The following is a 211,383-nucleotide window of genomic DNA, read 5'->3' as shown; positions in this document are numbered from 1 at the left end:
CGGAGTTAAATCCGTGCCGGTCGTTTGTTTTGTTTACCCACCTCCTTTTTTCCTCCTCCTCCCCAAATTCGGACATAATTCGCGCATGTTTGTGCTCTGGTTTTGCGTCATTGGTGTCGCAACTGATTCTGCGCATCCTGATCCATTCCGCAGGGGAGGTGCAATGATCAATGGACGTTGATGTTTTAAAAATACGGAACCATTGTTGACCTTATAAATAAATGTTTTACTGCCCCATTGAGCCGCAGATATCGATGGGCTGCAGTGGAATTGTAAATCCATTAAAGATCGCAACGATCGGTCGTTTATATGGTTCGGCGCTCCCGAGGGTTCCCCATGTCAAGAGGCTGACCTCGCGTGCCAGTATTCTCAATCGTTGAAGCAACCGGCTTAGCTACTTGTTGGTGGATTTTAAAAATATATCTTTCGACATCGATGATGTTCCCTGTCGGTCTGTCTGCTTGTACGCGCTCTCTCACGCCGCCGTACGTAGGAGATTTCAAGTGGGTACTGAGTTTTCCCTTTAGCTAGTTTAGCTACCTCCATTAGCAAAAGGGATATGTTTGGATGGTCTTTATTTGTGTTTTAACCTTGCTAGTGTAAATAATCGTTTCCATACCGAAAGTTAGCGCAACGAGGCGGAGAGGGGTTTTCCTTAGAAAGGAAAACATCATTATTCTCGCGTAAGGGCAGAGATGCTCCCGATCGTTCGTTTTGCTCTGAGAGAGAGAGAGAGAGCCGGTGGTACCGGTTTACCTTTGCGAGCGATCGTACGAGAGAAAGAGATCGCGCGAAGGAAAATCCCTAGTTTCCCCGTTCAGCCGACAGGAAAGGAAAATAAGCGGTGCGGAAAAACCACACCAACACCAACAGAGAGCCAGACGCAATACGCGACGATCGCGAGTTTTTCCGCTCCGGCAACGATCGGCGGGCAACGTGTAGGGTGAGATGATTGGGACAGGATTGGGGTGTGTAAAAATGTGCCGGGTTTGTTCTAGTTTCCCGAAAGTGTAAAATTTCATTTCGGTATCTCCGCGGCCGGTGGCGCATCGTCGTGGCGATGCGAGTTTGTCGCGATCTCTGCGCGCGCGTTTTGTACGGACGGCAAGCGACGAACATTTCGAGCGAATCTTGAGCATCCCAGTGTCCGGGGCATTTCGTGTGTGCAAGTGAGTGATGCAAAAAAGGGGTTTTCCCGTACAGTTTCACCCAATCACTGTGGTGTTGTGCGTATGGAGATGCCTTTTGTGAGAGTGATCGCTTTAGGCGTATATCAGCTAGTGTCAAACATAGATAGAAGTGTATAAATTATTACAAAATAGCAAATTCAGCAAGTGTAGTGGATGGGGAAGATTCCGCTTGAAATTCCAACAATTTGAAACGTGTGGGGATTGTGTCCTTGTCAGCGCGCTGCTTGTCAAATGGCCACCACTCAACCAGCATGATGATGTACCGTTTCGGAAAGGGAGTTTTTCCACCTCCAACTTGGAAATGTCCGGCCAGTCAATGTACGGTACGCAATTTTCAACCTCATGGCGTCACCACCATCCGTTTCCATGCAGCGCGCACCCACCGCGCCCATATTGTTCGCCGCCACTTGGTGGTGGTAAATCTAATTTTAAACCCCCGGCACAATCTCTTCTCTGCCGAGAATGGCTGCTGATGCTGTGGGGTAGAGGAGGAGGATTTTGTTTGCGCTTTATTGTTGTCATAAGGGTTTGTTCATTCTTTCGACTGCCCGAGCATTGCGATCATTTCAGCTGAAGTTACGGTGATGTTGATTTGCTTTTATGACACAAAATTGCATCTTTTATTTGCTTCTTTGAAGTTAGGATTTGCAAAAGAGGAGGGGGGAGGATGACAATTGAGAAGTCATCCACGGCAGGTATAGGACACGAGGCACGCTTAGGAAACCCTGTAAAGTAGGGCAATCACACTACTTGTTGCTGTCAAAACGTGATGATCGAGCATAGAGGAATGATAGGAACCCACGCATACATACAGCGTCTAAGTAGGCCAAATGCGATACGCAAAAATAAGTAAACAAAGCATCGGTGCGTTGTAGCGGTAGGTAGCGTAGGATCAGTTGTGGTAGCATTGTTCTTATCAGAGTTGTCGCTTCTTGTAGGAAAACTGTGAACCAACGAAAAGGAATGCATTTTAGTGTTCGATTTAAAGTGCTACGTGGTGAGGGTGCGTTTGCGAGTGCATCAGTGTCTCCATTAAAAGTGCATTAAAAGGTATCGTTGGGCAGTTTCTCTCTCTCTCTCCCTTTCGAGGGATAGTTAGTGTGTGTGTGTGTGTGTAGTGCCTTTTCCCGAGTGTCTGGAATGTTTCAATGAAAATAGAATAAAAAAAGGAAGAAGTTTGTGTGAAGTGATGCCACTAAGGTTCTGAGCATTAGTGCGTGGCTAAGGTTCAAACGTGTGTATGCGTAGTGCGTTTGTTTGGGGAATGCTTCAAAGTGTTTTTCGAACGCGTATTCTATAGTGTGGTGAAACGTGTGTTTGTGTGAGTGTGTGTATGTGTGTTTGTGAGGGCAATAGTGTGTCACCGTGCATCCAGTGGGGCCGAGAAGTATTAACCTGACATGTGAGTAGCATTAACTGTCGCAAGAAGGCAATAACTGTGTCACACGAAACCTCAGAGCTAACCTTAGAGTAAATTCATTTTGATTGGCTTACAAGAGCAGCTTCACTTTGGATTATAGCAAGCATTTGTAATATACGAAAAGGTCATGTACTGAAACAGGGCTCGACGAAATGCTATGATAAAACCAACCACGTATGAATATTTTTTTGGTGCTCCGATATGCATTACTTCTCGCTGGCACTGAAGATGATCCGCTCAAGATTAGTGAGAGGTGCCAATGAAGGTGCTAAGCTTGGGCGCGACGTGTAATATCTTCATCCTGCATCTACCGTCAGATACAGTCCGTCATAGTTCTCTCCTGTTTGGTCCCATCCCGCCGTATCCCTTTTGGTCGCTCCAATGCGACGCACTAATTGTCATAAATAAACGGCTAACGGCTGACACGCCGCTAGCGGGCTTGGTGACGATGGACGGAACCGCGGTTGACCGATGATCATTTACCGCCTGGCGGGACCGGTACCGAGCTACACTGTCAATCGTCAGGTACGGTGGTTGGACATTACGAATTCTACACCTATGCAAGGCACACACGCCACACGGGGGAGGGACGCGAATGAAAAATCTTCAAGATCTCACGTGTTACGCATAGGTAACGTCCACCGCGCGACGTCTGTAACGGATCGCGCGCCGCTGGTACGGTGTGCTTATGTCGCAAGTGTACCTATTCTTGGCCAACGGCATGACCCTTTTTGTCCCAAGCTGTCTCCCTCTCACACTCTCTACCACGTGTGTCGGAGACACTGGGCATAGCGGCGATCGTACGGGCAAGCTGATAACGCTGCCTGTACCACCGACATGCGACACTACCGTAGGTCTTTCAGTTCAGAAAAGAAATCGACCAAAACGAAACGCAGCAACGGCCCGAAATTAGCATTCTGACCAGCGCAAACGTCGTTAGCGCACGTTTCGCCGACCGCGAAGGAATTTCTTTCCGTCCCGGTGCGCGATAGAGATGTGACCATTGTTAGAAAATAGGCAACCGCGAGAGGAAAAACCGTTTGGCCAGGATTGGGTAAACAATAAACTCATTGACACTGGCCGGTTTGACGGTTTGAACGGGGATTTTAAAACAGAAAAAAGCTGTACTGAGAAATACCGAGAAGTAACTTTTTTCTTTCGTGCAGAACATCGGTCTTCATCAAAACGCTCAAGCACGCCGCCACTCAGGCAGGGAGCGACGTTGGGGATTAATAAATTTGCCATTTTTTTACGCTGTGAGGAAAGTGGCATACGTTTATGATACGTTGAGCTGGCAGGGTATTGTTTCTAGCATATCTATCCGAAAGCCAACGGCTAGCACGTGACAATCATCATGGGCTAGGGAAAACGGGGGAAGCGTAGCTTCCTCAAACAATTGAGTTGCGTGAAGAAATGTGAAACCCGGTGTCAGTTATTAACTGCTTGATTGTGTGTGTGTTTTATATGTTGGGTCTATTGGGGGGGGAGCGTGCACCATAAATGTTTACCGTAGAAGTGTATTTTGGTTTATGATTGTTGGTGGTTTATGATCGTTTAAATGTTTGATGAACTAGACTTGTAGCACACATTGCCTACAAGTCGTGGGTATACGACAGTAACGATAAAACAGGTCGAATCAGACAAGTAACACCTTTTGACTGATGAAGACTAGTCGTTACAGTTTCTAGATTGTTGGTAATTTGTATCCAAATCACTCCACGCTTGGAACATCAACTGTGGTAGAGATTTACACCTTAATGGCCATGTTATTTGTACCTACAGATCACCTTTAGATCATTCCCTTTAGAAAAATCTCCTCTAAGTATACTATGCCTTCCGAGCGCCATCTAGTGGCAACAAGGAGCAAACGTCTCTCTCTCTCTCTCTCGAGTAACTGACAGCTTTTGGAAATCATTTTGACACTACGCAGCTAATTAATTACAGCACTTTTCTCACATTACGGCAGCCACTACTTACACACCACCCGGCACCAACATGTGCATGTTCCGTTCACCGATGGCGCAAGAAATTGCACTCACCGCTCCTGCCTAGTGGTGCTAAAAGGCACCGATTATTGATACATGAGCCTTGCTGCAGTCTTAATCGATGCGTCGATCAAAACCCATGCGGTCCCTTTGTGCGGGAGGTGCTGCACGTTAGAAAGTTGTGTGTGTGTGTGTGTGTGCATGTCTCTGCAGCTGAAAGAAAGGGGCACAACATACGAAATTTCGTTAATGACGCCCGCGCAACCAAAGGTGCTGGCGCGCGCGCGCGCCAAAGGAAGTTATGTAAAGCAACGCCTACCCTTGGGCCGCCGTGGCAGTATTATGGCAAAAGGGTGTTTGTTTCGGTGTCACAAGAAAGCTCCCTCCATCCGGGGTTCGGGATTTCGGGAAAGAGGTTGGCTGTTTTATTATTATTATGCTACGATCATCGAATAAGGAAGTGATTTACGGGTTGATTGGTGCGTTGGCGCGCAAGGTTCGATGATGATCGCGCTGTAGAAAACCTTTTGGAGGAGAGTTTTCTGAGGAGGAGCTCACCTGAGAGCGTTCGGTGGCGAATGTTAGCTGGTTGGATAACGATTTCTGGATTATTAGAGGAAGAGGGAGAGCTAGATCCAGCTAGAACCAGAAACCGAGAAGAAGAGTGTCGGAAGGATGGTGAAAGGTATAAATCACGCCGCCGCTCGCCGTAACTGTGTCGAGCCGCTAAGCGCACCGGGTTGTTTTTTTTCGGTTATCGGAGCTCAGGTTTCTCCGTTGCTGCATTTCAAATTAGGATTCACACTAACGAGGTGCTAGATTTACGCATTAAAAGTTCATCGAACATTCGATAAGATATTACACGGGGTTTGTTGTCGTTTATCAATGGTGTTCTGGTAGTAGGGCGAACCGGGACTTTGGCAGCGATGAAGATAAACGGCCCCCTGGGATGGAAACAAAATGGGATACAATTTGAATGAGAAATGAAGATGTTTGGGTGATCGATCTGCAGCGAAGGAAAACTGGCTCCAAAAAATAAGAAAAAGGACATGAAAGCAGTTTGTAGGGCTGTTTGGTATCTTGTCAAATAAAACAGTTAGCCGTGTTTTGATGACACATCTACCGTTCTTCGTTATTTGCTTCTAGAAATTGTTGTCGTGAAAGCAGCTCGGTAGCATTTCCCCCGTCCAAAAATGACACATTCTTCATAGGAAAACTTCACATAAAATTGCTTCAAATCATATTATATCCACCGACTGGTTGGTGGCTAGTCGGTAATTTTCTCACTTCAGCTACGTTTACCTCATAATGCGATAAAAGTAAGCCGAATGATTAAATTTGAATTTGAATCGAAATGGTCAAAACCCAGTCTGGCCGGTTTAAAGCTCAGAACCCCGTCGACGAGATTCTTCACCGTCTGCCTCTATGCCGTTTCAGCGTTCTAATCCTGCCATAGCATAAGCCGCTTTACTTTGTTTGCGGCCAAATTATAGCCCTGTGCATCTGTGATTCTGCTTCGGCAGCGTAATCGGTTGTGCTCCATTTTTTTTTCGCCTCCCGATGTGTTGGACAGAACAAATTGTTCTCGTTCGCTCTCGATTTTCAAAGGGATGAGTTGAGTCTAGCACTGGGTAGCGATCCAGTGGCTGGCTGGGTGTAAGAAAGTAAAATTAGAAGAGTAAAAACACAATCAACTCACACACGCACCCCATAAAAAAAAACTCAATGTGTAACAGATCGAGATCGTGGAATGGAAATGAAATCGAAATTGGAAAGAAACAGGTCTCGGTCTTGGGCTGTTGTAGGGGCCCATTCTTCGCCTTAGGTATCATTTGACAACGGCCACTTGGTCCGGTTCGATCAGCGATCGAAGAAGATGCCTTTCCAAACCGAAAAAAAAAACACACTCCCCAACCATCTCCTTAGGGCGCAATAATAATGTTAATTGCTCGCCCAAGGTATCCAGCAGCCTTGCGATCGCTGGTCCGAGCTCGATAGGTAATCCGACGATAATTGGGTTGTTTGTTCTGTGGTTCTAAGCCTGGCGGAACCCGCGATACGCCTGGCTGCTGCGTTGGAACAGGTTTCGGTTAGTTTCTTTTGGAAGTTGCCGAGGTGGTTTTTTTATCTCTCAGTGTGTGAGTTTTTGTTGTTTGGTGCTTTGGCACGAGCGCTGCACTTTCTGCGGACTCATCTTATGGTTTTGGAGTTTTTTTTGTGTGTGGTATTGTTGTTCTTCGAGTCTGTTGGAAGTCTAATTTCTGGACCAGGCTCGTGGTAGTAGTCAATAATTTATTACATTGGCCGAATCGTTCAAATTAGCCGTGCGTGTGTTGTCTAGCCGTTATTGGAAGAAGAGAGTCTTTTGGGAGACTTCCAGGATTTGTAGTATTTGAATTTAAAATCATCACAAACTGGTAGGCATATTGTGGATTGCGTTAAGAACATCATTTGATTGATGTTAAATCAAATACAAAAAAAAAGAAATGATATTAATGCGAAAAGATTTAGAAGTCTTGAAATTGATAACAGTTTCCAGAAGTTCAAAAGAGAAGTCCTCATATACCATCAATAGATCCTAGTTTCAGATACAATACAGACGTCCAATGGAAACCGAATCTCGCTAGAACGTAAACTGCACGAAAAGCGGAGAAACTATTGAAAAATTATCGCGATTTCTAGAATTCGCAAATTAAACACACGTTTCACTGGCAAACCATCCCGCAAACTCGTAAACATCTTGTGTTCTCCACACCAGATGCTACACTCGAAAGCTTCCTAGATCGCATCGATCGACACTGGCTTCCCAAGTCACTCCTAATCACTTCACCTCGGGATGCCCAGCCGGCGGCCCCAGTATGTTGTGCATTAATTTACGATGTGAGCAATTAATAAATTTATCGTACTAATGAACGACGCACCGCTCTCGCTTTGAGTTCTGGCCTTCTGGCACAAACGTATGCGCGCGTGGAAACCTGATCGATTTGAAGAGGCAAACGTGGTTCCACGGGAGCGTATCCCTGGACGATCGCGATTCATCCTGCACATGGGAAGAAAGGTTTCGCTTTGTTAGCGATGCGCCGTCGTGTGAGATGTTTCCGGAACTATAAATATCTCGCGTGGATCTTGCTGGAGTGAAATGGCTAGCGAGAAGGTGACCGTTAATCGTGATGCTGCTGCCGCTGCTGCTGCTGCTAAATAACTGTTCCGTCGGTACGAAATTAGCAAGATCTTAACAGAGCTCCGACCCAACGGTATCGGTAGAGTTCTTGAGCAACCACCCAAGAACTTTTTGGCAGCGGCCGCAGACTAATGTGCGCCGAATTGATGTTTCCTGCTGTAAGCTGTCTGCTTTAATCGGGCACAGCATGGCGGGCCTAGGGCCTGGCGCTGTTTCGCTGCTTGCAATCATATCGTGATCGCTGCTAACGATCGTTTATGGTGATTGCCGTCCGGGCCACACCGGTCGATTCGGCGGTTGGGCTGTTGTGTTGTACTATCACCGCGCCCTCGGGAAATGTGCATCCAATCGTTTGAGGCTGCAAGTGAAAAGTGAAAGACGGAAAAACACACACAAATCGAAAGTCAGCTCCATATATATATCTCTCTCTCTTTGTGTCGGTCGCTCTTTGGAGAGAGTCATTTGTTTGTTTGTTGTACATGCGTTACAGGGCACAATTATTGAACGCAGGGACAGAGACACATGCACACAGCGAGGTAGAAAACTGCCTGCCCAAAGGGACGCATAGAGCGGTGGTAAAAATAGAGCACCTCGCCGGACGGGTGGAAATGCAATGGAAACCTTTGAACGCAATAGGCATACCGATCTAATAAGTTAGTTTCACCTTCGCGCGGGGTCTTGGTGGTTCGCGTGCAGGGAAGTGATTTGATTGATGGGGTTCGGTTCGACAGCCTGGCGAGCCTGGGGTTAATGGGTGCGAGGCGACAACCATGCACCGTCGCCGTACACCCGGAAATGGACGCGCATGGACGGACTATTTTTAGGGTGAAATTATCAATACGAATAAGGGAGCCGAATATGGAGCACCACGAGCAGTGAGTGCGTGCGTGCGTGAGGTGCAGAAAGCAGACTAGGTCGTTGAAAGAAAGCGGTTTATTTTGGGGAATATTTAATTTTAAAGATGACTTGATCTTTGCTGATCGTTGAATTGGAATGAGCTATGGATTTAGGTGTCGGTTTGTGGATACAAGAATGAATCACGTGCAAAGCATATGGCTTGAGCGGAAAAAGACACATTTAGCTACAAAGCGAGTGTTGTCATCATGGTACTTTTGTGTTTGTGAACTGATTTCGAAGATGTCAAAATATGGAATATCTGTGTTCCTCCGACGGTGATATTTCTTGACGTTTTGTTTGAAATATTTTGAAAAACAAATTCTCACATTTTTGGGCTTTGTGTGGTATTCCGTGTAATAAGAATTTCAAAAGACTACTTAGTAGCAAAGCCAGCTATGCCAGGAATGTTGGACTATTTATATACTCGCAACACAAGGAATTAAATTCCTTCCGAAACGAGCTACTTCACCGTACGGTACCGATCCGATCGCGATCGCTTGTTTGTCGTCAAACGATTTTTAACAGACCATTTACGACAGAATTTACGGGCGAAGCCCCCTCCCTTCTGTTGCACTTCTCTAATGTCAATCAGATGGGTGACCTCACCGCACCCATTCTCCCAGTGTGTGATATTTTGAGAAGATGTGTTTTGGTGCAATTTATGGCGAATCGCGTATCGTGGGACGACGGGAAAGTAAATTCCCGCGCAATTTAAATTGCACTGTACTTTATTGCACTTGGCAAAAATTGAATTGTATCATCTCTCACACACACACACATGGCTGTTTTGTGTGTTTGTTGTAAGCTGTGGGGATGAAAAAGTGTTGCTCATTTGGGGGGAAATGGCTCATCATCGGGTGCTCTATTCTTGCCACAAAACCATTGCTCAACAAGCACATACTGCACCTACGTATTGCACAACCGATGATCGCACGCGAGAGACGCCGATGGTTGGTTGTTTTGCTTCCTCGAAACGAAAGTTACCCATTTCGGCTCGGCCGGTAAGCACAAAACCTTCATGTGCTGTGGATGTTGACCATTAGCAAATGTTGCGCTTCGTTTCGAGCAAGGGGAAGAATTTCGGGTAAAGTTTGAGGCTTGTTTTGACACCCTCACCCACAATGCGAAAGTACATGCACGCCGATCACCACCACCACCACCTTCACCGGTCAACGACATCATCGATAGGGTTTCGCTAAGAAGGTGCCGCCACACACAAAACTTGACGAGGATGTTGTGGATCCGCACCTTGCGTGTGCTGCCAAACGCAAGCGCGTGTACCACGCCTTGGTTTGCGGTTTGAGCGTTCCATGAGCTCTCGTTTTTCCCTTCCGTTTCCTGTCCGGGCAACCCGAGTGCGACAATAGGGCGACGCATCCGATCACTTTCCCTTGGCAGGGGATTTTCAAAGTGCCGGAAAGCACACTAATTGAATGACGGAGAGACAGCGAGAAAGGTAGGACGAGTTTGCCGGACAGTTCACGGTAAACAATGATCAATTACCGATAATTGAAGATTGCGTGAGTGTCAATAGTCAACCTGTAACGGTCGTCGATCGATGGTTAGCACCATTAGTGGGGGGGCGCATACGAAATTGAAAAACAGGAATACGATTGCAAGGCGATTGGTATTTACTAGCATAGGAATAGAGGGGCAAATAGGCAATCGTAGTTAAATTTCATATCAATACGAACTTGTATTGTATACAGTACGAGATATAACGCTGCCTTGGGGAGATGACTCGGTAGTTTGATGTATAAGTGCGCAGGCTGTCATACGACGGGATGAGGTTCAATTCCAAAAAATGACAGGATTTTCACATTATTGTAACAGAGATCAAAAGGAGAAAATAAGAAGAAACGTATACATGAATCTTTACTTATTTATCCTAATATTTATGCAAATTGTTCGATTGTTAGTTTTACGCTCTAATGAAATATTGGAATTCCTTTGAGATTGTGTTTTGATAAAAGGCTCATTATTATTCAATTTCTAATTTATGTGTGGGCGAGTAAAAGATCAGGCGTAATCGCACGATATTGAGATACACCCCGCCCAATCAATAATACACTTCTAATGTAGCGTTTCTGCATTCCAGTTCGTGCCCGCCGCCGTGTTTTGCATGTCAGAAATTAAATTAATAATGATCTGAAATTAAGCTGTATCATTATCCGGCAAAGCAGCCCACAACAAGACTTTCACGCACGCGTAATAGACACCCGTGCCGAAGTGTGCAAAACATTCGATACACTCACTACACGCTTGTTGTTCGGTTTGCCAGATTCCATCGGTCGCGTCTGCTGGAGCTTTCCTCACCTGCAAGATCAAGATCGAGTGTGTGTGCGTGTGTGTGCCGAGTGTGTCGAAGGGAGTGACACCTACCATACACGATGCATTCGGATGCACCTGCACGATGCAGCCAGCACAGCCTACTGCATCGGAACCACTCCGATGTGGACCTTCCACCATCCGACAGTAGCTAGATTAGATTGCATGTAATTTACACCTCACACAACACTCGCACTCGCGGGAGCGTTCGCTTTCGGTGTCCATGTTGGTGGTGCGTTCATGTTTGGCTGATTATTTTACACACCAGACACCAGGGAGGGCAATGAAAGTAACTGAGCGGAGCGGTGTGGCGGTTATAGCCGCATCGCTTAGCCGCACTGAAAACGGTTGCCTTCCAGTTTGGTTGGGCCTTCTCCAGCGACGGAGCGACACACCGCGCCGGTGGTTCAATTATGACGGCGTTTAATTAATGGGCATTACGCAAGTGCTGGAACTCCTGGGTCGTGTTCCCGTGCTGAGCGGACCTGCTCTGTACGTGCGAATGTCACCGCGAATGAGGGTGAAATCCTGACGACAGGTCTGTGCCGCTTCAGGTACGCGTTGCGCGATTGCGTAATTTAATTATTTAGATGATGCTCTGTAAACGGTTCGGGCTACAGAAGGACATAATTAGCGGTGACCGTTTTCGCGTTAACTAATTTTTATGGCACCGTGTATGGAGTTTGGGGCGCTGGTGTATCTAGGCTGGAGGAGACTGCGACGGCTGACGCTACAGTAATGTTGGAATCATACGGGTTAATGAACGTTTTAGTGGCTTTGGGAAGGAATTTGTTCGCATCTTCAGCATCGCTTACTGTAGGTAGAAAGTACGTAAAGCGATTGAGTGACGTCTTCTTGAGAAGAATCACTTGCAATCTGGACTGATCTCGCAGATCAATCTATCATATATTACGCAATGTATAACTCTCGGTACTATCTTTCGATCAATCTTACATCAAACACTCACTTTCCACTGTATGCCGCTAGGTGTGTAACGGGCTCATCTTCTTCTAAACATTCCACACCACCGACACAACACATTCCTTCACACGCACGGTTAACACGCAACCGTCTCCTCTCTCGATTATACACACCTTTGAGCAGTGCGATCGTCGTGATCACACGGATTCATGCTCACGCGTCATTAATCTTGCACAAAATCTTGCAGCTCCAGACGGCTTTTTGGCTTCTGTGTGCGAGTCGTGTATGCAGACGACGCAATGGAAAGGTTTGGGCGAGCGACGATGGGCGCTTTCCGTCTCCGCTTGGTACCGTTTAATCGATGCACTTACGGTACGATTTGCAGTCGCGCCAGGGTTTTCGATTTCGGTTGAATGGTGCAGTTAATTGGATTTGATGTCAAAAGCAATTTACAATCCATCATAAATTGAGCGTAATCGAACATGAGGGGGCACACAGGGGAGCTCAATAAATTAGATTTTCTGCTGGTTTGTTGTTTGGTGCCTACCACACCACACTACAGGGAGCTCTGGGGTGGGATGGCACCGAAGTTCACATTCGGTGCATCGATAATTTCTTTCATCTTAAAGTTGTTTTATTTTCTGTTGTGGAGCTTTTGGTTTGTTTTTTTTTTTGGGGAAAACATAATTTAATGACCAAAAGTCTTGTTTTTTCGGAAAAAATGGCCAAGAAGAGTAATTAGGAAGCTTAGGAGCAGGTTTTATCGCGATGGAACAGGATCGTCATCCGCGATCGCTATCTTGGGCGGATGATGAAGCGACTTCTAAGTTCTGCTACCATTTTTGTATGTGTGGTTTGCTTGTTGGTTCTTTTCATACGTCCAAGAGAACATAAAACGGGATGACAGAGGAACAGAACTCACTCGTTATCTTTGCACGCGTACGGTGAGTTGGCACGAAACCAGATCAGGTTTCAATTTGGTTGTGTTTTGTGTCCAAGGGTTAACGTGATTTTAATTAGTTTATCTTTTTCCTTCAGGACGTTGCTGTCCCTTGATGGATCTAAAGATGTTAAGTCAGTCAGACGAAAATGTCCGTTTTAGTGCGATTTTTCATTGCCATTTGCTCGAGCATTAGTCAAAAGGCAGCTCCAGACGGTCAGGAATTACGAAATATTTCCTCTTGTATTCACTTTCACGTTGCTTTCCTGTACGAAACTCTCTTCTCGTAATACTGCCGACCACGGCAAGAGATTCTCCATCGCAAACTTGAAGCCAAGTGCCGTTCCTTCTCCCATGATCACAGAGGGTGGCTGGAAAGCCGATCGAGCGATCGTAACAGAAGCCTTTGCCCTTTTTTCTCCCCCAAGTGTGCACTTGCCCCTGAACTTCATGGCGTGCTTACACCCGGTACGCTGCCTGTTTCTAATCTGATTTTCATTTCTTTCGTGTTTTTGTTGCTGTTGTTGCAGGTAAGTGCAGCGGTAGCCATACCCCACGGTGGGTCAATTCGATTACTGATTCCAGCTTGCCCGGGGTATGGGCCACGATCAGCCACTCGCCGAGTGTACGAGATAACAATTATTATTGCACTTGCATTAGAGGCAACGGCCTGCAGTGAGCTGAGGGCAAAAAGGAAGGAAGTAAGTCCGCATGCTTTACCGAATTCCAAACCCGATCACCCGGCACTGGGGGTGGGTTCGATGGGGATGTATCGATCACTATCTCGGTGGTCAGGTGAACCTTGCAGGCGACTCCACGCTGGCAGCAGACGACCTTAAGCGATTGCAGCCAGGCAACTACCGCTAATGGAACTGCTAATTGGATAGTTTATGGAATTTTGCTAGAGGTGGGTCATAAAAAAGAACCTTTAGCTTCAGTGGCAGGTAGAGCCTCTGATCCTGTTCCCCGTAGCCGGAAGTGATTGCTTCGCCGGATGTGCCTTTTTTCGGGCCACGTCTCCAGGAAAGGTATTGCGTTGTAAAATACTTCAACGTGTATTGTGCGTGATGGGTAAGGAATTTTTGCAGATAGAGCCGCTTTTTACACACTCATGTGTCAATCTACCAACCGTGTGGTGTGCAATTGTCTATTTATTGCCGTTATGCTGTAGGTATTCGCTAGGCGTCATGCGGTCGTATAACGTTCAGCAGACCAACACACAACTAAACCGTCTGACTGGCTTTTGGGTGGAAAGGGATTTGATCATAGGTTCCGGAGCATTTATTTTTATTGAATGTTTATGCTAATGTGTACCTCGAGACGGTGGAGACTGGCGACTAGTCTCTTCGCAACGAGACGTCCTACGAAAACGGAACTCCACACCAAACTGTTACTGACTGGCTACGGCACGTAGAAACAACGCAGAGAGCTCGGTAATAGATGATCACCTTCTGAGGAGGCCGCTGTGTGTGCTGTTGTGAGGATCAAACAATGTCAATAAATATTAGTTTTCTAAATTACTAACACACGATTGCTTGCCAAAACCGCAAACAGACCGCTAGAGATGACCATCCCGTCAACCGAGAGCGGGAGGAACATCATGGAGTTTTGGAATTGTTTGGCGAATGACCGTCGGAATCTCTCTTTCCGAGATGACTTGGGGAGAAAAGAAAATTTGCCGACACTGGACATGCTCCCGGTCCAGCCAGCGGGAACATGTCCAGACGAAGGGGAGCTTTGTCATAACGACTTTCTGTTTTTGGACGCTTGCCAAACGGCCAACGACACTAAAACTTGGCGCGCCCGTTTCTGACGCCCGTGCTGGGACGGCTGGGCGCGTATCAAATCCAACCACACGGCGTGGCACCAAAAGGGAAGCTGTGGGGGTTTCGATTTCTGCGAGTCAACCGACCAGAAGCCACCCGAAAACGTTCCCCGTGTGTGTGTTTGTGTGGCTGGTGGTACCTTTCACTATCCCATGTCGGCCGGCGGAAGGTGTTCAAGTCCGCTGGGAGATTATGAAATCGCAAAGAATTCGTAATCAAATTCCGGTAGGATTCCCATTCAATGCAGCGAGGACGTGTGGCGTTCCGCATGACCGGAGCCCGGGCTAACAAAGCTATGACTGGCGTTTGGTGTTTGGTGCCGGGTATCAAATCACGTGCAAGAGTTCTGCGTGCGAGAGCGACGGTAAACGGATAGCGAAAGGTGGCCGGATCCCAAAACGGTCGCGCCCGGATCCATACGAGCTCCATACACGTAGCGGAGCGTATGGTCCGGCCGGCCGATTTCCGATAATGCCGATTATTGGACACGCCAGACATGGCTATTGATTTATGGGCCTGTAGGCTTCATTTCCTCCTTCAGCGTTCAGCGGGCGCGGACGGGTTCAACTTTCGATTTCACTCACCCGCCAACTGTCAAAAGCCGCCCGTACGTATTTGGAGGACGGAGCGGAACGGTTTGTTTCTGAACAGGGGAAGGTTTCTTTCTCCAAACAGTTTTTTCGATGTAGTTGGTGCCTTCATCTCTCGCAGGGAGTGTTATGATTTGGCGTCTTTTTTTTTGCTGTTGTTGCTGGGTTGGGTTTGGTTCAGGATCCAACACTGTTTTGAGCGGGCGCACAAAAAGGTAGAAACCGTAAACATGTTATTTGGTGAACCTGACAGCTGCCGTTTGTGTCATTTGTCGATCATAGCGTTGGTGGCTAGGTTAGGGGACTGAGCGGTTGGGAGGTTTTGGTGCGGGGCCTGCTGTCGTTTGATAACGTAATCGATCGCGCTCAATGATCAACTCTCAAACGAAGTTGGAGATACACGCATTGAAAGGGTATGCTGTGCCGAGTAATGTTAGGCGCTGTAAGACGTTGTGATTACAATTCAATTAGTGAGCCGGTGCTTGTTGGACTTTGCTGGAGAAAGATGTAATGCTGTTGCTTTTACAGTGTAAGATTAGATATGTATGTCTCCTCTATTAAAAAACTACACGATGTAGTTGGAGAGATTTCTCATAGATGGCGCTTTACGGACGACACTTATCTTTTTCAGATATTTGTATAGATTTGTACTTTAACTAGCATTCGTCGGAGCAGTTTTGAATTACTTTGCTTCTTTTCAGTGTTTTTACTTCATCCTTTATTTCTACTCCGCACGATAACGCTTTGACATTCAGAGATTATTATCTTTGCGCAATATTCCCTCCGATTGACTCACTAATTGTACGTTCCCAATTGCAAATAGTAATTACTGGTCCTTGCAGCTCTGCCTACTTTGTAGCCGAAGCTGAATTTCGCAACGAACCAAAACTGCATCTCGAACTCACGATGATCATCGTGATCCTACCCAAAACACTCGACGACCGTACCGCGAGCGTACACCTTGGGGGTTAAAGGGCTTCGCGTACTTACATGCCATGCCCATCGTACCCGTCAAAGAGAAGAGGGGAGAGAGAGAAAAAAAACGCGCGCACACACACATAGAATAAACATAATAACCGCCGGCAACTCTCTCTTTCGATGAATCACGCCATCAACGCGATAACGCGCGCGCGCGCGGTTGGATCGCCCGCATGACACTCTTGCGATTCAGCGATCGTGAAACAAAACTCACCCCCTTCCAGCTATCGAATGTCTTCCCCGGTCTCACCGCGACCGGTCCTGCCTGTCTCGAAGTCCCTTGCCGTTGGGAGGTCATGCGTTTTGCGCTGTGTCTCCGCGTACGCGCAAAGGCGGCACCACACATCGCAGGGTGATCTCGAGCAGCCCGAACTGGGCTCGACGTCGAAGTAAAAAAAAAAATCGTTATGTATGATACAGCCCGGGGCGGAGAAATGCCGCATAAAAAGTTACAAAATACTCTCCGACATCTTCGGCGTGCCGGTCGGTGTGTTGGCGCGCGGTGACTTCACGATCATCCCGCGCAACGATCAGCCCGGGCACATCGTGGAGCGCAGTGCGGAAGTGCGGAAATTAATCGGAGTACAATAAATAAGCCCGCTAACACGGCCGACGTTGACGAGGACGAGAATGCGTCGCTGAAGGTTACTTACTTGGAGGGCACGCCACGCTCTCGCTCCCTGGGCCGAGAGTATCGATCCGCCGATCGCGTTGAGCTTCTTTTCGATTTCCTTCGGCGGCGGTTATGTGCATTACAGGGGGAGGGGTGGGAAGCCTTACATTTTGGTGGGATGATTTCGGCAGAAATGGAAATTATCTGCCAAACGAGAGCCACGCCAATTGTGCAGCGCTTTTGCGTGTGCGTTGGCTTATGTTTATAGCTTATGTTTTTATTTCCCGGGAAATTGGGCAGTACCTTTTTGTGCGGTTTTGTTTTTGCCGTTTTAGGTTTGTAGGTTCCCTTAGTCGTCGCGTAGGGATAGGGCACGGGGGCAACTTTTGAATCGTGGGGACCGGTTTCTGCTTTGCGGGAAGAGAAAATTTATCATCCAGCTCCAGTTGGACGCGTCGTGAGTAAATTAAAATATTACAATTTTTATGAAACGGCAACGCGTGTTGTTTTGCGAATGGCGACAGTTGGCGGGCGTTACGCAACTTACAGTGTTGAGCGATCGTGTGATTTTGGGAAGCCGAGATCAACGAACTAACATAACAGGATCGAGAAGAGTGTGCGAAATTTAAGGAAGAAGTGAAAATACAAAAAAGTATTGTTCCTTCTCTATCTACTTGAGATGATACGTAAAGATTCAATACATTTCTGGAGGTAGAAGGATTGTCTGCTAGATGAGTACTAAGACCAAAGAGTGTGATGAAATTTGAATCTGTTTCAGTACTAGCGATGTGTAGAAGAGATGTCTGTTGGATGAGTACCAAGAACAATGAGTAAAATGAAATTTGGATCTGTTTTACTTCAAGCGATGTGGCATGGCAAGGAAGCTGTTCAAACACACGTTTTGAGAAGTAAATTTGTTTACCTTTAGCGTCCGTATCCCAGCAATTTTTCGTATGCGATTTTGCAAAAACGATGTCCCCAATGCTCCCACTGTTTAACGTGTTCGGGTGTTGTTGTTTTTTGCTTCCTTAATGTGCAATGGATTGGTCATTTAAAATTGATTACAACAATTGTATAAATTTGGCACACGTTTTGGCTGCACCCCATATAAACCTGAGTACATCGCCTTCGCACACGTCAGTCGTTTTTTCGAGTTCGAAAATGAAGCTATCACTTCCGCTAGTGCTGCTGTTCGCCCTGCTCGGTCTGTTCGTGACGGTAGCCGTTGGACAGACTCCCTGCTCGTCCGCCAAAAAGGTGCGATGTAACGTTCACTGTCGCGGCTATACCAAGCTCGGTTCCTGCTACGATGACAATTGCTCGTGTGTCGACAAACCGGCAGCAATGAAAGCTTCCATTGTGGCATGAATAAAATGGCAAAACGTTGATTCTTAAACAGCTCGTACGTGGCTTCGTTTTGGGAAGGAAAGAAATGACCACCAGACAGTATGGCTTTCGAGCTCAAGGTGTACGAGGAGCCCCCATCAGCAATCTCCAAGAAGAGGTCACCTAATACGGTGGCAGGACAAATTCACAGGTTTATTTTCACATCCCTATTTATTGCTGCCGTGTTTTGGGAAGCAAACGTTGTAAACACTCCACTCTTGGCCCAGGTCGCCCACTCGCACCACACGAAGGTTAATGGCAGGCCACTCCAGCGATCGTTTGGGTGGCAATTTTGTCATTTATTCAATTTCTGCGACCCAGTAGCCGGGACGTTACCGGGATGAGTTTGAAATAATTTTTGACAACACAGTCGCAGAAGCAACCATTTTACCGTTACGGTAGTTTTGGCATTCTTCGACTCCCAAGGAGTGTGTCTCCTCCTGGGGCTGTTGCTCTACTGTGTCGTTGTTTTTGTCTTCGCTCCCTTGAGGTCATACGCTAATCGACGTGCGAATGGATGATTTTGCAGTTCTCTCTCAACAGTTTATTCGATGATTGTTAAACATTTCTTTTTCGTATGGCGTGTGTGTGTGTGTGTGTGTGTGTGTGTGTGAATCCGTCCTAGAAGAAGCTTACTGGTATGCTATGGCTTACCGAAATGGACATTTAACCGAGACAGGGGCGTTGAGGTAGCTTATGGCAATGTGTGTCAATGGTAAATGGCGATCAGCCATTCGACGGACAGTTTGGACACCGAAGTTTGATGGTAAAAGTCTAACTATAGGGACGCAATGCAGTGTGGGAAGTTGAAGGTGAAATTTCGGAATGATGGCAGTGATAAATCTTTCCACTCTTTCCACATAGTGTGCACTGTTTCTTGCTAACTGTCGGTGGGTCTGTATGAATCTGCGTATGAAATCCGGTGTGTTATTGAAACACTTGTTTCAACAGACGGCATATTGGTCTTGTTCGTTTGTAAATTTTGAAGGTGCCTTTTTGAGTTGTAAAAAAACTGCGATCGATTCGGGAAAAAAACCCTTAAAACCTCCGCAACCCTCTACAATAAGTCTTTTTGAAGAACTGTGTAGAATATCTTTGCATTGCTATGCATCGCTCAAGGTTTGTCACAGGGCGAAAAACTGGCACACCGTATGTACAAACAAAACAACACACACACGCAACACCGTCTGTACTAATACGCAACACCGTCTGTACGGGCTGCCACTTTTCGGGAAAGTTTCATCAGTGTCCGATAGCACATCTCTGTCACAGCCCAGTGTGTGTAGAGATATCTTCGCGGACAGTCAATTACGCAGAAATCGCAGAACAGCCCATCCAAGATGAAATTCGCCGTTGTATCCTTCCTGTTGGTGGTCCTGCTTGGACTGGTGGCCGTCGGTGAGGCTCAGCTGAGGAATCTGGCCTGCGTTACGAACGAGGGACCGAAATGGGCCAACACGTACTGTGCCGCTGTGTGCCACATGTCTGGACGTGGCGCTGGATCTTGTAACGCTAAGGACGAGTGTGTTTGTTCGATGGCTTAAGATCGTGGTGGAGGAACTGGTAGTGAGCTAGTTGGATGCAGTTTGGAGATGGAAAGGCATAGTGAATACAAGGAATAAAGTTATTATCTACACTTATGCGATGTTGTGTTTTGGTTTTTACGCCTAGTACTTTGCATCTGATTGATGACGTTTATTAGGTTTAAATGGCAATTGTATCAGTAATTCGTGGTCCGGATCAATCCATCTATAGAATGGGATGTGTCTTTTACTTTATTTAAACGCATTATTCTTCTTCTTCTTTTGGCTCAACAACCGTTGTCGGTCAAGTCATGCCTGTACCACTTGTGGGGTTGGCTTTGAGTGACTTATGGGTTACCCGCCATAGCAGGATAGTCATTCCTACGTATGGCGGCACGATCCATTTGGGGCTTGAACCTATGACGGGCATGTTGTTAAGTCGTACGAGTTGGCGACTGTACCACGAGACCTGCTATACGCAGTATATTTATTGATTTTATCATAAAGCTTCATGTATTTGGTACTCGTAGTGTTGGTATCGTAGCTCTCCCGGATATTGGAACGGAGCTAATGATTCATAGTAGTGTGGAATAATGTTGTATAATCCTGAAATTTATTTCAAACTAGTATAATGAATACTTCTCCTTATTGACCTTACGATCTGCGTGATCATATCAGCCTTATGAGTTCCGACACGTTTGCGTAACTTATTAAGTACGACGCAGCCGACTTAGTTCTGGCTACGGGGGAAGATCAATACGAGACTTGAACTCATCACGGGTATCAAAAAGGGGAATTAGTAACAACTTTTACAATCTTACATCTAAATTGAACAATCTTCTTTCGGATTGAAGCTCAGCATAACAAATGATATGACAAATGATTTTTTTGTTTTCACATCTCGACAGTAGCTTTATTTCTTTGGAGGTTTGGTTCTAGATAGAAGGTGTTGCTCCAGTAACGTTTCCCACTTTTGGTAACGTTTATCAATCGTAAACGCTCGTTGGGGAAAGGCTTCCGTGATGCCGATGGATACGAGAACGATCAACAACAGGAATGGAAATACGAGATTCATGTCTACGGAATGTGCAACGTCCTGAGAGCAAAAGTACGAGTATATGAATCGTTGTTGGATGTCGTATTTGGCGCCAAGCCCTGCTTTTATAGTACAATGGGCACTGAAATTAGTAATATTTATTAAAACCTTGAGGCGCCACAGCAGGTGTGATATCCGAAATGTGTTTGCTTTGCACATATTGTATGCTCAGGTGTAATGTGCAAAACGGTTGCAAAAGAGGCGCCGAATCTCATCTGGTGCACAGTAGCACGTGGTAGATAGGCAAAACATAAAGCAGATGTTAAATTCCCGGCACTGCACATTCAGAACGAATTGGACACTCTTTCTTGTTATCTTTTGGTTGCAAACGGGTAAACGGGTTTTCATTCAAACAGAATTTAGTGTTTATTTCATGCCGTTGCTTTGGGCGTACCGAATATTGTTCCCCTGATCAGCTGTAGAAGGTTGGCGTGTTGATCTTTACTCCACAATTTGCTACCGAAAGTGCCAGCCTGGCTCACACCGACAGTGGCGAGAATGACAAACATCACTATTAGGAATGTGAGATTCATTTTGGCCAATTTGAGCGAAGAAGATACTGAACGATTAGCAGTTTAGTTAACTTGTGTGGCTTTTATAGTACGGTTATAAACAAAGCGTCATCAAAGTTCTCAATTTGTGCAGAAAATTGTCGGAAGAGTCTATTGTAACAGTTGGCTTGGTAAAAAAAGTATAATCGTGTTTTCTTTTATATTTGTGGATTCAAGTGCGTTGTGATAAAACGAAGTGAGGCCATGAGCAAGACAGAACGCTGAAAGAACGTCGCTAAGGTTGGATTTTATAGTGAAAAGAATTATGAACTGATATCAATGACTAGTTTAAAGGGTTTTTTTTGCGGTTCCCCATAATTGTCGTTATTATACGATGTAATCCAAAATAGGTTCTTGCATGTTGTAGATTCCAGTGGCGGTGACATGCTACATGTTTTGATGAGGCTGAAGTACTGTGCCGCTGTGTGCCGCATGTCTTGACGTGGCGCTGAATGAGAATTATGTCAGCGCTTCAGAGTTTTGATCTATAAATCTATAGAATGGATTTTTTCGTTTCATACTTCATAAAGTTTAGGAATCGGTTTTATCATCGAGCTTCGTTCAATTGATACCGAACGATTGATCTGAAGTTTGAAGTTTGTTTTCACTTACTATAGTGAATACAAGTTCTTTTTGGCGTAACGACCTACGCGGTTATACCAACCCTATAAACTTCGACAGACTTTCGAGACTAAGCTAGTCCTAGCTACGTGGGAAGTTTCATACGAGGGTCATCACGGGCATCGAGTAAAGATAAAAGCAACTACTCTTAGAATCTAATATCCTAGAAAATTGAACTCGTTTCTTTCATATTGTAGCTTCAAATTACAAAGGCTTGTTAAGTTTTCATATCTCGACAGTAGCTTTATTTCTGTAGAGCTTTGATTCTAGATAGAAAATGTTGCTGCAATCGCCATTTTCCCACATCTGGAAGCGTTTATCCATCGTAAACGCTCGTTGCAGAAAGGTTTGTGTTATGTCAGAAATGAAAATACGAGATTCATGTTTTTTGGTTGCATGCACATCACAACTGTAATTGAAACATAATCTTATGTTTATTTCACACCTTCTTTGTGGGCTCAGTGCGTTTTGACTGGATTAGCTGTAGCACTCTGTCGAGTTGATCCTGCCTCCACGATCTCACGCCGGCCTGGCTCACACCGATAGTGGCGAGAATGACAAACATCACTATTAGGAACGCGAGTTTCATTTTGGCCGATATGAACACTTTGAGCGATGAAGATACTGATCGATTAACAGTTTAGTTTACTTGTGTGGCTTTTATAGTACGGTTATAAACAAAGCGTCATCGAAGCTCTACACGCGATTTATTGAGAAGATTGTCGTAAGCGTCTATTGTAACAGTTGGCTTGGTAAAAGAAGTGTAATCGTGTTTTCTTTTGCCGTTGTAGATTCAAGTGCGATGTGATAAAATGAAGTGTGACCATGAGCAAGATAGAACGCTCGAAGAACGACGCTGCGGTTGGATTTTAAAGTAAAAAGATTTGGAAACTGAAGTCATTGACTAGTTTAAAGGTTTTTTGCGGATCCTCATAATTGTCGGAATTATAAGATGTTATTCGAAATAGGTTGCGCTTCTTCCATGTTTGTTGATTCAAGTGTCGGTGACGTGCTAGGTAAATGATTAGAGCACCAAGTGGTTCTTATTTTATCTTAGTCAGAAGAGTGGAGGGTCTGTACTAGATTTGAACCCATGACGGAGGATAATTTTGCTCTCGTACGGGAATGTCATCATGGTCATAAACAAAAACGTCACTTTACGATTAATCTTCATCCATTGTATTTATTCAGATTTTAGTGTTGATACAATTTATCCTACACGTTTAAAACGTTCTTGAAGTTGTTTCAAATATGTGTGTATGTTTATGTTATTCATTAAACCTTGAGTCATGGTAGCACTGACACAAATGAGAATCACAAACAATACCATAAGAAACATGTGCTTCATTTTGAGTGATTTGAATAATGTGCGTCTACAAACGGATGTGTGCCTTTTATAGTTCAGCAACCCGTAACTCTGCAGTTTGTTCTAAGATATAGGATGGAAGCTACTTGAAGCTGTGTATTGTCACAGTTGGTTGTGGTAAAATTGGTAACGTGAAATAGCGTTTTTTTGCATTGTGGTATAGTAGATACCAGTACAAAGTGTCGTAAAAGAAAGGAAAACAGCAAAGTAGAATTTTGTGAAGTCTACAATGTTGTTGAATGTAATGTTTATCAATTGAGATCAACGCAATGTAAATGAAACAAAAACATTAATAAAGAACTTTGGTGTGACATATTTCAAACAATGTTACTAGTTACTGCTTTCTAGAAGTGGATTGTAGCGAAAACACTTATTCAACCGATTGTGATGAAAAAGCTACAACTCAGCTAAAGGTTGGGAAAAAACATTGCATGTGATCAAGAACAAATAAAGCTGTCGATTATTTGAACAAACTTATTTGAATACCTTGAGAACAGTTTTGAGAATTTTGAGATTCTAAATCATATCCAAATAACTGCTACGTATTCATTTTTCACATTGAACAACAATATCTTCTCTCTCTCTCTCTCTCTCTCTCTCTCTCCTTCTCTTTCTCTCTCTTCAGCTCATGAAAAATAATTAAAATAAATTATACGGTTCTAGTCCCCAAAGATGAAAATAGAAGAAAAGCATTTGACAAAAAAATGTGGAACGCTTCACGATTTTGCGTGTCATCCTTGCGCAGGGGCCATGCTAATCTTCTCTGTATCGTTCCAATTTTAGTATATGTCCTGCCAAAGCAAGGACAAGGACGAGGGGAAAAAACGTTGTATATATACTTTGCACTTTCAATCCGTGCTCTAGCGATGCATAAAGGATATTCAGGATGGATTCCTTGCCTGAGTGTGACTGTTGTAAGGTTTTGCTCCTGCCGTAACTCGCGCTAATGTGGTGTTTCATCATCTTTTCTCTTTGCTTCATACATTTTTTGTCAAAACTCATTACTCATTGCAACGCGTTGAAGTATCCCAAAAGAATAAAGAATTTTCATACGATTTATTCAAAAAAAGAGATTTCTAGAATAACCGAGAGCCAAACCGCAGCAGTGTATATGTGGCCAACAGTCACTCATCATCTAATGCTGGAACTCATTCAGCCGAACGTCGCGTACCGTGGGGTTCGCATCGCAGTGAGAAAGAGAAGAAAGAGCCGGCAAAGGGTGAGAGCTCGTAGCAAGAAAGTGTGTGCTCGGGTTTGTATTTCAAGCAAATACCATTATGGCAGAAATTTGAAAATTTTTTTGAAAAAATAAAACATTTTTACATAATTATGTATACATTCTGGTAAAAATAATGTTTATTTTACTTCAATATTCTGTCACAAAATGTCTCTACGGAAATTTTATTCGATTTAGCACATTTACGTGCACGAAACGCCGACAGCATGGCTCACGCCGTTTTGCGCACGAAGCGGAGCAGAGCAGGCTTGGTGGCGCAACAGCCGAACCGAGCAGCTTCATTCGTGTTTCGAACGCCAAGGCAAGCACGCTGTCGTCGACCAGTGGCGTGTAGTGGAGTTTTGTAAAGGCAATACGCGCGCTCGAAGTTTTAAGCTCAATTTACACAGAGGCTGGCGCGCAACGCTCGCGCAAATAAACAAACAACTAGCATCCGCGTGGTTAAGGTCGTACGCGGGTTGTTTTGTTTCCTCCGCGTGACAGTTTTTGTATACTTTTTGCAGTGCTGTGTTTTTTAGTTGTTTTTGTTGTAAAGCAAGCAATTGTCCTAGTGGTGGACAAATGCGTCGGTGTACGTTAACTGGAGCTGTATCAAAAATTTCGTTCGATTGACGATTGATTGTAACACAGTTTACTATCAAATGACAGGGAAAGTGGTGGCAGTGATTTGAAAAGTGATACAACAACCCATCACCACGACCTCAGATTTGCAGATGAAATCTGACTGTTTTCGGCCGGTGTGGATTTAGTGAGTGTTTTTAACTGCGCGGGGAAAGAAGCCGGCAAAGGCAAACTTTCACAAATCGGCCAACCGTTTTCGGTTTGATATGAATAATTAATTTCCCGCCAGTTGTTTTGCGCCAACACGCACGCACACATGATAGGGTGGTGCGCTTTGATGTGATTCTTGTTGAAAAGGGAGTGTAAAAAAGTAGGGAAGCGTGAACCCCCTTTTTGTCAACGAAAAACTACGCAACAAGTGTGTTCTGAAGGGATAACGCAAAAGGCCGCCAACATAAACCAAACAGTAATCAGCAACCGTCTGGATTGAATTTGTGTACGTGTGTTTGTGTATGGTTGCGGTGTGCAAGAAAGGTTCAGAAAGGCTTGCCATGTGAGAGCGAAGTTTTTACTTTCGTTCGGAATCGCTCACCATCCGCGGGTGACTTTTAGTTTCGTTCCGATGCTAATGGTGTCCGGTTTGCTGTGCCGTCGCAGACCGGGACAGGAGCAGTAAATGGTCTCCTTAACGATGGTGCAGGTGCTTGGCGATTGTGTCGATTCTGTCTAACCAGTGTCGGTGGTTTCACCCTTTGTGTGAGAGTGTGTGTGTGTGTAGTTTGACAAAACGAACCGAGGAGAAGCATAAACACACTTTAACCTCACCCAAAAAAAAAAAAAAAACCAACAGTCCCCTTCAGCTGGAGACAGTGAAAACAACAAAGAAACCTTGTTCGATCGATAGCCGATTTCGAGTGCGCCGAAGTCGTCGTCATCTTCAGGTGGAACCGGTTTCCCTGGTGTAGTAAGGTGTATGGATATAGATAGCGAAACGCTCGCCCCCAAGGAGCAGACGTACAGGTGATCTTAGACAGTTGCTTAAGATCGTGAAAGATGCGTTTGCTACCACCGCGTGACACGTACCATCGCCAAGAACGTCCAAGTAGCTGCTGATATTGATTTTGCACAGTACACACACGCACACACATAGAGTACCAGCGGCAACAAAACGTGTGACCGCCAAAGTCGTCGCCGGTGCCCCCGTAGTGTGCAGGGGAATTTATCGATTTTCTCGCGACGACCGTCCTGTTTGCCAGCTGTTGGTGCTCGCCCGGATACACAGTCACGAACGCCACGTAACCCTGCAAATCCGCGGCCACGGGTGACAGAATCAGTTGGCAGAATGTATTTGGTACAGGTAAGAACACAGAACACAGTCCCTTGGTAGCAAGTGGGCTTCTTGGTGCCTACCCGTGTTAGAGTGTGGGACAGCAAAAGTGTGAGAACGGTTTTACCTTCCAGGGTAACACTTTCCACACTGGCACGACCCAGTAGCTCCAATAAAAAGTTAGGAAAGTGTCCCAGCCCGAATTGGCTCAATCAAAACAGCCGAGGGGAAAATCCCAAAGCAAAAGAACACACACACCACATCATCCCAATGCTCGAGATGGACACTTTAACGTGGTGCCATATTTCTTGGGCAGTAATTCCACCAGTGCTTGTAAAGCAATTTATCCCAGCAAGCGTGAGAACAGCCGGGATTTTCGTCTCATTTCCATTGCCTCAGAGGCTGGGGTAGGTGTGTGAATGGACCTCGTTGAAGATGATAGCACTTGAAAAGCTTTTACCTTCAGCTGCTTTTGAGTGTCATCCGACAGGGGGAGATCCTGTTTTTTGCACGATCACTTCCTTCTTTCATGTCAATTTTGCAAAATTCCATACACGGCTGTATTGCAGCTTATCTCGGCTAGCGATCCATCGCAGTGTCCATTATCAAGGTAATAGCACGCGGTATGTGTCATTTATCTGTGATTTGCTGCGCTCTCGCGCCTAAAGGTCATTGCCAATGTCTGTGACATTGTTGCGGCTATTGTAACAGCAAATTGGCGATCAATGGAATGTGTTATGTTGATAGCATTGGAGGCCCTACCTCCGGTGGCCTTTCTGTGATTTATTATTATACATCCTCAGGACGCCAAAGGCGCGCAGAAACTTTAAAAAGCTTCGATCGCAGAAGAGGTCATTACTTTTTGCACGCAAAACAGAGCCTGGCATGGTTGTTGAAGGTGGTTTATTTAATTATCAAAGCAATAGAGGGCGTTTGCTTATCTCACTCGATGGCCTTTCGCGTTGCATTCATAACACTTTGCCGAAGGCGTCAACGAGACGTGCTCTATGATGCGTGTTTGCGCGCGCGCGCGCCAATGAACGTGACAACTTCACGAACGATGTAATAACACGGGGTTTAATGTGTTTGTAGACTTTGCATGTTGCAACGGCAGATAGCCCGTCGAAGATATGGTAAAAAGAACGAAGAACGCAAGCGGGGGAAAAAGCATCTTTGATTACAATCGTCTGCATCGCGATGGATGCCGTGCAAAGGTATGCGTGCATCGGGGCGCGTTCGAACGGCCAAAATTAAACCAAAATCTCCCTCCCCCCCGAAAAAAGATGCTTATCCCTTGAAGCGTGTCCTTCAAATACCAGCCGAATTAGCGGGTGGTAAACAATTTAAATTTTTCCACACTGTGAAATTCTGTCTGTTATTCCCATCTCTTCCACTCCTTCGTTGGCAAGGATTGGATGCATGGTTCCCTTCCTTGGACGCTGTTGTGTTCGCTTGATGCGCTTGTGATTCGAGGAATATATCATCCCTTGAAGGATGAATTTACACAACAGTCCGCCACTCTTCAACCATCTGCCTCTAGCATCGTTCCCTGTTTTTGTGTGTGTGTGTGTTAAAAATTGGAATCCCTTTTTCCGCCTTTACCTTGTAGGGGTGTGTTTAATTTTGTTGTTGTTAAAGCCGCAGCTCAACTTCCTCGTTTTGTTGGCTTGGCAAGTCCTTGCGTGTGCGCTCGCGCGCAAGGGGACCCGCAAGGGCTGAAGGCTAACCGGTTGCTATAAACAACGCGCTCGGTCGATAAATTGCTCACGGGCAGCCGATCGGCATGCTGGCATGGCGTGGTCATAATTTCTGGCGCTGATTATTCTGTTCGCCTAAAAAAAAGGTTCGTGGCTTGCGTCCCTGGGGAAGTCTTTCGTTTGCCCCGCTGAACGAACGTTATCCCTGCGTTCTTCTTCGGGGCGTTTTATCCTTTTGGTGTTGCGGGATCTTTCTAAAAAGGGATCAAATCAACGCAAACACAGATCTGATGTGTTCGTTTTTTCGTTGTTGTTGTTGTTGAGGGGAATTGATCCCTTGCCAACACAAAAAAGCACGCCAAAAAGGAATATATATTCTAACGAAGTGAAAATTATGCATCAGAAGGCTTTGTAATGATATCCGTCGATCCGGTGGCCTTCAGCCGGGACTTCCTGTGCAATTTTGACACACAATCAAAAACGCTTTTGCTGTCAGCTTTTGGGCCAAAGAGCTACTGGTGGTGGTGGGCTTTGGTTAGCCGCGTGAGCTCTTCTTGGAATCAAAACAGCAAGCCCTTAGGATTGATGTTTTTTTTCTGTTTTGGGTCTCGTGTTTTTATTCTGTTTCTTTTGGCGTTTTTTTGTAAAACACTTCCGAGAAGATATTGAATCTGCACATTAATTGAAAATGTTGCCCCGTTGATGAACAGGAACAACACAAAAACAAACCAATCAACCATACAGCAGTTTTTATTGGACGTTCTCGATCTTTACAGTAGTCGGTTTACTCGTTTTGAGGCGGAAGACAAGTTATTGGGTTTTTTTTTCTTCATCTTTTCGTTAGGAACTCGACAAGTAAAACTAATTAACGCTAATTATTAAGGAAAGCCCAGCTTCTTTTTTCTTACTAGTTACAAAAAAAAACAGCCTCTTATCTGGGTTCCGTTTGTTTTCTACGCAAACCGAAACACATTTACTGTTATGTTCATTCTCTCATCTCTATCGACAATCGATCGTTGCCTGCTTGCCTTTCTTCGATCGATTCTGAAGGCAGAATGATAAATGAATGGTGTAAAAGTGAAATTCATCATACAGAGTGCAGTGCAGCCTCCAAGTTCTAAGCTCGGTGCAAAATGAAATTTCAACCTGCTGGGAACATACACGCAGGTGCTCTGCTCCCATATATGTGCCCGAGTTTTTGTTCCTTCACAACGATGCAAGCCGATGTTGATTAGCTCGCAACCATCCATGTAACTGTCCTCTTGTGGGACAAGAACTGCTGACCGATCATACATAAACGCCCTCCGAAAAACGGGTTGACCGACGCGACTAGACATGACTTTCTCACACAAGCCTCCACCGGTAATTTGTTGTCGAAAGAATATTAACGCCCAAAAATGGTCAAATTTGTTGATCCATCCAGCTACTCACGCACACAAAACAGACAAAAACGCTGTTGCTGCCCACTGCCACACGGTTTCATTCGGTGGTTCATTGTAGCTAAATCCCTTTCTAAATGAATGGACAACAAAAACAGGGGCGCCTGGTGCGCTAGTACTTGTGCCCCTAGGTACTGGAAAACGGTTTCGGTAGACGCTTGTTAAAATTCAATTAAAAGGTGTTGAAAAATAAATTTACACCTAACGGGGCGTACCGAGCGCTGGTGTGTTCGCTACAATTTTGGCATTTCACTGGGAGGAGAAAGGAATACACACACACAAAAACATAAGCCAGAATACAAAACACAAAAAATGCGATTATGAAAGGAGCAGTACTGGTTTTTTTTTATTTAATGTTACTTTTTACACGATTGCTTACATTTAGCCCGGGTGTTGTTGTTTCTTCTCCCTTTCTCAGTGATTTTAAATGTGGTATAAGCATTCATAATCACTTTGCATAATGATGTTAATGATCGTTTAAAGTATATCACTTGAACGGTTTGTTTTTTTTTGGGGTGAGTTTTTACCCCACAACTTGGCGACAAGCTACGGCTCTCGGTATGCATTATGTATGAGACCTGTCGCGCTGGAGATGTTATTTGGTCGAACCACACTCACTCCAGCTTAGGCTATTTGGCTGTCTGTATGTCTGTTTCTTCAACAAAAAAACTTCGTTTGCAGTTTAACTTTCTCATCGACATCCCGCCGCGACAACAGTTGGACGGAATCGGGCGAGTTTAACCTCGCGCCCGCGCTACCGTTTGACAAACGACGTACGATGGTGATGATTTTTCGGACGACTCGCTTTCAGCAAACGGTCCACTCGAAAAACGGAAAACAACAGCCCGCCAAAATAAAAAGCACCTGCTACTACTACTACCACTACTTGAAGCCACCCCGGGGGGAAAGTGTAGCAAACGAACGCCCTGACAGTTGGTGAAATTCATAAACCCACGCCTACGTGCCCAAATGTGTCGTTTGTGCGGCGCAAGGCCTTCGGGGAAGGTAGTTGGGATTGGGTAAATTAAAACTAAATTTAAAACGCATCATTTTCTCTCCTTCCTAATCAGCTCGTTTTCATGTGTACGGTGGTGTGTTGCTACTGCTGTCGCTTCCGCGTCTGCTGCCGAGCCTGCCGACCCTCGGTCACGGTCGAGGTTGCCGTTGTCTGCTGGTTTGTCGTCCAACCGTTTCCACTGGCGAAGCACTGGTGAAGAGTGCTTCCGAAAAATAAAAACTTTCACTCGGAAAAGAAAACGATACCAAACCGATTGTCACGATGGAACGAACCGATCACCGTCTGCACCGTTTCGGCTGTGTGGTGGCTGGTGTGGTGCAACCGCAGAAGGGTCAAAGTGTCTTGTTTTGTACTACCCCGGGATCTTTTTTTTCCTTCAAACGTCTCTGCTCTATCTCTTTTATCCGATAATGGAAAGCTGTAAAGGGGGAACTGTTGTCACCGTCGGGAAGAAGAGAAGCATTAGAAATTGGGAGAAGCAGAGGACAGGGATTAATTGTACGCACTTGAGAGCATCGCCAGAGTCTTCATCACACGCCCGCATGACATCTTCATCGCTTGCAGGCTGTGGCTAATACGATGTGGAATTTTTCGTTGGGTTTTGTCATCGGCTTTAAGTCGTGCCCCAGTAAAAACCTTCCTTTGTGTGGTGGAATAAATAATGCTCGATCAATCTTACGCGCGCACTCTCTCAATGGCAATGCGGGGGTTTTCCTTCTTCCTGGGATTCCAACCTGGAAGGACCTTAGTACCTGCAGCACTAGCATAGGGGCCGCAGAAGTTATCCCGATCTCCCAGCAGCAACCGCACTCAAAATGTGGGTCTTCATTCATTGGGAACCTGCACCTGCTTGCGTATAGGAACATGTACGTGGTCGGACTCGGCTCAACCGTTCATGCCCAACCTATCGACCCATTGCATCATCGACGACCGACTGTCGTTTATCCAGTTTTCGTTTGCCTTCCCATCTAGGGATGAAAAAAAAAACACAGTGTGATCTAGTGGTGGTCATGTACAATCGGCACACGGAACGAGTTGCATCTCCAGGCTATTGCGAGCACGCATTCACGGACCGCGGCATTTCGCACTATGCAATCGTACCTTTCCATTTTTTGTTGTACCCTGCCTGTCCGCAAGCAGTGATCGCATTCCTCCTGCTCTCCTTTCCACTGGAGCTCGAGCGAAAGTTCGTGTGTCATGTCATGTGCTGAAACGAAAGTGAAGAAACCATATCACGTGGCTGCTGCTGCTACCTGGTGGTGGACTTTCCGAGGTCCTTCTGATGTTTGGGTTAGTTATGCACTCGGTAAGGGATTATCGGGGAAACGCGAGGGAAAGGAAACACAAGTGGTTTGGTTTGTTGTCATGTTTTGGGGCAATTGAATCATCGAAACAGTTGTACGCTTTGTTGGACGACATATGGTGGTGGTGTTTCTTGGGTAAGTGTGTTATCCTTATACAAGACGGAACAGGTATACGAGGTGGATGATAAATGAGGGTTGGGATGAGATGTAATTGAAGGCTTTTTATCGATTAGGTTTGAAGAAAACTTGAGATATTTTGGGGTTTTGATCTTCTGGAGATATATACTGGATTCTAGTGTTAGAATATGATGTACGCAGCGTTATCTGATGTTTGAATTGATGTTAACAATGTCACTCCAGGATCATATCAAAGAATCTGCCCTATTGAAGCTCTTTAAAAAGGAATTCAAGACATAAGTATAAGTATCGTGCATAAGTATCGTTGGAATTTTCTTTAAAGAATTTAAAGAATTATATAATTCAAATTGAAGTACATTCTTGAAGAATTGGGCAGTTTTTGGTTCTAAAAGCCACAACTTTACAAAGCTATCTGTGTCATATACATCCAATTGATCGAAAAAAGTCTTTCTGAAGTACAATGGGCGTGCCTAAACGATTGCTCTATTTACACCAAAAAAGTGTGTAATTGTTGTCGTACGGGCCAGTACGGTAAATTGCTACGATGCTACCAATGCTACAGCTTTCACAAAGCTATACAAAAACACCTTAATAAGCTACACATCAAAACAAAAAACCCCCGATCAGTGCCGAATGGATTCCACAGCATACGGCCCAACCCATCAACCCGATCGGGCGTCGAGTGACGAAAGAAACGAATTGTTTTAAATTGCGAAACTAATACAACAAGCGACACAATATCGATTCGCCATCTTGGCCTTACAATGGAGAAATTAGTGTACGGTTGGCGGGTGGTACTGTTTTTTTTTCTTGCTCAATCTAAATCCCCTCAATATTGCTTCTGGAAAGTGTTGCAGATGCCCCAACTACGGGCAGTATGGTTCGATCGCTCTGGAAGGCAAAACGTGAGGCACCGATCAAATGGGTAACGATCCGCCAAATTAGAGACGCTTTTGTCTCGCGCTCGGTGAACGGACGAAGTGGCTAGAAATTCTTGCCACCTTCAAGACCTGCCGCTTCTCGGCTTTAAACGCAGCGGCACAAAGGTGGAGTCCCTCTAGGCGCCATGAGCGTGTGTGCTCGTAGGGCGATACATAAATGGGCTAATGGTTTTATCTGGTAGTTCATTTCCGCACCCTCTCTAATTGACGCAATCTCATCACTATGGCGACGCAAGAACCGAACCGAGCAATGTAACAGCCGGGTCCACTTTTCGTCCATCATCAGCGGATGATCATGCGTAGCGGGCGAGCCGGCAATGCTACGATATGGAAGCTGGGAGCCATTTCTCCGATCGCGCTTTCCCTCGGGTGCATCTTCCAGAAAGCAGGGGGCGATTGAAACCGTGGCGCACAGTTCGCGCGAGCTAATTTAAATCCCACCTATCGCGCCGGCTAGAATGAAGTGCCAGAGTGGAGTGGAGCCGGGCCCTAGGCGCAGTAGAACTTTGGCTGGCAAGCACTCAAGGGTGCCGGCGGCGTGCGCACTGCAGAAGGGAGAAATGTTCGCCCCATAAAGGGCTAGAGCTAATTGCTGTTTACATTATTTATCGCCGCCTGTCTTTTGATGGTTTCATGCCCAGTGGAGGGGTTTCAACGCTTCCCGCTGCTGCTGCTGCTGCGGCTGTAGAACGCGGGAGGTTCTGCCATGCTGCGGGATTCAACAAAAGACCCGTTCGGTGGGCGAGTGGGTCCGAAGTGCATGCACACGTGTTGGATGCTCGGCCGCACGTTGTGTTGGAGTCAATCAGAATGGATCAATTTCGTCGGATGGCTTGTAGTAGTAGCCCATTACATCGATCGCTCTCTACCCACGGGCAACGGATCTACAGCGGTACATCTAGCTCTGCACGTGGGAGTGTATGTCTTGGGATTTGTTTGGCTCAATCTCGTCCGCTCCCAAGCGGTGACCTTTTGAGGGTGATAGTTTCTGTCGGCTGAAAGATATCACTGCCAAAGTTCCAACACTTTTCTCCATCCGGTTCACGCTAGAATTCCCCAGCTCTTTGCACCGCGAGTTTTCGAGGCTAATTCTGTGCCCCGGATGATGGGATCGGGAATCGATCGGAGGTTCTAATAGTCTCTTCTTGCTCTTCCATCTCCCCGCAGGGGACAGAGTGGTGTGTAACGGGAGGGATCGTTTTCACAGGCGCGGGATACCGTTAGGGCAATCAAAATCAAGTCAAAACATCGCACCATCAAAAGCCCGCTGGGAGCCGTACCTTGATCTCGAGGAGCGGGGAGTAGCCTAATATAGGATCCGGACCCGAAGCTGAGCACTGTTGCATCAGTGCAATCCCCGGGGTTCTTAGGGGGAGAGCGGGGAGGCTTCAGATATTGCTAGGCGAGGGCCAGGGATTTCAGATCCCTTAAGCCGAAAAAAAGCGCGGGCCGGTGTCAGATCTCGCCCCAGAATCGCTTCAATCAAACAGGGGGGATTGGGGGACAGACTGGTTCGGATCAATTTATGACACGATGATTACGGACATTACCGAGGTACCGGCGGTAACTTTATGGAACGCGCTAGAAACTGGAGCCTTCCAACTTCTCGAAACCACGACAACAATTCAACGTTGTGACAATGTTCCTAAGGAAAATGAGGTCGTTTGTATGCTTCTTCTTTGCGGTGACGATGCGAGACAATGGCGTCTTTGGAGATCGGTTGACTGGTAGTCTATTCTTTCTCTGGGGGTTTCTTTTTCTTGCTTGGAGCTCGTTGTGAGGCTGCAGTGACAATTGCTCTATTGTAGCGCTAAACATTGAAGTACTGTTTCGTCTTGCTTTACCGATTCGGTACGGAGCGCGGTTTAAAAGGTGGAAGCATTTGCATGTTGAACTCGGATGGGTCACGTAGTTACGGCAATGGTGTGTGTGTGTCCGAAAAACAACTCCAAAACCATGTCTGAGAACCATTTTCAAGCCACACTTTGGAGTATGGTTGCGTCCTCTGCGGATGGGGAAACCCACCCAGAGAGTAGCGCATCCAAGGGAACATCTCCAAAAAAACAACAACAAACCCCCACGACCTAGCGGTCAAGTGAAGCCATTGCAGTGCATATTTCATGTGGACACTGACGCCCTGTTCACGGAAATGTATTCCAGGCTCAGAAGCTCAAACTCACACTGACGTAATCGAGCCGGGAGAGCTGATTATGTTTTATTTCATCGTGACCACACACTCATCGGGCAAGTCACTGGGATTGAGGGGTAGTTTGGGGATTTCTGTTTTTGGTCCGGTTTGTGCGCTGGTTTTTTATTTATTGGTGTTTGCTCATTGGCACCATAAAACCCTACCGGGGCAACAGTTTTTGCCGTGTGTGTGTGGATGTGTGTGGACCTGTTGCGTCCCCTACCCCGAACACGGGCGCACGATCTGTCCATCCATCCATCACGAGCGTCCAAAGCGACGGACCGCAACCAGGGATCTCGCTCGAATTGGCGTTGACAGATTGCATCCTGGTGGGCTGGGCGAGGAGGAAGTGAACTGGTTCGGCTGAACACACACACCAGAGACACGCTTGGGGAAAGGGGAGCGGCTAGTCACGATGCGTGTACCACGTATCCATTCGGGGAAAGTGATCGTGTTGAAGGTTATGTACACACGCACATGCCCATATTTGATGTTGCGAGGAAGCGGCTGGCCGGAAGAAAATTGCACTGCCAGTACATCGTGCGCAAACACGCCGAGATTGATCCTCCCGGGGGAGCAGCGTCATCTGGATGGAAAGGCGAGTGACAGATGCCTGGAAGCTGACGACGGGACACTGCGGCGACGGTTTCGCATCTATCTTGTTTAATTATCTTGTAGAGTGATGAGCCGGCTACTGCGCTGGCGGGATTGCTTTGATTTTGTTTTTATCTTTTTGCTCTCTTCCTAATTACCTGCCACATGCTGGCGATTACGCCGACCCTTTCTTAGCCTAGCTCAGCAAATTATCCGCTAAACGTTGCTATTGGTCGCGTTTGACTGAGGTAGAGAGGTCTTAATAAAGTAAAAAAAAAGTAGCATAAGAACGATGGAGGTAATTTCTGAGTCATTTTTATAACGAAATTCTTTCCCACTTCTCTTCTCTCCCTTTCCAGGTAAGCATTCATAATTGTGAATGGCAAACGGTGCACCGGGATCTCTGTTCCGAGCGTGATTTGGTGATGCTGAGGCACGGCATCCTGTACACGTAAGCGATATTTGACGACAGTGTCCTAGGAAAACATTTCAAAGCTACACTGCTTCGGGTTTACAGTTTAAACAGCGTGCAGGGATGTATAATCCTTTCTGTATGCGTTCGTCCGCCTGTTGCGGTCTTTGTCTGGTTGATTGAGGATATTCATCATAATAAAGGCTGCCAGTTGGGTAACGGTTGTGGAAATAGAGGGGGGTTTGCGCTGGAGTTGTGCTGCATTGCCAGATGGTGAAACAGGATTTTCAATTAGAGGAGGGATTGTTCGGGACGGTTGTTCTTCGGGATTGCATGTTCGGGATTGCACCGGCAAATGAAGTGGAAGTGAGAACAAACTAAAACCCCCGCCATATGCCTTTTGGAGTGGAGACCCTGAAGGTTCTGGAACAGGTTTTTGTGCTCTTGTGAAGGTGTGTGTGTGTGTTTACGGCTGTTGTTCCATTTGCAAGTGTGATGAACACTGCGGGATGAGCGGCAGTGGTTCCGCTCCATGAACGCGGGAAGACGATTATATTTTCGAAGCATCACACCGGCTGGCTGCTGCTGCTCGGCCGATTATGTGCTCGGTTCTACTCGGAATTGCCCATAAATCGTGGCATTTGTCAGGCATTGTCGTATCGCAACAACACACAAAAAAGCGGTGACGATCATCTTCAAAAACGATCTAAAAGGTCGGTATTGTTTGGGATGGTGTGTCGCCCCAATCCCCGAGACAACAGTCCAACCCAACAGTTCCGAGCTCCCCATTCTAATGCATAATGCCTTTAAGAGCGTTGGATTATGTGGTTATGCTGCTTCGTTTGCTGGGCTCCATCCTTGAAGTTTTTTTGTTGCTGTTGTATGGTAGCATCTTCAAGAAGAAAAAAAGATCATACCCCGAGCGGGAAGAGAACACAGAGAAAAGAATAAGACCCGCAACGAAAAAAAGAGGAGTGGTGGTATTAATTTCTCATAAACATAATCTTGTCACCATCCACTTTTTTTCAACAGGGGGGTTTGGGAAGTTTGTCTGCAGCATGCAGCTCACGCTCGTACACTTTTGCCGCTGTCTCTGCTGTGCTACCGGATCGATACGATCAGATCCTGTCCGATACGATCGGTGATGCAGTCTCGGTGAGAACATGAGCAGCAGCGTCGGTAGGAATGTGCTCTTAAAATCCGGTACGATCCGACGCTATCGAATTTCTGAGGTTGTCCGGTCGTCCCTTTAAGCCCTAAAGCTTCCCAGCGCTACCATTCGATGTGGCTACTGTTTCCGGCTATAAAGTCGATAATGGATGTTCGAAAGATGCGCTTGTACGATATTTTTTTCTCAACTCCCGAAGATCTGCTGGACAATGATGTCAAACTGCAACAAGAAGCTTCGATGGGATGAGATTTAATCCTTTTTCGTTTGGGAAAGGGATGTAAAAGAAAGGGACTAGAATAAGTGAGACTTCGTTTGAGAGTGTGAGCTCCAAACAGGGACTTATGCGACGGAACATTATGATCTCTTAGACGGGAAGTCACTGTCTGCGTCTTTGGGTCGTTCGCTGCTAAACAAAAAAACAAATCCACCATAACGATCATTGGTAACCATTCTAGTCCACTCCCTTTCTTCAAACACCCGACGTCTTTGCTCGGAGTCCTTCAGCGGGATTTGCCTCTCCAAAACGAGAGCAAAAGTGAACGGTAAAGACATAAACTGCGTACACCGGTAACGCTATGCGGGCTAAGGGGCCACGCGATTGCGAATGCTTTTCTGTGCTGTGCTGTGAGAGAACCGGGAAAACAGGTAACAGTTGGAGACGGCTTTTGGGGTGCACCCTCGGCTCGGCAAACGAAGGCCGCGCAAATGGCGCAGGAAGTAAAAGTGGAAGTTTCCGCTAGAATGTGAAACAGAACGAAATGATAATTAAAAACACTCCGGTAGCCCTTAGGGGGAATGGAGCGGGCTTTAAACCATTGTGGAATTCAGGTTTTATTTCATTTAATTGTTGTGGTAATGGGAGGAAAGAGAATGTACTAGAAAGATAAGCGTTGCAGTTCCCTTCAGGGTGCATAGATAAGAAGGAGTCGTACGCCTGCAAGTATGCTTAGTATCAAGTATCATAGGTGCATGGAAATAGGAGTCACTTTAGAACTGCCATACGCCTCACTTACGTAACTCATCAAACAAAGTGAGGTAATCACACTCACGCTCAATTGCGGACAACACGCTAGAGTGTACTGGTAGTCATCCACCATTGGCTGTATCAAATATCACAACCTCCCAACACCACCATCGATTGTATCAATTCCCTGCCAAACAACTGCGGGGACAGTTGACTGACAGAAGCTACCCAGCGGGAGGTGTAATTCTTTCCCAAACGCTCTATTGAACTGCGAAAGTCAACCGTAAGCCTGCTAACGGTTAAAGCCTGAAGCCCACCGAATAGCTCGTGGGTGTGTGCGAGTGTGTGTGTGTGTGTGTGTGTAAGGCGCTTACATGGTGACGACACCGGGCAAACTCATTGAAGGGCATCCAGCGCTGTACCTTTAAATACGCGCGCTCTTAAATCAAGGTTAGGGGCAGGTCACGGTGGATCACTCAAGGTTCGTCGCCTCGGGTTGGATGATCACGTCCGCTGCATCTCCCTCCAGAAGAGAGCTTTAGAATTAACACCCCGGGCGGGCGACGAAAATGTCAGTCAGTAGTACGTCGTCAGCAGCGGGCCTGGAGAAGAAAGTGTAATTGCCGGGGTTGTTTTTGGTGTAGTGGAAAACCGATTTGTTCGATGGGTTTGGTGCGAGAGTGGACAGCGCGAACGCACGGGGTAAGCTCGATTCGATCCGTTTAGAATTACACCCAAAGGTATGCGCCGCCGATGCCGTTGCCATGCCTGGAAGGTGTTTGTTGTTGCTGTGGTGGTTGGGGTTGTGGGATCGGTTTAATAAATTACCGGTCGACAAACCGGCAACGTGGGCCCAGCCCTAGAATGGAGAAAGAACACAAAAAACGGGAAAGAGGGGAAACACAGATAAAAAATAAACCAACACCATTTGAATACAAATTGCCCAAGAATGCGGCTCGTTCTGCATTTTAGGATTTTCTTTCGGAGTTCGCCCAACGGCGGTGGACGGTTAATAGTAAAGGCTCAAAAAGCCCATCACCCATCGTGGACCGTAGTGTGTTTTGGGGAGGGTTGATCTTGCGGAGACATTGGACTCGGTCTTGGAGGCTTTTTTCGTGTGGAGCTGAGCAGACTCTTTCAAAGCGTCGCAAAGATGAAGAATGACATGACGATTGTCATAAAGTTTCGGAGTGTCTAACGGAGGACGCGCGTAGAAGCTTGATTGTTGTTCCGTGTTCCGTGTGTTTTTCTTCGACCTCGCATGCCTTCCCTGCAGCTCTACCCCTATCCTTCGCTCGAGATGAGTGAGCTGCTGATCGCATGCTGTTAAAGCATAGTTCCTATGTTCCTATTTTTGTGATAAATTGCGATGGCTCCACACACACACACACACACACACACACATGGACGCACTGGAAGGTGGCTTCAGAGTTTTTCGGTCGGGCGAATGAAAAGGGCCCAGCAGGAGGTTCTCGGAATGGGAGGAGACAGCAAAACAACTACGCATTGCCTTGCCGATCGTACGCACAGGTAGAACGCTCTCCTCCAGCAATAAAGGGCCAGCGACCGTAGTCAGCGGATGTAGGTCAGAAGACATTAGGAAATGAGCTTCGGTCCTAGCCGGGGTGTAGCAGGTGGCATTGCCTCGCCGGGGTCGCTTTTGTGGCGCATCATCTCGAGCATCCTCAGTCTTCTCCGAGGTGTTGGGTTTTAATTTTTCCATGTTACCGGTTCGCTCGGCTCGTCCACACCTTACCGAACTCGTCCACCACCATCCGAAGCAGGGTATCGTGTCGCACATCGCTCAGCAAAACACACCGGAGATTGTATTGTAAACAGATAATAGATTCACAGTTAAGCGATAGAATCCCAAAAAAGGTATTCTACAGTGATCGAACGGAAGGTCGAAGGAAAAACATACGAAAACTCCATTGAAAGCTCTTCGAAGCAAAAAAAAAAAAACAAATCTCTGACCATGAAGAGAGGAGATGTTTTTGCACTCAAAAAAAAAGGTGTAAGAACCATGTACAAAAGCGTGTACCTTGCGCAAAACGCGTTCATTGTTCATCCTTAGGGTGAATTGATAAATGATACAGCGAACAACATCGCTTGTATGCTTAATGCTGGACAGAGCATGGCTGGCAGTGAGTAAGGGACACAATTGGCAGCGTAAAAAACACCCCGTAACCTCGCATTGCTTGATAAGGTCATGCTTATTGTAACCATCAATCAATGTATCGTCCCTACGTCCTTCCAAAATTTTGTTGTGATTATAGTTTATTGCCTTTTACCTTTGCGAAACGGTTCTCATTAGAGGTGCCAAAGAAGCACGCGCGGATTGATGGCTTAAAACATATTAGTTAATAATAATGCTTCATCTGCTTAAAGTGTGGTGCAAGCGTACGGAGGGGTGTTTTGATTGGCTTTAAGCTGATTATATTGTGATGCCTTACCTACAGGACAAGACCTCCGCACTCCTCAGCAATCTGTCCGTGGCACGATTTAGCATTTTGGGTCATCTGCTTTCTGCCGTATGCAAATACGCTATTAACCTTCTCAATCACCCATTGGCAGGGGGGAGAAGAACTCCACGGTACGTGACGCAAGCGTGTAACGATCGAGTTCAGGTTTTTTGTTGTTGTTGTTACTAACACAAACACCTCTCCCTGCTAGAGGCGACGACAAAGAATGAACCGTTTTGTTATCACAAAACCGCGATAGACAAAAAAAGAAGGCTGTGCGGGTCCCATTGCTGAGCCGCGAAACCACATACACGCTACACTTTTGCGCATAAATTAGCGCCTGACAAACCCGGCAAAAACCAACATTGGAGGGACCCAGTTTCGGTGGCAAGGGTGGCCAACGACCTGTGCGTAGCACCGTGCGTTTTCTGTTACTTGTTTTTTTTTTCGTTCATGCGACTCCTCGCAGCCAACGCGTCGGAACCGTTTGGAAGCCTACTTTACCTTAACCTTATTTCGGTGGCTCCAGCCACGTGTGAGGTGGGGGACCCAGTACCAGTTTTCATGCTACACTTTTGCATGGCTGTATTATGCTACCGGGGTGCCGCACGGTTGGTGAGAAGCGTTTTACACTTGTAGCGCTCACCCGCCCCGAAAAGACATCGACGGTTCGGCTTTTTTGTGTGTTACGCTGCGGAGCGACGTGTCAAGAACAAGTGGTACACCTTGACGCCATCACCGGGCCGGCAAAAATAACAATCGAATCCAGAGATTCGGAGCACCCTCAGCATGGTATTTATAGCGGTGGTGGCGATTTAATGCTCTGCCCGGTTGAATTTATTCTACACGATCCACGTTTTACGCTAGCCAGGCGATCGTGCGCTGGACATGATCATGAACCGGCCCGGCTCGGGACACCTCAAGGACGTGTGGTCTCACAGGGTACAGGCGTTTGCCAATCAGTGGTTGTTATGCAGGTGTAGAGCGCTTGTTTTTTTCGTTGTTGTGGTGCGCACTGCATACCGAAGGGGGGGAGTTGCTTAGACGCTCGCAAAAGGACTACGCGGCGTACGCGAACCCTGCGGAACAGCAGCATGCATACCGGAGCTTAATGATTGATTTATTGATTTGCTGGCGGGGTTTTGTCGTGTGAGGAATGTGAACACTAAAATGTATATTGCTTTTGTGTCTTTAAAAGGGAAGTCCACTTCACGGCCATTTCGGATGATTGGTTATTGGGCGCTGGAATTGCAGGCGCGATACGGCGTTTGATAAATATAGAAATTAGGCAATTTCCCAAAATTAAGCTTAATTTAAACGGAATCGATTTGGTAATGCTACCTCCCAACGAAAGGCACTCTTTATGGCATACATTATGGTGTATGCCTACGCAAAAAAAGCCACCCAACCATTATGCCATCGCTGTCCGAAAAGCTCTCATAATCATCCCGTAATGGCATCGTTAAACTTTACGGCAATTCCGTGTTTTGCGATCTGGAAATGGGTAGGATTTATTTCTTAATATCTGCTCCCTCTCCCACCACATTCAAGAAGGTGTTCCGTATGTGTGTGTGTGTGTCTGTGTGGTCCATTTCTTCGTGGTCAGATGAAGCGATCAATGATTTTCCAATTCCCCATTGGAGTTCATATTCGTGCGAGCGGGGGGTTCGTCGCTTGATGTCGAAATAATAGTAATACCAAACGCATTGACCTATTCCCGTGCGTTTCCTTTCTGGGTAGGGATTTGCCGGCTCCCCGGCCCCCATTAGCCACCCTTGGGTGGCCTTGGCGTACAATTGAAGCCCACCAAACACAGTAAGCAGAGTGTACAGACGCCTCATGCACATGCTTTCTTCTTCGGCTACTCGGCCGGCGTCCTCAGCAGACAAACGAAACCGAACCGAACACTTTGGTGTGTGATAATTAATTGCATTAACGGAATAGGCTCACCATTTTTTGTTGTGTTCGCTTTGTGCGTTCGTTTTGATGAGCCGTGGAACCGGGTGATGTTCCGTTTTTTCTTTGCCTTTTTTCTTATTAGATTGCGCGCGCTCTCTCTCTCTCCAGGTGGTTCGCATCCGTAATTCTCACGCCGCATTCGCCCCCCCCCCCGTCGCTGGGGTGGTTTGAGTGGGGTTTATTTTCGGAAATTTATAATTAATAAATTTTCAATGCAATTAACCGCACTTTGCTGAGGATTCGCATCTTCCCGCTGGATTTCTTCCGCCCTCCTACACATACACATGCACGCGAGCGGCAGAGCTTCTTGCTCTATTCCACGGTGTTGTTTATGTTGGCCATTTATATGGGGAATATTTATACACAAACACACAGACACACACAAATGCCGTGGAAATTTATACACGTGTGGTTGGTACACATTTTTCAGTTAGATTTTTCTTTTGCTTCAACAAGAGGTAGCGGGGAAGGCAAAAGGGGAACGATATTTTGGCAGTTCGGGATTTTACGGGCCTCTTCCCGTGCCATGAAATGGGTTCGGGCGGGCGTACCGCAACATATGCACCGACAAGCCGTGGCAAAGCATAAATTAGCCAACTGATTCCTCCATCTGGGCAGCCTTTTTTTCGGTTAACTGTGTTCCATTCCCAGGGCGTGGGGCGGTGTTGGTGTTACCTGGAAGATTTGCGGCCCGGTCGTTTTAGTTACGGTGCTGGGTGGCGTCCGGTGGTAGTGGTTGTTGTGGATGTAATAAATTAATAGCGTATCCGCCACCATCACCACCACCACCGGGTGCGAGAGAAGGAAATCCACGCTTTGCGCAAATGCGATTAGCACCAGCACCAGCGGCAGCAGCAGCAGCCGAAATGTGCGGGAAATGAAATGTGCACGATTTTTCATCGAGGCACAGGCACACAGTGTGCAACAGGTAGGTGTGGTATCTTTCTTCCGATCGTTGTTATGGCACCCGCTTTACGTATCTGTCGATTAGTGACGATCGGTGATCATACGAGGTTGGATTTTGTGCGCCCGGGAAAACTTCCCACCGGTCGGCATTTTTCTATTTGACTGCATTGATTTGATTACGCGGACAGGAGATTCGATTTAACAGCTTTTGATTGGAACCGTTTTGAGTTAGCGGCAAGTATGGGCGCATAAACGCTCCTCATATTATGCAACCGTGGTTCAAAATTCCACTGAAAGGTGTTTTCACTTCGAAACCCAAAACTCGATTCGTCTAACCATAAAAGGACCTTGTTTTCTATTTTTTTGCGTAATCTTCCATCGATTAACCTTGGCTGCCCGGGGGAATTTTCCTTCACCTTTTGGGAGTTTGCCAAGAAAACAAAGCCGACACCTGCCACCTGACACCTGACCAGAACCTCAAGCGAATTAAGATCTCAATCAACCGCAACACCGATTTGCCTTTCGGAGGAAGGGAGGTTCGCATTGTATGTGCGCGCGCCCGTACGTTACACCTTCTAACATCGACCCACTAATTTGCCAAATCCTTCGAATACGAAACATTGCAAAACAAAAAATAGCAAACTAAAAACCGCGCTACAAACACATGTCCCCCACCCTGCAGGGAGTAACAAAAGCAATAAAAAGAAAATTAACTTACCTTTCGGGGGCTTTTGGGGCCGTTCGATAAATATCTTCAACCACACGCGAAACAATATAAAGAGTGCTTAAAACCTGTGGTCTTTGGCACTTATGCAACCGAAAGCAAAAAAAAAAAAACACCTCTCGACCACCCAACCGCGAGCAGAACGGGTGAGGTATGTTGCAATCGATACACAGGTTCCCTCCTCTACCCCTCCAGCCTCTAGTCTGTTGCTGATTTTTAATGCCCCACAAAACGGGCAGGCTTGTGTGAGCATACGGGCGCTCGATCGCTATCATGCCCGCGGCTATTAGCGTCAGCATTTAATCAGATCCTAGGATCCCTTCATCGCGGCCCCGGTCGACTCCAAACGTCGTCGCTCGCAGTTGAAGTTACGCGATCTCGCTTCCCTCCGCTTGAAGCAGAGCTCTTTAATTTCCTGCCCATTTTTTCCCCTCCCTCTCCATTTTGCTGAAAAATCAACCTGTTTCGGCAGGTACGGCTCGCCGCGAAGAGGTCAACGAATTGACATCCCCCTTCGCGACGGCGTGCATGAGCCGAACGTGCACTGCGCACCGTTGAAGATGTGCTCGACGGGCGCGAAAATGCCAAGGACCAGTGTTGTTGTTGCTGGTGGGGTGTTGTTGTGTGAGAAACGCCGAATATCTAATGCATCAACCAAGCAGTGCATTCGCCATCCCCAACCCCCCCATCACAGTAATCGATTGTGAGAGATCGCGTGAGAATTCAATAAATTCCGTCACATGATCGTCGCTCGATCGTGCTGCGTCGTGAGGCACAGAATAGGCACAAAAAACACAACAGCGGAACCTTAAACAAAATCGACATGTTCGAGTGGGGCCTGTTTTTATTATTCGCTACGGGGTGACTCTAATAACTATTCAATTTCTGATCCTCCACACCACCGGGGTCGGTTCGTCGCTTGATCGTGCATTGAATAAATCTCATTAATTACCAGCCCCTGGTGCGTTGCGTTTCGGAGAAGGGCCGACCTGGGGGGAGATATCCTTTAGCCCGTTACTATGGGATGCTTTTGACGAAGCGGAGCGGAACGGAACGAAAACGACCCGGCTGTCCTTGAGTGCGTTCCGTGCACAAGGGGAGGGAAGCCCGCTTTACGAAAGATGCCTGTAACTACCTGTTTCCGCTTTGTCCGGGGCTATGTGGAAGGAGATTCGCACCAGCATCACCGCGGGCTAGTTAGCGTCAATGTGACCGAAGGTAGAAGGGGTCGTTTAGTACCGTGATTAGATAGCGACAGCAGCCGCAGCATCCCTAAGCGATGGCTTTATATGGAATGAAGGGTAACTAAAAGCAAAAACCTGCAGCTCCAAAACCTGTTCCATAAAGTTCGAGCCTGGGGTCAGTCGGGTGGACGCTTAGGTACGAGTGGTGTTAAGGCAGCGAAACGAAAATAAAAGGGCACACCGGGCATGCTGGCTGAAGGTGATTTGAAGTGTGTCGTTTTGTTTGAGCATGGTTATTACACCCCGGCGTGGAAGCGGCTGTACTTAATTTTTGTTTTCGTTGCACAGAGAAGTACTTCTGAAGTTGAAATGTGTGTCTTTTTCAATTCACTCAACTCTGTGAAGGAGTTCGAACGGAGGCCACTAACAAAGTGTTTCTCAGTTTGTCCACGTATCAAGAGTAGCTTGATGATGATGATGCCGATGACGCTACCAATCAATCGAAGCAAAGCAATCACTCGATCTTGATGGAATGCACACAAGACACGTGGCTTGGAATGGGGGACTTCCCTTCCCACTGCCATTGTATCAAAGCGATCAAAGCAACTGCAGGCAAATCAAAGGTCCACCGCAAATACATGAGCATTCGCTGGTCGAACACCGCGGACCTCCCCAAGTAAAAGACAACCATCGCTCTAGCGTCACCTGTCCATTGCAAAATGCCTGCCGCAAGTATGCACACCGCCGCTCGTGTATGTTGCAATGCCTCTGACGTCACACACACGGCCACGGCAAAGGAATGCTGCCGTCGTGTGTGCCTGCAGAACGAATTGCACGCTTTCCCAACGCCTGGAACCGGTTCCCCGAAGGGCTCTCCTCTCGCCAAACGACACCACCGGTGAATGAAAGTGAATCTCCAATGTTCGCGCGCATATTTGTCGCAATGTTGTGCGGTCGCATCGGAGACCGCGGGCGTGCGTGGCAATCAATCTGCTCCAATAAGGCGCAAGATGTCGCGTTTTTTTCTGCGGTTATAAGGGTTACGATAGCCGATAAATTACGCTCGCCAAAGAGATTTGCAATAGGTGGTCCGGCACCGTTTTCGTGGTTAAATAAGGTGTAGTAAGAGCCTTTATTGCTTTATTGCGAGGATTTGCTGGCCGTACGGCTGACGTCTAAATGCGACGTCTAAACGAGAGGCCTCCCGAGTCCCCTCCGGACATACAGCGGCTACGGTTTCCTCGTTTCTGCTTTGAATACGCTTCCCCCCTGAAGGCATGATGTGATTGTGCACGTCTAAAAAATGATAAATCACTCTTGGCCGGAGCAATTATACACCGACTAAGTAATGCGCGCGTAATTGCAACGCAAACGCCGGAGAGCGAGGCCGAGGATTGAAGCAGCACCACTTCTCGACAATGGCAACATTATCGCATGCGAAGAGTCTCCACCGAATGGCAAATGGTGTGTGCTGTATTTAGAAGAAAATGAACCTTTGCCTGATAAATGAGGTTTGGTGTGGTATGGGATTTGGCGCGATCACGTCCATTAATCGCACTGCGTTTGAAGGTCAAAATGTGGCATGGTTGTCCATGTGTAGAGCTTGGGGCGGAGGGGCGGGTGTTTGCATCGGTTAGGGTGAGCTCACATTAGGATTGCGAAATTGTGCACTTGTTGGATTGCTTTTTTTCTTCTTCCAGCAAGTCTAAACTGTGAAGGAGAACAAGTGTGATGTTGAAGAATCGATAAAGGGAGTTTCAGTTTGCTTACCTCTAGAATTGGAGAAGATTGTCAGCCCAATGATGGTAGTTGTTTGATGTCTTTTGGATGGAGAGCTTGCAAGGAATTGAGTGCGAGATGTTGTCGTCATGCCAAATACCTAGAGACATGTTGAGACTCTGCACCATTCTATTTAAAGCAGTAGACCTCAAGATCATCTTTGATCTCTTGTGATGTTGCTACAATCACCATCTAGAGGGAAGACTTCAACTCCAATAAAGGCACTAAAAGGCCTCGCCGTGTGAAAAATGCATGCGATATTAAAGATCATTCATACACCTCTACAGCACTAACATCGTGTCCGATGTTTACGTTTGTTTTTCTGGTCCGCTGGGTACGTCTTGGACAGCTTGAACGATCTACAACTCCGAAGAAACCGAGCGCTTATGCAAACTAGAGTAATAAAACAATTATCAGCGTACCGGATCAGCCAAATGGCAAAAGCAAACGGCCCAAAAACGTCCGCTTACTCCGTTTACATCGCACGAAACAAACATGAGCGGGCAAAAAAGAGGTGGATGGATTTATGAAATAATGAACACATTACAAAACTCCCTTATACCCGCCGCTCAGCCCTCCAAGCGGGCGGCCCCACGTTATGCCACTTTCACTGCCCCGCTGCGACCGATAGACCCGTTCCGATAATTGTGGCCGGAGCAAAAAGGCCACTTACTGTGCGTGTGTGTGTGTATGTAGGGACCGCCAAGGGTGCTGACAGCCAAAGTGTGACGAAACCTGTGCGCCAAACGGCCCTATACGCGGTGGTAGTATGCCCCGGGTTCACCTCATCAGGATCGCCATTTCCGGCCATTCACGTATGTGGCTGGGAGATGATGGTGCTGGTGGTCAGCACACTGCATGCACATTATGGAGGCGGTTAGTCATGGAGTGGGTTGGAAGGTGCTGAGAGAGAGAGAGAAAGAGAACTACGCAATCAATCTCACATCTATAAAGCTATAAATCAGAGACGCAGGCTTATGGTGCCTTTTATGACGTTTCCACACACGCGCAAAGGATGGGAATGTCTGTAATGTTTTATGGGCCGCTTGCAGGGAACGCTTTACCTAGGGGTTTTTGGAAGGAATACCATTAGCGACCGTGGGTCTCCTGCTCGTCCCGCGGCGTCGTCGTTGTGTCATCGATACAAATTGTGTCCATAAACGTGGAGAAACTCGTCACCCGTACAGGTTGCACTCGGCGGAAGAATGGCACCGACGCCATTAGAGAACGCGTTCTACACACACACACACGCACACGCCCAAGATGCAAGTTGTCGTCGGACGGTTTGCTGACAAATTTTGTACTAAACGCTTTTTTCCATCAAATTTGTCTAGACACACGTGCCTGCCAACACTTGTTCGTTGGAACGATTTTTCTCCCCATATGACTAATGTCTAATGTGTGTGTGTTTTTCCCCTTTTCTTCTTTCACTCTTTCTTTGCCAGGTACGTACAGGGACGCCGTGCACCGCTCGAGACGTCATCAAGTCGCCCTTCTCTGCGGAGTTGACAATCTGTTTTCTGTGGACCAACGCCCGCCCAACGGGATGAAGCATTATCAATAATTCAAATAAGATTGCTTTCCTTTTTTTCTTACTGCTTGGAAATTTGTCCGTTAGCGTGAAACCGTCAACAACATTGCGAGGGCCAATCTGAATGATCATAAATTATGCATTCATGCGAAGTGTTTCCCCCAAGCCCAAGACGGGGTGAGAGGTGGGACAAATGGTGGAAAAAATGGAAACAAAAACGCACCACCACCACCACCATCACCTCCGATAGCATGGGGCATGGGGTGCATGTTAATGAACGGCCGGTGCAACGCCGTGTTGTTGCCGGATGTTGCCAGGGGTCTGTACCCGAAGGTCGCTGCACTTGCACTTGGTGTGCGCTGTGGGGAGTGCAACAGAGAGGGCAGGATCATCACGATCGTTTGGGAGTTTGTGGGAGGGGTGCACTTTCTTTCTTGAGAGTGTGTGTGTGTGTTACCCTCCCTGTAGCATGTATGTTGCACTTTTCCCCATTGTGATCGCGTTCATTTTTCCCTGGTAGGCTTTCCCGGGGAGAAAGACAGAGAAGCGACCAAGAGTTCAACGACGCCAGCATCGATAACGATGAGGATGGTGGGAGATAATTCAATTACGTGACAATGTGGGCTCATATACGTTTGTCAACTGATCGATCGGAGCGTCGGAAGAATGTTTGGAACGTTCCCTTTCTGTTGCGTCTGTGTGTTGGCGTATTGGCTAAGAGATTCTTCAGACTGGAATGATCGATGGACCCATCGGGCATTGGCTGATTAGGTTTTATGAGTTTCAGAAATTTAAATTGATTCTTGGGAGGCCTGAGACCGACAACAAAACCCACTTTGTTGCAGCGAAACACAGCGACAGACGTAAAGAGCTTGTTGAAGACGATCACATCACCAGATCGACCGGAACTTACACGAACCGGGGGAACGAACTAGGGACACCGAGGGTAGAGATTTTACGAGTCTCATTATCGAGTTTACGATTTGTTGTTCGGTTCGGGGCTCCATTCCGTTTACAGTTCCGTCGGATGTGACATTGGGGACATTTAAATTTTTTCGAAATTCATCAACGTTAGACCCAACCCGACGACCGTTGAGGTGATTACTTAAGCACACAGACTTACTTAACTCCAAACAGGCCCACGGCAGGCACGACGACACACCGGTCGACACCCATGGAAGAGGAGGACGCGAGCAGAGGCGAAGGGCGGCAGCAATAAAAATCGAACCGTTCAGCTGTCGCTTCCTTCGGAATCGTTTAATTTTGGGTGAAGTGGTGAAAATGATACAGGCTGAGACGACCAGGGCCAAGGAAGCGAAAAATTAACACAAGAGCCCTGCCGTTTGGCAGAAAAAAAAAACAGCATTTCGCTTCCGAGCGAGGGAAGTTTCTCCGCACATAATTATGCTCCGCGGCTTGAGAGCGGGGCGGTAATTAATAATAAACCGACCAACCGGCGGTTGCGTTGCGGCCTGGCAGGGTTTGTAGTAATTTTGGGTTTTATGGCAAAATTTTACTTCCGCCGCGTCGCTAACCTTCGCCTAACGGTGGACGGGTTTAATTGGGTTTGATTTGTATCTGTGAGCGATTTGGTTGGTGTTTTGGTTGAGCGGTACCAGAAGTGAAATTACACGTTGGAAGGGTAAATTGACAGATTAATGAGACGGACGCATCGGATTTTCTAACAGCGAGAGGTGTGAGCGCGCAGTGACGAGATGAGAAATGTGTCTTTTTGGGGGTATTTATTTGAAGGATTGGACAGACTGAGGACTGGAGACGATGAAATGCAGTATGTTTCAATGTCAAAAATTGTTTTAAATTTCTATTTTTTCTCCATCCTTTTCTTCAAAATTCTAGCAACCAGCTAGGGGTTTTCTGAATCATAAAAAACAGACATAACGTTAATTACACTTGATTATTAGTTTGGACCTGTTTTGGCATACTAAAAAATAAAAAATGTACAAAATGACGAACATACCTGTCGAAGAAATGCTTTCAATCGTTACCATCATAATATTCATTCGGTTGTAAAGTCTGTAGCCAGACGATGGTTTCGGGGTTTTACCGGGGACAGCATAAAAATATGCTGCCACAGATGCATTGCAGCAGTTAAAAACACCAGGAAATACCAGGTAGCAATAGTTTCCGTGTGCCTTTTTGTTGTTGTTGTTCCTCAAAATTCCTCAACATGCAACACGGGAACACCCTCGTGGGAATTACCCTCCCCGACACGGGCAAATGCACTGGCAGTTTGTGGCACTCCCATGCTAAGTGATGTAGATTCCTGATAAAAAAAACAGGCATCAACCGTTCGGGAAGGACTGTAAAGTCATGTAAATATTTGCCCAATATCGCTTGCCATTTCCTGTCGAGCGAGCAGAGCTCGAATCCCCCAGGAACAGGAATAGGTAAACGTGTATCCTGTCCCGCAGCTCAAATTTTGTCTCTGCTCAGCCTGCGTAACGTGCGTTGCCGTTAAAAAGGTGGAGGGTCGATCCTGCAGGAAAGGGATTGCCTGTGGCTGATGGTAACCATCACTACTGCAACTATGACTTACGATCCCACATACCGGGAGGGTATTATGAACCTTTCATTAGCCCAACGACGCTTCCCGAGTAGAAAGAGAACTAACTGTTAATACCCCAGGAATGTTAATCCTGTGACAGTGGCGCCGAGCAAACGCCTGAAAGCCTTAGAGCGACGTCCGGGATGATCCTTTCCCTGATCCTCCCTCCCCCGGACGTGACGCAGTCGTCGGGCCGGGTTGTTGCGTCTGCAAGCCTGCAAGCAACAAATTAATGCAAAATGACGCTGCACCGCCTTGTGCCGTTCGAATGCAAAACCCATTGTTCGAATGCAAATTCGAACCAGTGCAGGACGTGGCGAAAACAGAAACGGGTCACCAAACGCGCGTACGCACCTCCGAAAAGCCCTTTTCTGAGGCGTTGGCGTTGACGTGGATGTGTTTGGTTTTGGCTACACTCCTACCGACACTCGTGTTGTTTTTGTGTTTTACCTACACCAAAGACGATGGGCATAAAATTGACTCATTCACGCATACATAATTCATTCCCCGCCCCAGTTCGCTTGGGCTGGAAGCCCCTGATCTTAGCTCGATCGGCCCCTTCGAACGATCGATCGGTTACTAAGTTAGGGCCAATGTGTTTTTGGTGCTTTTGATCGCGAGGTGCGTTCGAAGCAATTTGGTGAATTAATTATTCTACGGTGCAAATCGTCACCGACGAGCGTAGCAGCAGCGGGAGGTTTTTTTTTTCTGCCCGAAGGACAAGCTCGAGTTTGAAGGTTAGCGTCGCCATTTTTGGACGCGTTTGTACAATTCTTCCATTCTCCACGGCTAATCAACCCACCCAGAAACTGTGGAGCGTGCGTCCAAGGGCTTTGAGCACTGTGTGTGTGTGAGTGTGGCAGCCTTTAGGGTGCGTGCAAAGTGACCCAGTTCGTTGGGTGATTGGATCTTTCACCACGTCGTATCGACGGGAAACGGGACACCCATCAGAACGGGTTGAATTTCGAGCGTCTTGTGGCGCGTTCTATAGGGCCTGGGGAAGAGTATAAAGAGCCACTCATTCACACTGTGGCACAGCTGGTGCATAATTGAGCGAACGATCCAAATCGTGAAGTGATGACTCACGCCAACTTTGAATGACGTGGTGATCGGATGTCTCGAGGGGCTGTTGTTTGTCTCTACAATGGGGTGAAACGCATCTACACAATTACACGAACGATGTGTGTGTGTGAGTGTTTTGGGGTCTAGTGTGTTAACTAGTCGACAGACATCGCGCTATCGCGAAGCACAAAAACACCCACGGACGGGAGGGGTGTTTGAACTGCGATCGTGTCCCGCTGCACACGTGTTTGTTGCATCTCCCAGAGCCCCTAGCGATTAGTAGAAAACAACACAGGAAGGTAACATTAAATCAGTCACCTACCCATACCCATTTTCTCCATCAACTTTCCAAAGGCCCCGACCGTTTGGTTAATCGATTTATGATGCACACTTCCTAAGCCGGGTGCACAGCCCTCGTGTTTCGGCGGGGGGCGATCGTTTGCGCTACGAGCACAGCATTTATCCAATTTAAAAGTCATCTTCACGGGGCGCGTGGCCCCCATTTGTGCGACGGTGTTTTGGGTAGTGTCATCGGAATTGGTAGTTTAGATGTGTTGACGCACTGTGAAACGTTTTAAGAGCTTATTGGAGAGATTCTGATTGGTGTCTTATAGCTAGATTTATGCACTGAGTGCAGCCCCCAAAAACTCACACAAAAAAGGCCGCCTCCTATCCGTCACTGCAACAATGAATGCATCCCGTACGCTAACGTGTCCGTTAGCTAGGTCCGGGGGCACGAATAAAAGGAAGCAACATTTCATCAGCGAAACATTAAGTAAGTGCCTGCCATGTGCCTGGCTCTCTGCCCGGTGACGGCAAAGAACACATAACCGAAGGTCAACCATAATTTGCACGATTGTTAGCAATTTCCGCAAAGTGGGGGCCCGTTGCATCGTTTGCTGCCGCTGTCCCACAAGACACTCGGCGTTACGGTACGACGATTTCCTTTCCCGTTTCGCGTTCACTCTGTGTGTAGAATCGTGTCAGTGAGCATGTTTCCCCTTTTGCGTCCGTTTGCACTCCGTCTCCTGTGGCTCTGTCCAAGCGGGTTTTTAAGGTTAGATCGTTGGTTTTTTTTTTGGTCCAACATCTTCGAAAGGGCCAAATGAGAGCAACTCCGAGACCACCGAGCAACTCCGAGACTAGGCCAACTGTCCACCGCGCGTGTGTGGATAGCCTACTGACCGAAGATTCGCAGATCTGGCTCGATTCTGCAAAACCGTGACATAATGTTGCCAGGTGGAATGGCGGTAACACTAAATGTTGGCGATGGACAGAAAGGAAGTGGCACGCGCATCTTCAGGTTAAAGCTGTCCGCGCGATGCGCAAGAAACCTGGGGAGAGGAGTGGACAGAATAAAACATTAAACACAGACAATGTTGAGGGCCTCTTTTGTTGGTCAACGGCGCAACGAATCAGTGGTGACACCGAAACGGACGGCAGAAGTGGAAGTAGGCTGGGTCCGCTTTATTGCCAGTCATTGTGCGGTAATGTGAGACAGTAGGCTACGAGCGCGTTGATTGAATTTGACAGATTAGTGTTGATAAACAATCGTGTGTCAACGCAAAAAGCAGTAGCAAGTGTCAAATGGGATTTGGGTCGCTTAATGATTATTCAGACTTAAAAAAAAACAGATTGTGATGTTAAGACACAGGTGTTGCTCATTTTGGATGATGAGTTAGTTCTTGATGATGTCTCGGGGACCCAATTTGCCACCGCTTTTAATTCCCACGTCCTTCACCGAAAGCATCTCAACTGACTGACTGGCTGGGAGCTGAGCTCATGACTCTGTAGACACATTCCATCGCAGTTGCGCCTCGGAACTGTGCTGTGTGCTTTTTGATACCTCCCAGGGCATACCTCCTCCACCGCCGTGGGGATGACAAATTGTTTTGCTCCAAGCGCTCTCGGCTGTCTAGCTCTAGAGCTCTAATATGCAGTGCAACATTCCTTCAAGCGGTATGCAAATCGCATGCCGCGTATAGCCTTATACATAGTCATCTAGAGTGACATTCCACGCGTATTGTCTCTCGATCCGTTCAGGCCGGCTGGAATGCGCAATGATCGGTGCGGTGCCCTTTCGCCCCAAAAAGGACTTGTTGCGGTGAGCAGGCGATTGAGTTGTCCCAATATGCTGAACCACTGTCCGCAACAAGTGGCCACGAATCGGCATCCAAAGTGTCTGTTTTTTATTCTCAGCGTCCGCTTTGAGTACTCAAATTTCGCAACCAAACTCGCGATCTAAGCACCGACACCGGTGAACTTTGTGAACTGCCTGCCTTCCCCGGTCCGGATGCTGGCCAGATCGGGTTTTTGGCGTGTCCGTGTGTGTGCTGGCATTCACGACCGGCCACACGTGTGCGCATGGGTGATAAACCCTTGAACACGGTGACACTGCGCGTTGCAACTGGGGGTGCTCAAATCTGTGAGAGGAAGTTTGTTGTTGTGTTGTGTCTGGCGGACGCAGTTGTCAACGAGCCAGTAACCGGACACCAGGAGCGGGAGGTCGATGGCGGTCGAGGGGTTCTAATTGTTTGCAGCCCCATAAACGCGATCGTTTGTCGTTGTTGCTGACGTTGGAGGAAGGAAAGGAACTCTCAAGTGCCGATTTGCCCTCCCTAACCTCGCGCCCGTGAACGCGACCGCTGGAAGTGTGCGTTGTGCTCCAACTTAGTTCTAAACCAACCGTGAGTGAAGTCGGTGCACGGACGGACGGAGCCGATAGAATCGCGAACTACACCGTCTGAGATGTAGGTCGTTACCGACAAGTGGAAGTTATTATATTCATACCCGGTTTTGATTAGAGTTCATTCCAGTTGGGCGGGCTAGTTAGCTGCGTGACGTTTACGACGTCTTGAGAGTAGACTTAGTGTGCGCTGTGTTTATAGTGGTGTGTTTCATACTTAAGCGGTACGTTTGCTGAAGCGTAAACACAAAGGTGCGAAGGAAGATGATTAGAATGTTAAATCCTGTTCCGGTGGGTTTTGTGTGTGTGTTTGTGGTGAAACAAATAGGAGCATATAGCAAAGACCTACGCAGATTCTTCAAAATCAAAGCTGTCTTACTACTATAAAAAAAGTGTTCAACCTGCACCGTACGGCAAGGGCGCGAAAAAAGCGATCCGAGCGAGCGTTAAATTCAATTACCGTACAATTTTGTCCGGAACGACCTTGTTCGGAGTGTTAATATTGTTTTTTTTCGGTTATTTTTAAAAAGCAACCATACGAAGCGTAAAAACAAGACACAACACACAGACAAAAAATATACAACCATCAGGTTGGGGGATTCACACATGCACCGTAAACTCATCATTAGCCCGTGTGCGCTATCGACAACAACCGATCGGACCCCGACCGTCGGAGTTGTTGTTTTGCGGGGCGGTATGGTGTGGCGTGGAGAAGAAGGTGGCTCAAAAAGTAAACATTCGATCCGCGATAATGCGAAAACACACCGAGAGCAGCGGCAGCAGTGGTTGAGAATATGTTCTCCAACTGACGCGTAACCGTGTTGCGGCGGACCTCGAACTCGAGCGTGAACTTCGGAGCTGCGCGCTAATAGTGTCGGGCTACAGCTATACAGCAGCCCGGGGCAGGAGGTGACGTATGCGCGTCTTTGTGGCATAATCGGCATAATCTGGTGTGGCTGGAAGCGGATAGCCGTTTGCTGGTGTCTCGATCGACTCCAAACAGAACGGAATGATGAACCGGCGTACCGGAACCTTGAGTGATATTTGATTTAATTTTAGTGTGGCACATTCATGAGTAGTTCACCTTCGGAAGGGTTTCCGTGCTATTTCTCATACGCTACCACCAGCCGAAGCAGATCGTATGAGTGTGCGTGTTTGGAGCACCGCTTCCTTTCGAACGAACTTCGATAAGAGGTGCCGGAAGCGGCCTTTTCATTCGAAGCGTCTATCTCTGCGTGTGATATGTCTGCTGCCTATCTCTGCTCAACATCTATCGTTAACGTCAGTCGCGAGGGTTGAACAGTTTTGTTCGATGGATTTGTTGCCTGTTTTTTTGTGTGTGTATTCTGGACTGTTCTTTGCTCCGCCAAGCACTTTGCGATCGGGAACTGAATGCTGAAGTGTTAAATTTCTGGGAGTGTCCCGAGGGAAGAACACAGTTGGATAAATATTTAGAACGTAGTGTCTCATTGTTGAGCATGACGTTGACGAAGGATTCTTGGTGGGGTAGAATTTTACATAATTGAAGTCTTGTTTTTTTGTGTGGCTTTTCTCCCCCAAAAGACAGTCAACGTCCATTACCGATCAACGTCAGTCACGGTTTTTGTGGTGTTCGCACGAGAAGCTTGCACGAATAATTACCGAAACCGCAAGCCGAGTAGCGACGTTGCGTTCTACCACGCTTGTTAATCGCATTGTCTGGTCACTCTATTACGATCGATGAGGTTTCAGAATTTCTTCTCCCACCTCGCGAGCAGTTCCAGTGTACAAAATCCTCAAAATCACGTCACAACAACGATCAATTATGACGTGCAGCGTGTCAAATGGGGTGATGTTGTGGCTTAGAAATAAGATTTACGCGTGTGGTTGCTTACTTGATCGCATTCGGGTAACACTGGTAGGGCTGGTTGTCTGTAATAACGCTTAGCTGCAGTTCATCAGCATGATGGGCGTATTGTTTGTGACGAGTTTGCCGGTGTTCAGATCGGAGGAAGGCACTAGCAAGCATGCAGAAACAATAAAATCTCAACTTATCCGACCAAAACCATCAGCGGTCGTTTAAAGTTTTGCGAGTGAATATTTCGTTATGTAAAGCTGGCACGATACCGATCAACTGTCTGCCGGCGCGTAATGATGTTTCGACATCGTACATGAAAATCAAGCTCTATAAATCGCATACACAAAACTCCTACACAAGCAAAAAGTGGGGAAGCGCACAACAAAAGCATCTGGATGCGCAAGCGCGCAAATCTAAAGGCAAATCGGCAACAAAACACAGCTCTTACACAATTTTACACACACACTAAACATAAACTCTCTCTCTGTAGAGCTAACTTTCTTCTTCGGCCAGTCCACTCACAGCCCCAACAAAACGCATCTCGTTTTCCAATACAGTGCGTTGAGTAAGCAGGGAATGCCGCACGCACGCAGGGGCCATGTGGCGCATCACAACGCACAGCCACTTGTCGAACATGCGGGGTTCGCGTAGAGTGGCATCGTTTCCACCCACTAATCTAATCAACCGTTTGAGCTAGTTTTTCCATCACACTCCGTTACACCTTACCACGCCCCTGGGGTGAGTGATCCAGGGGGGGGGGGGCTCTATCAGTTTCCATTCCCAAACACGTTGCCCTTTCCAAAGCGGGAGCGAACAACCCAACAGCACCGGGGTGCGGTTCGGTGCGTGGCCGAAATACCGAAAAAGCAGACGCTACTTGCTCTCTGTCTAAACCTTCAGTGGATAAGCCGCGGCAAACACTGTAAACATAGGTACGAACAGGGCCAATTACCACATATACGGCGGCTGCGTGTGTTTTGATTGGCGTCCTTTTTTGAGGTTTTTCTTAGCCGCCCCAGGTTCAAATCAGGCCCATCCCATCCTACCGGCGGGTGCGCTTGGTGGGTGTTCAAAAACCTAACCCAACTATAAAGCCGTCGGTAGGTAAGGAAAAGGTCTTGTGCAAAGCAAACGCTTCAGAAAAGCGGGGTAGCCCCAATGGTAACGCGCTCGCGCACACACTTCACTTCACTCGATCTTCGTTAACGGGTCTCGCTGGGGGAGTGCTCCATATTTGAGGTCGCCGCAACAGGAATCCACCGGGTCGTACTTACCTCCGGGCACGTGCTTTTGCCGCCCCTGATCAAACAATCACTCGCGTGTTTGTTCGCGCACAGGGCGCAGCACATAATAAATCTGGCTAGATGGATAGGGGAGAGGTTCGCGTTCGTTGTTGGAGAAACGTGTCGAAAAGGTGTTGCGTAAACTGGCATGTAGATAACGCGGATCACAAAGTGAAACACACTTTGAAGATGACACGACGCTCGATCGCTTGGCAGGTGTGTTGCCGCAGAGCAAACGGAGAGTTTAAATGTCACCCACGAGCATGTAGAGGGCGCTCTTCAATCAGTGTGCGTTTGATTTGCGGCGTCAAAATCTCACAGCTCAGTAAAATCTTCCGCCTAGTGCGTGCGTGCGTTACTTACCTCGCCATGCGTTTTGGCGTTCAACGGGTTGTTAAATACGGGTTGCTCCTCACGATCACGCAGCTGATCACGATGTGTGGGATATTCGGGTCGTTTTGTTTCTTGTTTTGCACAACTCTTTAAAATTAAATAAAATTTACGTCACACCGCACGAGCGTGTGCGCGTGTGTGATGTGGTGTATTTTTCCCACCGCATAAACTAATGATGGCGCTGACATTTTTTTTTTTGCTGCTGTAAGGTCCGTATCGTGTTAGGCAATCGCGTACGGAGAAACAATTTAAAATTAAATTCACTTACCGACTTCTAAACACAGACGCCACCGTGCTTTATGGATGGGCCATTGCTTCGGGCGTCTCGTTTGCTTGGCCAAGGCGTCTTTCTCTCACACATTCTTTCCTTGCGCTCAGCTCTATTTATTTATTTAACCAAGCAGCCTTAGCCGAGCACTCGAAAAATGCACGGAATGTAATGCATCGTCACAGGGCCCGGCTCAGCGCAGAGTTATGGGCCTTCCTATCTGCAACTTTGTTTATACCAAACCCGTCTAATCGCGCGGCAACCAAAACGGGCATCTCGCATGGTGGTCAAAGGTTAGGTTTATTTCGATTCCGTTCGCCCGCGGGGTGAGCATGCGCAGACCCCTGGAGCACGATCGCAGCGCCATGTGTGATCGTTATTCGATCGGGCCGGCTTTAAACATTGTCGAGCTCCGGGCCCAATTGCGAGGGGATGAAATTGCGAAAATAGGGGGTTTACTGCACACGATCGTCCATTTGCCGGACCGTAATTATCTTGTCGGCGCGCAATGGTTTGGTTGGGTTTGGGCGTGGGCCGCGGAAAAGGGGCTAGAATTCCTCCTTTACGCTCCTCGAAGCACGTACAAATCGGTAGCAAACGTCCAGCGGATAAGCGCTGCACGATGATCGGTGCGCGAATTCTTGGAACGGTTCTTAAAACCGCCCCAGTCGGACGGTCTGTTTATCCGCCATTTGTTTGCAAATTGTTTACTAAAGCCGAACGATTTACGTGCTCTATCGAACGCATGTTTCATCGGCGTGTTGGGCGGCATGTGATGCTCCGCATCTAATATACGAACACCGAACACCGAACCATATTTCAATTCCCAATCATACAGGGCCGGTCGGGGCATTAATTCTACCACGGCGTGTACCATCTGCCGAGTGCACAATCAGCAACAGGCTATTTATTAGCCCAATCGATCAAGATCGATCATGACTGGACCGCCTTGGTTGTGGAGCGAGAACGTTAATTTGCTGCGGCCGTTGGAGCGTTCTCGGCGGCACGCCTCGCCTCAGCTCAAAGGGCGTATCGGTCGATCGGGCGAGCAAATCAAGCAACCTCCTCCCTCTCGTAAATTGTGTGGCCCTGGACATGCGGCGTGCATGTCGATCGCTGCTTTGTTAAATGCGAATTTTATTGCGAGTGCAGGAGTAGTTCCGGATTCCGAAACGCGCGAACACTGTTTCGCAGCATTGCCCGGACGTTCCTTCACACTTCACTTTCCGTGGCAGGTAGCAGGTGTGATTGGATTAGAGGCGTCTTTAAGCTTAGAAACATCCGCCTCATCACTATCATCATCATGATCATCCGTTCGACGTTGAACTTGATTGCGGTCATGGCAGGAGAAAGCCTACACGAAACCGACGCGTCCATTAGAAGTCGGAAGTATCGATTATTTGGCACAGATTCCGCACACAGTGGCCCTGGTACACCCACCAACCGTCCTAATGCGCCGGGTGCGGTTGAAGGTGTTCTCCCCACAGGTCCCGGACACACCGGCGCACATAAAACCATCATCATCGCGCTGACATACTTGTCGTCTGCCGGGTAGAAATGAGTGTGGTACTCCACAGTGTGCGCCTCCAACCGCTTAATAACCATCCATCGGAAGTGGGATTGCCCGGTCGCACTTCGTCAACTCCCTTTTTGACGCTTGTGCCGGTGGTCATAGGGGTACATAATTGCTGGGCTTCTTGCGACCTCCGCGCCAAGTGAAAGTTTCCCTTTCACGGGGCGGTGGGCCCTTCAGGGTGCGAAACCAACCCGCATGCATGGACGTTTGGTTTAGGAGGAGGAGATGCAGGAGGATTTCCATTTGCACCACGTAAAGACACAAACCTCTGGCTCGATGACCCTCGCGCGACATCAGATGATGGTGGTGGCGGTGTTCTTCATTCCCTGGAAGCCGGGCGTTTCAAGTTTCCTCCCGACGACCACCGGCAGCGGAGATGGGACTTTGTAAAGGCGATCAAACCCGCACGGATTTTTCGCTAGAAAGCAAAAAACCATTAGCCACTGACCACCTCACATCTGGCGTTGATGGCGGTGATCCCTGGCCGACTGCAGAGCACGCGCCGAGAGCTATTTTTACTTCTGCCTCCGCTCCAAAAGAACAATCGTGCGGTCTGTGTGTATGTTCTAATGTGTGTTCCGAGAAATGGAAGCGTTGCATAATGGAACGCCCGATTGGGGCGGATGCTGGTGCCTCAACCTAGAATGTATTTGCGGAAGGTACACAACACGGAGAGGGCGAAAGACGCAGCAAACATAACTTTTGCCACATCTAATGGGAGGGTGAGAGGAGCATTAGCGATGCTCCTTCACGTTGCAATCGGTTGGGTTTGATCTTTCAAGGGGCCCAACCGAAGTAGGTCGGTTTTACAATCGACGGTATTCTGGGGTAATTATACAGGCCGATCTTCATCTCGTGCTGACGACATACGGATCATTTGGCGGCGTATGATCGTATCGTATCATTTGCGGACTTAAGCAGCTCCGATCGATCCGAGCTAATGAAAGTCTATCGGGCTACATCTTGCCTCTGTAGCTCTCACTTTCATACGATACTATGAGATCTTCGGGCATTAGGCAGCATTACGGTTCAATAAATGCTGCGAATGATGATCGGGTGCAGTATTTATTTTCCCACATCTGGCCAACTATTGCTGGATGTAACAACGGTGGCGAAGCTTGCCTTTCCAGAGCGATCGTTCGATCGTTTGATAACCTCGGGAAGATTCTTCTTCGAGACGCAAAGATGCGTTGTTTGGAGTTCGCGCACTGACCACATGTGTACGCGAGTGTACTCGCCTCGACCTAAATTTTCGCTGAAAACGCTACATTTCCCCACAGCACGAAGGAAAGGATTACTTGTTTGTTTGTCCCGTTCGTCCCGTTGCGATGGGCAGTCGTCGTCACTTCCGTGCCATCTGTGCGTGAATTCGGCGGTAAATAAACATCCCCCATCCTTTGGCTTTGGGCATTACACGATACATCTAGAGGTTGGAGGGGTGAACAATCTGCCACTGCCAGAGCATCTGTTTGGGGGCAGACAGTAGTAGCGTCCGCACGTTGAACTCCGGTACCGGTGCTCTACGGTGTGCGTTTCTGGCTGTCTCCGACATTGGGGTATACATCTTCCGATCTTTCCAACCATCGGAAGCTATTTTTAATGAACTGCTAATGTAAATAAACGCGCTCGAGGAGGGGAGTTGTTGCGGGTGCTCTTCTTTGTTGTTCTATTTTGGGAGTATAAACCATACCGCGATCGTGTGTAAGTGTGTATGTGTCTGTGTGAGGGAGAGTTTGATCGTACACTAGCGCAGGATAACGCAGAAACACACGCAGAAGAGTGAAGCGTACATTATGATGCGCAAGCACAATTGTGTGTACTGCATAGATGTCATCTGGCGTCCTTCACGCAGCACAAAGTGGTTTTGCGTACGTACGCGTGTACTCACAGGTTGTATCATGTGTCGCCGACGCTTCTGTCAAACGGCTTTAAACACACGCATACGCGGGAGCATGCAAATTTGTCTTATCTGTGCATGTCGACGTGCGCATCTCAGTACGGAGGATGCGCAGTGCCGTTCTACTATTCGCATTTACCAACACGCACAACCACTCGGTCTGCGGGATGGCGCGCGCACAGATACGCGCGGTAGTAGTGGTAGCACCTTAGTGACCAGTGCCAATTCACCCAGTTGCGTGCGTATGCATCGGCATGTGAGTTCGCGCGGGATGTGTTTTAGTATCCATTGGTAGTTCACCGTCGCCGGTCGGTTCGCCGAACATGTGATCGCTGTTCTGTGATAAATGAGTGTAGAGATCTCTGCGCACTCTGACGTCGGTGCAAATCAAGCGAGTCGCTAACGGTCCAGAAGATATCGCCAGTGCCATTAAAGCAAGATGTCCAATAAAGCATTTGTATTATTTCAAGTAAGATGAAATGGCATCGTTCCGTGCGAAACGCTGACCAAAGCGCGCAAGTGTTCCTATCGTGGGTTGTGTTGTTGTGTTGTTGTGTCGTCGAATCAAGCTGTCAGCAGACATTGACGTTAATTGAGCTGCATCTTCCACCCCATCCAACCTTCAAGGCTGATCTGTATCGATCTCCAAACCAAGTGTACACGCACAGTGATTGAACGAGCACCGAGGGAAGGAAGATGATCTCGAAATGGCATGTTGTGTCGTGTCCTTTTATTCCCGCACACCTCATTCATCATTCGTGATGATGATCCACCCTCGGACTTTCCCACGCACGTAATAGTCTCTAAATAGATCCAACCGACGGCGAAAAAAACCACCCTCAAACGCGCACTCACTCGTGAAGTAAAAAAAAAGAGATATACACCCCAAGACGGTCGAGCGGCTCTCAGTTTTCAAGGTTCCTCCCTGTACCTATTAGGTAGAAGGGGGAGGACTGTGTCTTCACACGATAGTGCGTCCAAAGGTGGTCTATGAATCAGAGGGACATTTTTGTCATCGTTTCTTTTCTCTAAAGTCCGACTTTTGCATGCACGCCAAGCCACAGGGGGGAGTGGAGGAGGACATAGTTGTATTCGGTTGCGAAACGGACGGTACCCACCAACAACATTCGGGCATCATCTGCACATGCCCGCCGGTCCATTGCAATGCATTCCATTCGTTCGTGGCCGTCGATCGCGAAAGCAAACGCTCGCAAATGTATATGTACATCAGCTTCAGGGGGGGGAGATTGTTTACGGCTGCGAGCAGATGCGAGAAGACGTGCTTGCGTCACCCGATACGGGCGGTTCTCTCGGCGGTGCGCCTAGAACACGACCACTGCTGCTGCTGCCTTGCTCCAATTTCCTCGGTCTGCAACTCCAACGCAAACGTAATAATTATGATCATCGAGCATGACATTGACACGTACAGGGGATGCGTCATGCGTAACCGGGCTGACAGTGACCTACGCATCGCCGGGAGGTATCGTGCACGCATCATCTCGTGCCCCGCTGCCCAGAACCCAGCGAAGCTCCCCAAAAAAAGCAAAAAAAAGCTAAGTTGACACTCGAAAAGGAGTGAAGAGAGAAAAGAAAAGCTCCAAAAATTTAAATCCAAGTACCTTCTTCTCGTGTCGCGTCACGTTGAGTGATCCGAGTACCCCGTTATTATTTGGTACCGAGTACGAAGTACCTCACTCCAGAGTTTGTTTTGCTTTTCGGGGTCGAGTGGCATCTTCTACGGCCACTGTTTCACCCTGTCCCCGCGTGGAGCCCTTTCGTGGAGGATAATTTAAGCAATTGCCAATTGAAGTAACTCTGCCCTGCTGCGGGAGTTTGCGCAAGCGTTCCAAGTGGCGGTACGCAGCTGGATGGGCTGGAGTGATCCCTGCAGATCACTTACCGAGTAAACAGAGGGAGCAACGACGGTCGAGCAATGCATTTGAGCTTCCCGATCTGACTGTTTTTTTTGTTTGTTTGTGTTGTCTGGAAATCGAAATATAACCTCAATGTTCCGATCGCTTGACTGAGTTTCTTAAGGTGAGGCTGCTCTTGATGCTCTGTCGAGGCAGGTAAAATACGACCGTAGCGCTACTTAACACATTAACGACCACGGTTTCGATCTTGAGCAACTGTTTCCAATATGGACGATATAAGGAAACAAAACCAAACTGGATGGCGAATGTTTGATGTCGTGCGGCTGGCTGTCGTGGTTGTAAAGCTCGCTGGAAATTATCGATCTGCTAAAAGGGTGCATAGTTCAGTGGAGAAAGTCACGTAATAATTGTCGACACGGCTGTATCGGTTTTGTTTGCTCGGTGCTCAACACGGTGCGCAAAACCTGCGGGCAACATCATACGAGCGCTGCCAAAATCTGCATACCAGCCGAGTGATCTTCCGCGAGAGCTATAATAAACCTGTCCACCGGTTTGGAGCATCCGCTTCCTGACTGACACCTGAGCGCGCTCCATTTGCTTATGGGCATCGTCGGCTGCCAGGCAAACCGCCAGCCAACCGGGAAGTATATGATGGGTGGTAACGGTCAACTCGGCCGCTGTACCACCTCCATACCAGGGAGGTGACCGTTTTCGTATGACGCGTTGGACAGATACGTGCCCTTAATCATCAACACACACACAAAAACACCATCTTCTGGTGCCGATTTGCCAAGCTGCGGTAAAAATAGTCTTCCACTGTGAGCAGTGGCCACTCACTGCCGTCGGTGAAATGTGCGGCAAGCAGCAGAAACATCCAAACATTCCCGTTTGTTTGGAAAAAAGGTAATGGCGCTGGTAGAGAGAGAGAGAGAGAGAGAGAAGACTCCGACCAAAGCGGCTGGCAATTAATTGTGCCGGAATGCGTAAACGCTTTGTTGCGTTGGTGCAGTTTTCCATCTCGGGCAAGAAACATAGAACAACTCTCGGATCGCGATGTGCCAAAGTCGATTGAATGGTGAAGCACTTTTCCGGCGATTCAATTGTTGTTAGAGTCCCCGGTATCGATACAGTGCTGGTACACGGTCCATTACCTAATCGCTTGTTGTACAGCGTCTAGTGGTTATTTTCTTGCCGAGCAAGACACAAACCATACGACCACATCGCGGTCATTGATAGGAACCATTGCGTTGGATCCGTTTGCGTGCCGCGCATTACCAAACACGCTGTGGGACAGGTGAAAGCGCTTGCGTACGCTTTTTTAAATTGTGGCAGAGTTGCTCTTGGGAAAGAATTAGCAAACAGATAGCGATTTCGAACGACGATCGAACGTTAGTGATGGTTGGGAAGGCATGGGAAGCATCGTTCAAGCGTGTGTTGTGGGATGAACAGTTACGGAGGACTTATTTTTAGATCCTTCACATCGCATTTACGTCCAATCTGGAGTGTTCCAGTCGGTAGGAAGAAGATGATGATGATGTACTGCCTGCCCACTACCCATTCGTTTCGATTGCATTCCATCGAAGATTGTTTATTTACCATCTTTTTTTCCCCGTTTTCCCTTGCAGACTGTACAGACGGCATCCCCGTGGAGGCCACAGTTACCGCTGCCAAAGGACATAACGACTCATGTGCAGCAGCAGCAGCGACAGCAAGCCATGGAAAAGGCAACAACGACGGCACACAAAGCGAAGGACGCCAAGGACAAGAAGTGGTCGCTGGGCAGTCTGTTTCGCAAGAAGAAGAAGGACCTAGACACGGACTCGAGCTCGGAGGAGGACCGGAAGGCGGGCTTTGTGCCGGTCAAGAGCCAGGGCACGATGAACGGCAAGCGCAAGAAGCGTTCGAGCAGGATCGTGGGTGCTGGATTCGATCACATTGTAATCAATCCACAACAGCAACAGCAGCAACAGCAGCAGCACATAATACCGCATCATCAGCACCATCCACAGCAACAGAACCAGTACGGATTCCGAGAAACTGACGGCGTAAACACAATCGAACGATACCCCGGGAATGGATCGCTCGATCGACGGGGAAGAAAGACGGACCGGTCGAGCAGACATTCAAAGGAGCGGCAGTCGTCGAGCGACGAGGAGTCGCACCGATCGTCTTCCATGTCGCGGTTCCGCAGTGACGACAGCTTGGGCAATCATAGTGCCGGTTCGCATCGAAAGTCTCGTACGGCACGCACCGAGCGTTACCTGAAGCGTATGTCCCGTGACGATGGCGGTAGTCCGCAGGGCTCGGTCGTACCAGCACCTACCGTCAGTCGATGGCACACGCAACCGATTTCACCCAGTATGCTGCACGGTGGTAGCGTTCAGTCAATGGACGTTACCTACCGACGACACCATCCGCACCATCACCACACGCATCACCATCATCAGCCGCAGCAGCAGCCGCTCCAGATGACGCTGCGCAACTCGGCCAGCTTAACGAACGTTCCGCACCATCTGTATCAGTCGAGCTCGCCGAACTATGCGCATCAGCTGAACTACTCGACGGCACCGCCGTCCCACGGTACGGGTAACGCACCGGCAGCTGTAACGTACGAAAACAGCTTCTACATACAGAGCAAGGCGAGCTCGATGCGTGACGCTATCCGCAGTCCACCGCCGATTCCTCCCCGGGATCCGCAGCGACGGCTCACGATCGGTCACACCAACGAGGCACGGCCCGTGTCTTATGCGTTCGATCGATTCCATCAGGTGCCGGGCAGCGTTTGGCAATCGAACGGCAAGTGTAACAGTGAGGATCGCTTGTGGGGATCGATGCAGCCTGTGCAGCGTACTGCTACTAGTGCACACTCTGTAACACCACCAAGAGCTACCTCTGTACAGCCGGCTGAGGTGCAACTGCAGCAGCAGCAACAGCAACAACACAGACAGCGTTACATATCTCGACAGCAGCAACCACCAGTTACCACCATCCAGCCACCGAGTACACCACCGTCCAGTGTGGCTTACCATCACCATCAGCATCATCAGCATCAACAGCAGCAGCAGCAGCACCATCAGCAGCAACCGAACTATCATGCGACACTGCCTGCCACACCACCGCAGCACTCGGTAGAGTATCGGTACGTAACGGATGTAACGCCTCGTTCACGCAAACCGATCCAAATACAAGATCGCACCTTCGAACCGTACGAGCCGAAGCTAGCCGATCCGGTGCCGACGGGCAGTGAGTCTTCCCTCGCCTACACCAGCACCCCCACACCGACCGGAGGAGGACGCGTTGGTTCGTCCTCCCGGTCGCTGCGTGCGGACAGTTCCGACTCGGTCGGTGGTGGAGGTGGTTCGCGCACTCCACAACAGTCCGCATCCGCCTTCTGGCGTCGCATTGAGGAGGAACAGCAAAATGGGTCGGTGCAATCGCGCCGTGGTCGTGCTACGGAACGTCGTCCAGGTGTGGCGGGAACGGCCATTTCATCTCGCTCCGTATCGACATCCCGAGCGCTGGAGATCATGAACCGTCGCAATCAGGAGTTGACGCGCGAGCTTGACCATCTGCTGGATGATAAGCAGAATGGGAAGAATGGTGATGGGGAGATGGAGAACATTGTGAGCGGACGGTTGTATCTGCGGCAGACCGGGGAGACAGGTGCTAACCGAGCGAAGTCGAACGAAAAGTTGTACGAGGTGAAGATGAAAACGGCACCGGAGACAACGGTGGTGCCGAACAAGTACGAAGAACATGTGGCAAAAACCGTTGCCCAAGGCGCTACTACGGTGCATGGAACGCACGGCTATAGGCGATATGGTGAAGAGCAGCAACAGCAACCTCCTGCTCCACCGATGCGAACCATTTCGAAGCGAAACTCCTGCTCGGAGGAAGAGTTAGCCCGGAAGCGAAAGTCGGCCAACCTGGAGGAGGCAATCAACGAGCTGGAAGCGATCTACAAGAGCCTCAAGCTCAGCGACGAAGATCTGCTAGAGCGTGCGGAGCAACGAGATCTTCCCACACCAACCGGGTTCAGCCAGCGAGCGCGTCATTATCGCTACGATGCGGACGCGGACGAGGAACGTGCTAAGGCCGAGCCAGATGTACAGCTAGATGATCTAAGCTACCGCAGCATCAAGCGAGCAAACAGCTCGATCAAAGCGCCAGAAACGCAGCCACCGTTCGGTATTCCAGTCGGACCGATACCACCCTCCCCGAACACGGACTATCTGACGGTGCAAGCACCGGTGAAGCAGACCAAGCCACGCTTCCAACCGCAGCGATCTCCGGATCTCGTGGCAGACGATCTCGCCTTCCGACAGCTGCGCAAGGACAAGGATCTACTGGCATGTATCGATCGCGCCGGCGTACGTCATGCACCACCATCGCAGAGCGGTAATACTAGCAGTGGGTCGGACGACTCACGCCAGAAACGTTCGACCGGTTCGCTATCGTCCAACATCTACAGCCAGATACAGCGCGATGCGGCCAAACCTTCGGGTGGAAATCTGGAGGACTACTACAAGATAGAGCTGTACGCAAAGAGTCTACGGGAAGCGACAACCCCTGGTCGGGAGATGGTGGCGCCGGCCCCGAAGTCGAAAGATGCCTCACCGGCAAAGGAGAAGCCAGTTACCATGCGTCCGAAGAGTGGCACGACACTGCCGAAGGAGAATCGGGGCGCCGTGTTCAATCTCCCTTCAACGCTGAAGTCAAGCTCGTCCGGAAGTCCACCCAAGAGCCCGGCAGCGACGGAGGGAAGCAGTGCTGGTTCGACACCTACTCCACGGCCGCGCTCTGGTACCGAGCCCGTCATTGTGGGCGCAAAGCATAAGGCCGAGTTTGAGGAGATCCTGAACGCGATCGCACTGGAGGCGCAGTCTACGAGCGAGAAGCTTGGGGCCGATCTGGCCGAACTTCGCAAAGAAACACAGTCCGTGTCGAGTGGCACCAGCCCGGAGGTCAAGTCGTTTGGAGAGGCGCGTCCCATTTCCAAGACGATTGCACCCACAAAAAAGGAGGAGGTGGTGGTTGTAGCCGCCAGAGCTATTGTGAAGTCACAGCGAAGTGAGACACCGAAGGAGCTGGCCGAGGTGGCGCAAGCGGCCAAGTACTGTGAGCGAATGTTGCGTGACGTTATTGAAGAGGCACCCAAGAAGGAGATGCGAAAGGAAGCGTCTGCATCGAGCAAGCTGTCGCCGAAGAAACGGGAGCAGAGTCCGATCGAACGTGCTGCTCCAAAGACGATCGTTCCAGAGCAGCCCACTATCGTAGAACCAGCGCCATCCAGCGAACCGTCAGTGTTGAGTGGGCTTATAGAGCAGCTAACGCCGGCCGGTAGCTTCGAAGCGCTCAGCAAACGCTGCCAGGAGCAGCTCAGTGAGCTGGAAGCTGAGGATGAGCAGCGAGATGAGCGCGTTAAGTCATCGATCGAACGTGATTACGATAATCTGGTCGAGAGTATCGAACCGTTTGAGTCCGATACGGATAAAAAGTCCACAGAGGAAGAGATCGACATCATCATGAAGGAGTGTGGCATTGAGCTTGAATCCAACGCTGCCCAGAAAGTACCTGCCAGTGCGCAGACCGAGCTGAAGTCCTCGAGCGAGACCGAGCCTTGTCCAAAGTCCTCCTCCCAGAGCGTCGGTCCTAAGTCTGTCACAGCGAGCGAAACGTCCCAACAACGGGGCACCAGTACGTCCCCCTCTAGCGAGGGACGAACTAAAACGTCCCGCCCGTCGCCCCCGGTGTCCTCCGTGCGGCTAACACCGTCCGACACGGAGTCGCAGTACAACTCGTCCGAAGAGCTCGCCATGATCTTCGGCATCAAGAGCCCAACACCGACAGGTAAGGAAGCAGCCGGTACCGGCCGTGTACCGTTGCTTTCGTTGTCGTGTGCCAAACCCTCTGCCCCGCTCCCCCGTACTGCACTGTCCGCCGATCCTGCCACCACCACCACCACCGATGAGCATGATGGTGGTGTTGTCCTTTCCGTGCCCGTCCCGACCATCCTTTTCCCTAACCAATCCCTTACTACCACTACTACCAGCACCGTGGCGAGTGTTTGCGCTGTTTCCGCTACTAATAGCATCGCTTGTAAGAATGTCACTACCAACACGAACACCACCACCACCACCACTATTATCACTTCTTCTGACACGCAAACGCACGACACCACCGCCACCGCCGTTGAGGTTACCGCGAGCGAGGAGGAACCGCCGATGACGAGCTTCTATCTGCGCAGCAGCTTCGGCAACCATCTGCACCACAGTCTCGACACGATCCACGAGGATCTGGCCGAGGAGCTGGAGGAAACGACTGCCGCGAACGATGTCGACTCCACCACGACCGATTCGGGCAATGTTAGCCTGAACGATTTTGGGTCGGAGTTCCCCGGCAGCGGACCGATCGATCGGAAGGTGACGTTCGTGAACGAGGTTCGCATTGGACCGTGCGGCACTGGGTACTATCCGTTTCGCAGCGAGCTGCAGATACCGGAGATCTTCATCGAGGATGTGAGTGCGCAGGAGACGACGGAGCTGAAGGAAGAAGAACCGGTGGAAAGTGATGCAGTAGAAGAATCGAGCGTAGATGACCCACCGGTTGAAACGTTGGAAGAGTTGAGCAGGCTTGACGCGGAACGGAGACGACTGGAGGCATTGGTGCCGCGCCCTCTTGACGATGATGATGGTGATGGTGATCGACAACTGCGCTATCGAACGCGTGGTGAAAGCTCCGGAAGCAGCTGCCGCAGCAGATCAGTCGGCGGTGGTGCGCAAACGAAGCGGAAGAGTAGCAGCAGTAGCTTAGTGCAACCGCAGCATGTTGTTCTTGCATGTACCTATGGCTTGGCTAATAGCAGCATTGATTATGTTACAGTTATTGCGATCATTATTGCCATTATTACACTGTTTGCACTCATGATACTTTAAGATGGTAAAGAGAGAGAGAGAGAGAGAGGTTGACAGGTTTCACAGGTTGACTCAGATAGCCTCAAACGCGAGGCTTGTGGGGAAGAAACAAATGTCCTCGATGCAGCAGTTGCCCCGTGCAGTTGAAGAACGAATCTCTTGCAAGACTTTCTATGCAGGGAGGATGTGGCTTTTGGTTTTTGGGGGAAAGTTTTCGATCAATGAGGTTCCGTATTCTTCAAACGCAAAGGCTATCTGCTATCTTGCGTACATAAAGGGTTGTGACTGATATGCGCGCACACAAACACACACACAGTGATAGGAAGGTTGGGGGCACCACAATGGCACCGTAGGACACCTGTATTCACCTTTTCGCAGCTAACCGCGTGCGTTGTTGTGCAGCGATGCCAGCGATCGTGTTTTGTTCGTTTTGTAAAATAACACCCATGTTGTCGTGTACGGCTTTTCAACGTACCACTGTGCGCCGAACCTGTTGTCTATATCCTCTCTTTTGTCCCTCTGTTGTTTGAACAAAAAAAAAAAAAAAAACGGTATCTTGTAGCTGGGGAGGAGATGTCAGAGGGCGTACATCCGAGCACGACGGACAGCAGCAGTATCGTGACCCTGCCGGGTAAACCATCGACCATTCCACTGATGTCCTCCTGTCTCGGTGAGAAGCAGACGACCCGTGCGTCTGCCGTGAGTTTCGTCCCCACGTCAGCCCCCAGTGCGGAGCTGGAACCCGCCACACAGACGACTACCGTGGCGGTGAAAGGTCGTCGCAATAATCCGAACCGTGATTCGGGTGGCGCTCTGCAGAATCTTTGCTTCTGTTTGATATAGGATGGAGTGCTTGTACAGAATGCAATAGTTGGTTGTCTGGTGGACCGAATTGCTTGACCGAAAAGATTCTGACACCGTCACCAAAACTTCCCAAGGCTTGGAAAGGTTTCAGTTTCCTATGTCTGTTACTATTGCCTGCTCACGAGAAGCTTCGAGCAGATCTTATGTGCCAATGAACACTTATTGTTATGTCTTGTATAGGGAAAGTCTTCCGTTATTAGCTACTAATTGGATATAAAAGCTACTTGAACATTGGTTAGGCGCACCCGTGCAACCTAAAAGAGGAATATTGAAGTTAAATGCAAATCAAACTTTAAGTGTACTTCGCTTCGCCTAGAGTAGTGCATCAGTGAAAGAGTTGCCTCACAAGACACACTGCCAGAGCACAAACCGGCTCCGGTTCCGATACTTATCATATAATGCGTTTTCTGTTTCAATGTTTTCTTCTTTAGATCTGTAGCACTTTAGCCCATGGTAAAGCTCTCTTCTACGCGAGACAAACAAAAAGAACAAGAGAGGAACAAAATACAAAACATAAATCGTTGATGAACGTAATCGATTTACTGATGACACATCGTGCGAAACATCACACACGAACGGCCACGGGCGACAGCGGTCTTTGTTGATAGTGAAATACGAGGAAGAAAAAAAAAACACATACGCGACACTTTAGGCTTAAACGGTCTACCCAGCATTAGATAGATTTGCGGCGACCACAAGAGATGTAAGCAGGAAGCGCTCTCTACGCAAAGAATGTTAACCATGTGCCAGGGCGATTTAGGTAGTCGAGGAACAGAGCGTAGGATACTGATGATAGATGCGTCGGCATGAATGCGTAAGGTTAAAGTTAGCTGGCGAGAAGCGCTCTGCGTTTAATTTAAAGAGAGGAAAAGAAAAGCAGAAATGCTGGTGTCCAAAACCACCCAGCACGCGTCACCGAACGGGCGAGTCTTAGATCGAGCAGGCCGAAACGCTTGCACAGCTATTTTAATCGCACCAAGCCGAACGGGATGATGTTTATTGTTTATTAATAGCCCTATCCTGTCCCGCGCACTGCTGCTGTCGGTTGGGCGGGCAGAAGATGCGGAACATTGTAATAAATCTGTAAATTCCTTCGCTTTGCTAAGTGATAGCTTCTATGTAGGTAGGTAGTTTGTTGTAAGTAGAGTAGTAGCCACTAATCGTGCTAATGTCGCCTACCTAAGCCACAAAACTATATATTGCTTCGTAAGCACGCGTAGACAGGTTGCGGAAGCAGAAGCACATGTTGTGTACACAGATGAGCTAGGTATATTATACACGTTTATCGTTTTATAGAATGATATATTTACACTACCTATATTTGTTGTTGATTCGCATGTAGAAATAAAATAATGAGTAAATACACCGTGTAATGGAATTGTGTGTGCTTTATGCGAAAAAGATTCATTTGACTAAAAATAATACCAGCCGACGTCCCAGCCACGTTCGTTCGTTGGCCTTTTGTTTCCATGAGATGTTTATATTGATTTATTGCTCCCCTCCGATTGTACTGGGAATCCGATCATATCGCATCGGGTACCGACGAACAGATCCGCCCGTAAATCCGTCCCCGGGTTACCTTTTTGATAGATATCGAGAACAAGAAACACTGAACCGCTTATCACCGGGCGAGGGTTCCCAACCAAAAAAAGTGAAACACCTGGCCAATAACGTAACTCGATCAGCCCATTCGGGTGCATCAGGCGATATGATTCCACACCCTGGGCGCTATAAAAAGACTTCCCAAGCTGTTAGCCAACATCAAACGGAAAGTTGTGTTCGGTAAATAGCAACACCAGTCTCCACGTACTCTCCAATGGCTTGCTTGAAGTTGTTCAGTGTGGTCGGTCTGGTAGTGCTGGCGGCCACCAACGCAATCGGTGCCGGAGTAGCAACCCGCGCCTGTTCCGGAGGGCGGCCGGCCCCAACTGAGGTACGTGTGGAGGGTTGTACGGTTCCACCATGTGACCTGGTGCGTGGATCTGATGCCATTATGGACATGGACTTTACGGCCCCGTTTGCGGCGGCCAACCTACGCACGCAAGTGGTCGCTACGGCACTGGGCGTAACGGCACCGTTCGAGCTTCCGGCGGATCGGGCTGCTGCCTGCAATTGGCTGCTGAACGCTCAGTGCCCGGTGAGCGCCAACGAGGACATTACCTATCGGTTGAGCATGCCCGTACTGCTGGTGTATCCGCGCGTCAGCCTTACGGTAGAGATCAATCTCGTGGACGATGCTGGACAGTCGTTGGCGTGCTTCGAGCTAGATGCACGTGTCGTTTCCGGTCGTGCTGTTTAAGATAGAGAGAGTAATTTGCTGAAGATTGAAACCAAATATAACAAAAATGTAGCGAATTGTTTGTCTTTCCGTGCGTACCGAATCCAAACTAAACTTTCGTATGGTTTTCGAATGAAAGAAACGGTTATTTGGTGTTTGAAATTATGGCGTGAAACGTTTCGTATGAAATATTTCATATCAACATCCCAGGTAACAGAAATGGATGCGATGTTTTGAATTATTCTATTTCTGTTGTAGGATGAACATTTGAAAATGCTTTATTTAAATGTGTGGCTTCGAGGACCTCATAACTATTAAATTGTGTAGCCTGTGTATTGAGAATTGACTCAGCAGTATTTTTGTGTCATATTTTCTTAACATATTCATTATCACATCACATTTTTATTCAATTTTGTACTCTATTGTTTATTCTGTAATGTATTGCATTAAATATTGTCGTTTTACTAGCACACTGTATACAATATTCAGATGTGTTCGGAAATGATTTACAGACTTGCTTGTTATTATCGTGAAAAAGTTGCGTTAAAAATTGGATGTGCAAAACAGATTTCAAACGGCACGAAAGAAGCTACGACGATATCTAAAAGCAACTGATACGTACTATTTGTTCAGATGGGTGCCATGACGCAATTTTCGATGCACATAGATCTCTATCCAGAATCTCATAAGAATCTAATGATTTGCGAAATCAGCATTTTCCTGGAGACGCTATCCAGCTGAGTTAATAAGTCACGAAATTATACCGAGTTGCAGGCACAATAAAAGCCAGTACAATTTCAAGGAAGCAATAATTCGCAACTCAGACGCCAATCTGCTATACAACATGAAGTTCTCGCTCGCATTCGTCCTAATCGCTCTGTTCGCGGTGATCACGATCTCCCAGGCACTGCCTCGTCCCGAGGAGACCGCTGCTTCGAATAACGATGGAACCAGCGTGAACACCAAGACCGAGACAGAGCTTACCAAGGAGGATGGACTCGCAGTTGAGGCAAAGGGACGCAAAGGAGGCTTCAAAGGGTTAGTGAAGGTCGTTAAAAAAGGGTGCAAACTAATTGGTTGTAAAGACTTTTTCAAAAGTCAAAATCAAGATCAACAACAGTAAACTATAGTAAAGTTCGAACACAACCTGAAATGTATGCAGTTGTGTGAAACTGTATTTAACATGAAGTGCATCTGAATAATAAAAAATAAAAGTACATTGAAATGAAGCAAGCTCAACTCATTCTGAATCTTCTTTATCACAAAAACTGTTGTTGAGATAAGCTTTCCAATCGTGGAATCGTGGGACAAAAATCTTTAATCATGCCTTATAATATCGATTTGAACCTGCATGCATTTAATCATTTGGCTGAAAGCATTTCTGGCGAAACGTTTGAAAATGCTTAAGGATATAAGAGTTTTTGTGTATTTGTACTCTTGCCGCTACATCAATTCGTCTTTCTGTCCTTAATTGTTATTAAAAAAGCTTTTGTACATTGGAGATCAATCTTGTAGAAGATGCTGAGCAGTCGTTGGCGTGCTTTGAGCTAGATGCACGTGTCGTTTCCGGTCGTGCTGCTTAAGATAGAGAGAGTAATTTGCTGAAGATTGAAACCAAATATAACAAAAATGTAGCGAAGTGTTTGTCTTTCCGTGCGTACCGAATCCAAACTAAACTTTCGTATGGTTTTCGAATGAAAGAAACGGTTATTCGGTGTTTGAAAAGTGTTTGAAATTATGGCGTGAAACGTTTCGTATGAAATATTTCTTTCCACATCCCAAGTAACAGAAATGGTGGCGATGTTTGGAATTATTCTATTTCTGTTGTAGGATGAACATTTAAAAATGCTTTATTTAAATGTGTGGCTTTGAGGACCTCATAACTATTAAATTGTGTAGCCTGTGTATTGAGAATTGACTCAGCAGTATTTTTGTGTCATATTTTCTTAACATATTCATTATCACATCACATTTTTATTCAATTTTGTACTCTATTGTTTATTCTGTAATGTATTGCATTAAATATTGTCGTTTTACTAGCACACTGTATACAATATTCAGATGTGTTCGGAAATGATTTACAGACTTGCTTGTTATTATCGTGAAAAAGTTGCGTTAAAAATTGGATGTGCAAAACAGATTTCAAACGGCACGAAAGAAGCTACAACGATATCTAAAAGCAACTGATACGTACTATTTGTTCAGATGGGAGCCGTGACGCAATTTTCGATGCACATAGATCTCTATCCAGAATCTTCTAAGAATCTAATGGTTTGCGAAATCAGCATTTTCCTGGAGACGCTATCCAGCTGAGTTAATAAGTCACGAAATTATACCGAGTTGCAGGCACAATAAAAGCCAGTACAATTTCAAGGAAGCAATAATTCGCAACTCAGACGCCAATCTGCTATACAACATGAAGTTCTCGCTCGCATTCGTCCTAATCGCTCTGTTCGCGGTGATCACGATCTCCCAGGCACTGCCTCGTCCCGAGGAGACCGCTGCTTCGAATAACGATGGAACCAGCGTGAATACCAAGATCGAGATAGAACTTACCAAGGAGCAGGCTCTAGTGGTCGAGGCAATGGGACGCAAACGGTTTTGGAAAAAAATATGGAAAGGCGTATTAGATGGCATTAAAATTGCCTGTAAAGTTATTGACTGTCAAAACTCTACCCAAAATCAAAATAAATCACGGTAAAACAATAAGAAAAATCTATCATTCAGTTGTGCTGCCATAGAAGTAAGCGCATCTAATTAGTGAAAAAAAAAATGCGTTTAAAGTAAAGCCAGTTCTACTGATTCTTTAACTTATTTTGAGCGGAGAGTGTATTTATTCTATATAAGATTGTAAACAAAATCTTCAATTTCCAACCCATGAGAACAAATGCGGTAAGCGTGTCGAGTATTGTTGAAACAGCTGTGTGATGGCCTTGCCAACACTTGTACTAAGCTAACTGTTTGTTTACTGCAGGTTTATTCTTTTGTTGAATGTACATGTTGATTATGAAAATGCAGTTTAATATGCAATGCTGAATCTTCAGCACATTTCTCGAACACACTGTACCGCGCCGAGGACATTGTAGTGACCGGAGGAGGAAATACCCTTTTCGGATCTCATTAATACTCAGTATATGTGTTCCAGCTGACAGTTCTAACTCAACTGACGATTTACTATCTTCAATTCTATTCCTTGTCCTTCTCTCGCTGTTAATACAACTATCCATTTATTTCTTTTCTCTCTCTCTCTCTCTCTCTCTCTCTCGCTCTCTCTCTCACTCTCTTCCTCCCATACCTTATAATCCCTACAGACATGTGGTCGAATATTTTTTTAAACGTATAAACTTTGTGTACATCTGTTTACTGGAAAAACCCAATTATTCTTTTCGTGTTTTTACTAAAAAACACAATTTAATAAAAGGAATGAATACATATTTGTTTAATTAAAATATTTTAAAAGCGTTAAGAAAGTAGTTTCAACTGTTTAAATACTCTTAAAATGTTCCTAAGTCTAAGTAGGATACTAGTTCATGCAAAGCTCTTTTTTAACTAACGCTACGATCTTGGATTTGACAGTTGTCTCGTTAATTTTCACACACATACATGCACACAAGCTCGAAGTTAATGGGTTGTTAAATTAGCAACTAGTTTTACTTATTTTAGTGCTCTTTTCGTTTTTACAAATTTAACTGAGTTAAGAATATGTTTATAATGTATTCTCCGAGGGAAAACCACATGGTTGTTACTAAAAATCAACTGGATTCGTTGTGCCAGATTTTTCATAATACCACAGGTTTTTGGGTGTTTTTTTTGTGTACGGTATTCATAAATTATTATTACACTTGCAATATCACCGAAAAATATCGTTGTTAAGAGAATCGGAGGAAAAAATCCAAAATTTATGAGATGGATGCACCTTCCTCGTCCAAAAAGGCAAACCAAAAAGGCAAAGGACCAAAAAGGCAAATAACGACGAAGATACTGTTAAAACGAAACTTCTTCTACTTACTTTCATTTGTCAACTCCTTAGCCATCAATCGACCTGTATCCCTTATGGGCTTTGCGTTGTTCCCTCGGGACGATCTCTCTTGGAGGCTGACAGCGGAAAATGTCCGACAGCGATGGAGCCAGTTAGAACGTATGTTAGCAATGGGAGCTAAATGCAGTTAGTGCGTTTGCCATTTATTTGAATTGATTGACTCAATTCAGAAACATTTTTTGACATATTCTTACCAGTCCTCCTTGTAAGCATTTAATGTAAAATATTAATATATAAAGAAGTTTATATCGTAAAATGCCGGTCTCATGGTACAGTCGTCAACTCGTACGACTTAATAACATGCCCGTCATGGGTTCAAGCCCCAAATAGACCGTGCCGCCATACGTAGGACTGACTATCCTGCTATGGGGGGAAATCAATAAGTCACTGAAAGCCAACCCCACAAGTGGGTTGGCAGGCCTTGACCGGCATCGGTTGTTGAGCCAAAGAAGAAGAAGATATCGTAAAATGAGAACATACATCATCATCTCAGAAACAGCTTGAGTTATGTTAAACTTATTTGAATGTTATACTGTTGTCGGCAGCCGTGCCGACCCCTGGACTTGCCGCAGCAGTTGCGCTGCCACCGGTCCAGGAGGACGACAGTGTATCACGCACGCTATCGCACACACTAAACGTGCGAGGCTTCAATTTCAATTTGACAACCAACATATCTAACATGCCAAATCCCATACATTTTTTTATGTTCGATGTCGTGTTCGATTGGTGCCAGAACGCCGGGTTAGTGTGTGCCGAGCGCCGCACGATCAGAGTGTGTTAGCGAGCCGATCGAGCAGGAGCTCTCGGCACGGACGCTCGGTGTGGCTGGTGCGCGACCCGCTTGAATTATTTGGAAGTGTATTGTACATTGTGTATCTTATTTATTGTATATGTTGTATAAGTGTAAATAAAGTACTAAAGTACAAAAGATTCAAACGTAACAAAATACCTTTTCTCTAAAATGATCATTTAGATCAACAAAACGATCAATCTTCTTCTTCCTCTTTGACAAAACATCCGTTGTTGGTACAAGACCTGGCTGTAACACTAGTGGGGTTGGTTTTCAGTGACTTATTCATTAGCCATAGCAGGATAGCCACTTCTATGTATGGGGGCAAGGTTCGTTCGGGGCTTGAAATCATGACGAGCATGTATTTAAGTCGTCCAAGTTGGCCACTGTACTACAGGACCAGCCGTATAACGACCATTAATGCGCATAAAGTGGATAGTAACAACCGACTTTACGAATTTCAAGAATATGTTGTTTATACAGTTGCAAACATTCAAACACAGAAATTGTTCAAATGTAGGTTGCAGCTACACGCATCCGAAGAAGACAGCAGATTTCGCAGCAACAGAAAAGTGGAGTGTGGATATAAAAGACGGAAGAATGAATAGGATATAGTAAGTCCCAGTTTCAAAGCCAACCAAGCAGCCAACATGAAGTTCGCATTCGCCTTCGTCTTGATTGCTCTGTTCGCGGTATTCGCCGTCTCCCAGGCACTGCCTCAACCTGAGCAGGCCGCCGCTTCCAGCAACGATGGAGCCAGTGCTATCACCAAGATCGTGCTAGAGCTTACCCCGGAGCAGGCCGCCGCAGTTCAGAAAATGGGAGGCCGCGGATTCTGGCCTATTTTGATGAAGAGCGTGAAGAAGGTCATGGCCATCGGTTGTGATTTGATTGATTGCGAGAAGCAACAATAAGTGTCAATAAACGATGTGTGAAAAATAGAGCATAAAAAACTGGAATTTATTTCACTGTCTTCAGCCAGATGACCAAATCATCCACTCAGAGCGTATGAAAATCGTCAAAAATAGTCGATAAGCTATATAATCATGTAGTCTTCTCTTATTAGGAAAAATCATCTTATTAGGAAAAATCAACACTTTGCGTTAACTTTTGACTAGTTTAGGTGTACGGCATGCTTTAGGTTCCACATTATTGTTCTTGATGTGTGTCCGAAAACTTAATTAGCCTAGTCTCTGGGTACTGGGTACAATAAATGGTCAATTAACACTTATTCTATTTGGCTCCCTACGTGTACATGCCGGCATGTACAGGTTTTCGAGACATATTCAGTGTATATGATTCAGTATAATAATGATACATGTATGGTAAATAATATATACATCTTCTAGTAAGAAAGAAGATAAATACAAATGTTGAGATAGTTTTATATTTTTTCTACTTTTGTTATGTACGACTTACTCACTCATACCAGAATAATAAGGAGCAGAGTGAGAGAGACAGAAAGAGAGAGCGAGAGAGCGAAAGAAAGAAAAAGCTTGAGAGAGCGTAAGAAAGAGAGAGAGAAAGAGCGAAAGAGAGAATGTAATAATGAAAGAGAGAGAAAGAGAGAGAGCGTAAGAAAGAGAGAGAGAGAAAGAGAGAGAGAGAAAAGAGAGAGAGAGAGAGAGAGAGAGAGAGAGAGAGAATGAGAAAGCTCAAATTTGGCTTGAGCTTTTGATGATGCTAAGCTCGCTGGCAGTCCCCTTCATTTGGCCGCTGCCAGACACACCGAAGAACGAAAAAAATTGCTATTAGTTAGCTTCTGCAGTCCAAACCAACAATTTAAAACAAATATCACTAATGTTTTCCAATCATTCTTTTCAAACTGATTGAAACAAAACTCTCTTTCTGGTTGTTTACAATTACAAGCGTTTTTTTATCGGCTGTCAAATGTTTTTATTACGGTGTCTGGCAACGGCCTCACAAATGTCGTGTAGCTCATTGGTCTTCAACCTGTGGCGTAAGCAGGCATGATCCGCGAAAGAATTTATTTTTGAAAAAGAAAAGCTTATTACTATACACATCGAGCAATTTTTTTCCCACGAGCCTAAGGGCATGTCAACATTTTATATGGGATTTGATAATAACGTCGGACGACGAAAACCAACGATTTTGACGTCCGACGTTATCTGTTAAATTTCACACAAAATTGTGACAGCATGTCCAATAAAATCGCATTCGAAAAAGCGCTTCCACAGGCCTACGGATGGATGAGCGTTTCGCTTCTTTGGCACAACAACCGTTCAAGGTCAAGGCCTGACTGTATCCACTAGTGAAGTGAGCTTGGCTTTTTTACTTATTACACATATCAAGATAACCAGCCCTACGTATGAGGACAAGGGCCATTCGGGACTTGAATTCATGACGGGCATGTTGTAAAGTCGTTCGAGTGGACGACTGTACCACCAGACCGGCAATGAGAGCGTTGCCACCACTCGGGAGGGTGCATCTTTCTCGTGGTGCATCCCGGCCGATGCACCACGAGAAAGATGCACCCTTCCAAAAGATCGGTATAGATTTATAGATCATACGTAAATTTTTTTTATCTTTTAATTCTTTTTATAAGAGTGACATTGGACTTGTTTTGAAGGTATTTGAGGTTCATATTATTTGAATGTTATATACGATTTCTTTAAATAGTAAAAACCTGCATTAGAAACTTCAAGAATGTGTTATTTGTGCAGTTGCAGATAATCAAACACAGAAGAAGAACACGGCGGAATTCCGCATTGGGCGGTTCTGTGCATGCAGCGGTTTTGGGCGGAACAGAATACGCAGCTGTGTTAACAGCGCTCAAAAAGTGCTCTAGAGTATCTGAAGAGTGCGGATATAAAAGACGGAAGGATGACTAGGATGTATTAAGTCACAGTTCTAAAGCCAACCAAGCAGCCAACATGAAGTTCGCATTCGCCTTCGTCCTGATCGCCCTGTTCGCGGTGTTCGCCGTCTCCCAGGCTCTGCCCCAGCCTGAGGAGGCCGCCGCTTCCAGCAACGATGGAGCCAGCGCCAATACCAAGATCGTGCTGGAGCTTACCCCGGAGGAGGCCGCTGCAGTTCAGGCAATGGGAGGCCGAGGATTTTGGCAAGACTTGTGGAACACTGTCAAGAAGGTCATCACCGTCAGTTGTGGTCTGATTGACTGTCAGAACCAACAGCAGTAATAATAAATGCTGAGTAAAACATACAACAAAAAATTGGAATTTATTTCACTACCTTCAGTCAGATGACCAAATCATCCCCACGAAGTGTATGACAATCTTTGACAAAAATAGTCAACAGAATCGAATAGTTGACTATCTTATGTCGAGGTATTCGCCATGCCATAGGTTCCACATAATTGTTCTTGATGTGTGTCCGAACACATAATTACCCAAGTATTGACTAACTACTCGGATGCGTGGTACTGAAGTAGTCTTAAAAGCCTGTACAGGTCGGCATGTCCGCGCGCCAAATAGATGATCAAGTATCTTATGCGAAAAGTGTTATACACCTTTGCATAATCGGAAACAGAATCTACCCAATCGTTGTATGCGCAAATTGTATTGATACGCTTTTACTTGGGTCTGTTAACTGGTAACTTTACTGGTCAAAGCCCCCGGATACCGATTCCGGTAGCTTTGTACAGGTGTTCGCCATACCATCCGACATCTGTTTTCAAGGCCTCTCATGCAAGGACTGGCGGCTCTCCATTCCTACCTAAATTGTATGCCCATGCGCAGAATGCTTCTATATCTTTAAGAATAAGTGGCAGATATTATGATCATATACATGCCTCTACAGATTAGTCTATCAGACTAGCATTTTGGAAATTAGAAAGTAACATTTATATAGCAATGTTTAAAAAAAAAAAAACAATCTGTATACCAAACAATTGCTGGGAAGTTTATGTAAATATAGCTGAAGAAATAAAACAATATTTTGAATGTTAAATTTCTGTACTCAGAATTTATCAGTACTTATTGTTTGGTTTAGACCAAGCATGGAAAATTGGAGCAATTATGCGATATGTTTGAAATGTAAGTGTTAATTGTTGAATGGACTTTTTTCTTATGTACGACATATGACAGACATGAACTATTTCAAACAGATTAGTCGGTTGGAGTCGTAGTCAAGCGGCCCGCCAAAACGATATTGTTGCAAATGCGGCCCACAGCTCGAAAATGCTGCTCAACCCTGGTTCAGACAGCTGGTCATCTGACAACGGCGATGATTTTCTTGACGCTCGTCCACAATTTTGAGAAGTATCCCATTCCCCAGCGGCCTCCCATGGCTTCCACTGCAGCGGACTCTTCAATATTAGTGTTGGAGCTGGCTCCATCGTTGTTGGAAGCGGCGGCCTCCTCAGGCTGAGGCAGTGCCTGGGAGACGGCGAACACCGCGAACAGAGCGATCAGGACGAAGGCGAAGGTGAACTTCATGTTGGCTGCTTGGTTGGCTTCTGGGTTCAGACGTAATGCTTTGGAGATATTATTCCGCCTTTTATATAATACTCAATGCTCAGATCATCTTACACGTGTGTTGTTAGCACAGCTGAATACCGTATTCACGAAAACGAATGTTGCAGAAAAGGTTCGTCTGATAGTGAACGTGTAGAGTAGATGTTTGTCAAAATAATGTCACAGAAGGAGAGCCATAATTGTACACATAACATACGTTTGCTTCTTCTAACTCTCAAAATTTCGTTTCGCCATTTTACTCTTCAAAAGCACAAAAGCAGCAATGTACTAATAATGGTTCAATTTGTAATGGCACAGGAATTACCTTTCGAGGAATTACAGGAATTACATGAATATTTTAACACATAGCAATTGGAGTTTCTTGTATCTTAGCAATCACGACTATTTTTATCAAAAACCACAACAAATTTACGAATAAAAATACATATTTTTGTGACTGTTTCGTAGTACCTATAATGGTGGTATTATGGTTCGTATAGTCGTTCGTCGTCACTACAGGAACACAGGTGGAGGTAAACAAAGATAACTCAAAAACTATGTATAATATAAAAAGAACTTCTTATTGAACTAGCTTGAATAGCTTTTCATATGACTGCCATACTATTGAATTCTTGCATAGTTTGATCTAAAAAATGTATAAATTTGAATAATGAAAATATTGACTAAAGTATTGAGTAAAGTATAAGGACTGTTATGAAATCCTATGGCCTTTAGAAAAATACTGACACATTTCACAAAATAATGGATTTGTTTTATCTTTAGCTAATATTCGAACGTATAAATGTCTCCTTTTAATGAGAAAATACCAACTGAATGTATGAACATTGTAAAGTTGCACAATTGAAGCTTTTAAAAAGTCAATTATGATTAACCCTTTGACAGATCCACGATTTTTAGAAAATGTACAAACCCATAAGGGAATAGTGACAAAAAGTAATGATTTTGCAAAAAGTCTCGATGTTGCTTTACACGAAAGATTATGTGCACAATGTGTTAAACAATCAAAATAATAATCTTTTTGTTTTAATCTGTACAAAGTGATCGCGGACCGTAGTTTGGAGACCTCTAGATGCATTTGAATTGAGCCTAACTTTAGGCTTCAACACATGCTCTAGATGAAAATTAGCCGACTGAAATTGTTTCGTTCATTAAAAAAAAAGAAAACAACAATAAAATTTATGCTACGTACTGCACTTTATTTATTAAAAATAGTAATTTAACACTAACTATCTTCATCCCATGCAGTTAGTCAGCTGACAGCCAACGGTGATGGCCGTTTTGACGCCACTCCACACTTTTGACCAGAATCCACGACCTCCCATTGCCTCGACTGCGGCGGCCTCCTCCGGGGTAAGCTCCAGTACGATCCTGGTGTTGGCGCTGGCTCCATCGTTGTTGGAAGCAGCGGCCTCCTCAGGCTGAGGCAGTGCCTGGGAAACGGCGAACACCGCGAACAGAGCGATCAGGACGAAGGCAAATGCGAACTTCATGTTGGCTGCTTGGTTGGCTTCTGGGTTCAGACGTAATAATTTGGAAATATTCTTCCGCCTTTTATATTATACTCAATGCTCATAATGCTCAGATTATCTTGCTCGTGTGTTGTTAGCACAGCTGAATACCGTCTTCGCGAAAACGAATATTGCGGAAATTGTTCGTCTGCTAGTGAACGTGTAGCGTAGATCTTCAGCAAAATATTGTCACGGAAGGATAGCCACAGTTGTACAAATACTACACGTTGGCGGATTCTGACCATCCAATTTCTTATCGCTGCCAGCAAAGGAAGTTCTGGTTGTTATTTGGCTCAGTCATTTTGGCCTTCGAAAGCACATGCATGTGTACTTTGAATATTGTGCGACACATGCAGCCTAACCCAAGTGTCCATCTTTACTCAGGAAACAAACCTGTTGTTTCGAGAGCATTCTACTTCTTTGACACAATCGAACCACGTTCTGTGGCTAGATTCGTCGATCAGAATCGACGTATCTGTGCACTCGCTGGCGATGGCTAATTGTATTTCTCATAATAGTATCACTTTGGCCAAAACTAATCAAATAAAAAGAGTCAGTTTGAGAGATGGGTTATGAATTAAGCTTTAAATTTACTCTAATGAACAGTGCTGAGACGTTGCAGTGTAGAGCAGTCTTTAAAAGAGGATCTTAAATGGACTCAGATACTCCAAAATTCCTACCATGAAACCAATCACTCTCAGATGGCTAAGTACACATTTCATTTAATTTATTACATACAATATGTCTGCCTCTGGGATTGAACATACATTGCTTAAAACCTAGCTGGCGCTATTGATACTAAACTAATTGAAACTAAACCAAGGAGAAGTAGTAAAGGATGTAACGGCAAGAGAAATCCATAGTGAAAGAAAAATAAGCAGCAGACAAGAAGAACATAGAACATAAACAACAAAAAATTAACAAAATAAAAAAAGAGGAAACAATTATTATATTGTATAACATAAAGCAGGAACATAGTTTAGAAATTAAAATCACGGTAATTGAATTGACGCAAACAAATCAGCCACGTGTCGTTAGTGCCAAAAGATGTATTGTGGAAAGGTATTGCAAGAGCAGCCCGATTTCTTAAACACCCGAAGGAACATACCAACCAAGTTGGGAAAGCAAGTCTGGAGCATCTACATTCCCTCGTAACAAATTGCTGATAAATGACACACATGCTTTAGTTCGTCTAGATTAGAAGGTGTCAAGATTGAATAATATGCCAAGATGCACTGTTTGACGGAAATGTGGTGGTGGAATTTCCAAAGAGGCGACGATATAAGCACCAAATGAAGCGCTTTTGCACACCTTCGAGTTTGTTATTCCAACCTGCCCTGTTAGTACAGAAGACAACAGAAGCATAGTCAACAACAGGGCGCACTAGGGACCAATAAAATGCCTTAAGGCATCTGAAATCGGTGAAGCCCGAAGTCAAGCGAAAAATAAGGCCAAGGTTTGAATAAGCTTTTCCGATGAACAATTATAGATGACTGCAGAATGATAGCCTTTCGTCTAACAGAACACCTAAATCGCGAATACATGACACCCTGCGTTATTAAGAATATTATTGCGAATAAGAGGGGAATGACGACGGCAAAAAGAGATGACGCTACGTTTACTAGGACAGAGCTCTAAGAAGTTTGACGCACACCAGGAAGATAGGGAATTAAGAAGAGAGTGGAGTATGCTGCAATCATCCTCTTGCATCACTGAAGCAAATGCTTTAATGCCGTCTGCATATAGAAGGTTATTAGGAGAACTAATGTCATTTATGAATAATAGAAACAAGAGGGGACTTGGTATTCTTCCTTGAGGGACACCAGAGGAGTTGGAAAACGGTAAAGAAAAGGACGATCCATACTTTACATGATGATTTCTGTTATAGAGGTATGACCCAATCCAGTGAACGAAAAACGTAGATACACCTAATTTAGAGAGCTTCATCGACAGTAGTTTATGAGATACTCTATCAAAAGCAGATTTGATATCTGTATACACTGTATCAACTTGGTAGCCTGTATCCACATACGGCAACAATTTGGATATGAACGACATAAGGCTAGAGGTAGTGGAACGTTTTGGCATAAATCCATGCTGATTAAACGTTATCTACTGTTTCGATAAAAACAAAAGCTCAGAATGAACGATGATTTTCAATACCTTTCCACTAGCGGGAGGTAGGGAAATACAACGATAGTTGCTAACTTCAGATTTACTGCCTTTTTTTTTTTAAATAGGACGTATCCAGCATGTTTTCCATAAAGCAGGGCAACATTCATGTTGAAAAGAGAGGTTGAAAATGAATGTCATTATGGGAGCCAGAGTGTTGCTGTACTTCTTAAGGATGATGGCAGGTATACCATCTGGACCAGGAAAATGAGAAGGTTTTAAGGACAATAGCGCGATTGTAATATTTTCGAAAGCAGCGGTGAATCTAACGTTAGCCAGACTAGGTGGTCGCCTGGGGCCCCGCCGATTTAGGGGTCTGTCTGTCCCGTAGATCGCTAGTCTGTCCACTTTTATACATACTGCACTACTGCACTGTACGTTGGGGCCCGGACGCTGGCGATTCATTTGTACCACCCCCACCCCCCTCAACTCTCCATTTACCATTTACAGGGGGCCTCAACTCGTCTTACCGCCAAGGGCCGCCACTGTTCGACAGTACAAGTTAGGGAACGGGAACACAAAACATCGCGAGGTGTAGTAGAAAGTCAACCCTCTAGCAAATCATCATCATTAATGTAATCAGAGAAGACGTTGGAGAAGTGATCGGCGAAAATTGCACATATCTCTTGTTCGGAACATGCACCACATGCAGTTGACGAACCATAAGACATAGTGCTGGGTAGACGCTGATTGTTACGAAGGGAAGAGATATAGCTCCAGAACTGTGTTGGGTGAAACGTACATCGAAATTGCAAGAAAGCTATGCAGGACTTATAACGGGCCCAATTATAAATGCGATACACCGTTGCTGCATATTTGAACAGTCGTTTAGTGTGCGGATTACGCTATTCCCGATAGTCGCGTAAGTAACGCTGCTTATCACGTTTCATGGATTTTACGATTGAATTGGACCAGGGAGGAAACGTAGGGGCTTTACGTAAAGGATAGCACAATGGGAAAGCCGAAGACACCAGCTGTATGAAAATAGTGACCATCTTCGGGCAGAGCCTGGAAGATGGCAATCGCGAATAGATTAGGACGAATACTAAGGCCATATTCATGTTGGCTGCTAGGCTGGACTGCATTAAATAATGAATTTAATCTTTACAAAGTCATCGCGGACCATAGTTTGGTGACCCTTAGATGCATTTGATTTGAGCCTAACTTTAGGCTTCAACACCTGCTCTAGATGAAAATTAGCCGACTGAAATTGTTTCGTTCATTAAAAAAAAAAAGAAAACAACAATAAAATTTATGCTACGTACTGCACTTTATTTATTAAAAATAGTAATTTAACACTAACTATCTTCATCCCATGCAGTTAGTCAGCTGACAGCCAACGGTGATGGCCGTTTTGACGCCACTCCACACTTTTGACCAGAATCCACGACCTCCCATTGCCTCGACTGCGGCGGCCTCCTCCGGGGTAAGCTCTAGTACGATCCTGGTGTTGGCGCTGGCTCCATCGTTGTTGGAAGCAGCGGCCTCCTCAGGCTGAGGCAGTGCCTGGGAAACGGCGAACACCGCGAACAGAGCGATCAGGACGAAGGCAAATGCGATCTTCATATTGGTTGCTTGGTGGGCTTCTGGGTTCAGACGTAATGCTTTGGAGAGATTTTTCCGCCTTTTATATAATACTCAATGCTCAGATCATCTTGCTCGTATATTGTTTGCACAGCTGAATATCGTCTTGACGAAAACGAATGTTGCGGAAATTGTTCGTCTGCTAGTGAACGTGTAGCGTAGATTTTCAGCAAAATATTGTCACGGAAGGATAGCCACAGTTGTACAAATACTACACGTTGGCGGATTCTGACCATCCAATTTCGTAACGCTGCCAGCAAAGGAAGTTCTGGTTGTTATTTGGCTCAGTCATTTTGCCCTTCGAAAGCACATGCATGTGTACTTTGAATATTGTGCGACACATGCAGCCTAACCCAAGTGTCCATCTTTACTCAGGAAACAAACCTGTTGTTTCGAGAGCATTCTACGCTGGCGATGGCTAATTGTATTTCTCATAATAGTATCACTTTGGCCAAACTAATCAAACAAAAAGAGTCAGTTTGAGAAATGGGTCATGATTTAAGCTTTAAAGTTACTCTAATGAACAGTGCTGAGACGTTGCAGCCTTCGAAGGCGAATCTTAAATGGACTGTGTTCTCCAAATTTGTTTATTTGTTTATTACTTACGATAAGGAAACCAATCACTCTCAGATGGTTAAGTACATATCTTCGGGTAGAGCCTGGGAGATAGCAATCGCGAGAGATTAGGGCGAATACTAATACAATCTGCATGTTGGATGCTATGCTGGTTTCTAAACTCTGGACTGAGGCTTCTTACATATTCTTCCATTATTTATAGCTCTGCTCAATCTGTTATTTGTTTGGCTCTTAACTCAGCCTCAGCTGGTAAACAAATTGCAGAAATACAATCTTTGCAGAAGCATGTAGGTTTTGTATTGTTATAATCAAATAATAAAGGTACTCATGCTCCATAGCCGAACAAATAATATGCATTTTATATACCATGGACGGTTGCTTCTTTGCTTCACATATTTCCGTCTTTTTCTGACGATTCACTTATCAGATGACAGCGCACTCTATTTGTCAGCTGTTTGTACTACTGTTGATTCAATTGGGCCGGTCTGGCGGTACAGTTGTACGATACTCGTACGACTTAACAACATTCCCGTCATGGGCTCAAGCCTCGAATAGACCGTGTCCCGTGGGATACGTAGGACTGACTATCCTGCTATGGCAACAATAAGTCACTGAAAATCAAGCTCACTTTCACTGGTGGGAACAGGCAGGCCTTGACGGTCAACGGTTGTGTTTTTGTGCCATAGTCGAATGTGCCAAAGTCGATTGACCAACAAGTTGAGCCATGTTCTGCTGCAGCTTAATAATCACCCCTATTGCAATTCCATTTCGACGATTTTTGATCACTATGCATTGCACACTGCATGAAATATTGAATTAATCAGAGGTATGTGATTGTGTATTATAATAGCGGACTAGTAATGGAGGGCCCGAAAATCTGAACTCCATTTCTGAATCACTCATTTGAATCATTTGAATTACTAGCATCTATCCGCCTGCAGATATGCAATCTGCATTTCTACTACGAACTGTAGTTTAAAGCGAAGCAAAACACTCATGGAAGATTTCTTCTCCTTGAATAAGGAGCCATGATGTAACGATGTAGCAAATCATCGTTAGAAGGGCATGGCAGTGATTAGGTTCGTGATTAGAAAAAGCAAATTTGTTCGAAATAGAAATTTATTTCTCATCATCAGCAGCTTCAGATTCCTTCCGTAGTTCCGCTCTCTGGCGTAGTTGGTCAATTTGCTTTATCGCTCCTTGACCTTTCCTCACCTTCTCACCCTGGCTCTATCCCTCGCTTCCCTTCCCTCTTCCTCCCCCCCCCCTCCCCTCCCCTCCTCCGTCGCCATTGATCTGGTCGGTTTCTATCCCTTCCTCTCTGCGTGGCCAACTCGATCAAATTTATTCATCTATCTGTTCGTCCTCCCTCTCCCCTCCATTGGCCAAGTCACGGTGGCAGATGCACCTCCTACCGCCCCTCCCCAACCAACTACAATATTATGACTTGATTGCATCGACAGTGGCAGCTTCTTGCGGGGTAAGCTCCAGCACGAGCTGGGTGTTAGCACTAGCTCCGTCAGTATTGGTAGCGGACGCAGTGGCGGCATCCTCAGGTTGTGGCCGTGTCTGTGGTACGGTGAACACCGCGAACAGCACGAAGGCGAAAGTGAAACTTCATGTTGGCTGCTGGATTATCTTTTGTCTTCAGACTTAATCTGTCCTAAACATCCTTCCATTTAACCTATTACCCAATTGACGGCTTATATCACGTGTGTTGTTGACATAGCTGGGAAACGTATGTGGTACAAGTGGTTCGTCTGCTAGAGAACTTGTGTAGCAGCTTTATTTATAGCTTTTATTAACTTTCTGAGATTGCTGAGCATTAGATCACTTGTTAAACATTGTGTCGCAAATTGCATACTCTTAGGCGCACACGATCCTCTGAAGCGCTGTTTGAAGTGAAGCATAAACGGGAATAAACGTGTTTGGCTGAAGTAAATATTACCGACCGATCGCTTTCCAGTCGATTGGATGGTTGCGCCACACATCGAACAGATCAAAGTCGTTGTAATTTTAAATGCCAAATAAGAAATTCAATTCATCTTATCCAATCGAAGCTCATAAGAATGAGCCAGCAGCCGAAGTGATTTCTTTTATAACTATCACACCGCCTTGGATGAGTCCCGTGATACAGTTATAAACATGTACGACTTAACAACATGCCCGTCACGGGTTCAAACACCTCGTGGACCAAGACCCCATATACAGGACTAACAATCCTGCTAAGAGTACACCAATAAGTATCAAATACCCATGCTCAAGCCAGAGTGGCATATTCTTTACACAATCTGTTTTATCTTCTAGAACCTACTAGAATTATGAAGGTCAGAAGGAGCTAATGGTTGGTTCATCATGTAGGCAGTTCAGCAAGTGAAGCCGAAAAGTGTAGCAACCTTGGTGGATTGATCGGGTGGAACCAATGCGAGATAAGATTCACACACACTTATTCCTCGTATAACATCTAGTATGCATCAAAGAGTAAGAAGACTTCGTCCAAGTGTTTTACAAAGATTTATATTGCCACAGCTGCAATATAGAAATTGGGTTACTACATTTTCCGGTCTACAAAATATCAATATTTGCAGAAATAAGAAATAATGTTTTGATTACGTCTGAGGTATCGTAGTATCGGTAGAGTCTTTTAAAAAAAAGAGTAGACCGCTGCAAACGATCATACCACTGTTTTAAATAGAATTCGCGTGCCTGCTGAATAAACAGTTGATGCAAATGTATCGAAAACGCTTTTACGTTAAAGAAAGCACTTCCTAGAAAAGGCACACTTCCTGTCCTTCACATGGCCGGGAGGTCGATTCAATTCGACCATACAGTTAAAATAGTACCTGAAACATGAACAAACATATCAAAACGCAGACTTCGCGTTAACTGGCACTTCGCAGCGGCAAACAATGGCACTAAAACTCAATGCAATCATTTTAAGTAAATTTCGATATGACACCCTAGCCAGCAAACCGGTTCAATATTCTCTAGCTGTGTTTCGTCAATTTTTTGTAGACAAACATGATCCAAAAGCTCTACTCGAACAAATTTGTCACGAGAACTAAGCAGGAATTGACAAAAATCGAAGATACACCTTAAATCATGACTGCATGCATGTTATTGTCCGACACGGCGAAAACTCTGGACAACGCACGATGGGCAGCTGGCAAGGTCGTAGATTTATTTTAGAAAAAAAGCAAAAATAATTGCCTTTAATATGATGTTCATAGAATAAATTATCTCACTTGGTTTTTTTTCTACCGCAAACGCATTTATGCAAACGTTATTTATATTCTTCTAGCTATGCTAAAAGTTAAAAATTTGGTATGCCCTTGATTGGACTTGTTTGGTGGTTTTATGGATAAACGCTCCGATACTTTCAAACCGAACGAGCATCATTCGACCGGTAGATGCTCGGTATCAACTTCTGTGATGGACATATTACGGCCCTCGAGAGCTTGCAATGCAGCATGCGATGACTATGTGAAGGTTAAAATAAATCGGTTGTTATTGTGACTAGTTTTAATTTTTACCTCTAAAACATGAAAATACAGTTTGAATAATAGAAAGCTGTAGGTATTTTGAAGCATAAAGTTAGTATTTTACCAAAATGGTTTTAAACCTTAATTCGATAGCTTTTGTTATATTCTGCACTTTACTATTTTATAAACACTTATACAACGTATCACGGCAATAAATAATAGATACGCACAATGAACAAACACTTTCAAATTATACGTGCGGTGGTCGCGCACCAGCCGCACCGAGCGCCCCTGCCGAGAGCTCCTGCTCGATCGGCTTGCTAACACACTCTGATCGTGCAACGCTCGGCACACACTAAGCCTCGCACGCTTGGTAACGCGTCCTCCTGGACGTTGACCGGTGGCAGCACAACTGCCTCGGCAAGTCCAGGGGTCGGCACGGCTGCCCACAACAGCTGTATAACCCTCAAAAACGTTATTTGCAAAGCAATGTGGCCCGTGAACTGAAAAGTTTGGGGAGACCTTTTCTAGAACAATCAGGTGCAGATCAGAAGGATATAATTGTTGTAGCACCATATCAAAGCAGAAGAAGACTTCGTCCAAGTGTTTTACACACATAGAAACTTCCACAGCTTCAAAACTGGAATTGGACGAATATATTTTCCGATCTACAAAATGTCAATATTTGGAGAAATAACCAAACAAGAGTTGATTTGATCATGTCTGAGATATCGTAGTATCGGTCGTGTGGTTCACAAAAACAGGAAATCGCTGCAAACGATCAGACCACTGTTGTGAAGGCCATTTGAGTGCCTGCTGAATAAATAGTTTTCGCAAATGTATCGAAAACGTCTTTACCTCAAAGAAAGTACTTCCTATAAAAGGCACAAGTAGCGTCCTTGTTCATTAAGTCACAAGCAAGAAGCCAACCAAGCAGCCAACATGAAGTTCACCTTCGCCTTCGTCCTGATCGCTCTGTTCGCGGTGTTCACCGTTTCCCAGGCTCTGCCTCAACCGGACGAGGTCGCCGCTGCTTCCACTACCAATACTGACGAAGCTAGTGCTAACACCCAGCTCGTGCTGGAGCTTACCCCGGAGGAGGCCGCCGCAGTCGAGGCAATGGGAGGTCGTGGATTCTGGAAAAAATTGTGGAAAGGCGTCAAAACGGCCATCACCGTTGGCTGCAAGCTGACCAACTGCATGTGATGAAGATAGTTAGTGTAAATTGTTATGTTTTGAATAAAAAATGTTTATAATGTAGCGTACAAATTGTAATGTTGTTTTTTTTTTCAATTAATAAATGAAGTAAAAAGTTCAGTCAACTAGACATCTTCTGTATAATTGAGAGAACTTAAAACATTTCTAAAACATTTCAATGCAAAATGCGGAATAGCAAAATCTTTAAGAACTATTGAAAAATTGTGCATTCAGGTAATGTCATGCTGCGAATTGAACTTCACATGTAGACAAATGCAATATGCAAATCATAATAACTTTGGGGTTTATTTAGATACTACGCAGCCACTAGAGACAAATCACGATCTGAGCCTATCGCATAAGTATTAGGAATCCTGAATGGAATGTTCATGACAACGGACCTATGACACCTTTTCTTGACGAAAAACGCTAATGCGAATATCATAATTAACCTATCAGAGTTGTTCTAAGCAAGTGTACTAGGTGCATCTGTTACAGCTCATTGTAGAGAAGACCGTGGACTTTCATTTTCACTATAAAAGTTTCAAAACAATACATCAATTTCAAAAAGTTTAAAAGGGTTTAATGATGAGATAATGTACACACTATCACCACAGTTTTAACGATACCATCATAGTCCCAAACCTCAAATATGAAAATTCTTCCAGCTTATTCTTCCAATAAGTGTTATCAATTTAGTATGCCCATGATTGGACTTGTTTGATGATTTTATGGACAAAACGCCGATATGTTCTAACCGAACGTACATCATCCGACTGGTAGATACAAATGCTTTGGGTGTACTTAAGTGGCGTATTCTATGATCAATTTCCTAACACCAAGTTGTTCAAACTACGGCCCTCGAGAAATTTTGAAGCATGAAGTAAATATTTTATCATCGAAATGAGATTTAAACGTTCATTCAATAGCTAAAGCTATCGTCAATATGACCTTAACAACGTTATTTGTAATTTGGCTCAACAACTGAAAAGTTTTGAGAGCCCTTTTCTAGAACAATCAGGTGCAGGTCAGAAGGATACAATTGTTGTAGCACCGTATCAAAGCATGAAAAGAATTCGTCCAAGTGTTTTACACACATAGAAACTTCTACAACTTCAATACTGAAATAGGACGAATACATTTTCCGGTCTACAAAATATCAATATTTGGAGAAATAACCAAACAAGAGTTGTTTTGATCACGTGTGAGGTATCGTAGTATCGGTCGTGTGGTTCACAAAAACAGGAAATCGCTGCAAACGATCAGACCACTGTTGTGAAGGCCATTTGAGTGCCTGCTGAATAAACAGTTGTTGCAAATGTATCGAAAACGTCTTTACCTCAAAGAAAGTACTTCCTATAAAAGGCACAAGTAGCGTCCTTGTTCATTAAGTCACAAGCAAGAAGCCAACCAAGCAGCCAACATGAAGTTCACCTTCGCCTTCGTCCTGATCGCTCTGTTCGCGGTGTTCACCGTTTCCCAGGCTCTGCCTCAACCGGACGAGGTCGCCGCTGCTTCCACTACCAATACTGACGAAGCTAGTGCTAACACCCAGCTCGTGCTGGAGCTTACCCCGGAGGAGGCCGCCGCAGTCGAGGCAATGGGAGGTCGTGGATTCTGGAAAAAATTGTGGAAAGGCGTCAAAACGGCCATCACCGTTGGCTGCAAGCTGACCAACTGCATGTGATGAAGATAGTTAGTGTAAAATTGTTATGTTTTGAATAAAAAATGTTTATAATGTAGCGTACAAATCGAGCGTTTTTTTAATCAAGAATGAAGCAAAAAAGTTCTTCTTTGATAGTTGTGTCAGAAATTCATCATGGAATATTCACGTTTACTGATTGTCTTATACCTTCTGTAAGCAACAATGTGAAGCATTTTACGTGGGAAGTTGTGCTTCATATAAATATTAGATTTCCAAAGTCTGAAATATCTCAACAGCACAGTTCTCACATGCAACCATTTTACGAGAGGGGTAGCTCTTAATATTCTCAACATTTCAGTAGAAATTTGTTCAAGGATATCATTTGTACAATTTTGTTTAAGATAGCTGTATGTTTCGTTGGTAAACAATATTTTGTTTTCAAAAATGTATTTTTGGGCTCTGAAGTTCTTGATTTATAGCTATCCAGTTTATTGTGAATATTTTATGTTTTCGTGTGGGGCGTTTATAAAAAGAAAGTACGGTTTCGGTTCGTCGGCGAACGATCTACTTCACCGTCAATTTAAACATTCACTTCAAAAAGCTCACCCAAGAGCCACAAATTCACTAAAAGACCACTAAACGGATATTACACGGCTCAAACTCTCAAACTAACAGAAATCTAAAAAGGCTTCGTTTAGCAGACGGTAAACGACTGATGTATTCTAAAAATTGCAAAAAGCTGGTAGCACCATCTGTTAGTGAGATAGCCACACGATGAAGCTCTTCTTGCTTTGAAAGCCTTCTCCTTCCTTGTTGTACTGTTGTATGAATTCGCATTGAATTTATGCTTCGCTAGAACTAGCGATCTAAGCCTGTCGCATAAGTGTTAAGAATCCCGGATAGAATACTCATGTTAACGGACCTATGGCGCATTTTCTTAACAAAAAAAGCTAATGCAAATATCATAATTAGTCTACCAGAGATTTCCTAAGCGAACGTACATGGCGCATCTGTTAAAGCTCATTGCAGAGGAGACCGTAGATTTTCATTTTCACTCTAAAAGAGGAGAGGGTTAGTGGATTAGAGAATGTACACGACATTATCCCTATTCGAGATGAAGACTATTTTAAACAATATTTAAATTTTCATCTTTGAGACACTTATATTAAGCTTTAATAATAGAAAGCTGTATGAATTTTGAAGCATGAAGTAAGTATTAAATCATCAAAATGATGTTTAAAAGTTCATTCGATTTAGCTATCGTCAATATGGCCCTTAACAACGGTATTTGCAAAGCAATGTGGCCCGTGACCTGAAAAGTTTGGAGAGCCCTTTTCTAGAACAATCAGTGCAGGTCAGTAGGATACAATTGTTGTAGCACCGTATCAAAGCAGAAGAAGAATTCGTCCAAGTGTTTTACACAGATTGAAACTCCTGTAGCTTCAATACTCGAATAGGACGAATACATTTTCCGGTCTACAAAATATCAATATTTGGAGAAACAAACAAACAAGAGTTGTTTTGATTACGTCTACGCTATCGTACCGATCGATACCGTGTATTTTACAAAAACAGGAAATCGCTGCAAACGATCAGTCCACTGTTGTGAAGGCCATTTGAGTACCTGCTGAATAAACAGTTGTTGCAAATGTATCGAAAACGTCTTTACCTCAAAGAAAGTACTTCCTATAAAAGGCACAAGTAGCGTCCTTGTTCATTAAGTCACAAGCAAGAAGCCAACCAAGCAGCCAACATGAAGTTCACCTTCGCCTTCGTCCTGATCGCTCTGTTCGCGGTGTTCACCGTTTCCCAGGCTCTGCCTCAACCGGACGAGGTCGCCGCTGCTTCCACTACCAATACTGACGAAGCTAGTGCTAACACCCAGCTCGTGCTGGAGCTTACCCCGGAGGAGGCCGCCGCAGTCGAGGCAATGGGAGGTCGTGGATTCTGGAAAAAATTGTGGAAAGGCGTCAAAACGGCCATCACCGTTGGTTGCAAGCTGACCAACTGTTTGGGATGAAGATTTAGTGTTAAATTACTATTTTTTAAATAAATAATGTGTGGTACGAAGCAAACATTCAGATGTTTTTATTTAATTTAAATTGAATAAACAATTTCAGTCGGCTTATTTTCTTCAAGAGAATTGAGAGGTGTAGTGAAATACGTTTTTATGTTCATCCCAGTCACAATCATTTCAATAGTAAATGAAAAGCAAATGAAATATGCAAATCATAATAACTTCCGGTTTTACTCTGTTACTATGCAAGCACTAGAGACAGATCACGATCTAAGCTAGTTGCATAAGTATTAGGAATCCTGAATGGAATGTTCATGACAACGGACCTATGGCACCTTTCTTAACGAAAAACGCTACATCGAATATCATAATTAACCTATCAGAGTTGTCCTAAGCGAACGTACTAGGTGCATCTGTTAAAGCTCATTGCAGAGGAGACCGGCGCCTTTCATTTTCACTCTAAAAAAGGAGAGGGTTTGTTGATGAGAAAATGTACACGCTATTACCACAGTTTTAACGATACCATCATAGTCCCAAACCTCAAATATGAAAATTCTTCCAGCTTATTCTTCCAATAAGTGTTATCAATTTAGTATGCCCATGATTGGACTTGTTTGATGATTTTATGGACAAAACGCCGATATGTTCTAACCGAACGTACATCATCCGACTGGTAGATACAAATACTTTGGGTGTACTTCAGTAGCGTATTCTAGGAACAATTGATAAAAACCGAGTTGTCCAAACTATGGCCCTCGAGGGCCTCGACGCGATGACTATATAAATTTTAGAATGCATATTTTTTTAATGAGACTATTTTAAGCAACAGTTCAATGTTGATATTAAATTTAAATAATAGAAAGTTATAAGGATTTTGAAGCATAAAGTAAGTATTTAATCATCAAAATGAGATTTAAATCTTCATTCGATAGCCAAAGCTATCGTCATTATGGCCCTTAACAACGTTATTTGCAAAGCAATGTGGCCCGTGACCTGAAAAGTTTGGAGAGCCCTTTTCTAGAACAATCAGGTGCAGTTTAGAAGGATACAATTGTTGTAGCACCGTATCAAAGCAGAAGAAGACTTCGTCCAAGTGTTTTACACACATTGAAACTCCTGTAGCTCCAATATTGGAATAGGACGAATACATTTTCCGGTCTACAAAATATCAATATTTAGAAAAATAACCAAACAAAAGTTGTTTTGATCATGTCTGAGATATCGTAGTATCGGTCGTGTGGTTCACAAAAACAGGAAATCGCTGCAAACGATCAGACCACTGTTGTGAAGGCCATTTGAGTGCCTGCTGAATAAATAGTTTTCGCAAATGTATCGAAAACGTCTTTACCTCAAAGAAAGTACTTCCTATAAAAGGCACAAGTAGCGTCCTTGTTCATTAAGTCACAAGCAAGAAGCCAACCAAGCAGCCAACATGAAGTTCACCTTCGCCTTCGTCCTGATCGCTCTGTTCGCGGTGTTCACCGTTTCCCAGGCTCTGCCTCAACCGGACGAGGTCGCCGCTGCTTCCACTACCAATACTGACGAAGCTAGTGCTAACACCCAGCTCGTGCTGGAGCTTACCCCGGAGGAGGCCGCCGCAGTCGAGGCAATGGGAGGTCGTGGATTCTGGAAAAAATTGTGGAAAGGCGTCAAAACGGCCATCACCGTTGGCTGCAAGCTGACCAACTGCATGTGATGAAGATAGTTAGTGTAAAATTGTTATGTTTTGAATAAAAAATGTTTATAATGTAGCGTACAAATTGTAATGTTGTTTTTTTTTTCAATTAATAAATGAAGTAAAAAGTTCAGTCAACTAGACATCTTCTGTATAATTGAGAGAACTTAAAACATTTCTAAAACATTTCAATGCAAAATGCGGAATAGCAAAATCTTTAAGAACTATTGAAAAATTGTGCATTCAGGTATGTCATGCTGCGAATTGAACTTCACATGTAGACAAATGCAATATGCAAATCATAATAACTTTGGGGTTTATTTAGATACTACGCAGCCACTAGAGACAAATCACGATCTGAGCCTATCGCATAAGTATTAGGAATCCTGAATGGAATGTTCATGACAACGGACCTATGACACCTTTTCTTGACGAAAAACGCTAATGCGAATATCATAATTAACCTATCAGAGTTGTTCTAAGCAAGTGTACTAGGTGCATCTGTTACAGCTCATTGTAGAGAAGACCGTGGACTTTCATTTTCACTATAAAAGTTTCAAAACAATACATCAATTTCAAAAAGTTTAAAAGGGTTTAATGATGAGATAATGTACACACTATCACCACAGTTTTAACGATACCATCATAGTCCCAAACCTCAAATATGAAAATTCTTCCAGCTTATTCTTCCAATAAGTGTTATCAATTTAGTATGCCCATGATTGGACTTGTTTGATGATTTTATGGACAAAACGCCGATATGTTCTAACCGAACGTACATCATCCGACTGGTAGATACAAATACTTTGGGTGTACTTCAGTAGCGTATTCTAGGAACAATTGATAAAAACCGAGTTGTCCAAACTATGGCCCTCGAGGGCCTCGACGCGATGACTATATAAATTTTAGAATGCATATTTTTTTAATGAGACTATTTTAAGCAGCAGTTCAATGTTGATATTAAATTTAAATAATAGAAAGTTATAAGGATTTTGAAGCATAAAGTAAGTATTTAATCATCAAAATGAGATTTAAATCTTCATTCGATAGCCAAAACTATCGTCAATATGGCCCTTAACAACGTTATTTGCAAAGCAATGTGGCCCGTGACCTGAAAAGTTTGGAGAGCCCTTTTCTAGAACAATCAGGTGCAGTTTAGAAGGATACAATTGTTGTAGCACCGTATCAAAGCAGAAGAAGACTTCGTCCAAGTGTTTTACACACATAGAAACTTCTACAACTTCAATACTGAAATAGGACGAATACATTTTCCGGTCTACAAAATATCAATATTTGGAGAAACAAACAAACAAAAGTTGATTTGATCATGTCTGAGATATCGTAGTATCGGTCGTGTGGTTCACAAAAACAGGAAATCGCTGCAAACGATCAGACCACTGTTGTGAAGGCCATTTGAGTGCCTGCTGAATAAATAGTTTTCGCAAATGTATCGAAAACGTCTTTACCTCAAAGAAAGTACTTCCTATAAAAGGCACAAGTAGCGTCCTTGTTCATTAAGTCACAAGCAAGAAGCCAACCAAGCAGCCAACATGAAGTTCACCTTCGCCTTCGTCCTGATCGCTCTGTTCGCGGTGTTCACCGTTTCCCAGGCTCTGCCTCAACCGGACGAGGTCGCCGCTGCTTCCACTACCAATACTGACGAAGCTAGTGCTAACACCCAGCTCGTGCTGGAGCTTACCCGGAGGAGGCCGCCGCAGTCGAGGCAATGGGAGGTCGTGGATTCTGGAAAAATTGTGGAAAGGCGTCAAAACGGCCATCACCGTTGGTTGCAAGCTGACCAACTGTTTGGGATGAAGATTTAGTGTTAAATTAATATTTTTTAAATAAATAATGTGTGGTACGAAGCAAACATTCAGATGTTTTTATTTAATTTAAATTGAATAAACAATTTCAGTCGGCTTATTTTCTTCAAGAGAATTGAGAGGTGTAGTGAAATACGTTTTTATTTTCATCCCAGTCACAATCATTTCAATAGTAAATGAAAAGCAAATGAAATATGCAAATCATAATAACTTCCGGTTTTACTCTGTTACTATGCAAGCACTAGAGACAGATCACGATCTGAGCCTATCGCATAAGTATTAGGAATCCTGAATGGAATGTTCATGACAACGGACCTATGGCACCTTTCTTAACGAAAAACGCTACATCGAATATCATAATTAACCTATCAGAGTTGTCCTAAGCGAACGTACTAGGTGCATCTGTTAAAGCTCATTGCAGAGGAGACCGGCGCCTTTCATTTTCACTCTAAAAAAGGAGAGGGTTTGTTGATGAGATAATGTACACGCTATTACCACAGTTTTAACGATACCATCATAGTCCCAAACCTCAAATATGAAAATTATTCCAGCTATACTAAGTGTTATCAATTTAGTATGCCCATGATTGGACTTGTTTGATGATTTTATGGACAAAACGCCGATATGTTCTAACCGAACGTACATCATCCGACTGGTAGATACAAATGCTTTGGGTGTACTTCAGTAGCGTATTCTAGGAACAATTGATAAAAACCAAGTTGTCCAAACTATGGTCCTCGAGGGCCTCGACGCGATGACTATATAAATTTTAAAATGCATATTTTGTTATTGAGACTATTTTAAGCAACAGTTCAATGTTGATATTAAATTTAAATAATAGAAAGTTATAAGGATTTTGAAGCATAAAGTAAGTATTTAATCATCAAAATGAGATTTAAATCTTCATTCGATAGCCAAAACTATCGTCAATATGGCCCTTAACAACGTTATTTGCAAAGCAATGTGGCCCGTGACCTGAAAAGTTTGGAGAGCCCTTTTCTAGAACAATCAGGTGCAGTTTAGAAGGATACAATTGTTGTAGCACCGTATCAAAGCAGAAGAAGACTTCGTCCAAGTGTTTTACACAGATAGAAACTTCTACAGTTTCAATACTGGAATATGACGAATACATTTTCCGGTCTACAAAATATCAATATTTGGAGAAACAATCAAACAAGAGTTGTTTTGATTACGTCTACGCTATCGTACCGATCGATACCGTGTATTTTACAAAAACAGGAAATCGCTGCAAACGATCAGTCCACTGTTGTGAAGGCCATTTGAGTGCCTGCTGAATAAACAGTTGTTGCAAATGTATCGAAAACGTCTTTACCTCAAAGAAAGTACTTCCTATAAAAGGCACAAGTAGCGTCCTTGTTCATTAAGTCACAAGCAAGAAGCCAACCAAGCAGCCAACATGAAGTTCACCTTCGCCTTCGTCCTGATCGCTCTGTTCGCGGTGTTCACCGTTTCCCAGGCTCTGCCTCAACCGGACGAGGTCGCCGCTGCTTCCACTACCAATACTGACGAAGCTAGTGCTAACACCCAGCTCGTGCTGGAGCTTACCCCGGAGGAGGCCGCCGCAGTCGAGGCAATGGGAGGTCGTGGATTCTGGAAAAAATTGTGGAAAGGCGTCAAAACGGCCATCACCGTTGGCTGCAAGCTGACCAACTGCATGTGATGAAGATAGTTAGTGTAAAATTGTTATGTTTTGAATAAAAATGTTTATAATGTAGCGTACAAATCGAGCGTTTTTTTAATCAAGAATGAAGCAAAAAAGTTCTTCTTTGATAGTTGTGTCAGAAATTCATCATGGAATATTCACGTTTACTGATTGTCTTATACCTTCTGTAAGCAACAATGTGAAGCATTTTACGTGGGAAGTTGTGCTTCATATAAATATTAGATTTCCAAAGTCTGAAATATCTCAACAGCACAGTTCTCACATGCAACCATTTTACGAGAGGGGTAGCTCTTAATATTCTCAACATTTCAGTAGAAATTTGTTCAAGGATATCATTTGTACAATTTTGTTTAAGATAGCTGTATGTTTCGTTGGTAAACAATATTTTGTTTTCAAAAATGTATTTTTGGGCTCTGAAGTTCTTGATTTATAGCTATCCAGTTTATTGTGAATATTTTATGTTTTCGTGTGGGGCGTTTATAAAAAGAAAGTACGGTTTCGGTTCGTCGGCGAACGATCTACTTCACCGTCAATTTAAACATTCACTTCAAAAAGCTCACCCAAGAGCCACAAATTCACTAAAAGACCACTAAACGGATATTACACGGCTCAAACTCTCAAACTAACAGAAATCTAAAAAGGCTTCGTTTAGCAGACGGTAAACGACTGATGTATTCTAAAAATTGCAAAAAGCTGGTAGCACCATCTGTTAGTGAGATAGCCACACGATGAAGCTCTTCTTGCTTTGAAAGCCTTCTCCTTCCTTGTTGTACTGTTGTATGAATTCGCATTGAATTTATGCTTCGCTAGAACTAGCGATCTAAGCCTGTCGCATAAGTGTTAAGAATCCGGATAGAATACTCATGTTAACGGACCTATGGCGCATTTTCTTAACAAAAAAAGCTAATGCAAATATCATAATTAGTCTACCAGAGATTTCCTAAGCGAACGTACATGGCGCATCTGTTAAAGCTCATTGCAGAGGAGACCGTAGATTTTCATTTTCACTCTAAAAGAGGAGAGGGTTAGTGGATTAGAGAATGTACACGACATTATCCCTATTCGAGATGAAGACTATTTTAAACAATATTTAAATTTTCATCTTTGAGACACTTATATTAAGCTTTAATAATAGAAAGCTGTATGAATTTTGAAGCATGAAGTAAGTATTAAATCATCAAAATGATGTTTAAAAGTTCATTCGATTTAGCTATCGTCAATATGGCCCTTAACAACGGTATTTGCAAAGCAATGTGGCCCGTGACCTGAAAAGTTTGGAGAGCCCTTTTCTAGAACAATCAGTGCAGGTCAGTAGGATACAATTGTTGTAGCACCGTATCAAAGCAGAAGAAGAATTCGTCCAAGTGTTTTACACAGATTGAAACTCCTGTAGCTTCAATACTCGAATAGGACGAATACATTTTCCGGTCTACAAAATATCAATATTTGGAGAAACAAACAAACAAGAGTTGTTTTGATTACGTCTACGCTATCGTACCGATCGATACCGTGTATTTTACAAAAACAGGAAATCGCTGCAAACGATCAGTCCACTGTTGTGAAGGCCATTTGAGTGCCTGCTGAATAAACAGATGTTGCAAATGTATCGAAAACGCATTTAGCTCAAAGAAAGTACTTCCTATAAAAGGCACAAGTAGCGTCCTTGTTCATTAAGTCACAAGCAAGAAGCCAACCAAGCAGCCAACATGAAGTTCACCTTCGCCTTCGTCCTGATCGCTCTGTTCGCGGTGTTCACCGTTTCCCAGGCTCTGCCTCAACCGGACGAGGTCGCCGCTGCTTCCACTACCAATACTGACGAAGCTAGTGCTAACACCCAGCTCGTGCTGGAGCTTACCCCGGAGGAGGCCGCCGCAGTCGAGGCAATGGGAGGTCGTGGATTCTGGAAAAAATTGTGGAAAGGCGTCAAAACGGCCATCACCGTTGGTTGCAAGCTGACCAACTGTTTGGGATGAAGATTTAGTGTTAAATTACTATTTTTTAAATAAATAATGTGTGGTACGAAGCAAACATTCAGATGTTTTTATTTAATTTAAATTGAATAAACAATTTCAGTCGGCTTATTTTCTTCAAGAGAATTGAGAGGTGTAGTGAAATACGTTTTTATGTTCATCCCAGTCACAATCATTTCAATAGTAAATGAAAAGCAAATGAAATATGCAAATCATAATAACTTCCGGTTTTACTCTGTTACTATGCAAGCACTAGAGACAGATCACGATCTAAGCTAGTTGCATAAGTATTAGGAATCCTGAATGGAATGTTCATGACAACGGACCTATGGCACCTTTCTTAACGAAAAACGCTACATCGAATATCATAATTAACCTATCAGAGTTGTCCTAAGCGAACGTACTAGGTGCATCTGTTAAAGCTCATTGCAGAGGAGACCGGCGCCTTTCATTTTCACTCTAAAAAAGGAGAGGGTTTGTTGATGAGATAATGTACACGCTATTACCACAGTTTTAACGATACCATCATAGTCCCAAACCTCAAATATGAAAATTCTTCCAGCTTATTCTTCCAATAAGTGTTATCAATTTAGTATGCCCATGATTGGACTTGTTTGATGATTTTATGGACAAAACGCCGATATGTTCTAACCGAACGTACATCATCCGACTGGTAGATACAAATGCTTTGGGTGTACTTAAGTGGCGTATTCTATGATCAATTTCCTAACACCAAGTTGTTCAAACTACGGCCCTCGAGAAATTTTGAAGCATGAAGTAAATATTTTATCATCGAAATGAGATTTAAACGTTCATTCAATAGCTAAAGCTATCGTCAATATGACCCTTAACAACGTTATTTGTAATTTGGCTCAACAACTGAAAAGTTTTGAGAGCCCTTTTCTAGAACAATCAGGTGCAGGTCAGAAGGATACAATTGTTGTAGCACCGTATCAAAGCATGAAAAGAATTCGTCCAAGTGTTTTACACACATAGAAACTTCTACAACTTCAATACTGAAATAGGACGAATACATTTTCCGGTCTACAAAATATCAATATTTAGAAAAATAACCAAACAAAAGTTGATTTGATCATGTCTGAGATATCGTAGTATCGGTCGTGTGGTTCACAAAAACAGGAAATCGCTGCAAACGATCAGACCACTGTTGTGAAGGCCATTTGAGTGCCTGCTGAATAAATAGTTTTCGCAAATGTATCGAAAACGTCTTTCCTCAAAGAAAGTACTTCCTATAAAAGGCACAAGTAGCGTCCTTGTTCATTAAGTCACAAGCAAGAAGCCAACCAAGCAGCCAACATGAAGTTCACCTTCGCCTTCGTCCTGATCGCTCTGTTCGCGGTGTTCACCGTTTCCCAGGCTCTGCCTCAACCGGACGAGGTCGCCGCTGCTTCCACTACCAATACTGACGAAGCTAGTGCTAACACCCAGCTCGTGCTGGAGCTTACCCCGGAGGAGGCCGCCGCAGTCGAGGCAATGGGAGGTCGTGGATTCTGGAAAAAATTGTGGAAAGGCGTCAAAACGGCCATCACCGTTGGCTGCAAGCTGACCAACTGTTTGGGATGAAGATAGTTAGTGTAAAATTGATTTGAATAAATAATGGGTAAAAATTTTAACATACAAACTGGAATGTTGTTTTTTTTTCAATAAGCAAATGAAGCATAATTTTTTTTTCTTTTGGCAGTTGTGTCAGAAATTCATCATGGAATATTCACTATTACTGACCTATAAGACCTCTTCTGTAAGCAACAATTCGAAGCATAGTTGTTGTCCATTAAAATATGTTACCTACATCAGAACGATCTTAACAGTACAGTTCTCAAATACAACTATTTTACATGACGGGTAGCTACGAAGCTACATGCTTAATAGTTCAGTGGAAGTATATTCAAGGATTTAAGGTTGGTTGAATTCTGTTACTGATTATAAAATTCCTAACCGTTAAGCTGTAGCTGTAGGTTTCCTTAGTACACAAAATTTTGCATCTCAAAATGTATTTTTGGGTTCTAAATTTCTTGATGGATCGCATTGCAGTTTTTTGTGATTTTTTTTATGTTTTCTAATGGGATATTTATAAAAAACAACAACTGTGTCGGTTCGTTGATGAAACTACTTCATCATCAATTTAAACCTTCACGGTAAAAAGCTTACCTAAGTGCCACAAATCCATTAAACAATCACTAAACGTGCCCTAACCGGCTCAAATTCTCAACCTAAAAGGAATCTAAAAAGGCTTCCTTTAGCAGACGGTAAACGACTGATGCATTCTAAAAATAGCATAAAAGCGGGTGGCGTAATCTATTGCTGGGAGAGCCACACGATGAAGCTTTCCTCGCATTGAGAGCTTTTTCATTCCCTCTGTACTGTTTTGTGGTCTGTATGGTGTATGGTATTTCTATGGATATTTGATTTTTAAGCTTAGCTAAGCCAGTTGTTTAAGCTTAATCTGCGCCGCTTGGGCAAATTGATAAAATCAACGAATTGTTCTAGTTTTTAGACTAGATCGTCAAAAAAAATGTGGCATAATATTTTTCTAAGCATTGCAAAATAAATTTAACAGTGCAAAGCACAGAAGAAAAACACTTTTTGCTATTTACTGTAACAATTCACTGTGTTTGAGTAAATTAAATAGGTTTGTCAATTATTACTAATAGTCAAATAACTTTAGTTTTATTTTAGCTCGAAGCTAACATTCTGCATTAACATGTCAAGAAAACCATTACCCATTATTTAGTAAATTACAACGAAAAGAGTGAAGTTGCAAAAAAAAAAAATAAAGCATCTAAGACCACTCTGTATTTGAAACGAAAGAGACCACTTCCTCTTTATGCGCCACGATGCACGTCTCAAAAACAAACGAAACGCTCCCACTGTGCTTCCGTTCCTACACACTGTGGGATAATGTTGATCCTTTACGTGGTCATATTCAACTATGGGTGGCAGTTAAAATACTCGCACTACGAGACACAGCACAAATGTAAGCAAGTATTTGAAGCAAAACGGAATTTTCATAAAGCAAGAAACCATCTTTTGTGGTACTCCAATAAAGTATGACTTCTTGCTTATCGTACACACACCGAAACCCGTCCAAAAAGTCCCTGATTTGCGCAAAAGAATTGTGGCTTTGTCCAACACCGGTTTCATATTTACACACACCCATCCCGAAGCACACGCACACAACGCAGCGAGGCCAATTACTGTCTGCAGCGTGGTCGAGCACCATCACACAGCGTCGCAGAAGAAGGCAGAGTGTGTGTTAGTTACTCTCTTACTCTCGAAGCGTACGGATGTGTGCGCCGTAAGCGCCTGTTTTCTCGCGTCGAGTGTTTTGTTTTTTTACCATTCTAACAACGGTGCTTCGTAAAGTGTTTGTGTGTGGAGGAAGCCGGAAAAGAAGGTGACAACCGGGAAAGTTGCGCGGATTCCGGACACATCCGGGTGGGACGTGTTGCGTTGCCGTGTTTCGGAAGATTTTGGAAGAGGTGGCCTGATGTCAGCTGTTCCGCTGCAGCGTTGTTGTTGCGGGGCCCTAGAATGGTGTCTGTGGCGGTGTGTGTGTGTGTATGTTTAATGTAGAATTTACATGCCGCCGGTGTACGTTCGGTTGACATAGAAAATGAAAGTGTGGGCATCGTAGCAGGCTCCCGTCCGTGTGTTGCTAAGGACGTTCTTAAGGTTGTGTGCGGAAAGTCCCGATAGAAATGTTCTTCCAGCGCTCCAGGGTAGAAACAAGAAACAATCATGTTCTTGAAGAAGGCTTGTGCAAGCAGCAGGATCAGTGTATTGAAGAACACACATACACACTTTGAGAAACGATACAACGAAGCCCGGAAGCTGAACAGTCGCAAGGTTCTCTTGTGCGGCACAATGCAAATTGGGACGAGAAGTGTCAAATTTCGATGACAACACAACAAACGAGGAGCAACCTTCACCGCGAATCTCAGCTGACTTTGCGTGTGCGGGGTCGGGAATAGCAATTTGATTAGATAATTAGTTCACTTACCTTTAACCGTATGCATGGAACGATCGTCAGTCCAGTCCTGTCCGTTTCCTCCGGCTGAAAGACACAGTAAAGACAGAAAGATAGGTTAGTAGTGCACACACAGGTGTCCCGGGGTTTAACCTCGCTCTAGAACCGCAGCAAAGGAAGCAAAGGATGCCGTGTACGTACGTACGTTTTCCAGGTCAAAGGGTAAAGAAGAGGCAAACACGGCGGCGCCATGGTTTCCTGTGCCAGTGCTTTTGCTTGCTGGAAGAAGAAAAGCCCACGCTCCTCTTCGGTATTTGATAACGCGCCACCATCACCAAAATCTCTTCTCAAGCGCTCGTCACACACACGCACGCACGCTCACAACCACACGAAAACGAAAGAACGGTACTGTCAGCGAGCGAGCGTGTGCGCGCGCGCGCATCTCGTCTCTCTCTCTCTCTCTGTCTCTCTAACACTGTTACCCACACACACACACATACACACACCGGGCTTCACAGGGGAGGGCTCGACTGTGCTGTACAGGAACACACACTACAGGTGAATTTGTTGCCTGTACGGCAACAACAACAACAAAACAAACAATGGCAGCATGCCACGAGATTTTCCGACCACAGGCGGGCTTGCGACGAGCCAGGGCAGGCTAAAATTGAATATCTAATTGTCAAAAAATGACTGACGGTGGTTCTTTCCAATTGGAGTAAGGTGTGCGTGCACGTGTGCGTCTTCGGTGCGTGTTTTGGGAAAGAGAAAATGGTGCGGAAAAGCTCCGATAGGGAAGCCCAATTTGTTGTTTATTTTCTTTGTGATAATAGAACGGGGTTATTTATTTGCATCTTCCCCCTCTTAAATGTGTAGCTATGGTGTTGCATTTTTTTCCACACGCACTGTCCTTTTGGGAAAATTGGTTTCAAAGCTTTCCCCCTCCCATGTCGTACTTGCAAGCAGCGCGAAAAGCGAACATGGCATAGAAAATGTCTACAGCTTCTCCTTCTCCTGTTGGAAGCTGAGCATTCATCCTCGCGCACACGACGGCGGGGTAAACGCATACCAATGCACACAGTGGTGGCGTTGGTGGGCCGCATATCGGTGTGCAAGTGTGCAGCAGTGCACTGGAGGGCAAAGATGAGCACAGAGCATCGGCGACCGTCGTCTTCGTGCACCAGAAAGAAGGACAAAAAGTGATAGTTTTGAACTTGAACCATAAAAAAACGGTGGTAACGCTCACCCACTCACGGTGTTGGGCGATGTTGGTTCGTCTACCGTAGATGGAAGTCCTTTGCCAGCCCGGTGAAAAGTAGAGCTTGATTTCACATTGGTTATACATTGGTTGGATTAGGATTTTATGAAAAAAAAAAAAAACGGAAATTTAGTGTTTGATAAGGACGCTCTTAAAATTTTGTAAAGAATCATTTCTTATTCATAACTATAGGTTTAGTAATGTCTAGAGAATTAAAGAAGAGCCTTTTCTTACCATGTTACTGGGCCTTCCAGAGCTCTCATAGTTATGGGACACTTCCTTGACTCTTTCTTATGGGAAATGAACTTCATGTGATAGAAATTAGAATCTACAACAGCCTTTTTGGACAGGCCCCTTGGAAATCCAATTAGATTTGTCCAACAAGGGTACTATAGAGTCCAATTCACATTACATTGTTCATTTCCCATACGAAAGAGTCAATAAAGTGTCCCACAGCTATGGGAACTCCTGGGAAACACCAGTAATTCGTGCTAAAAGAATAGCCTTCTGTAATAAGCAGCAAAACGAACTCACTAGAACCATTCTAAAGTTGTTACAGAACATATTTAGAACGAAAACTATCGCCTGCCTTTATAACTGACCTCAACGAAACAATTTTTTTCCCCCCCCCCCCCCCCCCATTTTAGTAACAATATGTCCGGTGAAGTATTACTACAATTCCTGTTAGTTTAGCAAGTGATGACGAAAAAGATTTTTTTGAAATTCGGTACATTCGGATGCAACGAAACCATCGATCGCGTATCGGCCGCCAATGGCCAACATGTAAGCGCGTCAATGGAAACGTACTAGTTGTGTTCATATATACACAAGGCGCGCTCAAAACAGGTAGAATTAGGTGCGTGAGTGCGTCGTGTACAGTGTAGTTGTGTTGTGTAGTGTGTAGCATATTGAGCCAGCCTGAAGTGTGAATTTTGTGATATAAAGCAAAGCATCCAAGTGAGTTTAATCCGGAGAAGTGTGAACGACGAGAACGAATTGTCTGGCTCCTGGGTCAACACGCGGGAACAGCTGCCCATCCAAAACGACCGTCAGCCAGCGCTCGAGCCAGCCCAGCCATCTAGCTTATAGTTTGTAAACATGGTAAACTCCTTTACTTCTTCTCTTTTTACATCGTTTTAATCCACTTTGTCATATTTTAGCATTAAAAACACGAAGCCTGCTTTCTTTCCGAACGACATTGCCGCAAACTCACTGTGACATCATCCATCAATGAAGTCGATAGCCTTCGGGCCATCGACCCTCTTGCCCGGTCTCCCACACCGGTGGATTGGAAAAAGTTCCGTTTGATGGCGTACAGTTCGGTTGCTTGAAGTCCACCCGCACCAACCAGTCGCGACTCGCGACAATCAATAACCAAATTTGCATCTAAATTAGATAAAGCGTATGTTTTGCTTCTTGGCCCGAGCGTGCGTGCGAGCAGGTTGTTTAGCTTCTTACTCATTCCGCAAGACAAGCAAGACACGCCATCGCGGCCTGACGCGGCGCTGACAACAGCGTGTGTGGTGTCACGAGTCAGCAGGCAACGGCACAAAAAGCGCGTCCACACACTTCCACAGGGAAACGTGCGAGAGGGCCACAAGACACTTTTGCAGCCACCACCGCGGTGGCTGGCACAAGCCGCTCGGGGAATTCAATTTGAGTGGCGGTATGAAAATTCACACAACTTTACCGCACCGCTGCACTGCCTGTATGTGTCCCCACTGTAGTCTGCAGGACTGGTGTGGTAGGGCGGTGGTCTTCACCGTAGCATTAAGTGCGCTAATTCTATTATCAGACAGGGAGAAGTCACCGTTTCGGCCGGCTTTAATGCATTTCACACTTGTCGTAATGGTTGTGCGAATGGAGACACTCTCGGCTGTGGTTACTTTTAACATGCTTGACGTTTATTGTAACATTCAATAAGGCTTAAAGCTTAAGTAGGACCCCCGGAACCTGTTGAATCAGCACGACATGTATGTTAATTACCGCCATCGGCTGCTCATAGCTTTAAATTGTTGAACCACTTTACCTTTGTTTTTACGTCTCCAGTTCATTACTGTACCTTCACCCTCTTTCCTTTGCTCTCTCTCTCTCTCCCTCTCTCTCTGTCTAACTGTTCCCATTTCTATTCGGAGAATGCGCCCGCTTATCAGGCCCTTCTTATCGTGTGCCGGACATGAGTTGCGGATGGAAATAGATGGCAGCAGAACATGAACACCATTAGGACGTCGTCCTGCTTTTTTACCGCCCTAATAACCGGGGTCCCCAGGTAGAGCGTGTCGCTTTTCCGGTTTCATTGCCTTCCATCGGTCGCCACGGAAAAGCCACCACCTGAAGTCAGACAGGGGGGCGTCCTACGTCATCGAAGCCCAGCACCCGATAATATACCTGGACGGTGTAGTAATCAAATTACATTCCGGTTCGGCCAGAATAATGATTTGCCATCGTCTCCGTCGGGCTGTGTGTGTGTGTGTGTGTTGGGAGGCCGCGAAGCACCGGTATCGATTGTTCGCTAACTAACGGGACCAAAGTGGTTGGGCGCGCGGTGGTGTGATGATGAGTCAGGCTCGCTCTCCCATGGCTCCGAACTCAATCCAATCCATGGCCGGGATGGATGCATGGCAAATAAACACACACATACACAGGCTTAGAGCCAGCAATCAGCTGCACTTCAGCAATCCCTTGCAAAGGTAGAAACCGTCTAGAAGAGGAGGCTCGGAGGAGGCTAAGCCTTCACTTCCTTCTTCCTTCGGGCAGACGAGCAAGCGCGCGCGCGGGTCTAATAGCGGCAAACTGGTAAATGGAAAAGAAACCATTCACCCCGCTTCCCCCCACACCCGTCAGGCTTAACCAGTTTTGAGCAAATTTGCCGTGGTTGCTTCTTCGATCGCTCTTGCCTGTGCTGCGTTTGTGTTTGAGCGAGTGGAACGGCCACGCATATCGTTGCATTCTATCGTTCTTAGCCGTGAGTGCGCACACACCACCGCAAAACGTTAGGAACACCCCGGTTAGGTACTCCGGTGGGTTCTGTGTGTTCTTTTTGGTTTCGCATTTTTCGCGCATCGTGTGCTGGTTTTATTTTTGCGTGGTAGCGGCAACGACCTGCCGCGCGCGCGCTGGGATAGAATTGCAGAAGGCGAAGGCACCGTGGGCACAAGCTAAGAATATGTAGGTATGGGACGACCCAGACCGCCCCGACGAAGCCTTAATGGAGTTTGTGGGTTTTGGTCTGCACGGTTACAGCGCAACATTTCGCGACCTGCGTCAGATGGTATGAGCGATGTTGGTTGTTGTCCTCTGTATTTCGCAATACAAATGGAGAGTTGGTGTAGCAGACAGGTACAGATATTAATGGTACAATGACTCATGACATCGTGATGCGGCGTCCATCTCCAACAAAGAACCTCATGCAAGGTTACTAAAGAACGATTGTTAAACGAAATCTGCTGCGCGGATTGCATAACCTGCAGGCGTTTATAGATGCTTGCATTCGTATTTACGTAACGGACGAAAAGTGACGCACTAATATCTGTGCCAATCTGTCACAATTATGCTCCTCCATGCATCAAATAGAAAGTACGAACAAAGCGCTGCATCAAAACTCGCCTTACCCCCGCGAGTGTGACGATCGACATTAAACAAGACACACGCGCACGCGATTTGCGCTCGACGAGGAAGTGCACGCTGTACCTACTGCAAATTAAATCATCTCCCATCATCATAATCAACAGCTTCGTTGTGACCGGTTCGTGTCGGGCGCTGCATCTCGGCTAGCGGACATAAAAGTGCATTCATCCGTGCGCGTCACATCACTCGCTGCTTGATTGGTTAGCGAAGAAACAGGCAAGCGTGCAAGCGACGAACCCGGCTCGAATGATTTGTGTCCTCACTCCGCCGAACCAGATCACACCGCAAACCTGCTCCGCATTAGATTGCCGTGAATGCGCTGTAAAGGTGTAAACAGAAAAGCGCCAGATTCCTCATGCCCATGCTCTCGACGCCTGCTGGATGCGATAAAGTGTCGCTTGTAAAAAGGCCGCGGTGTGTCGTCTTCCTTCGCCAACTTGCCTGTGCCTGGTCGCTCTCTTCCTGGTGATTAAGTAAGAGCGCCATGGGGAGACAGGTGCGATGGTGGCACAAACACACTCACATACAACCGGAAAAGGGCCCCCGTTGTGATGATTGGTAAAAAGAAGGGGGAAAAATGGAGGAAAAAAGAAAGTCGCCCTGTGGAAACATTGCATCACCATTGACATGTTTGATAAATCGTTCGTGAAAAGTGCATTTAATCGGTCCGTGGTTGTGTTGGTCCGTTTGCATTATTACCTTTTCTGCTGCACAGGTTTGCGCTTTTCATTTCGGTTCGACTGTTGGCCGTCCTGTGTGCATTTCGGTACTGAATGAATCATTCACCAACAACCGACCGGAAGGGCATCATCGGCAGCTCATTAATGTTGACCTTTTAGCCTTCCGCTGTGCAGAGTGGCTGACTGCAGAGCAGATAGAGAGCGGAAAGGTTGTATGCTCACCCATTTTCACCCACGAATGCTCTTCTGTTATTTAAAAAAAAAAAAACGAGGTTGACGCATGCACGTTCCATATCGATTTGGTGTATCCTCCCGAGGCCTGGTTGTGTGGTGCTTGTTGTTTTATTTTTTTGGAGCTATTTATGCTGGCTCAGCAAATTAATCTCGAACCATTTGTTTGAATAATGTAGCACGAAAGCTGCCCTGGATGGAAATTAAAATTGATTTTCCCCCCCGAAAGGCGCACGCAGCAGGTCATGTATGCAAAAATCATTTATTGCGAACGGCACTGGGCGGGGGGGGGGGGGGGGGGAAGAAGTGCCATCGTTGCAGATTTTATGTTTTAAACCTGGTCAGCTTTATAGATGACGAAAAAAAAACACGTTACGTATCGATTGTTTTAACCTTTTCGTGTGTGGAGTGTAATACAATACGAATCCAATAGTGTTCCGAGTGGCATTTTTTTTTGTATGATACTGTCCACTGTAACGCTACCGCACAGAGACACCAAGGGCTTCTTACAAGTGTCCACCATCAACCTTGACCAACCGTGTGTGTGTGTGTGTGTATTTGTCATTTGAAAGGGGAATAGTAAGGGGCATTTCCAAGCAAGAATTGTAATGCAAAACCCAATAGACCGTAACGCACAGCTCGAATCGAAGCGTGTGGTTGTTCAATGTCAATGCTTCGATCTTTGGCCGATTGTTGCGACTGTTCGTAGGAGTTGGATCATTCTGGAATAAGCAGAGAAGCTCTTGGCTGAAGTGGAATTATATATATATATATATTTTATCATTAATGATTGCAGTCCTGGGCGCGTACGTGCCTCTATTTGCTGATGTGCAAAAGAGGCTAGACCTTTGGACCCCTTTTTGGGCAGAAATGGCCACCAGAAGGAGTAATGAGATACGTGACAGCCACTGACCGACAAGTGGTTGATTGTACAGGAGGCATGAAAAGAAAAACAAGCTCCCAGCGGACATTTCCATCCTTCGGGCGAACGTTTCCTCAACTCGATATGGATGTGATGAGATAGACTTTGGGAAAGTAGTTCTTTAGGTCCTAATGATCTTGGGGAATTGGATTGCGTGACGGTGGTGTAGTGTACTACCGCTGACTGCAAGATGAGCCCGTTGATTAGAAGTAACTAATTGATGTGGCTTTTTATCAGGAAATGCTGTGTTTAGCTTGATGTTGATAAAGTGCTTTATGTGTGTTGCATGTCATGGCAAAAAAAATGTCCGCTTTTTTGTGGTGGAATTTACTTCATAAGTTTGCGTTATTAAGCCGATTCATTCAACATGCACTCCCGGGTTTCTGTCGCGACGGAGCATAAAAGAGCGCTGGAGCGAGCATACAAATGCTTCACATTCCTCAGAATAGACAGCGGAATAGCGGGTTTGGGAATGGAATGCAATAAAATGATCCCAACTCCAACCTCCAGCCAAGGACGCAAGCCACGACGGACTGTCAATTGGGCCTTTTCCCCGTATAATGACGTCGTCCTCCTCCGGGGCGGAGATGCTTTGTGGCAATTTTATGATGCTGTGTAAAGCGCTCTTGTCTTCTTTCGCTAAACCCGCCGGATAACAGCACTTGATCGAAAGCGATGCTTTCGGAATGCTGACCGCCGTTGCCCCGCGTGAATATCGAAATCAATCACCATCAGCTAACAAAAAACGAGCTCCCGAGCGGGTCTGCCGGGGAATGCAAAGACCCCCCTCCGTTACTTTGTCGACTGGCAAAAAGAGGCCGCTCAATGTGCAGTGTAAGCGGAAGGCTTCGGCTACTCATTTTGTGGCTAATTTACCTCGCTCAAAGTGACACCGGTGGAGAAATTGCCTCTATCCCTAGCGGTGGTGTGTTCCTCCAAATCCTAAGAAGGAGTCTGTGCAAAGGAAAGAGAGACACACGAGAGGCTTCTGATCACATATGCATATAAGACAAAAACCGGCTCCAAGTGAGTGTTTTTTGGAGATGGAAAGAGGGGGTAAGTTTTTAATCTCCTTCAGAGACGGCGGCCGGCGGCAGCCGTCACCTGTCCAACCAAGGAGAAGGAGGAATGTTGTTTTGTTTTTGCAGAAAGCGTCACCGATCTGTCTTTGGACCATTGGGACGAGATTGGCACCTCGGGGGGAGAGGGTTTGCAGAAAGAAAAAAAAAAACAACACAAAACGATCAACTCAATGACACGGAAGTTAGCTGCCTTCTATCAGTTTTTTACTCCTCCGCCTCCAATGGTACAGAAGCTCGCTCGGTTGCTTGAAGCGTTACTTTTTCCACTGTGACGCACTCTGCCCAAACGACTTTCCATTTCTGGATGCTTAATACCGCTGTGTGAGTGTGTGGTTTTTTCTGCCAAACGTTTTCAAACCCTACAAGTCGGAGGATCTTCATCGTGAAGCAGAAGAAAGTGTGCACATCGTTAACTCTCCCGTAGCATCATCACCTTCGTGCTGATGATACACCCAGTGTCCATTACACCTGGCGCGCAAAAAGCAGGGAATAAAGCATGAAGACTACGCGAGAGATTCTGTTCACTTCAGCACTGCAGCATTGAAATATGATTTGCTTGATGAGATGTGCGCTCTCTTTGTTGTGCCCTTTGATGTGTGGTGGATGTATGTAAATAATTATCACATGCGTATAAGAGCGCAGAGAGCTCTAACTAATTCGGTGCTAATCGGGACGGCAAAGGACATATTTGATTAGCTGTGTAGTCAGGTCTGAAAGGTCTGCTCCATTAGCGACAGCACAGAAGGAGTATTAGGCAGCAAAAGTATGGTTTCCCAATAGTTTTGCGCGTTTCGACCGTTAGTACGCACCGGAGAATGCGAACGTGTCCTGCTCGATCAACCAAACCCATCGATGTCTCGTTGATGAATTATTGAACGATTTTCCGCTCCGCTTGTGTGTGTGTGTGAACGGGCCCGGATGTTTTGATGGAATGGAAGTTTTTTTTAAAGTATGTATCGCACGCGGAATATTTATTAGAGCGTCTAGCAGTAGGGCCTTGCTTGAGGCACCCACTTAGAAGCGCTACACTTTGGGAGATTAAAAAGTGTAATCTTTGAAAGGTTTTGGGATTGATTGATTCTGATTTACGGTTGGGTTGCCATTTTGCCTAAACCAACAGGAAGGAGAATATTTAGTATGCAAAAAAAAAACAACTCCGGAAGAGAAAGTTCGCTACCACACATTGGAATCTAAATCGGAATTGGTTCAATGGGAAGCCATAGGACACGATGGCATTCCTAATAATAACGCAATTCTATGAGCTCATTCACTCAACAGGAAAGTTAGATCCTACCGAAAGCCACGACACGTGCTCCTGTTCCTGGTAAACCGTCGTCAAGCAGCTTCATGTTCGGGACTCGTTTGTAATACAATCCTCATCAGCTTTTCCTTTGATAGGAAGTAGCAGGACCTTGGTCTCATAGGATGCCACGTGAAGGCTAATCGTTTCATCGGTACGCTAAGAGAATTATGACGATATTTGTCTGCCCTTTTCAGCAGAAATTCAAGAGCATCAAGAGCACGAGAGAACTGTTCCGAGTCTCAGGAACCGTAACCAAACCGAGAACGGTGCAATAAGAGGCTCTTCCCGGAAACCCGTCCCTACGTCTGTTGGCCGCTGTCCCAAGGATATATCATTTGGATAATGGACGCCGGCATGCTAAACTTTATCGTACTGGCTGGTCGTCATTGAGTCTCGGAGTTTTCGCGCTTGTCAGTAAATGACGCCACACGATTCCCCGCTGCAAACCTATGCGCGAGGCTTTGAGGCGGGCCGGGTGCCATGCATTTGCAGGTGGAATTGAACGCAACTAAACTAACTTTTTAATGTCTTTCCAAGCGATATGTGACGACGGGGCGGTGTGGTGTTTGTGTGCGCTTTTCCGCCGGATGTTTGTGCTGAAAGTGGCGCGATTTTGGGGGCGGATGGGCAGTGTTTGGAAAACTTTCCCCCATCCAGAGCTGTGTTCTCCGCTGAAGCTCGTTAGCTAATTAGATGCAAAAGTGTGGATGGGATAGTCATGGTCTGGAAAATCGACACCGTGTCTGTCCATGGGAAGAGCGAAAGGGGGAGAGGAATTAGAATAATGGCTTAATCACTTCCGGCGCGCTCTTTGTGGTGGTTCTAGCGAAACGAAATCACTAGTTTTAAGCGGGAGAAAGTTACCTTAATTCGCAATTATATTCTAAGTTCATTACTCGGAGTGAAAGGGACGAGAAAGAGTTGAACATTAGAGGAATTAGTAACAATGCTGGACAATTCAACATAATGCTCATTGTCCCCAACTCGTTCTTGCCAGGGTGTTTGTGTAGTCTATTTAGATATCTGTTCGAGTGTATATCAACCCATAAGGGTGTCAGTGTTAGTGACAGTTTAATGCCCCTTTGGCGAACTTGGTCCACCGAGTCCACAGCTCATCCTTTCGTGTATTTTTCCCCCTGGAAAGCGGACAACTCGCAGCGTGACACTCGATGTCATGACATGAGAACAACACAAGTGACAATTTATGTTTCCACGATGTGTCAACCCTTCAACCCGCGCTCATGTGACATGCTGAATTATCAACGGAGTGCAACGGTGTCCGTGTGCCGCTCACACACCCAAGTGCAGTTGTCGTAGCTGTCGCTCACAATTTTGACCCACATTGTGCCATACTCTTCCCCTCCTCTTTCTTGTGCATGTTCATATTTAATCACTTGCAGGCTACAACACCACCGTTGTTACACACTGACCTTCCTAGTGCTTCGTACATCTCTAACCCCAACCTCGTTTTTCCTCTTTTTCCCCTTTGATTGCAGGTAAGCATCACACCGCCGAGAGCGCCACCGAGAGTGTTGTTCAGCAGCATGGGCAGGTATTAGCTGGCTGGGAGAAATTTATTGTCACACCGTCTTGAGAGTGGCCACTTGAGAGGGTGAAGAACGCCCAGGAACAACAGGCACAGCAGCCTCTTGAGGTACTACGGTACGGTATCTTCATGTAAACTGCAGCAGCGGCAACACATCATCATTTATTCGGTTATGCCACTGCAGGTGTCGATCCTTAATTAGTGGAAAGGATCCGGCAGGGATGGGCGGCGGAGGTACACCTGACGCCAGGCGGGCAGGCATATAATTGCCAATCAACACCTCTATCATTCCGTAATGAGGTTGACATAATTCGTGGAAGGCGTAAAAAAGAAGGCATCGTCATACTGTGGCTTGCACGCAGCATCGCGCCTCGAACGCGCAGACATTAATGAAGTGCCGTACTAATTTATGCATTATTTTGTTTTGTAGATTGATTATGCACTTCTTCTTCTGCTTTGGCGGGGCTGCACACACAGTGTGAGAACATCGGTCAGACGACCCAACCTTGTCACGTGCCTCCCGATACTTGTTGAAACACTTCAAAGCCTTTTTCCAAACGACGGTCTGACCTTCCGACGTTGAACTTTGTACCAGGTTGGCTGTAAAAAGTACCGATTTAAATGCCGACGGGCGGTGCCGACGACTTTCCCGAGCCAACACTAACGTCTGTCTTATGGCACGCGAACAGGATGGACAGCAGAAGGCTGTCATCCGGAAGCCTATGGTGCCGGGCGGCTGTCACACAGCCGTCTGGCACCAGCAGCTATTTTGGGCTTCAATCTACACATTCCTTTCCTTGCCACGTTATAACGTGTGTTCGAAGAATGTCCTTGTGCGATGGTGTCCTTCGGAAAGTCGGAAAACGGCTCGCAAAAGGATGACGTCTATCCTGGTTCGGTAGTTGGGCTGCTGCTTCCCGTGAAAGGTGATACCAATTACGCGTCACACTGACGCTGCGGATGATTGGGACGGGAATTGAACGAACGAACGAGGGCTCGACTGGTTGTACTGCCACTGGTTGAGCGGGAATCGAAACGGGGATACGTTGGGAGCTATTTTTAAAACTTAATTAATATGTTCGCCCACTCTTGTGTATCGATGGCGTTGGCCGTTGCTAGTTAGAAAGGTATGATCGTAAGGATCTTCGTTGCATAGAGCATCGATGAGGTGTTCAAAAAGTCGATAACACGCCACTAGGTGGAGCGTCTCGAAGGTGAAAAGGTATGCCACTATTGTTTGCTCTACAGCCACGCGATTGAATCTACCGGTAAGCCGCTAAAAACGACCATTTCGATATGTTTGATACCGTTTTCCAATCGAAAAAGCACCCTTTCAACAGCAAAACAAAGCTGTTGACACACTCAAAACCCCAAGTCAAGCCCAGTCGCGTCATCGGGCGGCAGCACGTCGCAGTCGCAATAAGGGGTCGCGATTGCGTGACAACAATAGTCTGGGCCGCGAAGCAGCGGGCGGGCAATAAGCAACGACAATTGGCCGGCACTTGCGTTTTTGAAGTGGTAATTAAGAATTTATCGCTCACCTTGCGGTGCGCCCACCTCGCACCTTCACTCCTTTCGTGCCGTATCGGAAGTGTGCTTCCTTTCGGTATGTGTGTGTGTGTGTGTGTGTGCACGTGGAGAGGAGCCGCTGGATGGGTTGGCGCGAGCTTCCGGCTGTTTGTGCCGTTTGATTTGCGTTTTACGATCGGCGATTATTTCTCTCTCCAAATCCGATCGGTTGTAATCCGATCCCGACCGGGGGGTGGCGGGTGTGTGAAAAGAAGGTTGGGGTGTGCAATAATGTATAACAAACAGAGCTTTTCAAGCAGCGCTTTGGTCGGAGGGCAACAGAGAAGAAGCGTGGTGTAAATAATTCCAAAACCTCCAAAAAATACTTTCTCGTGCACCGGTTTTGTTGAAGGCTTTTTTCGGGGGTGGTGGCGAATGTCGCGCAACCCAGGATGGAAATAAATAGCAAACCGAAGTATTGAACGCGTCGCTAGGACACAGTTGATTTGTTACTCTTCCGCGGTTAAACGGTGCGCCTTCTCCATGAGTAAAACAAAAGAGTAAAACAAATGCCAATGTTATAAGTTATTGCTTGGACAGATCGAAGCGCGCAATAGATATACGTGCGGGCGGGACTGCAAAAACCATCCATCCTGCACCATACCACCCAGTAGTACGGTAGGCTACTGGGCGGGTTGACCTCCGTGCTTCTCCGATTTGCTGACCCATGGCCATCCTTCACGGTCCATTTGATGAGCCATGCGCGGCGCGCTATAGTTTACCTTTCTTTCCCAGCCCCAAAAAAAAAAAAAAAAAACTTTCCGAAAGGGAAGAAGCGGCGCCCCCATAATCCGCGGCGAGCTACTGGGTTTTGAGGGGGTAGTTTTTGGTAGTAATTATTTCACACTCGTCTTGTGTTTTTTTTTTTCTTCTATTCTACAACGTGCGCTTAGTGAGGGGGCCCAGATCGTTAATTTCTGCTTGCTGTATTCCCTTTCCCCGCTTTACGTTGTCATTGTGCAATCTGAGATTTGTGTGTGCCGTTGTCAGTGGGGTGTGTTTTTTCCTTCTTCAATCGTTCCTCTGGCCGTTTAGTGGCGGCCTAGTTTTTGGATCTTTTTATTTTTTGCCTTTTTTCGGCGCGCGTCATTGACGAACGCCTGGGGACGGGAAGGTAAAACACGCCCACGAACGACCGGGTGGCCAACCAAAACCACCCGCCGGGAGGGACCGCCGAAAGGAACATTGCCGCCACCCACTGGCAAGTGAAAAAAAAAAAACGGTTTTTTGGTGGGCCTACTTCGTGAAAGGAGAGAAATAAAAACATTCGGAACCGCTCGGAGGTCACCGAAAGCGAGAGTTGTAAAGCCATAGAGCGAAGAGATGGTGTAGAGAGGAGAGGCAAGCCAGGGAGGTGTGCAAAATAGACTCGGTGCAAACTAATTCGTACAAAAGTGTGTGTGGCTGGCACGAGAGAATTAATCATAAAATGTGCGAAACGAAGCGATCAAAGATTGCAGAAAGGAAGCCGCCACATCGCACACCTCTGATGGCGTGACGGTTTGGGGCAGTGCGTGTGCTGTCTTGGTTGGGCCCGCTCGGCTCCGGCTAACCAGTACCAGGGTCATTTGACGGTGGCCCGAGCTGGGCTGGTTCCAAAACGGCAGTTCAGAGTGTAGTGTAATCGGAGCGTGGTGCGCTGGTGGAGGATTAACTTTTGCTCTTACTATGCGCGCGGTGATCTCTCCCTCTCTCTCTCTTTCTTTGGTGAGATCATCTTATTTCACACGTGTTTGGATAGGCAGTTTTGGGTGAGGTGTGTCTTAAGAGGTGTTTCGTTTATTTTATTTTCTCGCGACCGCAAACAAGAGTGATGAGTGTGTAGTGCTGTTGTAAGTTGATCTGTTTTGCCGATTAGCGGATGAATTATGGGTGCTGTCATATTAGTGCTGTTGGGGTACATGACACACGATGAGGATTGTTTGCGATCGATCATTCAATAATTGCACTTAAAAACAAGTTTGGAAGTGGGGGGATAGGTGTTGAGCAGTGCATGAATGTTATTTTTAGTTTGTTTTTCGGAAAAATCCAGCTCGAAGGACCAAAAAGATAGAGACTAAAGATCACAGTTATTTGTTACATATGAGTATTACATTTTAAATAAATGTCTCAATTCATCAAAAATATCCCTCTGCGCAGGTAAAGCATCTTCAGCACCTGAGCTTACACAAACCTCCTTATATAATCCACGCATCTTCATTCATCGACGACCTCTGATCCGATTTCCAAACTGTTTTAATCGCATCTCAAATGTGCACTTGTGGAAGTTACAATTATCGTACCCCAAACGGTCAAAATCTTTCACGAACCAAGCGAGCAAGCGAGTCTCGATTACTTAACCGGGTCTCGAATTGCGCGATGTAATCGATTCGTTCATACTTCATCTCGTTTAAGTTATCGATCGCGCGATATCGATTCAAATCCACAGCGCTGTGGTGTGGGGCAAAGCGTCGAAGCGGTGCTATCAGATCGAAACCATTTTCGAAACAGTTGGCGAACGAGATTACGGACCGTATGTGCTGTGTGTTTTGATACAGAGTGTGTGGTGCGTGTGTGTGATGTGGAGTGAAGACACAGAGCAATGTGAAGAAGAAAGTGGTTTCTGCGCTAATCTTCAATGAGAAGGCTAAAAGCAATAGTGAAATCATTCCAGTCCCGGTGTAAATGTTGCCAACTTCAGCAAACTGTTCTGATACGGTGTAAAGCAATGAACGTTATTTTTGTTTGGTCGTAGAGCAAAACAGCGAAAAAAAAAACTTTTGCCACTTCTGTTCTACATCCGTTTGGCCGTAGATAAAAAACCCCGTTCCTGTAATAAGCACCTCGAGGTTCTTTATGGTTTTGTGGAAGAAAAAACTTTTAGCCGAATAAGCATCCCCGTAATAACCCCGTTGCACAGGCTGCAACCAGTAGTGTGTACATTGTTTTCATCCCAACTTCCGGAGGGGGTTTCACTTGTTACACTTTGCTGATATGCTCGGGACTCCGGTAGCAGCAGCTGGAACATTATTTGCCGCAGTTTGAACGCATCATCACCACCTGCGCATCGCCCACCAGCAGAAGAAGTAAATTAATTTTCGGTCAAATACCTTTCGCACTAGATTACGTCCGTTTGTGTGTGTGTGTGTGTGTGTGTGTGTGTGTTTCGAGAGCATGTTTAAAAAAATAAGCTACATCATAAATCTTTCCCCCGCCGTGACCACGCAGCATGGTGTGGGATGGAGTGTAAAGAACACACCACACAGAACAACAACCTGTACACCGCTGCTCGGGGGAAACTGGCAACACTATCAACCAGTAGTAGTGACCCGTTACGCACGATGATCGTTGTAATAGTGATCTTCACCCGCCACTCTCCAACTCCACCCCTGGGGTTTGTACCAGAGTTTGAAATGACCACCATTTGACAAGAAAAAAAAAAACGCGAACAAAACCGCTTTTTTGGCCTACACCCTGGGCTGGGTCCCCAGAAGCCGTCCTCCAGCTTTTAAAGTGTGTTTGCGGCAAACCACCGGACAGTTGAAAATGCACCCACTTTCTATCTGCACCCCACAGCAGCGTGTGTAGGATGTGTGTTAAACACGCCCAATCATACGAAAATTAGTCACCACGAAAAAAACACACACACCCTACCACCACAGACATCAGTGGTTGTTGTGTTGTGTGGTGGTCGAAAGTCATCATTACTACTGCTATTCTTTGGTTGTTGTATTCCTCGCGGGGAATGGCCACATACCACATTCCTCTTATCAGTAGATTGGGTGATAGTGGGATGGGAGGCTTGGAATTAAAGCAGATAAGTTGTGCACAGTAATAGCACTGTGATAGGGCTGTAACATACCTTGTGGTGATAGTGTAACATTCCATTGGAGTGTTGGGAGATTGGCGAGGAATGCTGGAAGATAATGTTTTGGCGAAATTGGACACATTGCTTGCCGAAAATTGTGTTATTCTTCAATCAGAATCAGAAAGTTATCTAATTTTCAACAAAACTTCTCCTCAAGTGATCGAAGGCTCTAATAAGCTCTGCTTTTTTCACAGTAGATGGCGCTGTATGCATTAGTGTACTGCATCTTTCAACTGAGATCCATTTGATTCTATAAAATCGAACGAACGAAAGTAAAATGTCTGCTTTTGATTCGATAAACATAAATAATCCCTATCTTTCACGGTGTGTACTTCCCTTCCATTTCGGATTCGACTTTATGTATGTGTACTACGTACCAACCAGATCGAATGGCAGCTTTTATGACGCTTTAGGCGTCGTTAGTCGCCAGAGTTCGAAATAAACATACCAATCAATCATGCAAGGGAAGCAAAGTAAATAAAACAGTGTGTGTGTGTGTGTGTGTGTGTGTGTGTGTGTGTGTGTGTGTGTGTGTGTGTGTGTGTGTGTGTGTGTGTGTGTGTGTGTGTGTGTGTGTGTGTGTGTGTGTGTGTGTGTGTGTGTGTGTGTGTGTGTGTGTGTGTGTGTGTGTGTGTGTGTGTGTGTGTGTGTGTGTGTGTGTGTGTGTGTGTGTGTGTGTGTGTGTGTGTGTGTGGTGTGTGTGTGTGTGTGTGTGTGTGTGGTGTGTGTGTGTGTGTGTGTGTGTGTGTGTGTGTGTGGTGTGTGTGTGTGTGTGTGTGTGTGTGTGTGTGTGTGTGTGTGTGTGTGTGTGTGTGTGTGTGTGTGTGTGTGTGTGTGTGTGTGTGTGTGTGTGTGTGTGTGTGGGTACACGCGCGCACCACAGTGCCTGGCAGCCTGGTCTGGGCAGGTTGTCAGGTGAACCGTCAGCCAGCAAAAATGACATCGTATCGTGACTTTTCATCCTGTGCGCACACGATACGCTGGCGTTGTCTGGGACACAAGAAAGGAGGGAACCAACAGACCTATCAGTTAATATACATTGCTTGTAGGTGCTTCTTCCTCCCGTCCAAGGGGGGAAGAGGCTCCATGCGTGGTCTTCCAACGTGCCAGAGAGGCCACACCACACAATCCTTTTAAGGATATGTCGGCTGGCGCAATAAAACAAAAGCGACCGGCGAGTATATTTATAGTGCGCACGGATTCAACCTGCGTCTTCTGGCCGGGAGAAGTTTTCTTCCCCGTCCAGTTTGTCGGCTTGCCTGTTGGTCCCTGTTTTACGATCGAAATCCGAAACCATTGCCAATGCTCACTTGCTCTAAGGGCGGTGCGCGTCGTAACTTCTTTAATTTATTCCACCTCGCACCTACAAACACACCCACCCACCCACCCAGGCTCCAACAGAGCCGCGGGTCTGGTTTGGCCGAAACCGAATATGGTTCGCAGTGGGGAAAAGGTCGCGTCCCGGTTCTTCCGGTGCAGTCAGGTTCGTCGTCTATTCCGCAACATTTTGCAACAAAGTGACGTTCCTGTCATGTTTCGTGCGTGCACAAGCCGGTGGAAGATCCACGCCACCTCGACAACAAGGGGGCAGGAAATCGATCAACCCGATCGAAGGACGAGACGACGCACTGCAAGGTCTAGCCTTTGGCTGCGGCAAAAGGTGTCCACCAAGAATTGACACTTGCCGCCGCTCTCTTTTTCGCTGGTGCTGTTGTTGTCGTGGCGTTGCATCCTCTTGGGTGACGATGATGGTGCGCTCGTGCGCGCGGCCAGTTCAAGGAAAGCAAAGATTTTTACCAATTTTGGACAGCAAATCCCTTCCCCCTCCCCACCCAAAACCCACACCGGGATCTCCTCTACTACCACCTGTTGGAGCCAGTTTTTGTGTTGTTCCTGCACCACAAGCCAACCAGCATTTGGACCAATTCTCGATCGTATCTCGTGGGCAGGGTTGTGGATGGTGTCGTCTCCCCGTGTCTCCCCAATCATCCTACTGCTCTGCTTGGGTCTTTGGGTTGGTTCGCCGTGGCGTCCCTCGCGAAAACGTAAAGGTGAATGCATTTTGTTGCGCACGGTGGTGCAAATTTTGCGCACAAGGTCTTCCGCGTGTGTGACCTCTAGGCCCGGTTTCGGTTGGCCCCGGGCCCCGTTTATGCGTCGTGAATCCTGTTTTGTGCGAGGTGCTGGTTTTTGGAGGGAGAAGGGAGACAAGATGCAGCAAAAAAGCTGGAGGAGATTTACAAACGAGCATTGTTTTCGTGCAGACGTTACCGAATATGGTGCGGCGAGCCGGATGGTGGCATAGGAAGAAGAAGAATTGTCTTCGTGACTATCTCTAGCAGGTCCGGGGGAGAGTTGGTCTGGTTTAAGTCGTAGCATAATAAAGATTTGAGTTGAAGAAGCTTGGAAACAGCTTTTTAGAGCAAACCACACAATGCTTCCCAAATTCCAAGCAGTGCACTGAGAGGTATTAGTATTAATAATAGAAAAAAGTGTTCTTTCCCTTTTTTGTTGGAACGCACCAGACACAATATCTGGCTCAGACGTGCTAAATTATGTATTACTTTGTTCTTTTACAAACTTTTGAACACGTCGCTGTCTGTGTCGCACGTGCTCACGTTCCCTGCCACGAGAAGGTAGCACACCATCTGCACACCGGGCTAAGCAATTTGGGACAGTCACAAGCGTACGTACGAAAGAGCACACTCAGGACCTATCCTACGCTGGGCCGGATTGCGGCACGTCTTCACCGATGGCAGCATCAATTTTGCCCCTGTGCAGAACTCATCGGACAACGTGTCAGAAGCTTGTTTCACAGCTGAGTACACACTGACACACAGGCAGACAGACAAGGGGAAAAAAAAAACAATTCCATTCCAATGGTTCTCCAAACCGTTGTCTAGATTGTTTCACTTTTCGATTCATCGGTGGGGTGGCAGCAAAGAAGCGTCCAGACATATTATCATCGCCAGTGTCATCGTCGTCCCAGACAGAACACAGTGGAGCACAAAGAACGGCTCGCAAAAGTTTGGAGGACTCCTTGGAGAGGACTGAGGCCAAGTCACGCCGTGAAATTTGGAGCATCCAAAGGTTAGTGGCGGGCACCACACGCCAGTATGTTTGAGTTTATTTTTGCGGTTTTTCGGTACGCTGAAGAAGACTCGAGGGTTTTTGTCCTGGGGGGCAATGTGCAATGTACGCGTTGGGGTGTTGGGTTTGGGGTATGTGAGCAAGAAGGTTTCTCATCAGTTCAGAAGTACGCGTGTACCCGTCTTTAATCTCCTTGGAAGCGATTGGAATTCGGTATCGTTGATTGTGCCCCAAAAAACTTAATCCTCTTTTATAAAGACACTTAATTAAAGCTTCTCGCGTGTTGTACACGTTATCTGTTCGCCGTCTGTCCCGATATCCGTTGGAGCACAAATAGCTTGGGCGGATGGTCCCGACCATCCGCAATGGATATCTCGTTAGTATGTTCTTCGCAACGACTTCTTGGGAGCGAGATAGGAAAAGCTGCTTTTTCCAGTGTTTGGAGCGTTTCACACTTATTTAGGTTGCAGCCTCACACACCCACATTTCTTCTTGTGCGACACGTCTCCCACGTACATCCCTTGCTGGAGTTCCGGTTCACATTTCCCAACCAAAGTGACTGCTGATGTTTCTCCATTCCAGACATAACGTACTCCTTTTCTCCGAGGGGCTGTTGGGGTGGGATAAAAAGCTCTCCCGCGTGTCCTGACCCCATTTGCTCGTCTGTCCCGGGAAACGGGTGTGTTGCTAGACGTCGAGACGGTACTCTCCCAGACGGTATCCTTCCGCTAGCACTCTCACACACACACTCAGATACAGTTTTCTCCTGCAGCATCCAGTAGAGCAGGTCGTTCTGGGATTGGTTTGGGTTTGGGAGCTTCTGTGTTTCCATCCCCCTCATCCCATCGTACTCTGCAGCAAATAGCGCTGTGGAAGTTTTGTCGCAGACTCATTTTTCATTCACTGATTACATCCCACAGCGCGAGGGACGGATGCAGCGCACCAAGCGAGAAGTTCTCGAAGGTTTTGTTTGCTTTGCTGCGACCATTCCTATCGCGTTGCGTTTTGTTCCACCGAAGTTCTTTTAGTTTTTCTCCCCCCTGGGTAGGTTTGAGTGTTATAAATAAAATTTCCTTCCCGTTGCAGCGCAGGAGTACTTTCCATTCCAGGTGGAAAAAGAAGGAATCGATTCAATTAATGATGCACCGTTTACCACCAAGGGAAAAATAATTGGAAGTACTTGCAGCTCGCTGGAGCCATGATTGCAATGATTGTGTGTTACGCAAACGAGGCAAAAAGCAAAAATATAGGGAACTTTGAATAGTTGAAGAGTTGTTTTGTACTCTTGCAAAACGTGGCAGTTGGCTTGCTGCTGGCAGACGAACGAACCAGGGGCAATATTATTTATGATGCTGCCTCAGCAAGTTCCAGTGCCATTCAATGGTCCTGAGAATGCAGTTAGGTCGTTGTGTGTCGTCGCACCGGAAAGGTCGTCCCGGTAGAGTTGTGCAATTTCGTGAAAATAGGAATAATGTGCACAATCTGCTTACGTCGGGGGAGTTTCCCCTTTTCCTTTTGGAATAAACGTGGAATATGTGAAGTGCATGAGGGAGAACTTGAAGTTGGGTGGCTGTAATGATGCAAAAATGATTTGAAAAGATTGCAGTTGTTGTTTGATCGTGACTTATGATCAAAAGAAAGAAGCCTAGAATATTTGAGTGTGCCTTTTTTATCATTTAGAACCTAAGATATTCTTACCTAACATGTCACTGAGCTACAAATATTACATAATCCTACTCAAACGACTGATCCTAACCCAATTTCTTTCAAGAATCATTCTTCATTCACAAATTAATAGCTTCGTACACAGTCTCGCTATACCCATTGAGTGTTCCCGAATCGCTGCTAAAGAGCCACTAAATCACATTTCTTGTATTACCCAAAACGGCGCTAATTAGCGCAGTGTAATCCCCACGAAAATAAGCAAACATTCAGCGTTCCCTCTCTCTTCCGCTCTCTCTCTCTCTACCTCTCTCGATGAGGTCTAATTAATAACAGTATTTACACTGCTAAAACAATCACTCCAACCCCGTTGTGCCGTTCGAGGGCGTTTCAATTGACAGTCATCAACGCGGGGAAAGGATCCATTTTCAGGTTTCCAATTTTGGGGCTACAGCGCCAGAGCACCGAAACACGGGTCACGGGCGTGCTCGGTGGAACTGAGTGCCGAATCCAAAAGCCCACGCAACAACGTAACAGGAGAGTGCCAATCCTTGAACAAAAAGTAGGAGTAAACACGAACACTTTTCTAATCAAAATAGGCGTTGTTGTGTGTGTGTATGTGTGCCTGAGAGTAACTTGGATAGAACAACCTTCAGCAGAGCGCGCCACCTTGGCTTATTTCTTTCCATGCTCCATGCGACGGGTAGTAGCTATGGTTCTGCCACCAAGAATCGTACGACCGTGGGAGGATTCGCAAAACCCAAAAAACGGTATCAAATGCCGGCCTTTTCTCGCCTGTGTGTGTGGGATTTGTGGTGTGCGAAAGTCTCGACTGTGACTCATACTTTCGACGCGACACAAAATGAAACAAATTCTTGCAGAAATCGCATCCACACGACGTCGTCGTCTCCCTGTGTATGCGCCTTCCTAGCCTAAGGTGTAGAGCGTGGTTAAAGTAGGTTAAGGATGTCCGTTTTTCCTATCGCCTACCCACACATTCCTGCTCTTGTCTGTGTAAAGGGAAAAAGGAGCTTTCATGATGATGATGATGATGATTGTCATGAGGAAAAAGCAAACCACGAGACGAAAAGGGTCGTTCTCTTGGGAATGTGCGAAAAGGCGCAAAATCTAGAACAATGCTATTAACTTGGGTCGGTCGGTTATTTGATGCTTGCCGGGGCCCGATTATTGCTATCATGCGTGACAAGGTCAGGAATGAAGAAAATGTCGCCCCCGATGAGTGGGTTGAATGGAATATTTGCGAAAGCGATGAATGGTTTCCATAGAGCGTGAAGGTTTTTTTTTTTGTGGTAAATTTTGGTCATTAAAATTGCTGATAAAGCTTACACACACCGACACGGTAGAGACAGATTTGTGTTACCAGACGAACGAGCGTGTCACTTGTCGATTGCAACCGTTTTTGTTTGCATTTTGGAGCTTATTAGGTTACCAGATATCATGACAACTCCATCTTTTCCATTCTAAAACAGAGGGGCGAGAGAGAGAGTGAGGTATTCCATAAAACGTGATTCGGTCGTCCGTAAACGCGAAAATTCCAAATGGAGTCACGTTTTTATGCACTCGTAAAACACATCGCGCGGGCACCCTTCAAAATCTCTAGCAGACTCACAGACACCACACACATCTCGTACATTGTTGTGCCACTGTGATTAGATGCCGGGACTGGTTGGTGGTTGTTGCTTTGGGTGTGCGCCGTGCTCTTGGGAGACCATGTTCATGAATGGGGAGTTGGTTGAACCTGACCTTTTCGGCTTGGTTATGATTGAGGTTTTTTTTTGGAGACGTAATAGAACATTGGTGGGTTGGGTTTTTGCGTCTGCTTAGTTGATGATGATGATGTCTGAGGACTTCTAGGGGTCTTTTGCGTTTTAGCATACTGGTGGTGGTGGTGAATGGGAGAGAGAGATGTTTAATGCAGATATACGTGTAGCGAAAGGAGCGAAGAAAGCGATTGAATAAATTTCAACGTTATTTAGGTCATGTGCTCCTCTTGCCATGCTGTGCGGTTGGGTCGGGTTAGGGATGTAGAATTTACGTCGTAGTTCGTGAACCAATGCGATCTTAAAGCTCCGGTCATTCTCCAGTGTCAATCATGCTCCAATCTCATGTAGATAGGATGGTTTGGCTTGCTGCAAAAGCTTTTTACTAGTCTAGTGCGAGAATTTTTTCCGCAATCCTGAACTTCAACTTGGTTGAACTCCGTTATACTTAGTCGTTGGGAGTTCACTTCGTGTAGAGGCACTTTACCAACTAGCTGAAAGTAAATTAAGGTCACTCATTGGAGCATAGTACATGAAGTAAAGCGAAGCAGACGGTGTTGTAAGCTATCATCCTCAAAGATGCATCGGAGATGGTACCGTTGGGTACACCGTGAACGATAAAGTTCGTCTACTGCTTTGAACCTGTGACACAAGGGAACCGTTTTGCCCAGGACATTCTTAGCGGCGGGTAACTCTCCTTAGTATCTAGGTCAGTAATTACTTGCTTCTTTCCCCATGGCTCCGACACAAGAATGGATGATGGTGTCGTAAAGGAAATTTATGCTTATTTGATTTTCAACCTGCCGGAGAGCGTCTCAGGTGAAAGTGTTTGCACATATCCCAACCAAAACACACGCACACAGTGAGTCGCTTGAGCTCCTCTGGAGGTAGCTTTGAATAGCGGCAATGTGTGAAAATTTGCCAACCACACTGTGTGAGTGTCCGGTTTGCGATATTGGTTAGGTCCGTTTTCACTTTCCTGCTGCAATAGCAATGCAATGGTCGCGCAAGACACATCCTACTAGCGTTAATGGCAAACTTCCCGGTTTTGTCGCTTCGTCGTCTGGAGGGAGCAACTTCCGATGCATTATTACTTGCTACCAGGGTTGGGTCGGTGGAAAGGTGGGAAAAAAATGATGCTGCCACCACGCGCACCACGTTTTGTCACAGCCGGCCCCCCCAGGAAGGAAGAAAGCGCTCGCTCGGACGTTCATATCTCGAAGGCGTAACTCTCACCTCACCTCGACGGGGCTGCAAATAGCCAGCCAGCAAGCCAATGGGAGTGGAAGAAGCAAAAAACTAATTGATAAATAATTTACCGCATTTTATCGCAAACCGAGCCTAATTAGATCGAACAATTTACGGCCGATCGTGACGGTACGATAAAGAGAGCATGGGGACAAAAAAGGATGGGCATTTTCGGATGCCATGATCTCTTGTGTGCTTTGGTGTGCTCGCCATAGTGTTTGAGGTTACGCGAACCATTCCACCGGTGGAAAAGCTGTCGACAGAAGATCAAGATTAGACGCCTATCACGTCCGGTCCGGCATTAGGTGCGCTTAGGTGTGCTCGCCTATCTCGCTCCGAACCATCGGCCATGTTTCTAGAGTGCTGCCCTCTGGCGGTGATTGGGCAAATGAGCAAAAGGAGATCAGACGGCGAACCCTTCTCTCGGGTGCTTAAAAGCATCTCGAATCGAACGTCCAATCGGGGGTTTGGTGTGCCCCCGGAAGTGGATTAGGGATAAGGCGTGTGTGAGTGTCTGTGTGTGCGTGTTACTTAATCATTTCTACGGAAGCGTTTGCTGCGGGCATATACATATGTGCGTTTCAATAATTACTGCTGGGAGGTGTATTTTCGCTCCTCTCCCCGATGCATTGATGCATATTGAAGGGGGTTTGGAAAATGAAACTGCGCTGGAAGTGTTGTAGCAATTATTAAATGTCATCTTATCGAACCAGGTTTTTATAGCAAGTGAAAGTAAAGCCTGTGAAATGGGTGTGTGTTGAAAAAAGGCGGTTTTTTTATTGGAGATGTCATTTTTTATGTGTTAGTTGTTTGTGTCGCAGTGTCATCATGTGGTGCCATAACAGAGTTTGTTGTTTGTGTCCTCAGGGCTCAGTGAATGAACTTAAGGATAAAGTTTTTGTGACATTTTTTTGACCAATGTTTTGTCTAATTGCTGCAACGTACACTAATGATGTCCCAACTAATTGAAAAGCACGACAACGATGTGGTTATAAAATATTTCCCATTACACAATTCCACTCCTTTAACCACTTGGTGTAGACAAAAACATACACACGCGCGTATTGCTTCACGCTTAAAGCTAAATCACTCAAGGGCTGCACTACTACACTTCTGTGTTCGGTCTGCGCCGGACCTTAACAGTGGCATTCGATGGCGCTTTAAAAATGATGGCAGGCTACCACAAAAAGAAAAACAAAAGAAGCAATCGAAAACAAAACAACATTTACACAGTAACCAAACACAGCCAGCAACAACAGCCTTGCCTGGTGGCTCTTCTCAAATCGTATTGGAGCGCCGTTTAGCAATACAATGATATTGGCAAAGAAGCAGAAGGGTGCTGCTGCTGCTCGTTTAATTTTCCCAGCGTGTGTGTTGCATGCCCGTGGGGCTCTTTCCATCCAACGGGGTGCAAACAAATAGAAGAAACCAACAGCCAAGTAAATAGGGGGGCTCGTGCGCACAGCAGCAGCTCGCCCATTTCCCGCCGATCGCTGCCTATGCGGCGCAGTGTGAAGCAATAGAAGTGTAACGACGGAGCGCACGGTGCTTGTGAAGTGACCGAATCGCGATTGAATCGCGCGTACACCGTCTCGAAGACGCTGATAGCGACCCAGTTTTTGGGGTTTCGGGAGAAGATGGGATGGTGATGGTGCGGGGAGACGGGGTTATGAAATTAAATTTATCGTTTATCATAAAACGGGCACTTTTGCTCTCTGCCGAGGTCGTCGCGATCCTCCCACGGCTCTGTGAAGACGAGTTTTTTTGTTGGTGTGGCGATCGATGTTGTGGCATTGTTACCATTTTAACACCGTTGCAATCAAGTGCAAGTGGTTGTAAATGCGTTGATTATTTAAAAAGTGAAACGATGAATTGGGCAACAGCAATGGGAGGAATTTATTTGGCGTGTCACTTTGGGGTGAGCGATTTTGAAAAGGAAAACCCAACCCCGCCGGGCCGACACTGGTTGACGAAAAGCTTATAAAAGGTGGTAAATCAAAGCGGGGATTTTCTTTACAGAATTGCATACAGCAAATTTGATATCTCCCACCAGATCGCATCGATCCAACCGAAGGCTTGTAAAAGAAGGCAAACCGACGATCCGCTAGCAGCGAAATATAGTTCAATGGGTCGGACAGCTCCCTCTCAAGCAGAGCGGTCTTGATAAATCGAGTGAAGCGCAAATGTGTGTGAACGCTTCGGTTGGGTTGGTTTTGGTTTTGTAGCTGCTAGCTGCAATTAATCACGCAACGATTTAGTGGTGTTTCCGCCGTATCTCTGTAGGCACACGATGCATTTAGAGCAACGCACTGGTACAGTTGGAAATGGTTTTCTCATGATGAATGTGTGTGCACTTTCGATGGAAGGTAGTGGACATGTTCTTTACCTCATCTATATATTTTTGTGAATAATTCATCTTTTGAAAAGGTCTTTTTGAGCGATTTTTTTTTTGAGAAAAAAATAAGAATAATTGATATTTCTCCACATCACGTAACAAATTAAAAATGATTATTATTTTGCCTCACACTTGTGCTAGACACACACACGCAACCACCAAACAAATTATGCGAATTATATGCATCAAACTATGATAACTATAACGTGTACCACCTACAACAACAGCAGGTCTTTCGACCTAAACGTAACCACGAAATGAAACGGCGAAAATTGCAGCTTATGGAAAGCTATGCAAAACTTCAACTGGCGTGCCCTCGTGGCTTTGTGTACATCGCCGAAGACCGGGGCAAGCTCTTATACATTTATCAGCATTTAATAATTTAAATAATTCCACCTTTTGCCCCCCAACAACAACAACGGCGCAAGGTTTCACTTTTCCAGGTTGATTTTTTTTCGGAAAAGATCGTTTCGAAATCGTTTCACCCGTCCCTCGGTCCGTCCGTCCATGCTCTGTGTTATCCAACCTTTTCTTTTGGCTTAAGCATTACGCATTTCTTCGTCGCTCTCTCAACCTCTCCCTCAGTTGCTCTGGTACTAATTGATGAGACTCGAGTGATAAATAACTGCCATCTGCAGCAGACGTGCCTTCGGGCGGGGATGGTTACACAGCTTGGAAGGCGCTCGGTTCGCTTTACTACGCTAATCATTATCACCAACCAAACACACACATACAACAGTATACACAAACGTGTGTTGCAATCGATTCGACCGGCATCTGCATCTTTCACCTGCAGCAATATTGACGGGATGCAATTAAAATGCAACCGGACAGAGATGAATTGTGTGCGGCGGTGTGTTGTGTCCTCTGTGATCTGAGATGGTGTTTGCGTTTTATGTATGCCGTCTGCTTGCTGTTTGGATTAATGGCAGAAGACACCGGCAAGTTGAGGGGGCAGTGTCCGTGTCCGTCAATCGATCGTCTTTGTGGCTAAGCTCGGCCGCCGGCAGAGCGGTTTTGCTTGTGATTGCTCGATATTAATCAAACGCGCAAACGCGACGGAGAGTGGGACGTTGCCAAGAGGGTGCTACCCTGTGTCCACAAAGCAACAAAGCGGCGGCCAGCCTCCTTCGGGTCAGTGGCAGTGTTTGTCGCGACAAAGAAGCAGCAACCGAGATGGGTGTGTTGTTGGTGTTAATGAAGTTGGTGCTAGAAGTTGTGCTAGACATTGTATGCAAGCGGGAGGGAGCTAAGACGAGAGCGAAGACTAGACCGGTTAGATGCACTTGAACCCATGATACGCATTCACGGGGAGGGTGTAAGCGGGGACTGCCGCTTGATTATGAGGCATTCAGGAGCAGCTGGGCTGATGAGTGTTGCTGGACGCGTTTCCTCAGGCATTTCTCAACAATGTCCGGTAGAGTGTCTTATCAGCGTGTCTAGGCATGTTGTTGTGTGCTCGAGGGGCTGGCTATTTGTGTATTGCGTGATTGATAGTTTTATTGGTAGAATGGTGTATGATGTTGTTGGGGGGGAAGATGCAATAGTTTTGTGAGTCAGCTGGCTTTAAGAGCATTTCCGACATGCAAAACGCGTGGTGTCGTATCTATTGGCTATAGTGATGGGTCAAGATGGCAAAATCTGGAGCCGTCTCCGATCCGACTTCGAAATCTTCGGATCCGTCTTTAGAAGGTAGTTCCGCTCAGCATTATCTGGAGCCGTTTGGAATCGTCTGGAGTCGTCTGGAATTGGCCAGAGTCGTTGGGAGTAATCCGGAGTCGTCCAGAGTTGTCTGGGGTCGTTTGGAGTCGATGTCTTCCAGAATTATCCGGAGTCATCCGGATTCTTTCGGATTCGTCCCGAGTCATCCGGAGTCACCTGGAGTTAATGTCTTCTGAAGTTGGAGACGTTCGGAGTTATCAGGAGTCGTCCGGAGTCATTCGGAGTCATCCGGAGTCGTCTGAAGTTGATTTCTTCCGGAGTTGGAGTCGTCTGGTGTCATCCGGAGTTGTCTTCAGATAGCTCAGGACGACTCTATAAGACTCCGGACGACTCCGACTCAGAGCAATTCTGACTCCGGGCGATTCCGACTCCGGGTGGGTCGTGGATCCGCTCCAGATAGCGTTCCACTAGTTGGCTACAGATAAGAGTTGAAGTGCAGCTTGACTAGTAATAGAGTGGAGATAACCAGTCTGAATTCGATACATTGCACTAGAAGAAGTTCACTTCAATATTACTACATATTTTGCATAAATTTTATCTTACAACCCACGAAAAATTAAGAATGTGACATAACACTAACCATGTCATGCTAATGATACCGGACAACCAACCTTATTAGCCCAAACAAATCTGAACTGTGCGTGACAGTCAAATTGACAGCAAAGCTACGCTTACAGTTCAATTATAAACACTAAAATTGTTAACGTATGCAAAACAGTGAAGCAAATCGTGCCCAAACATAAAAAAGCAAACCCTTCAGTCGTCTGTGCAAGTTGTAGTAGTAGTCGTACATCAGTTCATTCCAGATTGTCAATCAAATACCGACTACAAAAGCAAGCCCTACAATAATGCGGCTGAGCATAATCACAGCCCATAATCATCGGCCCACAAACACACACACACAGACACATACGAACGCCCGCTCAAGTTGTTGTCATGACAACGCGTTGTGATTGATGCGATTATGATGAAGGGCCCCACGCGCTCGTTTGTGTGAGTGTGTGTGCTTCGCATCGGCTCGGTGGGTTGGCGTGTTAGGGGGAGCCACGAGCGCCCCCCGATTTAAGGGCGTTTAAGAGCTGTCATTTCATCACCGTCTGCTGAGTTAAACAACCTATGGCAGATGAGGAAGCTGCGCAACAAAACACGCACGCACACCCAACGAAGGAGCGAAACGAAGGGTTTTGCAGAGTGTGTGGTGATGCGGGTGACTGATTTACGATTGCCCAATTTCAAGTGCAACAGAAGCAACAAAAAAGCCCTCCTCTCATGTGCACACATTCACAGTTTTGTTTTGTTTTATCTTGGCGGTGTGCCGCGCGCGCTCACGAATCCCGCCGCGCGCGTAATCGTATAAACTGCGCAATGCACAAGCGCACACCAAGGGAGATGGTTGCGGTCCGCGTGGTTCTCTGCGGGGTTGATATGCGTGTCTTTCGTTAAGCAAAAAAAAGAAAAAAAGAAGATTGTACCATATGAGATGCATTATGTGTCGTCTTGTGCGTCTTGCGCGCCGCATGTTTCCCAACTAAGTTATCTTCTTGGGCACACGATGTGGCGCACGATCGCCGAGAACTTTATGGAGCAACCGCGGTGCAAATAATATGCATCAAGTGGTAAATTGAGTTTTTGCGAAATTTGTACTGCGAGCCGTCGTGCTGGCCGCTGCAATGTTGCAGAGATGATGACGCGATGGGGAGATAAGCGGTGAGATTTATCTTGGGACGCTGCAGTAAGTTGACATTTCGTTAGATGTGCTAGGAGCGGAATGTGGTTGGAATGTGTGTGTGCTTAAGTAACTCTCTGGGTACGCGCGACTACCCAGAAAAGAAGAACAAATTATGGAACAATCGAGCTTTTAATTTCTGGAGTAACTCCTCGGACCAGTACACCCTTAATTCACTAGGCAAATTTCATAATTAGTGGAGACCGGTCGGTCGCATGCTTGCAGGTCCTTCGCGTCCAAAGCAAATTAGTAGCAAGATTCACCGTGCTACTACCGCTGGCCATTAAATTAGTCTCAATTTGCATTGCCTCACGTGCGGCAAACGTGCGCGCACACGCGGGGGTCGTTAGAGGCGCGCACCCCAACGTCTTGAAGGATTCTTGCCGTGCGGTGCTCGTAAAGACAAAGAATGAAGTTCGTTTTTTTTGCAGAAAGAGACTCGTCAACCCCCCTCCGGGGCCATTGGCATTCGCGTGCAAAATCGGCCCGTTCACGTTTCTGTGCATGGTGCTGCGAGCAGTGCTTAGGGCTGTGTGAAACGGAAGAGACGCGTCTGCTTTAGGGTCGTCGGCAAATTGGATCAGCAGCGTAGCGTGGTCCGTGTGTGAACAACTGGACAACTTATGACAGGTCGTGTGGTGTGCAGCCTGACGACGTGTATGACAAGTGTAACTTCCGTGACTACCGGCTAGACGGACAGTTAGGGGGTTTGGTGTGGTGTGGTCGCTTTCAACTCTAATCGCCTTTAATTATTGACCAAAATTGATGTTCTTTTTCCACAAGTCGCATGCAGGTCGCAAGATTAGGGTTTTGGGGACACTTCAAAGAGGGTTGATAAATGTGTATTAATAATAGAGGAACGTCTCTACCCCCTCCTTGTACGTCATCTTTCCATCGAACGAGCGTGTGTTGTAAACAATTTTCCGTCGTTTCCTTGCTTGCTGTCGTACTGGTGTAGAATGGTGTTTACCACACGATCGCAATAAGGAATCTGCGGCACATTTTCCACCACCGTGGTTGTGAATCGCGAGCGCTGGCTGGCTGGGCTGGTGCAGCGGGAGGTCTGGTGAGCGCCCTCGTGACCTTGCTGCTGTTTGTATACGTCGTCGTAGTCGACGTCGGAATATGGATGGTGTGCATAATTTGTGCATCGAAACGCATGATGAGCTCATGGCGGGGTATGGCAAATTAAAATGAATCGACACACAAGATGATGAAAACATCACACACAAATATATGGGGAAAATTAATTACTACACCAACGAGTTGGTGGCCAACGTGGACCACAAAGAATGGCTTGTTTATATGATGATGTGTGTTGTGGTTGGCTCCCAATCTTTGCCATTCGATCAGTGATCACTTCCGGCGCACTGACGATCAAAGTGCAGAGAAACACGACGACCCAAGCGTGCGTCTTCCGGTCTTGGTGGCCATCTCTTGGCCACCGAAAAGCAGCCACAAACGACCTTGAGAATATGTTTTTGTTTTGTTTTTTTTTTTCTCGTTGGCCGACCGAGCACCCAAAGTGTCTTGTAATCAATTTGAGGCCGTTTATATCCGACGGAAAACATCAACACACAAAGCGTGTCCTTTTTTTTGTTGGTTCGGGCGTTGTCTGCTGACCCACCGAGTGTCACTTTTGAGTGGAAGTGATTAATTATTGTGATTACTTCCGTCGGTGATTTTCCGCGCCTGTGAGCGTGCATTCCTTCGAGCGAGAAGCGTGTTTCGCCCCTCCTGTTTTCCATTAAATTGCGTATGGCTTCGTCGTCTGTGTGGCGCACCAACTTTGTTAAAGGACGCCGTTGCGTAGAATCGCTTCGATAATGAAATGTAAATCCCCATCTGTGGTTTCTCTCTAGATGTTTAACTGCTTGTCGAATCAAATTCGCCTTAAAGTATGCAATTCGCATTACAAAACTGCTCTAAGTTGGTTTTGATGTCGCGCTTTGCGGTGCGTTAAGTGCTGTTTCGTGCTGTAAAGAGTGGCTCATTTTAAAAATTGCGATTTTGCCAGACCTCCCACACCTCAATATTTGTCCACCGTACACGCGTATTACGCTATCAAAATCGTCGTAATGATTTTGTTCGGTGGTTTTGTGGCTCGAGTTGGTATTTCGCTTTCCAGCCACTTACCGGGAGCCTTTTTTTTCTCTCTCTCTCTATAATTTATCGCTTCTGTTTGAGAGTGTGCGCGCGTGTGTGTATGTGTTTGAGGGGTTGGTTTTTTCAGAAACTTTTCGCATGGGTTCGCCCGCAAACGCCGGCCGTCGTCGCTGCCGCTGCCTGTGTGTACGGCTGCCGGGGGGCGGCATACATCGGTGGCAAATTGTTTTAATTTTCCGCCCCAAACCGTCCGGGGCCACTGAACAAAGCGACATAAAAAAATGCTGCGCTGTATCCAACAAGCGTGTAGCGAAAATGCTGTTAAATCAAAAAAAGAAAAAGTGTTGCCGTGTCCGTCCGATACGGCGATCGCGCGCACCTCGCAAATGGGAGAATCCTCCAGCATTTGGAAGGTTGCCGTTGTTCCGCGGCGGTGGTTTAGTTTTGTCGCCACGGTGTTGCGTACCGATCTCTCTGATCTGTGGCCTGTGTGTGTGTGCGTGTGAGTGTGCCTGTGTGTGTTGGGCATTAAGAGGAGGAAATTCTCCATCAACACTTTGTGCGTTGTGCGTCCTCGCTGTATTTTGGCACCCTTGCTTCAGAAGAAGAAGAGCTAAGGCCAAAGAACGCGTGTGTTTCTGTGCTGCACGTTTGGAAGTTTTCGGTCAGATTTCGGCAGTAGTATTATATTCTCGTGCTGACACGACGGTGTGGTGGATCTGTTGAGCGTCACAGGACAATTGTGACGCTTTATCACGATTTGCACGCCATTTTTGTGTAGTGTTGTCGGCGTTGTGTGATACGATATCAGAGCAGAGCTTCGGATATACGTGAGCACGAGGGAGCGAAAGTCATTCATTCGGACTGGTTTTGGTAAGTGGGTTCTATTGGGTTGGGTTACCATTCTTCATCCAGAATGTCTAGGCATCTTTGTAAACTTCAATGTAAACAATAGGTGAGGTCAAACAATGCTTGAGTTACTCCTGGAGTGCCACGACCTATTGCATCGTCATGCAACTTCAACTATGAAGTCTTCCGGGTTGTACAAACTTCGAGAAGTATCCACCACAAAACTCCCGTTCTGTTCTGAAAGTGAAGGGAGGTTCTTCCACAGGGGGGTGGTGGCCGGAACCCGAACACCCGACAAGAACCTGTCTCGAAGACTCGTCAATCTGGCTACTTACTGTAGGCAGCCTTCAAAACATTTAGATTACATTTTTGAAGTATAAAGTTGATGACGTGGTTCCGGCCATTACCCACCGGTTGACTGACCACCGAGTGGATATGGAGCATATGGAGAAGCTCCAAGAAGGTTTTGCTGGTGTGTTGTAGTAATCGTTCCTCCTCCCAAAAAAAATGCTCTGGGACGCATCAACCGAATCCACCCCGTCTGATTCTGGTTAAAATCGGTTTGTTTTGATATTATTTTTTGGGCAACTCTCATGGGCGAAGAAACGTACACAGCTGTGTTGACCCCAGGTTTAATCGAAATGTGCTCGTCCAGTTTTTATCGATTTTAGAATTTTCATTTAATTTTCCTGTCATAAACAACAACGTCAACGTACAATGTGCGTGAACCCACCAATCGGTGGGTCATGACCGGGCGGTGGGTATGGAAATGATGGATTTCCTCATCGAACGAACGAACCACCCGCTCGAGTCGGTGTCAATCAACGGCGGGGCAGCATTTAAATGTCGAGATGGCCTCAAAACTTCGTTGATTTGAACTGGGCTATGAAAATGGAACGGCGGTCGATGGCCAGAAAATGATACAAGTCGGAGTCGTAATACACAAAAAGCGTTTTGTGGAGTAGATTGGGCTACTGAGGAAGTCGAGTCATCACGCGATGACAGAAAGAGCGTTGATGAGCATTGAAGGTGTGCTTGATTGTAGTTAATAAATATCGATCGTCTTCCGGCTTATCAGAATTATGGCAAAATATTAATAACTTCAACTCCGTGCTGGGATATATTGAATACTTCGAGAAATTCAATGCTAGTCGTTTTTGCTCTATTCAGATGAAAATTGGAACATAATCTGCTTCCTTTTCAAGATGTTTGAACTTGACCTTCAAGGAACATAGTCTGCTCCGGATCCAATTCGAAAGTCTTTGACGTCTTTCCGCTTTTGCGAACAGAACACGTGTTTTCCGTTTTCATTCCACTTACGAGACATGTGCCCGTACATAAAAGCTCGGTCATGGAAAGCAACAGTTCCCTCGTGATACAGTGAAGACGACCATCATACACAAACTCTCATGCCGGAGAATGGATATCCGTTGGAGAAAATGAATGCGGGCACGTGTGGCGCGTGGCATGGTGGAAAACTGTTGCATTTCGATGCGAGTAAAGGGTCGAATCAATCTTTAAAATGGAAGCTTCCCGATGGGTGAATGAAACTCACTTTAACAGCTCTATTTGACATCTCTATTTTGGAACCCTTCATTTGCTGAGCGTGCCCTAAATAAAACTCTGCTCGCTCGATTATCATCTAACGTTAATTGGTACATTATAATAAAGTCATGTTTACAAGATCTGTTGAGCCCGTTGATCGGTTGTCGGCATGCGGTGGAATGTAGAACATAACCCGTGGGCAATAATATTTTACTGCTTTACTGCAACAACGACAAATGAGAAATGGGACACACAACTACAAGCGCAAGCTCTCTGCGGGGGGCACCTGTTCCGTGTGCACCAGAAATTGCACCAGACCCGATGTCACGTTTGGATTAGGCCGGAAAATAAAACTCCATGCTAAAGTGTAACACCAAGTGCAACAGGCCGTAGAACTTTGATCCGTGGCAGGAGATACAAAAGTGAATGGTTAATCTAAATCATTTTACTGCCCCATTCTAAATCGATCGCAATCAATCGGGGCGCGGGACATTGCATCTGAAGGGAGAAGGAGGAGGATGGTTTGGGGGTGGTCGAGTGGCACGACTTCATATAAATCATCACAGCATTCCCCCGTCTGTCCGTGTGTGTGTTGGTGCAGCTTTTAGCACGAACTTGGCACGAAGACAGCGCCGCCGTCGCCGCCGGTAAGGCTCAGACCGTGCCAGGTGTACCTCAGTCTTCAGCCGAGACTTGGTGGTAGTAATTTTAGATGCAAAGCGCGCAGGCTGACTGGCGTGCGACTACCGGGAGGAAGTCGGTGTCAAGTGTAGGATTTAAGCGTGCGAGAGGTGGGTGATGATGGGTTTCTTCAAAAATGTTGGTACACATTTTTTCGGCTGTGTTGACGGGGAGAGCGATCGATATAAACCAATGAGAAAGCATGTGATGTGTGACGAGACATACATTGCGTATACTCTGGGCAGGGTGGTTTTGGTACACTTTGCCCCCGAGTATCGATTATAGCTTATGTGCAATGGGAATGGGAATGATCGGGGGGTGTGTGTTTTCTTTTTTAAAGCTTCACAATCATGAGGATTATTAGCTCTGCCATTGCTTTCGCTTACCGGCCAGCCGGGGTAGAAGCGAACCAAGCGAGGATTAGTACCCAGGGGATTGTGGGTTTTTGTTGCTTTACGTTCTGATGTAATTCTAGAAGGGATTAAATGTGTTGCCGAGCCGGGGGGAAATGTGTACTTCGAATCACTGGCAAATGGATTTCAATTTACTCATTTCAACAAAATGAAGAGAACAAAGCTAAAGGCACAACGTTGTAGAGAATTATGCAAAACAACGATATTCGGGATTGATTGATGGAAGTCAATTGGATCGTAACAAATCTATCATAGAAGATGTCCTGCCGCTCGGAATAGGACTTTTCGTATACATTAATCTCTCAGAAATGCGCGTTCATTGGTTTGTACGATGCATTGTTCCCTCGTAGTGTCCTTTTTTCCGACGAGAATCGGAAGCTCATCTGTCATCCAGACACCCTCCCCATTCGGATCGTACATCAATCTTGCTTAACACGGCTCCATTTGATCGATGTGTCAAACTCGGCAAGTCAATCCAGGGACATCAAAAACGAACAAATGTGAATCTTGGCATCTCAACACATTTATCATGAGCTGAACGGAGGTGGAAGATTGTAATGCAAATCCTGGGGTAAAGAAATCTCCCATAAATTCTACTCCAATGTGACATTCGTAGATCTCAAAGGACGTCTTTTTGATTGCTGATAGTGCATCATTGGAAGGACTTCAACGGGAATTTCTGTTTTTGTTGAGGCTTCCAATTTTGGATTTGATTTTGGACGTTAATTGTCTCCACAGTAGAGGGCTCGCAATGGACAAAGAAGTCGTACTATGCACACTCTGCCGACTCTGACTCATTCGGCAACTTTTTCGGGGTTTCGGGTCAGTGCGCGGAAGCACCAGCAGTGCCTCGTCTTATTTTTAGAACAATCCACATATTAACCCCACATTTAGTGGGGCTTCGTGGCAGCTAAAATATCGATGAGCAACGTTTGACAAATACGGTCGTTAGTACACTGTTTGGTCGTGTACGCGTGTTAATAAGCTCCAGATATTGCTGGTTCGGGGACGTTCGAATTGAACAACAACCTCCAACGTGTTCGCCCTGTGGTGTGGAATTGGGTGGGAATACCAGAACCTCATCCGTGGGTCGATCACCCGCTGAGAATGCAATTTTTGATAGTGGTAATTAAATGTACCATGCTGCGAGAGCGTGGTGAGAGGTGTTGGGTGCAGGTGAGCGCCAGCAAACACATCCCCCGACACTCCGGTTTCGGTTTGGACCGAAACAAGGCCAAACAAGATGTCCGTTCACAGCTTGCTACACACGTACTGCTCTTGCTGACTCCGCGCTCACAACATCTCAGGCGCAACAGATTCCGGGCCCAACAGGGCTTATTGATTTTCCACCATCCATCCAGCTCCCCGTGTACTCTACGTGTCCATTAGACGGGGCTTTTGGGCTTTCAATAAGCGAGCAGCCGGATGGAATACCGATGCATTGGCATAATTCGATATGAATATTGTATTCAGAGAGCTTCAGCCCGGCAGCGTGTGGTGTGTGTACTTCATCTACCGTTTTCCCATTCCGACGCACCATCGGTTCACATTGAAATTATTCATTACAAGCATAATTGGCGCGCATAATGCAGGTAATCAGCGTGAATGGCGCGGAATGTTGTTGCTGTTCTCATTTGTTGGCGTCCAGAGGAATTCCAATAAAATATTCTCTCCCTAATGTTTGCACTCTGCACAAGAGATCAAAGTAAAAACACGATTCTATGAGGTGTTGTCTAGCACTTATTTTCGCACTGTGAGTGACCCGTTGGGCGCTAGTTCATCAACAAAAAATTGCCGACAGCCGGAAGTGTCTGGCTCACCTTTTTCGCATTAACCTTTACCTCCATCCAATCGCCTACGGGGTTCGCAAAAGAAAAAGGAAAAGAAACCAAGCCTCCGGGGCCGACGTTCGCGTGCCATTTAAACGCTTCCAAAACCCCGAACCCGGTTGACCTCTTTCGCAGTCGCAGTCGCGCGACTAGAACAGCCCAGCGCCCCCACAAGCAAAACATCGTTAGACAGCGCCCGTTAGCCCTGACACACACACACACACACACAGAGAGCCGTCGTTGTGTGGCAGGTTGTGTGTGTCAGCCGGATGGGAAGTGAAGGTCCTGCTTGATCCACTCCTTACCCCATGCCAGGTCGATACCGGATGGCCCCAAAAACGACCCGGGCAGACCCATTCGGTTCCACCTACACGCGCGAGACGCGTAAATCCAGTTCGTCATCCGTAGGTTGCCCTTTTTGCAGCAGAAACCAGAAAGAAGGGAGAGAGAGAGCAAGAAGGTTGATGTGTGGTTTGACTTCTAGTTCGCGCCGTGCAAGTGTGCGACGCCAAGAATGCAGTTTCCTCCGTCGCACGATGCACGTTTATTGACCGGGCGCCTGACGCCACGATGCTCCCCCCCCAACACAAACTAGGCTGAGCGCTTCACAGATTCATTAAGATTTACGAGTCATATAGTAAGGGAGCAGGAAGTAGTTTAATGGGAGAAGTTGATGGCCTACCAACCGTGGTGCACCACTAACGAGGTTTGTGTGATTTACCGAACGCTCGTGTGCCCCACTCAATCGGCTCCAAAGTTGCAGCTCATTCACACATTCTTAACACAGCTCAGCCATTCTTCTTCCGCACTGTCGGTTGCGTTAAAGGAATCGTTCAGCTCCTGCAGTAGCTGCTCAATCTCCTGCAGCTGGTTGAGCTCGATCGTGTCCTCGCGGTGCTGCTGCACGTCCTCCTTGTACCGAGCCAGCAGCGCATACAGCCGGAGCAGCTCATCGATAAGATCCTGTGGGAGAGGATCTTGCGTGCCTTCCGACTGCTGCTTCTGCTGCTTCATTTCCATCGTCGTGCCGTGCATCGACACACTTTCCCGCAAGCTGGCTTCGATCGGGCTCGGCGCTGCTTTGGGCGTTCTGTGCTTGCCGAAGACGAGCTGCACCAGGGCTTGCACGCAGCGCAGGTACGCCACGACAAAGTGTAGCTCGTCGGTGGCGCTGCCGGTGGACGACGACTCGAGGAAATCCACCGCCCACTCGATGCTGTCCGGCGACGCGGTAAAGAACTGCTGCCGAAACGCGTCGAAACAGTGCCAAACGATGCCGATCGTGTGGTCTAGGTGCTGCAGCGCGGTTTGGGGCCGTTCGGCGTGCGGTTCGGGGGTGCATTCGGTTGTGGAAGCGAATGATTCGAGGCTGGATGTGCGGTCACTGGGAGTAACGTCTTCCAGTGGGGATAATTTAGAACCCATGATGGTGTTGAATTTGGAAGAAAAGTAAAACAAAACTGAGAATCGTGCTTTGTGACTGATGTTTTCTTGAAGTGTTGGGTTCTCAGGTAGCTTTGATGACGTTTTTGAACTGTCACTTCGTTTCTGTGTGTGCCTAGCGCTGTTGGGCAAGTGAAGAATCATCCAAGTAAACTGAGCATAGTGATTTGAAATGTTTTGTAATTTATTTGAACACTGGAAATTGGCCTCCGTTCTAATTCTAACCTCATCCCTTCTTCTTGTTCTTTCCCTTCGCTCATACAGAAAATAAACCGTTCGTGAATAGTGCTATCCACGAGTTGGAGAAGAAGCTCTCATCCGCCACTGCCAAACTAAGCTGCCAACAGCAATCGGAAACTAATTATCAGCAACCGCCTCATCATCATCATCACCATCAACAGTTCACTGCATCGTCGTATCCACCCGTTCATCAACCGTATCAGGGGCACCACCACTACGCTCCTCCGCCCCCTCATCAACCGTTCTACGAGGAGGAACCAACCCATCGGGTAGAGGAGAGCAAATTTCACCTCAACCTGCCGCAACAGCAAGCGCCTACGTCGTCCAACGAAAGCTCCGGTCTGCACGCAATCTTGCAAGTGATACGCGCTGAACAACAACAACAACAGCAACAGCAGCAGCAGCAAGAAAAGCAACACCAGTCCCGCAAGGAGCCGAGCGTTTCGAAACATTGTGATCTCTACATCGCTACTGCCAGCACAGCCAGCAGCCCACCGCAGGGTCGCGCATATCAAGCACCGAACCACCAAACGACGCTACCACCGGTTAGCAGCAGCAGCAACAGTACTTCCTCGGTCCAGCCACCCAAGTTCAGTGCGGTAAACTTCCGGCGCGTCCAGCGGCATCCGCCCGTCTCGTATCCGAAGCGACCGCTCGTCACGCAACGCTCCCTGGGCTCACCGCCCTCGGTGAACGTCGGCTCGAGCTACTCACCGTCCGGTGCGGCGGGCAGCAGCATCGCCTTTGCCGCTGCTGCATCGTCGATCGCAAACGGACAGCAGCAGCAGCATCAACCGCGTCGTCGCCAGCACGGCTCACGGAGGCATGAGGCCTTCGTCAAGACGCGCTCGAAAACCATATCGGACTTTTTCGGGCCCGAGTCGACCCCGGTCAGCCGACTGCTGAACATAATATGTCAAGAGAAGGAGGCGGAAAGGGTAGCAGCGCACATCATGAACCAGCAGCAGCAGCAGTCGAACTCCTCCAGCAGGCCGGCGGTCGCGGCCAAGCCGTCCGCGAGCGCCCCATCTAGTCACGGTACGGCCAGGGCCCATCCGGTCCGGCCGACGCCAGCGAGCAGCGGGCCGTCGGTCGCGGTGCGCTCGCGCAAGGAAAACATTGTGCCGAGCGTGGCCGTCCACTCCGGGTCGGACACGGGCAGCGGCAGCAGCAGCAGTGCGGGCGTCGCGCCCGTCCTCGTCGATCCCGCGTTCGCCGCCAAGGATATAGATAGGATAGCGAAATACAAAGCCGATAGACGTAAAGCCATTTACTTAAGAAACAATGTCCACGAGAACGAAAATGAAAGACTGGAACCTAGCAAAAGGTAGCCGACGCGGGGGCGGGTAAGATTGATGGCAGGACTTGATGCTAATCGTTCCGTCTCTTTCCATTTTAGATCATCATCTAGAACACCGAATACTCTTCCATCAAGTGCAATTCTTAGCAAACAGCAGCAGTCATCGTTACCACCCTCATTCAAACCGACCACTACCACGAAGCGTCCCCATTCGGCCGGGCTCACCGCTTCCTCCACGAAAGCGGCCGGCAACAACGGCACTACTACTACTACTACCCGACCGGTTCCGACCCGCCCGGTAGCAACCGGTGCACGGGAACGCAGCGCCAGCAGTGGCCACAATCGATCCGGAGATGAGAAGCAAAGCAGTAGCTCGAACGCCGGCGCCGGCGTCACGAAACAGATACGAACGACACGATCGTCTCGTTTGCGTGCTGCGGCCGCTCACGGTAAGCAATCGTTGTTTGGAGGCGAAGAAGAGCTGCATAGCTTGGAGTATAATAAGGGGCAGTAAGGTGTTTTACTCTCGGTAGTGAGCATTCATCATTCTTATAGGACCTTACTGCAGGAAGAATCAAATTCTAATTGGTTGAGTGTGTTGAACATGAGGAACATGATTGAAGGTGTAGTTTTTCATGATTCTTCCGGCAATATAAAGCTTAAGCTAGGTCGAATGGTTTTTCTTAGTCTCATCACTTGGTAGATTGTTTTGAATTTTCTTAATTTTAATCATTCTTTCACTGTAGAATTATTTAAAGCTTTCCATTGTAACGGTTTGCGCTGTATATATACACACATTCGTTATGATTTCATTTCCATTCGCAAACAGCAAACTGTTGATGCATCGAAGGCATTTAGCTTCCTCATCTCACCGCTTCCGATCTAATCCGTATGTAGCTTTCTTTGTTTGTGTTTCTTTTTCAATCCCGCCCTTGCCAATCTGTTGTCTTTTCGTTTGTTTTCGGGGGAGAGAGTAAAACAAAAACTAACAAAAACGAGCAACCGATTGATTGTAATTTATGAAAAATAGTTTCATTTAAAGTAGTACATTGATGTCATTAGCCGGATATCAAGGGTACACCGACCAGTCAACGCGTCGGTTAGCGGCTCCCACCAGCTCCCTCGGCAAATGTAAAGTTGACTTTCACGTTCCCTCGCGCCGACGACGACGACGACGTGTGCAAAGTTCTCGTTACGGGAAGGGAAAAAAGGCGCGCATAATTAAATTAAACTACCAAATGAAGTGTGCATCGAACGTGGGGGCCTTTGGCGAGGCCCGCGCACAATTAACGCTTAAGCGAAACTCATTAAACCGTAGTTTACGATACCGCTTGACGCTTCTCGGCCGTCCGTTTCCTTTTCGTAAAAGAAGGGGCGACCGGGACGGTAATGCAACGGGTGGCATTTTCACAAGATTACTCTCACCTGCCTGCCGGTGAGTGGGCTGTTGGGGCCCTGTTTTTACACTTTTGCTTTGCTGCTTTTGCCTTTAAATTTACCTACGGCTCGCGAGCGCCCGCCGTCGGTCGTGGTCGCGCTTAATGTGCGCTCCTCTTTTTCGCCCCAAAATTGGGACCGAAATCGAAAGCATTTCCAATGCAGTCGATAATGTGTGGGAAACGGTTTTTGGGAAATGGTTCGAACGGTGGCTCTAATGTTTTTTTTGTGTGTGTCTTTCCATGCTACTGGTTCGTTTAATTATGTGATTTTCAATGTAGAGAAGTGGTGATACCCTGTGCATTTATGTTTGCTCTGCAGCCAATTATGCTGGCGATGGGGTTTTCTTCTTTCTCTTGTCGTTTCTCAATACCAGCAACGACAAAAAACTGTTTCCATTTCTATTGTTTAGCGGTGGCAAATTGTTCTCCACACAGGGAAGAGGAGGGAGCCTTTTATGTGTGTGCGTGTGTGCTATTCCTTTAATGGATACTAATTACTAACCGCTTCACAATGTTCACACAGACCCGTACTCACAACACTTTCAATCAATGTGAACCTACAGCACAATCTGTCTTTATAGAAAATAGTTTATTTCTTTTTGGCTTGGAATACTCCATGCAATGTTGTACATATGTGTGTGTTTGTTTACTCTTTCTGCAATATCTATGAAGTAGAGTAGATCTTTCTTTATCAACTATTATTACGTTTTTTCTAATTTTGTAGTATTTTTTCTGTAAATAGACCGTAAATAAGTAGTTTCATATAGTTGTTGGAGGTTTTTAAATTTATCATCAACAATCCATCAGTTTTCTTTTGCTGCAATGTCATTAATTCTATTGTACATCACACGCACAAGTCAATCACACCACAAACACACAACCCGACTAATAACGTTTGTTCCTTTTTTATTACCGTTTTCTTTTCTTCGGTTTCAACTTTGCAACTTTGTTTAAACCAAAAAAACTACCCTTCCTCCTGTGACTCCTTCTGCTAAACCAACCACCACCACCACCACACACACTACTGCACTGCAACAACAACCGAAAATCGGTCTGAAAATTGGTAACAACCGTCGCATCAACCAATCAACAAAATTCTGCAAACCAACCTACCTGCCTGCGCTCATCCTGGATGGAAATACCCCACAAAAAAAACGCTTTAATATGTGTGTGTGTGCGTGTTTGTATGTGCGTCGGTTAACCAAACCAAATTATCACTCGCTCTTGTGCTGTACAACATGTGTTGTAATGCCTTTTTGCGGGTAAATGGTGTGCCAAATGTAACAAAATCAAATCAACACCCGCACACATGAACCAACCAAACTCCTGCTGGGGACGAACATTCCGGCGCACAACAACGCTACACACAGGTATGGAACCACCGTCAGCTCTCGCAAGTGCTGCAAAATCTGCCACGGGATCGATGTCACTGTCCACGATCGGAGGCGCTGCCGGAGAAGACCCTCCACGTGCCTCTCAGCAACAGCAGCAGCCACAGCTGGAACGATCCCAGCGTGCCGTGTTTCATCGCGCGCCGGCAGTGACGGGATCCGCTTCCGCTAACCCACTACCAGCATCAGCCTCCACCCGCACGGTGTCAACGGTCACGCGCACGACACTATCGAAACATTCCACCAGCAATGTAACGGCTACTAGAATGACCAGCAAGCCCTTGCCAGCAGCAACCACCAAGCGAGAGCCAGTGGCGAAGAAGGTTGCAGCCGGCCCGCTCCCGGCGGGAGGCGAGATTGGCCGCCGACTGGTGCCGTCGATTGCCGTCAACATGAAACAGAGACTGAAGACGACGACCGAAACGATAAAGGGCGAGCGCGTAGCGAAGGTAAAGAGTGATGCACCTGCCGCTACTATAACCACCGCCTCTTCTTCATCCGCTGCCAAGCGTGTTCCCCTTGCCGCCGCCAAGACGCGTAACGCTGTAGTAGTGCAGGCGGTGGAAACACCTTCCGGAATGGTGCCGCCGGTGGAGGACGAGCGCACGCTAATAACCGATCGTATGCAGTCGCTTATGCTTCTTGACGGTGTGACGGAGCAGCAGCAGCAGCAGCAGCAGGATAAGCCACCGGGCGGTGTGGTGGCTGGGTTTTTTGAGCGGCCAGAACCGGACACAGCCGGCGGTACACCGCGCCTGCGAACGTCCACGATGAAACGATCGCACGCGGCCCGATCGCAGGCCCTGCCGAAGGACATAAGCGGGCTGAGCCCGGTCAAGGGGGTGGTGCCGGGGCCGGTAGAGGTGGTGCCGTCGCCGCCGAAGGATAAGTCGGCCAAGCGTAAATCGTTTCTCAATCGCTCGCAGACAGACGAACCGACCGGTGGCGCAAGTAAGTTGGGCTTTCCGCGTGGAAGCATCTCTCCTCATCCCTTCACTGTGTTCGCACTCGCAGGGAGGAGACAACCCTCTCCTCTCCCCCTTCTCTGTGGATCCACAGACGCGTGTTTTGTGTTGTCGCGAGCGATATGTGTCCTGTTGTCCCCCGTGTTCGTGCGTAGTAGAGGAAAAGCGAAGACAAAAAAGATGTGTGTTTGTTTCGGTAAAGCAAAATCGAATGCCCTAGTGCTTTAGGAAAGCAGTATTTCGGCCGCTAAATTAGGTTTTGACCAAACGAGCGTGTGTGTGAATTCTTAATTTGTTACTAATCCAGCCCCTAAATGCAGCGTTTTGTAATAACGGTTTTCATTTTTGTCAAAAAAGTCCATTAACTTATTATGCCACAAACTCTTAATCCATTTCATCACGTCTGCATGCAAATTATTAAAAACAAGTTTATGTTTCAAAACTGTCATTCAGCATTTCAGTTAATTTTCATTACTTTATGAGTGAGTAACACACCCAGACATACTTTCACAAGATGAAAGCTGATCGTGATTAACATTTGCATTTGCTTACGATACTCGAATCGATCCAAAAGTAGACTTAAACCATTGTAGACTTTTTTTGTTATTGGTAGCATCCGTTTAGTGCAAGCAAGTAGAACCCGTCATATTGCAACATTGTGACCTCCCCGTTGTAACCCTTCTGTTGTGAAAATACACCGCCATACTAATGCCGTCTTGCACTCGTTTTTAGGAACCACCACGAGCTCAGCGTCCGCGGGTCGATACCAGCGTCGGCTAAAGATGCCCCACAGCAGCCCGGACATGTACTCGTCCAGCAATCGCTCCTCGCCGGTCAAGTCATCGTCCTCGACGGAGAAATCTCCCACCAACTCACCGCGGCCGCCGAGCTCCTCGAACCGGTCGAGCCCGAAACACGGCGGTTCGCCCGAAACGATCTCGAAGGCTGGATCGAGCTCACCGCCTGCACGCATCTGTTCGCGGCTGTCGGGCCATTCGAGCGGTGGTACGGTCAACAACAGCCCATCGCCTTGCTCGCCGCCAGCACGCAGCCCATCGCTGGCCTACCACATGGAACAGGCCCGCCGGGAGCTTGTGATTTCGCCGCCCCGAACGAACCGCTTGCTGAAGATTGTGACCGAGTCGGCGGGCGCGCCCTTGGAGGAGCCCAAGCCGAAGGAAATTGAACCATCGTTTGAGGCGCTTTCGATCCGTGACGCGGAGGAGAGCGTGTCCGGTGACGTGCAGATGGAGGTAGAACCGGCGGAAGTGGTCGCGGCAGTGGTCGCGGAGGACCTTGAGGATGAAATATCGGAGGAACAGTCGTCCTCGATAGGGCAATATTCTAAATTTAGTCAAATTTTAAAATCACCCACACTAGAGGTAGCAACAATTAGTGATATGTTGGGTGATTTAGCAGTGGCGGACGATAACAGTGTCGAGCTAGAGCCGCCCGAAAGGATGGAGGTGGATGAGGAGGCAGAGATGCAAGTGCCATCGAGCGCGGAACGGCGACAGGAGCCGGTGGAAGAAATGGAAGCCGGGCCTTCTGGGCTGTGTGCGGCAATGAACGGTGTGGCGTACCACGACGACGATGAGGACGAAGTTGAAGAGGAAGCACCCTTACAGCCGGTCGTGGTGGAACCACCCTCCTCCAGGGGGTACGTCGCGGTGGTGGACGTTGGTGAAGACGACGATCTGCAGCAGGAGCAGGAGATGCGACCCGCCAATCGGATCTTGTTCGACAATCAGTTCAACGACGAGTTTGTCGTCATCGAGAACAGTCCAAAGAGTCAGCTGATCCAGTCGCTCGACGAAGCCGACATCATCGTGCTGCGCGACAACGATGGCGGAGAGGAGGAGTACGGCGATCGGCCACCTTCCCGCCCATCGAGCGGCGGCTACCTGGAGAAGAAGAAAAAGCTCGTCAAGATGAGCTCGGTGGAGCACTTTGAGCGCAAAAGCTTGTCGCCGCAGCGCGTCGGCAAGCTCAGCACGTCCTCGTCCTGCATCTCGCGGGCGAAGAGCATGGACGAGAGCGGTGCTGGGCTCGGCGGGGGCGGCAGCTCGTCGTCGGCCGGGCCGGCCAGCTCCTCCGGCACCTCGGCCAACCACATCGTGTCGATACTGAAGCGCAAAACGGCGGTTGAATCGTCCACGGCGGCCAGTTCCGCGTCGAGCAATGCGTCGCCGGTGACGTTCTCGCCGAGCGTCGTCGACACACCGATACGGTCGAACCGCAAGCAGGGCATACTGAAGAAGCGCTGCTCGCTGGACGAGAGCCGCTACAGCCGCAGCCATTCGCCGGACGACCGGTCGATACTGGTGAAGCACACGCGGCGCAACAGCTTTGAGGACGGGGCGAGCTCCAACCAGCAGCAGCAGGCGCACGGTATACTGAAGCAGAAGAGCTACGAATCGCGCGAGGATGTGTCCGGTGCGGCGGCGAGCGGTGGCACCAGCCGCAACTCGATCGCTAGCGGATCGGGCAGCGGTGTCAGTACGGGGCCGGGGGCCAACGGTAGCATATCGCACGGCATTTTGAAGAAGAAAAACGACAGCTCGTCTACGTCGACGCCGAGCGAACCGCCGAAGCATGTGTCGATCTCGCAGGCGGTTATACTGGCGGCGGCTGAAATCTGTCAGGACATGCTGCTGGTGGACCAAGACGAGGCGTACGACATTAAGCCGATCCTGAAACCGGACCACCAGGCGCCGGTCACGCCGAAACCGATACTGAAGAAGAAGTACTCGTCGGAGAATGAGGAGATACGGCCGATACTGAAGAGTTCGCGCAAGAGCTCGCGCGAGGAGACGTCCGACTCGGAGGAGATGAAGCGATCGATACTGAAGATCGACTCACCGGCCAAACGGACGCGATGCATCGTCGAGCAGCCTGCTGCTAGTGGTGGTAGTAATGGTGATTTGTTGCTGGGTAGCTTGGGTAGTGCCAGTTCGTCGGAAGCGGGAACGCCGGGCGCTTTGTCGCTGGTGCACAGCCGTTCACTGGAGCATCCGGACTCGGTGGCTCCGGCGCCGATAGTGCCGCAGGTAACAAACATCGAAAAGCCTATCATTTCGGTTGCAGAGCGCATCAGAAACATGGAGATGTTCCTATCGGGAGGCAGCAGTGGTGGTGCTCAGTCTGCGTCGACGTCGGCAGCTGTTAGTAGTTCGACGGGCAGCGCCATCAGCAGACGTGAATCGTTCCGGTACAAAACACAACCGGTTACTTCAACAGAGATCAACAGGTGAGTGAAAGGAAAGAGAAGAGAAAAAATGTTGTGACTATGGGACAAGCTCTACTATCTTCCCGTCTTCTTCAAGGTTGTTGTTAGGTATAAAGGATTTATTGGAGGTAGTTTATTCCCGCCAACAGATGGCGCTCTAGGTTAGCCGAGACGAACTGCTCGAAAGGTGGTGAATATGGTTGAGTTTGAAATTGAAACGGTTTTCGAGCTATTGTAGCTACTGAACCGGGGATTTTCCTACAGACTTGGAATTGGAAAGAGATGATGAAGTAGGGAAGATGATACTACCATTGATCTTCTATGTCTGATTTATGGTCTACATCTATCGAATATTTATGAACATGGAATGTGTTTCTCTTTCCGACGACTAGAGGCGTAGCTCGACCGTACCGCAGTCATCTGTTTATGCTAAATTTAAAGCAATCTGTTGTAATCGTTTTAAGCGCTGGTGTGAGAAAAAGCAAACGCTTCGGATGAGGAAGGCCATTTCCCGAGACCCACTTCCGAGCCAGTTCAACTATAAGCCCTGGTCTTGCCACTTTTATCCAGAGAATTTGTTTCTCGTTAATCTGCTCGCTTATTTCGTCGGGGGTCTCGTCACGCACGCGAGTGTGCGTATTCTATTTCCGTACCGCCCAAAAGCGGAACGCGGTTGTTGCAGCGTATTTTTGGACGCTTTACGCGATTCATTGCTGCTGTACACCAACACCACCACCACCCCGTCGGGTCGGGTGTTTTGATTTGCCCTTCGTTTCCAGCTGTCGATGATGGTGCACCACGGGTCCACAGGGTTCACGCTGCAATCGATGATCGGAATTCCGCTGGATCATCCCGCTCCGGCTCGTTGTGTGCACGCGTGTGCAGGAAGAAATAAGCGATTTCCGTCGCTAGCACGCGCGGTGCTATATTCTGCCGTGTTGTGGTAATTTCTATATTTTTGGAACACTCCCTCTCCCCACGCTTTATTCTTTCTCCCAAACTGCGTGCTAGCAAATGGAAAGTCCGCGCGTTTTGGGGGGAAAATAGAGAAAAGAAAATGCACCCGGCAGCACGAATTCGGTACCCGTTTGTTGTATGTTTTTCCTTTCTGCCGAGTTGCCGAGACGCATTTTACACATGGCAGCGCGTGGGTGAGGACGGCATTTACTTCCCACCATGTCCACATCTCACAACCCTCTCTTTGTATCGGATCTCGATCGGTAAAGTTTGCCAAAAGCCGCCGTCTCTCCTCTTTTTTGCTGTGTGTTTGTGTGAAGTCTCTTAAGCTGATTGCGTTTTTTGGCAGCTGCAATTGCAAAATTGCAACCAGTGGCGTTGATGCGAGATGCGTTCACAGGTAGTTTGGTAAAAGGTGTGTTCAGTTCAGTAAGGAGTGGATCGTCGTGCTTGACACGTTCTCGTTCGACGCGTCCCGTTGGTCAGCTTTCCATTTTCAAGCAGATTGTACGGAAGTGAAGCTCCCGTTTGGATGTTGATACTGGAGCGGCTGCTTGTTTGGATTTAACATATCAAACACAAGTGGAATATTAAGGAGTGTTAAACATGTCGACTACCACCGGTGAAGAGTACGTTTTGTTCTTGTGTTGAAGTCGTTTTCCCTTAGCATATCATGATCATGCCGTCTTTGAATGGCTACTGCGCTTCTTATCCTGTGATAGTGCTGCTGACGCTCCTGCTCTTGCTTCTCTACCCTTAGCACCAATGTCCGATGGCAATCAAAGTAACGAATCTCGAGTTAGGGCAGCAGCTAAAAAGGAGAAGCAACAAACAACGATCGAACTGTGCTGTGCTTGTGTGTGGACTCGTCGTTGCGTGAAAATAGATTTTTCTCGCCAACGGTTACGATAGACGGGGGCAGTGTGTGTTACCCTGTGTGCAGCACTGAGCACAGTGTTAGTGGTTGTGATAATATAGGTTGAACGATGTTAGAAGTTCGCCTGCTGATCGGTGAAGAGTTTTGCACTAGAGAATTAGAATGAGATAAAGTCTTATCGGCATTTCCCTTTCGTAAGCCAGCCCAAAGGGGTTTTGTTAGCACAAGGTGGTGGTCATGTGAGGTTTGCAACAGCCAATACTTCAGATAATTCAAACCGCTGGCATTGATCTTTACGACTTGTGTGAAGAGGCGGATTGTGTGTGTGTGTTTGCAACAGTGTAGAAGTGCGCGATAAGAAGGTACAGAGGTGTAGAGAAGTGGCACAGAGAGCAGCATTAGCACCTAATCAGGTGGATCTATTTCCATCTCTTAATGTGGAGTACAGTGCTAAAGAGACACCGAGTCCTCCAAAGACCGTCTCCCGCCAGTAGCCAATGAACATGAACACGATGTCCTAACACTTTCCACGATGTCTGTACGACCTTGATTTCCATGTCTCAGCCTCGTTGCGTGTGCGTGTCCACTGACCTTTTCCATTCACCTTGGTTTTTCGTGGCCTTCCGCTGGATGTTTGTTTGGTTTTAATGTCTTGTGCGTGTGCGTGTGTGTGTTTTGCACGAGGGAATACAATCAAAACAAAGGCGATACAGATCGCAATAGAGACGGGAGGGGTACTTCACCACAACTACAAACAAGCGAATTTTTAGAGATGTGTCTAGTCCGAAGAGATGGCACGTGTGTGGGATGCGCAGGCGCAAGCGAGGAACCCTTGAGCTGAGCAAAATCTCCTTCTCCAGTCGTTGCTTCCCAATAACTTGGAGATGAAATGTGAGGATAACTCATGACCCCGCAAGAAGGCCCGAAAAACGTACCCCAAAGAGGTGACGATCGGTGGTATGATATTGTGTACTTGTAAGGCGCTCGTGTTCTGTTCTGTGTTTGTGCGATGCATGTGCCTTGTGCGCACGCGTCGTCCCGTCGCTCGCTCGGCGGTTGGATTAGGACTATCTTCCCACTCCCGCCTACCGCTGTCCCGTGCTCACTAGCCCCGTGTGACATCGGGTTGTGGCAACCGAACCCCAACAGTCTGTCTATATCCGTTCGACTGACGACACCAAGCGTCCGTCGTTTGGTGCGGGGTTTAGGCGCGCTCGCTTCGAGCACTGTGCGACGTTGACATCGAGCTATATATTGTTTCAACGCGAAGAATTAGAAAGTGACGTTTGCGGCGAACAAAACGTTCCATTTCGAAAGTGGTTTCCTTGTGTTGGGTGTCTAAAGTTTGTCGTTCCTTTCGAGTGAACAAAATTAAGTGGCAGGTTGCAATCGATAAGTAGTGATTTCGGCTTTTTTTTTTGGTTTCTTGGAGAGCGCTGCTGTGTGATAGAGAAGCGGAAGGTGAGAGAGCTCTAGAGGTGGGGAAGGTTGTGAGACGGGGGAAAGAATTAAAAATACGTTCTAGCAATAGCACCGTGTTCTGTGACGTACAAAACAGTCCCTCGTTTGTGTTGGTGGTCTAATTTACGGTCAACGAAAATGTGTTCTACGTCGTCGCATCATTGTGCTCGTTTCTTCCGCCCATGACATCCCGAGAACAACTGTGCCTTATTGTGCTTGATCATCGTCTCATGCTCATCCACCCATTTGATCATTTTGTACAAAGTGTGCGAATTGAGCTGTTGCTGTGAACGTGTCTTGTTTTGTGTGTGCGCGTGTCCCACTGTTTGATTGCGCCTTCTGGAGTGTCTTTCATACAATATCGAACAATGCGTGTGTGTGTGTGTGTGTGCGTGTGATCTGAATTGTTCGATTTTTTCTCTTGCTTTTTCTTCCACAACGCCTCATCCTTCCAAGCAGTGCCCAGCAGCAGCAGCAGCAGCAACAGGTATCGCCGTGCGGTTCAAGATCCTCCCCAGAGTGTGTGGTAGAAGCTTCTGACCGGTCCGGCGGACACGATGTTGATCGTAGTGCATCAGAAGAGCAGCAGCAGCACAGCACCGGTGGTGATTGTGGCGTAAACGCAGTCGGTAACGCAGCTGCTGGACAGCTCGAGGATACGCCGGCGGCGGAACCAGAGTTGCGTAGAGTTGCGCCAGAGCACAGCTGCTTGCGCAGCTCGCTGGAGCTGCTGATTCAGCGCAGCGCTTCGGTTGATCGACCCGCCCCGCCAGTGTCATTTGCGCTGCCGTCCGACAGTTGCGGCATTAGTGGCTGCTTGCCGGAGGAGCCGAAACCATCGTCCTCGTCGTTTGAGCTGCTGTCGCCCACGCTCGGCACCGCCGAATCGAACTCGCACTCCATTATCAGCGGCGAGTTCAATCTCGCCTCGCTCAGCTCCGACTCGGGCGTCCAGTTTGGGGGTGGCCGGGGCGGCACGGAGGAACTGTCCGGCACCACCGACTACGTGCTGTCGTCCTCGGTGAAGACGAGCGACAGCGAAAAGTCCCCGTCGAAGAAAACGATCGACGACGACGACGACGACGGAGAGGAGGAGCTGCTGAATGCGGACGAGGAACAGCTGCTGGTAGTGCGCGTCGGGGAAGAGGAGTCGGACGAAGAGGAGCACCCGGTACCGGGGCGGCGTAAAGGAGGCTTGGCGGCAGCGCTACTCCTGTCACCGACCTCTTCCTGCTCATCATCGCACGACGGTGGAGTTGGAGTCGGTGCCCGTTTGCTGAGACCGTGCAGCAGCAATAGTAGTGCGAGCAGCGAGAGCAGCAAGCAGGGTGGAGTAGGAGGTAAGGTTTGTGGCGTCGCTGGAGCTAGCTCGCCGGGCAGTAGTACGCCTTCCTCGTCGCCGCACAGTGGCAGTAGCAGTGATCTAAGCGATCGCGAATCGGCCTCGACGGCGGCTGGAGCGGACGCCGACAGAATGTTCGGGGGCTGTGTGGGCTTTGGCCGGAGCAGTGGCGGCGGCGGCGCTGGTGGGACCAGCAGTGGAGGGGAGGACGGCACTGACAAGGGATTGCTGCGACGGTCCAGCAGTGTCCGGGCGAAGGCGAGCATGTTCGCGCAGTTGGAAAGCAAGCTGAAGGAGAACGAAAACCCACTACTCAACCGGCCGATCGGCGCCCGTCCGAGGCGAGGTAAGTGTTGAGCGCCTTTTTGTGTGTGTGTGTGTTAAATATATTATTATGATTAGGTGTGTGTGTGCGTGTGTGTGCCCTTTCAAATGACATGGAGGCGCCTGGTTTTGGTGCGCCTCTTGCGCGGTACCAAAAATAGCGCCGCGCGTGACGACACTACTACACTGCGCTTGGCTCAAGCGTCTAGCGGCGCCGGCTAGAAACACACACGCACACACACACACACGACTCATGGTTTTGCAGCAGTCCGATCTATGCTGATGATGATGCCCCCGGGGAAAGACCGCTGTGCCTTTGCTGCACTGCCGGAAAATCTGTGTCAGAGCGCCGCCGTGAGTATATGCTGAGAAGTGCGGTGGTGCGTCGTGCGTGTTTATTTTTATCCGTTAATCCTTCGGAGCACTGCCGGGCACTTCTGGTTATGATGATGATGGACACAACTTTTCGTCGCCGAGCGCGTGTGAGTGTGTGTGTCTGTGTTTGTGTGAAGAGACGCTGCTGCAAGGCGGAAAAGTGTCGACCGTCTATACGCGCATTAGAGTCGCGCGAAAAATGCATGCAAGTGTTTTGTTATTTTTTTCCTTTTCACTCAAAACACATTTTCATTCTGCTGTTACCTGCTTTTCGTGTAAAAATAGCTGCAATGTTTTTGATGCGCGCTCATGAAACATTCATCATGCGTGGGGTTGTTTTTTGTTTCCTCCTTCACTTCATAGCTTATCATCATCATCCGTATCACGCGGGATGTTAGGTAATGATAAAGCACAATTTATGGTGAAGACGTTTCGGAGGTTTTGAAGGCAATTTTGTGTGTGCCGGAAATTGAACAATTGTCTTCGAAAAATGTGTCTTGAGATGCACTTGAGTGCCTCCAGCGACAAAAAATACAATTAAAATTGTTTATGAAACATTACAAAAAAAAACCTAAAGATTCTACATCGTATCAACTTTCTTTTCCCCTTTCCCAACAGCAGGCCCGTTGAAGAAAATCCGTACCGAGAAATGATTACTAATACCACACTTTTACCCCATCCCACAATTCTTTGTAGCTCAATTCACAACGCAGACGATCTCGCCAACCGACATCGAGCGAAGCAATAACGCCATCAATAGTGGCCTCACCAGCGGCCAGTACCGCACGCCGCCACCGTCAACCACCGGCAACACTACGGGTCTTCATCAACCGTCGGCCCACCAACCGATCATGAACACGATACCAACGAACAACAACAACAACATCGTCTCGGATGACTCTGGCGCCGAGTTTGGTAAGAAGCTCGTGTACTATTTTATCCCCTTTTCTCTCTCTCTTTCTGCTTACGGAAGTGTGTGTCTGTGTGCCGCTCTCGTTAAGATGATGTTTCCCTATTCGGTTTTTTTTTCTTAATTTGTTCGATGTTTCTACCATCAAAGTGTGATGGTTTTTGAACGTTTTTGTGCTCTTTTTTGTTCATCCTTTTTTGATTGGCACTTGGTTCTTCTTAAACCTCAAATCAGCTAAACATTGCATGATTATGTTTTTTCGTTTCCATTACAGGGGTTTTCCAGGGGGTTCTCATAGCTGTGCGACACTTCCTTGACTCTTTCCTATTGGAAGTGAACTTCATGTGATGGATATTGGACTCTATGGCACCCTTTTTGGACAGGAGCCTTGGGAATTCCTATTGGATTTGTCCAACAAGGGTGCTAAAGAGTACAATTCCTATTACTTGTGGTTCATTTCGAATAAGAAATCGTCAATAAAGTGTCCCCACAGCTATGAGAACTCCTGGAAAACCTTGTAAAACCACACTGATACGTCCTTTTTGGTCTGGAAACCTGTTCCCCCCGCATCGTATTAATAGACATATCATTTGGATCATCTCAAGTGTGTTTGTGTGTTTAACCATAAACTTGCATGTTTTCTCAGCTGCATGTCGACTTATCTGCTCTGTTTCCTTTATACTACTTATCCATCCACTTTGTGGTAAATGTGAGTCGGACGATTGTTGTGACAATGCACCGTCGCCTTACTGGTAGCTGTGACCTGTTTTGTGTGAATCCTTTGTATCGCGGAAAGGAGGAAAAAAAAACGCCGCTGCGCGTTAGCTTTTGACTTGAAGTCTGATTTTGAGTGAAAAATGATCCTTTTTAGATCGTTTGTTCGCCACTAAGGGGGGGATATTTATTTCCGTCCGTTTGCAATGTTCATGACGGCAGCTGCGTAATTGTTTTCCCCCAGGAGGACGTCACGCCGCGCGAGAAGGCGTTTTACTTCGCAGTGAACCCAAATACTATTGCATTTCTTTTTCGTTTATTTTACTCTTTCTCTTCTTTTCTTTCCGCCACGTTTGCACGCATAAAACTACACGCATGAACACATACAACAAATCACATCAACACACACACACATACACACACACTTTGCATGATGCACTCAATCAATCGGGAATCGCGAAATTCAAACGCGGTTCGTGCCGTGAATCATCACATTTGCTTTAAAAAAAAAACAAACAAACAAACAAAAAAACTCAACACACGACAACACCACACACTTGCTGCGCGCCTTGCTGCACGACACCACGCACTCTGCAAAATGATATTGTTGTATGCGGTTGTTATCCTCTGTGGGGGGGAAAAAACCTCTATTCTTTGTGCGGGATGAAACAACAGATCCCTCGACACTGCAAGTATCGAAGAAGGTCAAACTGTTCTCGGGCGGATGCGTAACCGTCAAGGGCGGTGGTGGTGAGGATGGAGCTGACCAGCTAACGGCAGTAGCGGGGCTCGCGAACGGAACCGCCAACCAGCTGCCGGCGGTGCGGCGCAGGAAAACGCTACTAAAGGTGCGCACGATCGGCAAGCTCGCGATGCCCAAGTTTCTAAACGATAGCAACAATAACGTTTCCGTTCGGCAGCAGCAGCAGCAGCACCAGGAGCAGCAGCAGCAGTGCAATGGAAACGGATCGACCAACGGTACTGGATCGGAGGGAGAAACGGACCTGCTGCTGCAGCACATCGTGCCGAAGGTGGATCGGATACGCCGCAAGTTTATGAGCGTCCCGTCGACGACGACGACCACCTTCCTGAACAGTACGGAGAACGGTGTGCAAAGCCCGACCCAGGGCGGCCATGGGGATGATGCGAGCGATGGCAGCGACTCGAACGTGGATTCCGGCAAGGAGAACAACTACGACAGCGGGGTGGAGAACATGAACGGTCCGAGCCGGCCATCGCTCGGCAGCGGCAGCTCGAACGTGCTGGCACTGAAGCGCAACTTCCTCAACAGCTCGAACCGATCGAAAGTGACCACAACGCCGCAGCACAAGGAAAAGGATCCCGCGCTGGACGTTTCCACCGAGCTGGACGGTGTGGTGACGAAGGGCAAAGTGTCACGGCTTGCCAACCAATGGAACCGGCTGCGCATGACGCTCGACGTGTCGTCGATATTGAAAGCGCCCGGCACGACGTTTGACACACCGCCCTCGCCTACCGGGCGCATTGGCAACGGGCTGGCGGCCGAGCGCGAATGCGAAAGCCTACCGATTGGCTGTGGCGAGATGGAACGGTCGTACAATCTGGACTCGTCGCTCGAGCGGTCGCAGAGCACGCATCACAACAGCACGTCGCAACAACAGTTTTCTCGCAGCTTTACGCGCAAATCCAACGGCAGCTCGCGGTTTGCGCTGGTCGAGGATCGGTTCGCGAAGTACTTTGGCTGCAAGGCTGGTGGGCAAAGCTCACCGGCGGCTCCTGCGGCGCAGCCTCTAAGCGGTAAATCGATGATGGTGACACGGAACAGTTCGGTACGCGAGCCTAACACACCGACCAATAATGGGACGGCAGGCAAGCAGCAGTCACGGCGACGTAGCCAATCGATGCCGAAGGAATCGTTGCTGCTCGAGCAGCGGCTGGAAACGTTGATCAGCACGATCGCTGCGAACGGTTGGGATGGCAAGTGTACCGTCGGCGGCGTACAACCCGTGCAAACGGTTGAGGAGCTGAACCTTACCACCGAAGATTTGTCCATGGCGGACACGGAGTTCGATAAGCTGTTTATAGGTGTGTGTGTGTGTGTGTTGGGATGCAAGGGAGAAGCAGATAACAATAGCTAAACATTGCTAGCTTGAAAAATTGAATGAAAAGTCTAAAAGGAGTATAAATGTAGCATTATCTGTGCACCGAAACGATTGCTGTTTACGTATAAGCAGAAATCCTCTTGACGAGTGTAGCGCCCTCTATTGAGTGGTACGCGAAGCACGTCATTTTCTCATTTCGAGCAGTTTGCTCGCTATTGAAAATTCATTCAACACGTGTTTCAAATTAAATTTAACGGTTTTATTCCACATTCAATTGAAATTGCAATGAGTTTTAATGTCGAATAATGCTACTTTTTCTTCCTTTCGTGACTGATATTAATGACATTATGCTGATGGTACTTTTTTTCGTTCCCTTTTCCCCATTTCGTCGAAGGTTGTTGTAGATGAGCTAGAGAGGAGCTAAAATTGAATCCTGTTTTTTACTGTAATTTGTACTATGAAGAAACTTGTAAGCTTTTACCGTAGCAAACCATAATTATGTAAGCGTGTAAATGTGTGTTAGTGTGTGTTAGTGCGCGTATTTGTAAGATAAGTTTTTTAAGCAATTTAAGACCACTATACCAATACTAAGTCGTCAACGAAGTGCAATGAAGATTAAAGTCAAGAGTGAAGCAAAAAAGAGAGGAGAAAAAATCGAAAAGCAAACAATGATCTTGCCAAGATGAACAATCAACACGTGCGGTGTGGACAATGACACCGAAAAGATCTCACTAGGCATTCCAAAAGAAGAGAGAAAGACAATTTGTGAAACAAATTAGGAATCTATTGGAAGTGAAGTGACGAAAGAAGTGATACGAACAGTGTGATTATGTGCGAGCCGTTCATCCATGTTTCTTTGCGCTCGTTTCCTGCTCATCAGCCAGTAGTATCCTGCATGCGTGAACGATCCTTCCCACAGCCTCTCTCTCTCTCTCGATAGCTTCACACTTTCCTGCCTCATCCTGCCCACATGCAACAAGCACAATCCAGCATGCAATCTTGTCTTGTTGTCGCATGCCTTGCAGTCCGTTCCTTGCCTGCACCATTATTTCCTTGCGCTGTAAAGAGAGCAAGCACGCCATCGTGACCCCCAAAAGCCAAGATGATAAGTGCGCACCGCGCCTGGTACGTTTCGATTTTACATTTATTTGTCCTCCTTCCGTTTCCGTCCTTGTGTTACGTTCACGAATTAACTAAAGGGTTACTATACAAACACGCTGGTCTTGGGAGGTATGATGGGTGGGTGTGTGTGTGTTTACGTTCCTATTTCCTGTGCCTGGCGGGCACACGGGGTTCGTCGTCTGTTACGGAAGATTCTTTCCTGCGCGCGTTTTTAGGTGATGGTGTGGTGTGTGAGGGGGGAAATAGATGCCCCCCTGTCCTGTGTGTTTATACATTTCGCTTTGGTTGTGGTGGATCTCGGCTGGGGGTGGTGAATCTGCTTCGAACATAACCTATACCTGCAATAAGCAACTGTGGTGTGTTGGTGTGTGTGTGTGTGGCGCACAAATGCTTACGCTTTGGATAACGCAAACATTCGCGCGCTTTTGGTGGTATTGTTGTGTGGCATTGTGTGTGTGTATTTTTACGTTTCTGTGTATATGTTCCTGTGTGTGTGTGTGTGCTTTGTTGCAAAACGTGTTCGCTGTTTTATGTTTTACTCCCCATTCTAAATAAACGCCAATTTGTATAGGAAACTAATCGCTAGTTGTTGTGTGTGTCTTAAATCATGTGTTTTGGTTTTGTTTAATGGCTACAGTTTCTTTTAACGCTAACACTTTTACCAACACTTTGACCCGACAAGGCACCTGTATGTGTTAACTGGAGACTGTTTTTCTGCAGCATTTAAACTAATTGAAATCGTTTTTGTTTACCTGCAGAGCAAATGAGTCCCCGCAAACCGCCGACGGCGTACCTGCCGCCGAACGCCCAGAAGCTCCCGTTCATGGCGGAGCTGAAGGGCGGCATCCTCAAGTCAAAGTCCGGCTGCGTCGGGCTGTTTCCGGCCGACCTGAACTCGGAGCTAAAGTCGCGCCTGAAAAAGTCCACCCACTCGGCGGTGAGCAACCTGAAGAAGTCGACCACCGTGTCCAGCATCGAGGCGGCGGCACCAACCGCACCGGCGGTTCGATCGTCCTCCGAGTCGGAGGAGGAGGAGGATGACGACGACGAGGACGGTGTGGCGCCGGGCAAGAATCTCGCCAAGATGCTGCGCAACGTGTCGAACACGGCCAACAACAGTGGAGCATCGCAGCCACCGCCACCGTCGTACATACCGCTGCCGATTCCGGCCTTCCCGCGCACGTTCGCGGGCAGTGATGCCGATGGCGGTAACGCCCTCAACCGGGAGCTGCTGTCGATCAACAAGAATCCGGCCGTCGCCAGGCGCCGTCGTCAGAATGAAGGGTAAGTGTTGCTTTTTTAATCCAAAATTTCGTCTTGTTTGATCATCTGCCTCACACTGAATTATGTATGACTGCGGCCTCAATATTCATAAGTCAGCGATTAAAGACTGGCCGCCCGCCTCTGGTTCGTGTTACGCAAACGGCCCGACACAAATGCTCACCCAGCATGACTTGAAATGGTCTCCTCCGCCCTCCCCACCCCTGCAAAAAGCACAAGCCCTTTTAAACTAAAATGTCACTGAAGAGAGGCTCACGCAGTAGTGAAGTTCTTTTTTGTTTTATTAGGAAGGGTAGATGGGCCATCCTTAAGGCGCGCAACGAAGCATAAGATTACGATTATGATGTTGCAGTCGCTGTTGATGATGATGGTGCTTTTTACCTTTTCCATCTCCGCTCCCGGCTGAGTTCATATGTTGAGAGCAAGTGCGCATATCAACTCGCCTCAACCCCTATTCCAACACGCTTTCTTTCGCTTGACCGTAGAAGGATTATTCTTCTCCCCCACCCCGTTTTGTTGTTTTGTCTCGGAAGCACTCGAGCATGGCGTCCGATATGATTCGGCAGTGAAGTGGCAAGATGTGTGTGTGTATATATGCTACTCGTATTCCGTATCCGCTCGCGCAGGGTGGTCGTAAAGCCTCCTCTTTTACTGCTGCATCGCGTGGGGCATGTTGAAATGTGGAGGCGTCTTCTGCTTCGCGAGGCACAAAATTGGGCAATTTCTTTTAACCGCGCTGCCCTCCGCCGTGTGTGTGGAATGGATTTGAGTGAAAACATATACTCCCCATGCTACTTCTCTCTCCCCCCTTCCTCCCCGAAAAACCGGTCCGACCTTGGAGCAGGAGACACTGTCCTAAGGCTCGAAGACATTGATGCCCACCATACGTCACGATGATGATGGTGATGTACGAAAACATGATGCGGCACAAGGTGTGTGCATGCATTATGGCAAATTTCTTCCCCTCCTCCATCGCTCACCCTCTCTTGATCGTGGTCATTTGAGATGAGATCTCGCGACGCAGAGGAGAGGAGCAGGTGTGTTAATTACACAAGCCGTAGCAAGAGCATTGAAGGCCAGTGGGTAATATACACACCGTGTGCGTTTGCTCTCTGGTCTCACTAGGCTTTGAAGGTTTCACTTTCCTTTTTTTTCCCCCATTCCAGTCGGCCAAAAGCTGGCAGGGTCAAAGGGATGGGGGAAGGCCTTCTGTGCAGAACTGGTTGGGGTGGCGGGTTTGTTGTCGCGGTCCGTATCTCGGCTGGGAGGCTTGTGTAGACGGCAGGTTTGCAAGATTGCCAATCGCCGTCCGAAGGTGGTCATTATCAAACCGAGCGCCAACATCGGACAGAGGGGTACATCGTTTTGTCATTAAATGGTGTGCGACTAATAGTCGCGAAGGAAAGGGAGCAGGAAGAAGCTAGTTAGATGAAGGAGAAAGGTGTTTGATGTCTTTTGTTTGATGGTGTTTCATTCATAAACTGGTTACACATTTTGGTCAACAAAAAACCCATTCTTGGGTTAAATATGATGGTGAGATAAAGTTAGGTTTCATTTTATGCTACTCGGGTTGTATCACGGGCTGGGGAAGCAGAACAAGGAGAGAGGATGACCAAAAGTGTCTCCTTCGCATCTCGCGTTGATGACATTCTCTCTCTCTGTCTCAAATGTTGACTGTAAACTTCTCTCTCGTGTTTTGAACTATGGGTCCTATCATGAGAAAAAACGCTTTTAATATTGGGAATTAAAAGGGTTTAATTTTTAACTCGTGAAGTATTTTGAGACTTCAATAGCTGTTCAAATAACGAGAATAACGTATTGAATCATATAGGAAAATAAATGAAATTATCTTATAACAAACTGACCCGATGTCGCATAGACCGGTTTCAAATTTACACACTCCGCGGCAAACACGGCGAGAGAGCGCGAGAGAGAGAGAGAGAGAGCGGACCACAGCAGGCGGCATGGCCCGAACATAACAAAAACCAACCCTGCCGTCGCGGTGTGTTTGTGGCAGCACAAACGCGGCAGTGCTGAGGGTGGTGCATACGAAACGATCAGTTTCTCTCTTACTCCCAAAGCGTACGGACGCGCTCTCGTCGCTACCGGGACCGTATTAGCGTGTGTCGCGTCATTTTCGCCCTGTGTGTTTGTGTTTGATAATTCTCTAACAGTGCTGTGTTGTGCCCTGTTTGTTTTTCGACAAACAAACCAAACAAGGTGATTGAAGCACACTTACACACACACAGCCAAACGGGACTGATTTGAGTGTAGTTAAACCTTGAAATGCAGAACGATTGATACCCCGAAATGATGTCAGCTGTTCTGTGGAGAACACAGACAGAGGAGAGGGCCACGCTGAAAGTGTGTGTTTGCCTTTTACGTGATGCCCTTTTCCGCGTGTGCCTGTGCCTGTGTGTGCGAGTATTGTTGTATTTAGATGGCGACAGACAGAAGGGGGAGGAGGGCATAAAGCGTCGCAATTTGCAAACGTTTGCGAGATGGTGCCCCACGACCCAGTTCTATATGGTGCTGTTTCCCCATTGACTGGGGAGGGAGTTGTATGCGTGTGTTGGCATCGAAAACGAAAGTATAAACAGTGGGACCCAGTGGAACAGTGGAGTTGCATCCATGTTTTGTGTATGTGTGTGTATAAATGCATTTTTGCGATGCAACTCTGTGGAGATGGTATGGTCTCTTGGCAGGTTCGGAGTGAACGTTCGATGTTGTGCGCCAAACCAAAATGCTGAAAGTTTTGTGTGTAATGCTGCTGGACGGCAAAAAGGGCGCGCACTGTACACCGCTGTTTTGTTTCCTCCCGTAGTCTCCCGGTTTCCGCTTGGGGTCACGTTCGTGATGGAAATGTAGACGAAAAGAAATGGGGAGGAAAAGTATACAACAAACCGGTCGCTTCTTGATCGTGTCATGTTCGTCGTCTGCTGCCTTTTTTTCGTGCGCTAGAAGAGAAGGTTATAGGTCCCTTCCCGCCTCTTGTGCCCCTTTTTTGTAAGGGGATAGGGCATCATCTTCATTCTTCTTCTTCTGGTTTGCTGTGTGTTAGTTTGAAGTAAGCAGGGCGAAGCAGGGACACAGCGAACGGAACAAAAACAAAACAAACGCCCAAACAGAAGGCAGAAATGATCGAAACGAAATGATCTACCAAAAACGGTTGAGGAGTTTGTGTTGGAAAAGAATTCATCTTTGTAGATAGTATTTTTTACGCTCGTCTTTTGTGTGCTTGTGTGCGTGTCCATTGTGGAGGAAGCACACTTTGAGTGTGGTTCGTTTGAATGGAGTTTGGGCAGGCATCGATCATCGACCGTCTCGTAGGTGTTGTTTTCTAGTGTTCTAGAGTGTTTGAAGAGACATTAACATCTTCCGTACGTTGTAGTGAAGAGGGTGTCTTTTTGCTTGCAACCCATTCACGACTACACACTTCTGTGGAGCAGGCGGCGGTCTTCATGTGTCTTCTGTATCGCCCCGAAAGGGACGCCTCCAGCAGGAACTAATCAAGCGCCCGCGGGCAGCAAACGCTGTGACTTAACTTTTTATCCATCATCGCGGCGGACACAAAACGCGCGTGCGTCTGCGCGATCGCATCTTGGAATCCACGAGACCCGACAATAACCAGCCGGTTCGGTGTGTTTATGTGTTTCGTATGTTTCCCTTCTTTTTTCACGTTGGACGCCTCGGGGACGCCCTTCTTAATGTTGTGTTGCGGGGACATGATGAAGACAAATGGGCGGCGGTTTGCAGTACAGTTTGTAGAGTATTGTTACGTTACGCATTTGTGTTGCCTTTTATTTCTTGTGTATGTATAATTGTGTGTGTGTGATTTCTCACCATTAGAAAGTAGACGGCACTTGTAAGATGTAAGATTCGAGCAGTATTATCAGTTAGTTGCACCATCTGCCAGTGCAAGCAAGAACCATTCCATCACATCTGATGGCTTGGAGGACGCCAAATAGAAGACGATTAGCTGCTGTTTGCAAGGGATCTATCATTTGCGTCCAACCTCTAGGCTTCGTTCCAGTTCCGCGATAAGAACTTTGAGGTTTAAGCGCGCGTGCGTTTGTAGCTGCGCAGTTTATTGCAACTGTGTTTCTCACATCTGCCTTTTCCCTTTCCCCGTTTTTTTATTATTTCGTTTGTCGTCCACACATGTGGCGCAGATAGCCAGCCGCCCCTTTGGCGCAGAGAGATAGCTAGTACAGCGCGCGTTCGATGCGTTTTTCGAGCGTATCGGTGTGTGTGCGTCTCAGGAAGTGGCTAAAGGCGAAAGGAAACAGTCCAGTGAATGTGTGTGTGTGTTGTGTGTGCTTGTGTAGATCATAAAGAAACGGTGTAATCTTCGGAGCAAAAGAGGAAAAGAAAGAATTGCAATTCCCGTGCAGACAGCGAACGGGCCAGGCCAGGCCAAAGCAAGGTTCGTCCTTATCGTCCAGGTGTGTGCGCTGGCCGCACCTTCAGGCAGATATCGGTAGTGTTTGTAGCTGTGTTGGTGAAGACAGCAAGCTCAAAGCAAATGTTGCACTTTTTCCCTGTCCCTTTTGGTGCGTAAGAGAAGGGATACGGCGGAAAGAAGGTCATATTGCAAACGCTATTTGGTACGCTACCTGGTGCGGTGCAGTGAAATCCATCCGGAGCAGCAATCAGTTTCTGTACGGTCGATGCGTTTTTCGAATCGAAGGCAAAAACCATTGAGACATCAGGTACGTTTCGTTCATATCTCAAACCTCAAGGCTAGACAGTGTGTAGACGTGCAGCAGGGAGAGTTAAGGAGAGTTCCAATAAAAACCCGTCTCTATTACTCACGCTTCCCATTCGTAATCGGTTTTGAGCGATAACTGTGAGAGCAAGATAAAACGCCACTGATAACTCCGGTAGCTGTTTGGCAACGAAAGACGACGAAACGCAAGAAGAATTGATCGATGATTAATTGCTGCCTGAAGAAGGTGTGCTGTGTGCTGTCTGAGAGGATTTGCCGGCGAGTCTTATGCTGAGATCTTGTTTAAATCTCAGATAATACTGCAAGAACATGTGTTCCGCTGGAGGATTGCGAATAAGGGAGCTCCGAAAATTGAGTCCACGAAAAACGGCGTCTGCATCCGCACACAGCTACCCTCTACCCCTGACATTGACCTACGGAGATTTGCCTTTGTGTGCAATCATCAGCACCATTTAAAGCAAAACATTTCCCTTTCCCCGTAGACGATGGGTGAAAATTTAGGGAATTCTGCGCATAGCAACACGAAATTCACCCTCCGAAATTCACTGAACAACACATTAAAGCGCACAACTACACAGAGATCTTTCACAATCGAATTTTCCGGTCTGGTCGCGTTGCGAAGGGACGAACAACCTCTCTCTCTCTCTCTCTCTCTCTGTCTTCCTCTGTGTGCGTGGTACGTTGGTGGAATATTTTAAGAAATATTTAACTATTTGCCAGACACAGAGCAGAGCGCGACACGACATGCCACGCTTTTTTTTTTGTTTAAATCTTCGCCTCATCGGGTTTGTTGTTTGGGTTTGGGTTTGGGTTGTTGGCGAAAGACCGGAAACCGGCGTGACAACAGTCCCCGGGACGAGATAGCGCGAACCATTTTCTTCCTGCACGCGCCATTTGGGTAGGTGTGGAAGATGGAAAGCGCAGCCAAAGGGGTGGTTTGTCTGTTGTGTGGGTTTGTGTGTGCGTGTGTGTTTGGTTGCACTGCACGAATTTTCAAACAATTCAACCCCACTCGACAGGGGACTGGGTTGAGTGCAGGGGAACATTTTCCAGTTCCCGGTTTGAAGCGTTTCAAGCAATGGCAGTCGGCCCCTGAATGTAGACACCCATAGACGAGGCGAGCCCCCTCAGTGTGATGTCGTTTACAGTCCAACTTCATACACAGCAGTCATTGTCGTTCGGCTTCTACCGTCCAGCCATTGTTTTTGCTGTTCTGTCGTAGTTCTCGATGGAAAAGTCACGTAGCAAGATAAACTCTGGTACAAAAAAGGCCCCCAGAGCGGACACAACTCCACGCAGCAGCAGCAGCAGCAGTGTACAGTGATTGTCGTCCTTTTGGGGGTTTGGCGCCGCTGTTGTCGATGTGCGGAAAAGGCGTGTGTAGGCGCGCTCCGATGGGGGTAAAGGTATTATGATATTATCTTCATTACCGTTCATCAAGCTTTGACTGATCCGGCCCGGCATGTGTCCGCTAATCAAGGAAAAAGCATTGCCAGAGATATGCGTAAACGGAAAAGGGTCCCCCGGTTCGTTTTTTAGGCCTAGCACGGCAACTCCACAATGGTTTGGTCCCGGAATGTGGGAGGGAATGGGAAGGATTCGTTTGAAAATTGGATACCGAAATTAGTGCGTTTTGGGTGGTGGAGGGTTCGTTGGAGTTCACACATTCTGTAAATGAGTTTTTCATGGTTGCTGCGCCATTTCATTGAGGACTTTAGCAAGCGAATGTTGGTAAGGCCTATGAAATCCGTTTGTATTAGCAGTCGAATTATCGGTTCGGGGGAAATAGACTCCGGACCGGGGGTGTACTCTCTGCAGTCAATAAACGGTGAAACATTTCATGGCCAAAATCCCACAGTTACATCGAATCTCTAATCTCTGCATTACACTCTACTACCACATTACGTCGAGAGATGCATCTCTTGTTGCGCTGCAACTGCAACTCGACACAGTGTTGAAAACATTCCTTTCCCTGATCGAAATGTCACCGAAACTGAACCGAAAACGGCGTGCATTAGGCTTTAGGCGAAAATAGTTTGTGCACGGACCGAAGTTGAAGCAGACGAGAAGTAGTAGAACTGTCAAGCATTGCAATGTGTCGTGTGCTTCTTGCGAAAAGAATGTTTGGCATCGGTTCAACGGCAGCAACAGAAGCGAATTTGTTGCAGCCCCGGTTGGGCGTACTATTTTAAGCTGCAATGCTCTCGCCGGGTCTCATTTTCTGCGTGCGAGATTGTATGCTAAACTAGATCGCAAACGATTGAACTCGATCGAGAAATTTCGGTGTGCGTCTTCGAGGTTTGCTTCATTAGCTGCGAAGGGGGATATTTTAATGGTGCTCTGCACAAAAAAACAGCATCACATCCGGTGCTTCTGCTGTAGAAAAAAGCCGTTCACTTGCCACTTGCTACAAAAGATATGGACAAATGGCGCATCCCACAAAACCACAGGATGTCCACAAACGACTACGACGACGACGACGAGTGTACATTTATGGGGGGAAGATCTGCGCAAGAACATGGTGCTGCCTGATTTGGAACCGGTTCCAAACCACCAACGCTACCACACACCGCTGCCGGTGCAGGTTGTTGTCTGGTCGCACGGTGGGCTCTCTCGCCCGAAAATGGCAAACCTGTTTCATCGATGGTGTTTTATATGTTTTCAAATCGCTCACCGTCCGTTAGGGAGGTTTGGACGCGGGCCCGGTGGGCCTCTCTGGTTAGCCTCTAACCTGCTGGTGCAAAATTCCACGCTATACCCCTGCGGCCAGTGGCCAGACTGGCGAGACCCGCGCAATGCGGGAAACCAGTTTTGGATGAGTAAGCGAAACCGCGAGCGACACAGACACAGATTTAGGGAGTGGAGAGCGCAGAAGTTGCGCAAAACACTGAGTGCAGCAGCAGCAGCAGCAGCAGCGCCAGCGTGGTTGGATTGGTTGTTGCGCCCGTGGTGGTGGGTAGATCTGGAGGAGGAGGCGGTCTGGCTAGTCTTGGTCGTAGGCAATAATAGAACGTACCGTGGGCAGCCGTCTTACGATCGATCCCAAGTCTCTCAGGGTAGACCATGTGCGCCGAAAAAATTGAACCAGTCAAAGGCACAGTCACATAATCGCCTTTCCCACAACAACTTGGTGGGGCCAACGTTACGCAGTCTGGAGGGATTCGACAAACTTCTCAACCCGCTCAGTACAACCATGCGATGCAGACATGAAGGGGTGCCGGCTTAAAACCTGCAAATACCTCGTGTTTTTACACTGAAGGTAACATGTGTATGGGGCAGTGTATCGCGCCATGCTACGTTAGATTGAAATGCTAGCCGATGGTGGTTAATACGCTTAATTTAAAATTCATAAAACTTAATTAGCGTTTCCTAAGGCTTGCATGGGGTATGATGTTTCGAGATAGATGAGGGGGAGGCGGACAATTTATTGCATTTTCGCAGGCATTATTATGTGTGGAGGCTTAGTTTTAGTTGTTTGCAATAGTAACTTCAAGGTTGTTGTTTTTTTTTTGTGGAGCAGTGGAACGTTCCTTTTGTGACGCTCTTCGTTGAGAGTAAAAGTTGAATTATAGTGGGGTTGTACTTCGGAGGTCGTCCAACAAAAAATGGGGCTGTAAGTTTTAAGTAAAAATCCCCCAAGAAGCACGTTCTTGTGATTACATCCTCAAAATCATGATCTGCGTATTGCTAAGCACGTAATTGTATTCCGATTAGCCTTTCCAAAACCAGTCGTAATTCTGTCGATGGAAAATCATTTACCGCATTCTCTATACGCACACCCAACAAACAAATTCTAGCACGTACGACGACCGCCTTTGAGATCTTTATCCACACCCGTGTTAGCTAGCAATTTTCATCTCCGCCAAGTCAGCACAACAACTATCGTCGACATCTACATCGTCATCATCATCATCATCATCGACACCATCGCACAGAGAGTCACTTCGTGACCGAATGATACGCCACAAATGAATATTGCCGCATTGGAAGCGCACATGCATGCACACACACACAGTAAACGAACGAAACGGTTTTGTGTGATAATGTGCATAATCCCCACCGTCTTCCTCGTCGATGTTACCGACAACTGGGAAAGGGGATGTAATGATTTCTACGATAAAATACCATTCTAATGGGCCTCTGACCGTGCAGGGCTAAGTACAATAGAAAGCGTGGAATATTGAATTCGAATGCATGCTAATCGGGTTGGATGGTCACATTTCCCACTTTTCCTCCTCTCCGACATCGTCAGGATCGTCTAAATTTCTCTCCGGCAAGCGTTTAAGTATTCCAAAGTCGTGCCGACACGAGCCAGAGCGCGGGGATGGGATCGAAGTATAACCTCGTTTGGGACGAGGTGTCGGTGGAAATATATTATACCCAGGTGAGCTTCTCTCTTCTGATACTCCTTTGAGAGGAATAAAACCTTGCTCTGGTACTTCCAATAGAACCGTAAGCAATGTCTTCTGATCCGATTGTCGGTACGCCGGAGCCAAATTCTTCAGCGGTTTCGGCTTGATTACCGTCATAATTCATGTCTGGCTGGCGTCTCGTGAGAGTGAGAGACTACAAAAACCGAATAATAAAAGGAATCCATTCCATCTCGCCAAGTGCGCACCGTGACCGTGGACCGGATTCCGGGTTGTGCCATTGTGTTGCTGGATTGGATTGGAAATGAACGCAGGTGGGCAAAATGAGGCAAGATCATGCCACACAGCTATTGTTCCTGTTGGAGTTTGAGTATTTATTTGTAAGCACCAGTGTACCTACTACTGCCTTTGACTAGACGAATTCTGTCAGACGGGACCTTAAAGTGAGGGAGAGCAATAGAGAGTTCGAGACAGTGTGTGTGGTGGAGTGAGTAATATCTTTTCGTTGACTTTCAAATTCAAGAATCGGATCGAACGGTGGCGCTCTCAAGCATGAATTCCCATTTGCATAGTGCACCAGGCACAAGCCAAGCCATTCGTTTCGTAGGTTCAGCACACCTGCTGCTGCTGCTGCTCCTCGGTTGTGCACAAAACATGGCGACGAACGTCAAGATAGGAGGGTGCAGCAGAAGTAGCACCACCAGTAGCACAATGAATGAGTGCGACGGGTTCTGTTAGACGAGGCGGCAGCGATGGTGAGCAGAGCAACGTCGAAGATTTTCCGCGCCGACTGGTTTGCGCGCTACTGCTAGACGCGCGAAGCGCACATTCTGGTTGCTCACGGGACCGTGAAGGTAGAAGAAATATTTGCACCTTCAATTTCCTGGTTTCGGCGGGTAGAAAAGGGGAGAGAGAGAAGCATTTCGAATGTTGCAATTGTAACAACTTTTCAGATATAAAAAGGTGGTTGGTTGTTATTTCTTGTGGCGGTGGGTTCTTGGGATTTTTTGCGATCTTGCGATGGATGTCGTTAAATCTTCGTTCAACAATTTGTTTGGATCGATGTTTCTTTTTCATTGGTCTCTTGAGAGGCACTATTTGCTGGTTTTTCTTGTCAAAAAGAAGTGAACGTTGGTAGGGAGCACCGAATGTCGCAAAAGTGGATTAATTAGTGGAATTGAGCTCGATAGCGCAGGAATAGTGGTGAAGAGTCAAGACTCTTGTACATAACCCTAATTTACTCCCACTGGCCGATGCGGTTTGGGAGGAGAACTCGATTGGTTGCATCAATTGAACGTTGTTAGGAAATAAGTTGAACGTCGTATGGTCTCTCGTAGTCGTAGTTGCAGTAAGTTGTGTTCTGCCTGTCGAACGAAAAAGGTCGGCGAAGGCACGAGATCGATATGGAGTAACAGACAATCGAAGGAACGCGCGGCCCCACAACTAATTGCTATCGACAGTGGCCCTTAATTGAAGACGTCTGTTCTTCTCGATTTCTTTCCATTAATACCCGATCAGCAGGGGATGGGGAGTGTGTGATGTCACTGAGCGAGTGTGTGTGTGTGGCTCATCGGTGGCGAATGCAACCTTCACTTTCCTTCCGATCCGTACGAGATCCGGTTTCAATGTCTCTAATCAGCAAAGGGCTAGAGCTAAGAAGCGAGAGACAGAGAGAGAGAGAAAGAGAGAGAGACGCATGCTTGCACTTGTGGAAGGGAACACACAAGGGCATACGTAGGGGCCCCAGCTGTGTATCGGCATTTGTTGCAGCTGTGTTCTGTGAACCCAGACGACGGATGGGGAACGATAGAAACGAGTTTTCTTGGCTCGATTCTAACTTTCCACATAACAGTGGGGGGGGGGGACCCCTTTGGGGGAGTGAAGGGTTTGATGGTTCCGTACCGTTCTCGAGTCATGCTGATGGAATTTAATGCCGTGGGAATTAAAAGGAAAAAAAAACGACGGACCTAACGTACAGTGTGGAAGCGGGAATTAGTCGCTGTGTGTATTGCGTGTCAAATACCTCCGGCTCTAGTTGAGTTTCCGTTTTCCACATCGCACAACAGCTCACGTTTCTTCGTTGTGTATCGTTTGTTTCTCCTCTTCTTCTTCTTCTGCATGATGATTGACAAAACCTCGTATCGTATCGAGCTGGAATCATCTTTATACTTGTCATAAAACAGTTAAATTTTGATTGGTTTGGAACTGCACGGAAGTTGGCACGTCGTAATACATCACCAACCAAGTGTAAAAGGAGAGAGAGAAAGGGAGAGCATCGATTGATTCCTCCCAGCAAAGTGCGTGTGTTTTGTAAATTGAATCGAATCAAACGACACACACACACAACTCCCCGTAACATGATCCCGGGCTAAAGTTACAGCAGCAGCAGCAGCAGCAGCCCCAGCGACGGAACGCATTCCAAAAAGATTAAAAAACACACGCAATCAATATGTTGAATGGAGGATGAAGGGGAGTGCGCTGGATCAATTTCTTGTGGCGGATATGCACGCGGGATGTGTATGTCTATCTTCACACTTAATCTTACCCCAAGGCCAACTGGCGCAATCGCTTACAGGCAGCTCCCCACATAAGCAGCATAAGAGCTCTTCCTTATGCTTTAGGTTCTCCTGTCTTCGGTCCGTCGTAGTGTGTGATGTAACTTGAACGGGTTTTTTTTCTCTTCTTCTGTGTGTGTCTGGAGATTGGAGCACAGAGTTGGATCGTTGGATCATTGGGAGGATCGCGGAAGAGACCAAATGTATCTGTAACAGATGTGCTCGTTGCAGTGAACCACATCTATCACAATTGGTTCGATTTTTGAGTGGAAACAGTTGGATCGAAACCAGACGCGTTTGGCGGTTGTGTAATGGGGATGATTATGCACGTAGATCTTGTAAGAACTCCTCCAATGTCGTGGGTTTGATTGAGTGAGTGGGTGAACTACGAGGAATCTCCGTTGTGTTATGTCAGAGTTGTCAGACGGTTCAGAGTGAACCCATTCTTGAATAATCGACGAACGACGAGCAATCAGTACTTTTGTGTTATAGCTCGTTAAAATGGGTTTGATTTACCTCACTCGTGCCTGGATGGTGACAAGCATTTGGGAAACCATTTTTGGAGAAATTGATCCCCATCCGCGCGCGATCCACACACGTCGCTAGAGAGCGACCCTTGTCTGAGATCTTGTCGGGCGGAATTAAATGAAAGTCTTTTACACACTGCGAGCCAGACGACGGCGATGGCGAGGCCATTTTTGTGGTCGCTGAAAGTGAAATTTGGCTATTTGCAAATTGTTGCTACCCCATTCACGCGTGTGAGTGTTGTGTGTGTTGGCGTTGGTGTCATGTTACCTCCCAATTTCCCCCTTTTTTTTTGCTGTACCTCCTCTGTCCGATCTCATCTGAGTCGCGGACTGCGTTGGTGATAATGTTTCTCGTTGTTAGCGGGTCTTCTCTTGCGTACTGTTTGCGTCATTTTTTGATGCTGTTTTTTTGTGCAAAACATTACGATATGATGAACGGACAACTGGCGAACAGAGGAGAGAGAGAGAGAGCAGCGTTGTTGTTTCAGACATTTGTTTGGCATATTACCGTACTTGCCGTTTCGTGCGGATGTGCGTTTATCAAACGACCCGACGGCGGGATTGATCACCACCACACCAAACAAGAGAGGGCAACGTACGTACCTGGTTTGGAACACACTCTGATCCTCGCCAGGGTTACATCACCTGGCGTATGGGTGGTCTGCACTTGTACTTTTCCACTTGCACACGCAGCTGATGTGTGGTGGCTGATTAGCCAGACTAACGAGCTTTTCGCGTGGTGAGGCAACGTGAACGCCTGGACACAGACAGTGGACTGCGAGGAAGCGATTTTACAATCCCATTAAATCCGGGCATTAGGCATTAGGAAGCAAAGCATTCGGCAAATGTGCGCAAAAATGTACACGAATGGGTGTTATCCTATTCGTCACTTTTGTGGTGATAGATGTGGAAAGCTTCACGTTTGTTATGTATTCATCTTGCCAGAGAGAGAGTGAGATATTTTTGGAACATTGAGCCTGGTGTTAATCAATCTGCTGTTAGTGTTATTTCTTCGTAGTTCTCGCACTGGCACTGTACGCCAAAGAAGCCGCCACTCGTCATCGATTGAAGCTGCTAATGATATTACCTGTTCGGTGTAATTACAAGTCGTAAAACTTCCCCCTAGCTTCCGCCGCAACCGATGCCTTTCCGTTTGAAGTCTTGAAGATTGCGGCGTCTTGTTTGCAATTTCATTGCTTAGCGCATTAATCCCCCGCAAGTATCATCATCCACATTAGAGATGAAGTAATTTGCGCAGGAATGGAATTCATTGCGCAAGCTCTCGGTTCGTTTTGTTGGGTTTTAAAAATAAAAGTTCTCCAATGTCTAAATGTAATCAGCGCAGTGCGAACTTTGTATGATGTCTCTTCAGGTCCATAGCCATACTTGGAGCATCCAAACAATGCATAATGCACGCTGAGGAGGGCTGGTTTGGGCTGTCCGTTTATCACCCACTTATCACGGTCCATTATCAACCCTCCCCCGGCACGGCCTCACCTCACACAAAGCCGTTAACAGTGTTTAATTAAACTTTATCGTTTGCTCTCTGCGCGCTCCCGCATCATCCCGCACAACCGAGGAGAGAAGCGTTTGCGTTTGAACCGGGGGCGATAAAAAGAAAGATAAATTGGCCCCCGTTTTAGTCATCGCCCGGGTGGAGATGGGGGAGCATAACTTTGACCATTCCGTCACTGATGTTGATGGGATGGGGGTAACGGGGTGTTAGAATTTGATGCAGCCATTTGCAGAAGGCAAAATCCCGAAAAGGAGACCGACCGAAGAACCGTATCTTCCAAGAGCTTAAAATGTCATAATTTATTGACACGACCCGACCCTGACTATGCATCCATCCTTCTGATAGCGGTTAAGGCTTCTCTCATAACCTCGCCATATTGTCTCGAGCGCCGTGTGTATCACAAAAGTAACCACGGAAGGAAAGGAACATGGTTCAAGTCGGGCAAAAACCTCTCCGGAAGCGGGCAATAATTCTCCACCGTAATCATGATCTTGTGGATAGCTTGCCGTCGAGACGATTGCACCCCTGTCTCTCTCGGGGGTCTAAAAACGTATCGAACCTCGAGTGTCCCAAAAATGGAGACTTGAGACTGATTTATGGCACGTACTTGGAGCGTGTGTAGCGGATCGCTTTGGAGCGAGAGCGAGCATACGGGGACTCTCTTTGGCGAATTAACATGCAAATTGTCCAGTGTCTTTACGGCCCTCGTGCTGCATGTGTGTTCCGTTTTGGCCAAATATAGTAATTGAAGCTTGATCGAAACTAATAAAATGAAACCAACCAACCAAAATGGTACTCTGCTTTTCGTAGTTTGTAGTCCCTTGTACCTGCTCCGGAAGGGAAAATGCATACCATTCCGTGTAAATCCAGTGCTCTTCCCTGCAGTGTCCCACCGGCTCGAAGCCAACCGTTTGGTCGATAATACCTTTTGCCCTTTTGCACACCCCGACCCCCCGACGACACTCCCCATTTATGTCCTTCTGGAATGTGAAACTTTGCCTTCACAGAAGGCAGCTTTCCGGTTGGGTTTCTTGCCCGGGAAAGAGGGTGGCTTTGTTTCAAAACTGGATTTTCCGGTAGATTTTCCACCAGTGCCACACCAGCCCCAGCCACCATCGTGTGTCGCAGGTTCACGTGTGTCGGCCGGCGGTTTCAAGCGGAAGATTTATGTGAGCACCGGCTAAAAAGGGGTTTATCCCACGTGTTTCTATTTTCACGCTTTCGCGGTACACGGAGGCGGCTTCTCCGTTGAGTCACGCGGCGGATGTTCTCGTTGCCGTGTAATCATTTGAATCCTTTAGAGTGCATTTTCCTACCTACGCTAGAGAAGGTACGAGATATCGAAGGGATTGTTGGTTTTTGAAGTCAATATTGGGACACGTTTTTGCAGAAAGAAAACACCGCTATAAAAACCTCGTGCAATCAGAAACAAATATCATTGAACCCCCGTGTGTGTATTCGCCATGATAATGTTTACTAATGTTGTTTTCCTTTTCTTTCTCTCGCTCTCTCTCTCTCTCTCTGTCTTTGTAGGTAAGTGTTGTTTTCGTCCTGCTGTTTACTGCTGGGTTGAAGGATATTGAATTCCGTGAAGAGTTTACTACTTACTTGCGCGGAAGGTAAGAAACAACACCGTTCGATACCTTACCGCACCTTGTACGGTGTTTAAGTCCACATAAGGCACAGCTTGCGTCCTTGCGGCGAGTCGCAGATAACCCTCAAAGTTCGAAGGCACCTCTTCCTTCACCTCCCCTCGCTTACCTCACTGGCGCCGGATGATCGTTCCATTGCCCGAGTAGCGCGTGCATATGGCCCGGTGCTGTCGCACAGCAAAACATCTCCACTCCGCTACACAGCTTCGCATATGATGACCTCCAGCTCTCAAGCATGAGCAGGAGCCGGCGTCGTAGCGAGAGTGAGTTGAAAATTGATCGAATAAAATGTTCTACCATATATGGGCTTGGCTTCTGCTAGCCCAGGACGGGGGACGCTGGCAGCTGGAGAACCAAGAGCCGCTGATCTCCTGTGTGTGAAGTTCAGACCAAACAGTGCTCCGAGGCAAAAACACGACCACCATAAAGGTGTTGTCGTTGTTGTTGTTTGTCGCTGTTCAATGCAAATCAACCCTCACCCCAAGCTGGAAGCTCTTCTTGCTCATGCTTCTCACCTACACCATGCGCTTTGCTGTTTGGGATGGAAGGTTATCCGAAATGTGCACTCAAGCGCCCACGGTTTGAATGCTGTTTGGAGTAGCGGGTGTGTTTTTTTTTTGTTTACCGGACGTCTAAATACCGATGTGTCAGAGGTACACGAGTCGTGTGTGCATGTGTGTATGTTTGCGGGCCATGATACATACCCCTTGACTGCACTGTTGATATAATTCGCAACGAGCATACAATAGACGGAGGGGGCAGTTCTGCTTTGCATGTACCACCACACTGTTGACCGCAGCACAACACATCGGAACATGTTCATTGCGACACGCACTCCAGTGAAATTCTAGCGAGACGGAGGGAGGCGAATTCATTACCCAAACAGCAACGAAATGCTGTTTAAATTAACATGCTCCACGTCAAGATGCATCATGAACTGATGGTAAATATTGAGCTACCAAACATTTTTGGGGTGAGAGAAGCCCAGCCAAGCCGAGGTTTCGTGTGCACAAATGAAACAGTCGGTCGTGTGTATGAATCGAGCGCGCGCAGTACGTGCGCCCATGCGTAGCGCTTTTGGTTGTTTTATGTTTATTAAGTCGTGTGCGCACGATGTAATAAATACAGATCACTAATCACCTTACCACATTAGACCTACAGCATAAATAGTTAAACAAAAATAGGGCGGTTGCGAGACCTCACTCTATCCTATCGCCCGATTCAGGTGATGGTCGTTTCCAGGGGTAAAGGTGCGTCGTGTAGCGTTGTGTTGGCAATCGCCGTACTTGCCGTCGGTGGTGGTGCAGTGGTTGGTATTGCTGTTGTCGTTTTTGTTGTTGCTATCCGCGTGTTGGATAACGTCGGTGGGACTGGTGATAGCGTTGTTGTTGGTTGCTCGCTAGACAGCGTACTACTACTACTGGTCGCCAGTGCTGGTGCTGTTGGTGGTGATGTGACGATTGGCGATGTTTTGTCTGCGAAAGTCACGTCGGCAGTTGTCACTGTAGTGCTTGGCGGTGTCGTCGTCACTGTCACCGTCGTGGTTGGCAGTGGTGTGGTGGTAGTGATTGTGGTGGACGTGGTCGCCGCCGCCGTTGAGGACGTACTTGAAGCAGATGAGGATACCATTCTCGGCTCGGTTGCTTCAATTCCGGGCGTTACATCCGTCGTCGTTTTACGTGCTCGAGATGGCTTGGCAGTGGTTGTTGTTGTTGTTGTTGTTGCAGTGGTTGTTACTGTTGTGATACCAACAGTCGACAGTGATTCCGTTACTGTTGCAGTGAGAGCGGGCGTTGTAATGGGTGTTGTTTCCTTCGATGTTTCGGTGGAAGTTGCTCTACCCGAGTGCGACTTGGAGCGGCTCTTTCTTTTGCGATCCTTTTCCCGCCGGGAGGATCGGTTCGGTTTTGGGGTTATCACAACGGGTGGATCGGTCGCTTGTTCAAGTTCTCCCTTTAGCGCACAGGGGGTGTTCAGAATTTCCACCTCCTCGGTCGTGATCGTTGTTGGCGTCGTTCCCGGTGTAATGTGTCCCTCGGAACCGTTCGGGATGACAACTACGTGGGCAACTAAATTGGAAGCTTGATGTTCCGGCTCATCCATGGAAGCGTACATGGGTGCCATGGTGGATGGAGATCCCATCAATGTCGGCACTAAACTGTCAACTGTCATGGGTTGATAGGGAGTAATTTGTGGATCAGCCTGAACTATTGGATAATTGTTCTGAACAACGCTTAAAACTTCTGGAGGTTGGTGATATCCCGTTGGTTGTTCGTATCCCGTAGGCTGTTGATATCCTGTAGATTGCTGATATCCTATTGGCTGTTGATATTGATCAGATGACGGATATGAGACGGATCGTCCCATTGGAGGATAAGTGGGACCAGAACTGCAAGGTGCAGGCGTCATATCAGGAGTTTGATAACATTTGTTCTGAACTTCGCTGAAGGTTTGTCCTTGGGGACAACATTTCTTGGGACAATCGTGTAGGCCTCTGAAAAGTAAAATCCAAATTTGAATCTCTACTACTAGGAACATTTACTGTACTGTACTTACATGCCCTCTTCACACGCATAATAGCACTCTGGTTCCACTGGATCCGTCAGATAGCCAGTGTACGGACATACGATGGTTTCGATCTCCTCCTCCAGCTCTTCCTCGCTACAATCTAGTTCAGGGTACAGTATGGACACCAGCGCTCGTAGCATTGGGTACCGTCCGAATCCAGCACGTCCCCCGTAGTCATCTTCGTCCACGCTAAACAGTCCCATACCACCCAGCTGGTGGTGCTGTGCGTAATCTGCCTTCCGCCGCATAGACTCCACATCGTTGTAGGTGAGCCATTTTTTGGTGATGCCTTTGGTGAGCATGCCGTACGGGACGTGTCGCATATCGTCCCAGGACGTGCGGAAAGACTCGCGCGTGATCAGCTCCGTCGCGGACAGGTAGCTTAGGCGCATCACCGTTCTCAACTTGGTCGTGGTGACGGTGTCGTTCTTGCAAATCTTGGAGATGTACAGATACGCGTAGCACGATCCCATGATAACGATCTTCCGGGGATTAAGACCCGCCTCGATGTAGGACATCACACTGTAGTTCTACGAAGAGGAGGAGTGTACGTACATCAGTGGGTTAGTCTTTAGGTTCTTGGATCGAACCTTACGTTCTCGTACTTACGATGTTTAATCGATCCCGTGGCCCTTGCCCGTACAGCGGAGAGATGTGTGTCGGAGATGTTGGATTGTGGTAATCTCCGGTCAGCAGATTGACAAAATCAACCACCTCGTTGATACGCGGCACATCGTAGCTGATCTCAATGTCCTTCGGATCAACACCAACCGTTAGCGAAAGTGTTATCCCGCACGCATTGGTTCTTAGGTAGAGATCACGCAAGAACACGATCAAATTCGTGCGATCCGATTCCGCCCCACCGAACTGGGCAGGATAGAACCACGCAATGTCCAGTCCGCCCAGCTTATGTTTGATGGTGAACGAGATCAGCTCATCCGACAGTGCAAAGCGGCTTTCGCTGGTTTTGAGCGCCTTCGAAAAGTGGGACGACTTTTGTGCTACCCCACCGATCGATATGATGAACTTCGCCTCGTCTCCAACATCGCTAAAGTGTTGCTTTAGCTTGCAGAAACGGTTCAACGAACGGCTGGACGTTTGCAGCAGCTCCAGGCTGCCATCCTTCCCCACTCCGATCAGATCGATCAGCACGATGTGCGAGCATAGGCCCGTCCGCAGGCTGTCGTAGTCATAGTGTTCGTTCGAGGCGGTAATAAAGCAAACGATCATGGGCAGCTGCACACCGTTTGACTGGCTTTCGCAGGGGAAAGAATGCACTACTCGCACCACACCGCACGCCAGCAACAACACCGTGACCAGACAGCTGGCGGTGCACAGAGCTGTCCGCCATGGAGCGCTCATCACGCTTAGAAACACTTGTACCGCGGAAAGTCTTATGTTGTAAACCGTAATGTCCGTGGCGCGCCACTGTTAGCTTCACTTCAGGCCGTGGGGTTTTGCTCACTCACTCGCGCGGCAGAACAACCAAGTTCACAATCACAACACTTCTATAACGTGACCGCCAGGTGTCTGGCTAGCAATTGGTCGCGGTTTCGTAACCTGCGCGTACTTTTATACGACAGTGATTAGAACCTTGACGATGGGGTCAGCACGGTCTAGTGCGGTTTTGTGCCTGATGCAAATGCCGCCGTCCCGTTTGGCACATGTCCAACTGGACATTCTTTGCTAGAAAGGCTCGACTCGCCCGAGCTTATCGGGCTCGGTAACTCTTGTCAGAGCCCATCCAGCGAGCGGGCGACCGTGGAAGGGCCGTTCTGGAAGGGCCACAATCGCACGAGGCAATTGATAAGAGCGTCATGGCCTTTCGGCGGGACATGTTTTTGTGGCTTAAAAGGTGTACGATATTATTCGAAAGCTGACCCTTTTTGGTAGCCCCCGTCCCAGTGTGCCCTATCAGACGGATAGACGAAATCTGGGTGACAGTTTTATCAACTGCTTTTCCTTTTTTGGAATTCCTGTTTTCTATCAAAACAGAAACAAAACATCGGAAAAGCTCTCTGAGGTGAATGTGGTTTTGTGGTTTGCTGCCTGCTACCACCGGTGGAGTTTGTTTTCATTCACGGCCATTTCCCGCACCATTTACGGACGCAATGATCACGTTTGCAGTTCTTTGGGTTTGTTTTTTGACAGAGGTCCGAAGAATTTGTACAGTTTTTGTGTGATTTTTTGTTTCGTTTCACCTTTTTTGTGATGTTCTTGTGAAAGCAAATGGTTGATGAACTCCTCGTGCAGCAGGAATTTGAGTCGAATTCCGTTTCCAGTTGCTTCCAATTGCACACACGTGTTAGCGTGTGTTCCATCATCGACGATGTTGTAAGTGTCTACGCGTGCGGCGCAGGGTCCCATTCCCTACAAAGTGCAATCAGGCTAATGATGGATTTGTTTTCCACACTCTTATCCCAAAGCAGAAAACCGCAAAACGATCGATCAAGTGTGTACAGCAGCGTTAACCGCATCCCTCCGACAACCCCTTTACTTTTAAGCCCCTTCGGCAGGTTGTAAAGGAAACACTCTGTTTTACCGTTGTGAGTGACACTAACGACGCTTCCTACTACTGGTACTCTTATCAACAGCACTCTACAACTCCTGAGTTCGGTCCTTCAATCCGGGTTTTCTTCCACTTTCTATTGGAAAATTAATTGATCTGATGAGAAAGCAACCACAACAAAAGCATGCCATTCATAAATCATAGAAAAATGACAAGAATTGCATGGCGAGGAATGTGGATCATTGTCATTGTTATGAAGAAAAATTGACCAACCAAACAGTGGTGGCCAAACAAAGCTATTCTATCAGTGTCCTTAACATGATGCTCTTTTTCTCAATAACTCCTTATTGGAATCGGGCGGATTGCTTTATCACGTCCTTAATGCTTGAATGCACTTTTCCCGGACATCGGCGACGACGTCCAATGGTATGATGGTATCGCCTCTGCGACCCTTTTGTGCAGTGCTCGTTGCTTGCTGCTACTAAATGTCATTGAGCTCGCCTGATAATGGATTGGTTTGTTATGTTTGCCGGTCTGGTGGATGGCAAGCGGTGGATTTAGAGAACCCAGATGATAAATGTGGCGTAAAAAGTCACATTACTCGGATACAGCAAAGAGGAAAGAGGATAAAGGAGATCCTCGTCTTCCTGTTGACTGGACGCTTTGAGACGGGAAGGAAAATAATTAAAACTCCTACTGCTGCTAACAGCTCTACAGCTGCTGCTAACAGCTCTAGCTTTGATCATCATTACCCATCAAAGAGCTGGTGTTGAAAATGAGCGCTCTAAACGCTCTTTGAAAACATGGAAAGCTCTCACGCAAAAGAGACTCGTTTTCCGGTTCAATGGAAGTCGTTTTTCAGTATCCCTTCTATGTATTGCTGTTGGTGCATCGTTGGTGTCTCCGAAATAAATAAGCGATAGTGTCGCATGTTTTATGTAGTCATTGCGCCCGTCTGTGATGGAACGTGAGTGTATGTGCTGCGAGAGGAATTACGAATATGGTAACATGAGTGCAATAAAACTCAATTAACATTGTCACACCTGGCTGGTGTAGCTCCTTCGGGCGAGTTCTGTAAAATCAATCCCGATGCGGTTATTTGATCGAAATGCCGAACAAGTATCATCAGCCACTTCAGGAACGGCATGTCCTTTTCGCTCAGATTTATAACCCCGGTCAGTGGCTGACCAGAATAAATTGATTTTAGGTATGTGTGTGTCTGTCGTATGGCTTGGGGTGGCTCAATCACACTTTCTACACTTCCAAACCTCCACCTTAAGCTCCTCAAAGTGTGGATGCACTTTCCACGATGCATATTTCATGCTTCATTCTGTTCCCGCCTGCAAAACGTGCGGTGGAAAAGTAATTTACCATTAATAATCGACAAACCCAGCATGGGTTTCCCGAGGATCATATTGGAAAATGGATTACAACATTGCCTTTGCGATATCATGTCGGCAAACTACTTTATTGCCCCCCGGGTGCGCACCGGTGCACCAGTACGTACACGGTAATGGTCGGAACACCCGAAATCGCATGAATAAAAAATGATTCTTAAGTCACGGACGGACGGACGGAAAGTGCACTTTCGATTCGCTTTTTCGCAGCAGCATACGGTGTAAGGCAGAAGTCCAGCTGCCCAAACCGTCGTCCGCACGTGTGACACCAGCGCTGTGTGTGAAGAATAAAAGCGCAGGAAGTGTGGTCGTCCAAGAGAAGAGATGGAGGAGCCACACGGTAGGGGGAATTCCATTTAATGGGTAAGCTTTGCTGGTGGTACGTTCCGTTGCTTTCACGGCGTAGGCGAATCACTAATGCACCCGTAATGAGCCTAGGGACACACCTGGGAGCTTTCCCGGACACAGACGGACGGAAGCGGTTCATTGCTCGACTGTCGCGAGGCCGCCAACACCGTTTGCGCGAAACAAAAGCCAAAAGTCCCGTCGCCACGCGCAAAAGGATAATTAAACTCTTCTCCCAGGAGTCACATTTTTTGTTGCTGCTGTTGTTGCCAACCCACACACTGGCGTAGAGAAATTGCCTCCGGGGGTCATATGCGGTACTTAAACACGAACTCTTAAATTCGTTGCGTTTGGGAGTAGAAGTACAAAATAAAAGCCTCTTGCATGCACGGTTCACGAAGTCACGAGCAGACAGATACATACAGGTACATACGGGAACAAAGCTGTATTGCTTTGGAGGACAAGAGCATAATCGAGAGCACCGTGGGGAGGGGTACAGGACGAACTCGGGGATATTATCTGTATTTATGTGGTCGCGGTTGGGCAACAGTAACATAAGCTCTGGAGCATAGAGAGAGAGGGAGAGACGGCAAGCAAAAAACACGAACGTACGGACTTCTTCCCAGACTAATTCCAACAGCATGGGAATGGGGCAGCATGGGCAGAGCGCACAGATCAACGACCATAGACAACATGTTGTGCAGTGTGTGTGGAGCTGGAGCTTTTTTGCATTCTTCGGCGGAAGGAATCACTTTTTTGCCTCGTTTGAAACCGTTTTGAATGGGTCGCCAGCCTCGCCATAGAACGAACGCTGGAGGATGGATTGCATTCGTTTGGGTTGGAATTTCTTGCTGCTTTTGATACCACATTCCGAACGGTGGCGGCGGCAGCTGCGGGGTCTGTTTTGGGTGGCAAAAAAATAATCATCCCGTGGAGTCAACAGATGTGCAGAGGGGGCAGCAGATGCACATGGCGCGAGGCATGCCCGGGAGAGGAGAGAATATCGATCCGTCTGCCAGGCGGCCAATGCACCGGACGGGGCCGGTATATCGACGGTTCTGGTAAACCGCTGCTGCTTGATGGATTGTACATAAAACGCAGAGTGGGTAGAAGGAAACAGTTTGCCACAGAATGGTGCAGCATGGCCTTTTTTGCTTGCTTGGTAAGCTTTCGGATTAAATGGAGGAAAGATAAATGAGAGACAGGATGACGACCAGTTGTAGAAGAGATGTTTTCCAGTTCGCAAATAATAAATATCTCCCCACTGATACACCACACGCAAACAAAGTTATCAACATTCTAAAGCTGTTTGCTCCTCTAAACAGGGCTACAACCGTTACTGCTTCATCGCGAGCAAAAGTGAGAGCTGCGAGCGTCATTATCTATGGTCAGTTTCACTGCTTAATTATATCATAACTCGTGGCTCGTGGCCCCAAGTTTTGAGAGTGAAATTTCGATCTTTTCGATGGAGAGTAGACCCAGTGTTTGTGTGTGTGTGCTTATGCTAGCATTTATCTGCACTTGGATGCACCGAGCAATGCACCGAGAATCTGAAAGTAATTTCAATTCAATTTAACTCCCCACCAGCACTGCGGCTCCATCAAACCCCAGCCGTTTGCCATAAATCAACAGCTCTATTTCGGACGCGTTGCACAAACTGCACTGTGTATAGCCGTGCCACCGCCGAGTAGCGCGAGAATTTCGGATATTCCTCCGTTTTCACCGTGCCGCTGCCCCAGGGGCGTTGGAGATTGCATTTTATTTATTTACCATGATTGAATTGTGTTTCAGTTATTTTGAAGCGAAAGCAATCCGGTTAGTTGATGGAGGATTGCTAGGTGGAATATGTGATTGGGAGTTGGTGTGATTTACATTTAAATGTTACATCATGATCTTTGTGGAGATATTCGAGCGAATGTGCGTAAATATTAATCGAAAGCCTTGGGGTTCATTTAGCACGCTCCATCGAATATGCTGATCTAAAAGTTTTCCTATCTGTTCTTGATCTCCTCTCCTACCCATATCATGCAAATCCATTAGAGTGTGGGGGCAACGACTTCTGAAGCAAGTGCTTGAACCCAGAAATTTCCCCAAACTTTGGAGAGTGTAAAATGCGCTCCCCCGTTGCTTCCAATGTATTTCCTCGAAGCGTTTCTTTTTGCAAACTTTGAATGTTTTATCTCACTTAAGATGAGGGAGGTGGTGTGTGGGAAGAATCGTTTATGTTCGTGCCATGCTCAAGCATCCGTGCAGGAGGTTGACCGTTTTAGAAAATTTTCATCTCCAAACAATGAACTCCTCTCCCGACGCCGCAGCAGGACCGTTGCTGCTTGGAAGTTTTGCGAGGACGAGCATCTTCGCACGACTTGTCGCACGAGGAGAGGATGCTGAAGGATGTTTCCTTATAACTCCTTTACAGGCACACCCAGCCAGCAGCAGTTTTCTTTGTGTTGCTGCATCCCAGTTGCTGGGAGAGATATTGGGGCCGAGAGGACAGACAGGCTTGTTGATGCAGACAGTAAATTCACACTCTAATGCTGAGAGTGTGTATCATCCTCTAGTCCGCTTCCTTTTTCGCTTGGGGGAGACCGTAGCCGTGAATGCTGACACTTTTTTTAAAATGGAAACAAAGGAAGTGATGCATAAAAATGAGAAAGTTATATCCATGGATCATTGGAGCTGCTTCCGTTCTGTTGCCGAAGGAGACTCCCGCAAGAACAAGGAACCCTATAAAACAAACACATTGTCGTCTTTGTATTTTGCTCTGCTACCATGGCAGGTTGGTGTCTGGTGTGAAAATGGTTCCGTGTCGCTTGTGTTGGGATGTGTTTTTTTTTTGGTAGCAAAAAGCGATGAATTATGTACAGCTTGATAATTAGAAAACTTCTTCACCATAGCTTACACCCAACCCACACGCAGAACCATCTCCATCAATCGAGAGCTGGTTCGTGTTTGCTAATAACTTAAACGAACGTTAGACGTGTGAGAATGTCCAGCGCTTGTTCCGAACTTTTGCTGCATCCAAAAGCGGCCAATTAATTATTCAAACAAAGTACACAAGCGCATATTTCCGGTCGGTGAGGTTGGTGCATTGCAGATGTAAACCAGAAGATTGCAGGGCCAAGATACACAGTGCAGTTGTATTGGATTTGTAGGAAATTTAAAGCTACCTCTACCACCTCCGGTGGTTTTAAAGCTCGCTCCTGCCCCAGCAGCTCGACGCACAATCGAAAAGCAAATTTCATTCAATTATTTCTGGCCGGTAAATTGGCCTATTGGGAATGTAATCCCTCACGGGCGCTCCATTTCGGGGCTCCAACACATCGACAGCTTATTTAAAGGGGGAGAAAAACATCAACATCATTCAGAATAATAGCATCAATCAACGCGGCGAGTCTAACTTGTTGATACGTTGTATGTTTCTTCCGCTTCTCGCTGGAGGTTCTGCTGTAACTTACAGACATTTCAAGCCAGCCAACTTCTCTACCCAAAAGGTACGTGTGTGGTGTGTGGGTACCTTTTGCAGAGTTCCATTTCCGACAACCGACTGCTTTTCATTTGCGCAAGGGTGTTTCGATCGCTCCAGTGGAGCAAACGGCCGCCACTTCTCATCATGTAAATGGAGATGTAGTTCCTGTGTACGCCGGACGCAGGGCAGCAGCCGGCGTCAATTCGGAGGATGTGTTAAGATTATAAACTTCCTGTTTCTATGGCCCAGAAACGCGATCCATTCTGGAATTGAAAACACACATCAACAAACACCAGAGACCGGCTTCATTGAGGTGGGAGAGGGAGATGTTTGAGGTGCAGAAACAACAGACACGAGAGGTGGTGGAGTGTAGTTTGTAAAGGTGTTTTTCACGTTTGGAGCTGGAGCACACCGAGATCGTGCTGTAATGAAAAGGAACACTTTCCATTTCCTCTTCCATTCTCTGTAGAATATCCGGCAGCAAACAGTGTGTCGGTGTGGCTGTAAATAGTCGTCCACCGTTTGGACGTCGTCGTCGGCGCACCGTTGGACGTGTGAGATTGTCACCGGAATGGCACAAACGGGCGTGTGCCACTCTGGGTTGATGGGTTTTTATTTAGAACGCTTTTTTAATTGAAATTCTAAAGTAGAACACAAGCAGGAAAGGTGTTATTTTTACTGCAATCTCTCTTTTATGTGAGGGAAAAATAGAGTTTTTTTTCTATTCGGAACCCTGGATAAGTTTGTTTGGGGAAATAATTTGATTGGCAATGGGTGCGCATCAAACAAATGTTCAATTGTTTGTCTTTGCTGGGACTTCCATGTAATCACATTTCAATTTGAATTCTTGATTGGGTTACAACACGTGACGCAGGGAGGTATGAACCTCTATAAATGTGCGTTTATATGCGACAAAATTCCTAAGGGACACCTGCAACACACGCGCCATTCGCACCTTAGCAACGGAAGCATTCTGGCAACCCATGCGTGGAAATGTTTTATCACCTGCCGCCTCACACATGCGAGTCCTGCAAGGGTATCGAGGTGTGTTGAATTATATTTCGATGATTTATTACGCGGCCTTTTTTTCTGATTTTTAGACGTTCTAAAACGACGAAGCGGCAAAGAGGCCCAATGCCTTCCCCCAAAACCTTTTGTGTGATTTATTGAATTAAGCCCATCAAGTGACGAGCGCCCACCTTTCGAGCCGACGAAAGGTCGACGTAAAAAGGGAAGTGTGTGTCAGTTCTTGCGAAAAGAAGAAATGTCACCCAAAAGTAGTCGCATTTCGTTTGTCTCACGTACCGCTTTTCGTAAACTCCGCCGCCGCCCGAGTGCTTTGTTTCGGGCGCGATGGTGGTGCCAAGCGTACGTGACATCTCCGCCTTGGTTTGGTGGTAGTAATGTTACAGCCCATCGGACGCGGCCCTGCGTTACATTGGGGCCTTTTGGAACTGTGGAGCACCATTATTCTGACCGTGCTCTTAGGGAAACAAAATCCTCTGCCACAAACTGTAGAGTATCCGCACTGCACGCGCGGCGTTGTCGAGAAGTTAGGAACTCGCGGGGTTGGTCGTCTTTGGGACAGCTTAGTCGTGCTTAGTAAATGCGAAGCAGCGAACTCTTCGGCTTTTGGAAGTACACTTTCGCATTTCACTTTCGGCCTTCGTCTCACCTCACACTGTACATCCGGCATTACCTGCGGGGGTTAGTGAATTAGTTTTGGAGTAGCCGTTGTCGTTTAACTGTCTCGACACACACATTGGAACCTCACGCATGCACACAAAGAGAGCGAGAGAGCGAGAGAAGTGCAGCGTGTGTGTTGTGGATGGAATTGTAATTGCATCCCCATCAATTGCACTCCAGACAGGTGTGTGCCGTGGCCAGTCAAAAGAAGGGGCAAGCGAGAGAGAGAGAGAGAGGTCGTGTTCCGTTCCATTTCCCCACCTGCCCGATTTGACCACTCCACCACTCGTATAGGTGTCCAATTGAAGGGTTCAAGGCTCTCGCGCGCCTTACTTTCCCTACGCTTTCATCATGCAACTGCTCCAACTGCCAACTCCCCGTCTATTTGTCGATGACAACGTTAAGCAATTAAAAGAAATGAGCCTCCAACAGGAAGTGTGGCGAGAGCGGCCGGTTGGTTGGTTGGAGCAGGCCCCTTTTGTTTACACACACACACATTGCCCTTGGTTGGCAGAAAAGTGCAACTTGGTGCAAATTTCTAGTGCATTCATTCTTTTCCCATCTGCATTGTTATTAAAAGGGGGGGGGGCTGCTGCTACAACTGCTGCTGCTATTGAGACGCGATAATGTGAAGATGAGTTATTAGAGCAACGATTGTGATGCGTAGTTCTTTTTTTTTTTGCGCTACTAGAATGTTGATGATGGATGTGCCTACGTTGTAATAAGCTGCGTCATGTAGAAAATTAGTCACGCAATAACATGCGTGTTGTGCGTGTGTGTGTGCGTTTGTTGAATTGCATTGTTAAGTGCAACTTTGTGTGGTGCAGTAAAAAAAAGGCCCAGCGGCCCTTCAAACCCTTCGTCTGTCTTTTTCTTTGTTGCTGAAGAGCGCAAAACGGGAACAGAGAGATAGAAGGCGAACAATCTACACACCGATCATCGAGTGCTGTTGAAAATAATGATCCATTTTATATTGTTGAACTGTCCTGCACGTGATTGGAGCTCATGCCTTACAAAAGTGGGCTCTTTTTTTTCTTTCACCGGTGGTCTTCCTTTTTAGCATATTCGAGAGCGAAGGCAAATGGGGGCCAAGCAGCCAGCAGTCAATAATGCTAAATCACCGATTAATGTTCCCGTTATGCTGCCTTCTGACGACCATAATGAACCTATCACATTTACAGATTAGGCTTCGTGCTGTCTTGTGAGGCTTCGTTGCTCTCTCACTCTTTGGATCTCAGGAGTCACGGTTTCGTCTTCTTCTGGTGGACGTCTTTCTTTGACCGTGACCCTTGCCGGTCTATCGTTGAATCATCCCACCACAAAGCGGAAAACCAAAGCCCCCGGATAGCAGTGTGCGAGGGACGAAAATTGCCGCGTTAGTTCCCTCGGGGAGGAGGCAGTAGTTGGCCGTTGCGATGGATCTTTTTTCTCGAGAAAAACTTATGAGTCATCGTTGTCATCTCCGGTTGTGTCGTGAGGGTTGGTTTTTGTTCGTTGTTATCCCTCCTGGTTGATGCCGGCTTTAGCTTGGTTGTAAACAATGAAAGGTACAACTTTGATAAAAAAAGAAAGAAACCCCGTTAATGGGTTATAATGGAGAGCGGCCTGGGTTCCACCGGTCACGAATATGTACCGCCACCACCTGAACCGCCACAGACACATGCCAATACATGTCGTTCCGACATGACGGGTTACTACCGAACAGGCTGGAATAAGGTTTGCGTGTGTTGCGCGATTCGGTTGTTTGATTTAGGGTTGTGTCGAAGGCTCTTCCTTTCAAGCGAATCTTTCGTCTCACGCGCACGTTACCTTGAATTTGGTGCGAAAAATAGTATGTTCCGGGGTTTATTTTCGTGGTGAATGGCGGAATGGTTGGGCGTAGCACAACCTTCCATGTCACACCCATTCGCCAAATTGTCCAATAACACAACTGTGTCCGTCCACAAGTGATTGCATAAGGGGCGGCACATACACACACCCAACTTCCCCAACACCGAGGACACACAAACGCGGAAAGGCACACGTGTGTGTTGGGTCTCGCTGGTGAGTTATGGAGATGCGTTCGTAGAGTAACGCCGGCGTGTGTGCATTCTAATCGGACGCTTAGCTTAGGAGTGTGTGCTAGAATGACTCATTTGTGGATTAGTGCGATGTGTGGTCCGTTGGTTGGGAAGAATCTTTCCGCCTTAAATTAGTGTGAGATAATGAGCTTGTTGTTGTGTCACGTTCGAGTTGTTTGAAGAGAACACTTTGGAGCAGAGATGCCATGCTAAATAGAAGCACTGTGCTAAACAGAAGCAAGTAGCAAGGAACATCAATTCTGTGGGATATGGTTTGGGTTTTTTCCCCTCCCGCGACAGTGTGATTGATTTTCCCATTGCACGACATTTTGAGGCGACGACATCAGCAAACGACGAACCCTAGAATACTCTGTATGCAAAGCGAGGTAACATTCATTAGTGTCTCTCTCCCTGTTGCGAGTTTGTGCAAGTGATTGATGTGCAGTGGTGTAGAATAAATTAGCACGTTTTCCCGGGAGACGGAAGCGCTAGAACTAATCTGAATATTCGCTCAGTGCAGCATAAAAATAATTGCCCTGTTTTACCCTCTTCTCAACAGTATTTGTGCCCGCATATCTATATTAAAACATTACGCCTTACCGCTTTTCTTTTGTTTTCCGTACCTCTTTCCAGCTACAAGCAGCAACAGTTGATTAAAAGCAAAAGCCAATCCGAGCTTGCCACCTTCATACCGGCGTCGGCCATCATCTACCACAATACGGCCAGCAACGGCAGTGCATCACCGGCGGCACCATCAGCACTAACGCACGGCGGCAGCAGTAATGCATTCGGTCTCGGTGGCATTGCTGCACCATCGACCACAGCCCTAACTGCCGCCTCAGCCCCTCACGGCTTCTACCCCGAGCAGAACAACAATAATAATCATCATAGCAGCTTCGGACACGGTTCCGGACAGCAGCAGCAGAGGACGGAGGACGACTTCAGCTTCCCAGCGTTCGGTGCACTGCGCCGCTGCCTGACAGAGGAGATGCGCCCCGACCAGGACGGTTCGATGGTGAAGAGCGTGTCGATAGCGGAGCGGCTGGCGGCACTGAAGAAGAGCGGCGAGGACGATTGGCGCAAGCGCGTCTCCAAGAAGGATGTGCCCGACGACGTGCGGCGGGAAAATCTGGTCAATGTAAGTAAACGTAACGCAAGCGTAACGCTAACGTGCTCTATTCCTCGCGTAGCTGGTAACGCTTTGCAGAAGGCGATGCAAATTGCATACCTTTAGGCGGATTGCTGCATGGTAACGGGGAGAGCAAATTTTGGATTGGATGTGTTACAGCCGGATGCGGTTTAATTTCCAAAACAAGGTGGAATTTTGATGATCCGTGCTCTCGAATACGTTAACCTTGAAACGTTCACATGTTCGCTTGCCTGTCCCTCTCTCGCTTCCTTATCCTCTTTCTCACGGAAGCAACAACCAGTTTTTAGTTCACTCTTTTGCCTTTTCCTCTTCGGCTTAACTTATGCTCATCGCGGGTTATGCGGGGTTATGTTTGACTCGATGAGCCGTCGCTCGCGGATCCTGTACACTTGAGAGTTGTTTGTTGGATCGGGAGCACTACAGCAACACACACACATGCATGGGACTTGATTTCGATCGAGTTTGCATGTTAATTTGCATTTTAATTGTTTGCGAGAACATACCGGACGACGGAAAAGCCCACCCCGGTGGGCAAAGTGCAAATATACAGTACAGATCTCTCTTTGCTTGGCCGATTGTGTTTGCGGTGTGCTAAGTGTGCATAAGCACAGTGCTTCTGTTGCTGCCCTTGAGGGGAACGTCTTGATGGTGATCGTCTAGAATCTCGAGATCGGGTGCCGCGTCTTAGCGCAGTACATTACTTTACTTTACGGGTCACTTGCGATGTGAATGAGGAATACTTGATTTGCTTTCCTTTTGCGGTCTCTTCGGGTGTGTGGTGTGTGTGCTCATCATCAGTAAAACAAACGGACGCATTTATCTTGCAGTTTGTGCAGCACAGCCTTCCCAAGAGGCCTGCGCTGATCAATGTCTCTCATTTGTTACCGTTTGTTTTGGAGAAGTTCTGTGAATAGGAATGCACTGGCGGGATCCATAAAACATTCCACGATCGGGCGTTAGTACGTGCGTCTTCTTCGTCATAACAAAAATGCGTCTTCTTGTGATGTGTTTGTTGATATTCACCTGCATCAAACACACGCTGCGGCTGCTGCTACTCTAATATGTTAGGTGTGTGCAGTGGTATTGGTTCGTTGGTTTCGCCGGCTTCTTTGCTAGATAAGATAGCAAAACACGGCACGCTAACACCACTCTACCGGGATTGGCCGGGCTCTGTGCAGGGTACGGGCGCGTGCGGAGGTGCATCATCAATCACGCTCACAACACACGAAACGACCGGCCAAGCTTAAACGCACCACACACGCGCACACTCGTTGCGATGATTGCACAGTATTGGCCGGTACGGCATCGGGTCACCATCGCGCTCTCGCTCTCCGTCCCGCGTCGTGTCTCCCATATCAGTAAAAACCCAGCAGTGTGTGTAGAGTGTGTCCACCGACCAGCAGTAGCAGTAGTAGCCGCATATCAGCATACAACCGCACACTGTTGTGGTGTGGTTGGTTGTGTTGTCACTGCTCTGCAATACGGACGCTTCCTTCCACGGTCCAGACCCTCACAAAACGACGTTGCCGTGCGGCAAAGAATCGGCAGCAAACGCTCGCAGACGGCGCAAACTGGTTCAGTTGTATCCTGTACGCGGTCGGCTGCTGACGCGTGCGCTGAATGTGCTGCTGCTCATCACGGGCAGCTGTGTGTATTAGGAGAAAGAAACAAACAGAAGTAAACAACAAGCAGTGGTAGCAAAAACTAAAAACAGAAGAGTGAATTCCGTGGAACCACCCCCCCCTGCTTATTAAGCGTGAAGTGAGAGTTGGTGGCGCTCGTGCGTGATCTTGAGATACATTCCAGCTCCCTCGCTAGCCGTCGTTCCAAGGCACCATGAATCATGCGCTGGTATTTACTGGTGGCAGCTCCAGCCCCGGCAGCTATTGGGAAGAAGCGATCAGTCTCGTCGTTCGGCTCGGTACGCTGCTGCAAACATTAGTCATCCCGCTGCTGCTGGTGATCGGGGCGCAATTTGCGGTACAGCTGTATAACGGCGTCCGCCGGGAGGCAGAGCGCCTTCTCGAACAGCACGTCGATGCATTGCAGCGCGACCGCCAGCGGCTGATAGAGGAGATCAAGCTCGATCTGCTGCGGACGCTCAACAACAAAGGAGCGAAGGAGGCGGAGGAGTCATCGGCGCAGAAGGCTTCCGAGGCAGAGTGTGATTATCGTAGTACCATAAAGCAGTCGGAATGTGCATCGGAAAAGCCAACCATCATCTCACCCGCTCTGTCATCCACGCCGAGTTCTGGCTTTGTAAAGAATGGCAGCACAACGACGGGCAGATCTAATCAGACACCATTGGAGCGGCGACGACCGGCAACATCGTCCTCCTCCACCAAAGCCACCGAATGGATCCCGACCCGCCGCCACCGGCTGGACCGCAAAGAGTGCAGCAACATTGTGAATGAAATCATTTATCAAATTCAATCAGGCACGCGAACTGGGGAAGATTGCGTTAACAGCAGCCCAGGGAAGTCGGGAATTCCCGAAGGTACTACCCAACGTTCAGGAAATGCGGAAGATTCGGCGGTGCTACGGGATGTGCACAGCCGTAACGTGGTCGCTCGCATGAAGACACTGTTCGAGCAGCCGATGGGGCGACCCCAGATGAGCTCCGTGAAGTTTGCCACCACGCCAGAGAGGCAACCATCACCGGCAGCACCGGAATCAACGCCACGGCGACATTTCAGCAACGTTGTGAACATTCTTCGCCGCAGCGAACCCAACTCCTCGTACGGGTCGCGCTCCTTCAGTGCTAGCCTGGAGAACTTGAGGCCTGCCGGTGCTGCAGGGTACCCGAAGGCTTCCTCCGAACCTCCCACAGTGATCCGAATGCGACGACGCATCCGCTCCCAGCAAAGTTTGTCCGAATCGGTCGAAGACATCCTGGAATCGGAACGGTTCTCCAAACGCTTGTCCCAATACTCGATCAGTGATCTGCTGGACGAAGATGAGGCTGAGAGTGGAAAGCAACCGCTGGAGCGATACAGTGGAGAAGCCAAGTACGATCGGGTGTCGCGGGGTCTCAAAACGCTTTCCACCTTTTCCCTGTCCGAGTTGCTGCAGGATGACGAGATGACGACGACGGTTGATGGGGCGGAAGCAGAACCGGAAGTGGTACTGCGCAAATCGAAACCAAGCGCGACGCCCGCCTCCTATCGCAATGCCGTCGATAACATTGAGCAAATCCTAATTGCGGAGAACCTATCGAAAGACTACTGGAAGTACTCCATCTCGAACCTGCTGGACAGCATGGAGGAGGACGGTGGTATCGTGTCGCTGCAGTGATGATGTGTGGAGCTCCCAGTAAAGCACCTAAGCCCCAACCTCCTCCACCTCCCCGTGTACCTAGAAACTGGCTTATCTTGGGACGGCCTGCAAAGGTGCTTAAAAAGTCACCCGAGGAGAGAGGGCTTAACAGAGAGACTGATAGCGCAGTAAGGCGACTACCACTGGTGTTGGTGCGTGGTGACTCCCCGAGGATATCCACCCAACGCGTATAGATACTGTGTCAAGGCAGCTACGAGCTTTAGTGTACAATCGAACAAACAAAGGAAGCAAAAGAAGTAACGAGTCAATTCCCGCTAAAGGCTGTGATTGGATTTATTGTTGCACGGGTCAGCCTGTGTTGGTGTGTGTGTGTGTGTGTAACGCAACACACTGTACGACCGCGTGATGAAGCATTATTATATTTAGGGTGTTGTAAGTGCAAGAGTGACGTAAATCAATTCCAGTTAGTATCAAGGTGTTGCAATGTATGTTCTTTACCGTAAGAAGAAGGTGTTTTACGAGGCGAATACACCCTCCCTGACCCGTCCAAGTTACTGCTACGTTTACTTTATCGAGGGTGTAATAGGAGCGCGATGGAGCCGCTGTCTACTCTGAAGCAGGTAATTTTGTGAAACTGAATGAGAGGGGTGTGGCCCCTTGGGCATCCCGGGGTCGGTTGGAGGTTCGATTTGTGATTCGGTGTGACCTTTAAAAGGCCGTCTTCGAACCCGCTGCTCAATCACTGTCGCTCTAACGATCCGATTAATGGTATGTCTTTATGAGTTATCGAAGCGATGCGGCGAGGAACCACGGAAAACTTTAATGGAGGAATGATAAAAAAAAATTGTGGATGATGGGACCCAGGGAAGGTTGAGTTATTTCGTCGCTTATTGCCAACCACACCCCAAAAAACACACACACACACACAGATTGGACGTACGCATCATTGCGTGTAGTAGCTGTACGATGATGCTATCTGTCGTTTCGTTTCGCTTGCTCTCCACGACATTATGACCTCCTTGGGTCGAGCGTTTAACCTGCCCCGAGGATGGGAAGAGACAGTACAGAAAGACCCAAAGTGATGTGAAAAAACGGTCACTGTTGAAGGAAGGAAGAGGGTTCCTCCCCTCATCCAAACACCATTTAACGTCATTAATTTCTTAATTAGCCATGACTGCGTAATGATGGATGATATCACTACTATCGGGTGGTCGTGCATTGGTATCTTGTCACCCTCACTTGCCTTATCAGTGGAATGGGATGTGGGCTTTCTTTGCGGATTGTTTTATGCATTATGACTGTATGTAAACAGATAACAACACGTCACGCTTGTCTAACTCGCACACACACCTTTGTTTTGCCATTGCAGAATGCACTCATCGTTGCCAAGTCCCACGAAAGCCCAGTGAAAAACAACTCACCACGACCGTTCAGTCGGCCGGCGGACCTGGAGGGTGGAAACATTTCCGATCGGTTGGGCAAGATCAAGACGTCGTCGGAAAATTGGAAAAATCGTGTCGGTAAGTATCGTGTTTTTGTTTTTTTTTTTTGGCAATCGTTGCAATTGTGTATCGAAGACTAATTATTCTCTCTTTTTTGCTCTTCCAGAACTCTCCGATGCGACCAACTTCACCGTTGCGGGCCGGCTGCCCGCAACCAAATCGCCCAAGCTACCGTTCATCAAGTCGGACACGAAGCAATCGCCCGCGATGAATGTGTTCCGCAGCGTTAACCCACCGCAGCTCGGCCTGTCCAAGAGTCCCTCGATGATGGTGTCCTCGGTGGTCACTTCCTCGACCGTTTACGGACAGCAACCACAGACGGCGGCAGCGCCGCCAGCATTCGGTGCACGCCCTACCAGCGTTCCGGCGCCCCAATTTTCTAGTCCCGCTCCGGCAATGTTCCAGCAGCAAAGCCAGCAGCAGCAGCACCGTGTGGTTGAAAGTCTCATGAAGCGTAGCATAAGCGTGCCGGGCGTACCGTCCGGCGGCGAGCGAACGTTTGGCGGCGATCTCAAAACACAACAACCGGTCGGCTCGAAGGTCGCCATCCCGAAGCTGGACGATGAGAGCTTCGGCTCGTTCTTCGGGAAGGTGGCGAACGGTGCGACGGCGAGCAGCACGGCCACGACCGGCAGCTTTAGCAGCAGCCTCACCAGCAGCAGCAGTATGATGAGTAGCAGCAGCTCCAACGCCGAGGTTACGTTCGGTGATCTCGACACACTCAAGACCAGCGGCGAGAAGCTGTCGCACAAGAAGGTGGTACAGGGGCCGCGGGGCCGCCGGGCCATGTCGCGCAATCCGCTCAAGACGCTGGCCGCCCGGGACGACCTGCAGACGGAGTACACCGAGATAAGGACAGGCATCGCCGACAAGGAGATGCGCCGACTTAAACTAGAAGCAAGTAAGTAGCGGGGCGATCGCGCGTCTTGTTTCCCCATTCTCCGGTGCAGCCTTGAGGTGTGCGTATGTGTGTATGTGTGTGTGTGAGTGTGTGCATTTATGTTTTTGCGCGTGCTTTTCTTGTTGTCGTCAGCCACCTTCATCCTCAGAGGATCATCTCTCTCTCTCGAAAAGGTGTTCTTAAAAAAAGGATCCTTTTGCAAGATGATCCTCTGTGAGATGAGTTTGCCGTGCTTGACCGCGCTGCATCACTACCACAACATCCTCCTACTACTTACACACCCCGCTAGCCTTCTCAATGCACGAAACTGTTCTTAACACGTGCTCTCTCCCTCTCATGTTCCCTCAATAATGCTAACCTGGCTCTGGCGTACGATGGTGGCATCCCCGTGCCCTGTCCGTGTCGCCGTTTTTTCTCTCTGTGTTCTTTTTTTCATCCCTTTTTGTTCCCACTACCACCCCTACCCACCACTGTGTAGTTGCCAAAAGTAGCAATCTGGCCGTAGAAGCGCTAGCCGGCTTAGCGTCCGTTGAGGATTTCAAATCGGTCAGTCTCAAGTCTAGCTCGCTGCCGCTGAATCAGTCGTTTGTCCCGCACAAACCGCTGATGTTGCTGCAGGTGAAGGGCCGTCGGCACGCGCAGACGCGCCTGGTGGAACCGGCCGCCCGCTCGGTCAACCGGGGCGATTGCTTCATCCTCGTCACCGCCGACCGGCTGTTCGCCTTTCTCGGCCAGTACGCGAACGTGATCGAGCGGTCGCGCTGCAAGGAAATCTGCGAGCAGATCGTGCGCGACAAGGACCTGGGCTGCAGTGCGGCCAGCGTGACGCTGCTGAACGATGGGGGTGCGACGGCCGGCCGGCAGGCGCGCGACTTTTGGGCGCTGCTGGGCCGCGGGCAGGAGGACGAGGGCGTGTGCGATTCGGGGCACGCGGACGAGGACGAGCTGTTCGAGGCGTGCCTGATCGAGACGAACACGGTGTACGAGTACGGGGAGGAGTCGCTCGTGCCGGTGGAGGAGTACTGGGGCGCGATACCGAAGATAGCGATGCTGGACCCGCGCAAGGTGCTGGTGTTTGATTTCGGCTCCGAGCTGTACGTGTGGAGCGGCAAGAGTGCGCCGGCGGAGAGCAAGCGGGCGGCCCTGCGGCTGGCCCAGGAGCTGTACGGCGGTGGGTACAGCTACGAGGAGTGCCAGCTGAGCCCGCTCAACTTTGCCGAGCTGGCGGGCGATCGGCAGCGGGATGCAAGGCGACTGTCCAAAGCGGGCAACAGCCGGCCGGAGTGGTGCCTGATCGCCCGCGTCACCCAGCACATGGAGACGGTGCTGTTCCGCGAGAAGTTCCTCGACTGGCCGGACGTGACGGTGCAGTTCCGGGACGAGTACGGCGGGGATGGAGCGTCCCCGACCGGGCTCGAGATACGGCCGCTGGACGGCCCGGAGCTGTACGGGCGCGCCGAGCCGTACCAGGAGCCGAACCTGGTGCTGGAAAACTCCAACCTCGGGCGGGGCGACTTCTACTACGACCAGGACTCGATGCGCCACTTCGATGTGCGCACCACGTCCGTGACGCAGTGGGAGATTGACGAGTACGAGTACAAGGAGATCGATGGGACGTCGCGCGGCCACTTCTACGCCGACGAAAGCTACACCGTGCGCTGGATGTACCAGATCAGCGTGACGGTGCGCGAGCTGAGCGGCAAGGTGTCGAACCGCAGCACGGTGGTCGGTCGCGACCGGTGCGCCTACTTCTGCTGGCACGGCCGGGACGCGTCGGCGAACGAGAAAGGGGCGGCGGCACTGCTAACGGTCGAGCTGGACAAGGAGAAGGGTGCACAGGTGCGTGTGGCGCAGGGCCAAGAGTCGGCCGCCTTTCTGCGCCTGTTCAAGGTGATGTTCGTGCATCGCAGCAAGCGCGTGGCGAAGGCGGGCTGGCGCATGTACATGATTACCGGCAACTTCCCGGAGGAAACGATGTGCACGGAGGTGGACGGTTGCAGCATGCGGCAGCTACGTTCCCGTGCCACGATGCTGCTGGTGCATGGCGAGCGCGGTCGGGTGCTACTCTGGCAGGGCTGTAAGGCACTGCCACACGCGAAGGAAGTGGCCGCAAACGTGCTGCGCGTAGTGCTGGACCAAAAGTGTCCCGAACTGTTCGACGAAACGCTGTCCAATCTTTCCTCGGCCGTCGTGGAGGAAGGTCACGAGACGGACGAGTTCTTTGATGCGGTCGGAGGGCAGAACAGGCATCACTATCACAGCCTGCTCGGGTCGGAGCAGTGTTACGACTTTACGCCACGCATTTTCCACCTGACGAGCATCAACAATGGCAACTTTGAGGCGACCGAGCTACAGTGTGCGCTGCGTGCGAAAGACCGCCCCACGGCGTACCCGTTCCGGCAGGAGGATCTTTACAGCGCCCGTCAGCCAACGATCTTCCTGATCGATAATGGGCACGTGCTGTGGCTGTGGCAGGGCTGGTGGCCGGCGGGCGACGAGTCGGGCAGCGACAGCGGCGCCGGCGGCGAGACGAACCACAGCAGCTTCGACAGCAACCGGTCGGGCGAGAACCGGTGGCAGGTGGAGCGGCGGGTCGCAATGGAGACGGCCGTCTCGTACTGGAAGGCGAAACAGCGACAGGCAGGTGTGGGCGAACGCGTGACGAATGGCAACGGGCATGCGAATGCTACTACGGCGACCACGACGACGGCGGATGAGAATGGAAACGATGAGCCGCAGGGGGTCGATGAGGTCGATGCCAAGCCGACGACGGACCGGCAGCAGGAGCATCACCGGGTGGAGCCGCCGTCGACTACTGCTCCGGGTGACCACGTGCATGGGTTCGTCGTCTGGGCCGGGCTGGAACCGCTCGAATTCATTGCCATGTTCCCGGAGTGGACCGAACGGGACGATGTCGCAGAAATCAATGTGCAGGTAGGTGTACCATGTAGCTCTTGCTCTCTTCCCCTCTCTAGCGCTCTAATTCCTGCGTTGCGTAGAGAGTGGATCTTGTTTCCAGGATCTCGAAGAAGACGAGGTTTGTATGGCCCATAGATGAGCTGGAGAAGGTAGTTAGACAAAGATCTCATCAGTTTTAGTTTTTGCTGGTAAGCTTCCGTATGAAACAAGCTTCAATGTGCGCTTTTTCCTGTTGAAATGTGTCTCACACCCCCCAAAGCTGCCTACCGAGCTGCAATATCGTGCGTCTCGATGTGTGTGTGTTCTATTTGTACCTTGCAACTTCAAAAAACAAGAACTGTTTAACATGCCTACCAAATAGCGAATATCTGCTCCGCTCGTGTTCCACTCCGCCCCAATGTTTTTAACCGTGCTTTTCAACCCTTGTCGTGGAGCATTCTTTTCCCACTGTTTTTTCCCTATCTGTAAGTGATCCACTTCTTCTCACACGAAACTAATGCCTTCTGGTGCCTTTCCTCTCATTGTAGGATGGTCGTAAATCGACACCGCAACCCATCTACGACAGCCTGTCGCTGCTGTCCCGCAAAGAGTACCCGCTGGCCGTGCTGCTCGAACGCCCGCTGCCGGAGGGCGTCGATCCGACCAAGCTCGAGCTGTACCTGCACGAGCTCGACTACCAGGAGGCGCTCGGGCTGAGCAAGCAGGAGTACGATCAGCTGCCCGCCTGGAAGCAGACGAAGCTGAAGAAGGAGCGCGGTTTGTTCTAATAAACACACCCTGTCGGACAAAAAAAACGGAGAAGGGAAAACGCCATACAGATACAGAGGGCGGACAGATAGGAAGGAAGTAGGAATGAGACAGGAAAGCGAATACGATTTGAGCCAGTTTCGAGGGTTTTGTGTTCGTCCGAGGATCACGTGTTTCAAAATTGCAGGGGGTGAAGGCTCTGCTCTAATGATATTACTAAGGTATTTTTTTCGTTTTCTTTTGAGTTGTTATTTTGTGTTTCTTTTCGGTTTTGTTTTGTTTGAGCAAGATAAATTTAGTAGCAAATTTTGAAACTCCCCTCTCTGTGAGCCGCCCATAGAAGTAGCGTCATTCTCTCTTCTTCTTTTTTGCTTAAGTTTTACCGATGTGTACCACTAAAGGATAAAGATGTACGTGTGCTGTGCGTGTGATTTTGTGTGCTTGTGTGGGTTGAGCTTTCCAACGGCCAATCCAATCGAGGAAAGAGAGATAGAGAGAGATAGAGGAAAGAGGAAGGTCGTGCTCTAGTTCATTGATGTTGTGTTCGTTTTGTTTTAATAATTTAAAAATATAAAACCGTTTATTTTATTCCTACCAACACAACCATCTGTGTCGCAAGGAACGGGCGTTAAACGGTGTAAATGGCGCCGTAATGAGAAAGGCTTGGAGGTGGTAGTGTGCTGTAGAGAGGGACCCGTAAGAAGATGTTCAGAAAAGGCCCAGTAGATTGAGTTGAGGGTTTTTGAGTTTTCATATCCTATTTTCTTCCTTGCAGTGCCTCACACGGAGGAGTGCGCGATTGTGCTACTTGTAGATATGTGATTTTCTTTCCCCCCCTATATTCAATCGTTACATCTTGCCACCTTTTTTGTTAGTTTTGTGGTTTTGTTGTGTAAAGGGTGTTAACCACCACCCTCTCTCTCTCTCTTTGTTTTCCCGATGGTGCTTTTAGTTGCTGAGTAGTGTTGGTTTTAAGAAGAACGACAAGGTTTGTGTTAATTTTATTTATCCAATTTCTCGGAACACCGAACATGGATCGATGGATTTCTTTACATTTAAACGTGCATGATGATGTTACGGGGCAGGAAACGACGCAAAGAGGCATGGAAATAGCTTGTACTTAAGTAGGGACTAGCCGAAGCCCCAGGACAGGACGGGAAAGGGTTGTTGGCGGTAGTATCGTGTGGTCGTTGATTTGAAAAAAAAAAAGCAAACGAAATTGATGTCTTTTAAGACGAAGAAATGCCGGAGAAACATAATCAATTAATCGTGTCGTGTATACAGTTTTCTTATATAGTTTTTAAACATCCCCTCCCCGCATTATAGTCAAATGTGCGCTGGCGGCGTGTCTCTACTATTACTACTACTACTATTACTATTACACGATATCATTATTGTTTCCTACTTTCATTCGTTTGGGTTTTTTTTTGTTTTATCTTTAACTAAGTGCAGCGTGAACTCTAAACTGTATGTGTTAGTACACCTTGAACGAAGCAGAAAAAAGAAAAAGAAGAAGAAGAAGATTTCATTACGATGCCGAACAAAGCATGATAACAAAAAACGAAGGAAGAAGCCCCGCGCGTTTACCGAATGTGAATTTTGTAGTTTGTAATTGGGAAACGACAGGCTGGTGGGAGGGAAAGAATTTGAGCGAGAGAGAGAGAGAAAGAGAAGCAAACCCAACATATTATACACGTACATTTATATATAACTTATACAAGAAAAAATCAAGCTAAAGCTAAAAAACCACCATTATACCTACCATACACCCCACCACATGCGGTCATTTCGGTCACACATTTAGCGAGAACGAACACGAATATTGCGGGCACACACGCGGTGATGATAGCAAGGACACGCTGAGTTATTAGAGTGCGCGTGTGTGTGTGTGTTGTCGGTATATTTTTGTAAAGGTGAAGAGATAAGGCGAAACTAAACCCCCGACACACAACACTGGCGCTGTGTTTGTATAGCGGCACAGCCGGAACCGGTTCGCACAGAGAGAGTGAGGATGGTTGAACGCTGCTGAACGCCGCGCGCCTTTGTTCGAAGCACACACTGCAGTGGTAGTAGTAGGCCATGGAAGCAGGTGTAGTGTGCACTTGTCAGTCAATTGATGAGTTCAGTTTCGGCTGCTGCTGCTGCTGCCGATCGACGCCCTTTTACGTTTAGTGCAATAGAGTTTATCCTTCCTGCGAGTACGCCTTTTTTTCTTACCGCGCGTGTCGTGCCGTCATCATTATTTCTACCAAAATTTTGCGCTTGTATGTGTGTTTGTATGTGCGTATGAAAAGCCGCGTGCGTGTGTGTGTGTGTGTTTTGTACTGAGATTTGACTTTGACGTGGTGTGCACAACAGCATATCATCCCACTCTTCAGTCCCCGTTCTCCACTTGATTATGGCGTTCCAAAATGGAGCCGTTGGATTTTTGGAAAAAAAACAATAAGACGTTTGATGTGAGGGAGAAGAAGGGTGTTTGTGTATGCGTGTGTGTGTGTGGATACACAGTACGAACAGTGAAAAAAATGTAAAGCCAAATAAAAAAAAAAAAACAATGTGAAAAAAATACTTACAAACTGTCTCAAACTATCGTGATTAGCTGCGTAAAAATGAAAGAAAAGAGAATGGAAAGGGGGAAAAAGCGAACCAAGGTATGTGTATATTCCAATAAGAAAATGAGCTCTTCATAACCGTGGTACTGCTACTCCCTGACTGAGGGCGCCACTGTGTACTGCTCCAATGGTTCTCTTCATTTCGGATCTTTCTCTTTCGGAGTCCCCATACAAAACAAATACTTTTGTTTTTGTTCTTTACAGTAGTTTTTTGTTTTGCTTTTCATTTCTGTTTTATTTTCCGTTTTTCTTGTTTGTTTGTCATCACTAAATATAATAAGAATATATAATAATTTGCAATAATAATCATAATCAATAATGCGCCGCCGGCTGTCGCTACTGCCGCCATCCTACATCCTACACCTTTTTCTTCACTTCTACTATCCTTTCCTCTGCTTGTGTCGGTATTTTTTCCTTCCTTCTGTTTTTGCACATGAGTGTTGTGTGCATGTGTGTGTGTGTACGTTACAATGTTCCTGTGTAATGCCTGTTTATCAGTGTGTATAAGTGTGTGTTTGTGTATGGAACGATTTTCTTGCTGCTCTTATCTAATCGCATTCGCATCCTTCCTGTGTGTGTGTGTTTTTCCTGTATGCTGTGTATTTGTAGTGTACGGATGCATTGTTTTGAATGCATCGTGTGCGTATTACTCATTATCTTTTTACCTCTACACACATACACACGTCTCTTTCACACTCTTTCCCTTCTTTCTTGTTTTCTCATTTCTCATCGCACTTAAATAGTAAGGATTAGCAAGGGAGAGTGATGATGGTTTCGATCAAGTAGTAGTAGAGTTCTAACTGCTTCCTTCTTCTTCTTCTTCTTCTTCTTCTTCTTCTTCTTCTTCTTCTTCTTCTTATCTTTCACTTTTAATTTACGTCTTAGTTTGCTTGTCTGGTGTGTTTACGTCACCTATCCCTTTTCCCTCCCTTTATCTTCACATATGTAATTGTAATATTATAATAATAAATACTTATTTTCACCACTTTCGTTTTCCAACCACACCACAACTCTTCTTCCACTTTCACGGCTCTCTCTCTCTCTCTCTCTTAACATGTGTCTGTCTTTTAGTTTCGCAATCTTTTTCACTGATTCAAAGAACGACGGATTTTTCGCTTTCGCTCTTCCTAATGCTTACCAGGTTTTAGTATGGCTTCCATACACACTCCCGCGCATGTACGTACGTATTATGTCTGTGTGTGAGTGTGTGTGTGTTTCTTCATTCAACTTTGTTTATCATTTGATCATTTGATTTTGCATCGTTTTAGAGCTTGTCT

General features: G+C 47.1%; 18 protein-coding genes, 1 long non-coding RNA gene, 1 other non-coding gene and 1 pseudogene across 39 annotated transcripts; 15 read left to right on the top strand and 6 right to left on the bottom strand.

The window, feature by feature from the left end:
- Nucleotides 1–17,946: 17,946 nt before the first annotated feature.
- On the top strand, nucleotides 17,947–18,265 carry LOC121593417. The gene has a single exon (XM_041915751.1). It carries the CDS (start codon nucleotides 18,031–18,033, stop codon nucleotides 18,235–18,237), a length of 207 nt encoding a protein of 68 aa, XP_041771685.1. The 5' UTR covers nucleotides 17,947–18,030; the 3' UTR covers nucleotides 18,238–18,265.
- A 1,198-nt stretch (nucleotides 18,266–19,463) lies between these two features.
- LOC121593433 (antimicrobial peptide defensin 3) lies at nucleotides 19,464–19,895 on the top strand. The gene has a single exon (XM_041915765.1). It carries the CDS (start codon nucleotides 19,596–19,598, stop codon nucleotides 19,797–19,799), a length of 204 nt encoding a protein of 67 aa, XP_041771699.1. The 5' UTR covers nucleotides 19,464–19,595; the 3' UTR covers nucleotides 19,800–19,895.
- Nucleotides 19,896–24,112: 4,217 nt separating this feature from the next.
- LOC121594973 lies at nucleotides 24,113–24,219 on the bottom strand. The gene has a single exon (XR_006005081.1). It is a non-coding gene; the product is annotated as a U6 spliceosomal RNA (small nuclear RNA).
- Nucleotides 24,220–24,945: 726 nt separating this feature from the next.
- On the top strand, nucleotides 24,946–209,923 carry LOC121593412 (supervillin). 18 transcript variants are annotated; one of them, XM_041915731.1, is made up of 14 exons: nucleotides 24,946–26,567; nucleotides 66,016–70,240; nucleotides 147,873–149,175; nucleotides 149,248–149,597; nucleotides 151,958–152,929; nucleotides 153,676–156,193; nucleotides 159,927–161,155; nucleotides 162,205–162,423; nucleotides 167,094–167,619; nucleotides 197,633–198,137; nucleotides 202,795–202,945; nucleotides 203,034–203,828; nucleotides 204,307–206,762; nucleotides 207,275–209,923. In XM_041915731.1, exons 1-14 carry the CDS (start codon nucleotides 26,553–26,555, stop codon nucleotides 207,512–207,514), a joined length of 15,504 nt encoding a protein of 5,167 aa, XP_041771665.1. In that variant the 5' UTR covers nucleotides 24,946–26,552; the 3' UTR covers nucleotides 207,515–209,923. The 18 variants fall into 18 exon arrangements, with proteins under 18 accessions (XP_041771665.1, XP_041771672.1, XP_041771671.1 ...); XM_041915732.1 differs by lacking the exon at nucleotides 24,946–26,567 and adding an exon at nucleotides 62,557–62,772 and having other exon boundaries at nucleotides 159,927–160,807; XM_041915728.1 differs by lacking the exon at nucleotides 24,946–26,567 and adding an exon at nucleotides 62,557–62,772.
- On the bottom strand, nucleotides 29,974–93,782 carry LOC121593434. Of its 3 annotated transcripts, none has more exons than XR_006004774.1 (4): nucleotides 93,106–93,782; nucleotides 31,793–31,898; nucleotides 31,198–31,659; nucleotides 29,974–31,123 (listed from the first exon to the last, which is right to left on the bottom strand). It is a non-coding gene; the product is annotated as an uncharacterized LOC121593434 (long non-coding RNA). The 3 variants fall into 3 exon arrangements; XR_006004775.1 differs by having other exon boundaries at nucleotides 93,285–93,420; XR_006004776.1 differs by lacking the exon at nucleotides 93,106–93,782 and adding an exon at nucleotides 78,456–78,721.
- Nucleotides 73,916–74,523, top strand: LOC121593416 (NPC intracellular cholesterol transporter 2-like). Its single transcript, XM_041915749.1, has one exon. The coding sequence runs from the start codon at nucleotides 73,985–73,987 to the stop codon at nucleotides 74,465–74,467; it is 483 nt and encodes a 160-aa protein (XP_041771683.1). The 5' UTR covers nucleotides 73,916–73,984; the 3' UTR covers nucleotides 74,468–74,523.
- Nucleotides 79,281–80,219, top strand: LOC121593423. Its single transcript, XM_041915756.1, has one exon. It carries the CDS (start codon nucleotides 79,926–79,928, stop codon nucleotides 80,187–80,189), a length of 264 nt encoding a protein of 87 aa, XP_041771690.1. The 5' UTR covers nucleotides 79,281–79,925; the 3' UTR covers nucleotides 80,190–80,219.
- On the top strand, nucleotides 82,116–82,459 carry LOC121593422. Its single transcript, XM_041915755.1, has one exon. It carries the CDS (start codon nucleotides 82,170–82,172, stop codon nucleotides 82,434–82,436), a length of 267 nt encoding a protein of 88 aa, XP_041771689.1. The 5' UTR covers nucleotides 82,116–82,169; the 3' UTR covers nucleotides 82,437–82,459.
- LOC121593432 lies at nucleotides 83,218–83,717 on the bottom strand. Its single transcript, XM_041915764.1, has one exon. It carries the CDS (start codon nucleotides 83,691–83,693, stop codon nucleotides 83,466–83,468), a length of 228 nt encoding a protein of 75 aa, XP_041771698.1. The 5' UTR covers nucleotides 83,694–83,717; the 3' UTR covers nucleotides 83,218–83,465.
- LOC121593430 lies at nucleotides 84,908–85,275 on the bottom strand. Its single transcript, XM_041915762.1, has one exon. It carries the CDS (start codon nucleotides 85,220–85,222, stop codon nucleotides 84,965–84,967), a length of 258 nt encoding a protein of 85 aa, XP_041771696.1. The 5' UTR covers nucleotides 85,223–85,275; the 3' UTR covers nucleotides 84,908–84,964.
- LOC121593431 lies at nucleotides 88,664–89,030 on the bottom strand. Its single transcript, XM_041915763.1, has one exon. The coding sequence runs from the start codon at nucleotides 88,976–88,978 to the stop codon at nucleotides 88,721–88,723; it is 258 nt and encodes an 85-aa protein (XP_041771697.1). The 5' UTR covers nucleotides 88,979–89,030; the 3' UTR covers nucleotides 88,664–88,720.
- LOC121593429 lies at nucleotides 93,943–94,381 on the top strand. Its single transcript, XM_041915761.1, has one exon. It carries the CDS (start codon nucleotides 93,997–93,999, stop codon nucleotides 94,258–94,260), a length of 264 nt encoding a protein of 87 aa, XP_041771695.1. The 5' UTR covers nucleotides 93,943–93,996; the 3' UTR covers nucleotides 94,261–94,381.
- On the top strand, nucleotides 95,621–95,998 carry LOC121593427. Its single transcript, XM_041915758.1, has one exon. It carries the CDS (start codon nucleotides 95,675–95,677, stop codon nucleotides 95,936–95,938), a length of 264 nt encoding a protein of 87 aa, XP_041771692.1. The 5' UTR covers nucleotides 95,621–95,674; the 3' UTR covers nucleotides 95,939–95,998.
- On the top strand, nucleotides 97,597–97,971 carry LOC121593419. Its single transcript, XM_041915753.1, has one exon. It carries the CDS (start codon nucleotides 97,650–97,652, stop codon nucleotides 97,914–97,916), a length of 267 nt encoding a protein of 88 aa, XP_041771687.1. The 5' UTR covers nucleotides 97,597–97,649; the 3' UTR covers nucleotides 97,917–97,971.
- On the top strand, nucleotides 99,292–99,669 carry LOC121593426. Its single transcript, XM_041915757.1, has one exon. It carries the CDS (start codon nucleotides 99,346–99,348, stop codon nucleotides 99,607–99,609), a length of 264 nt encoding a protein of 87 aa, XP_041771691.1. The 5' UTR covers nucleotides 99,292–99,345; the 3' UTR covers nucleotides 99,610–99,669.
- On the top strand, nucleotides 101,085–101,458 carry LOC121593421 (annotated as a pseudogene).
- LOC121593428 lies at nucleotides 102,775–103,151 on the top strand. Its single transcript, XM_041915759.1, has one exon. The coding sequence runs from the start codon at nucleotides 102,829–102,831 to the stop codon at nucleotides 103,090–103,092; it is 264 nt and encodes an 87-aa protein (XP_041771693.1). The 5' UTR covers nucleotides 102,775–102,828; the 3' UTR covers nucleotides 103,093–103,151.
- LOC121593418 lies at nucleotides 104,749–105,123 on the top strand. Its single transcript, XM_041915752.1, has one exon. It carries the CDS (start codon nucleotides 104,802–104,804, stop codon nucleotides 105,066–105,068), a length of 267 nt encoding a protein of 88 aa, XP_041771686.1. The 5' UTR covers nucleotides 104,749–104,801; the 3' UTR covers nucleotides 105,069–105,123.
- On the top strand, nucleotides 106,329–106,707 carry LOC121593420. Its single transcript, XM_041915754.1, has one exon. It carries the CDS (start codon nucleotides 106,383–106,385, stop codon nucleotides 106,647–106,649), a length of 267 nt encoding a protein of 88 aa, XP_041771688.1. The 5' UTR covers nucleotides 106,329–106,382; the 3' UTR covers nucleotides 106,650–106,707.
- LOC121593414 (mucin-2-like) lies at nucleotides 184,003–186,096 on the bottom strand. Its single transcript, XM_041915747.1, has 2 exons — nucleotides 185,522–186,096; nucleotides 184,003–185,459 (listed from the first exon to the last, which is right to left on the bottom strand). The coding sequence occupies exons 1-2, from the start codon at nucleotides 186,049–186,051 to the stop codon at nucleotides 184,187–184,189; spliced, it is 1,803 nt and encodes a 600-aa protein (XP_041771681.1). The 5' UTR covers nucleotides 186,052–186,096; the 3' UTR covers nucleotides 184,003–184,186.
- On the top strand, nucleotides 199,425–201,443 carry LOC121593415. Its single transcript, XM_041915748.1, has one exon. The coding sequence runs from the start codon at nucleotides 199,986–199,988 to the stop codon at nucleotides 201,441–201,443; it is 1,458 nt and encodes a 485-aa protein (XP_041771682.1). The 5' UTR covers nucleotides 199,425–199,985.
- Nucleotides 209,924–211,383: the final 1,460 nt, after the last annotated feature.

The sequence above is a fragment of the Anopheles merus genome, chromosome 2L (genome assembly GCF_017562075.2).
Source record: "Anopheles merus strain MAF chromosome 2L, AmerM5.1, whole genome shotgun sequence".
NCBI classification, from domain to species: Eukaryota; Metazoa; Arthropoda; class Insecta; order Diptera; family Culicidae; genus Anopheles; species Anopheles merus.
The sequence above is the reverse complement of the archived record's forward strand: the minus strand, read 5'-3'. Positions and strand labels throughout refer to the sequence as shown.

Coding starts and splice junctions, on each gene's coding strand:
- LOC121593417 (XM_041915751.1), top strand. CDS start 18,031: ATGAAGCTATCACTTCCGCTAGTGCTGCTGTTCGCCCTGCTCGGTCTG.
- LOC121593433 (XM_041915765.1), top strand. CDS start 19,596: ATGAAATTCGCCGTTGTATCCTTCCTGTTGGTGGTCCTGCTTGGACTG.
- LOC121593412 (XM_041915728.1), top strand. CDS start 62,572: ATGCAAATTTGTCTTATCTGTGCATGTCGACGTGCGCATCTCAGTACG. Junction 167,620..197,632: donor CGCCGTCGTCAGAATGAAGG/GTAAGTGTTGCT, acceptor ACCTCTTTCCAG/CTACAAGCAGCAACAGTTGA. Junction 206,763..207,274: donor TCGCAGAAATCAATGTGCAG/GTAGGTGTACCA, acceptor CTCTCATTGTAG/GATGGTCGTAAATCGACACC.
- LOC121593416 (XM_041915749.1), top strand. CDS start 73,985: ATGGCTTGCTTGAAGTTGTTCAGTGTGGTCGGTCTGGTAGTGCTGGCG.
- LOC121593423 (XM_041915756.1), top strand. CDS start 79,926: ATGAAGTTCGCATTCGCCTTCGTCTTGATTGCTCTGTTCGCGGTATTC.
- LOC121593422 (XM_041915755.1), top strand. CDS start 82,170: ATGAAGTTCGCATTCGCCTTCGTCCTGATCGCCCTGTTCGCGGTGTTC.
- LOC121593432 (XM_041915764.1), bottom strand. CDS start 83,693: ATGAAGTTCACCTTCGCCTTCGTCCTGATCGCTCTGTTCGCGGTGTTC.
- LOC121593430 (XM_041915762.1), bottom strand. CDS start 85,222: ATGAAGTTCGCATTTGCCTTCGTCCTGATCGCTCTGTTCGCGGTGTTC.
- LOC121593431 (XM_041915763.1), bottom strand. CDS start 88,978: ATGAAGATCGCATTTGCCTTCGTCCTGATCGCTCTGTTCGCGGTGTTC.
- LOC121593429 (XM_041915761.1), top strand. CDS start 93,997: ATGAAGTTCACCTTCGCCTTCGTCCTGATCGCTCTGTTCGCGGTGTTC.
- LOC121593427 (XM_041915758.1), top strand. CDS start 95,675: ATGAAGTTCACCTTCGCCTTCGTCCTGATCGCTCTGTTCGCGGTGTTC.
- LOC121593419 (XM_041915753.1), top strand. CDS start 97,650: ATGAAGTTCACCTTCGCCTTCGTCCTGATCGCTCTGTTCGCGGTGTTC.
- LOC121593426 (XM_041915757.1), top strand. CDS start 99,346: ATGAAGTTCACCTTCGCCTTCGTCCTGATCGCTCTGTTCGCGGTGTTC.
- LOC121593428 (XM_041915759.1), top strand. CDS start 102,829: ATGAAGTTCACCTTCGCCTTCGTCCTGATCGCTCTGTTCGCGGTGTTC.
- LOC121593418 (XM_041915752.1), top strand. CDS start 104,802: ATGAAGTTCACCTTCGCCTTCGTCCTGATCGCTCTGTTCGCGGTGTTC.
- LOC121593420 (XM_041915754.1), top strand. CDS start 106,383: ATGAAGTTCACCTTCGCCTTCGTCCTGATCGCTCTGTTCGCGGTGTTC.
- LOC121593414 (XM_041915747.1), bottom strand. CDS start 186,051: ATGTCCTACATCGAGGCGGGTCTTAATCCCCGGAAGATCGTTATCATG. Junction 185,460..185,521: donor TATGCGTGTGAAGAGGGCAT/GTAAGTACAGTA, acceptor TTTACTTTTCAG/AGGCCTACACGATTGTCCCA.
- LOC121593415 (XM_041915748.1), top strand. CDS start 199,986: ATGAATCATGCGCTGGTATTTACTGGTGGCAGCTCCAGCCCCGGCAGC.